The sequence below is a fragment of the Anser cygnoides genome, chromosome 16, assembly GCF_040182565.1.
Source record: "Anser cygnoides isolate HZ-2024a breed goose chromosome 16, Taihu_goose_T2T_genome, whole genome shotgun sequence".
In the NCBI taxonomy this organism is placed as follows: Eukaryota; Metazoa; Chordata; class Aves; order Anseriformes; family Anatidae; genus Anser; species Anser cygnoides.
The window spans coordinates 10,177,917-10,443,458 of record NC_089888.1 but is presented as its reverse complement, the minus strand read 5'-3'; the positions used below and the strand labels follow the sequence as shown (position 1 = coordinate 10,443,458).

At 52.0% G+C, this 265,542-nt stretch overlaps 13 protein-coding genes, 3 long non-coding RNA genes and 1 pseudogene across 38 annotated transcripts; 8 read left to right on the top strand and 9 right to left on the bottom strand.

The window, feature by feature from the left end:
• The first annotated feature begins 5,447 nt into the window (after positions 1-5,447).
• On the top strand, positions 5,448-26,550 carry ADA (adenosine deaminase). Of its 3 annotated transcripts, none has more exons than XM_048072556.2 (11): positions 5,448-5,560; positions 12,111-12,172; positions 14,261-14,383; positions 14,480-14,623; positions 15,828-15,943; positions 17,792-17,916; positions 18,551-18,622; positions 18,756-18,857; positions 19,249-19,316; positions 19,604-19,733; positions 20,883-26,550. In XM_048072556.2, the coding sequence occupies exons 1-11, from the start codon at positions 5,525-5,527 to the stop codon at positions 20,982-20,984; spliced, it is 1,080 nt and encodes a 359-aa protein (XP_047928513.2). In that variant the 5' UTR covers positions 5,448-5,524; the 3' UTR covers positions 20,985-26,550. The 3 variants fall into 3 exon arrangements, with proteins under 3 accessions (XP_047928513.2, XP_047928514.2, XP_066834477.1); XM_048072557.2 differs by lacking the exon at positions 5,448-5,560 and adding an exon at positions 11,631-11,649; XM_066978376.1 differs by lacking the exons at positions 5,448-5,560; positions 12,111-12,172 and adding an exon at positions 13,460-13,667.
• PKIG (cAMP-dependent protein kinase inhibitor gamma) lies at positions 21,555-39,916 on the bottom strand. 4 transcript variants are annotated; one of them, XM_048072559.2, is made up of 4 exons: positions 39,752-39,916; positions 34,367-34,434; positions 26,412-26,587; positions 21,555-25,308 (listed from the first exon to the last, which is right to left on the bottom strand). In XM_048072559.2, exons 3-4 carry the CDS (start codon positions 26,560-26,562, stop codon positions 25,229-25,231), a joined length of 231 nt encoding a protein of 76 aa, XP_047928516.1. In that variant the 5' UTR covers positions 26,563-26,587; positions 34,367-34,434; positions 39,752-39,916; the 3' UTR covers positions 21,555-25,228. The 4 variants fall into 4 exon arrangements, with proteins under 4 accessions (XP_047928516.1, XP_013044807.1, XP_047928517.1 ...); XM_013189353.3 differs by lacking the exon at positions 39,752-39,916 and adding an exon at positions 39,495-39,732; XM_048072560.2 differs by lacking the exons at positions 34,367-34,434; positions 39,752-39,916 and adding an exon at positions 39,495-39,740.
• Positions 39,917-54,014: 14,098 nt separating this feature from the next.
• On the top strand, positions 54,015-61,814 carry SERINC3 (serine incorporator 3). Its single transcript, XM_066978375.1, has 10 exons — positions 54,015-54,170; positions 54,278-54,439; positions 54,921-55,114; positions 56,143-56,222; positions 56,923-57,060; positions 57,922-58,091; positions 58,795-58,885; positions 59,265-59,442; positions 59,864-60,091; positions 60,883-61,814. Exons 1-10 carry the CDS (start codon positions 54,132-54,134, stop codon positions 61,019-61,021), a joined length of 1,419 nt encoding a protein of 472 aa, XP_066834476.1. The 5' UTR covers positions 54,015-54,131; the 3' UTR covers positions 61,022-61,814.
• A 415-nt stretch (positions 61,815-62,229) lies between these two features.
• Positions 62,230-71,335, bottom strand: TTPAL (alpha tocopherol transfer protein like). 3 transcript variants are annotated; one of them, XM_066978377.1, is made up of 6 exons: positions 71,211-71,335; positions 69,829-70,281; positions 68,927-69,120; positions 66,670-66,780; positions 65,774-65,971; positions 62,230-64,062 (listed from the first exon to the last, which is right to left on the bottom strand). In XM_066978377.1, exons 2-6 carry the CDS (start codon positions 70,265-70,267, stop codon positions 63,997-63,999), a joined length of 1,008 nt encoding a protein of 335 aa, XP_066834478.1. In that variant the 5' UTR covers positions 70,268-70,281; positions 71,211-71,335; the 3' UTR covers positions 62,230-63,996. The 3 variants fall into 3 exon arrangements, with proteins under 3 accessions (XP_066834478.1, XP_047928481.1, XP_047928482.1); XM_048072524.2 differs by having other exon boundaries at positions 62,230-65,971; XM_048072525.2 differs by having other exon boundaries at positions 62,230-65,971; positions 71,197-71,323.
• Positions 71,336-78,329: 6,994 nt separating this feature from the next.
• Positions 78,330-113,843, bottom strand: HNF4A (hepatocyte nuclear factor 4 alpha). 3 transcript variants are annotated; one of them, XM_048072521.2, is made up of 10 exons: positions 113,732-113,843; positions 93,436-93,610; positions 91,508-91,602; positions 89,141-89,247; positions 86,762-86,917; positions 83,053-83,140; positions 82,384-82,539; positions 81,857-82,093; positions 81,029-81,151; positions 78,330-80,367 (listed from the first exon to the last, which is right to left on the bottom strand). In XM_048072521.2, exons 1-10 carry the CDS (start codon positions 113,778-113,780, stop codon positions 80,225-80,227), a joined length of 1,329 nt encoding a protein of 442 aa, XP_047928478.1. In that variant the 5' UTR covers positions 113,781-113,843; the 3' UTR covers positions 78,330-80,224. The 3 variants fall into 3 exon arrangements, with proteins under 3 accessions (XP_047928478.1, XP_047928476.1, XP_047928477.1); XM_048072519.2 differs by lacking the exon at positions 113,732-113,843 and adding an exon at positions 97,524-97,788 and having other exon boundaries at positions 93,436-93,613; XM_048072520.2 differs by lacking the exon at positions 113,732-113,843 and adding an exon at positions 97,524-97,788.
• LOC136786489 (uncharacterized) lies at positions 95,691-115,920 on the top strand. 6 transcript variants are annotated; one of them, XR_010825329.1, is made up of 5 exons: positions 95,691-96,358; positions 100,774-101,577; positions 104,573-104,781; positions 109,584-114,653; positions 115,718-115,920. It is a non-coding gene; the product is annotated as an uncharacterized lncRNA (long non-coding RNA). The 6 variants fall into 6 exon arrangements; XR_010825330.1 differs by lacking the exon at positions 95,691-96,358 and adding an exon at positions 106,614-106,757 and having other exon boundaries at positions 98,555-101,577; XR_010825332.1 differs by lacking the exon at positions 95,691-96,358 and having other exon boundaries at positions 98,569-101,577; positions 109,584-114,239; positions 114,515-114,653.
• R3HDML (R3H domain containing like) lies at positions 115,297-119,303 on the bottom strand. 5 transcript variants are annotated; one of them, XM_048072528.2, is made up of 7 exons: positions 119,165-119,303; positions 118,877-119,041; positions 118,317-118,620; positions 117,276-117,394; positions 116,993-117,125; positions 115,964-116,079; positions 115,297-115,883 (listed from the first exon to the last, which is right to left on the bottom strand). In XM_048072528.2, the coding sequence occupies exons 3-7, from the start codon at positions 118,575-118,577 to the stop codon at positions 115,751-115,753; spliced, it is 762 nt and encodes a 253-aa protein (XP_047928485.1). In that variant the 5' UTR covers positions 118,578-118,620; positions 118,877-119,041; positions 119,165-119,303; the 3' UTR covers positions 115,297-115,750. The 5 variants fall into 5 exon arrangements, with proteins under 5 accessions (XP_047928485.1, XP_047928488.1, XP_047928484.1 ...); XM_048072531.2 differs by having other exon boundaries at positions 118,317-118,591; XM_048072527.2 differs by lacking the exon at positions 118,877-119,041 and having other exon boundaries at positions 118,317-118,819.
• A 4,138-nt stretch (positions 119,304-123,441) lies between these two features.
• On the top strand, positions 123,442-129,750 carry LOC136786490 (uncharacterized). Of its 2 annotated transcripts, none has more exons than XR_010825334.1 (5): positions 123,442-124,927; positions 125,567-126,356; positions 127,226-127,361; positions 128,211-128,315; positions 129,221-129,750. It is a non-coding gene; the product is annotated as an uncharacterized lncRNA (long non-coding RNA). The 2 variants fall into 2 exon arrangements; XR_010825335.1 differs by having other exon boundaries at positions 124,926-125,013.
• A 2,476-nt stretch (positions 129,751-132,226) lies between these two features.
• Positions 132,227-139,853, top strand: FITM2 (fat storage inducing transmembrane protein 2). Of its 2 annotated transcripts, XM_066978379.1 has the most exons (3): positions 132,227-132,474; positions 133,493-133,549; positions 134,421-139,853. In XM_066978379.1, exons 1-3 carry the CDS (start codon positions 132,302-132,304, stop codon positions 135,061-135,063), a joined length of 873 nt encoding a protein of 290 aa, XP_066834480.1. In that variant the 5' UTR covers positions 132,227-132,301; the 3' UTR covers positions 135,064-139,853. The 2 variants fall into 2 exon arrangements, with proteins under 2 accessions (XP_066834480.1, XP_047928480.2); XM_048072523.2 differs by lacking the exon at positions 133,493-133,549 and having other exon boundaries at positions 132,232-132,474.
• A 4,985-nt stretch (positions 139,854-144,838) lies between these two features.
• GDAP1L1 (ganglioside induced differentiation associated protein 1 like 1) lies at positions 144,839-157,818 on the bottom strand. The gene is made up of 6 exons (XM_013189446.3): positions 157,184-157,818; positions 154,748-154,940; positions 151,812-151,985; positions 148,962-149,059; positions 148,761-148,875; positions 144,839-146,236 (listed from the first exon to the last, which is right to left on the bottom strand). The coding sequence occupies exons 1-6, from the start codon at positions 157,361-157,363 to the stop codon at positions 145,893-145,895; spliced, it is 1,104 nt and encodes a 367-aa protein (XP_013044900.1). The 5' UTR covers positions 157,364-157,818; the 3' UTR covers positions 144,839-145,892.
• Positions 157,819-161,194: 3,376 nt separating this feature from the next.
• LOC106041191 (oxidative stress-responsive serine-rich protein 1-like) lies at positions 161,195-165,159 on the bottom strand. Its single transcript, XM_066978378.1, has 4 exons — positions 165,000-165,159; positions 164,559-164,679; positions 162,722-162,832; positions 161,195-162,035 (listed from the first exon to the last, which is right to left on the bottom strand). The coding sequence occupies exons 1-4, from the start codon at positions 165,088-165,090 to the stop codon at positions 161,342-161,344; spliced, it is 1,017 nt and encodes a 338-aa protein (XP_066834479.1). The 5' UTR covers positions 165,091-165,159; the 3' UTR covers positions 161,195-161,341.
• Positions 161,921-164,562, top strand: LOC106041195 (uncharacterized). The gene is made up of 3 exons (XR_001210351.3): positions 161,921-162,060; positions 162,178-162,288; positions 164,165-164,562. It is a non-coding gene; the product is annotated as an uncharacterized lncRNA (long non-coding RNA).
• OSER1 (oxidative stress responsive serine rich 1) lies at positions 165,092-171,801 on the top strand. 2 transcript variants are annotated; one of them, XM_048072571.2, is made up of 4 exons: positions 165,092-165,232; positions 168,253-168,366; positions 170,150-170,263; positions 170,986-171,801. In XM_048072571.2, the coding sequence occupies exons 2-4, from the start codon at positions 168,287-168,289 to the stop codon at positions 171,677-171,679; spliced, it is 888 nt and encodes a 295-aa protein (XP_047928528.2). In that variant the 5' UTR covers positions 165,092-165,232; positions 168,253-168,286; the 3' UTR covers positions 171,680-171,801. The 2 variants fall into 2 exon arrangements, with proteins under 2 accessions (XP_047928528.2, XP_047928527.2); XM_048072570.2 differs by having other exon boundaries at positions 165,095-165,232; positions 168,250-168,366.
• A 3,163-nt stretch (positions 171,802-174,964) lies between these two features.
• On the top strand, positions 174,965-204,937 carry JPH2 (junctophilin 2). Of its 2 annotated transcripts, XM_066978373.1 has the most exons (6): positions 174,976-175,614; positions 182,727-183,510; positions 195,547-195,665; positions 199,218-200,005; positions 201,285-201,382; positions 202,372-204,937. In XM_066978373.1, the coding sequence occupies exons 1-5, from the start codon at positions 175,236-175,238 to the stop codon at positions 201,363-201,365; spliced, it is 2,151 nt and encodes a 716-aa protein (XP_066834474.1). In that variant the 5' UTR covers positions 174,976-175,235; the 3' UTR covers positions 201,366-201,382; positions 202,372-204,937. The 2 variants fall into 2 exon arrangements, with proteins under 2 accessions (XP_066834475.1, XP_066834474.1); XM_066978374.1 differs by lacking the exons at positions 182,727-183,510; positions 201,285-201,382; positions 202,372-204,937 and having other exon boundaries at positions 174,965-175,614; positions 199,218-199,356.
• Positions 204,938-213,278: 8,341 nt separating this feature from the next.
• LOC106040583 (thyrotropin-releasing hormone receptor-like) lies at positions 213,279-221,376 on the bottom strand (annotated as a pseudogene).
• Positions 221,377-226,715: 5,339 nt separating this feature from the next.
• On the bottom strand, positions 226,716-233,789 carry OCSTAMP (osteoclast stimulatory transmembrane protein). Its single transcript, XM_048072470.2, has 3 exons — positions 232,845-233,789; positions 230,910-231,954; positions 226,716-230,078 (listed from the first exon to the last, which is right to left on the bottom strand). Exons 1-3 carry the CDS (start codon positions 232,886-232,888, stop codon positions 229,737-229,739), a joined length of 1,431 nt encoding a protein of 476 aa, XP_047928427.2. The 5' UTR covers positions 232,889-233,789; the 3' UTR covers positions 226,716-229,736.
• Positions 233,790-235,954: 2,165 nt separating this feature from the next.
• On the bottom strand, positions 235,955-262,750 carry SLC13A3 (solute carrier family 13 member 3). Its single transcript, XM_066978346.1, has 13 exons — positions 262,605-262,750; positions 252,582-252,847; positions 252,237-252,400; positions 248,492-248,558; positions 247,614-247,799; positions 246,612-246,737; positions 243,223-243,318; positions 241,249-241,353; positions 240,112-240,209; positions 239,120-239,232; positions 238,635-238,796; positions 238,184-238,321; positions 235,955-237,608 (listed from the first exon to the last, which is right to left on the bottom strand). Exons 1-13 carry the CDS (start codon positions 262,713-262,715, stop codon positions 237,423-237,425), a joined length of 1,818 nt encoding a protein of 605 aa, XP_066834447.1. The 5' UTR covers positions 262,716-262,750; the 3' UTR covers positions 235,955-237,422.
• Between the last annotated feature and the right edge of the window lie 2,792 nt (positions 262,751-265,542).

The following is a 265,542-nucleotide window of genomic DNA, read 5'->3' as shown; positions in this document are numbered from 1 at the left end:
CCCACACCGGGCATCAAAAAGGAGCTAATTCATGCCAGCCAGGCCCAGGACACAGCCCCATCCCGAATGCCGTGATGGAGGGCTGGCAGCCCAGTTAAAGCCGGAGCAGAAGCACAACGTTAATTGTGTGGAGCCCTGGGGGGAAAAAAAAAAAAGCCTCCAGAAAGTGCTCCCTTGGCACTGGGGGGGGGGCTGAGAGGTGGCACCGGGTCCCCTTGGGCCCTGCCTGCTGGGCGTTGGGTTTTCCTGCCGCGGCAGCACCGTGCTGGGGATGCAGCTGCGATGTTACGGAGTGTCTGAGGGGGGCAATGTTACTCTGCTGTGCTCACTGTGCCCGACCGAAGCATCCCTGAGGTCAGGCTGGGTGAGAGCATTTCCTCCTTTCTGCTCCAGCAGGGATGGGGGTGCGTGGTGCTGACCTCCAGCCCCGCAGGCTGCCGGAGGGGTGCTGTCCTCAGGGCTGCGTTGTCCTTTAGTGCCCGGGTGGCAGAATATGGCCGAGCACTGATAATCCCGTTACCTGGTTTATGCCGGGGTTGCTCAACGCATGCAGAGACCCTGCGTGCCTGGGGTTATCCTCCGCTCTGGAGGAGGTTGTTCTGCCATGGGCGGCTGCCAGGTGTGCGTGCCGCAGCCTGGAGAGGTTTTGTGGCTCGTGTCGCCCTGCCCCGTGCAGGGACTGCGGGTGGTGCTTGGGTGTGAAGCCTGAGCAAGCTCCTTCGGGGCTGGAGTGGTTGGGCAGTGTGGAAGTTCACCCTGCTCAGCGCTGGATAATGGGAGGAAGAGCTGTGGGAGCACTGTGGGGTTTGTTCTGCAGGGCTTTGTCTACGTGTAAAAGTGCACGAGCCTCAGCTCTCCGGGCCCTGTCCTGCGGAGATAAAATCAGCCGTGTGCCTCCTGATCACTTGTTCAGAACTGGGTTTGAATAGGGAAGCATTAAGCAGCCACAGCTGGGCTTGCACTTAGCTGCAGGAGCTGTATTTGTGCTGCTCTGTGACCGCCCCGCTCCTCGCAGCATTTCCTAGCGAAGCGTGCAGGGAGGGGACCTGGCACCCTTCCTCCTGCTCCTCCTTGTGAGCAGGATGGTCCTGGCGTGCCGTGGGGCTGAGCAGGCACTGGTCTGGGCATGGTGCTGCTGCTTCTGGGCAGGTTTGACCCGCAGGAGAGCTCTGATTTTGGAGATGCAGAGAGCCACAGCACGGACACCCCACACTGCAGGCACTGAGCTGCTCTCACCTGCAGGTGCTGAGTGCAGGGGGAGAGCAGGCTCCTGCTGTCCTGGATAACATGTGGCTCTGAGCAGGCCTTGGAGGTGGTTCCAGGTCTGAAGCACTGCCAGACCCAGGCCACTGCTCTTCTCCTTGGCCCAAAGCAGTGACATTGTTTCCCTGCCTTTTCTCTGCTGCCTCACCACCAAAGCTGTGCTGTGCCGGTGTCCTGGGGGCCCTGGAGCTGCCTTTTGGCCCAGGAGATGTCCAGGACAGGTCGCGATACCTCAGCATGGCCCGGTGCAAGTTGGCTGTTTTATCTGTAACCCACTTAGGGGATGAGCTCGCAGCACCCCACGTGGCTCTGCGGGTGGCTGTGCCCTGGCACCTAGCAGTGTGCCTGTGCACCTCTGAGCTTGTCACCCAGCTGGGCACGCCCTGGTGTCCCTGGGACAGCACCATCGGTACCTTAGGGTACCTATCAGTGGTTTTTTTTTTTCCACTGTGAAAATCAAACTTTTTTTTTCCAATTTTCAGGCTAGCGATGCATTCTGTGGAGCAAGCCTTGTGGCCGCCCTTGGAGCAGCACCAGGCACTTGCCATCACCCGGGTGTTCAGCACCTCCTGGGCAAGGCCAGGGAGCTGCCAGCCCCGAGGGGTGCTCGGTGGCCCCCCAGGCCCCCAGTGCAGCTGAGCACATCCCTCTGCTCTCAGCTTTGGGGCTGCTTCCACTCCTCCAAGTGTGGTGTGGGAATGAAGTAATGAAGTCCCTTTGGGGAAGCAGGGGGCTTTCTTTGTGTTTCCCACTAACTGTGCAAGGTCCCGAGGCTTCCCAGCTGGAAACGAGCGGCTCCAGCACAGGGACTGGGGTGCGCTCAGCACAGGGCAGAGGTTGGCCCCACAGGGAAGCTGCAGAAGTTAAATGAGAAATACTGATGTGAGTTAGGGCTTTGCCTCAAGCATTTTTGCGATGGGTGTTTGGGCTGAGAGTTTCCACTCCTGCAAAAGTGTCATGTTTATACATGACATCAGCACTTATAATCCCTTACTGATAGAATTTAAACACTTTTCCCTTGCTTGGCCACTTATAATGGGCTGCAGTGTGACACTCTTCGGTGTCTTTTTTTAAAAGAACAACAACAAAAGCCAACAAAGGTGTGAAAACAAGTCTCTTCTGGAAAAATCTAAGCCTGGCACAAGTACACTTCCAGTATTTTTGGAAAGCTGCCTGTGGGGGAAGCAGGTGTCAGCAACCAGCTCCCAGCTGGTCTTCACCTGCGGAAACAAGAAAAAAGGAGCTGGATTAAATATAGCCCCTGGGAAATAAGTGCTGGAGTATCCACCAAGATCACACTTCCCTCTCTAATTTACTGCCTGGGGTTTTCCTAAAGCTACAGAGGAGAGTCGAGGGCAGACCAGCACCGTGGGCAGGCCATGCAGAGCCTGTTCCTTCCCCCAGGGACGGTCCTGGTGTGTGCCCAGAGCCCCCCAAGCTGAAGGTGAGCCCCTGTCCCTCTTCCCTCCCTCTGAACTCGGGGCAGTGATGTGAACCAAGCAAGCAAAACCACACTGGGGCCCTTCATCACCCTGTTTTTTGCCCTGACTTGTTTCGCTTTCTGTTCCGAATGGGGAGTGTCTGGTGCTGCGGGGCTGGGTCCCCTCCCTGCTTTGGAAGCGCCGTTCCCCAAAGCTGAGCTGAGCGCTGGGACATCTTCCTTTGCAGGAGGGATTTAAAGGTGTGACCGAACTGGGAGAACGACAGGGACCTGAAGTGTTGGGCTGATAAACTGCTGAGGAGAGCAAGCAGCTGCTGGGATCAGGCAGGTCCCTGGCTGAGCCCCCCTGGTTTCCAGGGTGAGAAACCAAAAAACCAAAGTGTCCCAGGTGGGAAACCAGCCCTGGCCATGAAGAGGCACAAACCTTTGTTCTGCTTGAACCTCCTGGCTGCAGAGGGCTGAGATGTTCTCAGCAGGAAAGCATTCACTTCATATCAGCAGCACGGCGACTGCCTGAGTAGGCCAGCAGTACAGATCGATGCAGTGGATCTGGGTAATTCAGACCAGCCCAAGCCTCATTTCTGAGGCTCCGGCAGAGCTGGGTGCTCCCAATAACAGTCCTGATGCTGACTCTTCTGGAAAAAGCTGAGTCTGCAGACAGAAGCACTTGCTCAGCAGGAAGAAAACCCCACCTCACCGTGCCGGTCCCCAGTCCACTGGGCAGACTCAGCTCCTCTCGCCTTCCTGACCTTCGCTAACAACTTTTCTCCTGGCAGAAAATTACCCCCGTGCTCTTTTTCCTTGTGATTTCCTTTAACCTCAAATAGAGGCTGTAAGTGACCTCTGTCCTCCTGGTGCAGGTGGCACAGCCAGCACGGCTGCATGCGGGGGACCGGCGGAGCCCCGTGCGTTCACCCTGGGCCCGTTTGTGCTGCGGCTGTTTTGCTCCAGAAGTCAGACCTCCACGTGTGTGACGCTCTCCAGGCGAAGCAGATGTTTCCAAGTGGATGCTAAAAAGCCCATGACACAGATGAAATAGGCCATGAGAGCTGGAGCTCAAAGGGGCAGTTTGCTTTCACACCCTGATTTGCACGTTCAAGCACTTAATTTCTGCACAGAGCCTCTGGGCACACACAGCGGGAGGTTTACCCGAACACTCATAAAGCTTTGGGAGCCTAGAAAATGCCACCTCTTGGTGGCTCCCGAAATCACAAGTTTTAGCATAGAAAACTCCCGCTGCTCGTTCCCGCTGGTTTCCCACGGCCCGGTGCAGCGTGGCTGCGTCCCGCGGGCTCCTGATCCCCGCTGTCCCCGTGCCCCGCAGCTGGAGGTTACCTTCCCTGCCAGCTGCTGAGTCGCAGAGGATGCTTTTTGCCATTTAACTTTGGCTTTCAGCTGGGCGGTACGGATGTGGCAGGCGGTCAGGGCACCTCTGCTAGGTGCTGCTGATGACAGAGGACGTTTTGCTGAGCTTTCCTCCACAGCCGAGCCCCGTGCCTGGCTCCGTGCTCTTCCCGCAGGCTCTGCTGCAGTGCGCTCACCCAAATTAGCTCGGGACTAGAGCTGAAAAATTGCTTTTCCCAGTGCCTACGTGGCTCTGGGGCAGAAATCCCATCAAAGCCAGGGAAGAGGGACCAGGGATCACCCGTGATGTTTCCCCGTGGAGTGAGGTCTGTGCGGCGTGTCCCATGGTGGAGCTGGGAGCGCGGCGGTGCTGGCAGAGCACGCAGCCCTCCTCGTCCCCCGTGCAGGGCTGCAGCGCTGCTAATCCCCCGCAGAGGCTTTCCCAAACACTGTCCCTCCGCTGTAAACACAGCTGGGCAAGGAGAAGAGGGAACTTTATTTTCCATCCATTTGTGGTAGCGCTCACGCTTGCGGCTCCAAGCGCTCTGTGTGCTTACATACCACGCAAGTAATAATGGGGTTTTGTGCTGATATTGTGGCTTTTGTGCCCAAAGCTCCCCGCAGATCAGCCCTGAGGGCTGGGGACAGCCTCACCCGAGCAGGTGAATTCCAGTGGGGCAGGACAAAACCGTGGCCCCTGGCTCAGCAGTGATATGGGGGACACCGCCTGCCTGCTCAGCGCCCTCTGGGCGGCTCAGGACCCAGGGGACATTTCCCAGAGGACCAGGGAGGACCACTGCCTTGCAGCTTTGTATGCACCGAATGGGTGCTGCTTTGTGGGTGCTCCAGGCATGCAGCAGCTTCCTTGCTCCCGCACCCTTGGGTGCTCCTCGAGTGCTGCTCGGCTTCCTCCGGTGCTGCAGGCGGGGAGGAGCAGGGTGTTCTGCCCCACCACCCCTCGGCGATGCGGGCTGCCACGTGCATCACCTGGGGGAGAGCAAGGAGGGAGGTAAAGCAGAAAACGTGGCTGGGGGACTAAAAATAAGAATTAACTCTGAGCAGGAGATGTAAAATGGGCCAAAAAAAAAATCCTGAAAAGCCATCAGGCAAAACAAGGGAGCAGCCGAGCAGCGCCTTTGCAAGCAAAAAAAAAAGGGGGGGGGGGGAGTGAGGGCTGAATACTTTAAAACCGAAGAACAAGGCAGTTCTTTTGGGGCTAACCCCCCATAAAGCCGCATCCCCGCACCGGCTGAGCGCCGCAGCCAGGGCAGGACGTGTCCTCTCGCTTTCTGTCCCCGCAGCCGGCGCCGGCCCGGTGCAGCCCCGCCTGGGGGGAACGGAGCCGGGGCGGAGCGGGGCGGGGAGCCCCCGGGGGCCCCCCCGGGTCCCCCCCCGGTGCTCGGCGCTGCGCGGGGCGGGGCGGGGCGGGGCACGGCCGCGGGAGGCAGCGGAGGCAGCGGCGGCAGCGGCGGCGGCATGGAGCAGGGGCTGCGGGTCTTCGAGGGGCCCAAGGTGAGGCGGCTGCGGTGCTGTCGGGCTGGGAGCCCTGCTCCGGGTCCGTGCCTCGTGCCCCGGGCTGGGAGCCGTGCTCCGGGTCCGTGCGGCTGTGCCCCGGGTCCTTGCCCCGTGCACCGGGCTGGGAGCCGGCCGTGCACCGTGCACGGGCTCTGAGCGGCCGTCGTGCAGCCGGCTGGGAGCCGGGGCGAGCACCGGGGCCGTGCCGTGCCGTGCCGTGCCGTGCCGTGCCACCCGCCTGTGCCGGCCGGGGTCTGTGCACCCCGGGGCGGGCGAGGCGCTGGGACCCCCGCTGGGCATGGTCTCCTGGGGGGGAGGCGAGTCCCTGCGGGGGCCGGCAGCCCCACCGCTTTTAAGGTTTTTTTTTTTTCTTCTTCTTTCTCTTCAGTCCCTTAAGCGCTCAGTTCTGTTACTCTTGAGATACCATCTCGGTGGTTGCTGTCACAGGGTGCTCCGCCGTTCCGGTCTCACTGTTTGCTGTATAAATATCCCCCGAATAGGATCATCTAGTAACGTGCTTCTTAATCGGGTTATAAAAGAGGTGAGAGGGAAGAAGATGAGACAGGTGTGTTCAGCAAGAGCCACCTACCTGGTGGCAGAGCACTGCCTTTTCCTCGGGAAACCTCTGCTCTTGGGTTGTGGTCTTGGGTAAGCTGGCACACGGGGAAGGGGTTTTCTTCTTTGGGTGTCTTTGGGCTCCGTGGGTTGTGGGCAGGGGCAGAGGAGACAGAGAAAGCAGCGTGGGGTCTCCCAGCAGCTCTGGGAGAACGTGAGAGGCAGCAAGTGTGTGTGGTTTCCTGGGGAAGAAGATTGCCTCTGAAAACCTCAGAGCGTGGTTTTGAGTGTGTGTTTTTTATTTTCTACTGTTTGCATCCCCCACCACTCCCAAACCAGTTATCTCTCCGTTTGAGCTTGCAGCAGAGCAGCGCGGCGTACTTGGAAAAGCCTCCGTGCGCACGCCTGATGCACGCCGCAGTCGGTTGCTGCCCGAGGTTTCCCTCCCAGGGGAGGCGACCCGTGCACCAGCAGGCAAACCTTGATACCGAAATTCAGGGGGCACTGGTATCTGCGGGTGGTTAAAGCCTTTCTAAGGCCACTTCAGTTTTAGGAGACGTTGGCATTTCATCAGCTCCGCTGAGAACGAAAGCTGTTGGTTTACCCCAGCGGTTTTACATTTTTGTCCGAAAGAAGCAAGTTAAGTTCTCCTTTCAGTCGTGTTTCTTCCTGGTTTTTCTGTGTGGGATAGTAGGATGCAGAAGAGGGAGACCTGGGGAAACCACACCGTGTTTGTGCGCTAAGGTCAAACTTGTGCTGTCTGCTTGCCGGCGATTACGAGCCCGGATTTCATGAGTCAGGCAGTCCCTTTCAGTCCTGCGAACCTGCTAAGTCAGGACTGGGAAAAAAAACGAGATCTGAAGTCAGTTAATGAGCCCTGATCACCCCTATTCATCCCCCGGGACCCTCTGCCATTGGGAACGGCCAGTTTTGTGCGTTAGGGACGTTTCTGGTAACCGGGCGAGGGGCCGGGGCTGCCGCCTGCTTTTCGGGAACGCGCTGACTCCCAGCTGCTGCGGCGGGCGGGCAGGGAGCTGCTGGGGCTGCCACGGTGTGACTTTGACCCCTGCTTATCGTAGGCCATAAAAAAGCAGAAAAGACTGAGGACACCAACCATCAGCCTCTTCCCTCTGAGGCCGGGCTCTCCAAACCCCGAGCAGAGCCCGTGTCCGTGCGGGGGGCTGGGGACACGTGGCGCTCATCCTGCAGGTCACCCTGTGCCACTTCTGTGGGTCACCTGCGGGCTTTTCTTTCAGCTTGCCACCAAAACGGGGAGCCTGACACAGCTGAAATCCCAGCCCTAAAAGCCTTGTGGGGGGCAGGAGTGGGGGCTCCTGGCATATGGCCCCCACCCCATTACAGGCACTGCAGCCCTGCTGCTGGCTGCTCCCAAAATAAGCTCAGGTTGCTTTGGGCAGGCGGTTGGGCAAGCTGCTGCGGGGCTCACAGTGGGCATTGGGGTGTTTTGGGGACCCCCATCCAAAGTAAGACAGTTGTATCCAGTGTGTCCGTCCTGCCTGGGGGCTGGGAGAGGTGTCCCTGAGCTCGCTGTAGATGTCGGTGTCCCTGTCAATGGCCAGGAGAGCTCCAGGTGACCCAATCCAGGAGTCACTGAAGGTGCCAGCACTGCTCTAGCGTCCTGTCCTCCCGCTGTGTAAGACAGAGCTGCCCAGCTGTGCTGAGCAGATAGTACAGGTCTTTTGTCTTGGGTGCAAAGCTTAAAATAATAATAATAAATTGTTGGTAATTGCAGAGAGATACGACCGGTCTCCCAGCACTCCCTGGCTGGGCACCCCTTGCCTTCACACTGCTTTTCCCTCGCACGAGGTCTCAGCTGGCTGCCCCGAGGAGGATGAAGTTTATTTCGGCACAGCCAGCTCGGTGCTGTCTGAGCCATGGTGCTGGCAGCACACTGGGGACCCCCGGCAGCATCGGGCTCTGCCGTGCTTTGAGCACTGCTGTGGGTGCTCGTGCTCCAGTATGCAGCGCAGGCACATTCCCTGATAACCCCATCAGTGATGGCATTAATTGAGGCCGGTTGGTGCCGCTCGAAGGGCAAGGACTCAGTTTTATTGCTCCGAAGGCTTGCCTTCTCCCAGCCCCGCACGGCTCAGGCAGGGACACGGCGCTGCTGTCCCTGGGGGATGCCCCAGAGCCCCCTTCTCTTGTCAGCATCCCATGGCCCAGCAGCACCAGGAGCTCTGTGCAGGGAGGCTGAGTCGCTGGTGCCATGAGGGGAGGCACCAAACGCCGTTCAGCATCCTCCTGGCCAGCCACCAAAGCCACAACACACCGTGTGAATGCTTCCCTAGAAAGCACAAACATCTCTTGCACGGAGCAGCAGGTCGCCTGGGTCTTGCAGTCCGACCTGTTTCTCTTTTAAAGACTCAAACCCCCAGGTTTGTCTGCCAGTAGGCATTTAGGGGTTTCATCAGGTTTGGGAATAATACCGTGTCTCTTCTGCCTTACATCCCTCCTGGTCCAGCCTCACCGGTTGCTTCCAAAATGAGGGTTTACAGCAAGGTTATGAAGTTCACAGCTTAGCTCCTGGGAGTGTATCTCCCAGGAAAAAAAAATCTATATTTGGGGAAAAAAATAATCTATATTTGGGGAACACAGTTCATTCTTTTTGCAGGGGTTAGCATTCATCTTATCTCTTGTGGAATTTTGATCTCTGTTACTGTTATTCTGCCTTGTGTCTTGACCGGTTAGAGCTGTAATCACTCAGTTATTGAAATCAATAAAGCAAACCTCAGATTATCACCTCTTAATGTGCTGATAAATAATCCTTGCCAAAGTCACTGCTAGGGTTTTAAAATGATGAAACTTCAGGAGCTGCCTGGTTTATCAATGAACATCTGCTAGAAGTGGTCAAAATAAAAAGGCGAAGGTTTTACCCCGGCATTAGGGCTCTTCAGCTTGTGCCCCAACCAGCTGACTCTGGTCATTGTATCAAAACAAAATTAAAGTAAAAAGAACAAACACCTGGTTTGCAAACTCCCTCGAGTGCCCCGGGCTGGATGGTGCTTTTCATGCCACGTAGCAGGCAAGCTGAGCAGCGAACTGATCTGTCACAGTCCGCTGAGCAAACTGTAGAATAAGAGAGAAGTGCTGGCGGGTTGGCTGTAGCTGGAAATGCTTTGAATGTTTACTTAATTTTTTTTCCTCCTCATTTTACTAAATTGAAAATAATCCGACTTGGAACGTGTTTGTTTGCAGTACCATATTCTGTGTTTGAGTTTATTTTGAAGGTTATTAGGCTGAAAATAAAACATGACAGTGTTTTCAGAAGAGAGAGGTCAAGCCAGAACTCTTAAAGCTTCGCTTTGTTTTGCTTAAAGCCACAACATCTTGCTGATAACTGCCGTAGCGTGCCGGGCACTGGGGCTGATCTAAAACTGCTTATTTTTTGCATAGAAACGGCAAGTGCTGTCTGCTGCGACAGCCTTGCTGGGAGTGCTGTGTGCTGAGAGCACACACGTTTGGGCATTTCGTGTCCTTTGACCTCATTGCTTGGGCTTTGCACCGCTCTTTAGCAGAACTGGGGGGATTTTATTGACTTGCTCAGGTCCTGGACCAAACGTGGAGACCCCCATTAATGCGTGTGCCTCAGATAAACCAGAGGGCTCGAGGTGAGATCCCTGTGTGTGGGTCTCCCAGCTCCGCCTGGCCTCTGCTCAGGCAGCATCTCCTGGAGCCACGGCTCAGTGAAACCTCTTTCATCTTTATCAGGGCACTGGGCTTAAAGCAAGGTCGTGTCACCCACTTCCATCTGCAAAAGTCTTAGGTTTTGTTTGCCCAGAGCAAACACAGAAGAAGAGAGCTGCAGCAGAGCTCCGCAGCCTCCTGCGGATCTGGGGCCTGCGGAGCTCGCGCAGGAGGCAGCTGAGGGGAGCTGAGCCCTCGCGTTCGCCCTTGTGGGCTTGCTTTTAATTCTTTGCCTAAATGTCCCAGGAATCTAAATAGCCAATAGCTGCAGGAAATGACCCCTGGGATCAACCCCACAAAGTTTTAGGTTGAGTCCAAGGCTCTTAGCGGTTTGCTCAGGTACCTCCAGGCCCCAAGAAATGCACGATCGCGGAGCAGGAGCCCGCTGGTGTCAGAGAGCAGCCTTGCTGCTTCACGAGCATCTCGCCTGCAGCAGCAGGAGGTGGCTTGCATGGTGAAGGACGCCACTAAATTTGCTGTCCCATTGTTGGAAGTGTCACATTGGGATGTTCTTGTAGGGAACATTCGAGAGACGTTTGGGGTATGCAGACCCCGGTGGGTTCAGCTTGCTGGGTTTTCTTATCAGTGCGAGCGTGTCTCAAGCCTGTAACTCCACCAGGAGGTCACAAGGGCTGTTGAAAACCTCAAGGAATGGAGCTCGCATGGTTTTGAAATTGGAATCGGAGCTCAAGAGTGGAAAACGTGCCAGGCATCCACATCTGGCAGCGCGGATCGTGTCCACAGCCTGTTATTTTATCTGCTGCTTCTCGGGACATTTAGTCCTCGTAAGCAGAATTGCACAACTCCGGGCAGGGGGAAAGATCAAGCTTTGCCCTTTAAAAATCTTCATCTCTCTAGGTTCAGATCGTGTCTTAAGGGTAGGAGAAGTGACAGCAATATCTTTTTACAGCCTGCCACGTCTGTGGGCGTATTCCTGGCCCCTGGGCTGGCTGGCTGCAGCAGCACAGGGTCGGTGGCTCGCGCTGCCCCGAGCCTGGTGCCTGCACTTTGCATCCCGGTGTTTGCTGCACCGTTGCGTGCACCATCTCAGCAGTAGCTTCACGGCCATCCCACGCATATTGCAAATCCGAGTGCTGCTGCACACCAGCAGCCTTGGCCTTTTGCAGCAGCCCTGGTTGTTGAAAACCCTGACCGTGAGCTGGGCACCAAGCACACCTGGCTTGCACGGGGCGTTATGGGACTAGAGAAAATGTCCCTGAGCCACCTCTTACAAACCTGTTTCCTGGGTGGTAATGGCCCCAGTCGTGTCCCATGCAATGTGGCAGTCTGTCTCTGGGCATCTTAGTACTCAGATGCCTCAACTCATCCACATCTGAAAGACCTGGAATGAGCAAAGCCAGTCCTGCAGCCATTCCTTCCCAGTAACTGCTTTGTGCTTCAGATTGTCCTTCCTTTAATATATATATAATATATATAGTAGGCTATTCTATTGCTTAAAAGCAGGCAGGTCTGGAAATAAGAAGATCTAGCTGTAATGTTTTACAGCTAAGATTTTCCTTCCCAGCTCAACTTCCAAATTACATTTGTCATGTATTTGTCATGTCCCTCCGAAGTCACAGCTGCCTAATGGAAAAAGCTGGCTCTTTTCTGTGGCTCCTCTTCCAAAACGCATTGTTTAAGCAATAATAAGGAAACGGGATTTCAACGTGACCTGAATTACTGTCCCATTTTAACTTAACCATTTTATTTTGAAAGAAGCTCGTGAGCACTGTGGGGCAGCTCTTGTCCTTTTGTTTACAGCACCTTGTACCTTGGGACTCTGTGTGTAGCATTAGAAATCCTGCAGGCTGTGATAATGCCAGGTAATTACCAATAATGCCAGGTAATTACCAATAAACCTGGAGTAGATTCGTGGAAGTGAAGCCTGACTTCTTGTGTAATGATGCTCTTATCAAGTTAATTGATGCTTGTTTGAGGGTTGGTTTTGCTGTTGGTTTTTTTTTTTTTAATTTGTTTTTGTTTTTTAATCTTCCCAAACTCCAAGCCATGCAAGCTAAGTATGGGTAGGACAGTTCCCGAAGCAGTGTGCAGATTACTAAAGACACGATAAATTTGCAAGATCTATTAAATCTGTGACCTGCAGTAGGAATAAGAAAATAATTGGGCAATACTTAGATATTAAAAAATAATCATTTTTTTAAATGGTTTTGCACTTCCTTTTCATGACTTTGCCCTCTGTTAGCTGCATTTATACCTGCGTTAGCACCACCCGCCTACCTGTAAGCTTTTGCTGCATCACTGATTTCTCTTTATTTTACTGCAGGTAGAACTTCACATCCACCTGGATGGAGCCATTAGACCAGAAACAATCCTATACTTTGGCAAGTGAGTATCTGGGGGAAGAAAGCTGTGAGTAGTGGGTTAGCTGTGGGTAGTTGGTTAGCTTTGGCTGAGTAACTGGGGCGAGGACCTGGCTCCGTGGCTGGAGGCAGAATAAACTTAGGATTTCCTCCGGTGAGATTTTTGAAAAAGTGAAGGGACAGCAGTAGCAGATACGTGCAGATCAAGGATGTGTCAAGCTTAGAGATTTCAGGAAACAGCTGTTAAGCACAGCTCTGGTAATTTAGGGAAGAAGTCGATTTGGGGAGGGTGGGAAGTGGTTCTGGCATCCTGTGAGCCCAGCGGGCTCCTGGGCAAAGTGATCCTGGGGGAGCTATTCTTTCTAAAGCTGCTTTTTTTTTGTTGGGAATGGCCACAGATCCATCAATTGGATGCAGAGGCCAGGGCAAAGACATCCCCCTTGCTCGCTGTGGCGTCAGGTTCAAGCTGCGGGGCTGTGGTGCGGGGATGAAAGTCCCTGTGGGCAAACAAGTGGGGTCCCCGCTGCCCATGCTGTGCCTGGCAGGGCAGCAGGAGCCTGGAGGCCCAGGAGACAGCACCTGGCCGAGGATCCCCTGCTCCTTGCTTGCTTAGGGCAGGAACTTCGGTTCCCCGGGAGCATGCTGAGCTCCCTCCTATTTTTAAGCAGCCCCGGCGCTGCCAGCCCTCGGTGCTCAGCTGGGGTGGAGCGAGGCTGTGCTATTTGCAGGCTCTAAAACAAGTGTGTACACAAACCCCAAAGCCAAGGGGCAGTGCAGGACACTGCCTTACAACCTCACCCTGGACATACAAAGCTGTTTGTGGTCTATTTTTAAAGGCAAAGAGCTGGGAATCAATTTACCAGGTGGTGGCTGGACGCGTACAGGTAGCACAAAGCTGCTGGGGTGCACGAGCCCCCGGGGGCAGCCCTGAACTCTGCGGTTCTTGGGGGTTTGGGCTCCACAGCAGCTCCAAAGCCATGGTGGCCACATCCACCACCCCGCTCCAACAGAGAGCCAGCCTCAGCATCCTCGTGCTGAGGGTCATCCCGAAGCACCATTGCCGCTGGTGATGCTTTGGGGGTGCGTGGAGGGGGGCAGGAGAGCAGCTTGGCTGCGGGGCTCCGTGTTTGGTGTCCCCCGGGCGGGCAGAGGAAGAGCTGAGAGCTCCCGGAGCAGACAGCGACGTGTCACTGCCGTGGAAAGGGCAAGGCGGGGGGGAAAGCTGATGCCTTGGCAGCGTTGAGCGGCCCCCACTGAGTGCCAGCAACTTAATCCGGACAGATTGCCTTTGAACGCTGCGCCCGGGGCTGCTTTCCTTTCTGCCCGAATGGGGAAAGGAGCAGCGCTCGCTCAGCCCAGGACTGGCGGCGTTCGGGTCGCTTTCCTGCGGATTGCTTCGCGGGACAGCTGCTGGCAGCGGGTCGCTGGACTTGTCACCGGGGTTTGGTCTCCGTCAGCAGGGAGACATCCATCAGCCGGCCGTAACTCATCGCGGCAGCGCCGGGAAGGAAGGAAAGAGGGTTAGAACCAAATGTCTGGTTGTTATTCCCGATTTTAGGCTGGCGTCCGCGGGCAGGTGATGGTGCGTGGGGATGATGAAGAGTTTGGGTGGGCTTTGGCACCCGCAGCCCCCCGTGGGAGCTGCTGCTGAGACCCCCCTGTGCCGCTGCTGGGGCCGGGCTCCCCTGCAGCAAAGCCGGGTGGTCCTGAGCCCACGCACTTCCCTGTCATTTCTCAGGCCCTTGAGCTTCCATAAGTAGAAATTAACTTTTCTAAGGAATTTTGGCAATTCGAGAAGGGGGAGATGCCAAGAAATAATGCAGAGCCCCTCCCGAGGAGCTCTGTCTTAAGCTTGAAATGTGCTCTGGCCCTGCTCCCGCTGGGTCACCCCGGGCTTCCATCTCGATCTGCTTGTGTTTTGCTGGTGTCTCGGATCGCCGTGCTTCCCGCGGAGATCCGGGGCCATGTCTGCGAGGAGCTTTTGGAAGGACAGCTTGTGCCATATCTTTTCTGTGAAGAAACGGAGGCCGATGCTGCCAGCTAAGGCCGTGCTTAGAGACCTCTTAAAAACACGATAGCCTTCCCCATTGGTAAAATGTGACTTGTTTTCCAGGAAAAGAGGGATTCCTCTCCCCGGCGACACTGTTGATGACCTCTTGAAGCACATCAGCTACAACACGCCGCTGTCGCTTACCGAGTTTCTAGAGAAATTTGATCACTACATGCCTGCCATCGCGTAAGTACCCCCTGCCTGCTTGTCTGCGCTCGGTGGCGTCCCTGCGGGTCCCCTCCCGGTGCCGGGGGGTGACGGGTCCCGTCGCTGTCCCTGCAGGGGGGACCGCGAGGCGGTGCGGAGGATCGCGTACGAGCTGGTGGAGACAAAAGCGAAGGAAGGCGTCGTCTACGTGGAGGTCCGCTACAGCCCTCACCTCCTGGCCAACTGCTCCGTCAGCCCCATCCCCTGGGGACAAGCCGAGTGAGTGACCCCCCCCAAGCATCCCCTCCGTCCCGTCCCAGGGGGGCAGGGGGGCAGCAGGGCAGGGCCGTGCCAATGGGTGGGCTCGGCTCCGCTTGGCCACCCCGTCATCCTTTCTCCTGAAAAGCTGCAGGCAAAGTGTCGCAACGCGGTCAGACGTGAAGACTAATAATTTTTTTTTTCCCTCTCACAACCTGCCACAGCGCGTTAATTAGTAAGGTTTCATCACGGCCTTTAACTTAATTGCCCTGTACCTGTATATGCTCCTGCCCGAGCTCCCCGGCCAGCACCCAGGAGCTGGGACCCGCGTGGGTGAGCCGGCACCTCTGGGTACCCGGGGCTGCTCGCTCCGCCGGTGCAGCCAGCTCTGGCACTTTTCCCTCTCCCTGCCCTGTCCGTAGCATTTTTCCTCTTGTAATACCTCTGTGTGCTGTCGTGTTTTGATGTGCCTTGCTGCAGGCACTTAATTCAGCATGTGCGAGGCAGCTGCGCTTGAGCTTTTGGCTGAAGCCATTCCCCTTGCGAGGGAAAGCGGGGCTTGGACGGGGGAAGCAGGGCTTGGACAGGGGTTGCCTGCCTGCAAAGCAGAAGTTTGAGCCAGCGGGCAGTGTTGCAAGGGGCTGGCAATGTGCTCCCTTGTTTAAATGTCACCCCCGCGCTGCTGCATGCTGCTAATTAAATCAGTGCTGGGCTCGGTGGCCCCTTGCAGGACGTGTCGTGGTAGCTTTGGGTGTGCTGTGCTCGCCACGCTGCAGGGAGCTGTGCATCCTAATGAGTTGCCCTGGCAAACGAGAGGCTCTTGGGCTCGGCTCCTCGGGGCGTTTGCTTGGACAGGCAGTGACCGAAGTCTCGCCTTGCCTCTGGGTAGCTCGCTGGCCAAAACTTGGCCCAGGTGCTCTGCAGCACAGCCAGGTAGGAGGGAGCCCTTTGGGTGCAGAGCTCTTTGGGCAGCTACTGCTGCAGAAGTGCCCAAGCAGCAGTGGCATCTAATTCCCTGAGGCTTTTCTAAATCGTCCTAGACACGTCCGCGTGGCGTGGGTGCAAAATGTGCTTGTTTGCTGGGGGTGATCCAGCTGGGTTCCCGGGGATGTTACCGCCAGCGGGGCCCGGGCTTTGTGGGGTCTCCGACTTCTCGTCCCTGCAGCTCCTGCCCGCCCGCCCAGGCGGTGCCCAGCCTCTCACTACCACCTCTTCTGCCCCACAGGGGAGACCTCACTCCGGATGAAGTTGTTCACCTCGTAAATCAGGGACTGCAGGATGGAGAAAGGGATTTCCACATCAAAGCCAGGTCTATTCTATGCTGCATGCGCCATATGCCAAGTAATGTATTGCAGCTCCCCTGCTGCTCTGCTCCCCTTCCCTGACGCGCGGCTGGGGGGGGATGTCCCCTGGGTTCAGGTCCCTGCGGAAATGTGGGGAAAGCACCGGCCCCGTGGCCCTGTGTGTGATGTGGGACCGCATGGTGCCGAGCACGGGCTGTTCTTTCTCGGTCAGGGTCCTCTGCTCCCTCACCCTTTGTAAAGGGTCTGCTGGAAGTGAAAGCGGGGCTGTAGGTGCAGCCAGCGTCAGGAGAGCTAGCTGGAGGCCTTGCTAAAGGGACACAGGACTCTTTTTTGCCTCTCCTGTGGGAGCTGGGATTTCTGCTCCTACCTCGCTCCGTGCCCGGGGCTCGGAGCTCTCCTTGGGCTGGCTGAAGCCACTGCCAAAGCCAGCGGCCACATTGCTTTGGGAAGAAGTGGTCCCAGAGGAGGGCCAGGCTGATGTCCCACAGCTCTGGAGGCAGAAATTAAACTTTCCAGCTCACCATCACGCCGCTGCAGCGGCACGCTCCTTCGTTAGCCCCAGCGTGGGTTAGCCAGAGAATCCGCTGGCTGCTAGCTCACTGTTGGTTTAAGCCGGAAAAACAAGTAAAACATGTTTAAGTCACAAATATAAAGTGTTTTTCCCAAAACAAGCAGCTCTGAACTTCTTCAATAGCAGGTACTATGACACAGAATAGGAAAAAAATAATTCTCAGCATTTTGTTGGGCTGCTGAGCTCTGTGAGCATCTTCACCTGGAGAGAAGCAAAGCAGGAGTGAGTTGTCTGGCAGTAATTGTCTTACACTGAAACTTTGCTACAAATGCCTTCAGATCCTGATGAATTTTAGGCAGGTTTAATAGGGCAGAACGTTTTTCTAACAAACACACGGCTAATTTGTTGCTAGAAATGAAAATAAAAAAAAAAAAGAAAAAAAAATCCTGGAAACTGGAAGATTTGCGGGTGTCCAAGTAGAGATGGGGGGGGCGGGGAAAGACGACCAAACAATAATCTGAAATCCTGACCCTCGGGTTTCTGGCTTCTAGGAAGAAAACTTCTTTCTTTGTAGAAACTGGAAGCTGTGAGCCTGTGTCCCACGTGTCTGCGGGGGCAGCCGGCAGCACGTGCAGCGTGCGCTTGCACAGCGGCTGGAGTTCCTCCTGCAAACAGCTGAGTCTGCATTTTTGTGCGTGTGCTACCTGAAGAGGTGGCTCTGGGCACGAGCTCTTCCTGGGAAGCCACCCCGAAACTTAGGAAGTGTCAAGAGAGAGGCAGAAATACCAGCCAGAGCTAGCTACATCTCAGTTATCAATGAAATAATGGCTCGAACCTGGCGAGTTCGAAACTGGTGATAAAAGAAGTTGCAGTTGCACCCATTTTCTTGTGTGTTCATGTGACTTCAGGACTGTACGTGCACAGCAGGTGCCGGTTAATTATTAACTCTGCAGTTTATCTCTGTTTCTTGGCCTTTTTGCGAAGGGTAGGTGAAGTATCAGCTAATAGATGTGTTTGCTTTGTCAGAGATTATACTGCATCCTGATCAGAGATAACTCCTGAGTGGTTGTTGGCCGTTTGTTACTCTCTCCCACTGATGCCAAAAAGATAAAACCGTGTGTTAAAGGTCAGCCTTCCAGGAGGCTGTGCAGCTCCTTTTCACCAGAAGTAGCATCCGTCATCTTGTCCGGGGGAGCGGAGGATGCTGTGCAGCAGGGCAGGGTGATTGCTGCGCAGGGAACCTCTGGAGGTGCCTCCCAAACTATTCCATGACACCACGCCATGAAAGCACATTTTCTTCCGTGTTTAGAAAAAAAATCTCAAAGTGTGACTATACGAAAGCTTTCTCCTGAATCCTGCTGCTGTCTCTTCCAGGCTGGTCTCCGGAGGTGGTGGAGCTCTGCAAGAAGTATCGAAACGACTCCGTGGTGGCCATAGACCTGGCCGGGGACGAGTCGCTGAAGGTGGAGAATACCTCTGGCCATAAGGCGGCTTACGAGGTTTGTCAAATAAGCTTCTTAAAAGAAGCGCTAAGAAAGCACACGCTGAGTTATTCCTGGCTAGGCGACATGCAGCACTTTACCCAGACCACAAGCAGCTGGGAGAGCTTAAAAATTAACTTTAGCAATTAAAAATGTTTTGTTAAATAGAAAAGCTATTCCCATGTTTATATCTCAGTGATTAAAGGCAGACATCGCTGCCTAACCGCATCCTGAGAGCTGGAGCTCAGCGCACGGCGCCAGGCAGATCAAGCCAAAAAGCCCTGAGGCTGCTGAGCATCACGTCCCCTGCCCCAGCAGCTTTAAATCCCCCCACTTGGCTGCTGCTGGAGTAGGAAGAAGCCCCACAGATGGGAATTGCTGTGAGTCCATGCACAGAGGCCAGTGGGTGGAGGAAGGAGCGCCCCGAGCTTGCTGCCCTCTGGGGAGGGGACAGCCCAGTGCTTATTAAAAGAGCCTGAAGCAAGGCTGGGCTCCGGGTGCGAGGTGACCCAGCTTTCTGAGTGCTGCTGCTGCTGGTCTTACTGTCCTGACCCCTCGTGGGCCGGGAGCTCCGGGAGCCGAGCCCGCTGGCTGTGCCAGAGCTTTGGTGACCTTGCCCTCGCACCGAAGCGTTTCCTCCCTCGCCTTTCAGGAAGCCGAACGATGCGGCATTCATCGCACCGTCCACGCCGGGGAGGCCGGGCCGCCTGCCATGATCAAGGAGGTACGAGTTGCTCAGGGCACTGGGGTTGGGAAGCCCCAGGGGAATCCCGAGGGGTTTCTGTGTTCACGTGGCGGGCAGGGAGCCGGGCCGTGGCTCGGCTCAGAGGCTGTAGCTGCTCCCCCATGCTCTCCAGGCAGTGTATCTCCTGAAGACTGAGCGCATCGGCCACGGCTACCACGTCCTGGAGGACCCCGAGCTCTACAAGGAGCTGCTGAGAACCAAGATGCACTTTGAGGTGAGGACGCCCTGCGGTGGAAGCCGGGTGCCCCGAGCTCCGCGGCAGGAGCGGTGCTGGTGCCTGGCTGCTGGCCGGGCTGTGGGCCACACAGGGCGCACAGAAGCTCGCAGCAAGCGTGTGGCAGAGGAAACGGATCCTGTTCTGGCTGAGGATATGGTTTGGACAGCTTATTTGCTGATTTATGGACCTCAAGCCTGCAGAATTATCCCACAAAGCAGGCTGCGGTACCAGAGCGTGTCTGGGTGGAGGGTGGAAGCTGCCCGGGCCGTGAACAAAGCCCTGAACCTCCATCTGGTTTGCCTGCTCACCGCTATCTGTGTTCACAGTTGCAGTTCAGATCTGTGTGGCTAATGCTGTTTTTCGTGTTTGTTTTAACTCCCCCAACCAGGTCTGCCCCTGGTCCAGTTATCTGACCGGAGCATGTCTGCCGGACTTCAGGAAACACCCAGCCGTGCAGTAAGACACACGCGTAACGTTTAATCTCAAAGTCATTAACCCAAATCCTGGCTACTTATAGCTGCTTTATTGCTGTGTGAGGGAAAGGCAAACCACCTGGGACAGCGTGGTACGTCCCTGGGGTGCGGGTGGGTGAGAGCTGGGTGCCCGGACCCGCACGCAGCAGGCACCCCGCGCTCTGCTCCTTGCTGCTGGGAGGTTTTTGCTTTTACCACATCTCACCCTGCAAAGTGCATGAACACTGCCACGCACAGAGCTTCGCCCACCGTTTTTATATTCCCTTACAGATTTAGGAAGGATCGGGCTAACTATTCGATAAACACCGATGACCCCCTCATCTTCAATTCCAACATCGACACGGATTACAGCATAGTGAAGGACTACATGGGCTTCACTGAGGAGGATTTCAAGAGAGTGGTAAGCTGGCCTCAGCTGGTGCTCTGCAGGGGTCCTGGTGAAGCCCAGAGACATCTGCTTGTTTTCTTTATAAGCTGAAGAGTTTTAAGGGAAAATAAAATCCTGTTGGGGGTGCAGCGAGCAGGAGGAGCTGAGCGCGGCTTCGTGCAGCGGGGGCACTGGGGGTGGCAGCCCCCATGTGGCTGCTTTGGGCTGTGTGGAGAACAGGTTAGGGTGGAAATGATCTAGCAGAGTCTTCAGAACAGATCTAACTGTAGGAAGGAAGGTGCCTGTTGCTTTTTTTCCATGGATTTGGAATTGCAGGGAGGTTATTTCAAGGCCTGGCCCTGAAGCTAGTAAGATTCCGCATATACAAAAGAGCTTGCAGGTTTTGCACTTGTAAACTGAACTGAAAACAAAGCGACTGCTGGCTTGGTGCGCAGCCACTTATGTGTTTTCAATACATCCCAAAACCTGGCTTTACTTGTTAGTTTTCTGAATTACTCACCCAAGGCAAAAAGACAGGATAACTGTTGGGAGTTTGGCTTATCTGCATATCCAGGGAGCTTTCCTGGTTAGCATTCAGTCATGCTCATGACTGCCACCTCCGCGTCTGCAAAGACACTTGCTTGGAATTGGAAATGCGGGGTGCACTGAAGGGTGTGCTGTCCTGCCTGGAGCCCCTACTGCAGACCTGGCTCCCCGGGTGCAGGAGAACAAGGGCAGCTCTGAGCCTGGGGTCCCTGGATGCCAGCCGTCCTTTGCTGCCCTTGAAAAAGCCGTCCTGGCTCTGTGTAACAAAAGGAAGGTCCCTGGAGAGGACCTTGTGCAGCTGGGCTTTGTCATGGCAGCACACGTCAGGCTGCCACCACCAGCTGTGTTGGCACAAAGGGACACCTGGAGTGTAGGAACAGCTCTAAAGTGTGTATCCTACAAACTCCGGAGTACTTAAAGGCCTCCTCCTCGTGCCTGCCTCGTTCCTTTCGGGGTTGCTGCTAGTGGTGGGCCAGAGCAGTTGCCCTGGGAAATGAGGCTGTGGAAATGTATCTTGGAGTGGAAACTTCACCTTCCCTGGCTCGTTGATGGTCAGAGATAGGTTTGGATGTGTACAGCCACATCTTCATCTCCGATGTGCCTTAACATCTTTCTGTTCCCCGTCTGCCTTTCCAGAACATCAATGCAGCTCAGTCCAGCTTCTTACCCGAGAAAGAAAAGCAGGAACTTCTCAATACGCTGTATGAAGCCTACGGGATGGTGCCCAACGCATCGTGATGCGTCCCTGCAAGCCAGCGTGGAGCCGTGGCCCTTCTTCGTGTGTGCTCAACTCTCCTCTGGGCTGTGGGAGCGCCGGAAGGTGCCTGGGGTCAGTCTCCATTCCTGGCATCCCATGTTAACCTTTACAGTGCTAAGCAGAATCAGGTTCCTATCATACACACACCCCTATCGCCCCCGTGAACCGTCTCCCAAATGGACATCCAGCTTCCTCTGCTGTTGTGCACGCAGACCCAAACGCCTCCCTTCAGCTGCTGCTCCCTCTGTACCATAAACGAGAGCAGAAGGACCTCTCGTGCCCTGCTGACCTGCCTTAGCCCTTGCCCGTGGTGCAGAAATAATCTCCTCTGGCTCTGACTGTCAGGGTTAATCTCCGCCGTTCTAGGAAAAAGGTGTGCCAGGTCGGGAGTGAGTAGGTGTGAGGGTTTATCCCCATCCGTGCGGGTAGGGAGGTTTGGCTGCAGCTGTGTTTACCTGTGGTTAGTCTTGTGCTAACAGGCCCAGGACAAGAACAAGCTGGAAGCTGGTGCACAGGTCTGAAGGGCGTTTTTTTTTTTTTTTTTTTTAAAAAAAAAGCCTTTTTTGGCATCCTCCCTCAGCCAAGGAGTTCTGTGTATCGGGTCTTACAACGTCACTGCCGCGGAAGCGCACACCGTGGGCTCCAGCTGAGCTCACAGCTGGCCGTGAGCGTGCTCACACATGCATAGGAAGTTGGAACGGATTTTTACCATTTTGGGCCCAAATCTGCCTTCTGGGACTTTCCCAGTTTTGTACTCATCCTAGACGATTCCTGTAAACTGCATTTTGCTCTTCCTGCATCCTTGTTTAGGACCTTAGAAAAATTGTGCTCGATTGCCTGTTTTAACCATTCTGCGCTTTTCCTAACGTGACATAATCTTACGGCACTATTAAACTCAGTGATTAATAAGCTAGGGCCCAATATCAAATATTGACTCAGGTCCCATCTGAATTGCTTTTCTCGCTTAACCACAACACCGGCTAGGAGTCAGACTTTCAGTTTGGTGGAGAACTTGCAAGGAAATATTCACCAAAATTCCTAAGCCGTTTTGGTGCATTACAGTATTTTTACTTAATATGCAATAGAGCCATGCAGCCAGAGAAGTGACAGTTTTCCTGCTGACAAAGAGCTCCTCGATGCACATGAGGAGGGAGCGTGGTGTGTGTGGCATGCTGCAGCATCCCAGGCGTCTGCAAAGGTGCATGCTCCAAAGATCCTACACCAAAAAGTTGCCTTTGGCGAAGGGCCGTGGTGGTCCTGGACAGTGGCTGCCCAGCCTCAGCCAGCAGCGCCCCAGTGCTGGGAATGTTTCCTTTCTTTCTAGGCTTCCATATTTGTCTTCTGAGTAAAATACTCATCTCTGAAATACGTGGTGCATACATACACCTAGATAGATAGGAGAGAGTGAATTTCTTACTTTTTTTTTTTTTTAAGCAAATTATAAATCATCACTTTTAAGAATATGGTTGCTGTTAGAGCCAGGATTTTTTGAGTTAATTTTTCTCCAAAATTTGTTTCTGAAGAAGCTGCTTGTTTGGATTCTGGACAGTTGATTGTTAATCCCGTTTAATAAAATAACAAATTTATATTAAAACAGAAATCCTCTCGCCTTTCTGCTCAAGGGAGACTGGTAGGAGCCGTGTTCCGTGGGCTGCAATGCGAGCCGTTGTACCCCTGCTAGAGGCAGAGGGGTCAATCGGTTGGTGTGGCAGCCCAATTCCTGCCTCCCACTGCTAGCAGGTAGCTTTGAAAGTTTTAATGTACGGCACAGAAGAGGGAAGGTACTTATGCTCCCTCGTTAGACTTACAATCTGGATTTATTGATGCAACCTTGCGTCTTTTCAGTAATCGTAGAAATGCGTATCTTACCCCTAGAAGCAGAATCCTTATCACTTTTTCTGTCATGCGTCACAAATAGCTGATATTTTCTCCCCCCTTCCTGAGTTTTGCACGCTTTGTTGATGCTGAGGGCCAGAAGCAGTACGGTCTGGTCCGCGAGGCTGCTGGACTGTGGTATCAGCTCAGGCAGGAGGGTGTTTTGGGTGTTTTCTGATCGACTTTCCCATTGCTTAGCACTCGGGTGGAGCTGGCGGAGGTCCCTCATGCCTGTATGTTCAGCTGAAATCAGGGGCTCAGAGCATCTGTGCGCTCAGCAGCTCTGCAAGTCAGGACATCGCTGGATTCATCCAGTGCCCTTGGTCCTGCAGCGATGGCAGCTGACCCGGCTCTTTTACTTGTGGGGGGAACCTGATGCCTGTGCTCTGAGGGTGGCTGGCCAACGGGTCACTGGTGATCTGCCTAAATATAACTGCGGCAGCTATCTTCTGACCAGGGAGACCCAAGATTAGCCCTCTCTTGACTGCTGGAGGTCATGCGTGGTGCACAGTCCCTCTGCACTGCCTTTCGGCTTGCTTCGTGTGCGTGTCTGAGCCAAAAATACTGCTTGGTGGAAGCGAGGAGAGCTGGAAATAGGGCCTGAAGACCAAACCGCCTGTCAGCCAAGACCAGGAGCTACCTGCTTGTTTGCCCCTGAGCACGGGGAAAAGGGAGCAGGCTGTTGGCCGCCGTCTGGGAACAGAGCTGCAATAGTATCCAGGCAGCTCGGGGGGAGCTTGTGTGAGGCTGCCAAGGAAGCAGATGCAGCCTCTACCTGGCTGCCAAGTCCTTGTTTCCTGGGCAGGCTGGAGCAACATCCATCTCTGTCCTGGTCCCGCAGCCATCGCTTCTTGGAGACCCACAGACAATTCGCCCCCTGTCTGGCAGCAACTTCTCTGCTTATTTATGGCCTTGTTTGCTCTGATAAATCTCAAAGTTGTAACGTTCAGTTCTTCCTGAGGCTGTCAAGGAGGTGCTTGTCCCTGTGTCACTGCTGGAGGCTTTCTCAGGCCAGCTCTGCCTTGCCCTGTCCATTGCAGGACCGATCCCTGTGGGGCTGGAGCCGTCTCCCAGAGCTCTGCTGGGATCATCTGTGCTGGGTGGGTGAAACGTGAGTGATGGATGTCCTTGTAGCTTGGTGCTGTGCTGAGGACATCTCTTCCCACCGGCATCTCTTCTTCTGGTGTCTCAGCTGCTCTGCCAAGTCCTAAGCCAGCTTTACCCTGCTTGGCTTCCAGTAAACCTGGAAAAGCACTGCCTTGCAGCAAACCTGGGCAAGTCGGGGCAGATTTCTGGCATTCTCCATCCCCAACTTTAAATCTGCTTCTAACTGGGGGCTGCAAATGTTTGGGGAGGTTTCACAGCCCCAGACAGAAGGGACTCTCTTGTCATACAGTTCCCTATCTCCCTGTTAGAGGCTGGTGTAACCTCCTTGCAGCCCAACCTGTTACAAGGTGAAACGGAGGAAGAACAACCATCCAGGCAGAGCACTTTCAGTACTTGAAGGCTGTGTTATTTATTCCAACAGCTTATATAGTTTTATCAAACCATCTTTAACACAAAACATGTCTCCTAAAAGAGAGAATGGTGTGAGATCCTACCGGAGATAATCTCAGCTAACAGCTTGCGAAGTTAAGCCTGAATTTCAACAGTCAAAACAGCAAAATGTTTCTCCCCTCCCCTTAACAATACCTTAAAATGCTAAAACCCAAAGAAAAAGATGCCTGTGGCTGATGCTGCTGGGCCTCTCGGTGGAGCTTGTCCACACAGGGCTGTGCTTTGGTCCTTTCCTGGTGCTGAGCAGCAGCAGTGGGGCTGCATGGGGCTGGCCATGGACGCGCGGGACCGGCCGGGTCCCCCTGCTGCCTGCCCTGGCGAGCGGCCCCACGGGCAGTCCGGAGGCCAGCTCAGCTGTGAGATGCAGGATGAGGGCAGTGTGTGGAAAAACCAATTGTCTAAACTTCTAATCTATGGAAACGGAATAAATAATAGGCTAAATTTGCAATAGTGGGAAGGTACCTTGGACAGGAAAGTCTGGTGTGTATATTATTACTGAAATCGCTTTTTCCCATAGGGGAAAATTGCAGCTAAGGCATCTTGAGAATGGCTCATGTCACTACAAACACTGCAGTGTTGCTCTAAATCGTTAGGGATGGGAGCAGAAGTCTTTTGGAGGTACCAGTCCTTGTGCAGCATCTTGCGGTGCTCTAAACAAAATGGCTGCTGCAGAGGCGTGTGACAGACAACTGCCTGGTCCAGGTTGGCTTTTGTCCACAAATTCAATAGCAAATTCTCGTTTAACATTCACAGCAAGTCCCTCCTGCTGCCCCATCCCGCCCCCTGCACGCTGTCATGGAGAGGGTTTGTTTTCTTGCTCCTTTGGTCGTGCTCCAGGGTCGCTCTCAGAAGAGGTGCTAGGTGCTTCGCTGTCTGCAGAAGGGAGGAGTGGGAGGAAAGCATGGTTACGCTGTGCTCAGGACACAAGGGATCAGTCATTGCTACAGCTGATTTCATTCAGCTCGCTAGCTGAAGCCCTATTGCCACCTACCTGTGGCCAGATATTTGGCTTAAATGTATATGGTTGTCCCATCACGTTCCCAGAGCACAAACCCTTCTCAAAGCAGGGTAGCTGGTGGTGCTGGGAGGGTGCCTCAGGTCTCAAAGGACGGTGCAAGGATTTTATATGACTGCAGGGTGCATCGATACAGCAGTCCTAAACCAACAGTCCCTTTCAAAGCAGGGATGAGCTCTCCTTGCCTAAATTGTGTAGGCAAGTTCCAAGTGGACAGCCAGGCAGTTACCCTGGTTCTCTCTCTAGATGAGCTCCAGGTTGTGCTTATTGCAGACAGGTGTATGGACATGTACTATTAGGGACATATTTGAAGAGGTACAGCTGGGGTAATGCATTTTAAAGCATTTTTATAGTTACAGAGTGCAGCTTGGAGAAAGGGCTGGAAAGGAGTTTATTCTCTGCAGTTGTGCTGTGTGTTTGGTTGCTTGTTAGTGAACCCAGCCTCAGGCTCAGAGCTGAGCATTCGTGCATCCCACAGCTAGCTGGGCAGCAGCGTTGAGCAGGGTGATGCTGCCATGTCTGGGCTATGGGGAAAGGCATGGAGATGGCTGGTGGTGCTTAAAATTACTGCTGTTGCTATTCAAAATACTATTTAAAGGGTAATTAAGAAATGGAAAAAGCAAATTACAGCCCCCACCCCCATGATTTTTATGAGGCCTAAGGTATTTTTGACGTGTACTTTGCCCCAGGAAGGCTGCTGGTTGGTGCTCATCCTGTTAAAACAGGACCAGGACCTTGGCTGCAGTGTTCTTGCACCAGGACCCCAGGGACCACCCCGCTGGTTGCAAGAGACCCTCAGCCTGTGAGCCTCCTGCTGGCTGCAGGGAGGGATGGGATGTTCCCCCTGAGCATCCCCCCGTTGTGCCTGGCCCCCAGGGACTTTGCTTTTCTGCCGTTTCATGATGTGCTCTCCTAGGCTGGGCACCACGAGCTGTGGCTACCAGTGCCTGCGGCAGCTCACCTGCCCCTTCGACGGTGAGGTCACTGATGTCCTCGGTCAGCTTGCGCATGCTGATGGTGGTTGCATCTCGCTGGATGTCGTGGACAGCGTTCCTCCGGCCAGCCCGATCGCAGGAAATAAAGTCAGTGTACGTGCTGGACTCTACCTCCATTGAATTTCTATGCACATCCAAAATCCTGCAGAGAAAACACAACTCTGAGGTCGAGGATGCTCGGCCAACCTGGATGCATGGCTGCATCCAGGTTAGATGACTTTACGCAGGTAAATTACAGCATGAAAAAAAAAAGCCCCTGCAACTCCGCTCCCAGTCGGAGCAGCTACCGAAATCTCAGGTAACGACCTGCTGCTGGCTCTGCTGTCACCAGCTTTGTTCTCAGCGCACACCACGCGCCTGCCGCTCGGCTCCCCGGCACGGTGGGGGAACGGAGGCTGTCTTGGATTCAAAGCTCAGCATTTCAGCTCGACATCAGCCTGGCCCAAGCCCTTCTTCCTCCTCCAAATGCCATTCGAGGAGCTTTGAATGAAGGCTGAATTTGGCTCTCCGCACTGGGGGGGCTGATCCAACCCGAATTTGTAATCAGAAATGGGGCTCCAGCAGGCAGCCACCCAAAAGCTCCAGGAGCCGGTGAGTGCTTCACATCAGTACTGGTGTGTTTGTCACATTCGTGTAACTGATAGAGAGTTCAGTGAGATGGCTTTCCGATAAGCACTTTAACATGTGAAAATCAACCTTTCTGTGAGGTTTTTGGATCCCTTCGCTCCTGTCTGTGCCAAGCGCAGAGTGCAAAGAAAGGTTCACAATGAACACAAGCCGTCTGCCAGCTCTTGGTCCAGCCTGGTGGGTGTTTAAGCTGTTGGTTTTCATTTTAGCTGAGGCTTTAACTTGCCAGCATTTGTCCTGCACACAGTGCAGGGAGCTGAGCAGCTTTGGGAACGTACCGCAAGCGTCTTGGCGCCCAGGCACGGAGCTAGCTGTCACATGCTGCCTCGGCGCTGTAAACCTGGTGCTCTTGGTTCCCGCTCCTGCTCACTGAGTTTGGCACTCGGTTTGTTTTTTCTGCATGGAAGTTCGAGGCTACCAGTTGGATTATTTTGCCCACTGTAAAGGACGCCTTCCGCCCTGCTCCTCCACGTGGAGGAGGTGCCGGTCAGGAACACCGGCATCTAATGGAAAAAAGGCAACTTGTAGCATTCACTTGCTTTTGTGTCTCGGGGTCAATGTGCCACTGAGAGGTTTGTTCAGCTCCTGCACCGATCCTGCTCAATGCTGATCTTCCTACCAGGGAAGCCTGCTGGGAAGCCCAGCTCCTCAAACCCGCAGCCTCGGGAGCCTCGCAGCCTCCACCGCCGAGGCTGGCGGACCTCAGCAGGCAAAGCGCCCCATCCTGGGGCACGGAGAGCGCTCGGCCATCCCCTTCCAAGTCCTTACCGAAGCTCGGCAGCTCCGTGGGGAGCAGCGGGGACGATGCTGGGGCAGAAGCTACCGGGAGGTGGCGGCTGAGCTCTGCCGCCGGGCTCAGCCCGCGGAGCCCCGCAGCGCCACCGGGGCCGGGGCGGCCGCTTCCCGCAGCGCCGACCGCTTGCTTCTTGTCCCGGCCCCTTGCTCCAGGCTCTTGTCCCGGCCCCTTGCTCCAGGCTCTTGTCCCGCTCTGCAGCTCCCCCAGGCCGGGCCAGGGGGTCCCTGCTCGCCCTCATGGCCACCAGGGCGCCGGGAAGCCCCTGCATCCAGGAGCCACTGCCTCAATTTTCAGGGCGAGATGTGATTTTTCTGCAGTTCCTGGCAGGCCCAAACCAGCTCGGTGGGGCTTAGCCAGTGAAATATCTGTTAGCATCGGCCAGTGATAAGAAAGAACCACCTCCCTCCTGCCCGCAGAGTTGGAGCCGTCACTGTGGATGGATGGTTGTGGAGCAGTGGCTCCCCAGGGCAGGCTCCGGAGTTTAAAGCTCCCTCGCCTTGCTGAAATAACCTTGCCCTGCCAAGCCTGCTGTTTGGCTCAAGCTTATTTTTCCATAGCATCTTGTGAGGACTGGAATGAAATGGGAGATCTGAGCCGCAGCGGTCTCGGCTCTGCTGGCGTGGACGTGGCGTTCGGGGCAGGTTTTGGTGCCAGACCTCGGCTGGGCTCGCTGTCCTTCCCCGGGGAGCTCGTGGGCAGCGGGAGGAGCGGGAAGGCTCTGCCCTCGGGGGTCTGACCTTCCCTGCTGCAGACCAGCGAGCCCTGCTCACAGCCAGGTGGAATTTCACACATTCAGAAGGTGTGGATGCTAAGAAATTAAAGGGTTAAACGATTCTTCTGCCTTCCAGTGTGCAAGAGAGCCAGAAAGAAGGGCACTTTTTTCAGGTGAACTCACCGCCTCTGTCCAACTGACAAGCCAGCACCAAATTCCCATTTGCCCCTTGCCTGCTCCTCTGCAGTACAGCTCCCAGGCCCGTCACTATGAGCACGCAGGTACTGCAAGCACTGGGAGGTGGACAACGGCCTGGAAACACCCCTGGGGGGTTACACACACCACAGGGCCATGCACCCGCAGCGCACAATACGTCCCATGGCTTGTGTCCCATGGCTTGGAGGGCTCGGGTGGATTTTTGCAGTCACACCCGGCCCTGGACTCCAGTTTCAAAGGAAGCCCTTCGCGTGACACTGCATCTGTCCCTCATCTAGGTTAACCTGTAAGCTAGGAAGAGCTATTTTCATGGCTAGGAAGAGCTATTTTCGGACTGCACGCGTACCCGGGCTACCGGCAGGCAGAATGGCCGTGCTGAGCTTGCCCCCGGCCTTCCTCTCTTACCTCAGGCTCGTGTCAGGCTTTTGCTCTACCTCTAACCGGGCTTCGCAGTAACTGCATAAACTGTCTGTGTCAGACCAATTTCTGCACGTCTCCTCGTGGCACCTCCTGCTACAGGACACCTTTGAGCACTTCTTAGACATCCTTGTCCCTTAGGGGAGCCAGCCCAGCGCAGCAGGCGGCTGGAAGGGAGGAAGCACGAAGGTTAAACAGCAGCAGGTTTCTCTGCAGCACTGAGCCTGAAGCACCGCCCGAGCCCACACGGCTTCCCTTCACGGGGCGGGATGGAATTGGGCCCTATCTTGCTTCCCCCGCTCCCAGGCGTGGCGTTGGGCAGGGCAGGGCCTGTGCCTGCCGTTGGTTCTGGGGCCACACAGAAATGTCCCCGTTCCTCGAGGGCGCGCTCTCCCCTAGGACACCTGAGGAACGTCTCGGTGACCACAACAGGCAGCCAGCAAGGCCTGGCACAGGGATGTGGAGCCCTGAGGTGCAGGAGTCCCCCACACTTACATCCCCAAAGCTCCCACCGCCCGTTGTGAGCGGCAGTTGGGACCAACAGCTCCGTGCCCGCAGGGCCGGGTCCTGCTCTCCTGGTGTCACACCAGAGGATCTAACTGCTGCTGTTGGCCTACAAGCTTCTGGAGGTCCAGCCAAGCTTTTACCCAAACCAAACTAAACCTTGCTGCATTTCTGGGGTGAAACTTCTTCTTTGTGTTGCAGTTCAGCAGGCGAAGAGGGATACTGCCCCTTTTTTCTGTTCAGGCTTTGCATCCTGCTTCTCTTCCCTTTACCACCAACCTGCAGGGACGAGGGCATGGAGACGTACAGTGCCATCGAGATCTCCGCATTGCACCCCTTGCCCTTTCATTCCTGGGTACCATGACTATTATTAGCCCTCTCCTGCTGGGGGCAGATCCATAACAACAGCAAAACACACTCAACAGCCCTGCCGGGCTTGTAAAATATTTACAGCGTGAGATGGTTTGCTGCCGAGGGGGCCTGGTAGAGCACAGAGGCGGCAGCACCAGGATTTCTGTGCTCCCTGCGGTCTGCTGTGAGGTTCCCTGCTGCGAGAGCCTCATCCAGCCAGGAGGGAAAAAATCCCACAGGGCAATAGCCAGCACTTGAGGTCAGGGGGTTTCCACCAACTGTCTGACAGCTTCCAGCTGGAATTTCAGCAAATTTTCCACTGGCTCTTGTCTGGGAACATGCGTGAGAGGTTGCACACCAAAGGATGAGGGCTCCATAATGGGGTTATCAGGGCTAGGGAGTATTTTTAGACCTGTGCCAGTGCCTTTAAGACCTCACTATGGCTCAAGACCCCCGTGTCTTGGAGCTTTGATCCAGGGCCAGAAACCAGGGTGACACAGTGGAAGCCCTGCAGGGTGCCCAGTCCTGGTGCTGCTGGTAGGGCTGGCAGCAGGGCCTGCTCATGTCACAGAGCTCCCCTGCCCTCCTGCTGGGCCTGCATCCTCTGAAACGTGGTGGTGGCCTTGCCTCTGCCCAAACTGATGTGCTCTGAGCTGCAGGGCCCCCAATTTCATGGCTGGGAGAGAAAAGAGGCAACAGCCTGATCTCCTGCCAAGGCACGGGTGTCCACCTCACGTGCTGAGCGGCGTGGAAAAGCCTCACTGTGCTGTGGTGGTGAAGAAATGCCAAGGTTGGGCATGTCACATTGGTATTTTTGGAAGGCTTTTGCTGTGGGATTCCTCATAGTAACTCTGCACCCTCTGGCTCTGACACTAAATGCAGTGAATTCAACCAACCCCGACATCACGGCGTCTCCTTCCACTGCAGGGATTCTGCAAGAACAGAGCTTTTAGGCTTCTCTAGGACTTGGTGGAAAAATATCATTCATAAAGCAGAAGAACAGGCACAGCAGGGAGATTGAGGCTCAGCGTGTGAAACAGATCCCATCTGTTGCTTTGGCCTCGTTTTGTGGCAGGAAGATCGCTTGAGGCCTGTAGAGCTGGTAACTCACTGCTTAGCCTCCGATTTAAGATGTGGCTTAGCCTGACTCCTGTAGGACTTAGGACTTCACACCCCTTGCATTTAGCTTCTCCCTCAGTCCTGCCCTTCAGCACATCCCCAGCCTGGTCTTGGGGACCCCTGCTCTGTGTCTCTGTGGGGGAACGGGGGAGATCGCTCAGCCCCCCCAGCCCACAATGACACTTCTTTGTTAGCGTTACTCAGCGCCGATCTCCCCACTGGCCTGGATCAGGCTCCAGCCCCGTGTTGGTGGCTGCATAAGGATGCCAGTAATTGCCCTCCGCGAGGGGAAAAATCACATTTTTCCTTGGCAACCGAGCTTTTCTGGGGCTCCTCCCTTCCCGCAGCATCCAGACCTCATCTGCATTTTAAGCCTCTTCTGCAGCTTCTCACCAAGTTGATTAATGGAAATAATTGGTCTCTCCGTGCATCTGGAGCCAGTTACCGTGACAGCAGTTGTATTTGTGTTTTGTTCCCAGGTTGAGCTTGTTTTCTGCATCCCACAGCTTCGAGGTGCCGCTGTCCCCATCCCTCGGGCAGCCACACATCCCTCGGGGCTCAGGGAGTCAGGGCTGGTCAGGATGAGCCCCAGCGCCATGGGATGGGGCTGGGGCAGCCCCACAACATGCAGGGTGAGCACCCATAAGGCGGAAGACACGGTGGCCTTGCCCTCCCCTGATTTTCCCCTCCCGGTGCAGGCAGACACGGCTCCACCACCCGCGCTGTGCAGACTGGCGAGCCCAAGCCCTTCATCCAAGCACCCTTGGCCCCAAGAGTCCCCACTCCTTGGTCCCCCACAGAGACCCCATCAAAGCTGTTAAGAGTACAAGGGGAGGGCTCCACCCACCATTATTTTTATTTTTCCCCCCACTTCTTGTTTAGCTGCCTTTGTACGTGAATGCACTTTCACATGAGCAAAACCATGGCTGTGGAAGATTTGCTAATGGCTGAATCTGCAAAACAGACTAACCACAGACCAGACGCTTTAAACCCTCCAGCTGTAACAGTCTCACAGCTGCTGTTGTAGTCATGTCCTAGGAGGACCCTTGTATTGTCCCCACTTGTGATGTCCCAGCACGGCCGGGCGATTTGGTGGGTTCCTATGTAACGGGGTTCCCCACGAATCCCCTGCCTCCCTTCAGACCATCCAGGCCTCTGGAAGTAAAGTCCCTGCTGTCTTTCACCTCAAATTTCCTCCAAAGGCTGGAAACTACCCAACGGCCCCACAGCTCTTCTGAGCACCTCAGGGCACTGAATTCAGAGACGGCGACCTCCTCAACCCCTGCCTGGGATGCTCGCCCACCACACCAGCATGTTGCGGCCTCCCCAGGTGAGGAGGATTTCCCTCAGCCCAGAGGAGATGCAGCTGGGACCTATTTTCTAGCATAGCTGCTGTTGTATGTATAAAAGGAGGGGGAAGCCCCAGCAGTTCTTGATGGGATAGCTCTGTTTGTGGGAAGATCTTTCTGTGAAGACAGAGGTATGTAGGCCTGGGTTTTTACTTATATGTTGAGAGGGACAAAGAGCAGATCTTGCGTGGCCTTGTTCTGTGGTCTGAAGGGCTGAGTTTAGCTGCTGTGTGGAAGCGCTGCAGGAAGGCAGATCCTAGCTGTGGTGCACACACCTGCCTGGCCCTGCCTCATCCAGGCTCACACAGCCCCACGGGTGTCACGTCCACACCTGAGCAGTGTGTTCCCCCTCAGTGCGGTGTGAGGGGCTGCGGGAGAAGCCCTGGGGCCTCCTGAGGGGCCAGAGCCCTGGCAGCTCCCAGCGGTCCCTAAAAATAACCAGGGCAGCTCTTACAAGTGTCACTGTGGAATGAGGCAGGCTGATTAGCGAAAATGGGCTTAGCTCTGCTCCCTGGGGCTCGCCTGGCCGGTTCGCTCGTGCTGCTGCACAGAGCAAAAATCACTCACATAACTCAGAGGAGAGGGGTAGTGCTTGCTTGGGAAATGGGGGAAAGTCTGCCCCTGGGAGCAGTGACAAGGGTCAGCGTCTGGGCTGCTGCTATTGGAGATTTGCTGACAGTTAAAATGGGGAATGTAGGAGTAAAAAACAGCTGGTAGGAGCTGGTTGAGCTGAGTCCTTCTGTGTGACCCCATGGCTCCTGTGACCCACTGAAAGCAGCAGCCCCTTTAGCTGTGCTGCCTTGCTGGAGCCCCATGCACCCACCTCACAGCATTGCTGTGGTGTGGGGAGATTTCTGGTACATCTGTGTTAGGTGTAGCAGCTACTGAGCCCTGCTGCAGGCAGGGTAAGTCCCCTGCGCGTGAGTCACCAGGGATGTGGGATCTTGACATGAGTTGAAGTGGTGCTCAAGATGCACCAAAACACTGTGTGTGTACTTGGAGAGATCCTTGCAAGCTGTAGTCTCAGAGGGGAAAGTGCCTAATTAAATTAACTGCCAAATATTTTATGGTCTACTGAAATGCAGCCTGGGCACAGAAGGACATGGGGTGTCTCCAGCATGCACGGAAAGGCGTTGGGTATAGGTGAGCTGCTCTGGGACCTGCAGGGTGAATGACAGTGCACCAGCCAGCCCTGAGATGTGCTGGTGCCAGATCTGCAGACACCTGCTCAGTGCAAACAGCCTGTAAGTGACGAAAGAAAGCAGCAAGGTGACCTGCACAGCCAGACGTGGGGCTGAGAAGCTCTGAGCAGGAGACACGGGAGTGAAAGCACAGGGAGGATCGTCTGAGCCAGCAGGCTCACCACTCCCACAAATGTCACAGAAAGTCTCAGAGCTGGGGGTTCCTGCATCTTTTGGGGGATTCCCTGCATCTTGCTGGGCTGACCCTATCTGCAGAGCAAAGCTGGCATGGCAATGTGGGAGCAGGCTGCAGGAAGGGCAGGATCTGTGTGTGGTGTCTCCCTCCCGAGCTATCAGCCACGCTGGGGGGCTGTGCTATGCAGCTTATGCTAGGGCTGCCCAGAGAGCTGGCACCGTGACGTGGCTTGGTGTGTGCGTGGCTGCAAAGTATGGAAAATGCAGCAGGGAAGTCATTACAGCACAACTGCGGATATTGGTTTCCTCTCAGCAACTTTCTAGCAGCTAGTAATATGGAATACAGAGGAGGTGAAATGACTTCTTACAAAACAGGAAGGAGAAAACTTTTCCCTGTTTATGTAATACTTCCCTGTGAATAAAAATCTTATCAGTCTGCAGTGTGCATCCCTACCTGGGTTAGTTGACTTTCCTTCTGGACATGACTTCAGACAAGCTTCATACACAGCAGGGCACTGGCTTCTGGGGAAGGAAAACAAAATAAATGTAAGAAAACAGTGTCCATGCTCATGTTAGGAGGTAGAAAGCTCAGCAGCTTTTTCCACCACCTGTGACTGTAACAGGGGAGGGAGCGTGGGGTTGGTGAGCACTGAGATGAGCAGTGAGAGGCCTCAGGATACAGGTGTTCATCAGAAATGTTCTCAGCATGTGTTTTTCTGCATTAGAAGTGGTTTGCTTTGCTGGGTCTAATAGCAGAGAAAGCCTGACCAGTGGCCTGGCCTCACAGAAGTCCCCTTTGGTTTTACTTCTCCTTTCAACAACTTGATTTGAGCGTGCTGGGAAGAACCGAAGCCACTCGGTCCCCTGACCTGCACCACAGGGAGGCCTGGGGGGATCGGTGCTGCTGACAAAAGTATAAATAAATACTGGTTTGCAGCCCCACTGCCATTTAAAGAAGTGAAACTTCCATGTTAGCTGCTTTGAGGAAAAGAAGGGGAAGTTTGTCTGGTGCTTGTAGTTGCCTTGGTTTGCCTGGTGCTCTTTGGTTCTCTGCACACAGCTGTGCCTTCTCCCTTTGTCCCTAAGCCCCACTCAGAGACATTTCCTCTGTGGCCTTAACATCTGCGGATGACTTGCAATCTCCTGACCTGCAGAGCCCAGCCAACAAGACACTTGCTTATTTTAGCAGCTGTTTCAGCTTTCAGACTTTTTGGAACATCATGGACTGCTTTTTTTTTTTAACTTGGTCCCAGGGACACATACTAGCAGACAAAAAGCAAGAGATTAACCATTTAAGGAAGCAAGCAGTAGCTCATTCAGCAATTCTGCCTCATCCACCTGGGCTCTGGGCCACTCTGACTGCAGTCATTTTCCAAACCAAGACAGATCTGCAGACTTCCTCTTCGTTCCTTGACCCACTTCTAAAACTGCCTCGTTGTTGGAGCTGAGGATTGCTCGCCTGCTCCATCCCTGCCTCAAGGACAGGGCACTTGCTGCTTTTGTGTGTCAGTTTGCCCATCTGTTAAATGGAGCTATTAATACTCTTTCCTCACTAGATGTTTCAAATATTTGTAAAGCTTTGAGATCTGCAGATGACAGGCTTACAGAAGTGGAAAATACTAATTAAGATCATGGCAGTATCCAAGCAAAGGCACAAGGATTTAACAATACACTTCTGTTAGTGTTTACTGCACTTACAGTGAAGTACTTATTGGAAGTGCTAGACAGGAAAAGAAACAGCATTCCCACAACTCTGGGAATATACATCGCCCTTTGGGGGCACCAACCGGGCTAACAAAAGCAGGAAGGAAGAAAGCCAGCTTTGGAAATTCTCGATCCTCGATTTCCCCTCTTTGCATTCCTGCCTCACTCCGGCTCCCATGTCATGCAGCCCAAGCAGTTAAACCTCCGGCACTTCGCGTGTATTGCAAAACTTCTTCAAATCTGTGGCCCTGTGCCAGGAGATGCTTAAAGCAAATTGGAACGAGGATGCTCTGAACTAGAAGAGCCATCACCAAATAATCCTGGTCCTGAGGGGCTGTTGGGGAAGCCCTGTTTTCTCTCAAAAGAGCTGATTTTGGAGAGAGGAGCCCTGCAGTGACTCGTCTTGGCTTTCTATCCCTCCGGCACTGGCTCCAGCTGGATGTTTCTTCCCCATGGCCCTACCTTGGGGGCTTGGGGAGTCCTGCAGAGCGGCAGGTGGGCGCCCTGCTCCATCCTCTGCTGGCTGTCCCAGCCCTGGGGGTGGGCAGAGCTGCAAGACCCAATGTGCACAGGCAGGCAGCATCCCACATGGGGGGTCCGGGGGCTTGAGGCTGGTGATGGGGATGGGCTGAAGTAACTTCTGAAATAATATTTTACTCTTCCTAGTCTGGTTTTATAGTGCATCGAGGTGTTATTCAGGGACCTTGTGGAAATGTCCAAAGGATAGCTAAGCATCCACACCCAGTGAGGAGTGAATTACAAGGGCACTGCCATCAGCATGGTACACACTGCTTGAGGTCCAGATTCTCACTCTGTTTTTCAGCTGTTACCCAGAAGGAACACACAAAACAAATGCACTGCTTCAAAATGAGTACATGTTCCAAGAAGCCCGGAGTGCTTTTTGGCAGAATTCAGCCCTATTCTATACAGCAGATGTCTTGGTGTTGCTTTTGATCCAGAGAGGAAATCCTTTTTTGGTTTCAACCAAGGTGGTGGCAGCAGACAGAAGGTCGTTCTCGTAGCTCTTGACTCATGGGTAAACATCAGGCCAAATGCATCACTGATTAGAATGGGAGACTGCTCCTCCCGGGGCAGGCTGAAAGACTGTCTAGCTCGGTATCCTGTCTCCAACAGCAGCTGGCATCCTTGGCTCAGAGGTGCAAGAAGACTTGTAGTTGTGATGGGATATTTTCATCAGTTACTAATTGCCCTGAACCAGGAGGTTTTATAATCCTTTAAAAGCAATATCCTTATAATTGCAACCAGGATAGCTTTGTTACCTACATAACAACCTGGCATCCAATACAACGCCTTCTGAACTGAGTGCCAGTGATATCTAGAGGCAATGAGCACCACTGGCTAATTACTTTGTGGAAAGAGTAATTCCAGTAAAGTTGATGACGCTCTGGTGGGGATGTTTGGCTTATTACATCACTGTCAATATCAACAAATGTTGGCATTTTGGCCCTGGCCTGGGAGTTCCCGAGGCAGCAGCTTGTGGCCAGCAGCGTGCAGGCATGGAGGAGCCAGGCAGAGAGCCCTGTGCCTCTTGGGGCTGTGCCGGGAAGGAAGGCTTTTAGGAACCCACAGCGCAAGCCAGAAATGAGTGGTGCAAAGTACATAGCCCTGCAGGCTTGAAAGTAGTGAAAGTTTAGAAACGGGGGAATAAATGGTTCATAGTCCACCGCTGCTCTTCCTGCTTGTGCTACAGGTCCCAGGCTGAGCCCTGGAGCAACATCTCCGCGTCTCCGTCACTGCTGTCGGGAGGAGCTGGGGACAAAGTGCATGCAGCCGCCGACCCTCCCCACCACACCGGCTGGTACCGGTAAGCTGCTGGGAGCACCTCCCTTTATGGCTTGGCTGGGAGCATGTTGTTTGTTTTTTTCCCCTTTCTCATCCTCTCTAAGGAACAGGTACTGTGTTGGAAAACTTGTTTTCTGGATTGTTCCGTTTGTATGGCTCTGGTGACTCGAAGGAAACCCTCAGCAGTGTAGCAGTTGATTGAGGCTTTGAATGTGAAAATTGAGATCAAGGTGGTGCAGTAAGGCAAATAAAAAGCAGTGTTGAAGCTTCTGCTGTTCCTTATAGACTTTCAGATTCATCCCCTGGTTCTGCTACAGACCTGTATGAGCCCAGGAAAAACACCTGATTTGTGCCTGGCCCCAGTAAAACAGGGATGATGCTAGTGTTTGGTTATCCAGGCAGGTTGGAGGGATCAATGCAATAACTGGCCCTGAAACATGGGAGATCCAGGAAATATTAGCAACCTGGAAAATGTTTTTCATAGCTGTGTTTTGGGGGGCAGAGTTGTATGTCTATGCGCAGGCTTCCAAGTGGGCTCGAAATTCTCTTTTCTTTGGTTTAAGAGCATGGGGAAGTGAAACAGAGCATTTTAGCCTTTACACCTGGTCAGAATCAGCCACTGTGAGTACAGAAATGAGCAGCTGGAAGATGCAGGTCTATGAATATCTTTGGGGTTTAGCATCTCCACTATGATGCTACTTGTGTTGGCAGCCTGTGCGCTTTATTTTAATGGCCTCCAGCTCTTTGGGGCATCCAAGTCCTCACCCTCTGGCAAGTGTCCATGGCATGGAGGACATGGAGCCCAGCGCCCTGTCCTGTGCTCAGGGTGCAGTAAGCTTTGGTGTAGCCATGTTTGTAAACAGCCATTTAATCTGTATCCATGCTATGGATTAATTCAGCCTTAGAGGATCTCTTCATGCATCCTCGTTTCCCAGACACTGTCCCTCATCTCAGTAAACACGTGATGGCTTCTCAGTTGGGTGGCCCCTCATTTCCAAGGTGGCCCCTTCCAGCCAAGAGTCTACGAAGCCAAAGCACGTCCCACAGCCACCTGAATGGAGCACGCCAACCTCACCATGAGCAAGCACAGCCCAGAGCCCAAGGGCTGCGTGTGTCTGACGGCCTCTGCCACTGGCCATGCGCTCCCCGTGGAGCTGTCCTCACTGCTGCAGCTGCCCCACCACAGCCACCTCTTGCTCATCCGGCACTGGCACGTCCTCCTCGTTCGTCCCACGGTCACAGCCACCAGGGGCATTGCTCCTGGGAATACAGCTAAGCTTGGTTCTTGTTCCGTGGACGCATTTACCCCTTCCAACACAAGGGAAACGCTTCCCAAATGCTCATCTAGGACCAAGGCGTTGCACTCGTGTGCCAGCTCACCGCTGCTGCTCACTGCCAGCTGCTTAGGGGAAACCGGAGAGAGGAGAGCGACAGGCAGCTCCGAGGTGGAGGAATTTTCAAAGCCTCCTGAGAATATCGCCACACAGCAGTTCTTTTTTTATCCCAACTCTGTGCCTTTTAAAACACTTGCTTGGGAAGCTGGATGCCTGTGAGTCTCCGAGCCTGCTTCCACCGTGTTTGTGAGGCTCTCATCTGCGCCAGGGCTTGGGGTGGCCCCAACCCACACCACGGGCACGGAGCCCGGTGTCTCGCAGCCTGGCATCTACTCCTGGACAGGCACAGCGTGGCCCCTGTGTCGTAAGGGATCCTGTCTGGCCAGTTTCTCAAAATAAATGGACAAATGGCAGAAAGGAGGCCAGAAATCCCCACGGGGGTCACTGAGCCACAGTCCTTTGTGATTGCTACAGCTGCTCTCCCCTCCGCAGCAAGCACGGAGCGACGCGATTTTCAAAGTGAAACGCAGCCACCTCCCTGCCACCAGCACGGCAGAAAGCCGGCACGCAGCCTTGCTTTTCAGCCTACAGCTTGCAGGGGGCAAAATCCCGCTGCTGGCAGTCTGTTAGGTAAAAGTTAAGTCTGTCCTTTAAAGAAACCACCCATCGGCAGCCCCCAGCCGCGGACGAGCCCCTGGCAGCATCCTGCCCCTCGCACCCTGCTCCCCACGCTTCACTTACGGGCACGACGGCTCCGGCTGCTACTCGAGTCCCAAAGCCCCGCTGCTGCCGGAGGGATCAAGGCTGGAAACGCGCCCCGCCAGCCAGGTTGGCCGCAGCCAGCTCCAGACTCGCGGCTTCCTTGTGCTGGGAGCCGCTAAATGAAGTTGCACTTGTGGGGCCGAGGGGCGTGTTCTGCTCCCCGCCGGGTGAGTCCCAGCCTGCTGTAATCCAATGCTCGTCCCGATGATGTCAAGCAGCCGCTGCTCGGCTCCTACCTTACAGGCGGCAGGAGGGATCCGTTTCCTTCTCGCTGAGATCTTTGTTTAGCTTTGCGTTGTAACCTCATCTCCCGGCAGCTGCATGTGCCCGAACATCCTTCCTTTGATGCGTGGCTCTCGCTGCCGGGCGCTTCCTCTGCGGGCTCCACCTGTCACCGGCAGCACCCGCAGCTCCGCGAGGCGTCTCGGGCGCATCGCTGGGATGCGCGGCTCAGCTGCCCCGTGCCCTTCGTCCCCTCCGTGGGGGCCAAGCCACGGGCTCCATCGCACCTGACACCACCAGGGCAGCTTTGCCGGGTGGAAGAGCCTCCCAGGGAAATAGCTCCATGTCTTTTTGGAGTGCCTTTTGCACTGTAGGCTCCTGAGGGGTATCTTTGGTGAAATTCAAGTGTGCTTGTGCTCACCTGCCCTTGTGACAGCCTTATTTGGGGGTGAAATGCACAGCTGGTGACAGCATCCGAAGGGAAGGGGGAAGGTCTTCATGGCGAGGCAGCGCTGCGTGCCAAGCACCTGCCTTTGCGCTCACCCTGCTGTGGAGTGCAGCAGGGGGGCTCTTGGCAAACTCGGGCTGCTCCAGGAGGAGAGGAAGCCCTGCCCAGGAATGTCACCCTGGGTGGTGTCACTTCCCTGCGTCCCATCCGCCTTGGAGGCGACTCGGGGTGACAGAAGTCACAGACAGCTGATGGCAGTGCTGTCGTGCCTGTCCTCCTCTGGCACGGCCCTGCTGGCAGCTGTGGGCACCCGACTGGGGCATCATGCCCCGCAGCCCAGCCTGGAACCAGGGCTCGTTAGTGCCAATTGCTTCACCAGCAGCATGGAGGATGCGTCTTTCCCTGCTGTAAGGGTGCTACCGTCCGCAGCCTTGTAAAGGGGAGACTTAGAGGGCATGACTTGGCTGGAGGGCATTTGCCGGGAACCTGATCCAGTCCCTGCTGGAGCTGCAGAAGGTTTAACTTCGGGCTGAGAGCCCAGTGAGCAGTGTGAGCTGGAGGACTCTGCTCCCAGGCTGCCACCTTGCAGAGCACAAGGCCCGACAGTGGTGTTTCTGCCCCCCTGCTGCCCACCCCGGCGAGCAGCCGTCCCCTCCCAGCCATGAGATCGGTGCCTGCAAGCTGCTGGTGACGGCGGATACCCACGCCCTGCCATCGCATGCAGGAAGAGATAAAAATACCAACAAAAGCAGCTGGCAGTGCAGGAAACACCCTGATGACGAGGGGGTGCTGAGGAAGGAGAAAGAACCTCAATAAAACAAAACATCCCCACGCTTAGTGCAGCCACGCTGACCTCCTATAGCTCCACCTCTCGATTCTCCTCTATTTTATTTCAAAACCAGCTTCGGGAAGACAGTTTGATTTCCAGAGATGTATCATTTGACTGAAACTAATCTCTCCCCAGTGCTTTTGGGTCATGCATTATTACTTACCCGGCAGTGATGGCAAGGAGCTGGCTGTGGCGTGCTGCCGGGCAAGAGGGCCTGGGAGGGCTCTGCCCCCGTGCCGAGGTGGCCGCGGCCTCGGGAGGCAGCTCGGCTGCCTTGGAAGAGCTGAAGTTTTCTGCATTTACTCCAGCTCATATTTGAAAGCAATCCAGAAGGCTGTGCTTATGCTGACACTCAGACCGCGGAGTCTGGAGGCCAGATCTTGCGAAGATACGAGTGCTGCCACACCAGCAGCCGGGCCTTGCCTGGACAGCAATGCGTGCAGCACGTAGGAGTGGTAATAGCAAAACACTTCAGAAATCCAGGAGCACAGCACGTGAGCTTTATAAATAAGAGGTCTACTAACTGTCTGACATATTCAAACCTCCCTGGTCCTGGGAACAACCTCCCTAGAGCACCCATCAGGAGAGCCCTCTCCTTCCTCCCCGCACTGTGTCCTGACGGTGCCCTCCCTGTCCAGGACCATCCCTGCAAGGACTGGCCTAACATTTTCCATCAAAACTCTTCTGAAGTAGAAAAATGTACTTTGGGATTAAACAGTGTTTTCTACAGAACATTTTTTTTTTTCCACACGGGAAAACCAAGCCATGAGATGCCAAATAGTTTTCAGTTTGGCTGAAATCTTAACGCATTAGGTTAAAAATGCATTGCTTTCGATGTATTCATTCTTACTATTTTTACATGAAAGTTGTTATTTTTCTCTGGAAATCCACCCCAACTTCTGGCTACTTCTGAGGTTCACCATCTCTTGTCCTATCGCTCTGTACAAGATGCCAGAGGCTTTGGCATCACAGACACCCCAGGGCATTCATCCTGAGCTGTGGGCTATGAATAAAGGAATAAATGCAGTTCCTCTCACAATAGAGAGCAGACGTTATAGATGCCTGGCATGGCCCGCTCTGAATGGCAGACTGTGCTGCAGGGTCGAGCAGACTCAGACGAAGCCACAATCAGCCTTTTGTGGCTTTCTGTTCTTTCCTATGGCTTTTACTCTAGCTGACTAATCTGCTCCTCTTTGCTGATGTTCTTGCTGCCTCTTGCATCCAGCTGCTCTACGCTCTGCCACCCTGCGTGGCTCAGGGATGGCATCGATGCCATTGCCGCCCTGCACAACGGCAGGCCTCATTCTGCTCTGTTATACTGGTGCTGATGGTGCAGTTGGTCTGCAGAGGATTGTGGTGATTTTTATTTTATTATTTTTTAAGCTGTTAGCAGCTTTTCACTGGGGGGAGCAACACCGCAAGGAAGGGGTGGGACCATGACACTGCAGGTACCAACTCCTGTGCTCTGCGGTGAGGAGCAAGCAGCTGCCCCACAGGGTGACCACCCGCCTGGTGGCCAAAAGGAAGAGGGACAAGGAGCAATCCTGTAGGGCACATCCCCAGATGAGGTGAGAGTATCCCAAAGGGTGCTAACATACAGAAATCAATCCCCAGAGCAGCGCTGCAGTGCTGCTCGTGCTCTGCGTGTTCCAGCGTGAAAAAGCATCGGTGCAGAGGACTGTCCAGGGGCTCCGAAGCCAAAGGAGCCAAACTGTCATTACAGGAGGATCTGACCTGAACATTTGGCAGCCTGAGCTTCATGTCCCTCCGAAGCTCGTGCTGCCACAGCCCTCACTTGTACTGTCAAACCTCCTCATGCAAGAGCAACTTTCATGGCATTTCCCAGGCGCTGAGCTGTCTGTGTCACTTGATGTCATCAAGATCGCAAGGAAATGCGGAATGGCACAAATTAGACGTGGAAAAAATGTGGTAAACTGATTTTTTCCAGACTTCCACCCCCCAGAACAAATACTTTAAATAAACTTTGGATCAAAAAATGCAAAACATATTTCAACAGTGTGCTGGGCTCCCTCAGGAAAATGCTTATGTCTTAAGCCCTCGAATGACATCTTGTACTCGCATTCATGAGAAGAAGAGAAACTGGCAGGTAGAAGCAGCGTTAGCGACAAGCCACCCTTTTAACTGCCACAGGAAGGACAGGTTGCTTAGATTAAGGATGAGAGTGGGTGTCAGTATGCCTCGGTGAATTATTTGACATTCAGACCAATTTCGCTTTTACAGTTGTTAACCCAGAAAGGTTCCTCAACAAGTGGAACTCAGAGAAGCGTTAACGAGGCTGAGCTCATTAGCGAAGCACCCCCAGGGGCTCGGAGCCCAGGCTGGCGCCAAGGAGCGTGGGGCCACGCAGGGCTGGACCAGGGGCTCGGCGCGGGCTGGCGTGCCAGCAGGGCAGAGCGCGCTCAAAAAACTGTTTGCTTTAAGCTGCAGCTATTTTTGGCTCCAGTAATCTGCGCGGAGATGATAAAGCTTTGCAATGCAAAGTGAGTGGCTGTGCTGTGCTCCTGGGCAATTTCACCCCAAGAACTCATCCCACCCCCTTCTCAGCCACAGCAGGATGTTATCTCCTCAGTCTGCCGAGCCAGACACCTCCAGGGGCTCACCCTGGTTAGATTGCTGATTGGAACCTCATCCCAGGCTTGCTTTTTTTTCCTTTTCCCTAGGGAAGGCATTCAGTTTGGAAAGTAAGACCTTTTTTTAAATAGCCTCCAAAATTTGTTTTGAGGCTTTTGTGGAAAGCAAATCTTGGCCGTGCACCTCCTATCATTCATGTCTACAAAATTCCTTCCAGCCAAAGGCCCTTGCAGATTAAGTCACTTGATAGCTACCTCTCTGCAGCTGCAACAAATACAAGAAGGTCTCAAAGTCACATCTCCTGGCAAGCCAAGACCACGCAGTGACAGCACCGTCTCGTGCCATGTTTTCCCCGTGAGGGTCCCACAGCCCATTACAAGCTCCCTTGCACACTATATAAGAAGCACTTTACCTGCTGCTGGTAGGAGAAAGCGTGGCAGCTGGTTAGCAGCACAAAGACTACAGAACAAGCATAAATCCTGCTTGTTAAGGGATTTGTTTGTCTAAAGGAATCCAGAAGCTTCTTCAGTATAAACCCACAAAGGTCACGCATCCAGCACATGCTTCACCAGAAAATCATCTCGCTGGCCAAAGCTTTCTTGTTTGTGACAGGGGGTGGATAGCAGCATCTGTGTCAGCTCAGGGACATATTCAGGGAGGGGGAAATATGCGAGTATTAGTTAGATGGGTTCATTCTGCTTGTCCAGATTGTTCAGATATTCAGAAAGGGCTGAAAATGACTGTTGGGATGAGAAGGTATAACGAGGGATGTATGAGGTTCAGGTCTTACTGCAAGGGAAGCAGGCATTCCTCAAAGGCTCCCACACAGTTGTTTTTTCCTTTTGTCCCTCTGTTTCTGCTAGATGCAAGAGCTAGAGAAAGATAAGCAGCAGGCTAGGCTGGCAATGGCAATTATCCCTTTTGGAGAGGAAAGGGGTACACTAATAAATGAGAAAAAGTCATCTGTCAGCTCTGTATAAGATGTGCCAGAGCCACCCAGGCAACCATTACAGTTTTTCCCAGCGTTTGGCAGCCGGAGAAGGATTCCTGCTGCAGATGTGCAGAAGCCCTGTAAATATTTTGATCCTGACTCGTGCTCCCAGCTCAACGGGCTTCCACGTGGTTTTGTTCCAGGGCTGTGAGCAGGGCGCTGCTGGCGCGTGGGGGGGATCAGACGCGGCTGGTTAATCCTCTGGTGAGGCAACGGGCTTCACCGCGTGCGCTCACCCCCTACCTAAGGTTAGGAAGGACTTCAGCCTGCCCTCCTGGCACAGTTCCCTGCTTTCCGTGCCTGGTGAAGGGGTACGCGTAACTAGTGCTAGTGCTGAAGCAGCTCAGTAAAGCCGTCCCTGCGCCCGTGCCCTCAGGCACGGCGGGTGCAGCTGCTCTGGAGACCCGGGCCTACGAGCGGGGAGGTGCAGCCAGCTTCCCCGTGACTCGCTCGGAAAGCAGCAGGAGTTCAGGGCGCTCTGTGGGAAGGGCTCCGTGTTCTGGTCAGGGAACAAAATATTCTGTTCGTGCTAACAGCACGCACAAAATAAAAGCAGGGTTTCTCTGGTGAGCTGGGAGCCTTCACTGAGGCGCCGCGTGCAGGCCCCTGCTCCCAGGCCTGGGCTGTGCCGTATGCCTGCTCCTGACCAAGGTGGTGGCCACCGCACACTGACAAGAGCTGGTTGTTGCTTGCTGACTGTGGGCAGGGCACGATGATGGCTCCAGGGAGGCAGGCGGGATGTGGGGACCTGCCAGGAGACAGTAAAACTGGTGTAAAATCTTCACCTTTATGCAGGGCTATAGCTTTTGGGGCAGAGAGTTTAATGTCTCCATACAGTTCCCTGCTGTCACTCACTTGTGTGGATTAAGTTATTTCTTTTCATAACAACTCTAAAGTAATCGTTTCCAACTTTGTAAAAGTTGTCCTGATAGAGCATCAAGTATCTTTATTCAGATTACCCATCATAATAATCTAGCAGTGGTGTTTAAATAGACATCATCTTTTTCAAGTCATATGTTAAAACTTTATCTCCACACAATCCTGAGTTAGATGTCTTTTGAGAAGTTCTTGCAGAAGGCCCTTCAGTAAAAGCCCGCCATCCAGGCTGTCCTGCCTACGTCCAAAGGCGTCAGTCATATTTGATCCCCAAGTCTGGGTTTGCTCCAGTGTTCCTCGCCCTTTAGTGAGCGAGAAGTAAATGTTGGTCCCCATCCAAACTATCCCTTGCTCAAAGCGCTCTGCTGCCCGATAGCTCTCCCCTGCGTGCGGAGGTGGCTGCAGTGCTTGTGACCTGCCATGTATGCTGCAAGCCGTTGGTGTGACAGGCGTGCCGTTGTTTTTATATGGGTAACATTTGGCCATCCTACAAAGGCTCCTTCAAGGGAGCAACCTCCACAACAAGCTACGTGTCTGTAAAACGGCCACGCTTTGGGAGCTGCCCTCCTCGGGCTGGATGTGGTCGCTGGAAGGTCTCTGAGGCTCGGCGCAGGGCTGTTGCACCTCGCTGGCGTGTGCCTTGGGAACGACAACCCAAATGGCCTCAGCTCTCCCCATTGCTATGGCAACCAGCGAGAGAGCACAGCGTTTGGGCAAGAGGTGTGCGCTTCCTAGCAGCTCTGTGTGCCTTCCTGCAGAAATCAGGGTTCAAACAGAGGAACCACGACGGAAAATCCTATTTCTTTTCACTAAGATGCCTCGTTAGTTGGTATTTAGCCAGGTCTCTAGGCATTGCAACATATTGTTCCTAATACAATTAACTCTCAGCAGTCTTAAAGGATGAGTTGAACAAGAATGGAGCCAGCTGGGCACCTAGAAGCATTCCTTTATGCCTCTTCATTGCTATGGGAAGTTCATCCCGGCTCTCTCCTGCAGCTCTGCCAAACACGCTTCTCCTGTGCTGAGTGCAGCAGGCCACCAGCTCTGCAGTGTCTATACCAAGCCGGGAAGCAAGTCTGTGAGCTGTTGCATATCTGGCTAACAAGACATTGTGTGACACTGAGAAACAGAATTAATGGAATAACAGATCCCCTTCTGCATTTGCAGGAAGGAAAGAAAAAAAAAAAGACTTTGAATCGGCTGGTTTATTAGGTAAATTTAAGATGCAAAATTAGAGAAGCCTCACAGACTTGATACGGAAAGGTTGGAGGGAGGAGTGTGTGATCCTGCTTGCCCTGGAACGACTGCTCGCTGCGTGGTGACAGCCTGTCCTCAAGACCTGCCTACGCAGAGAATATGGTTCATCTGGGGCTGGAGAGGAAGTTTATAGCATGCTAACTAGTAACCACACTGCATGGAGAAACTTCATGCAAAGTAATTCCTAATCTGAAGCAAACCACTACAGATCTTTACCCCAAGATGTGGGGTGGAGTGGTTTGTGTGCTATAAATTTCATCCTAATTTGCAACACACTGACTTTGTCATGTAAACGGATCATTTTGGCAGGGCTTATGGTATGCTTACCACTATTTATTCACCACTACTTCAGGCTGGGGCACCGCTGAGTCCGAACAAATGAACTATGACTCCTGGCTATGGAAACAGCCCAGCGAGAGCCGGGATCTGATGCTGGCATTGGCACTATCAGTGATGGCATCCAAACAAGCTAAGTTTGGGAAGCTGTTAGGAGTCATCGCTCATCATTCAGCATTTTCAGTTGGGTTCATTTAGTTCCAAGCTGGGTAATTACAGCCTCATTATTTCTTCTTTTTACAATGAAGAAAAGACTGCAAGCCAGGCAGAATAATTCCTTCTGTTACCGTTGCCAAGATATGATAGCACGTCTACGCCATAAGGAATGTGTCATGGTGTCAGTTTTATTAACGGTAAATAATAGCTCTTCAGTTAAGCAATATCTTAGCTCTATCTGGTGCCTAAGCATAAAACACTAACCAAATTTCAGCCTCTGCAGATAACTGAGCAGAGATCACAGCTGCCCAGCACATTCCTTGCTGACCAGGATGCGGCAGGTTCTGCACGTTATTATCTTCACTGAAGTTAATATCTGGCTACAAGCAGACTCACATTATAGAACCACAAAAATTCATCTAAAGATAAGACACCAATGTACCCATGGCAGTAAGTAGAGGCTGGGACTAAGAAGCAGTGGCTTCTTCCATCTGAAGGTAGAAAGAAAATACCCATGAGAAGTGCATTGCTGGCCTGTCAAAGCATTCGGTTTCACATGACTCCCTAAAACACGGTAAAAAATATAATGATACCAACACACATTTTAAAAACTGTAAGCAGTTCTTTAGTTTAACCAAAAAAAAAAAAACACACCAAACTTCTGCCATTCTCTCTGAGGAAGAGTAAATTTGGAACTGAGCTAATATTTAGATTAAGGGAAAATTACTCTGATTCTGAAATGCCAGCGGAAGTCAAGCTCAGCGAGGTGCCTTGCTTTTGTGTTCTTGGGAATATTTTACATTTTGCAGTACTGTGACACCTGCCCAAGGTGTTTTAAAATGTGTGTGAATTTTTAGCGGAGGTCCAGTGTGCTCCTAAGGGTGTTCTGCAGCAGAAGGCCAAGTTTGTAAGATGCCTCGATAAGCCAATACTCACCCCTCAGTTCTTGCCCTGCCCTCCCTCCCAGCATTACGCTTGTGGCTGCTTCTGCACGGGGTGCACATGGGCTCCGTGAATGCTGAGCCTTGTCAGCTCTTTCCCAACACTGCCTTTGGGAAATGGCTCAATTTAGCCTCACTCAAGCAACAGCCCTATTGAAAACAGCTATGTGACTAGAGATGGGTATTGTATTATTAGACTCCCATAGGGTATTTTTTTAAAGTCATCTAGGATGGGAAAAACGTTTATATAAAGAAGAATGTCATGACTCACTTTCCAAAGCCATGGAGATGCAGAGCAGACAGAAAACAGTTAACAGCACAGCCACCCCCCGTAGTATTTCAGAGTTTCTAAATACAGAGTTCCTTTTCGATCTGGATGCCCATTTCTGTTATCTTAAAAGTATTTCTGGAACTCACGGCCTCACTCTTGGCCAGCTTTAAACAAACAAACAGGGAGAAATATTTGTGTAGATAATGTGGTCAAGAGTGTTTGGTTAGTGAGTCTAAGTTGAAGGGTTTCATTTTTATATTTCATTTCTTTAAAGCTTGTGAACACAAGAAAAGAAAGAAGTTTTGGATATTAAATCACACAGCCATTCCAGCTATCGGCTTGGAATAACAATCATTCAACTTAGCAAATATCAAACGTGGGAAGGGATTTATCTGACGCATCTATACGATCATGTGAACTCCTTCCCCAAGGAGAAACAGTCTCTGTTGGAGACACAAGAGGAAGGAACTGTTTTCCCTTCCTAAAAAAAAATACAACAACATAAGCCACTGTAACATGCTAAACGCTTCCTGGCTCAAGTGCAAAAATGTAACCTCTAAAATGTCAGCTGGTACACTGAGGGGATTTACATGATGTAAAAGATTTATGAGAAGAAAAAAATCAGCTTCAGAATATCTTCTTGGAAAGCAGAAGCCCTAGAATAGGGAACAGTGGAAAAAGAGGGGAAAAAAAATAAAATAAAAACAGCTAAAAGAAATGGCCATAGCCGGTATGATCTTACATTGCTTTCTATTGTGAGAAAAGATTGGTGAAGCACTCATCTGATTTTAAGCTGGCAATGCTCAAGTAGTTAAGTCAGTTCAGACCTAGCTGGGGACGGGCTCTGGTTAAGTTTTAGGCTCCTGCCTGCTGCCGGCTCCCAGTCCCGCTGTGCAGCCGCTCGCACCAGCGAGGCTGCGGCTCCGAGTAACGGCGAGCCTGGGGAGCAGCTGCTCGGGATCTGCATTTCCCTCTCTGAAAGATGAACTGCCACGCCGCTGCAGGATACGCTCCTTTTCTCACTTGACGTATTGCCTCACATAGTCCTGTGGCTCATCTGAAGCTGCACAGCTCGTCGCTGCTAGAGGCAGGCTCAAATCCAGAAATTCCTGACTTTTCCTTCCACTGGCATTTCGGTGTACGTTGTGCCGCAGTGACTGCTGACCCAACGGGGCTGCCCAGCTGGGTGTCTGTGCAGGCTTTGGCGGGGAGATGAGGTCACAGAGAGAAGGGGAAAAAGGTCCTGGCTTAATAAAAAATGCGTATCAGAAGAGGGAAATCATGAAAACATTTCGAGCAATAAATTCAGCAACATTTTTTAAGTGTACTTGTGCGTTGCTCAAGTAGGAGATCAATTTGCTTTGTGACTACTCAGTGCTGAAGTGGATACTTGAAAGCAGGACCTCTGATGTCCTGCCCAGCCCGAGGTGCTCTAGCAGCAAAGCCAAGCCCAGCTCAGCTCTGCTGACGAGCAGGGGCTGACACCTGGCTCTGCACTAACGCAGTCTTGCTCGCAGTGACAGAACAAGGTGCCCAGCTCCAGCAGCTCTTCTGGCTGCAAGGCTCCTCCTGGGACAGCTGCTAACAGCAGCGGCGGAGCAGGGCTAATGCTGCTTCAGCAGCCCTGGAAGAGCTGTGATGGCCTTTCTGTGCAAGATCCCGCTCCGTTTGGGGAGCGCCCTGTGCTGTTTGCAGGGGTATCGTGTTCACCTATTACAGAAGGACACCTTTCACTCCCTCCTCCTTTTTACCAGCCATCTGTTGCTAGTCCCTTTCATGGTTCGTTCACAGCTGTCACTGCAGATCTTTTGTACAAAATATTCCCTCCAGCATATTTATTTTTCCTTTTTTTTTTTTTAATTTCTTTTATTATTATAAGCTTTTGTTGTTGTTATTTAAATATGTTTAAGTCTCACTAATGCTTCCATAAGTAACGAGATGAAACAGTTTAGTAATATCATTGGGTAAAGATGAATGTTTCTCCATCTGTTTTACCAATAACCAAAACTAAAGCAGTTTCCAGACGAAAGCACATGATTTGAAGTGAACCAAAGTCAGCGAAAACATCTCCAGTGACATATAAGGACTTGGAGGAGAATGAACAAAGGTGTCCTATAAAATAAATTTCTGGCCAAACAAAACTGGAAAGACACAAAGATTACAATTTCTCTATCGTAACAGGAGTGACTCATGCAGTTGCATAGTCACTTAGGGTGAAAAAGAAAACAGTTACTCAATCTCTTAGGGATTTAGACACAGAAGAATATATTATGCAAGTTTTAGCAGCGTTACTAATGGCCTTGAAGCGCACAACGTTACTATGACTCTCACTCAGCTCAGCAGATCACAAATAAGATGACTCATGTGTCCATGACATGATAGGAAAATAGTCTAAGAAGAGCAGAGGCAGGTGTTAATGCAGTCACAATGCATGCAGTGAAGGGAACATGAAAATTATAAAATCGTGAGCAAAGGACTGAGAAGAAAAGAAGCTAGCATATTTAAAAACTTGACTGTGGACTAGGTTGATTTTCACTGGTCTCCAGCTGCAGGGACCTGTGAGCCTAAAGCCAGCCTGTAAGCCATGAAAAACCATGCTGCTGGCACTCGTCCCCGTGCTTCGTGGGGAATCACACCAAATGATACCTGTCAGCCCTGACGTGTTAGTGGGGAATGCATACTTGTATCCATGGCATGTGATAAGAATATGCCCCACCAAAAATGATCTGGGAGCTCCATAAACTTAATGATATTTATACCTGGGAGGACTTTCTACCCTGCTGGAACATCATGACTTTGTAGAAACTATTAACTCTATCCATGTAAAGGAAAACTCAACCCACTAGTGGTTTCAGCCTTAGCAGGGTTTTGCCCGTTATCTAATTGCTAACTTCCTCAGAGACAGTGTGCTTCGATGGCTACTTTGAAAGCATGGTTTAAGATCAGTACTGTGGAATATAGCTCAACCCAAAGCCTGAACTAAACAGCTGTAAAAACAGTTCTCCCCTAAGAAAACCCTGTAACTATGCTCTGGAGATCCAAACGAAGCACAGTTAAAAATACTGCTTTAAGCTAAACACTTCACAGGAGCCCAGTAATTTGGTGAGTTTTACTAGAAAGCTGACACCAATACTTCAAACTTCTGAAGTTTATGCAGGCAGGAGCACAAGAAGATGTTTAGACCTGTATACAGGTCCTGTATACAGAAACACCGATTTTTTATTTATTTTTTATTTTTTTACAGTTGATTTAACTCAGCCATTCTAATTTGCAGTTCCCCCAGTTAAACACCTGTCTGAAAGATTCTGGTCAGTCAAAGGATTTTTGATTATAACCTGGATCTGTTACCTGCAAAAATACAGCCTATGCAGAGCAGGGACCCTTGAATACTCCAGGGAACATCAGGAAAGTTCTGCATTTTTGATATCATGAAAGGGAGACCCTTGAGATTAACAAGAATAGCACTAACGCACAAGCTTGAGTGACATTTTTTTATTAGCTCTGTTGCAAAAAGAACCGCAGAGAACTACTTTCCAATGACTGTATCTGGCACATTTCTTTCAAATACCACATAATTTCAAGGTAAAAAAAAAAATCTAGGCACTTCAAATAACTAATATATAGATATGTATGGGATATAACATAGATGTGTAAAGATGCATCATTTTATTCTGCTTTTAGAACTGATTAATATACCAGAGCAAGGTATTTTTGCACAACTGGGATAACCTCCTGCCATTCCCTGTCTTGTTCCCACAGCTGACATTAACCAGGCTGGCTTCATCCTTATCTCCTGTTAAATGTGTGTGCTTTGAGATGATGTTATGCAGAATCAGAGGGGTTTTATGTTGGAAGGAAATCTCTCGTTACATGGACAGTGGAAGGCAAAACCCTTATATCTGTATACTTTGTCCTTTCTTTCACATAATTGAGTGGAGGATCTCACAGTACTTAACAAAACTATTTAGGCTCATAAGTTTCCTGTGAAGAAAGTGTTGTTAGACTGAGGATTTAGCTAAGCTTCATATCTTCTAGTAATACAATTATGAAGTGATTTATCCAAGATTACTGGGGAAAGAACACAGAATTTTGGACTCTGCCTTCTTCTGCATACATTCGTATGCACAAACAGTGAAGTAGCAGGGCTGTGACAAAAGCCTAGAGATCCAGCTGGTGCTCCCAAAAGAGTGAGAAAAATACATTAATAATAAGGTAAAGGTTCACGTATTATCTGAGGGAAGCACAGTTTGAATGATTTATGGAGCGATCTCTTTCTGAAAGCAGCCTCTATGTCTTCATGAATGAGGCTGATTACAAGAGGGATGATTCTGTTAACATAATGTTCATATACTCTGAGTGTTAAGGCTGCTGCGGAAAATAAGTGTCTGTTTTACCGGATGCTTTTTGTCATTTCTTGGCAATTTTAGAAGGCAGTAAAGCTGTCATCCTGATTATTTGTCACTGTGATGGACGTAGGTTTTTTCTGAGAGGGATTGTGTGAAGGAAAGAAGGGTCTGACGCAGCAGGAAGTGATGCTGGAACTACCATAGCCAAAATATATCCTCTAACGCTAGCTGGTCAGTTCCAATGGTGACCTCTGATATTTTGCAACACTGGCACCGATTAAATAGCTCCAGAGGGCTTGTCTAAACTTCTGTGTAAACCTTTGTCACCTTCCTGCTGTTGTTGATCACGTCCTCACGGCCAGCTCCCAGCCCTTTAATTTGCTCCGGACTTGAGCCGCAGCGCGCAGTCACTGCGCTGTTTAACTCCTCCAAGCTGCAAATCGTGCAGCACGCTGGTAATGCACAGCTGGAGAGGCCCTTGCACTCTGGGCAGCAGCAGAACCGTGATTATCCTCACATGCTTCCTTTCCCTCCATTTTAAGGGTTTTAAAGGTCGGACGTGGTGCTTAGGGACGTGGGTTAGCGGGTGACATTGGTGGTAGGGGGCGGTTGGACCAGATGAGCTTGGAGGTCTTTTCCAGCCTTAATGATCCTACACAGAAGGCGCACAGGTCCAGCTTTACAGCTGTGCGCCTTGAGAACAGGGACTGAGTGTTTGTGGCTTGACAAACTGCCTCTGGGAGGCTCGGGGGCTTCCCCTCTGAGTCCCGTTCCAGCCGCAGCCCGCTAACGGCTCGGCTCAGCCCCACCGAGCAGGCGGGAGGAGCGGGCAGCAGCGAGCCGGCAGGCTCATAACGCGACCGCTCCCTTGGGCTGGGAACGGGAGAGCCCCGCAGAGCTCCCCCGGGCTGCCCCTCGGGGAGCCGGCCGCCATTACACGGCCTGACATCGGGCCCCGCCGCCATGGCGCCTGCTGCCGTGGCAACCGCGGGGCGCCCGCAGCGCCCCTTGCGGCTTCAGGGAGAGACGGGTATGGATTGGCTAAAAAAGTTGCCAATCAGAGGAATGATTCAGATTAGCCCCGCTCATTGGTCGAGCCGCTAGTGGAACCACCCACTCCCTTCTCTTCATCCAATCAACGCCCTCCTCCTCACAACCACCCCGCTCGTCAAAATAAATAGCGGGCGGGCGGGCTCTCATTACTCCTGCCGCGCTTCCCCCCCCCCCCCCCCTATTGGCGGGCGGTATGGCGGGGACAACCAATGAGCGGCGGCGACGCTGGAGGGCGGCCGCCGGGCGGTGAGGGGCGGAAGCAGGAAGCGGCCGGCGGGGGCTCGGTGGCGGCGGCGCGATGGGGGCGGTGCTGGGGCTGTGCTCGCTGGGCAGCTGGGTGAGGGCCGGGGGGGCGTCGGGGGGGGGCGCCGGGGGTCGCGGGGAGGAAGCGGAGCTCGGGTCCCCCCGGGAGCCGCGGTCTGACGGGCTGTGTGTGTCCTGCAGGTCCCGTGCCTGTGCGGCGGCGCCTCCTGCCTGCTGTGCCGCTGCTGCCCCAGCGGCAGCAACTCCACCGTCACCCGCCTCATCTACGCCTTCCTCCTGCTCCTCAGCACCGCTGTCGCCTGCATCATGCTGGCGCCGGGCATGGAGGAGCAGCTGAAAAAGGTACGGAGGGGGAATTTGGTTGACTGTTGGCAAAGCCGGGGTGTGTGCCAGCGGCTCTTGGTTATTTGTACTTGGATCGGAGCACAGAGCCACAAGCGTGATCCCTGAGGTGATTCCTGAGCTGGCAGTGCCCCTGAGTTAAGAGCCTGCGCCTACCAAGTGGCTCCCGCCTGAAATAGGCAATTCGTTAAATGTGCGTTTTTCAGAATGTCTTGTCTGTGAAACTCGACCAGAGCTAGAGATTGCCAGCCATTGCCAGCACTGTCTGCAGCTCTGGTATCTCAGTCTTCCCGAATGCTGTTAGTGATGGCTTGGGAAGCAACAGATGACAGTGAGGTCTGTGCGGGCTGGCAGAGCAAAAGGTCTTTTGTTAACAGATGTCCCAGAAGAGAGCTGACTGAGATGTGTAGCTGTTAGAGTGCTTAAAGACTGTAACTGCAAACACAGAGGTAAATTAACAGCTAAACGTGTCCCTACTCAGGTGCCGGGATTTTGTGACGAGGGGCTTCACACTCTGATACCGCATCTGAATGGCTTCGTCAGCTGCGATGTGTTTGTTGGCTACAGAGCTGTCTATCGAATCAGCTTTGCCATGGCAGTGTTTTTCTTTGTCTTATCGCTGATGATGATAGCAGTGAAAACAAGTAACGATCCAAGAGCAGCAGTGCACAACGGGTATGTCTGTAAGCCGCCTCTCTGGTCTTCTAACTTGTTTCTTTTCTTTCTCTCAGGTTTCTCTGCTGAACACAGTGGAAAATTGCTGAAGTATGCATAGATAGCCTGGAGTCTCTTTTGAACAGAATAAAGAGCAATGCTTTGGCCTTGTAAAAGGCTTCCTGTTTGTGTAGCATGTCAGTGCACTGATAAGGGGAAGCCAGACATCGCTGCTAATGCAGAAGGGAGGTGATGACTCCTCCAGGTGTCAGCAGAGATGTTAGGTGCCAGTTGGTTTATAGCCCCCTCCCTGTGCTCTCTGTGGCATTCCTTGGCTCGTTCATGGGGGGGCTAGTCTGACTCTAATCCAGCAGAAACTGGGCTCTGATTGTCAACTTGCTGATGTCACTGGGTTAGTTCTGGGCTAGATGAGTGCATGATCAGAGCAGGACCAACATGGAGCAGGTGTTCATGACCTCTTTGATTTTTTTTTTTTGAATGTCTCTAAGGGTTGCTTTGACCTTTCTGCACTGCCTATGTTTGTGTAGCTTTATTTTTACTTCTCTTTTTGTATTATCTGACTGTAGTTCATCTTTCTGCAACTTGTCTGTTGCCATTTGCCCTTTCACTGTGTACCTGCGCGAAGAGGCTGCACACTGTCAAAAGTCTTCACACCTTCCTTTAGGCAGCTGAGCACAGCTGTTGGGTCTCCCTTGTCCCTTCTCCAAGCTGAACAGTGCAGCTAGCCGTCCTCCCTGCGAGGACCTGCTGCTGAATTGCGCTCTGTTTGGAGCAGGAGCTCCTCGTACAGCAAACCTTTGGCCCCAGCCAAAAGCCAACTCCTATTGCATGGAGTTTTTCTGTCCTAGGTGCAACACTTTGCATTTGCCCTTCTCCCTCATTTAGTGAATATCTTTGTGTAATCCCACCGAACACAACTTTTTGCTTTGTTTCTTAGACATTCATCTGTGTGCAGCAAGCTGTTTGTACATTGTGTAAAACTTGAATGTTGTATGCGGAGTGAGACTGTAAACTTTCTTCTTTTCAAGGTATTGGTTCTTCAAAATAGCTGCCATTGTGGGTATCATGGTCGGAGCGTTTTACATTCCTGAAGGGCCTTTCACAAGAGGTACAGTCAACGTGTGGTGACAAAACTCGTACTGTCTTAATTGTTTATTACACTCAAACCTTTTTCACAGACTTGCTGGGCTACGGTTGTGGTAGTGGGAGTAGAAGACGTGGATTCTGTCCTTTAGAATGAATATTTTGGTTCGCCCAGTGTTTTAGTGACCAGCTGAAGCAATCTCCTCTCACGCACAAAGGCGCTGTCTGTTACTAATACAGTGCTCTGACACTAGCCGCTGGGATGAGCCTCCTGACACTATTTTGATGAGAGCCCTCAGAACGCTGTCTGTAATGAGTGCAAATTACTACCCCAGAGCCTTTGAAAAAAATCGCTGCAAGGTACCTCTCCTATCTGGCCACATTACAGGAACTCGAGAGGGTTCTTGTTCCTTAGAGAAATGTGGCCCTGTGGCGCTTACGTACACAGAGGTATCTTGACTTGGATCTTGAACTCATTCTGAAACACCTAGGGCTAAGCATTTCCACGCTCAGCTTGACTAGTGTAGGCCACAGCTGTGAAGTAGCAGCGATTCCTCACGTGATTCTGCAGGATGGAGGCCAAAGCGAGTAACACTTCAAAATACAGTTTCAGATTTATTTTTGTTATTTGTCTGCAGTATAATTAGAAATAGGTGTTTTTCTTTTTCTTGGGTTAACATGCAAATGATGAAAGCTAAGCTTGTTTTTCTTACTCTCTTTTCTAGCCTGGTTTGTTGTTGGTATTTTTGGAGCCTTCTGCTTCATTCTTATCCAGCTGGTGCTTCTCGTGGACTTTGCTCACTCCTGGAATGAGAACTGGGTTGAGAGAATGGAGGAGGGAAACTCTAAATGTTGGTATGCAGGTAGGAATCTTAAGCCGGCAGGGATTTATTTTGGCTGGCCAGTGCTCTGCAGAATATCATGTGCTAGTTTGCAAACACATCCTAGAATTATACACTACAGTCTCCCTGAGTCACTACTGTAAGCATTTGGAATTAATAACTGCAGTGTTGCCTTTTTCTCATTAAATACAGTGTGAAATACTCCAGGCTTGTGACTAGCAGGTCTGACAGTAGTAATAAACAATACTTAACTTGTCTAGTTTGCAGAGGGAGTGCAGAACTAGTAGCCTGGATCTTTTTAGTTCTGGTTTTGCCTCGTCGCCTCCCCTGCTGATGTTCTCAGGAAGTCCGTTATGTCAGTGATGGTGGCTGCTCTCCAACACACTGCCACAGTGCGTGCTGCTGACTTGACCACTGAAATCAGAGTGCCAACTTTTGTGGTTCTGTGTTACAGCTGCGAATGCTGCAACAGCATTTTGTAGCTTCTTATAAAGAACATAGCAGAATGGGAGTGAAAACAGGTGGCTCTTTAGCATAGAGGGGGAACTTCAGGGCTTGTAAACAGTAGATTGAAGTGTGCAAAAAGTGCTCTTTGACACTGTGGCTTGACAACCCAGTAAAACCAATTACACTGCAGCTGGAAGGCAGGTCTTACTCCCCTGATGGCAGCGTTGGCTTTCTTCTGAGCTGCGCTGCTTAGTGAGCTGAAGCAGACATTTGGCCGTACTTAATGAAAATACATCCTGCTAGTCCAGCTTTCTGAACCAGATTTAGAAGTAAGGAAGGGAGCCTGTCCATTTACAGCGGTAGCTAGCCACTGAATTACCTTAGATGTACTGTTAAACTGTGGCTTTATTCTAATGGTAATTTTTTCCCCTCCAGCTCTGCTGTCCTGTACAAGCTTGTTCTACGGCTTGTCGCTGGTTTTTGTTGTGCTTTTCTATGTTTTCTACACAAAGCCTGAGGATTGTGCTGAAAACAAGTTCTTCATAAGCATCAATATGATCCTGTGCATTGCTGTATCCATCGTTTCTATCCTTCCAAAAGTTCAGGTACTCGTTTTTCTTTGCTGTTTTCTTCTGACATACAAAGCAGGGATGTAAGAAGGATGTCACACTGATTCAGCTAGACATAAGAACTTCAAAGTTTGTCTACTATAGCTAGGCTAGCTAGGGATATTTGAGAAATAAGATTTAAAAACAAAACAAACAAACCAGAAAAAACCTTGATCTGAAACTGATGCACTATATAGTGATGTATTTCCTGAAGATAGGCTTTTTTTGGCTCACATTGTTCTAGACCTTGTTTCCAGGGGATGGAGGTGGGATCATTGCTGGTGTGGCTTTGGGAATCCAAAAAAATATGGCTTCAAAATTGTGGGTACGAGTGTTTAATATCAGTAGAAAGCTTGCATATTGCTTGATTCTGAACTGGTATTGCTCAAATAAATCATACGCTAGGTTCCTATTTACAAAACTGTTAAGCAACTTGGGATTAACTTGGCTAGAACTTGTACCTGAGTCTTGAGCACAGAAGAACTGGGTTTGGTTTCCGTATTCCTTCCATGTTTGAGTTATTGCCGCATACATTGTATTGCTCTAAGGAGTTTCTTCCTGTCTTTTAAACAGAACAAAGCCAAATGTGTTTCTAAAAATTTTAGTTTTAAATGCCAACAGTTGTTATATCTATGGCCATAGGGTTTCATCCAGCTGTAGATAAAAGCCACCCTTTTCATCTCGTCTTGTCTCTGAACAGGAATATCAGCCTCACTCTGGCCTCCTCCAGTCCTCTATTATTACTCTGTACACCATGTATCTCACGTGGTCAGCCATGTCTAACGAGCCTAGTAAGTAACAGGTTGTCCTGAGCCACATAATGTGGTGTGAAACTATTGGTGTGACCCAGTTACTACAGATCACCGTGTGGGGATTGCTGATCTTCTGTCTAGATAAAATCTAGTCAGAAAGTAAAGCTAAGTCTAGTGAGACCATCAAATTGCCTCTTTCAGGAATAAACTGGGGTATCTGTTGAGGGCATTGTGATTTTATTATTTAATAATACACCCTTTCCTAATTATCAAGAAGGAAAAATATTCCATGCCGTTATTGCCTCTGGGGAATTGAAGATATTAACGGGAATGATAAATTGCAAGTTTCTGTCATCTTTTCTTAGCTACTTGCTGTCAAAGCTCATCTCATCTCAATCTGCCTCAAAATCCCTTTCAGAGCGAAACTGTAACCCAAGTTTGCTGAACATCATTACGCAGATAGCTACACCCACAATTTTTCCAGCCAACACCACGGTCGTACCTGCTACCCCAGCTCCACCCAAGTCCCTGCAGTGGTGGGATGCCCAGAGTATTGTTGGATTGGTTATATTTGTCCTCTGCCTTCTGTATTCCAGGTAGGATCTGTGCTGCTATCAGATGAGTTTTGCTTGTCTTTTTCATTTGGCTCTGGCTCCAGTGAAAAATGTACCGGCATTTGCTCATGTCTAACTGTGGTCCCAGGCCCAAGCCAAAACAACTAATGAAACTGCATTCTGTTTTGTGCATAAATACAGGCTTTATTAGCCCAATTCTGGTAACAAAATGGTACACTCTGTGGTATAAGACCTGGGCTTGGACCGCTGTTTGATTTGGTTAACGAAAGCTCAGATTGCAACAGCTCTCTCCAAGGAGCTTCCTCGATGTTTCCAGACGGATTAAAAAAATGCAATTGGCTACTCCCAGACATTCATTCTCAGCTGTTGCTTGTTTTATTAGCAAACATAGCTACCTGAAAAGGGAGTTCCTAACCATCTTTTTCTTTGGGTTACCCTGCAGCATTCGCTCTTCAAGTAACAGCCAAGTGAACAAGCTGATGCTGTCTGGGAGCGACAGTGCCATTCTGGAGGAGACTGGGGGAGCAGGCAGTGGGGCTGCCGAGGACGGAGAAGTGCGCCGTGTCGTGGATAATGAGAAGGACGGTGTTCAGTACAGCTATACCTTCTTCCATTTCATGCTCTTTCTTGCCTCTCTTTATATCATGATGACGCTCACGAACTGGTACAGGTAAGAGCAAGGCAGAAAATGATAGGTTGCATGTGCTAGCTGGTATTTCTAGGTGGACAGGAGATTCCTGCTCTGGCTACTCCTGCCAAAGCTGTTCATGTGCCGTCCCTATGCCAGCTGCATTACAGCTGTGGCTTCTCAATTTGGTGTTGCTGAATTAAAGACATAACAAAAAAAAAAAACTTGTGAAAAAGGCAAAAAAAATAAATCAGTAGCTGCACTCCTAGCGGACTGTTTCAGCTGCAAGGGCAGAATGTGTGCTTACCAGACTTACTATGTAAGCAGCAGGAAGGATACATACCATTTGGCTTAAGGTGGCCTCCTGGGAAGGTTGTCAGAGGCCTGCCTAATGTCTTCACCTTGGGAAAGCCATGCCAGGGATGTGCCACTTAAACAGAGAGATGTTTTCCTAGATCTGCTGGGAGTTGGACATATCCTTAGCTTCTGCAGCTTATAATAGCTTTCCCCAGGACTGCAATATTGTGTAAATTAGCAAATACGTTTACAGAGCGGCAACTATCAGGAGTCTGATATTATGTAGCTCACTGGGAGATTTTCTTTCGGAGTAGCACATCAGTGTATGCAAGCAGGTTTGTTTTGAAAACGGGGAGCTGGGAGGAACAGGCCTACTAAGGAGCCCTGGGAAACTGCTCCTTCAGTTCTCTCACCGTGGTCCCACAAGGGCTCTGGTACTGGAGTGACCCAGTAATTGTCTGACTTTGATTTGAGAGGTAGCAAGTAATGGTTGAAGGAGTCTCATATATCTAACAATTGATTTCTTTGTTTTTTAGCCCTGATGCGGATTTTAAAACAATGACAAGTAAGTGGCCAGCTGTGTGGGTGAAGATAACCTCCAGCTGGCTGTGTCTCCTGCTCTACCTTTGGACCCTAGTGGCTCCTCTTGTCCTTACCAGTAGGGACTTCAGTTAAATACCTGCACATATCTGAGCTTATAAAAGTGGGAAATTTTTTGCTTAAAGCCAAAATGTTATGTATTGCTTTAGTTATTAAGGCAAATACTGTTTCTTCTTATGTTAATATTAACATGCAGATGGATGGACGGTTACGTATTGCACAATGCTTGATGCAGGATCAAAATTATCATTTATCTTTCTATCTTAACTCATGGTTAACTCTTTTTTACTGCATTTTAAAAATTCACTACAGCTGTGCTGTCAAAGCACAAAAAGTATCTGTTCTGTCCATTAGCCCCAACCTTAATATTGAACAGAAGCGACATTTAGCTAAATATGAAGTAATATATTTTAAAGAACAAGTTATGTTCAGCATAATGCACTAATGCTAACACTTCAGTTCCTGGAAGTGTAAGCCGTACTGCTTAATTTCTACATTCTGCTGCAAAAGTTTTGCTTAAAGCAGAAGTTTGTGATACTTATCTTTCTGTTTTGTGGCAAAAAAACCTTACTCCTCACCAAAACAACAGAACTTTGAGGCTGAAAAGCTGTTAACTATTTTGTTTTAAGAACAAGTTTACTTTTTTCTAAGAGGCAACTTCTGTGATAATCTGTCTTAGTATGTTTGCCAAATATTGAGTAGTAAGTGTATGACTAGCTTAAACAACTTCATGATTATGGTGGAAAATAGAGCTAAGTAATTTTCACTTGTCTAGTATGCTTATAAAAGTGTACATGAAATGATTATTATTGGCACTAAGGCATTTGCACTGTAAACTCATTTGAATAAAACAGGCTAACTACTGAAACTTTCCCAGCTCTGTTGAGAAGTGTTGAGGACTGGGGCAGTTATTCTCTAATGCAAAATATTGCATCTAAAGATTACAATGCTAATTAGCTGCTACAGTCACCACTTAGACTGTGAGTGGATGTCTTCTCCATGCAGCAAACAGTTAAGTCACGATGTATTTTGAAAGCGCACCTTCCATGTGATTTTTTTTTTTCTGAATGTCAAATCCTATTCCTTGAAATTGCTTGGGTACTGTTCAAGTAAAATTTAGTTCTGCAGTAGAAATCAACACCTTTTCTAAATGTAATTCCTTGGCAATTATACTTAGTTGCAGGCATGTGTTTAGTGTGGAACTAAGCATACGTTGCTATTCACTTTCACAATAAATACTCCAAGATGACGCAAGGCAAATGTATTCAAAATACCACATTAGCAGCTGTTACAATAATGTGTTTAATCACCCAGTCATGCATCATAAAATTACACATTTTGACCACTCCATTTTATAAAATGCAATATAAAAATAAATTTTGTCAAAATAAGATGTACACTTAACCACCCAACACCTCTAGGCCCACATACAACAAAAAGGCAAAATTATTAGTTTGAGTAACACTGATTAACTCATGCCAAAATGATTTAAGAAAAAAAAATTACTTCACCCACTTCCTGAAAATACCTCAGGGTTTGTAACACCCATTTGCAAGAGTATAAATTCAAGTATTTTTATGTACAGTATGCAGCTAACTGCTGTCCCACTTAATGCCAAAAGCCATGACTACCCAATGCAGTTTGAGTACCTTTCCTTAGGATGTGCTGGATTTGGCAGGGATGGATTTCCAGAGGCATGTAACCTCTGGAAACAAAGTTATTTTGTGTGTGGGGGAAAAAAAAATCACATCAGTTTTAGTGCTGTGAAGAGGTCGGGAGGGGGGAGAAAAACCACAACCACCAAGCTAAACAGCTTTTCGTATCTATTCTCTTAACCTGCAGATAAGGAGACTATATATCTAAAGCAAGTGTTTATTTTCCTAATCTGACAAGAAATTCTGGGACTAAAGTTATTTCTTTGCTAGTAAGTGCTGAAGCTCAAAGAACAGCCCTCGGCTCTGTTGTCAGGTATGTATGAGACAGAGCTGCGCTTGCTGTAAGACAAGCTAAGCACTGACTACAAACCTAAAAAGGGTTATAGACAGAGTTGCAAACTTAGTACACTCTAAATTCTAAAGCCAAGGAAGAGCAAATCTAGAATATTAGTTAAATGATTGACACGGGTAAGCCTGGCTTAGCTCATGTATCCTGACATCAAGCATCCAGCTTTAAGAATAAAGTTCTGGAGGCATATCACAGGCTATTTTCAGCTTGGATAATGTAGCCTTACCTGTTATGTTTAAGAATAAAGCAAATGATTTAGTTCCATTGTAAGCAGAACAGAAAAGGGGAGGGTAAGATCTGTTTTCTTTACCATGCAAGAGAATCTAAGACCCTGAAAAAGGGTTTGGTTTCTTTAAAGGTTCCTCAAGTGCCACCTTCTGTTGGCCACCACTTTTTTTTAAAGGGATATTAAAATTGAATTTTGAATATTCAGCCTCCCTCTCTAGTAGTTATTATATAAGTGGATGGATCAAAGTAGCTGTTCTTACAGCAGACATGTCAAAATACTTTTTTTTTTAATTATACATTGTGGCTACAGTTAAGAGGCACTCGAAGAATACAAACACCAGAGCAGTCTCTGTGTTCTGGCAGTTAAACAGGCTGGGTAGCCACTTACCTTTAAGTTGTGTACTGCGTATTAATGTCTTGCTAGGTGGTACAAAGAACTCAATCTCTGCAAAACATGCAGCCAATTCTGGTCAGAAGTGAGGAGAAAGTGGCTAGCGTTACTCTTTTACCTTATTTTATATAGTAGAAGATATTTTTCTTCCTCTGCTTAAGGTAGTAACTGTCAAATAAGAGTAAGTCTTAACTTACAAAGGTAGGAAAAAATCACATGCTTTAAGTGAGGGAAGTTAATTTCTTCCCACCTTTGTTCTAAAGCAGGTCAAGTGATGAGTTCCTTCCTCCCACTGAAATTCTGAACTGCTGCCCAGGAAAAAGCTTCATGGCTTACCCCTTTTCAAAACCTAGTCTCCTTTTATAATGCTTGGATGACAGGTCTGGCGTTTGCCACCCTTAGTTCCAGGATGAGGTCTGCTGCCAGGTCAGAAATTCATTACTGTGGTGGTGGAGAAAGTTTTTCTAGCAGTGCAATCATGCTGTAGGGGGGTCTGAGAGGAGAAAAAGACATTCAAAACAGTGTTTGGCACTTTGAAAAAAATGAATGTTTGAAATTCTCAAGATACTCTTGTTTTTTTATATTTACAGAAACAAAACTGGTACTTATATCACACTTGGCACTAAATAAAGATTTCAGGCAGAGAAAGTGCTCTAGAGATAAGTCTCATGGTAGACGGGATTTCTTTTTCACCAAGCAGTGAAGTATTTCACCTTGAAATAACTGGGTGCGCTTTCTTGGTTCCAGTGAGGTTTCCCAGCTCTACACTATTATAGTGCAGAAAAACATGTGCAAAAAGTGTGCGACAGTTAAGTTCTAATTCTAGACTATTAAACATTTGAACTTGGAGTGGGAACAGCTTATTTAGACATAGGATATCTTACCCTGATTTGACATTGGAATCTTAGCTGTGTCTCTAGACAAAGACCTCTAAGCACAGGCATACAAGCTATGGGTAAATATTACGGAGATTATTAAAGTCTAACTTCATACAAGAACAAAGACAAAAGAGGTTAACAAAGCTGAAACCAAAGTTGTAACACTTCACAAAAGAGCAGACAAGCACAGGAAACAAAATGCTACAATACCAGGAAATTTAAGAATGTGCTTTCAAATAGCCTGTCTGCATTTGGTTTCACAAAGACCGAAGTTCAAAATTTGTCCAATGTAACAAGCTAAAGAAGCACCTTGCTTTCTTACATGAAGTATTGCCTTCTATATGTCATGCCAGCTGCTACAAAGCTGCCTTACAAATTCTACGTGAGAGTTACTTACCAAATTCCTCATAGCAATCAGCTGAAGAAAAGAACAACTGATAATGTGGGAAGGTGGGTGACAGCTTTTTCTCATTTGGTCTCAAACCTCAGTATTTGGAGTTGTAGCCACTTAAAAGCCTCATTACCTGATCTGAGAAACTTACTGTTCTCTGCAAATGAAGATTGCCATCTGTTTATATTAAGCCTTGATATTGATGTTGTAATAGTTAATTTCCTACTGTGAGGAAGTTTCAGAGAGAATTTCCATACTGGTCTTCATGGATTAAAAAAGTCTCCCTTTGTGTTAATTCAAGCCAAATATTCATTCGGGTATTCCAGAAGTGCCAAGTTACACTCTGAACCAAGAGATAGGGGACAGGCCAAGTTAGACTCTTACGGTTTTAAGCAATCTCTGCTGACAGAGATACATTTCACAGGGTTCAAAAGCAAATAGCAATTGTTTTTTTTGGATTATTGTGTGTTTTTAGAAGGGGAAGGGAATGGACAGTCACAAAGCTAGCATATGGTTGTTGTCAATTTTAGTGGGTGGGGAGAAGAAACTATCAAGCTTACCATCCTGCATTTTTGTCTTTATCATGACAAGCAACAGGCAAGTTTGCATCATCCACAGAGGTTAATGAACTTTAGGTATTCTATGTAACTTGGCAATTATGTGCTCTTTGCCTTTTTCCTCTGTGAATTCTGCCCTGCCCCCATTGTGCCCTCTTCAGCTTCCTTTGGTTCTATAGTGTAAAGTGCCTCAGCAGTCTGTTCCTAAACTGCGGGTTTAGGAGTAAGGCAGAGTTCACAACATCACCTATCAGAACAGAAGAGGTCTTAACTGCTGGAAAGGTTCCCTTCACTGATTTGTTAATAACAGTAGTAGAGCTGAGGTTTCATGCCTCGCAAGGAATCATCGCATTGTTTTTCATCAGCATCCCCACTCACTAGCATGTCTTGGGGAGAGCTGTCACATGGGAGTACCAGCTGTGAGAAATCATGCAGAAAATCCTCTTCAGAGGCCAGCAGCAGCTCATTCCATGCTGATATATCCAGCTTCCCTGAAGTACCACCGTATTCTTCAGGCAGGATCACTGGAGGAATGTTTTGATGAAGGGAATTCAGATCACAGCCATGAAGAAAAAACTAGAGAGGAAAGACGAAAATAGCTTTAATAGTGTGTATCAAACAGTGCAGCATATTACTAGTCAGCTAAAGAGGTTATTTTGAATTAAAGAGCAAATTTTGGAATTGATGCCGTTACGTGTAAGTGCCAGCATACAACATCGGGCAGGTGCTGTTGGATGCGCTAGTGAGAGAAGTCTTGAGATGAGCCAAGTCTCTTGCTGGGATTTAAGCTGCACTAAAGATTTGAGATTTGCTAGCCTCTGCAGAAATTCTAGATTCAGCTTATCCCCGAGCCCATTCATGGCACTCTTAAGTACTTACCCTTGTGGAAAAGGGCATCATTCTTTGCAACTACATCCAGTCCTACGGTGCAAGAAAAACCAAGGAAAGGACAGCGCCATTTCCTGTGATACCACCTTATAAGCACACGCTGTTACTTGCCAAGACAGCCCAACCCCAGGGGTGGAATCAATGTCATGATTATATAGCATATGCATTAAATACCCATATTAATATTACGCCAGTATTTAAACTCCTCAAAGCTTATTTCTCTTGAAGAATTTTCCTAACAGGATTTTTTTAAAGATTAAAGCAGAAAGGACCAGTTAGATCAGGTAAGTGGCACCAAGATTCTTCTAGCCGTGAGATTTTTAAACAGATATAAGCAAGGAACTTAAAAACACCAGCATTAATGTTAAAATGATGCAGATCCTTACCCGGTTTGCTATCTTTTCCTTCAGAAAAGGCTTGATGATTGCAAAAATGCCTTTGAATATACGAGGTTCATTTATTATGTTAACAGCTTTTATTCGAATGGGAAATCCATCCTGAAGGGTAAAGAAGATTTTTATAATGCAGTTTAAAAACATCTGCCATTTTCTTCTTATTAAAATCTCCCAAGACTGACTGCCAGCACAACCCACTGGCTCCCAAACTTCACCTGAGATACCAACATAAGCTGATAAGGTAACAGAAATGCACCTTCTAATGGGGAGCAGTACGAGGACTGTGGGCATAAAAATAAAGGCGAGAGACAAGAAACATTGGGAAACACTGCTGCCACTAAGTCTTCCTTTTGTACGTTGTTTCTCTCCCTGAAGAAAGATGCTAAGTGAGGTACTAGTGACTGTGCTTAGTCACAGGCACTGTCCTTTGGGTATTCCCAACCCTGATGAGGATGCAGAGTTACAACGGGATTTACTATGAGCACTGGCACAGGCTGTGGGTGCCCCATCCCTGGAAGTGTTTAAGGCCAGGCTGGATGGGGCTTTGGGCAACCTGGTCTAGTGGGAGGTGTCCCTGCCCATGGCAGGGGGGTGGAATTAGGTGGTCTTTAAGGTCCCTTCCAACCCAAACTGTTCTGTGACCCTGTGTTCCTAGCTTCTGAGGAGTGAGTGCACTATGCTGGGAGCCCAGCACAGGTTGCTTCTGTGTGTCCAGCTATGACATCTGGGTACCAAGCACATCTAAAACGTACTTTTATACGAGGAGGAAATCTTATAGCCCTATTTTTCTGCCATTTCAGCTGTTCTGTCATGCTAACTGCAAAATACAAACAGGCTCTGCCACTACGGCTTCTTCTTTCCCTGCCCTTTCATGCAGTCAGGCAGGACTGACAACCAGATCTGCTGCCAGCAGAGCACACAGCGCCTCCTGTACAGCCCACAGTCTAAAACAGTTAGTTACGAGCTGCGTACTGAGGAATTAATTTCCATAAAGCTCTCCAAGCCAAAAGCTCGTAATCAGATATTAGGGTCTCATGTGCCTCAGAGAAGTTTCTTTCCCTTATGAACAGCTCAACCTATACAAAAAAAGCAGTCCATCTTTTGGCTGAAAAGGAGATACATGCACTGTGGGAGTATTTTTCTCCTTCTGAAGGTCAGAGAATTGGCTCCTCCTTCAGGAGTTGCAGTTCAGCAAGGTTGATGCAACATGTTTATATGTTACCCATACCTTATGTCTTTTACCTTCTTTGTTTTGTTAATAGCTTCCACTGACAGTAGCAGACACCCATTGCTGTATTTGTGCAAATTAAATAGGGGCTCAGACAGTTTAATGACATTTAGATCATAATTTTAAGGATTATGTGACTTCTTATACAGACATTCATAAACTCACTAGTCTCGTCTCCACAAACTCTCCTGATTGCCCTTATCCTTCATTATCCCTCCACAGACACAGCAAAAAATAGAACCAGCTTAGACCAGAAAGTAACGAGGAAACAAATCCATTCAAGAGAAATTTTCTTCATCTTACTCCTTCATATAGCAAGGTAGAACATCAGCTAAACTCACGAGAACTTCCTGCCACTTTGAGCAGGTTATGCCTTCACCTGCCTACATTCTACAGCTCTACTTGCTTGTATCTTTGCTCTAACTTGCTCGTCATCATTTTCCTTCCAAATGTGTAGTGTAGAGATCGTTTTTATTGCTGTCTCTTGCTGACCCCTGTGCTGAAGAACTCTTTCTTTCAGGAACTGGATGGAAATCCTCCTCAAATCACGCTCATTCAAAAATCCTCTCTGCAAAATTTTTGCAGCAGGACTTGAACTTACACTTGCCCAGCAGTCAGCGAGTGACATGTTCCATCCACAGTGGCTGACAGAAACATGTTTAGGTAGGAACCATTTAAATAACCAGAGACATTCCTTAGCATTCAGGCAAAGTGAAGTCCTCTGCCTAACTGTAATTCACTGCTCCGTTCCTCATCACTAGCTAGCAGAACTGGCCTTTTCTGTTCCAACTCAAAGTTTGCATTTCTAATGCAAATTTAATTTTAGGGAAGCACAAGTCAAAACAGGACAAGCAAGTTAAGTTGGCAAGGATCTGAGAAACTGGTTGGACAGGGACATGTTCTAACTCTTCTAGTAAAAGCCAAGTTGCTTAAGTTTCTGGTGACATAGTCAAGAACTCTAGACACAGAAGCAGTCATTTACAATGCACAAGCTTATTTTCCCACCAGTTCAGGTCTTACCTGAAGAATTCCAATCACTTTTTTGGCTACAAAAGGACCAAAATGAGACGCCTTAGATAAGCTGACTCCTTTGTAGTCTGCCAGGATTACAATTCCATTCACCTGGGTCTCTTCGGACTGAATGAGTTTTTCTAACGTTAAGTATATGGCACGAATGTTCTCAGTAATCGGATAATTACTGGGTGTCCATCTGTCTGAGGTTACAAGACATGGATGGTAAGTCGGAAGTAAAGATAAGCTAACAATACACATTCCAAAAACTGATTTTCTATTTCACTGGACTCTTAAAAGTTAGTCTTTAATAGCCACAGTCCTAGTTCAGAGCAGCCTTTCTTAAGCAAAGAGATAAATGGCAACTCGTGTTTACTTCAAGGAGCAAAGGCAATGGTTTTAAGAACCCCATTCTCCACCCAGCACAGCTTATTAGAAGCAGCTTCAGCTCAGAAAGAAAGCAGGTAAATGGAAAAGAGGAGGATGAATGAAGACAAATTTACAGCAAGCCTGGCAGCACCAAAAGCACATTGAAGCCTCTGATTATTTGTACTGGAGTCAAAGCCACAGGCTTCTCTCTCCACTCACTGTAAAAGCAAATAATAAGCCAGCAGCCCTGCTTCAATTTGAGTTACTACACATTTTTTCTTGAATCGCCTAATGTTTCATCAGCCCACCTCACTGCATTTTGGTTTTTACTCAACTGCAGTTATTGCTGAAACAGGAAAAGGAACTGGTATATAACGTTGGCTAATGACAGAGGTGTCCCTTCGCAAGTTAGCTGTTCAGGTTTCAAAGAGAACCCACGTACTCTGTGTAAGTAACCAGTGTTCACAGAAGAGCAGGAAACAGATTTTTGGCCCAGAAACACCTTGAAGATGGAGAACGAAGATATTCATGCATTTCAGTACCTGGACGGATGCAGACGATGTGGCGTCCCTCTGGGTCCAGACGAGGCAGCACAGTGACAAAACCAGACTCTAGGACAGGCTTTATTGCGGACGGCTTCAAATTGTTGAAGACCTCGGGCCAGCTCCTCCGACAGGTGTGGTAGTTCACCAGAAGCTGAAGCGCTCGATCGTAATCGAATTTCCTGGCTCTGAGGAATCTTAGCAAAAAAGCATCGTCCAGGCACGTCCCCAGGGAGGGATAGTCTTTGCACACCATATCTCGGAGTGCCTGCACGTCACGGAGCCTCCATTCAGGTTTCTCTTGGAGCTCTTCGCGGGCTTTGGTAATGAGATCAGGAGACAGCGAGCAAACATACTTGGGCCGATCCGGCAAGAATTCATTGTCGGATGGAGACCCTGCTGATGGACTTGTCCTTGTGCAGTCGCTGTCTCCTGACATGATGTGGCAGGAATCTGTCAAAAAACAAGCTTACAAGTGACAAACAGTCCCATGGACTACTATTCAATATTTACATACTTCTTACGTCCCGCATCCCTCCATTTCCCTGCCAAAGAGTCAATCCTTGCAAGAACCAGCACTACCGCCAGAACAGCCCAGCCATTCTAATTCTCTTCCTGGGATTAGAAAGTGCAGGTCCTCTAATCTCTTTATCCTGCATAGCAGGTACAAAACAACCTAGCCAAATCCAAAAAGAATTAATACAAGAACTACGCAGCTCCACTGCAAAACACAGAATTTAATTTGCCTTAACGTGTATTTCCTACATCCAACTGGAAACTGAAGCAAAGCGAACGTGTCCTGGTTAGGCAGGATTGCTGGATTCTGTACCAAAAAACAGTCAAATTACACTCTTCTGAGAAGCTCTCCCAGGCAGACCCAGCCAGGACATTGTGTGAGCTTCTCTGGCAAAACCCCCCATCGGCTGGGCATCCGCGCACAGGACTGGGCGGCACAGCAGCACCCCAAGAGCACGCAGGTCGGGGCACAGGCTCGGCCTGCAGCGGACAGGCGAGAGAACCGCTCGCGGGTGTCACCCAGCGCCGCGGGGACACCGAGGCAGGCCGCTGCTCATCCTCACTTCGGTTCCCAGACCCAGCAGCGAGCTGCGTGCCAAACAGCACGGCCACGAGCCCGGCCGGCCTCCCGCAGCCTCACCTGGGGCCGGGAGGGGACGACAAGAGGGGACAACAAGCCGTGTTCCCTCCCACCCCCGAGCTGCTCCTGCTCACAGCGCTGCGACACGGGGACCGGCCGCGGGGCTGCCAGCCTCCAGCCTCCCCGGGGAGGACCTGGCCTCCGCTGCCCGTGCTCCTGCGGCCCCTCCATCCCTCCCTCCATGCCTCCATCCCTCTCGGCCCCAAACCCACCGGCCCGGCCGTACCGGAGCGGCCCCGCTCGGCAGCGCCGTCTCCAGGCAGCGGCGCCCCGGAACCAAAGCGGCCGCCAGGAAGCGCCGTGCCCGGCCCGGCCCCGCTCGGAGCCCGGAGAGCCGGGAGCGGGCCCCCCCGTGTGGCCGCGGGGATGGGAGCGGGGCCGGGCCGGCTCCTGTGTGGGGTCAGGGAGCTGCAGGAGGGCTGAGGTGGGAAGGGGCCTCCAGGGATCTTCTGGTCCGGCCCCTGCCGCAGCAGGGTCACCCAGAGCGTGTCACACAGGAGCAGGGTCGCATCCTGTCAGGTTTTGAGTGTCCCCAGAGGAGGAGGCTCCACAACCCCTCTGGGCAGACCTGTTCCAGTGCTCTGTCACCCAAACTGTAAAGTTCTTCCTGACACGGTGATGAAACCTCCTGTGGTTCAATTTATACCCATTACCCCTTGTCCTATCACAGAGAAGAGTTTGGCCCCCTCCTCTTTACATGGTCCCCTCAGGTATTTATAGAGGTTGGTGAGATCCCCTCTCAATCTCCCCTTCCCTAGGCTAAACAGGCCCAGCTCACTTAGGCTGTCCGTGTAAGACAGATGCTCCAATCCCTTAATCATCTTCGTGACTCTGTGCTGGACCCTCTCTAGAAGCTCTCTGTCCGTCCTGTACTGGGGAGCCCAGAACTGCACACCACGTTCCAGCTGTGGCCCCACCAGAGCTGCGTAGCGGGGAGGCCGCCTCTCAACCTGCTGTCTGCTCCCCCCTGCAGCAGCCATTGCTCGCGAGGGGCTGGGGGGGTCCCGCAGCAGTGTCCAGGCAAGTGGAGCCAGCTCCCGGGGCGGGGAACTGGGCCAAAATGGGGATTTTAGTGTGGACGGAGAGAAACAGCACTAACGGAGATCTGGCTTTGTGTTTTGAGAGGGCAGAAAACCTAGGAGTGCAGACTGCGGGGCATGAAATGTGGTGTACTACTACTAATGGCCCCACCCCAGCCTTGCTGCATTAAAAAGGGTCCAGCAGGGAGGGCTAGTGAGGGTGTAGGGAAAGAGGGGCTCACGTTTAACCCCACTGATCCATGGACAGAGGGAGATGGTGTAAGGGGCTCAGCACCCACTGGGCTCTGTGCCCCACCTGGAGGGTCCCTGGGGGGCAGTGGGCGCTGCTCCTGGCTTGGGCTGCAGCCTGTGCTTGCAGCCAGGAGAGGGAGTCGAGGATAGTTGGACAAAGAGTGGGAATCCCAGGAGCCCTCGGTGGGAAGCCAGGCCCTTCGGTCGCATCTGAGATTCCGCCCTGATTTACTCCTCTTCGAGGATTCACCCTTCCAAAATTGAAAAGATTGTAATGACACCGTGCCAGGCAAGAGATACACCAGTGCGTCAGCAAATTTAATATGCTGCAGGTGTTTACCTGCAGGAAGACATTTCAAGGGAAGGGAAACACACTGATTTTACCCAATGCCAGCGTTCCAGTCCAGCGCTATTTTGCGTCCAGCCAGCTCGGAGCTGGGTGCAGCTGGGCAAGCTGTTGTCCTGTGCTGGGATGCTCTCTGTGAATTAAGCCTGCTTGTGATGTTATTTTGTGCCCTTTTCAGTAGATCAGGGGATAAATGAGGTTGTGAAGGGACTTTGGGAGAACAAGAGGCCTTACCTTGCCCCTCTTTACATTCTTAGAGCTCCTGGGTACAGAGCCCTGAAGCACAAGGAGAAAAGCAGACAGTCAGGACGTGGAGGCCCAGGGCAGAGGTGAGAGCCTGAAGCTGACGGCTGAATTTTGGAGGGAGCTGTCTCTGAGCAGGTAAAATCCCTCTGGAAGGAGGGAGAAGGAGCGTGTTTGGAAGGGAGGTCTGTGGCATCACAGCTGAAGGAGGTTCCCAGGTGCATTTGATCCCAGCTAACTGCTGAAATTAGCAGGAGGTAAAGCTGATCTGAGAAAAGGCTTAAGAACACCAAAGGGGTAGGAAATGCTGGAGTTGTGATCAGGAATTTGTGCTATAAGGTGTGGAATTTGGTTGGAATTTGTACCAGTGAGGCTGGTTTAGCAGGGAGAAAGTACCAGACCTAACTGTTTACAGCTGCTGCAACAGGGTGTTGGGACCAAGCAGGGATGATTGGTGATACTAAAGGGTACTAAAATAAGAGCAGGAGCTTTAGGTTAATAAAGGAGAATAAGGAAGGAAAGTAGAAATGAGAATGCTGTGTAATGAAGAAGAACTAGAAACATAATTTGGGGGTGGTCTTCAAATGAAGTAACTGTCTGGCTCCGGTTTTCCTTATGTGGAGAATGTTGAACTCAAGGGTGGTGGTGAATCGAAGCGAAAGTTTCAAGCTCAGAGCCAAGTTACAGGGGGACTGTTAAAGTGCTGACATGTGAAATCATAGAAACAGTAGCAAGAGTTTCTGTAATTTACTCTAAGTGGTGTGGCATCCTGTGACTAGAAACCAGTAAAGGCAAAACATGCCTATAAGGAAGTAAAGCCAAAAAAATGGAAACAAACACTGATAGTCCTCGCCTAGTTGGAGAGTTTTTTCCTTACCTGTGGCTGCAGGTGGGAGGAGGACATACTGCATCACATGCGTGCAAACCTCCCCAGCTGAGAGGGGATGAGCTCTACTTGCTCTACTACTTCATCAGCCCCAAATCTACCGTATTTTGCATGAGTTTCAGTCAGGAGTTGTGTTACCTGACCTTGGAGCCACACCTGGACCCCATGGGGAATCCAGCCTTTCTCGTGTTCCTCTCTCCTATCACTTGTGGTTCATACCTTTCTCAGCTCTGCTGCTCCTGGGTGCTCCCGCACCCTGCCGTTGTGTTATAAATGTATGGCTGTTGGTGTTGGTTGATATTTAATGAAGCCCATGTAATACTCTTCACTCATTTACTTATCCAAACAGTCTTAATACCCAGCCTGGGAAAGTTATCTTGGCTTCTTCAAGCTTTTCCACCATTAGCAATAAACATTTTACAGTCTTGGCAAGCTAAGGCTGAGAAGAGAGCATGACTTCAAACAGCACTGCTAGCAGAGAAGGCTTTAAACTGATATTAAATCGCTAAACTGTGCAAACATAACAGTCCTGTAATAAAGATAATCTCTGTACAGTTCAGGCCAAGAGGGGCTCTGGCCCTCGGGGTGCAGGTGGGACCTCGGCACCCCATGAATTACACAAACCTTTTGGGCACCACAAGAGAGAGCCAGCAGTCCGTGACGCTGGGTGAGGCCTGCCCACGTGTGGGGCCGTGTTGTATCCCAGGCTGAGTTTCTGCTATTGCAGCAGTGCAGGAGGGTGAAAAGGAGCACTGGGGAACGGCAGCTGCTATTTATCCACGGAGCAGGGCCACGCCAGGCTGGTGCAAGCCTGCTCCGGATGCGGTGGCTGGCCCATGGTGTGCTCGGCTGTGATAAAATCCGACAGCTATTTCCCCGTGCTTATAGGCCCAATGAGGGTGAAGTGAAAATATGCCCTAAATTACCGTAAACATCCATGGTCTCAAAGCCTGGAGAACTCCTCCAAGCCAGTCTTCCATGCCTGCTCTTGCCCTGTGTGTCTCGGTGTGAGAAGGGGATCTCAACTTTGGTTCCGAGAAGTAAGCATCCCTCTGCAGAGCTCTGCCCCTGCTCTGCACGTGTGGCGGGCCAGAGCCACATGCAAAGCTATGAAAACAGTCAGTAATATGCAAACACATTCAAATCTGTCACATCTGCCATGGAAGCAGCTGTATGCAGGCAGAGACCCCCTCCCAGCCACGTAAAGTCATGCTAACATGCAGCCAGGTCACAGCGTGACAGACACAGTCGTACCCATCCCAGGGCCTGAGAAAAGACTTCTTTCCTCCTTGGCTTTACTAGCTTCAAGACTAACGATGTTTTCGCAAAAGCTTGGTGAGGAATGTGCTTGGCAGGGCCTCCGAATGTTTTAAATATTACGGGATTTCTGTAGTTTTATTTATTCTGAACAGACCGTGTTTTCTCAGCCTTCCATCACGCCTCCCGGTGTCTTTGCACAGCGGAAGGAAAGCAGCTGGCTCTGTGGTGGGATGGGTCCCTGGCAGGATCAGCCCTTGCTGGGTGCTGTGGATGTGCTGCTCGGGGACACGTGCGTCCTGCCAGCACCTCTGTGGCGATGGCGCAGCGCTGCCAGGTGTGTTAGAGCAGCACGAGCACTCGGTTTTGCTCCTCCAAAAGCCAGCCTGTAAATGGTGAGGGCAGGACGAAGGAAGTGCTGCTGCTCCCTGGGTTGGACTGGGTGCTTTGCTCTTGGGATTTTCAACCTGGTACCCGTCATAAGCCCTTATTTCAGTGGGAAGGATGAAGCAGTGTATGTAGCCCGTATCTTCTGCGAGTAACCACCTGTAGCAGGGGTGGCCCCAGGCCTCTGAAAGCTGATGAAGCAGTAAACCTGGCACCACTCCAGGCCCAAAACCAGAGTAAGCCTTGGAAATACAGTTCCCAAACCACCTTCCTTCCCAAGACAGTTATACCAAGAGCTCTCCACCTCCAGGGCCTTAGCGGGGAGCACGCTGGTGACCGCAGCAGCCTCTTTTCTCCTACACAGGGCACCGAGCTGCAGGAAGTGACTGCCGTCGTGTTTGTGCCGAGCTCCCCTGCTCACTCTGCACGTAACGAAGCTGACAGTATATTGCCAACTTTATTGGCCCAGCTGGCAATTTTTCAGGTGCTAGGTGTGTTTATGACTGTGAGGGTCACACCTGAATTAGGAATGGGGAGAGGGATTTTAAACGTACCCACACCTTACCCTTCCCTCTCCAGTCTCTCAGAGTGGAAGGGGATTGTGCGGTGCACGGCCTGAATTCCCAAACTGGTTGGTGTTTTTTGCACTCGGCCTTGAAGGAACCGGACAGCCTGGCACTCAGAATTGCCTGGCTCAGCAGTGCCACGTTGCTGAGCTGTCCCAGCTGCCTCTTGTTTTTCATGACTATCTGTGCCTGTGTGTGTACTTGCAAGCTTAATAGCAGCAATAGTTGCTTTTGTCAGAGATGATATGCAGGCCATAAAGCTCATTTGCCATTTTTTTTGTTTATTTGTTTCTTTCCACTGAGATATGAAAGCTGTGGAAAAGGCTCCAAAGCCTGTTGGCGATTTCAGATGAGGGTTATATAAGGAATATGAAAAGAATGCATTTCTTAGTGGCCAGAGTACCTAAAAATACCACTTTTGCAGATCTTTGCTTGAACATCATGAAAATGTCTTGCAGCTGGAGATGCTAATCTCTGGGATAATGTCCTCAGTTTAGGTAGCAAGCACAGAAGAGAACAGTAAAAGGCTCTCTTGTCTAAAAACAATGAAAGGAAGTTGTCTTAAAAGTCAATACTAGTTGTCCTTACAGAAGCCATCCCCTGTGTCATGGGACATTGCCTGCAGGCTCCAGGGAGCCCAGGACGATAAAACACAGCCCATACATGACACGAGCAGTGTCTCAGTGTGATTCCAGGCTGGAGTGACAGAAGAGGTGAGGGCTGTGACTGAGGATGCCGCTTAAGGACAAGGTTGTCTCTGGGGCTGGTTGTGGGTTTTTTTCCAAGGGAGCTGAATCCAGCAATGAGAAAACTCTTGTAGGGACTGCACTGATTTAAGATTAACCAGGTAAAGGGCAACCTTGATAGAACAGTTCACGGGAAGGAATCCAGGAGAATTTATTGCTTCAAAGATTTGATACTGCATATGCAGAGCTATTAGGGCATATATGCAGGTGAAACCAACTGTGGGTCACAGGGTTGCTGTGGCAGACAGAGCAGTCCTGGTTTTTATTCCACATTAAAGGCAAGGAACTAACTCCTTTTCCTTTTCTTGATTAATCACTCAGCCACTGTGTTTGGGCTGATATAACGTGTCTAGCAATGGCATTGGGGTTCTGGATCATCAGCTAGGGAAGGGTGCGCAGGTGCTGGGGTGTGTTGTTCGAGGCCTGCCCTATTCTGGGCCCTTGGTGTCAGAGTGAAAGCAAAATCTAAGTGCTGTCTCCACACAGTCCTCAAACATAGCTGCATCTCAGACCTGCTGACAGTTTTCTCCAACGTGACTGTCACTGGAAGGTCACTGGATGTGCAAGGAGGCTCGTGATGTAAGTAGCAGGCTGGAAAACCAGGCTGCCCCTCAAGCCCTCCTACCTGGGGTGGGACCGTCCTCCTCACTTCACGTTAGGGGCAGGAGGTGGGGGGACATGAAGGGCATCTCCCGTGGGTCAGCGCTGAAAATGCTAGATGTTGTTCCTCCCCAGATACCGAATCCTTATAGCAATCTAGACCTCTCTCCTCTCTTCCTGTTATCTTGCCAGGAATGCTGCAGCTGAGAGCAGGCTCCCGTGATCAGAGCAGGTCATTAAGAGTCTTCTCTAATTGTCAGTGCATTTCTTCACCTTTACAACCGGTGACAAGCTGACTTTCACTTTATTGTCTTATTGTGCCCTATAGGCTCACTCTGCCTTTGACTGCACCTGCTGTCAGCTGTAGGTTGGCTGCATGTGAACCAAAGCAGAATCATTGGCCCAAAGTGCTCAAAAATGTCCCTTAAAATACAAGAGGGACTTAGAAATGAATGGGTTCAAAATGCTAATAACATATTTTAGCTTCCATTGCTTGGCACTCAGAGTGTGGTTAATTGAAATTTTTAAGCTCTTTGGAATCATGGAAGTAAATATTTATTCTTTGTGTGTTTTTTTTTTTAAATGAAAATTGGGGTTGTCATTCAACCTTATGATTCCAGCATACATGGCTTCAAGGACAGACACCAGCTAACATTAGGCTCCCCATGAAATAGTGACAGCTGGCAGTGACATCAAACACTTGTTTTTTAGTTTTTTCCTCAATACACATATGCTTTGTGCTCAGACCAACAGGGAGGTGAGCTCCTGAATTTAGAATAAATCTTCCCAGAAGAAAGAAATCCATCTGTCTGGGAAAAGTTAGAAAATATTTTGGCATTTATTTCTTTTTTTTTTTTTTTAATGAATACAAACTCTAGTGAAGAAATATTCCTCTGTTTCCATTGGAAGGCAGTAACCAGCAAAAATTAATGTACAGTATCGAGGAATGCTCGGTGCAAATGGACCACAATGATTCCCCACAGAGTATCTCTACATACGGGAAGAAAGGTTGCTGCAGTTGGAAAAGACAGCCTGGTTATTACTTTTTTTTTTTTTTTTGCATTTAATCTCCCAATTATAAATAATCAATGTGATTTACAAAATAATTTACAGAAAATGATTGGATTCATCATTGCAATAAATTACTCGGTATAATGCCACCAGCTCTGAGAGACGATACAACACTTCTGACGCCGTCGGCGCAAGGCGAGGTGTTTCACGTTTGCGCTGGCGATCACGGGACAGATCTGCAGCTCCTCTGGTTTGCTGGCTCAGATTCGTCCCCTCTGGGGACCTCTCCCAGGCCCCATTTTAGCTGCAATTCCACCAGCTACGTGTCCCCACAGGGCCAGGACCCACATCACCCCACAGGGCCAGGGCCCGCAGGAACGCAGTCTGTGGTTAGTTAGAGCCGCTGTTGCCCCGGTGCTAAACCAGGATCATTCTCCTTCCTGCTGGATTTTCCAGGGCACAGACGCTGTGCATCTGCTGTCGGCCTTCTCTCACAAAAAACATTCGTTCCGGGGTTTCTCGGCACCCCCGCTGTGGTGCTGCCAAAACTGAACCTGAGGAGAGGCCTGGAGGCCGTGCCGGCAGAGGCAACGGGAGGGCTCCTTGCCTGATTTCAGCTGTAAACCAAAGGTCAAACCTGCGTGGTTTCGGCCCTGGCAGGCCTCAGAGGGTAAAAGAAATAGGCAGGCACAGGGAAACGGGCGCTAGGGAAGGAGCAGTGCAGGCTGGGGCAGACCGAGGGGCTCTGGTGAGACAGGGCCTTTCCCTGACCTCAGTCGGTCTTCGCTGCGGGACTCGAAGCACTATGTTTTGAGGCTCTGCTCTCAAACCCGCTGAGGTCTGGAGGAGCCATAATGAGTTCTTATCGCATTGTGAAGCCCTATAAATCTGTTATCAGCCACTCACTCTAAGCGGAGGGAGTGTCACTGAACTGGACACGTAGATCAGATGGCATGTCTTAGCGTTAAAGCTAAGGGTCTGAGCTGAACTCCTGGGTTACAACACTCCTGGTATTTTGGCAGCCCGAGACCTTGGTCCTATCTCTGAGGCCCAGGCTCTTCTCACCCTCACAGCCTGTGCTGGGGTGGCCCCATCCTATGAATCCCCTGAATCCCACAGTCCCCTAACTTCCCAGGCTGGGTGGCGAGGAGGCAGCGGTGTCAAGGAATGACCTGGCTGCCTCTCTGAGCCCTGTGGTGGGAAAGCAGCCATGGCATGGAAATAGCAAAACCCCTCAAATACAGCAAGATACCAATGGTGGAAAATCCCAGTGGGCCAGATTTTGTGCCTGTATAAGCTGAAAAGGTTTGGTAGACCTGGCTGGGGGCTTAGTTTGCTGAAGGGTGACCATGGGAAGATCTGGGGTGAGCTGAGGCTGAGGGGCCGTTCTCTCAGCGCTGCCTGGGAAAATCCCAGTGTGCTTCACCTGCAGCGATGCTCCTGGGGGAGCTTCCACCTCTGAAAAGTCTGGCAGGACGGGGGCTGTCTGGGGAGCTGGCATGGCTGCAGGTGGAAGCCCTCCTTCTGCACAGCACAGTGTCTTAGTTTGGAGAATCGCTTGTTCGCAGGATCTGGTGTATGCTGAGCCGACGCAGAGAGGCAGCAATGGGGGAACAGCCAGCTGCACGGTCCCCAGCCAGTCCCTGCAAACCTCCCGATGGAGGCAGACAGAAATCTGGCCCTTCTTACGAGGAATGAGGGTTTCAGTAAGGCTTCAACCTTAGTTCTGTGACTCGAGGCTCTCCGTGGCACGCGCTGCCCGTAGCTGCAGGAAGACAGCTTTGGTAGTGGTGGACTAGTCCAATAAGCAAGTCCGTGTGTTTGTGCCCGAGGACTTCTGGATGGCTTCTCTTTTCACAGTGACAGAGTCAGCTTGGGCTTTTCTCCCACACGGTCTTCTAAACGAGGCCAGCTGGTCTGCAGCTTGCTAGATGACCTCCTGTTTTGTGATGGCAGGCTGTGGGATGGAGCTGGGCTGTTTCGCCACGGTTGCGATGGCTCCGGGCAGCAGCTTGTACTGCTCTGGCCCTGAGCCCGCGGGTGGAGACGGCTGGGGAGTTTCTGGAGTTGCTACAGAGAGAGACACAAAATTAGGAGAGGGCCACATGGACCTGATGGCAATGGGATCTATCCCCTGTCCGAGCTAGGTTCAGGTGGAAGCCAGACAAAGGCTCCGTAGCAAAACGATAGCCCCTAATGGCCGGTGTGTTGGCTGCAGGGCAGCTCTGACATTGGGGCCTGGTTAGATGCCCTGGGAGAGCCACAGTAATGGACATTGAATGAGGGGAGCTACTGGTCTTTCAGCCTGTACTGGCCACAATTTTTGGTCAGCTGAGGTTGTTTCAGCCCAAATTCCCATGTGGTAACCTTTTGTGTTGGATCAGATTCTCCTGTGTTTTTGCAGAGGGCGAAGTGAGGTGTGTTTGGACCATTCAAGGCAAGGGGAGCCTTTCCACTGATCTCAGCAAGCACTGGGTGGGATCATTCATCTCTTTATTTAAAGGGCTATGTAAAAATTACAGTCTGCCAGGGAACATCTTGTTGAATCAGTCTATCCTACTCTGATCTAATCCACTTCTCTGTTTGTCTTTCCCTCCTTTCTGCATTCTGTCGCAGACTTTTATCAGAGACTGTCTTGCATCGAAATTTCCTTGCAAGGTAGAAACTACCTCCACACACTGGAAAGCTCTCAGTTTTTCCCGGGGGCTCCCCTCCCTCTGGCGATACTCACACATCTGCCCATTGTGCATCTGAGGAGGCATTGTGTTGGCCACAATGACGTTTGTTCCCAGGTTCTCCTGGATCAGGTGAGGGTGCAGGGGGTGGTGAGCATGCGGCGTTTCACTTGATGAACCTACAAACGTGCATATCACATTAGCTGCCACTACAGCAACAGAGACATCTCAGATGGGCGGAAACGCACTGCACCAAAATGCCCAGGCCTCCCCAGCAGTTGTGCACGATCAGCTTGTACCTGTGTGATCAGAGCACACATCTTTCTCCACGGATGCCTTGGGCTCAGTAACCCTGCCTGCTGCCTGCATTTACTTTTATATAGGGTTACGTTCCTCTCCTCTTGAGACACGTTTCTGTGGTAAAAAATACCACAGTGGCAACTTCTCTCTCTCTGTGTTTGTCTTTTTCATTTTTTTTCCCATTGGATGCTTCCAGTAGAAAATACGGGATGCACTTTCAAGCTGATCTTTCAGACCCTTTAGTTTTGACGACTCCCTTCTGACAGAGGAGGATTAGCGAAACAGCTGGCTGGTAGGAGTCTGGGGGTTGCACTGTGAAACTAGTCTATGTGCAGAGGGTTGGGGATTCCTCTCTGTAAGTAGTTGCACAGGTAAAGCATCTCTTTAGGTGAATAGAAACGGAGTACTCTGTGTTATCACTGCAAACGCCAGGAGGATAAGATTGCATGCATGTCAAAGGGCTGACCTGCAGACGGGATGGATCTCCACCTTTTTCAGATGGAGAATGATGGCTGTGAGGGTTCCCAAGGGAATGGTGATCAGGGGGCACTGGAAGGCCTCTTGCAGGACCCTCAAACACTCACCTCCCAGCAGCATCTCCTGCAGCAGGTTGTCAATCTTAGCCATGCCGAAGAGCTTGACAAACTGGATCTGCTCTATCATCTGCCAGGTGATGCTCTGCAGCACGGGCAGCAGCAGCAGCAGCTCCCCGAAGCGGCCCCGTGAGTCGTACTGCCTGTCATTGATGTAGTCCTCCAGGCTGACCTGCACCTGGTACCGCATCCGCTTGATCTTGGAGGGGTCACTCAGTCCTTTGGCATCTGAAACAACCCACAGAGCAAACTGTCCAGGCTGCTTCCCTAGGAACTGTCCTTCAGTAATAACATGAATTCTGGGCACAGGCTGAGGTGAGCTGTCTCTGATTCTCTACTGTCTGTGGCAGTGGACATTGTTTTTCTTCTTAGGCTGACTTCACCCCTCCCTCTATGAACAGTTTGGCCCCAAGAGGACACCAGGTGGCACTTCCACAGCTCACAACTAGTATTAGTTGGCATAACACCAACTAGTTCCCTTTGACGATGAGCCTTGCCTGCTGCAAGCTGGAGCATACCTGGGTCAAAGAAGATGATGGCTTTCAAGCAGGCGTATTCATTATCATCTATCTGCAGCTCCTGGAAGGGGAGGACCAGCTCGTCCAGGATGCGGATGGCCACGCGGCTGACCTCCACCAGTTCGGGGCAGTTCCGTGGGATGATATGGTCGTTTCCTTTGGACAAGCAGCACAGAGACCATCACCTCGTCATTGCCCAAGACATCAGAAGGGTGGCAAGGAGTTCAAAACCCAAGTAACCAATGTTGAGATAATTTTGGGATGGAAGCCTTAAGAATTTCCTGCTTCTGCCCTTTCCCTAGCATGGCCCACCAGAAATGCTGATCTTTGCTGCCAGAGCAGCCTCTCCTCCCTTAGGAGTCACTCAAGCAAGGAGAAGCTGATTTGAGGAGCAAGATCTTCTTCCTCAATCACACCACAACCTGCTTACACTGACCTGAGGGGGCAGTGGGGATGTTCATTGTCACCCACCTATGCCACAGCAACGTGCCATGGCCTGGGTGTGAATGTGTGTCAGGCCTGGCTGTACCCAAAGGTTGTGCTGGGCTCCTTAAAAGCTCAAGCACCTGCAAAAAGGGTGTCCTGCAAACACTGAACCACACACTCCTTTATCCCGGCTGGGAAGCTTAGCAGAAGCAGATCGGCAGGGAGCAGAAGTGCACTCTTTACCTAGCAGCAAGACATCCTTGAACACCATGGACCTCTTGGCAACTCCCAGTAACAGATGTTCGCCTGCATGTGCTCGCAGCAGTGCCACCTGCAAGGGTAGGAACAAGTTACTTGGGTGGCGCACAGACAGACACACAAGGCTGTGATTTCATGTAAGCAGCAGAGGAAGCCCAGAATCTGTGTTACGCTCAAGAATGAGGAGCGAGAGCCTCTCTCTACTCACAGTCAGAGGAAAAGGCCAAAAATGGTTTGCTTCTGTGAATAAAGAGCTCTAAATCCAGCAGAACCAGTAGATAGTAGACAGCACCTGAAGCATCCTCTATTCGTGGCACATGTCATGAGGAAGACCCTGCTAGAGTGTCCCAGGACCGTGTGCCAGCAGCGGCACGTGTTCACAGTGGGCAGTTTACAGCCAAGGCAGCTCCTGCCAAGTGCAGAACCAGGGGTGATGCTCCAGCTCCGGCCTGGGACGTGGGGAGAGGCACGATCCAGTGCTCTGCACCCAGCGTGATATTAGAGGTGGGGAGAGCTGCCCTTCCTCTGGCTAGATGTGTGGGAGGGGAAAGTGAGTGAGTGCTTAGGAACATAAGGCTCCATCTCAGGAGAGACTGGGCGAAACCGTGAGCGCCGTGGAGGAAGGCAGTGGAGAGACTGCAGAGCAGCCTGGTCGCGGGGTGGGATGGGGCTGCAGGGCCCTACCGGGGCAGCACGGGGGGATTCCTGTAACCCAGCCCACGTGCATCGTGCACCTCGCTGAAAGCTCCCTGCTGCACTCAGTGACCTGGTGTCGGAGGCCCAGGAATGAGTCTCCCCGAGGTGCCTGTGTGAGGGGAGATGAGGCTTTTGCTGTCTCTCGCAGGACCAAGGAGGATGGCTGCTGTGTCTCTGGGCAGTGCCCACAGGGACCCACGTCCACTGGCTGGGGGGGGTCACCCTCTGGTCATTTGTTCCCTCCGCAGCAGTGGGCGTTTGGGCCAGGGAAGCCAAAGGGATGTTTTTCTGCCTTGGCGTTAATGATTGAAGTGTTTCATTTTACACCCTTCATTGGCTCCTGAGAATGTTCTGAATCTTTTGCCCTCCTTCGGTTAAAAATTTCAGAGATTTAGGCAGAAACAGAAGTTAACAATTGGACAGCCTGACGTGGAGGCTCCTTAATATCCAGCCAGGAAACTCTGCTGAAGAAAACAATCATTAAACATTAAAGGAGAGATTCTGAAAAGTTTGTCCTGATGGGAATGGTCCCCTTTTCCAGTGTGTTATCTCTCAGCATCCGACAAAGCCAAGCAAAGTCCTACCCTACCAGAAATGTCAGGAAAGTGTGTCACCTATGGAAGAAAGTGCTGATTAAAAAAGATGCTGATGTCTGAGAGATGTTTTTTTTTTTTTTCTTTTTTCTAGGGGGTGTAAAAGAGTTATGCAAAATAAACAGAGTGGAGGTCCTTGCAAAAAGGCTATGCACACATGATGTTGGGGAACCTTTATCTGTATGCCAAAATCTAGCCTCTCTCTATCGCTATCCAAACATGGGTGGGTGTGCTAACTGAGCTGCTCGTAATTAGCAGAGCTGCACAAAGCTGAGCTTTCCCATCTGCTGAAAATTTGAGAAGGTTGGAAAGACTGCAAGTCCCAGTGGGGAACAAACCCCTCATGTGGAAATTTCCTGCCTAATACAAATTCAAGAAAAGCTCAGGTTGGAAGCACCATTTTTGTGTCCATACAATTTACTTTAAAGTTAAACTAAACTACTTCAGCAAAGCAAAAACATCTTAACTGTTCTTTGTTCTTGCAGTGATCACCCTCAGACACATCGTTCCATTGTCAACTAGGATAAATATAAAAGTTGTAACACCATGAAGTAGAACTTTAACGATAAATATAAAAGTTGTAACACCACAAAGTAGAACTTTAACTTTGATATGGAATGGTTTGCCCCACCAAACCCAGTACTCTGACATTTTGGTGCAGAGGAAAAATGAGTTGGGTGTGACCTTTCCTATAAATATGCTGGCAGAGATGATTCATTCTCAGGCAGCATTTTAATGGCAGCGTCACAGCGTTTCCCAACATTACATGTTCCCACCGGACATGTCTTGACCAGCTCTCATGCCCCTTGGGCAATCAGCTCATGTGTATTTTTGTTCATTCCTGCTCCCTGGCATGTCTGTCCTTCTTCCTGCACTCCCCTGAGTATTTGCTGTCTCTGTTCTCACACTGTCCCTCGAAAGCACGCATGTCATTAACTGGTTAGGCTTAATGCAGCACAGTCTTTCCTTTCAAGCCCTTTGGGACAGATCGGGAACTGCTCATCACGGGGGAGCTGCTCATGGAAGTCGTAACAGACCTCTTTCTGTGGCGTGTTCCACGCGTGGCCTTTCCCCTCTGGGAAGGCAGCGTTCAGACAGTCTCTTCTAGAGGTTTTGTTTTCATCTTCTGAAAGGTTTGACAGCCCTGCAATTGTAAAATGAGCTCAGGTAGAAATTGCTGTAGTTTGCAGAGTTGTTAACTGGGTTTACTGCCTCTGTTCCAAATGGCAGAAGGGGTTATGCCGAGCTGCCCCAAGCCTCCGCTGGGCTGCAGCCTGTTTGCTGTGTAAATGTCATTTGCTGTTGGATTCCATTTTGTTTTTCATAATTTTTCTGTTGTATTTGCCTTAGGAGTTTAGCAGACTATCATTTTAAACAATTTAGCACTTTCACACAACAGACAAAAATAATGGAATTAACTGTGCTTTAAAAAATCATTAGATTCCCTGGAGCTCTGGGCTGCTGAATTTTTACTGAAGACCTCAGTTTTAGCATCGGGGGGGGAGTTTCATCAGCTGGATACTCTCTGGAACTGGGCTGGAGACTAATCCTAGATGAAGAGGACCTAGGCTGGTTTTGTGACTGAACCGTAGCTATATTGGAAATGCCTTCCTACAAGTGACAGGAGCTGTGCTGGCCGCTGCCAGAAGTGTCCCTTCCCACTGGAGCTCCCCCACCATCCTCACATACTGTTCGAGCCAGGACGCACATCATGTCCTGTGACATCTGGTCTGAAATTTAGACTTAGCTGAAGATAGCTCTTTGTGTCTCTTTGATGCAGCGTGAGATCTTGCAGTACAGTTTTACAGAGGAATTCAAACGCACGGTGCTTATCTTGGTTAGGAAATCCATAAATATCATTTTAGTTATTTGTGTTAAGTGTAAATATATTCCTGCTTTTTAGCTCTGAAGAGAGATTTTCTTATTGCCTTGGGAGCAAAATAGTGTTTAGTTTCAATAACTTCATGCTAGGAGAATGAATACCAACATATCCTCAGGCAAGAAACAGAAAGAAAGATAGGTAGATTTGTTTTTAAGTCTTGAGCAGGCTTTAGGTGAGAATTCCTGCTAATTCTGATTACCCTGAGCATTTGTATAGCACTTCAGGTTTTTCAAAGTGCTGCATAAACTATAATCAATCAATAATCGACTGATAGATCCATACAAAATGCTCGCCTGATTGTGTGCCTAATTTCAGCTCACTGTTACCACGCCTGTGCTCATCGACTGATCAGTTGCGCATGCAAATGCCCTGCGCGGGCATTGTATGTACGCGGCTCCCAATCAGCCGCAGCAGCCCGATAACGGAGCGAACAATGCGCATTTTCTTTGAAGGTCTCGGCTCTCATTCGTTTCCCAGCCGCCTTCGTCGGGGCAGAGCGAGGCGGGTGGCCGCGGGCACTCACCTGGTCGTCCAGGGGCAGCTCGCAGAAGGCGGGGATGTACTTGGCCCACTCCACCAGCACCAGCAGCTGCTGCTTCATGGACTCGCAGACGTCAGCGATGTTGGCGATCTTCTTCCCTCGGATGTCTCCGTTCATCACGGGAACCGGGGATGATATCTGGAAGGAAAGAAAGGATCCTTCAGCTTTCGGTGCCGCCGAGGGAACGCAGACAGGAAAATCCCAGGCCTGGGAGGCTCAGGGTTGTGTGTTGATGCAGACTCCAGAGGTGAGATGATTACTTTTTTCTGCTGAACATCCAGCCTCCAGAATATGCAGCACAGTTCACTTCAAATTGAGGTCAATTTAGGGATCTGTGAATAAGAAATGTTGCAAAGCTGGGACCGTGGATCATCTTGGTAAACTGTCATGCCTTGAATAGTCCGAATTCAGTAGAATTCAGTAGAATTACAGTACGAATGCTTCCAAAGCCAAGATCTTCCTCCCACTGAACAAATGTGCTCAGTCAAGATCCAAGAGGGAATGAAGGGGCTCATGTAGCAGTCAGCCTTTCCCTCTTGGTGTCCCTCTAACCCCCCCCCACATGAATTTAAGCCTTTTTTTGCAAAACTACACATGTGCAAACATGCCCACAACGCAGATCCCTTTTCTTCGTGGAGAATTATTTGGGATTGCAGAGGCAAATGGGGCCATTTCATATGTAAAGGAGAAGCCTGACAACTCTGCAAGTCCCTTCACCCAGAGAAAGAACATCTCCCCCAAACCAGGCACCCAGCCTCCTGCCTGGTTCTCATGCATAGCTGCTCACCCAGCTCATCTGAAAATTTGCCCTTAGTCACTACTTTATCCTCATGCTTCTGTAAGCAATTAACTCAACCCCGTCACTGCCCTCTGCCTGCCCTGTCCGCTCATGTACAACATCAGCTCTTCCTGTCCTGTTCCTGCCAGCATTTTCAGCTTGGACCCTGCCAGCCTCCCTAAGGAAATGGAGTTCAAATGCCATCTGCATTTATTTTTTTTTTCAGGTTGCATTACCTGGAAGCTCTCCAGCTCTAGAGCTATTATTGAATAAATAAGATTGTAAAAATCTCACCACGTATTACCCTAATCAGAGAGCCCCGGAAGGCTTAGCAAATAAATAAAGACCTCTGAATGAGTGACCCAAGATCTTGGAGAAAACAGCTCCTCAGCAGTATCTTGTTCTAATTACTAGGAACATAAAAGTTACCAATTAGTGTGCCGGAGCCTGCCTTGTTTAATGAGTCTGTCTGTGCTCTGTGGGAGAGCAACAGCTCCCCTGGATTTGTCAATGGCTGTAGTTTTATCAGCAGACCCCACTCAAGCCTTACATGTCATGTCACTGCAGGGCCCAGAAATGCCCTTGTAGGTCTGGTGACTTGAGATCCCGTTATCTCACCTCTCCAGGAGCAGCACCAATGTTATTTTTGGAGGGTATATAAATACATTAGGACCTGTGTAGGACAAAGTGAGACATGGGATGACAGTGGCTACACTGCTGCTGTCAAGGCTTGGCCCTTAGCCCTTCTGACATCCCCTCTTCAAGGAGAAGGACCTTACAGCCTGAGCCCGGAGCCCAGAGCGCGGCGTGTCCTGTCCTGGGGCATCTCCCTGGTCAGTCTGAGGGCAACATGAGCCTTGGAGCAAGGAAGAACATGGGCCACCAATTTGAACCCATCTTTGTTTTCAGGAGGACAAGGAGTGCTGCTCTCCTCAGCTCGCACAAAGGTTGGCTGCTCCTGCCTCCAGCCACAGCCCTGCCCTCGCCATGGCCTGTGAACTCATGTCCTGTCCTGTGTCCTCCCACACAAAGCCAATTTGACATACACTGTGTGCAGACTTTTAAACTGGAGTCCTCTTTTCAGTGAACGCTCTAGGAAATAAGTTTTGGCAGCATGTTTGTGGCAATGAGGAATTTCAAGCAAACACTGGAAAGAATATCTGCATAAAAAAGCACGAAACCGATTCCTTGTGAAACTGTGCAGGAAGCTAGAAACCAGGAGTTCCTAACAGGCATCGGGGAAAGGAAACTGCCTGTGCAAGGCCAGCCCCTCAGCTGGCAGAGACTGCTGCAGCAATTTGGATTGCTGGATTGCAATGACTTTCCCCTGTTTTCTTCCAGCAGGCTCTCCAGCCTGCGTGTGCCCCACATTGCCTATTATTACAGCGCAGCTCCAGACCAAGGACCATTAAGGGGAAGGTTTCAGGTAACAAATGCCTTGAAAAACCAGCGCTGAGTTGGCAGATAAGTTGCTTAGAAAAGAGGCAGGGATTTGAGGACTCAGCTATTAAATACTCACCAGGCCCTAGTGGCCAGATAGTGCCTGGTGCTTGTGAATTTGCCAGAGAAGAAAGAAGAGGTACCTGCTGTGCCAGGACTTCTGCCTGCAGTAAGACATTGATGGAGGGCAAGCTGCTGTCTTCATAACTTGATCTCCGGGTGCTGATTCGGTCCCGTTCGTTTTGTACAGCTGCAAGAGAGTATTTTGGCACAGCTGCAGGTTGTTCATGGAAATGCACAGCAAAAACTATCACAGTATTTTGGCATTGCCTTTCGCAGTGCTTTGGACTGCTTCCTGAGCTGCAGTTTCCCAGCTTCCCAGCCTGGCAGGGCAGGGTGCAGCTGTCTCTGGGTTGTGATGTGATGCCTGCGAGAGCTGACTACATTTAGTCATTCTGTTTCGCGTTGCCTTTGTTAGGCTTTCCTGAGACTGGGGTGTTTCAGAGCTCAAGGACTTGGTTCGAAACCTGCAGAGTTCAACGGGAGAGTTTCATTTCAAAGGATCTGGCTCTCAGGTTTTTGATTTCAAGATATAGGATCAGTCTCTTAGAGGAATCTCTGAGACTGTGGCCATGCTCATACACGGAGCCCCCATACGTGCGAAATTGAGCAGTTGAGTACCTGCACGGCTATTTTGTCTGTCCATGCGACTTCTGTGAGCTGCATTTGGGAAGCTCCTGCACTGGGTAGGTGCAGTTTGCGAACCTCTCTCTCAGCTACGATAAGGAAGAAAATGTAAAACAGCTCCTTTGTATCTATCCAGAGCAACAATGCTCTCATACCTTAACACAAAGAGAGTCCCAGGACAGGTATCACCCCGGCATGCCTCCCTGCTTGGTCTGCTCTTGAGCAGGACCTGAGCTCCAAGTCTGAGCGGCAGCAGCAGCCGGAGCAGCAGCAGGAATGCTGAGGAGGAGAATTTGCCTCTCTGTCTGCTCCGAGGCCGTGGGCTGGCCATAACTCACCACGGCCAAGCCAGTCACCCAAAGCCATCTGCTCAAATAAGGTATTGATCGACGGCAGGGGAAACAGAACAGTCTCTGCCTTAGGCTCTTGGCTCTCTGGATTGATACGTTCTCAATGTATAAATCCGCCTGATAAAAAGCAATAATGAGGCTGGGCCAGAAGCAAAGCCCTGCAGTCAGCGGCTGTAAATAGGAGCTCTCAAGGTTATGCCGCTTGTTATCAGTAGCAGGCCCCCGAGTTCAGTCACGCCATGATGTTTTCCAAATGTTTGCTCAGTATTAGCTGGTCATGCACCTAATGTAACTTCTATTGAATATTAACAGACAGCAGCAGAGCTCTGGGCACAGGATGAGCGGGCTCTGCGGGGAGAGGAGGATTCCTATGTTCTTCAGGAAAAGTCAAGCCCCGTTCCTTGCAACACCTCATCCGCTTTAACGGGGGTGAAATGTTCCTGCTCGGAGAACTTCCCACAGACCAGTGTTCCCGGGGCAGGGCCTTGGTGCCTCCACCAGCAGGGTCACCAGCGGGACCACCGGCAGCCCCAGGTGCCCTCGCTGCTGTGAGTGCTTCTGAGAAGCGAGCAGGGCTGAGCAGGGGGTGAATCCTGCCCCGCCGTGGCTGGGGCAGGGGACCCAGAAGGACTGCAGAGACAGAGATGCAGGCAAGTCTGTGGGGTGCTCCTGGGCCATGCAGGCAGGCGGATGCCTTAACTCATTTTGAGTAGAGGTATAGTTGAAATGCTCCACCTTGCTCTGGGTCCTTCCTGCCATGGCTGATGTATCAGATAAAACTCAGCTGTCTACAGAGGGCCAACAAGAACCTACAGGCACATGAGGAAACAAAGGGGCAAAATGATAGCTGCACCCTTTGCTGGAGGCACCTGTCCCGCTGTGGATCTGATGGTGACTAGGCACTAGCACTGACAGCAACGTTCCCAAAGTGTTTCCGAATTGTCCAGGCCTTCTTTGAAGTTCCTGCATCTCACTGGTGTTAAGAAGCGTTCCCAGGTCGCTCAGATGTGGGAGCAGAGGTGATGTGTGTGTCAGTGTGAGAGTGCGCTAAAGAGCCACGGGTGCCATGGGCATGGCCCTGTGGCACCCTCCTGGCTGTCTATGCTGACCCCTGAAAAGGGCCTCTGAAATTGAATTCAGGAGCACACAGGGTCCCTGTGCTTTGCTTGGAAGCTTAATTGACTGTTGGGATGAGAGCTGCTTGCAAAGCCCTGGTACAGATGGCAGCAGGGCAGGTTGGGCATGTGCAGGGCTCATGATGAGGGGACAAAACTCCCCCTAACACCCAGTGATGGAGGCCTGGTTCCATGCAGAGGGGAGCACTATGGAAGGAAGACAGGGCTAAGCTGGCTGAGCGAGCGTGCCCACGAACCGGCGGGGACTGGCCTTTGGCTGCGAGGGCTTCCTCAGACAGACAGACAGACAGCGTGACCGCTGCTGAGGGCAGCACGGGGAAGCCACGCCGTGACCCACCTTCCTTCTTCATTCCTGCTCGGAAGCACTTCTTAAGCCTGCAGTATCGGCACTGGTTTCTTTTGTCTTTGTCTACCACGCACTGCCTGTTAAACCTGGGAAGAAACAGAGGTGTGAGGAGCAGCAAGACGGAGCCTGTTACAGAAATGAGGTGACAGGACAAGGCAGAGCCCCAGGCTCCATGATACACTCAGAGCAGATTCCTTGAGGCTCACCCTGAGAAAGGAGCCCCAGTCTGTGCCACTTCCACGCTTGCTTTAATCTGAACTGATTAAAACTGAGCACCTCAGCCCTCTGCTCTACCCCTGGCTGAGCAATAAGGACAAGCTAGATCTGACAGTCACACGCAGGAGCTCAGGCTGCTGCTCTACATGCTGGCCACGAGGCAGAGGGTACTTGAGATGGAGCAACAAGCCCCAGGGAAGTTCAAATTGTGAGCCAGGAGGGTCAGAGCCACCTTGGTAACCTCTATGGTAAGCTGGAATCCAGTTAGAAGGGAGGAAGAATGCCTTTATTATGAATTTAAAAAAAGGATAGATGTGAGTTTAAGTCCCTGAATCTTCCCAAGGTAGTGTGGGATCCAAGGAGATTGCTCCTGACCTCTGGACAGCTCTGCAGTCACCTGTGCTTCAGAGAGGAGATGGGAAGCAGCCAGGTCCTGCCCTACACACTTGTACTACCACATTGATCACACGTGAGGGTACATAAACTGATCTCCCATGTGTGGTTCTTGTATGCAACACAAGCCGGGTAGCCATTTGCAGCAGGAATTTCACTTGCAAATTTGCTCTAATTTGCTGCTGATTGATCGAGCTTGCAAAGCAAAGACAAAGGCATACAGAACTGGGAAAGGGCTCCCAGCCATGCCGAGTTCTGTAGCTTTTGAAAAGGCTTGTTTCTGCTGTGCTTCTGGAAGCCCCAAGCCAAGATCTCCTCAAACGGATGACTGAAAGCAGCCCTTTAAGCATTTGTGTAACACTTATGTAGAAGGTCTAGCGTCAAAAGAGCGGGGCACCCGGGCTTTTCTCACTGGAGCTGTGTGGAGGGGGCTCCCTGGGCAGCCAGGCTAAATAACCCTGGGGTGCAGGCAAAAATATGTTTCACATGCTAAATCTGGGGCTTCTTTCCGTCACCCAGATTTCAGAGTCATGTTGCTGTTCACGCTGTCCAAGTGGCTGTCAGGACACCAGGAGTGGACCACTCCAAGATCCTGAGGGAGTCAGACACGCTGAGCTGAGGATTCCTCAATTTCCACTGCGACTCCAGGTCTCGGTCGCTCAGAGCAGCGAGCAGGCAAGTCACAGCCACTGGTGGCATGGGAGAGCCGTGGGCCTCCTGCCAGCAGCACCAGGTGAAGTGTGTGAGGTGCACGAGCGGCGCGCATGTCTCATCCCGTCACGGGACGCGCAGCCACGTGCACACCGCGTTACCCAACTTGTTGCCTCTTTAGGTGCTCAGAGAGCGCAGCAGGGAGATGGCAGACACACTTCCACCTCGTGATGGAGAAGGGAAGGGAGGCCACTTAAGTGCTCCCAGGGAGTGAATGGGGTTTGTGCTGCACTCAGAGCACAGGGCAGCAATGTGCTCAGCCCCTGAAATGGGGCTTCCCCACCAGCACCACCTGGCTTTTTGGTCACATCCGTGGTTGGCAACACCCATTTGCAAAGAACATGTGTTTGGTCCCTAAAGTATGAGCTCGCAGGATCCTCCCTCAGTGATCCCATGAGGGCAATGCCAGAGGGAGAGCTGTTCTGTGCCTCTGGCCCTTCCCAGCCAGGGGATGAGGTCAGGGAATATGGTGGAGGATGCAGGGAGGATGAAGGGGATGAAGGAACATGCTGCCGTGCTCTGAGAGCTTTGCTGTACAGAGCTTTGCTGCTGGGGACTGTTTAGCCTCTGCCACACATCTCGTCCCCCTCTGTCCTTACCTGCAGGAGTACATGTGGTTCTTCCGGACGCTCCTCCTGAAGAAGCCTTTGCAGCCATCACAGCTGGAAGCCCCGTAATGCTTCCCCGTAGCGCGGTCCCCGCAGATGGCACACAGCGCGCTCACCCCGATGCTGTTGGAGGTGTTGAGGTTGGCTGCTTCTGATGGAGATGTGTCTGCTTGGGGAAGGACACAGGAAGAAGAGGGTGAGACAGACAGCCAACATCTCCAAGCTCAGTTTCCAGCGAGAGACCTGATTTTTGGGGAACTGGGCAGCTGCAGCCAGGCTGTGTGGCAGCGGGCTGTCAGAGATGTGCGTGAGGAGTGGTGGTGCTCCGAGCGGCCTAAGTCATTGCAGCCTGAACGTGCTCAAGCTGCTGCTGTGCCAGGGTGAGACAGCTCTCCCCAAAGGCCTGCCTCCAGCAGTGCCTTCAGACTACACGGAAACCCAGCTGTCACAGAGCGCAGCCAAAATTCCTGGGGGATTTGCAGATGCTTTGGGCCTCTGTAGTGTGGCCAGAGAGTGAGCTGGTGCAGAGTTAAAGCTGAGGCATTACAGCTCAGGGTGAGCTGCTGGGTTATGAGCAAGGTGTTTGTGTTACAGCCCTGAAACAGCCCAAGACAGCCCTGAGCAGACGCTGTTACAAAAATGAGGTGACCAGCTGCCTTTGCTGCAGATCCTCTGCCAGGCACGGAGCTCCAGCCTGCGCAGCATGTCTGCAGCTGAACGAGGCGATCAGTGCACAACGGGCTCAGCTGGCTTCTGCTGGAAAACCCATGGGCTAATACTACCCGTACAAGGAAGGATTGGGCAAGCTAGCACAGAAAGAAAGGGCGACACTATAACATGAAGGAGGCTGTATGCCGGGTATCTTCCAGTCTGGTAACACCACTGCTGGGACAGATGTGTCTCACAGTCCTTACAAACTGTAAGGGGACTGGCATGTGCAGGGCTTTCTTGGGAGGGTGGGGAATTGCAGCAGTCTCTGTAGGAAAGGACACCTGAAAGGCTCAAAACCATACAAGCCTCACACTAAAACCCCTCCAGCAAGCCAAACAAATCTCAAGGCTGAAGGGATCAGCCCGTCATTCAGTTGATCTAGTTGTCCCCTCCGTTGCACATTTTCTTGTATCAGCATGGGCACATTCCCCTGCCTCAGTGGAAATCCCATTTGCAAATGATACCCAGGATTTACAAAGCCATAGAAACCTGCTGAGACTTTAATACCTGAGTATATTGATCCCGACAGCCCCCATCAAAGGACAGTCATGGAGATCAGCAGGACCAATGGAGGCTCCGACCAAGACAGCAGCAGTTTCTGCCAGAGGCACTAAAAGAAAGTCCTCAGGCACCACTCGTGACCCTGCCAGCATCCCATAACACAGAGATGGGCATTGCACAATGAGTGGGGCTCCCCAGAGGACATTCACCCCCCATTTCTGGAGGCCTGACAGTCAGTCGCTGAGGGTGAGCCCTGATCTCCCCAGGTGTGTGGGGAACAGCTCTGTACTCCTGATCCCCCTCTTGCCTTCTCCCTCGCCATGCTTCTCCTGGATTTGGCAGGACACAGTTAATGCTTGCCTGGGGAGGACCACAGCTGCTCCCACTTGGCACCCACCAGAAAGGGGCTGCAGGGGGGCTGGGGGCTATAAAAAGGCTGGTCCTAGGACAGCTGCCTTTGCTAGCTGGAGACTGTGTGCTGGGGGAAGGCTAAGGTAACACTCCTGGGACTTTAATATTAGCTTTTATTTAGTATGGGGAGGTGCACAGCATCCTCGTGCCTTCCCTTGGTGTAGATGCGTGGGCACAAATAGCTGAGAGTGGATGCTGTGACCCTGGCAGTGAGCTCACATAGGGCGTCTCGAGCCAGCCCTCCCCTGGCTCTGGCAGCAGTTTTCATTTCCCTGCTTGCTTTCTGGTTCCTTGTGTCCCTCCTATATTGCTTTCCTGAGTCACAGTTTGCTCCCTCTCTGAGCCTGGCACACCCGGCTGTACCTCGGGGCTGGAGGAGCTGTGTTCTTGTACGTGCTGTCCTGCCTGCTCGGGAAGCTCCTTCCCCTGCTCCCAGCACCCCGAGCCCCTTCCCCTGTGCCTATGTGTCCCTTGCCTCAAAAAAAAAAACAAAAAAACAGCTTGCCTCCAAAAACCTTCCTCTGAATGCATCCTGAGGGCTCAGCTGCCTCAATGTTGTTCCAGAAAGTTAGCTTTTCAGTTTGCTTCCTATGTTTAGATATAGAGCTTGCAACAGAGGATAACAGAGAGAGTGCGCCCATAATCACAATGCTTGTCTATCAGTGACAGCCCAGATACATCCCTCCTAGTGGGGTATCATGCTCTAAACAGAGGAATATATAATAGGAGAAACTGGTACTGCTACTGGAGAAATCATCATCTGATAGGAACTGGTTCCATTTTTGGTGAGCTAATGGATAATTTTCCTATCAAGTTTATTTTTGTAGTGCCAAAAATACGTGCTTTTGGCTGCTGCATTGAAGGGAGTTCAATGGACATAGGTTTGGAGTTAAAGTAAATGGAGGAAGGAAAAAACAACAACACAGTTTGTGACCTCACAGCTGAGTTAGGGTGACAGGAGCAACTTGGGGTTCCCAAGCCAGCCCGAACACAGGACGTGTTTGTAGTGGGACAGTGGCAAACTTCCCAGGGCTGAGTGGCCACCCCAGGCTGGAGCCGGGGAGCCCCACAGGCCACCAGCCGAGCTCTCTGGCTCTCCGCGGGCAGTTACCCTGGGGTGAGACCAGCCCCTCACCGGGATCTAGGCATATGAGGAGGAGAGGTGTCAGTGCCTTGTAATGCAGCTGACTCATCTGCCCCTAGGGCACGTTTCGTGCTGCCCCTGAGCTGGCTGTATGAAATTCCTGAGTCCCTCTGCCTCGTGGAGCCCCCGCTCACAGTCCCGTGCAGGGTGAGCTTTTCTGGTTCCCCCCCCCCCCACAAACCTCTGTGTGCTGTCTAGGAAAGGAGCACAGGGAGCAAAGCCCGGGCTTGTCCTCAAAGGTCCCGGTGGGTGCTGGCAGAGCCCAAGGGGGCTGCTTTCAGCCCCAAGCCCCTCAGGTGGGTATGGACAGCCCTGGGCACAGAGGGCAGGGGGAGGTGGTTGCACAGTTTCGGCACCACGATGCGACATCTGCGGGGAGCGGAGCTGAAGCTGGGGGAAGACCTGTGCTGCTGGCATGGTCCTGCCAGGACAGGGGTGCCCGAGCAGCCTCGGTGATACGGCGAGCAAGAGGAAAGGGCTCAGGGAGTCATTTTCTGCAGTGTTACTTGTTTAGTCATTAACACGTATTTAGAGAGATGTTAGGGAGACTGGGAGAGGAATCTCCTCTTATTGCCGAGCATTAATCAACAGGATTCCTTGGTCCCCAAACGGGTGGGCCAGTATTGCAAATCCTGGTGGGTTAAGTGTGACTTCACCTTCCTGAAGGGATGGGAGCTCTCATCACCCCCTGCCAGCTCTGCTTGCTCCCCTCCCAGCCAGGCCAAGCCCCCCCGGCCCCGCAGTGCTCCAGGGACCACGCTCCCACCCAGCACTGCACAGAGAAGGGCAGTGGCCTCAGGGCAGCTCCTGGGGCAGCACTCGAATCACTTTTTTAAAGTGATTTCCACCCTCACCAGGCACTAAGAAGCTTTCTGGGCTGGGGAAAACCTAGCTACAGCCACTCCTGGGATGGGACTGGCTTTCCGCTTGAGTCACGGGCTCTGTGGAGTTTCTGGTGAGCGGTAGGCAGCATTTCAGTTTGCAGCTTTGGGGTTTTTTCTTTCTTTCGGAGCCTGTGGGCAGTGAGACCCACCTGTCCTCAGCTCAGGCCCTGGGCCGTGGCTGAATGTCCGTTGTGGACCACTAATCCCACCGCGCTCTTGTTGCGCGCCCATCCCCGAGGTATCTGGGCACCATCCCTCCCATGCCCGGCACCGCTCCACCACCTCTATTTCTCTCCGGGTAAAGCAAGAAGCCCCCACGAGCCACGCAGCAGAGCGCCCCGCGGTGCCCCAGCCCTCCCCAGGAGCGATTCGGCGACCACCTTGGGGACTCGTCCTCCCTCAGGAGAGGAGGCGGCGTGGGGACTTACCGTTGCCCATAGCCAGCACCTGCATGTTCTCGAACTCCAGAGTGGTATACGCCGGGTCCAGTGCCGCGCTATAATCTGCCATCTCCATGTCTATCAGGGCTTTGGAAAGGCGCATTATCATCGGCAAACACGGGCCAGATTGTACTGATTCCCTTGTCCGAGGCTATTGGCCCTTATGCCTCTCTCTGCCTTCGCTGCGTCCCCTATCTGTTGTCTTTTATTTCAAATATTTCTCTGAAAGGATTTGCTGAGCCTCAAGGCCTATACTCCCCAGAGGGGTGGAGGCAGGAGGCAGGGGGTTAATCTTTAATCATCTCACCCACTGCTGAATGCTGCTAGGCTGTTTTTTTTTTTTTTTTTTGGTGGAGCAGCAGTGATTCTTGTTGACTGTTTATTATTGAATCTTGAGGCGCTGTGCTCGTTTCAGCCCCAGGCACACGCAGGACCGCGAGAGAAGGCGCTCGCCACCCAGGAAACACCTTCCTGGGGCTATTGACCTTGATGCCGAGCTGCTGCTGTTGGTCTTAATTGTACCTGGGGTGGAAAACTTGGAAAAAACCCTGCCTAGAGAACAAGGCTGCTCTTCACTTCTGTCATCGCCTTCCCCTCTCCACCGTTCGTTGCCTTCGCCCCCCGATTTCCCCTTCTCGCTCCCTCCCTCCCACAGCTCTTCCTTTTTTCTCCCTTTCCTCTCCGAGAAGGTCAGCGCCTGCATTGCAATTTACACGTTGCTATGCAAAGTAACAACGTAGGGCTCATTTTACTTCCCTATAAACCCAGTTTTACAGGGGCTGAGTGCCCTATAAACAGGTCCCACTCTGCAGCCGTGACCAAACAACCTTCGGGGTGAGGGTTTGCCGAGCGCCAGGCACGCAAGCGGAGCGGCGAGCGAGGGGCCGAGCCAGGCCGGGGCTGGCGCGGGCACCCAGGGCACGGCCGGGCCCGCTCCTGTCCCCTTCATCCCGGCGTTGGAGCCACCCGGTGTCAGACACACCCCGGCCCCGCTTTGACTGACACGTCTTAAAAGTTTCATTGGGCGTTTTACAGCTCAGCGGGGCTTTGCTCTGCGGTGTGGAGTTTCCTTCTGTGGGTTCAACCTCCGCTGCCTTACAGGCCTCCAGCCTGCCGGCATGGCCGACACCTCGGGGCAGACCCCGGGGGCACACAAGCGGCAGAGCTCGTGCTCGCCGAGCCCCGGCTCACCCAGGGCATGTCAGCCCTCTCCGGGACTGACAAGTTCCAGTGTAATTTGCAGCACCTAAAAATGCAAGATCAACAAGCAGGTATTTAATTGATCACTGAATGGCGTCAGCTGGATTGCTCAGGAAAACAAGCAACTGATGATTCAGTATCAGTTTGCTCTGCACTGGAAACATCCCTGATTTCACAATCGGCTGGGTCCACGCTGCCAATTCGGGATTGAAACATGTTTGTATTTGTGCCTCCTGGGTGCACCAATACAGCCCCGGCTCCATGAGCCATCCTCACCACGGTGGCTATATTAGGATGTATGTAGCACTTCCAAATAGCACTTTTACCTTTGGGCGACAGATCTGCAGGAGCAAAGCGGGGAACAGGGGAAAGCCCCTGATTTCCTATTTGGGACTGGCGACAAGTGATCCTTTTCTGCAGGGGAAACAGTCCTCTGCTCTGTGCTCTCAAGAGACAGGCTGGACCCTCTCTGCACTCACGTGGCTGGCTGTACTTTCATTCGGCAGGAACAGTCCTGGGCTAAAAATGAATTTAATGATGTGCACCAGGGTGTAGATGGTAAGGTGGAGTGTAGCCCTGCTGTGGCCTCATTTCAGGGCCCTCCGTCCCAGTCCTGCTCGGGCCACAGTGATCCCTTTGATTAGATAAATGCTACAGACACTAGGTCAAATATGTGCAGGATTTGCCGCGGTGTCTAGTAAAATATCATAAAAGCATGGTCTGTTCTGCTCTGTTCAGCAAAACAAGCCTTTTGCTTAAATAGCCTGCTGACAAAATAGGGCTGCAAAGGCCGTTTGCTTCTAGGGCAGGAAGGATTAAGAGGGCCGGGAATAGAAGACGGGGAGGCAGCGTGTGTGTGAGAGAGGCAGATAAGGAGCGGGGAAGTTTGGAGAGCATTAGGTGGCTCACGAGGCAGGGAGCTGTCAATGGGACGTGGAGCTTTCCGTCCGCAGGCTTGTGTTGACTGTTGTTTTCTCGTTACCGGTGTCCTCTGCCTGGTGCACCCTCACAAAGCTCGTCTTAGCACAGAGGTGAAGGACCAGACCACCAAGGACACCGCGCACTTCCTTTGCCCCGGGGATGGGCTCATGGCACGGGGCCGAGCCCCCAGCTGGAAATGCGTCTGCTGCAGGAGGCTGATGTCCCCCTGGGGACAGGCTGCCTGGGGAGTCCTTGTCTCTGTCTGACATCCCTGCACGGTGGTTTTTTGGGACAGCTGGCAAATGTAGTCATGGCCTATAGTAGTTAACAGGTCCACAATGGCCTGCAGCTGTTTTAGGGTGGAGATGTGCTGACTTGAAGCTGGTTTGGAGGCTGATTTGAACATTTCTGCCCTACGGAAGATGTTTGGGGTTTTTCTATTTGAGGTAGAGACAACTCTAAGCTGGCAATCAACTGGGAACAGCCTGTTTGTCCTCGCTGGGCTGCCAGGATGTAAACCCAGGGGAAGGCAGGGTGTGCTCCAGGGCCACAAGCATGGCTGGAAGAGCACCCAGGGCTGGCATGTCCCGTAGGAAGGAAAGGACATTTTAGAGGGGCTTTATCAATGCACTACAGGCACGGAGGGACCCCATGCTGTATCCCAAGCAGAGCCCTGGTAAAGCAAAGGCTGTTCCAAGCCAGGTGCTCAGGCATATTTCAGCTTTCAGGCCATCTCCTTCTCCCTTTTCTGTCCCCTCCACCCATGCCAGAAGATGTCTGCAAAGGAAAATTTTACAGCTTCAGGCCATGAAGCCTTCTGCACTAAGTAATTATTTAATTTTTATCAGTTGAGCAATAAATCCTTCAGCCTTTTTCCCCTCTAGCACCTCATGACACTAATTCTGCCTTATCTGTATGTCTTTGGCAAATTAATCTAAAGCAAAAGGGGATTCCCTGAAAATAAGATCTATGTCTTTCAGTAAATGAGGATGGGGAATAGACTCTGTAATAGAGCATTTATGGGAAGGATACCATCAGCTTCCACGCTTGCTAGCTCTTTATGTCAAGTGGGTGAGCAGGCTCCTTTCACAGGGCTCCTCCTGCCCTTCTTGCACAGAGTGTTGTAGGATCAAGAGGCAATTCAAGCTGAAAGGGACCTCAGAAATCTCCGATCCAGCCTCCTGCTCAGAGCAAACCTTTGGGTTTCCCTGTTCCAGCTCTGCACTCTCAGGAAATCCCTGGCAGAAGTGCCAGTGCCCGGAGCCAGCGGGACAAACCTCGCAGAACGCTGGCGATGCTTCTGCTGCCACTTGGCAGCCACCGCTCCAGATCGCTCCTACCGTGTCACTCCACAACTGGAGTGGCTTTTCCTTGGCAAGCAAGTGAAGTAGAGCTGGGCTCCGGGTCTGAAATCTCTCCAGTCCAGGAAAGCCCTGAACAAGGTCAGGGCTTCACAGCCAGCCCCAGGGCCGCTGCTCGGGGACCGCACCGGCAAAACCCACCGCAGTATCGCCAAGTCAAGCTGGTGGGGAAGCACAAAGCTGAGGTGCAAGACGAAGACCAAAAGTCCCAGGGGAACGTCGCCAGCACAGTCATCTCCACACATGCAAAGGTCCCTTCTGCTTTTTTTTTTTTCCCCTTTGAAATTTCAAATTCCAGTTTGTGGACAAAGTCCTGCCTATCTGAGAATATAGATCTCCGACCACTGACCAAACTCCACTCCAAGCAGTCCTGAGGGCTGCGTTTCCCCTTGCCCACGGATGCCTCCACTCAGTCCCTGGATCTGCCAGGATCTCACCGAAACTTTTGCACCAGAACAGAGCGCTCATACTTGCAGAAAGTGGATTTTGCGCGTTTGAACCTTATCTTCAGTATCTTCCTTTCTGAACGCGGAATGGGAAGGACCATCTGTAATAACCAGGTAGGAGCCTTATCACCTGCAATTCATTTGGGCAGCCATAGAAAATGAGAAGGTGAAACAAGGGCTTCCATTGTGCTTATACTAGCAATTTTAGCTCATCATTTAAATTAGGGAAGGGGGAAAAAAAAGGCAGCTTCAGAAGGGATGGAAAACACGAGGGCACATTAGCTCTTGGAGGCAAAGCCACTCCATATGGTTAACTGATAACTCCAATTTGCCTCTTCCCTCTCATCTTTTCTGATTCTCCTGATTAAGCTCAATTTATTCTCATGCTAATCATTTCTTGACCTGTTTATTCTGCATTAAAAAATTAACAGAGAGCAGTTTACTGCATGACTTGTTCACACAGAAATGCTACAGATTAGCAGGCAGGCTTTAAGCCTCAACGCAAGACTTTTGGGTGAAGCACCCAGTCTGCACAGCTCGAGGATGAGGTTTTTTTCCTGTTTTTAAAGAACAGCTTTTTCTAAAGTCAATATAAATCCCCCTGCCTTCGTGCCTTAAGTATATTTGCTCTGTGGCTATTTCCAAAGGGGAAAGATAAAGCCAAGGGCTAGTGTTTTGTCAGACTTTCTGTAAACAGGGATATTTAGGCCACACTGTCAAGCCCCTTTGCCTTCTACTGCAGAGAGTCATGACTTACGGGGCAGAGCTGCCGGCGTGTTAATAAGCAGCTCCAAGGAATTTGCAGGGGCTGCGGGGGACTGCAGGTCAGCGCAGCTGAAACAAGCCCCGAGTCGAAGCAGAGGATCTTCGTTTAAGCTCCAGGCAATCATCTGGCTGACACACGGACAGGTGTCAGTCCCCAAAACGTCCACGGCAGCAGAGAGGAGTCTCCAGGAAAACAGATCATTAACCAGAAGCTGTTTAGGGTCTGTCTGCCCCTTGCCAGCACCATGCAGCACATCCCTGCCCTGGCAAAACGCACAGAAGAGCCCTTGGTGGGGCATGGCTCACCCGGGAAGCGGATCAGATCCGGCCCCAGCAGGTGACCACAGCAACATGTCAGAGTGAGATTTGTGCCCTGGGGAAGATGCGGGCGTTTTGTTCAATGACAAATTCTCCCCAGTGCTGAAGTTCCTGTAGCTGTGGTTGGGACAGATGTTGTTCGGAGGCCTTGGGGCAGTGCTGCTGTGTCAGCTGGGACGCTGCACAGGACAGTGCAATAGCTAAGGCAGCAGCTCCCGAGCAGACGCCGGGCACGTTGCCACTGGTGAGCCGTGGGACATGCAGCAGTGCTTAGGGCTCCCCGGCACAGCTACGGAGGATGCAGACAGCTTCGCTGCAAACTCGGGTTATTTTTCACTGGTGCAAAATTTGTGAAAGGTAGCCAAACCAACCCGAACAGTCCAGGCCCCCAGGACATAAAATCACTGTACAGTGAACCAAGGCGATTTTTGGACGTGTGCTTCAAAGGATGCAGACGACTCTGCTTGAAATCGTCTCCAAAAGCAACATGTGCATTTCAGCCGAAGCTGGGATGGATGTTGGAGCTGGAGGCAACCAATGGAGCTAAAATAAATAGCTGCTATGTGAAAGCGGCAAAAAAAGAACTGCAAACACGGGGACAGACAGAGCATTTCGGCATATACTGCTTTAGCGATAACACCGTGCGTGCCTTTCATCCCGGGATCAGAAAGGGGTTTATTATGCTGACTAACAAAGGCTCTGAGCACTTGAGGAAGTAATTATTGGTACTCTTAGGAGCTGTTGTTTTGCAAGGACAGTAGAAACAAAGAAAGTTGGAGCTGTTTTCAACATGGCAGCTGCCCTCAGAAATGTCAGTGCATTTGCCTATCTTGTTTGTATTTGCAATCGCTCTGGCTACATGGCAGCCCTCGAGAACGGTGTCTGCGTGTCGGTAGTCACAAGCGTGTGCTTCTGGCTCTGAAAATCTGGCCGGTGTGTTTTTGCACAAAATCAAGCAACGAGCCCAAGCGAGGAAGAGGAACTATTAATTTCATCTTATCCCATCACACCGCGGCCTGCAGCTTGGCCCAAGTTACAGCATCCACCTCCGATTCCTGCTGCCCCACCCAAATCCCTATAATCTGTGACCATTGCGTCAGATCCCAAACACAACCGAACGGAAACCCGGAAGCTTTCCAGCAAAATACTCTCCTGCCTGCTCAGGAGGAAATCAAGAAAAGCTCCAGAGCCACCTTGCCACGTGACGGTCCAGATTCACGGTCTGCGTTGGCAGCTGCTCAGCCCGAATCCCAACCATTTCAGCCCCAATCTGTAGGGGAACAGAAGCCGTGGGGAAGCAGCGGCACTGGAAGGAAAGTTTGCTGTCAGATTTTCTGCAGAGCTGTGTTCAGCAGGGAGCAAGGAGCACCTATCGCTCCGTGCCTTGCCAGCTCACACATTTAGCGTGACAGGGAGCTTGGCAGCACACGCCTGGACCTTTAGAGAACTTGTTCAATAGGTGAATGCGATCCCTTTGGAATTGAAGTAATCCTATAGTTTCCCAGGGTAAAAGATCCCTACACAGCCTATGGCCTGGCAGACAACCCGGGCTGTCCGTGCACCCCTGCCAGCTGTTTGCAGCGCTTTTAGGTTTCATTGACTTTATACCCGATGTTCCTTCTACACATGGAACAGCCCCAGAATTGATCCAGCCGGTGGAGAAATAGGCTGAGGAGGAGAACAGCCAAAATCAACAAAGGTTACAAAGCAAGTTTTGCCTTTTTTTTTTTTTTTTTTTTAATTTATCTTTTTGCAAAGGTGGATTTCATCAGCACGCCATGCCTGCTGGAAGTGACCTCCAGTCACTGCTGGGACTCTCGGGATCGGACCTCACTAGCTCCAGGGCAGGGGGCTGATGAAATTAAGGCAAACAACTGCAAAACTAGTCAGGGTTTGAAGAGCTGCAGGCATCAGGAGGGGGTGGAGGGATGGTCTAAACCTGTGTGCTTGGAGGATGGGTAAGATTTGAGAGATTCTAGTTTCTGGAGTCAGAAACAAGTTAGTGCAAAATGCTTTTTCTCCACAGGAGTGTGCAGAGTGATCAAATAGCCTGGACTGGCCCTGATGTCCTCAGTCTCCTAAGGAAACAAGTGCCAGAGGAGAAAATGGACACAAAACAATCACTGGGAGCTTGCTGGCAGCACCTGCAGCCCGTGGACACCACGACACTCATCTACGTAATGCTCCTGTCCTGTTTACTGCCACAGAAATAAAAAAACTGCAGGAGATAGCAAGGTACGGACATATCTGAACTTTCTACGTGCAAGTTTTGTTGCGTGGGGTGGCAGCAAAGGGAGGGAATTACTTATCTCACCAGTCCCAAAACCGCACGGCCAGGACACCACCAACCGCCTGGCTCGCAGCTAACAAACAGCATGGCAAACTGCTAATTCCCCTTTGAGTATTTGACCTATGTCTCCAAGAGAGAATAACATTATTATTTGTCCCTTTACAATCCTGCAGGACCCAGTGCCATTGGCCTCTTCTGCCATAAAGAAATTAAAATATATTATGACCATAAACTACATCATTTGAGGAAATGAACCATTTCTAGTAAACGTATCATGGAATGCCAAAGCCATGAACTTTTCTAAATCAATCATCAGCTGATAAAGAGTGCAGGTATTTGCTGGGAGCAGCTCCCAGCTCGTGGCTCCCCAAGCAGCTCCCAGCACAGCACTGGTGTGGGGAGCCCGTCCCGTGGCGTGGTGGCTGGGGACACGCAGGGGGCATGAATTATGCTGGAGCAGCCTCTGCAAGCACAAGACCTGCTTGCAGGGAATTGCTCATGCAAGAGGGACCCCCAGGATTTCCCCATGAGCACCCCGACTCCAGGAAACCTCCTCGCTGCCTCTCCCCTCGCCCCGCTCCTCTGCACCACGGTCCCCGTGGGTGCTGGGGCAAGGGAGCAGCGCACAGAGCCAGCTCTCTTCCCGCTAAGAGAACCTTTGGGAACACGTAGGGGTACCTGGTGTTTCCTGGAGCAGGTGGTATCTGCTGCCATGCATCTTCCAGGGGTGCCCGGCTCTGCAGGCAGAGCTAGGGGAGTCTTGCCCTCGCACGGGGCCGCGCACCCGGCGAGCCCCCAGTGGGCTGCGGGGTGAGAGCCATGCCCGAGCGGGCGCTGGGGGAGCTGGCTGCCGTGTGGCAGCAGGGCTCGGCTAATCCCTTAATGCTGGTCACAATGAGATTTGATGGGGAGTAGGAGTTTGTGCTGCAGAGCTGCAGGTTTTAAAGGGTTCTGGCCACTGCCTGGAGGGGAATTATAAGGTGGCTCTGGGTCTGTGCCCTGCTGTTGGTGCCCAGAGCGATGCTCGGTGCTTTCTGAGCCACCTTTCTGAGGTGCCCTCGCCCTGGTCTCTGGCCTGCTGCTGCGTTTCTGCAGGGCAGGGGGCCCGATTGCACGTGCAGCTTTGGAGGCTGCACCGCAAAATGTGCCTGGGCACGTTTAACAACAGGAGCAGGTCAGGCTCTGTGGGGAGAGGCTGGGAGCTTTCGCTTTAAAGTGTTTCTATATAAATACCCATAACACGATATCCTTGAGAAACAACCTTTGTTTCACCTCCCAGCCGCGCATGGGCAATCGATGTCAGGCAGCTGCCATTACAAGAGGAGGAGAAGGGAGGTGCGAAGGCACAGCGGGTTAGCAGGCAGGGAGCCGTGTGCGTGGTGCTCCCCACCTTTGGGCAGCCTTTAGCTTTTTGTCTTGCAAAGCCCTGGGCAGCAGCTCCGATGATTCAAATGGCCCTCGTGTCAGCGCCGTGGGAGCTCTGCTGCCCTGTGTCAGAGCCCTCCTCTCCTAAAGAAACTGGGACCTGGAAGGCTCTCAGGGCTGAGGTTTCTTAACAGACCGTGCGTATTGGTTCACCCAGCTCCTCTTGAAGGGCAGTTGAGGAGTCTCCATGTCCCCGGCAGCCTGAGCTTTTGGCTAGCATGGTCCCTGGGCGTGCCTTACACCGTGGCCAAGCCGAGTCGAGCCCACCGGGAAGAATAGGGATTTTCCAAGTACCAGAAGAGAACCCTCTCTGCCATTGCAGCACTGAATTTTCTACTTTTTTTTTCTGGAGATATTGCTGCTGCAACACTCGTGTTGACTCGATGGCCCAGGTCCAGCAGGGAGCACAGAAGCTGCTGAGCGCTGAGATTATTCCCCACTGCGAGGAGTGTGCTGGCGCTGTGTGGCCCTGCTTAGCCTGGAGGAGTAAAATTAGGTGAGGGATTAGAGTAGCACTTCACTGAGTTTTCACATGCTCGGAGCAATGAGAATTCAATGCTGAAACGGAGAACGAGGTGACTTTGCAATGCATCCGTGTGCTGTGTGGCAGCCACCCTGATCAGGGCCAGGAGCAAGCATGGCCTTGGTCAGCCCCCACACCTCGAGGAGCTGTCGGCATGGCCAAGCCCATCTGAAACACAAACTTTCCTGCACTTTCCTTCCTCCTCAGAGAGCTTTCCTCCTGCCGAGCCTGCCCCTCCTCTCACCGTGCAGAGGAGGAGAGCTCGTTTCTGCTCTCCCAGAGATGCCAGACCCCTCGCTGCCCTCTCAAAGGCACAATTCTAATGGGGAAAATCGCGACTACACTGTCCCTGCCCCACCTCTGCAAGCCTCTGCTCCCACCCTGGGCTTCATCAGAATTAATTTTGATAGCACAGCTGCCAGGGGCTTCCAGAAGGCTCCTGGTGAGCCACGGATGGGGAATGACGTTTCAGTTCAAACAGAAGATGCTGTTCGGAGGGGAAGGCAAGTTTCAGTTTGGCTTTGAGGTTTCAAGAAGTGCGATGGATGTGAGATGCGGGCCTGGGGGGACAGCCTGAGTCCCTCCGAGGAAGCCGGGGAGGGGACCCCAGCCCAGCAGGTCCGTACCCATGCCCCATGCTGGCTGGTGATGGGCACAGATGCCCAGCGCGTCTGTGCGGGGCTGGGAGCAGTGTCGTGCTGCCTGGAGGGCAGGGCCGGCTCTGAACTGCGCGTAACCCCGTGACACCTCCCTTCACCCGTCTGTTTCCACACCGGTGTGTTAACTCCTGTAGCAGGGAAACACACCCAGTACACAGAGATTTCTCCCAGACGGTGGCAGTCACCAGGCACACACCCAGGGATGGAGCTGCGGGCAGCACCCGCCTCTGCCTCCACCAGGATGTCCCCGTGGGGACCAAGCCACCACCATTTACTCCTTGACCTCAGCCCTCCAAGGCAGGGGGAGCAGACAGGGTTGTGGATCTAAAGCCCTGCTGCTTGCCCCCCTCCCCTCCTGCCTCCCTACCCCACCCTGATTTCCCGGTGCTGCCTTTGCCCTGCCAGTGCCGGTCCCTTTGGGGACCCACAGCACCGGGCAGGGGAGTTTTTCCGTGGGGCACTTGGTTTTTTTATGCCTTCTGCTGTCCCCTGCTGTTGCCCTATCCATTAACCCGACCCTGTCCAGCCTCGCAGCCTGTGGCTGAATTTCCCTGGGGTGACCACCAATGTGCCGGGGCTGCCGCGTCTCACCAGGGCAGTGGGGTGGGCCCTGGTTCCCCTACAGACAGGGCAGGGCAGGGTGCGGGACTTGTGCATCCTCTGGAAATGTGGAGCGGGCTGGTGTGGTGGAAGGAGGAGCAGAAGCTTCTCACGTGGAGTCAAGGCTGCGGGGACCGTGCTGCAAAATTTGGAGCATTTCGTCAGAGCGGAGAGGGTGAGAGGTGACCGAGCGCGGTGGTGGGAGCTGAGCTCTGCCGGCTCCGCTGAAGGCGCTGGGCCATAAATGCAGCATGGTGGCTGTCATTTATGTGTCGGCAAACATGTTGAGTGGGCTCGACTATTGATTCTTACCATATAAAAAGAGTGTCGTGCCACTTGTTCAGGTTTGCGCAGGTTTTACAGCTCTTGTTCTGAGAAGTGCCCGTGTATTTGGTTTCGCTCCTTCCTCCAGGTCTATCTGTTGACATTGGCGCTCTTAAGCAGAGCGCAGAGCCACGCCAGGAAGCTGAGTGTACAGCTCTCCCTGCTTTTCCCCCTTTCCCAGGGGCTATCGCCTATAAAATCTTGCACACACCCATGGCCAGGACGGCCAGGACAGCTTTCCCACGCAGAGGCAGGTGCAAGACACCCGCTGGTCCCTCGCTGGTGGGCTCGGGTGCCCAGGCTCAATGGCAGGAGCTGAGCCTGGATGAGTTTTGGGGTACGTGGGCAAAGCAGCAAGGAAGGTGCTGCCGGGGGCTTGTGTCCTGGCAGCCTGGGGTGGGATGAGCAAGGTGAGGGGGGAGCCCTCGTAGGGCTGCGATGAAAACCAGCGTGCAAAAGCAGCTTGGATGTCTGGAGAAGGTGTCGGAGCCCCCAGCGCATTGTCATGGAGGAGGCAGCCCACATGGTGGCCCATTTGTCACCGTCCCCACTTCCACTCCTCTTCCCCTGGGGAGATGCCAGCGCCCGCCGAGCCCCCGGGGACACCTCCGCGTGGGGGCCTTGGAGGGCTGAGCCCACGCTGATGGTCCCCATCCGCCCCTCGGCGCTGGGGCTCCTGGTCCCACGGGATGCAGCCAGAGTCCCTCTAGTGGCTGCAGCATTTTGGGATAGCAATCCAGTCCGGCCACGCAGACACGCGGCTTTTTGAGCCGGGGTCTGCCCCTCGGCTGCTGGTGCCTTTCCTTAGCTGCAGCTCTGCGTGAAGCTGCTTCGCGTGGAGCTTTGGCACGTTGTCTCGAGCACGTTATTTTTTTGAGGCTTGCGTTTCCTGAAGGGATTTGCCAAGTGATTTCTGTTGATGCTCAGGCCGAAGCTTGGACATGAGTTATTTTGGGGAGTAATTGCTTCTGGGACCTGGCTTTAGCTCAGGGACCCGGGTGGAAATTTGGTGCCTGTGCCCAGCGCCGGTGAGCAGAGCTGTCAGGTCCGGGTTCGCGATACAGCCACTGCCTCGAAATACGCCTTCCATGAAAATTCTGCAACATTTGCTGTTTCCACAAACATTTCTGCCAGGAAATTTGTTTGCTCGAATATTTGAGGAAAGCAAACAGAGAAGGAGCCTGAACACAAACAGTCAGGGATGTTTTTTTTGCAGTGTTTGCCACACTCTAACTCCGACACTTCCAGACGCTCGCCCTGCTCTGCCCCGTGAACTACCCTGTCTGCCGCCGCTGGCCCTGCTCCTGCTGCAAGTATTGCTGTGTTTACAGGAAATATTTACAGGAAACGGGCTTTTCTGGCTGCAGGATCACCATCCCTCACCACCCCTTTGCGCTCACTTCAAGTTCTCAGTTCTGGGCGACCCATCCCTCTGGAGAGCGGGCCTCCACCTGCCTCGGGGGGCTCAAAGTGAGTCTGAGGCTCCCCTGCCAGAGCTGGGTCTCACTGCCCGGTGACAGCAGCACTGCTGTTCTCGCTTTATAAAAAGCACCACTGTGTTTCCGATAGCAGCCAGGGGCTGCCCCGGAGCAGTGGAAGTCGCACATCTCGGTGTGATCAGAGCATCCCCGGCTCTGCTGAGCCCAGCCGCAAGGAAACTCCACCAACTCCAGCACTCAGGATCCGTCCCAGGCAGCTAAATGTTTGGCCCTTTTGCTTCCTGTCTAAATACCGGTGCTTATTCCTGGGTGTAGCCAGATCCTACTCAGCTGTTTCTTGCCCCTGTAGGTGCTGCCCCACGGGCCCTGGCATTACAGCCCCTGTGAGCAGGTGGTGGGGATGGTGGGAGTGGGGACGGGAAGGGGACCACGGAAAGCACGTGGCTGTGGTGGTGTCCCAACACTGCCTGTCCTTGACAGCCCTCGTGCAATGGACAAGGAAGAGACAGAAGTGTTAAATAGTAGCTGACGTGAGTATTCCAGGGGAAAAAAGCTCAGTTTGGGTCATATAGAATGGAAGCCTATAAAAATTAAATCAATTTTACAATGAAAAGTACAAATATTTAGAAATTCTGCCTACTTTTATGTTCTTCAGCTGAAACTATTCACCACATCTGACCAAAATGCCTTAGCAGCTCTGACCTCTCACATTTTTCAGCTACATTTCCAAAGCTGCTTTACTGAGCTCACCCCGATTATGCGCTGCTGCCTGCTGAAAGCACCCAGCCAAGGCATCCCTGGCACCGAGAGCCTCTCCTGAAATAGGAAGGAGCAGTGCTGGCTGTGCTGGGGTTAGGGACATTTGCCCTGATTGCACTGGTCTCACTGGGAGGGGAAAAGCAGAGACAGGCTCCTCTTCTCGCTCCCGGAAGGCAGGAGGCCCTGGGCCCCTTCCTGGGCATACCCCTCTCCATCCCACGTCCTCTCACAAACATTTGCCATGTCTTAGCACCAGCGTGCCCTGAGTGGCAGGCTCTGCTGGGGGGGCAGTTTCCATCCTACAGCCCTGAGCAGGTGCTGGAGCGGAGGCTGAACGTCCCCCCCCGCCCCGTGACCTCTCTCCCTTCTCGCTGAGTGTCCGTGCAGGGTACTGGGGACCAGACACCTTCACCGCGGCTCCTGCGGGGCATCCTCCAGCTCCTTTACACAGAGCACAGGTCCTGTGTTTTTGTGGGAACCCAGGAGGTGCTCTGGGGCTGGGGCGGATGGGGAGGATTAATGTAAACGCGCTGGGGATGCCCCACTCTGGGCTCCTGCTCTTTATCCCTGACTTCAAATGGATGCTGAAAATCCTGAGATGGACGGAGGGGTGAAAATACCAGAAGCCAGCCTGTCAATCACAGAAAACCCTGCAAGTAAGCTCACGGCACAGCTGGGGCTCAGCACTGCCACGGCCCCAGGCAGCGCCCGCGTTTCCTCACGAGGGAACAATCTCCCCAGTGGCTCTGGGGTGGGTTTGGCCGCCCCGCTGCCACCCGCCCCGCAGCGTGTCCCAGTCCCTGCGCCCATCCTGCGGCGGTGCCAGCCCAGCCAAATGCACTGCAGGCTCCTGGGGAGGCGAGAGGCTGCGGGGTCTCCGTCTCCTCCGGCCATTCCTCCGCCTCTGTTTGGATAACTTTTTCACCCATTTTGTTTAGGAGGACTCCCCTCCTTCTGCCAACAGTCTGACTTTTCTCTCATTTCAGCCCGGGAGGCCCTTCTTTCTCTTTTATTATTATTATTTTTTTTCTCTTCCCCCTCGCGAGGCCCCAGGCTCAGCAGCCTGGCCCCAGGACAGACTCGCGAGCCACGGGTGTCTGCGCTGCCTTTGTTTGTGCACCAAGCCAGATGGGGAGAGCGGCGCAGGTGGGATGTGGAGCAATTCTTCCCAAGTCGGCCTGCCCGCTGACCCTCAGCCAGTCCCCGGGGAGAATTACCGGCGGAGCTATTCGCCTGCCTTCCCCTAAGGTCACCGATGTGCCAGGGCTGGCAAACGGCTGCTTGCTTAGAGCCAGATGCAAGCGGACGTCACAACTTAATTGTAAGTGAATAAACAGCTCGTCCAGCTCCTTGAATATCGTCTGTCCTGCAAGGGCTGATGCTCGCTGCAGAAACGTGGACGGCTTTGTGCCCCAGGGCAGAGGAGGGCACAGGCACCCTGGGTTTGGGACACCCGGACCCAGCCACCTTGCGCCGCCCTGGCTCCCCCTGTGCTGTCACACGCCGTGGATCTGACATCCACGTCACTTGTGCCTCCCCTTCTGCCCAAGTGAGCATCAGCACCCTGGCCACTGTGCTGGCCGGTGGCAGTGACCGTGCCGAGGGGCAGAGCCTCCGGATCGCCCACAGGCATCAAGGCTTGGTTTACTCACAGCCCTCATCACGCGTCTCCCCGCACACGGTCAAAGCAGCACCAGCTGGGGACACAGTCACAAGCTGCACCGACCAGACCAAAAGCTGAGCGTTATTTTGAGCTTGCCTTAATGCGAGAGCCCCCAGCTCCTACACACCTAGGACCTACAAATAAATGAAAACAGACGAAACCTGAGAGTTTTCTAACTGTCACGTTTCTCCTGCTCCCCCGTAGCTCTCTGCTCCATGCCCAGCCCGGGGATGCTGTTGCACATCCTAGACAGTCCCTACACGTTTCCATTGCGAGGGGCCGTGCTGATGTGCGATGTGTCACCGCGGAGCTGTGTGCGGGAGCATTTGGAGCCAAAGAGCAAAGCAGGCTGGAGAGTCCTGAAGTACATGGGGCAAGGAAACACGGTCCCCCACGGCAAGGACTCCCAGCACGAGGCTGGCTTAGGGCTGACGGTGGCAGGGACGTCCCCTGCTGTCCCTTTGGAGACGCAAGGTGTGTGGCTGAGCACCCTCAGGGGTCTGCGGGCCTGGAGTCGTTGCCAAAATGTGGCCATGAACAAAGCATGGGCAGGTGGCCTGGGAGCCCAGCAAACCTCCCGGGGCTGGCTGCAGCTCACACGGCGGCTGGGGCATGGGCTGGTGGGGCTGCGACTTCGGGGCGAGTGTGGCAAAGGAGAAAAGGAGCAGGACACCAAAAACAGAGCGAGGAGAGGCAGGGCGGTGTGATGGAGAGCCACGGGGTGTGACAGAGAGCCTCGTGACTGTGAGACCTCGTCTGCTGCATCCCCGCTCTGCGCCCTGACCATACCCAGGGCTCTGGAGGCCCCAGATCCCACAGGACCACACCAGCCCTGGCCCCTTGCCTCCGGGGGAAGCTGCAGCACGTCTGAACCCAGAGGGTAACAGCAGGATGACGACAGCCTGGGCAGGGGGGACCTGTCCCCCAGCGCCCACGTGCCTTTGTTGGCCGTTGGCACCCGGCCCAGCGAACGAGAGCAGCAGCCTGGGGCTGCCCTGGGCCGGTACCGGGGCAGGACGTGGTGCCTGGTGCCCCGCACCACGGGGCCTGGGCGCTGAACTGCCCGCTGGGAGCCCCGCTCAGCATCGCCCCGGCCTGGCCCCTTCCCTCGGCTGGCAGGGCCGCTCGGGCAGCCGGGGCATGCCGCAAACCACACGCAGCCTTGGCGTTCGGGCTGGCTTTGTGTCCCGAGGCGGCACGTCGGGGGGCTTCAAGGCTGCTTCGACTTGCAGCTGGGAACCCGCTCCCTATGCAGGGCGCGGCGGCCCCTCGGCGAGCGGGTCGGCCCCGCTCTGCTCCCTCCAGCACCTTCCTTCTTCTTCCAGCCGAGCGGAGCGAACAAGAACGCTTTATATATACCTCTAGTATGCACGGATAAAATCGGGGACCCTTTCTCTCCGGCCTCCGCACGTGGCGGAGCCCGCGGGGGCAGCGCGGCGGGGCCGGGTGCCGCTGCCCTGTCCCAGCCCCGCTCCCCGCGGGCGGCGGGGCCGCGGTACTCACCGTACGGAGCCTCCATCTTAGCGCTTAGCTGGGTGCTTACATTGACCATGTCTCGCCGGCTACCGCTATGGGGACTTGGGGCGAAACGCGGAGGAAGTGTAGGACTAAAAAAATAAAAAATAAAAAAAAAAATAAATGGAAATGTCTTTCTAAGGAACTAGGTGAAGGCAGGAGGGAGCGTGGAGAGGCAGGGCGAGGAAACCTGCCTCTCCTGTTATCTTATTGATTCGCTTAATCAGGGCTAATGTGGGTGGAGATGTTAAATAGTAACCAAGCTCTTATGGAAACCAATCTGCAAGGTGCTGTTGCTGTAGCTATAGTAACTGCTGCCAAGCTAGAAACTCAAACACGGCTTTTACTGGACTCTTTTGGGGCTCCCGCTGCCAGCCGGTGTCAAGGCCGGGGTGGCGGAGGCCAGGGCTCCCCCCGGCTGCGGGGAGGTCGGCACCGCAGCGCCGCGGGCACCGCAGGGCTCCCGGCATCGCCCGGCCGCGGTGGGGGAACAAAGGCGAGCGAAGGTGCAGCCACGTGGCGTCGGCCGGGGGACGGCAGAGCGGGGCTGGGGCAGAGCAGAGCCCGGCCAAGGGGTGAAACCCCCCGGCTGTGGTTCGGGGTTTGTCCCCTCGGTGCCAAACCGGAGGGGTCGTTGGGGATGGGGAGGCAGCGGCGGGATGCAGGGTGGTGCCCAGAGCACGGGGCTGGTGCGCGGCGTTTGCAGCTCGCTCCCCATCTCCCTCTGCTCCCCGAATCCCGCACCCCCTGTTTCTGGCGGTCTCCTTGCAGGATGCTTTGTCTGCGCTCACTGAGCAGCGGGGAGAGCTGGCTGCCTTCCTGGGGTTCGTGGGGACCTGCGATGGCCTGGAGTGACCCGTGGACATCCGTGCTCCACCCAGGAGGACGTCTGGGACCTCGCAGGCACAAGGTGTGTGGATGTGGTCCCCACACTTGGGCAGGGCCCTGCAGGGAGGTTTGGGGGGGTTTCCATTTGGGGGGCGCTGCTTGTTCTCTCCACTTTCCTCCTGAGAGGCACGCGGCAGGGAAGGAAGGGGTGTCTTGCTGGTGTGCCCACACCTGAGGCAACACCAACCCATCTCTGCCAGGTTCTGGGGGACTGGTCCTTGCTCCCCCCCCGCTCCTCCCGGTAGCCCAGGCTGGGACTGAGCCCCCTGTCTCCCCCAGGCTGGGCTAAAGCCCTTTGCAGCAGTGGGGGAAAGGCAGGTTTGGAAGAAATCCGAGCTGCTGGCAGATGGGGAGAGCTGGGGGCACCTGGGGGGGCCCTGCCTGCCCCAGCTCTCACCAGCCCCAGCATCGCAGGCAGGGCACGGTCCTGAGCCAAAACCTCGGGGATTTTTGGCAGCTGTGTCCCCACTGTGCCCGGTGTCCCGGCAGTGCTGGCTTCTCCCACACGATGGAGCAAAGTGCCCGGGCATCTCCCATAGCCGTGGCCAAGCCGAGAGCTCCTGCACCCTTTTGCGGTTTGGGGTAACCCCAAAACACAGAGCAAACTCGCACAACTCCATGTTAGGAGGGGGCAGAAGGCTGTGAGTAAGGACAGACACGAGCACTCAGGTCTCCAGACCGCTTTATTGGGGTGCTCAGAGCCGGGGGCCGTGGCTGGGGGGCCCCACAGAGCGATGCACACAGGGCTCCAGTCGCTCACCCCAAAGGGACGGTCTGGCCGGTCACTGCATAGACCCTTTCCAGTCCCGGGGTGGCAGGGAGAGCCCCCAGCCCTGCGCAGCAGGGCCATGACATCCAATCCCACTCCCCCAAGTGCCCCAGGCCACCACCAGCTGTCCCCAGCGCCCCCAGGCATGAAACAGCCGGAGAAGGCAGTGCCCCCAGGGGGTGTCCAAAAAGGGTGGGAGCACTGGGGATGAAATGGGTTTGATAGCCTGCCTAATGCCTAACACAGCACAGGGAGGAGGGTCGGAGGGCCAAAAGCAGTGTGGTGTCATAAATAATCCTCTTTTCCCCCGTCCCCAGAGGGTGGTGGAGCCGTGGAGCGCTGCCGCAGCCCTAAAACCAGCTCACTTGGTTGGATTTGAGTCCCGTGAAGCACATGTTGTTGGAGCAGACCCCGCCGTAGGTGGGCGGGCAGGCTGAGCACGGCCTCCCCACCTTGTAGGGCGCCTCCCCGATCCAGTTGCCCCTGGGAAGAGAGGAGAGCAGCATCACCCCTGCGTGGCACCCAGCGCAGCTCGGCGCGGCCGGCTCCCTGCGCGCACTTACTTGATGGCATAGTTGCAGACGAGGAGGACGGCGCGGCGCCACGTGCTGCCCCAAACCCGCACATTGCTGCAGGCGTGGATGGCGCAGCCCAGCCTGTTGGAGGACGCCCACACCATCTGTGCCAGGACAGAAAGCGGGTGGTCAGCCCCCATCAGCTCCAGCTGGCGGGCAGGGACAGAGCCCCGACGGCCCAAATTTCCTGGGGGAGATGCCGTGCCCACTCTGGCACCGCTCGGCCACCCGAGGGTGGCTTCTGAATGTCCCTTTTCTGTGCCCACCTGGTGCCAGGATGCGCTGCCTTGGTGAGCTGAGTTAAACGAGCAGCGGGGTCTGGGTCGTGTCTGATTTACCCAAATAAACCACCAAAGCTCACCCTGAAGCACTGCCGGCGGAGGCTGCAGGGAGGTGAAACTCCTCCCATGGGGACCACAACCAGAAGGCTCCTCCTAAAGCCGCCGAGGGCTGAATTTCTCCCTTAAAAAATGTGTTTTGCCCGTTTGCAGCCCAGACAGCCCCCGAGACACCCCTGGGGAACCACACCAGGGACGGAGGCAGCGCCGCGCTCCCAGACAGCCGTGCAAACATCGGAGGGGCTCAGCCCCAAGGCGGGGAGGCAGAGGGAGGTTTGGAGGTTTTCCACCTCGTGCTGGCAAAGCCGCGGCCGGAGGTGCCGCGGGATGAAGGGGCTGCATTCACGGGGCCGGGCAGCGCCACGGAGCCGCTCTGCCACGGAGATGATTCACGATCGGCTGGTGCGGGAAGGGGCTGGTTGGTTTATTTCTGCTCTTCACAGCCTTTGAGGCGTTAAGGGGGTAATAAGGAGAAGGTGAGGGCAAAGCAGGGAAAAAAGCTCCTGGAGCAAGCTTTGTGATTCGAACCAGACAGAAGCCGGGATCTCATCCCAGAGGAGGAGGATGCAGAAACGCGCGTGCAGGGACCGCTGTGAGCGCCTGCAGGGGCTTCATCGCCCCCAGCAGAAATCCAGACCCCCCCCCATTCTGTGTGAGCTGGGGGCTCGGGGGCTCTCACCTGGGTGTAGTGGCTGCAGACGGAGCCGCTGCACTTGGAGGGGCAGCGGGGGTTGCACTCGCGGGGGTGCGGGAAGGAGTAGTGCTGCTGCTCGCGGTGCCACGACCGCACCATGTCCACCACGGAGCGGTACCTGCAAAGGGGAGCCTGCGGTGTGGACGGGACGCCCCGCTGCAGGAACCATTGCTCCCCAGGCCAGAAGCAGTGGCTCGGAAGATCCGGCCCCCACCAGAGCTCCGAGCGGTGGGAGCCAGCTCCCGGGGGCTCCCTGCGGGGCCCTTACCTGCCCGAGTGGATGGAGAGGTTCTGCCCCACGTACTTCATCAGCTGGGGGGGGCCGTGGTCCCACACGCACTGCACGGCCCACGCCTCCGCCGCCCTGGCCAGCCGCTCGTCCCACACCTGGAGAGGGGGAAAAAGAAAGGGCAGGTGGGGATGTGGGCTGCTGGGGGCAGGCAGGTGGGGAAACCTGCTCCTTGTGTTCGCAGAGGGGGATCTGAAACCCCCAGCTGCTCCTAAAACTTGGCCTGCACATTGGTCTGGGAAAGAGCTGCGGGAAGAGGGACACACCGCTCTGGGGACGAGCCTCAGCCATGCCCAGGAGAGGGATTTTGGAAGGCAGGGATTTAGGCCAAGCACGAAGCAGCACAGGATGCCCCGGGCACACCTGACCTGCTGTGTGCTGAGCCTGCTGCTCCCCCAGCAGCATCCAGGGACCTCCCGGCTGCTCCCACCTCCACCCCAGCTCTGCTCTCCCATCCGAGAGCCTTTAGGAACCAGCTCGGGAGCAGCGCACAGCACCACCTGCTCCCAGGTGGGATGGAGACACCCGAGGCGCATCCCCCTCCGCAGGTGTGGGAGCTTTCTGCTCCAGAAGGTACCAGAAAGGCCCTCCCTGGTCAGTGCTAGAGGAAGGATGGGCACATCGGGGTGCTCCATGCTGTGAGGAGCTGGTCCAGCCCTGACCAGGTGGCTGAGGGCACTGAAGTGGGGCCAGCAGCTTTATTCCCTCCCGCAGCATCCCTGTGGGGCACCTGCAGACACGAGCGGGGTTGGGCAGCCTCCCTGCATTGCCGGGGCTGCAGGAAAACCCAGCCTGCAGCAGGGGGAATGGCCCCAGGGGCAGGGAAATCAGGGACCCACATCTGCTCTGGCATGGGATGCGCTGGGTCGCATCCTGCACCCGCTCTGCCTCTCCTGGGGGAAAGCTCTGGGTGTGTGGGGGTCCGTCCTGCAAAACGGGTGCGAAACATCCCCGGGACGAGCCCTGAGCCACAGATCCCCAGCAGCCCCCTGCCCCGTGGCACGAGCGATGCGCACTCACCATGTACTCCATGTTGGCGGCCGGGGGGGACACCTGCGCCCGCACCTGGTTGTGGTAGTCCAGGATGGCGCTCATGTCGCGGGGCGCCAGGTACCGGCGGCGGCGGCCGCGGGGCACCCCGGTGCCAGGAGCCAGCCCCGGCCCCGCGCTGCTGGGAGGGGACAGGAGCTCGGTGGCGTTGGGCAGCGCGAAGGAGCCGGACTCGTGCGCCAGCCAGCAGAGCATGCCGGTGAAGCAGAGGTGCAAGCGCAGCCGCGGCATCGCAGCCCTGCCAGCTGGAACGTGGAGCAGAGCCCGAGTCAGGCTGCAAGAGAAAACACCGCCCGCACCGCTGCGCACTGCCGTGCGAGCCCCCTGTCCCCAGACAAGGTGGAAATGGGTTTTCTTTTGTCCTTTCCGAAATCAGTTTTGGGTTACCCCGCCGATCGCCCGCTGTTCCTGCGCGCTCGTCCCAGTAACTTCACCAGGAGCAGCAGGGAGACGTCTTGCTTTTCTTGGTGTTTCTTTTAAGAAAAAAGCAGTACAGACTCTGCCCCAGTTTTTTCAGTTATCCCACCTACCTGCCAGACAGGGCTAATCAGGAGCATGCAGAGCTACTCGCCCCGTCACTTCACAGGCACTTGGCACGTAGAGAAAATCCCGCGACCAAACAGAAATCTCACACAGGTAAAGAAACACCCGGCAACGTTTAAAAGGATCGGTGAGGGATCCTAACGAGTCCTTATCTTGGGGAGGGAGGGGGAGAAAAATAAACCACCGCAAAACCAGAATTAAAAAAAAAAAAAAAAGGACAAGGCTGGAACCTCCTCGTCCCTCAGCCGCTGCACCTCCTGCACCCCCCCACGTACCTTGAGGACCGAGCCACGAGCAGCCGAGCGCGGGGCTGACCGCTGCGAGCAACCTGCTCGGGGCACGTGTGCGAGGGATTTAACCCAGCCGAGGCGGGCAGCCCGCGGCAGCGTGACGCAGAAGCTGCATCTTAGCTCTTCCCCCCGGGGAACGTGCTGAGGTTTGGGAAGAGCTCTGCCCGGCGGTTTATAGCCGGCTCCCCGTGCACGCCTCTTGCACACGCAGCCGCTGCCAGCAGGCAGGGAAGCTGCTCTTCGGCTGCTGGGTGTTTGTTTGTTGTTTTCTTGTGAGATACCCACAGGGAGAGAGCCCCAGGGATGCGTGCCCCTGCTTGTGTCTGGCTGGGGGGCTGTGACCAGGAAAGCAGGCTGGGCGCAGGGGGCTTTGTCCCAGCAAGGCAATGGGGGGGAAGCGGGGGGACCCCAGGGTGCTGTGAGCTGGTGGCAGAGATGTCCCTTCCTTGGGGGACACAGTCACTGGGGCGCACGTGTCCCCAGACCAGCAGCAGTCCTGCACGGGTCATCCAGCAGCAGCAGGTGTGTTTTCGTGCAGCATCGCGAGCGGTCAGGGTTCCCAGGGGGTGGCTGAGTGGTCGCAGGGCACCAAAACGCAAGTCGTGCGGGCTGGGGGGGGCTGCTTCAACGCCTGTCCCCGCTCCTCGCCCTGCGTGGCAGCCACCCTGCGGCTTGCTGCAGCCGCTGCCCCGGCACAGAGCTGGGACCAGAGCATAAAGGGGGAGCAGGTGCTCAGGCGGGGAGAAAAGGATGAGGGAAGGATGCTGCGGAGGCCACAGTCTGGTGGCTGTGGTGCTCGTCCACACAGCACCAAGCCCCTGCCATGGGGGATGCTCCAAGCCTCCCTAAATGGATGCACACTGCCCGTCCTGTGCACAGAGCCCAAAGTTTTGTGGCAGAGACAACAAGCGGAGAAGCCTGGCGCTGGCTGAGCACCCCCAGCAAACCCACGCTGCAACACAAGGGAAACGGGGACGTGGGGAGCAGCAGGCGTGTGCATGGGGTGGGAACAGCGTGCAGGGATGGAGCCAGTGTGCGGTGCCAGCGCAGCCTCCCCCTGCTCTGGGGCTCTGCTGAAACATGCCCCAGGTATATTTTTGCCAGTGCTTGAGTTTTCCTGGAATCTGCTCTCCTGTAAAGTAATTCGAGGTGCTGCGGGCCCCGGGGGCGGTGGGAGGTGTGTGCTGAAGGGATGTTCCCGTCTGCGACCCGTGGAGCTGATCTGCACATCCATCCTTCCCAGGGCACTGGGGCTGGTTTGCGGGGGGGAGGGGGGGTGTTCAGTGATTTATTGTTTCACAAAAGACAGAGCCCTGTGTAGCAAATGCTCACCCAGTGCCATGAACTGCAGAGCTATGCATTTGAGGAAATAGCTTTTATTTCCCCAATTTGTCATGCCTTGCTCTGTTGAGGCATGAACCTGCCATGGTCCTGCTGCCACGCAGGAGCCGAGCCGCGAGCAGCCCCCCGCGGGGACGGGCAGGGGGCTTGCCTTGGGTGCGGAGGGAAAGCGCTGCCTGATCAGCACTCTGCGAGACAATCCGAATTCCAGGAACTGGAGGGGTTTGTGTCCCTGCCAGGGGTAATATCCTGCAGCCCAGACTGGCCTGGCTGCCAAAGCACACGGCATCTGCAGAGAGCAGCTCGCGGGGCGCCAAGAAGCACACACTCGGCTGGAGGCAGCAGCGCCGGCGAGCTCATTTTAGTGAGCATCGGGGAAAGAAAGGAGAGAAAGCACCGGGTTCGCAGCCCTGTCTCAGCAGAGATGTGCACGGATGCTTTTCGGACTGACACACATTGTGGGGTTTCTTTGGCACGTCCGTGGTTCCTGGTCTGGGGCTTTGGGCGTCCTCCACCGCCCAGGCATGGAGGTGGCAGGGGTGACACGTCCCCACGAGGGCGGGCGGTGCTGGGGGATGGGACCTGCAGAGCTCCCCGGACCCCGGCGCAGAGGAGGGTGGTGTGGTGGAGGCAGCCGGACCCTCAGAGGGTGCAACACAGCCAGGCCACCCCGGTGCCACCCGGCAGGGATGGAAAGGGATCTGGGGGGCTTCTGACATTGCCAGAGCCCTGCAGCGGTCAAACGCTGCTCAGCCGAGAGCTTGGTTGCTCCTCAAGGATCACAGGAGGAAGTTCTCCTGACTGCCAGGTCAGAAGAACTCGCTCTCCGTATTTTACGACGTTACAAAGCCCAGACTGACCTCCCATGTGTTTGTTTGTGAACTTTGGAGGTAAACACGCAGTGAAGGTGTCACCGAGGCCCTTTCTTCAGGACTCACATTTTTAAAATGACTCCTCCAAAGCGTCCGTACTGCTGGTTTCATGTGGCAGGGATGTCTGGCACCCTGCTACCACCCGGTCCATGTGCCTCAGCTCCTCCAGGCTGAGCTAAAGCCAGGATTTCACACCGAAAGCCCAGGGGGGACGTCCCACTGCTCTGGGTGAGGGTGAGGAGGGTGGCTGAGCCCTGCCTTCGGGGAGCGAAGTGAAACCCACGCGTCTGGGGGCATTCGGGCAGCGGTGGCCAAATGCTGCCCACCAAGGGGCAAGGCTGCCGGGCTGCCAGGATCCCAGGTGATCTCTCTGGGAAATAGCAGGGTCACCCAGACCGCCTCTCCCGGCGCGCCCGCAGCTCCCCACCACGGCTGTGACGAGGACGCGGGGAGCTCCTGCCAGCACTGGGCTACAATCGGGGCCTTTCAAAGGCGAGAAATTTTTCCGCCGTCTCTAGAAATGAAGGGCTCTGAAGTTGAAGCTGCGGACAGTAGGTTCTTGCGAAGGTATTTTTTACAGTAACTGGGCTAAGTTTAGAAATCCACTTAACAAACGGCACGGAAGCTACTCGAAGCCCAACTCAAAGGTAATTTGCTGTTACTGTTTGCCAGCAGCCCTGCAAATGTGACGGGGAGGTGTATATCTGCAGCTCTTCACCACGCTTGGTGCTTGGTGTCTGCATGTTCAGCTGCCGGGCTCAGTGGCAGGAAACCCATCCATCCATTTTTTAGCCTGTGTTCAGCCTCTGTCCCGTACTGCTGGTGCAAAGGGGTCCCGGTGGGAGCTCCCCACCCCTGCCACTAGCCGATGATGCTCCAGACCATGGCCAATTTCTGCTGGTGGCCACCCCATGCTGCTGCTGTGCACACTCAGAGCCTGCAGCATCCCCTCTGTCCCTGTGGCTGCTGCCCCCGTGCTGGGAATGTGAGCACGGGGTGAGCAGGAGCGGCAGCGCCCACCAGGGCTGCGCATCGCTGGGTGCCAAAGCACGGGGACAAAACCCACCCCACAGCTGACAGCATCCGAGGTCACTTCTTTCCTCGGCGTCTGGCACAGCCAGCGCTACCTGCACAGCAGGGCCGGGGATGTGCTGCAGCTCGGCTGGAGGCCTGGATCCCGGCTGGCCAGGGGCTGTGGGATCACAGCCCCAAAAGCCCAGACCCGGCAAAGTGAAGTCAGGACACCCTGGCAGCCTCCCCGTGTAATTTTCTTGCTTGGACGGGTGTATGCCGCAGCTTGACTGGAGCCCCTGTGTATTCAGCTTGCTCGCTTTTTTTTTTTTTTTTTTTTTTTCCAAGACCAAAATTAAGATAGAAACTGAGCACCTGGCGCCAGTTCACAGGCGGGTTTCTCATGGCTGCACAGGGAGGTCTTGTTCCCGTTGCTACCCTTCCTGGTCACCTCCGTGCCTGGCTGGCCCTGGCACCCTCTGTCCCTGCTCACACCCCCCGCAGCACCAGCAGCGCCCTCCAGCATCTGCAGCTTGTCCAGGAGAAGAAAAGGGCTCAAAAGACCTGCCAGGAGAGGCAGGCTTGGAGCAGAGCATGGAGGGACACAGCACAGCAGCTGCTGCGTGCCCAGGGGCACGGGGGCTGAGCTCATGGCTGCAGGATGGGGGCTTCGGGCAGGCAGGATTGCTGGGTTAAAACCCTTCATGAAGCTGGGAAACTGCAGGGTCCAGCACCTCACTGCTCCCCGCAGAGGTGCAGAGGCACAGCGGGGGGCTGACCCCGATGCTTTCGGTCTCCTGAGTGGCACTGGGCACATCGCTCCCCACGCACATTTCTCCACCAGCAGCATCACATCTTTGGGGTGTGCTGGTGCCCTGCACCATGCGGGAACTGGTCCCACACTCCCAGGGCAGCACAGGGTGGGATTGCTGCGACATCTGCCTGCTTCTGGCATCAAAGCTGAAAAAGAAACTCGGCTATTTTTTGCTCAGGTTTAAAATCTCTTGCTGTACCTGCACACCTTAAGGACTCCTGGCTTGTGCCCGCGGAGCGGGCGCAGCCTGACGGACACCTTGTGTTTCCAGCCCTCTGCTCTCCCGTAAAGATTGCCTGAGCCTTTGCCAAGAAATCTCCCTTTTCTCATGGGGCTCCCGAGCTTTCCCACGTCCAGATGGCTGGACCCAAGCCATCGGATTTCTGCCTGCCTGGACGAGAGATTTCTCAGGTTCAGCTGCGGAGGCTCAGATGTTCGCAAGGACCATTTTGCTCAAAGCAGGACAATGGCTGGAAAAGCAGAAAATGAGGCCTCAGGGTGCTCCTTTCTGCCTTATTTTCTTAGTCCTCACCTGCCCCGCTGACTGATACTGACGCAAAGAAAGGAGCTGTAGGGATGTGAAATTTAACTGAGCGCATCCAAAATGGGAGCGATGCGCTCCGTGCCTCTCCCGGCACAGAGATGCTCTCCCTGGGCTCTTTTTTCCCCCAGCCAGGGGACACCCTGACACGTGAGGCCCTGAAAAGCCCAGAACTGGAGCAGCTCGGTTGAGGACAAATGCCTTATCTCCTGATGCCCTGGGCGCTGGCAGCTGCGCTCAGCCCGCGCTTCCCAGCCTCCGGCCTTTGAAGTACAAAGGGAGGCGAACGGGCGGATTCCTGCAGCTCATCGGCAGCTCCGGGTGTCGCTGGGGCTGCGGAACAAAGCTCTGCCTGTGCCTCGTGCCAACGCATCCGTGCTGGCGTGGCCCTGCCCCAGCGCCAAGAGCAGCGAGGAGGGGACGGCCGTGGGGCTGGGCGCCCGCGGGGCTGGAGCCAAGGGAAAAGGAACCCTCGGGGCCGGCACGCGGCTCCCAGCTTGACTCAGATACAGCCCTGGTGCCTCCTTTTCTGCTTGCCCACAGCCTCTGCTTGTCTACAGCTCATCTACATCTGGCTAAAAGTCAGGGAGGGTGGCATTGCCCCAGGGCCATGGTGGAGCAGGGGGGATCAGACACCAGCAGCTGGGGTTTGGGACGGAGGGAAGGAGCCTTGCTGCCTCCTTCTGCATCTGTCTCATCTGGTGCTTGGCTGGTTTTAGCTTTTCCCTTGCCTTTTTTCTTATTTAAGATGGCATTTTTGTGCTGTGCTGATAAGTGAGGGAAAGGTTGGGAGCACTGGTAGGGTTTGGTGTCTCAGCCGACGGCGGGGTGTCTGCAGCACAGCTCTGCTTCCACACCCCACACCTCTGGACCCCTGCATGGGTCAGTGGACATCAGAAAATGGAACTTCATAAATTCCTGGAAGCGTTATCTGAAGTTACACCTTCTGGCACCAACAGCTCGCAATGTCCTTCGCTAAAACCTGCAGGAGCAGGTGGGACACTGAGGAGGTGTGTGCTCAGCCTCCGCGAGCAGCTGACGCCAATCTGGAGTAACTGGGGTGCGAGGAGGGGTTATAAACCACACCAGCTCTGCTCCTCTCTCCTCTTTGATGAATGAGGGCAGGGCCTTCCTCTGCCTACCAGCCAGCGACTGAAGGAGATGTCTGTGTGAGTTCATGGCTTGTGGTGAGGGGAAAACCTCCTGGCCTCTTCGCTGCAGTGCTGGGTGTCTGTCTGCCTCCTGGGGAGGTTTGGTAAGCCCCCGGGGCTCTATGCCTGCCAGCCCACGCAGATGACTGTTGAGGGGATGAGGAGGCTTAATTGACCCTGACAAATATTTACCTGTTTCCCTGAGTTTACAGAAGCCTTGCTCTGGGTACAGCTTTGAAGTGGCGTTCAAAGCCCCAGCAATGCTGATGTCCCCGGGGGAGCGGGGATGCTGCTGCAGGATGGGCCCTGTGCTGCTCAGTGCTGGCATCCCCCATCCTCTGCCCATGTCCTGCTGCACACTGGGGGAAGAAGGGTTTTCTGATTGTTTGGAGCCTATGTTAAAGAAACAGCCCTAAAAGGGGTTTTTCTCAGCCCAGTGGCAGGATGCGCTTCTTGTGTATTTTTTCCTAGCCTCTGAATCATGTCAACAAGGATTGGATTGAGTCACACATCTGTGGCAGGCTTGTATTTAAGAAAAGTAGCTTGTTTGAACTGGACAAACAAACACTTCTGGAAAGAACCCGACTGCTTTAACTAAAGCTGCTAAATGCTCAGATTTAAAGCACTAGGATTTGGCTTTAATTTTATTTCTTACAGAACTTAGAAGAGAAATGCACTGGAGAGTTCTTTATTGTAAGAACAGGCGGCAGGAGCATACTTGTCACCCCTCTGCAGCTCTAGGCTGTCGGTAGGATCTCCACGTGGCTGCAGTTTGATGGCCATCCGTGGACCCAGAGCTGCCTCTCTGCTGCTCGTGGACACCGTCAGTGGGGTTTGAGTTGGGCTGACACCCCTGCCTTCACCCCACCTTGGTGAGGAGCAGACAGGACCCCAGTATTTTGGGGATGCTCTGCTGCTGGTGGACTGGGATGCAATTCCTCAGTGAGAGCAGCTGGCTTGTTCCTCTTGATGTCAGGAAGCTGGGCCAGACATTAGCGGGTCAGCGAGTGCCCTGCCACCAGCTGGTGCCTGGCAGTAAGAGCTCACTGGATGCCACGGGGAAGGTGCAAGGATCTCACTCACCTCCATGCAGCAAGGCAAGCTGAGTTGCATGTCACAGCCAAACAAGCACTTCCAAGTTCCTACAGATGCTGAAGGAAAGAGCCTGGCTTGGAAAAATTGTGATGAAGCAGAGCTCAGAGCCCAGGCACCTGTATAGTTCTGGCTTCAGCATCATCCCGGTCCTGAGGATGGCTCAGTGCCTCACGCTGCTTGCTGTCACCCCGCTGTCCTGATAGCACCTGTGGCTGGTTATCACGCTGGAACTCCCCAGCCTTGGGCATCCTCCTTTCCTCTTCTGATGCAGGCTGAGATGTGGGACAGGCTGTGGTGGAAGAGACGAGGGCAGCAGGAGGTGTTCAGCTCGCTGAGCCCAGGGAATAGATCGGTAAGAAACCAAACAAATCATTAGCAAAAATACATGTGTAAATTTAAACTTAACTACAGCTAAATTAAGACTAGGACAATCCTGAGTCCACTGGCCAGTCAACATATGCTTTGATGTTTTCTGTAATTATTATTTTTATCTACAGAGCACTTCAATAGGGATTATTTTCAGGGCAACTTGCATCACATTTCTAGCTGACACTTATGTAATTAACTAAGCCAGTAAAGCATAGATTAAATATTATGTATGCATATTTATTTTTTTTAGCTTTGCATTTAATATTTGTAATTATATATTTGACTAAAGCAGCTGCAGCTCATGTTATGTGGTTTGTTGTGCCAGTTATCCAGCCAGGAAGCTGGAACTGCTAACTGTGGTCCCTGCAGCTGATCAACAGAAAGGCAGCTCCAGGTTCTACACCTGAATGTAAACACATGAGCTAAAAATGCACTAGTAAAGTCTGAGAAGTTCATATTTCTGAATTTGAATTAATAAGTGTAGATCATTTTCTTCCCGTATTTGAGCAGTTACAACAAGCTGTGTTTTCTCAGGGGGAAAAAAACAGGTTGTATTTTTATACAGCAGCTCAAGGGCCACCCAGAAAAGACTTCATGGACGTTGTTGTTGTGAGTTTTGCATGAAGTTTAACCTGTGACTGATAACCACTACAGAAAGCAAATAAATGAAAGAAATAGATAACACTTCTAGCACAGGACTACCAGAAAAATTAATCTAACTGGACGGGAGTTGCTTACCAGTAGCCGTGCTTCTTTGAGAATCCCATCCATTAAATGTTCAGGGGAAAAAAAAAATTACACATCAGCTACCAAGAAAAGACAACACAGAACCAACTTAATTCATGTATGCAGGTGTTTGGGAGTGAAGATTTTCTTCGGCAAACACAAAAGGCACGTATCATCTGCAGTGCAAAAAGGCGAATGCAAACCGGGCCAGCTATTTCAGCAAGGAGTGGTACACACAGCCACCGCAGCTGCACTAGGTCAGGTAATTACAGAAACATGACTAATTACGACCATTTTATGTACAAGTGCACGTATACTTGCATGAATCACACTTTTAGGTGTAATCTCATCCCCATTTCATCTGCTAATGAGCTGTTTTATTCTCTCTGTAGCAAGAATAAATATTTCACAGCTTTGTGAGCTCTGGTTACTTTTAAGCTCTTCAGATTGTTATTGTACCTCTCTGCAATCTCACATTATCTCTGAGGAAGCAGGAAAACATAACTGCTCCCATTTCCCACCCGGAATATGGGAATACAGAGGTTAAGGAACCTGCCTATGGCTGTAGAGGGAGTTTGTCAGAGCCACAAATTAAAACCAGACCCTCCGAATCCTTGCTCGGGGCCCTGATCACCAGACCATCCTCTTCCATAAATTCAGACCTGTCATTAGTCTGCTCTGCTGAAATCTGGCCATGCAGAGCAAGGAACATAAATATTTTGTAGCAGTAGGTCTTAATTTGTAGTGTTAGTAAAGAAAACTCCACAGAAAACTGAATTGGTTCTTTATTAGGCTTTTCCCTGTATCCCAAAATATTTTGATCTTTGGATATAACCACCAGCTATGCTGAAAATTCCCTTCAGCTAAGATCATACCCTTTCTATTCATCTGAAAAGAGTTTGAGGGGAAATGTGTGACCTGCAGAGGTTTTAATGCTGGGTCCAGTCTATACAAATTACCTGGGGCTAATTTCCATAACTTTTTCCAACGTTTTGTGGGTTTGAGGATGGGGAAAGGTCTTTCCCATTTGTTTGAGCAGCCGCACAGGTTGTGAATTACCATTTTCTCTATTCTGTCTCTTGATTTGGCTTTTCTGCTGCAAATAATACAGCACCCACTCACAGAGGTGAGAAGCCCTTGGTTCTGCAGAGCAATGATGAGGCGGGCTGGTACGAGGAGCATCCCTCATCACCGGAGACGGGCAGTGAGGATCCAGGTCAGTGTGATGGGAAGGCTGCGGTAACTCTGCCCTGGCTGCATTTCAAAGGCATCACTGACACAGAAGGGAACAAAGCATACTTTTTTAAGCTGACAGTGAATAGAGAAGGCTGCAGAGCTGAGAGCACTGAGGTTGAAGGATGGTGTCTCAGCAAAGGGCCAAAACTATCTTCAACTTCAAGCTTAAGCTCCTATTAGGCAAAGAAAATACAGCACAGATAATGCTTATGTAGCACCTCTCGTGCAAACATCCCAGCACACTTAACAATCAAACTCAAACACAATCAGTCATGGAGATGTGAGCAGCATTCACCAAGAAAAACAGAGCAAGCAAGGCTTGGAAAGGAGGGGTGGCACAGCCACTGAGAGCCCATGGTTTCTAAATGGTTTCCATCTGGAAAGCGCCTTGTGGATGGAGAGAGCTGCGGTAGATGATCCCCACGGTGAAAAGCAGGCAGATAATGACGGACAAGCAGATGCCAACAGGTTGTAGGTATTGCTCTGAGACAGGAGGGCAAGCTGGGAAGACACGGCTTCTCCCAGGTCCGGACAGGTGCCTTACTGAGGTAACTCAGACCCATCAAGTGTGCAACCACAGGCAGCGTGCTTTGAGGGGCACCTGTTGCCCTTGTCTCCTAATTCCAAATGAGGATGAGGTGCAAGCTGTGCCTGTGTGCTACCACATCCGTGGCAAAGAGACTGAGCTGTGCGGGCAGGCGAGTGGCTGTGCTGAGCTCCAGCATGACCCCTGGTCCAGATGCCTGGGGAGCACTCCCTGGAGCACACCTTCCCTAAGGGTAGATCAGCTGGCGAGAGCTCACCTTAGCTCAAACTCAGGTCAGAGAAGAATCAACCTTTCTTGTGTTTTGTTTAATATATATATGCATTTTTTTTATTCTCTAGGCATCTTTCTGTGGTTGCAACAGAGAAGTGGACCCAGAAACCATACTATGACTGAGCAAAATGTCACTCTTGTCTGGCAAGAGCTGCAAAGGGTCAGGGTCTCTCTCCACTAACTGCATGCTGAGGTTAGGTGACTTTCCAGACAGTGATTCTCAATTCTGCAGAAGGTATCCATGCCATAGCCTTGCATGAGAAAGGCAAGTTTCCTTGCAATCAAAGTGAAATGGATGATTAATACAATTGCTAGAACTAAATGAGTTAATTTTCTAAGTAATGTAATTATTTTAAATAATTAAGAACAACTCAGTGTCATTGTTCTTGCTCAAATGAATAATGGAACACTTGATAAAACATGGAACTTTATGACCATGAAAGATTCCTTCAAATCTACCACGGCTCTGGAATAAGGACACTCTCAAGGCATGTTGGATCTCATTTCAGACCTCTGCTCAGGATGCTGTGATTTCCATGTTGCATGTCCAAATAAGTGCCCAAGGCTTTGGGCAACTGGGCGTGCAGGGGCAATGCTCACCAACCGCTCTTCAGCTCTGTATGCAGTTCTACATCTGCAAATGAATCAATTCTTGCTTATTTTAGAGGCTAAATTTAATTTGTCAATGAAAGAATTTGTTTGGGGCCTTGGTTCAAATTAAATATTTTCTTCAAACAGAGGGGATAAAAAAAAAAACCACAACACGTTGTCTTCACCAAATAATCTGGAAGTATTCAGCTTGTGAATCAGGCAGTGACTTGGTGAGCTTAAGAAAAAAAGTAAGAAAAAGCGAAGGACAGACAGATCTGTTATACCTGACCAATTAATTCAGTTTGCTATTGTTTATAGCTGTCAAATACCAATTTGCTCTCTGTGAGAACATTTTGGGAACCTTCTACAATTGCCCTAGAATAAACCCCATTTCCTGGTTATGAGTAAAAGCATTTTCTGCAGTTTTAAAATATCTAAATCCTGCTTTTTTTTTAATATCTTTTATTTTTAATGAGGGAACTACAATTGGTTCCTCAAAAGGACTGTTGGCCTTGGCTGGTGCATGTGGCAGCATATACGTGGTATGAAAGTACAGATTCAGTCTAAATCTGCAGGACACCTGGAACCCAGTTGAGCTTTGCTCAGTGCACTTGCTAGAATTCATGATTTATAGAGATAATCCTCAGACATTTCAAGCTGGGCTGAAGACAGACAAATTTCCAGCCCATGCCATCAATTCCATTCATCTGGAACAGGTGCCAAGCTTACGAAATCCTCCTGCAATGTGGTAGACACCACAGTATGCTTCATTAACAACCAACCAAGCAACTTGCCATCTCCAGCTCACAGGCATTGAAAACAATCTGGAGATCAGAGACCCAAACCTGTGAAGCAAAGAAGGAAAAGTTTCAAAGGCAGCTGGACTCCCACAGGAGGGGATTTAGGCAGACAATGCTGGACTCTGTGAAACCTGCTCCCAGACCCTGTTATCCTCACTCATTTGAGTGAACACAGCTGTCTGTCTTTTCTAATTCAGGGGTACAATGCTGTGGCTAGAAGTGCTAGATGTGGCCGTGTCAGTCTTGTTAAAAACAACATACAATAAATTGCCAAATGCCATTTACCCTGGATAACCTTCTTAGCTGAAACTGTCCATATCTACTGGAGTTGCTTGTGCGTCAGTCGACTTTGATGTGTCCTTCTGCTCTTTCAGCCCAGATGTTGTCATAGATTTTCTGACGATGACTGCAAAAAGGCTTTGAAATGCACTCTGGCAAGAAACACTTTCCCATCCTGTCTCAGATAGGGTCTGCTTTCTTTTCACCTCACATTTTTTATTACTAAGGCCGTTCAGATGAATAAAGGCTCTTTGTTCATTTAGCAATTTCTCTGCTTGCTGATGGTGTTTTATTTTTCAAAGCATAAGTTGAAATGACAGCAGCAGCAGCTCGATAGATGAAGCAGGTCTCAAACACCATAGTGACAGACTACTAGTGTCTGAACACTGTTGCTGTCAGCAGTATGAACAGTGCAGGAGTCTTACAAGAAAGACTCTTCAGGCACAGAAAAAAAAGTTCAAAAATTACGTGTTAGGACGTATGAGAAAGTTCCCGATTTCTCTCTTGCATACTATGGAAAGATGCTCTCTAAGGGAAGCTGGGCATGTTACTCTACAAGGAATGGATGTTCATTTATGGTGCATAGTATAACCCCTTGATGCCCTGTTTTGATGTTCTGGTCTGGAAGCAACCTACCCATTTGGTAATGGACGCAAAAAGTAATTTTTGTTCTTGTTTTGATACATTCGGGTGGGATAACAATGCTTCTGAATATATATTGACATACATTGAGGATCTTGCTGTTTAAGCAGCATTTCTCCCATTATACATGATGGATTTGGAGCTTGTACTCCACTTCGCATTTCAAAGTGCCATTGAACTGAACGGGTCATGCTATGCCCCCAAGCCCCAGGTTTTCTGTGCTTGTTTGCAGTGAGAGGTGGGGCTGCTCATGTCACTCAGCTGCACGCCCAGCATGGGAGCTTCTTTAAAGCCAGATGTGACTTTTGGTTAGAAATCAGTGCTTTTTGTCCACCCAATTTATAATGTGTTGGCAGCCCTGCAGAGAGCTTTCTCCCACTGCTAGGATCACTCAGCTCCTTCACCAGACACATCAGCTAGCGCTGCCAAACAGCCCTCAGAGCTTTATGAGGGAACCTCGAGGGGATTAATCCCGGTCCCACCACGGGCTGGCCGCAGCCCTGTCCACGCCTGAGCCGTCTGTCAGGGGCAGGAGCACCCCTAAAGCCCAGGAACCCTCCCACGGGACGAAGCAGGACGGCAGCACCCCGTTCCCCCCGCATAACGAGGCGCCCTGAGGGCAGCGCCACAAGATGGCGGCGGGGCGCGGGGCGCGCATGCCCACAGCGGCCGCGCTCCTTTCTCCCCTCACCGCCACCGCAGGGCCCGGGGCCCGGCGGGCGCCGCCCGGGGGCGCCCGAGAAGGTCGGCGGTGGCCGTGTGGTGGCGGCTGGGCGGAGCCGGGCTCGACTCGTTCCGGAGGCCGTGAGGGAGGCGGCCGGGGGCGGCCGCGGAGCGATGGAGCAGCTGGAGCGGTGCAGCCGCTCGCTGCGAGCCGGGCTGGCGGCCGGGGCCGTCCGCCGCCGGCTGCCCTGGGTGCTGCTCGGCCTCGTCCTCCTCGGGTCCGCCCTGAAGGACGGCGACCTGGTGCCGGAGACGCCCATGCAGAACAAGCGCAACCTGCTCAACGTGTGAGGAGGGCTGGGGGGGACCCTCGGGGGGCGAGGAGCTGAGGGGGGCTGCGGGGTCCCCCGGGCTTGGGCTGGCGGGGCCGCCGGGGGGCTGCCCGGCGTCCTCGGGCGGCTGCTGCTCGTGGTGGGAAGAGGAGGAGGAGGAGGAGGAGGAGGAGGAGGAGGAGGAATCTTCCCCCTTCTTCAGCTCCCAGATAATTTTTCAGATTTTCAGAACTGGCAGCGAATTGATCCAAAAGCAAGCTGAAGTCTTGCAAGCATAAGTCTTTTAGCATCTTTATAAAAGCAGCGTTATTGCTCTTGTTTTCCACTCCCGAGCGTAAGTCTTTTAGCGTGTTTGTAAAAGCAGAGTTATTACTCCTGTTTTCTGCTCCTTAGGCAATGGCTCGGCAGGCTCAGCGTTTCTTGAACGCTTTGAAGGGATTGAGCTGTGCGAGTGCCCATGTGCCCTACCTGCTATAGACCAGAAGATAAAGCTAAATTTTCTATTTTCCCTGGTGACTTGGGGTTTTTTTACTTTATTGATTTGAATTGTTCACTTGGCGACACGCGGTAGAGGAAGTGCTTTCAGCGTGACTGAAGAGAGCAATTGGCAGAACGCTCAGAGAGGGGAATTGATCTTACAGCGAAACCGTACTGCGGTGTCCTGCCCTGCTGAAATAGGGGAGCTTTGTCAGTACTGAAGCGATTTTTTTCCCCGCAGATTACTTGTGTGCTGGTTTGCTGAAAGTAGTCATGTTAGCAGCCTTCTTGCTTTTAAGTGTCTCAGCCAAATGAGAATTTTATTTTCAGCTGTAGTTGCTGCACAGGTGCCCCTTCTGCTGTACCGTGGAGAGCGACGGAGGCGCTCCTTAAAGCCCTGGGCAGTCCCTGACAGTTTTTGTTAGGACCTTAATGAAAACACGGAACTTTGTTCCTGCTTGTTCTTGTCTTAGGTGCTGATGTAGGTGATGATTAAATTATGACTGTGTCTGGCTATTGCTTGGTCACAGACCAGGATTCTGTCTATGCTTTTCAGAGTTGTGGGTAAAGAGAGCCGAAGCAAGCTGCATCGGAAGGTGCTGCTGGGACAAAGGTCAGAGGCCGTGGTCTCCTTAACGTGGTCGTAAATTCGCTTGAACCTGCCCCATTGTAAGATTTGAAAAGGGGACTAGTTATGCAATACTGTCAGGACTAGTTAGGCAATATCTTGTTAAACAGGATAGCAGCACATTGTCAGCTCGTTTTCAAGATTTACAGACATCACAGAAAAAGTTGGCAAGGTAGGGAGTGAGTTTTGAGGCAGAAGGGTTTGTGTATGCTGTAGGACGGCCCTCATCAACTGGAGGGACAGCAAAGGACCAGACGCTACTGTGAGGTTTTGTTACTTCATTTATTTTACAAGATAAAATGGAGGAGGAGTGTTGTGGGCTGATGAGGGAGAAGAGTCAGTCCTTCTCCTGGGTATCTTAGTATGAAGGGGGTGAAGTCGTGAAGGGATTTGAAAGCAAAGATAATCTGAGATGGAGGAAGAGAGGAACACTGAAAGTCAGAGAAAGGGTTACTGTGGTCAGGGTGGCAGGCTGAGAATATCTTTGCAGCTGTTCTTTGAGTAAGGCAAAGTTGAATGGGTTTGTAGGGTAAAGGCAATTGCAATAGCTGAACTGCAAGTCAGCTGGGAGTCTGAATGAGGCTCTAGGTCCAAGGGAATGCTGCCTGGGAAACAGTTGAAGTACCTGTTCGAGAAAGTACTCAGGTTTTGGACCCAAGAGAAATAATGGGGAGAGGGTTAAGATTTTATCTATGCTTTACTTGGAGGGCAGGAATCATGTGCCTAATTTAGACAGCTCTGAACAGTGACCTCTAAAGCTGCTAGTTCAAGCACCACAACATACCCCCAGCTCCCTCGTCTTGGCTTTTATGAAATTTCACACGTGCATATTTCTCTTCTGTCTTCTCTCTGGCAGGTACTTTGTCAAGGTGGCTTGGGCATGGACATTCTGGCTTCTGCTGCCCTTCATTGGAGTTACCACCTACCTATTTGCCAAGAGCAAGTTCCTCTACGGTCCCACGAAGAGCATTTTGACAGCTCTGCGGCGTCTTAGTGCATTGCTGGTGGGCACTGCCATCTGGTACGTCTGCACTGGACTCTTCATGTATATCGAGAATCTCACCGGCATGTGCTCTACCTCGGGTAAACACAATGAGCCTCGCCGGCTGTACGCCACCAAGCAGGAGTGCCACCAGGACAATGGGATCTGGAATGGTTTTGATATCTCAGGGCACTGTTTTCTGCTCTCGTACTGTGCTCTAATGATTGTGGAAGAAATGGCAGTGCTGGAAGGCTTGTCCATAGACCAGAACTCAAAGCTGCGTGTTGTGGTCAACAGCCTTTTTGTTTCCTTGTGTTTTCTCACCATGATCTGGGTATTCATGTTTGTGTGCACTGCCGTATATTTCCATGATTTCAGTCAAAAGCTTCTTGGTGCGCTGATAGGTTTGTCAGCTTGGTATGTAACGTACAGAGTTTGGTACTTGAAACCATTTTCTCCTGGACTACCTCTCACAAATATACCTTTGAGTTCGAAGAAATACAGCTATAGCAGATAAAAGAAGTTTTAAACACTTTGAATTTTGCTTTCAGTACTGGGGTAGTTGAATATAGGAATGGTTACAGTATTTCCACTGTAAGGAACAAGATGATGGGCTGGGGCAGAGAACAATCTTTACTAGCTGATGGCTGGCAGGTGGTAATGAGATTTGTCCTCATGAGAAAAAAAAAAATGGTATTGGAAAAGGTCAGCTGTTGTTTAGGAGTTTCTGGTTGGCATTCTCAGCAAAGGAATAAGAAGTTGGATTTGTTTCTCTTATTGATGAATTGAGGAACAGATCGTCTAAGACTGACAGAGGCCTTTGCTCTTTAGGAGCTTAACTGATCTTAAGTCAATTCTTTTTCTTCCCTCTTGGTTTGTTTTTGTCAAAAATACCAGGGATGATCCAAATCTCATATTCTTTTTAATGCTCTACTTGTATTGCCTTAGGGGAAATCTCTCATAATGATAGTGCTGCTAATTGTTGCAATAGGCTTGGCCAAAAATATTCACTTGTTAAAGCAGCATATAGCTCTGTTGTGAAACTAGAACATCTCATGTTATTAAACGTTAAATACACCAACTTGCCACAAATCCTTGTTAGGTGTATGCACAATCTGCAACAAAGAGAGTGAACCTGACATGTAACGTCTTAAGCAGATTGTGACTTCAAATTTATGCCTGCCTTTGGAAAGGAAACTCTTGAATAACAAGTCTTAACTTTCTCCTTACATGAAGTATCTGTAGTCAAGTTTTGTCATTTTATTCTAGATGCAAAAAGCAAGTCAAATACGAGACTTGGAGGGGTTATTTTTACTTTTTTAATTTTGCAAATTGAGCACCTTACAATAAAGAGTATTGTCTGCTATGTTTCTTCCAGAAGAACAATGAAATTCTGGTGTTACAAACATGTTGGCTTAAGCTGCCATTTTCTGAATATTATGCTTGGAAATGAATGAAACATATCATTTATCCTAAGCTGCAAAGCAGTGTGCTTGAAGCAATATTTATTCTTGCTTATCCGGGTGTATCAATAAGCTACTTAATTTTGATTGCACCTGAAGTTGCGGCCACTTCTGTTGTGGTTGGAAAGCCACTACTGAATAAAACACTACTGTTATATAATGAATAGGTATGATATGGGATGGGTTTACTCATCATATCAATCAAACATTTAGCATAGTTTTTATCTAGAAAAGCTTTTTTTTATTTCATAAAGGCTTATTCAAGTCGCAGTTGCACAAAACTGGTTTGACAGTTGTAAAGATGAACGAGACAGTCCAGAAGGTCTGTAGGCAAGGCTGTAGATGTGTCTGTTGATCTGATAGTGGACGTGATCTGTCTGCACTGTTTGACTCCAAGTTGATTATTTTACTGAATATAGATTATGATGCAATATAGCCGCATCTCGGCACATTTTTTTTTGCCATCTTAACAGCTCCTTTCCAAGTGAGTGGAAGTATTTGCAGTAAATACAATGATGTTAATTCTGCTATTGTGGCCTGCCTCTGAGGAAAGCTGAATTCCCTTGAATTCAGTGGCAAGTGGGAGTTGTGCATCCTCAGAAAGTACAAATCACCTTTCAGAAAGAAGCTCTTCCAGGAGGTTATGTATTTTCTGTCGTTTGCCCTTTTTTTGGCATTAAACTGCATTTAAGCTGACTCTTTGGGAAATTTGGACTGATTAACTCATATTGGGTTTAACTAACAATGTGTTTGAACAATGCAGATCCATTTGCTGACATTCTTTTGATGTAATATAAGCCTGCTCCCAATTGAGTTAAGCTAGTCTGCAAGCAACTTTCATCATGAAAAAAGATTATATACCCAGAAGGTCTTCTGATTAATTTCACTAGATTTAAGTTTCTATTTTAGGTTATCTTTATGTAACTTTGCTACATAGACAAGGCCTAATAACAGGAAATGCTATTTATTTAAACTAACAGGGCTTGCTGAAATTATCTTCAGTGCCACCAATGTTTTGTGCAATCACTACGTGGATGTTTCTGTGCACTTCAGACCAGTGTCATACAGACTGTTATGAAAATAATGTGGCTGCTCTCAAAATTTTATTTAAACAATGAAAGAAAAACACTTAAAGTTTATCAGTGTTTGTGTCTTTGAGGATGTTTCTGGAGTCTGTGAAGATGCTGCTGCTGCTCTTCATATCCCTGAACAATCCAGCCTTCCAGGTTTTTTGTTGTTTTTTTTGTTTGTTTGTTTGTTTTCTGGCTGTTGAGATGTGGATTTATCAGTCACAGTCTGAGCACACAGTATTTGAATGGGGTTATTATGGCACTAATTCTCAAATGTATGGGGTTTAAAAAAAAAAAAGCCTGACAAATGCAAGATTTCTAATGTGTGCATGTTATGCCATGCAGCTCATTATTTAGACACCAACAGTTGCTCGTCATAGCAAAGTGAAAGCCTAATCTGCTGAAATATATGGGAAAGTTCCCATGAACTGTAATACTCCTAAGGAGTTTGAAAGTCTTGGCCTGTGTGTCTTTCTCAGTGCCCAGAGACCACGTGCCAACTGTTAGTTAAGGTTTCCTTGTGCTCCAGGCCTCCTTTTTGTGCCTTTTAACTTTCTTTCAATTAACTGGAAATCAAAGGTGCAGATTTTCTGTTTGCATATTTGCTGTTACCTTTACCTGACTTCCTCCCCCCCCCCGACTTTTATCATTAAAATAACAATGTGGACTCTCTTACAAATTTTCAGCCAAAGAAGAAACAGTGCTGTGAATAACTGGATTTGATTGCTTCTACCAAACTGTCAGATCCTTTCTTTCAACTATCAACAGTTACTGATAATTTGTTTTAAAATTTTGAAAGAAAGTAACATAGTCTAAAGGTAAATGTTCACATTTGATAGTGGATTCCAAAAGAAAAACTATAATCTTGAGAAAGAGTTGGGTTTTGCTTTGTTCGGTTTGGTTGGTTTTTGTTTGGTTGGTTTTGTACTTGCATTGAAGTTAGTTCAGCACAGTATTTCTCTACTTCCACAGAGTTATATTTCCATGTTTGTAGAGTTACATAGGGAATTTTTCTCTGCAGCATCTTACTGGCTTCTTACTTGTTTTAATATAAGTTTGATGTTTTTTTCATTCCACGTGATTAAGTCTAGCTTGTTTTCCGGGCTCTGTATCGCTGCTTTCACAAAAGTAGCATTTAGCCTGACTGATGCAGATGATGCTCGTGGTCTTGGTGCCTTAGAGGTTCTCCTCTGATGGGGCCACTAAAGCAGGGAGTCTAAACTAGAACACAGTGGGAAGTTTCAGTGGGTTAGGATTCATTTCACTCTTCACTTACCTGGGACTCATTCAACTGTTTGCATCGTGGGAGGTGAGATCAGGTGAACAGGTAGGCTTGGGTCTTTTGTAAAATCCATCTGAACAGTTCAGACCACAAACATATTTGAAACTGGGGTTTTGATTCTTCCTCAGTGTCTTTTTCAAAGCAGACTTGTTCTGTAAATCACAGAATGGCTGAGGTTAGAAGGGACCTCTGAAGATCATCTAGTCCAAAATGCTTCACTGGTGCTAAATGGTATTCCTGGTTTGCCCTTTATTTTTGTGTGTGCGCTGAAACTTAGGTCATGGAGCAGCCACAAGAATCGAATCCGGTTTTCTGTTTTGATGCACGGCAATTTGTGACAACGTGAGCAAGACCCAGTTATGTGTGTGGTGCACTTTAACTGAAAAACTCTAGGGGCTGCTGTGATATATTAAATGCCTTGGAAAATCAGCCTTTAGTTCTGAACCCAAATATGCAGCCACTTTTGTTAGTAAAATAATACCCATTTTTCCACTGTAGCTTAAAGCCCATCCCTGCAGCTTCTCTGCCATCAGCCTTTTCCAGCTCTTTGCCTTTGATCAGCCCATATTTATCTCTGCTCACTCAAACCTGTTTCCTAGGATTATGTCTTTTCATAGCTTCATCTCACCTCCTGGGGTGCAGATTAGTAAAAAGCACCCCTTACCTCTGCTAAATGCGTGCTTTCTCCTTTTATGTTGTCTTCCTCTCTTTTAAGTATTTTGTCAAAGCTTAAGACAAAGGTAATTGGTACTAGCAATAAAGGCTGTTGTGGCTCTGAACTCATAATTAACCATTGTTAAAAGGAGTTGGTCAGTCACTGTAATAGTGTTTACCTGGAAAAAAGCACACGCCTAACTTACTGAAGCAGGTGTGTGTCTGATGTGCCTGAACTCCTGGAAGGAAAGAAGGTCACTTGAAAGCGCCACTCGATGTGTTAGTAGTTAGCTTTTTCTTTTTTCTTGGGGAGCAAGCACTGCGTTTTCTGCAGGGTAGTTTTATCCGGGTATTTAGCAGAAAATTACTAATTCATTTGAACGTGAGATGGGGACCTCAGTGCCTTAAGTATACAATGAGAATATAGAGGTGGCTAGTGGGAAAATGAGAAACACAAATGACCGCCAGGATGGAGTGCAATCCCTGAAATTTCAGGCAACTATGTAGTAACATTTAATCTGAAAGATTTTTTTTTAATCTGCCTTCTGGCTGTCACAAAACAGGCAATGCCATGTGCTTTGTAACAATCTGAGCAACGTTTTCTGTAAAGCTTTGGAACTGTAACATGGCACAAAAAATAAGCAGTATGAAGAGCTTTACTAGCTTTTTGGGGGAGTTGAATATTGAGGGAAAGGAGTACTCATAAGAATGCCCTTTCTTGGTCAGGCTTCTCCTGAAGGTGTACCCAGTGGTAGGAGACCTGCAGTTGTGCGGCATGCCTCCCTAGTGGTGTATGGCTGAATAAAGAAAAGCTTGGAATAAAAGTAAATATAAATAATTTTTTTTTCTGTCTCATCTCTGAAGCCTTTTTCCATGTCCAGTCTAGATTCGTTTTGCAGTTTTAGATCATGCATTCCCTCCATCATGCAATTTAATACATTTAATCTGTGGAAAACGATGTCCAAGCAACAAATAGGCATATCCTTGATGTAAACGTCAGCTCTATTCTGAAGCCTCTTCCTGACTCCTGTGATGTTCCACAGAGCAATGGGACCGGGGAGAGCTGCAGCGCCGAGAGGTCGCATGCAACGTGACTGCATCAGTGACAAGCGTAACGGATCGTGACTCAGTGCTGGAGAAAATGCAGCTAAATAGGTTGTGGCTCAAAATAGTTGACTGTGACAGAGAAATCCATGCAGAACTAATTGAGAATATGATGCTATGCCCACAAAGCCTGTTAGGCTTATATCCAAGTGTGTGAACTATACCCAAAGCCAGCAGGATTGTGCTGGTTCTGAATGGCACTGAGGATTTTCAGATGATGGAAACAAGCAACGATTTAAAATCTACTTGGTAGACTCAGTGAGTATCATTCTAGGTCACAGCTTGGCTCAGCACCGTGCACCATTGCTCCAGCTTTGCTGTATCCTGGCGTTACCATTTCAGTCTTTAGGAGAATGGAAGTAGTAAAGGATTGAATATAGGAATGTATTTTTTTTCCCATTCATTGTCATGATTTGAAAGTTGAGAGACAAGTGAAACGATGCCAGGTAATTTTTGTTTGTTCAGTGGGAGAGTTTCTTCTTAGTTCAATTTTACTGTTGTGTGTGTTTGTGGCCAGGAATCCTTTCTGTTGCTCTTCTCTAATGCTTGGCTCAGAGAACATGGGATGGAAAGAAATTGCATTTGGTCAACAAAAATAGAAGTGTTCTAGGAGGCTTGCAGTGGAGTGACATTACCTTGTGATGTAAACAGTACGTGTGAAGCAGCTCTCAACTATAGAAAGTGGTTCTGTGCCAAGAAGTGCCTGCAACATTCAAACACACCCTCAAACCCAGTTACACGCAGTTCTGATTGCAAAGTAGCTTTATTTGGATAACTCCACTGCAGCTAAAAAGGATTTGGGTCACAGGAGAGATGAGGTGCTGTTAGGAAAGGGCTGAGACAGCAGGCAGCGAAAGCAGGGGGATGGACAGCGTTATTCTTCAAGAAACGCTTTCTAGGTTGTCAGTTGGTCTGTGCTGTTAGGTGAGAGCTCTTTAGCAAGACTTCATCATCTTTTATTTTTTTTTTTTTTTGCTGTTCTTTCTCAGAAGGTGGAAATGGGAGGTGCTTTGTCTGCCGGTGCAGTTCCACAGCCCATGGGCTCCTGACAACGAAAATACTCGTGTGTCCCTATGCTGCAGACAGAGGAGTGAAATCAGGAAAATCCAGAAGAGAGAAAAGGGGTAGGATGGTGGAGAGGGGCGAAGAAAAGCGGAGCTGAAAGCAGATCGTTGTACAGAGAAGGACAAGGCAGAAAAAAGCAGCGTGAGCTCCCAAGGAGTGGGTGGAGGTTGACGCTTTGCTCATCGATACGGTTCGATGTTGAAGTCATGTGGAAATAGAAATCTGCTTTGGCAGTGGCAGCTGCCCTCTGCGCGTACGGCCGTGGCCTGCAGCACGCGGCTCTCTGCAGTCTGCAGCCTCCGCTCCTGCTGCCTGCCTGCGCCGCAGTGATAGACAGCTGTGTGCTGACACAGCGATTGTTCGCCTGCATTATTTAGGGCCTGCGTGGAACACTTTGTTTCGCTGAGGCATTTAAAGCAGGCTGTTTCCTCTCCGTTTAATCTCGCAGAGGAAAGCGCGTAAAATGGAAAATAAAAGGTAATGGTAGTAAGTGTCACCTGGGCACATTAGGAAGTCAGCGTGACGGGGAGAAAAGGAAACTTGTTTGTCATGAATGTGCTTTATCTGAGAATAAAAGTTCCTGTGGGTTTTGCTCCTGCTTAAAACCTTAAATTCAGTATTAGGGGTCTCAGACAAAACCTTCTCTGTGAACAGTGAGGCCATGCTTTAGGAAATCCTTTAGGGGTATGGATAGGAATATTGCGGAACCAGCTTGGGTGGATTTGGCTTTGATCTTGATGTGAATGTCACAAAACCCGGTATTGTCACGAGCTCTAAGGTTTTCTGTTTGCCATTCTCGGATGGGAAAGTCCCTTATTTATTTCACAGCAGAAATGAAGAAATGAAGTTTTCCCCTTGCTTGAAGGAGCACCTCTTACACCATCCCCTTCTTCTCATTAGCTAGAACACGGAAACTGCAGCTGTGTGGTAAGGATATTTTTCCATCCAGAAGCACAGCAAGACTCAGCAATTAATTTCTTAGAGGACCACAAGACTGTCATTAGGTAGTCTTAGCCCTTGATCTTGATTTCTTTGGCAACCTGTGACAGACAGGCTTAGGTTGTGTGCTCTGTCCTATGTCCTCTGCCAAGCTTTGTTTCCAAGGCCTTTATTCTGCATGGAGAGATCTTCCCCATGCCTTGACAAGAAGAGAAGGCTGCAAACTGCGGTCACAGGACTGACACGTACATTTTGGTTTTCATAGTTGAGCCTTTTGAGCAAAACCCGTAGGAGTAAAAAGACTTCAGAAACTGTAGGGTTATAAATCTGATCCCTGGGAGCCTCTTGAACAGGAGGCTTGGGAGGGAGGAGGAGGTTGTGTGGTACCCACAGCTCGCTCAGTGTCATGAGGCTCCATATCAGAGGTGTTCAGAAGGGCTCAGACTTGCCAAGTAGACGCTGATCTCCCCTCTTTCAATAACAAGTCCAGCATTTCAGCATGCTTAAAGGTTTTTAAGGTCCTTAAGTGCCTAAAGGCATGGCTGCTCCTAAAAAACAGAAATTTCGATGGCTAAAAATTTGCTTGGTTAAGTGCGCGTAAGGTGAAGCTGTCCCTCAGTGCTGGACTGGGACTTGGCGAGTGGGAGGGAAGAAGAAGAAGGACCCTAAACGGGGTTGGGTTAGGTACTCGAGTGTGCGGTACAGGATGGTACAGCACAAGCCGTTCCCTCTGTTGTCTTGTGCAGCTGAGCCAGTGCTTCAGGGCTAGCAGTTTGCTACAGAATTGGTCAGCAGTAAACTGTGAGGTATCCCAGGGCAGGCGTTTGTTCCAAACAGCATCTCTGAGTGCCTCACCTTCCAGCCTTACCCCTTGGGAGCTGCTGTTACCCCACACCTTGCTGAGAGCAAAGCATGGAGTCCTGGAGCGAGAGAACAGATGGTTGCTCACGTTTTCACATTTCTGTGTACAGAAAGTACCTTGGGCAGGGAACGTCAGGCCAGAGCCTGGCTTACGGTGCTGTAGGATGCGACTCTCTGTTTTTAAATGGAACTAGAGGAGAAAAACTGATGAGGCTTAGATCAACTGGAGCGAAAGCAACTTTTTATTATGATAGCCTGTAATCACAACAGGGCTGCTTCATAGTAAGTCTCTAATCTGGATCGATTGGGGTGGTGACATTCATCTCATGGTTCACTTCAACATCAATCCAGCCCCTGCCTGTCACAGTAATTGTCTCTTATCGCTCTTGGAGATTGCTTTTCCCTGGAGCAAACTCCTGTTATTTTTCATTACCAAGGTCGGGAAACAAGGCTCAGCAACAGGGAGTGGCACTGTCTTCACCGATTTTTATTTTTCTTTTATTTGGTTCAAAACAAAGGCTTGTCAGTAAGTAGTACTAGCCAGCCTGCTACCCTATACAACACTCGTCACTACAGCATCTGTGGCATTCCATCAAAGCATGAGACAACATAACAGACAGCTGTCACAGTTTGGTCTGAGCTGACCTGTGCCTTGTTCTGGCTGTTGGCTCTGCCTGACATTCCTTACAATAGCTGCATTATAACAGCGTGCTCCAAAACAAAACAAGCACCTAGTTTCACCAGTGGTTAGAGTTCTGATTTGTGATTCTAATTTATTCTTTATTTCCTTTAAAAGGGAGGGGAGAGGCAGCAAGATAACAAACAGCAGTCTTGCTAAGAAACTTTCTTCTGCCTCATTCTCAGGCTGAAAGCCTGGGAACTATGGGAGTATTTGCTCTTGTCCTCTCTGGGTTTCATGGCTTTGTTCCTCCATTACTATTCCCTTCCATATCTGGTGAATATATTTCACTGGCTCTTAGCACCAGGGAATTCCTTTGTAGAACAGCTGACAAAGGTAGAAGGATGAAATCACGGTAAAGAAGTAACAACTTTGGGGGAATTTAGTGTCACGGACGTGATGAACTAGGGGTCATCGTGTATGTTCTTACACCTTTCAGATTCAACAGAAGGGGTGACCTCAGGGGACCCCCTTGCTTCCCTCTTCAAAGAGAAGCAGAACAGCTATTTCTCCAGAAGTCATTAATGCCATGAAGCAAATAGGTAACTCTATTTGGGAGGACATCTGAACAGCCTTAGCTGCAGGTGCCTGCTGTGCATGCACAGGTGGTGGATTTGGGTTCTCGCACACCGAGAGTTTGACCTTAATCACTGGGAGGTAACAGGGGTAACTGCTATTGCAGCTGCACAGGTTGTATTCCAGAGGTATGCCACCAGCCCATACTCATTGCAAACACCGCATACATTAGCGCATTTTACATTTGTCTAATCCCTGTGTGCTCAACCCTTGTAACTCCTGCTCAGTATTCGCACTTCCATGGCTGCCAGGTTGTACTGAGAACCAAAGCTCCTGGGAAATCCTGCAGCTTTCCAAGCCATAAAGATCATTTTTGAGTTGGAGGCAATGAAACTCTCATTGCTTCAGCCACAGTTGGCATACGTTCCCAAGCCGAGAGGGGCAGCGTGGCTCGGCAGGGATCACCAGAGCACTCTGCAAACCAGCCAGTGGAGGTCCTAGCAGGCTGAGCGCCTACAGAAATGTGCGCTTTGGAAGAGGAATATGCATTGTTTCCATGCGAGTTTTATACCAGTACAGCTCAAAAGAAAAAGCACAAACCACCTGCACATGCCTCTGCACATGGGCATGCTTTGAAATTAGACTAGGAGTTTGTTGAACACATTTAGGAATGGGAAGCAGTTACTCCTCCCATACGGTTTATTGAGGATCTCAGTTTCAAAGCACGAGTAGCAGTGAGGCCCGTTATTCTTTCCAACATGCAAAAGGCACAAGAAAGTCATAAACGTGATTCTGTGCAAAGTGTCTCTAAGAAAACACACAGCGAGGAAATGACAGAAAAGAGCCCCCAATGGAAGAGAAGGCCAAAGTTTCTTCAGAAAAGTCCTGACAGTTCGGAAAACGGTAGTACTTTTTCAGAGTCCAGGTATGCTCGGGCGGTGAGAGATGCTTTGCAAATCCACGAAAGAAAACTCAAGACAGAGTCAAAAGGCTAAAACAATAATTCCCTTTGTGTGCCAAAATTCAGGGTGGAAGTCAAAACGATTTATCTCAGCAGGAAAGTGTGGCAGTTAAAGACAGACATGAAATTCTTTTCTAAAAAAAAGCCCACCAAAACCAGACATAGAAAGTGGATAGATGCTAAGAGTAGCTCAATAAAAAATATTCTTTTTAAGGAAAATAATTTAAAAAATGGGAAATTGAAGAATGCAAATCCATCTTGACCGTGACCAGCTACTGCACCCTGCTCCCAGGAAAGCCTCCGAGCACGACAGAATGGCTTCTAGAAGAAAAAAGTCCCCGCTAGTTACACATGTGAAATGTGGCCGGTGAACACTTCGGAAACAGACATCGAGGACCGAGTATCCGAGTCCCGTGGTTCAACCTGGGAAACTTCTCAGGGTTCCTGTCTCTCCCAGTGGAGCTGGCCTGCACCGGCGGCACTTCCCGGTGGGCACGGGGAGCCCGGTGACCCCCTGAGCCTCTCGCTGGCGTTGAATACTTAACCCTAAAAAAGGCATTTACAAGTTGATGCTTTTGTTGTTGTTGTTGTCTTATTTCCTTGCAGTATACTTTTCTACTTCTAGACTATGGAATGTTACATTAAACAATATAATTAGTCATACCTTGCTTCAAATTTCATTACAGTTACTGAGGCTTCATCATAATTTCACACAGCACAGAGACACCAAACTAAACACCAAGCAGCCAGCATTAGATGTATTTTTTCTTTAAGTACCAATAAGCAAAATATCCCATTCCCCCCAGCGATCCCATCAGGAAGGAGGCTCCGAAGAAGGAGGGAGGTTTCCGCTTGACCAGCCGGAAGGCGTTGGGTACCACTGCTGAGAGGAGCGTGGTGTGTATGTCTCCCAAGACTTTCCTGAAGGCAAAGCGTTTCTGTATCCTGTCGAAGAAGGACTGTAGGTTAGGTCTGCTGCCGTCTTCCCAGTATTTCTTAGAGAGTCCCAGAAACTTGAGGCGATGCAGGGTAGCTCCTAACAAGACGTCGGCCAAAGTGAAGACGCAGCCGCAGAGCCAAAGCTCACACTTCTGCCCTGGAGAAAGAAGTGACAGAGGTAGGATGAGAATAGATCCTTGGGTGGGCACTTAGAGGCTTGGTCAAAGCTCCATGGAAGGAATAGGATTTGGATTAGACTCCCAATGCTTTTTCTCAGCTCTCTGATGTCCCCAAAGACCAAACCCTATCTATTGGGCTGATCATTTATATATATATTATATATATATGATCATTTATATATATATTTATCATTTATAACCCGTATGAAGATACGAATCACTCTCTGTGAAATGGCTTTTTGTGGTGCAGCGAGCCCTTCTGCTGTGTTAGTGCTCGGGGAGCGTTTGTCCTTGGCTGCCGCTGGGCGTTGGGAGCTGTTTGAGGGGTGGCATGGTAACACGTCCTATTTTAGGGATGTGAGAAATCCTTGGGAATCAAAACCATTTGCTGGCCCAGCCTGGCTGCACTCCCTGCGTGCTGTTACAGAGGTCCTGCCTCTGTCCCCCCCTCCAGCTCTGGGCCCCTGCTCGGGGCCACCAAAATTTGTGCCGAGAGCTGGGTTTTGTGGGGAGGCAGAGCTGGGTGTGAGGGCTGGCCGGGAGGGAAGATACCACAGTGCTGATGGCCCCCTGAAAACGGTGACCCTGGAAATAACCTCATGTGGGATATGTCCAGGAATAAAACAGGCTGGAAGAAGCTGGCTGGGGTCAGGGTAGTGTTAAAGACACCCCTAGTGCCCTTTTGGGCACACCCCAAAACTCTGGGGTGTGCTGGGGAGGGGAGGCTGGGAGCTGCCTGTGCTGGCAATGGGGAGAGGCGTCTGTGCTCTGCTCCCACATCAAAACTCCTAGTTTGCATCAAATCCTTAATTGTGAGGCTTTTCCGCTGCTCTGTGTGAGGCTCTGCCCTACAGGTGGGGTGGAAAGCCTGCGTGATGCCCCTTTGAAATTGGGGGAAGGTGGGAGAGGCCCCCACTGCATCCTGCGTGGGCCCTGCTGAAGCTGGGCTGGCTGCGGGGCCAGGCCAGGGGAATTACTGGTAATTAGCAGGCCTCGTTTGTACCCGCTTGGCAGCCTGCCTAATCCTGCCAGAGGCACAGCCCGAGTGGACAGATTGCCTGTGCCTAATTAGTCAGTAAATATTTTTGGTGGCTAATAAAGCGTGGGGGTGCTGCAGCTGGAGCCTGCCGGGTGCTGCTGGGCCCCAAGGACGCTGTGAGGTGAGGGGTTGGTGCTGGGGCCTGCCTTGCTCCTCAGCACCCCTGAGGTGTGCTGGGGGTTTGCGGGCAAAAGCAGCTCCTGGCACCTCCGAGGGCAGGTAATGAGGTGAATTCAGCTGGCCTCTCCTCTTGGATCTGCTAACGAGGGGCTTCGTTGGACGCAATTAGGCCAACATGCCTCGGAGCTTCCAGCATGTCCCCAGCCAGGGCCTCAAAGTCCCCTCAGTGCCACCCCGTGTGACGCACGGCTCCCCAAGTGGGGGCAGCTGTGGGGTCACCCCTTCATTAGCACGTCTGGGCTGCATCCCTGGCACCTCCATGTGTCCTGGGGATGGGGTCAGGAGCCCTGCTCAAGTAGCACTGGGGGGAACATGGAGGTGGCAGCAGGACAAGCGATGCCCAGCTGTGCCAGGGCATCGGGGGCTGGGGGGGAGCTCTCAGCAGTGCTGTTTGATGTTGGGGCTGGCTGGAGTGGCTCCATCCCACCTGCTGCTGTCTTACGTGGGCTCTGTGCAGCTCACACCTCTCCAGGACCCCTCAAGGGCCCCCAGGTTTCCCTGCCCTCATGCAGCAGGTCAGAAGCGGCAGTGCTGGGAGCTGGGCACTCTGTGCCCTGCGTGTGCCATGGGTGCACACCAGCACCCAGGGGCTGAGGACTATGTCCCTGCTCCTGGGCTTTCAGCAGCCTGTGCTCCTCATGGCACAACAGCCGGGACCGGCCTGGTCTTTCCAGAGTTGGGCAACCACCGCTGAGTCACAGCAGGGCCCGCAGAGCCACGGCCTGCGGAGTCACAGCGCTGGCCCACTCTGACTTGTCGCTGCTGGCGGTTCAGGTGGCTGAGCCCTGGTTGTTCAGCCAGCGCATCCTTTCCCTCCTGCCGCTGAGCTTTGGGCTGGTTTCTCAGACTCGCCATGATGACAGCACCCCTGGGGATAGAGGGAGCCAGGAGGGCGAGAGGACTTGGTGGTGGCATACGTCTGTGTGGTGACACACAGTGGCACAGGTACCAAATTCCTCCTGCGCTGATGGAGGTGATGGGGGGCAAAGCAGAGGAGTGAGGGACCAGCAGGGTTAGTGTCTGGTTGGTGGGTCGCTGGTGGCCCTTTGCTGGGGACGTGCCACACCACGCTGCAGTGGCCTTGGAGCTCCTGCAAAGCAGATGTGAGGACAGAGGAGCTGCCTGTCCCCTGCAGCAAGCAAGGCGTGTGGACTCCCGGAGCAGCCCCTGCCCCATCCATACAATCTACATGGAGCTCAGGGTGGGCTTTCACTGGGTGTGAAGCCATCAGCCCTCCCAAAATCACGCCTGGGCTGAAAACCACCCCATGCAGGCAGCCCTACCTTGGTACTCCAGCTTCCTCTTCTCCAGCTCGGCCTCGATCTGGTCCAGCACCATTCCCAGCTCGCCGAGGATTTTCTTCAAGTAGTTCACGTTGTCGTGCTCCAGGATCTTGGCCTGGGTGAAGAGCCGTGGTGAGGGTGGGAGACGGATGGCCGGCCAGCCATGCGTCCCTGCAGCCCCACCACCTCTGAGCAGCTTACCATGAGCTTCTTCTGCTTGGAGAGGTATGGCTCCGTCAGCGGCGGCTCCTCCTCGTGGTCCAGCTTCATCAGCTCCGTGCTGGCGTTAGCCAAGTGTCCTGGAGGGAGACACAAAGAGGGGCTGCGGGCGTGTTTCCTCCCCGCCGAGAGGTGCTGGCTTTGTTTGGTGGGGTAGGGACGAGCTGGGGCAGACAGGAGCTGAGGCCTTTGGAGATTTCCCTGGTGAGCTGCAGCCTCACAGATTTTTACAGCAAGAAAGTGGTGTGTTTGGTGAGCTCAGCAGGCTGAAGGTGCAGTTTTGGAGTTATCCTGTCCTGCAGGTGAGCCTGGGAGGCAGCTGAGCTCCCTTCAAAGAGCTCAATTAAGGGGGATTTGCAAGCACAATCCAGCTGTTTCGTTTGAAAAAAAAAAAAAAAGAGAGACTTTTTGATGCATTAAATGGCTTTGAAGTGCTGTTCCTCTGCTAAAAATGAAAAAAGAAAGGACCAGCACGAAGGCTCCCTCTGGGGCCACTTTCCCTGGCTCTGCTGGGAGCAGGGTGGTTCAGCCCCTTTGCTGGGAGTGTTGCATGGGGCAAAACCATGAAGAAAACTGGTGCCTGCCCCAAAGGCCTGGCAGAGAGGCATCCAAAAACAGTGGAGAGGAGTCAGATTTAAGCAGCATAGCTGATGTTCGGTTCAGCCTGGCTCAGTCTGCCAGCCCTTTCCCAACAGCGAAGCTCTGTGCCAGATGGAGCAAAATTCAGACCTCAGTTCCCCCGCAGGTCCCAGGCTGCTGCTGGGGTCTGGGCTGGCAGCAGGGATCAGGTTCTGCTTTGTCGCAAGAGCTGGCAATTGCCTAATGCCAGCAGATGTGTTCACACCAGCCTGAAACCACGCGGACTTTGCCTGTTGCAAGAGCTCCTTGCACAGAGCGGCCTCTTCTCCTCTGTGCAATGCGCAGGCAGAGGGATTTGGTAGGAAAAGACACAGGGAGGGGAGGAGGTGATAAAACTCCACTAATGGGGTTTCCCAGTTCTGCTTTGCACCTTCTGCCATTGCCAGCCCAAGGTTTGCCCCTGCCCGGAGCGGAGGCTCTGGGGAGCCAAGCTGGCTGTTTTATTTTTTTGTTAGCATGGGTCTGACCTCCAAGGCTGCCGTCACCACAGGTGTCCCTGCCCCAGCAGAGGGGTCCCTAGGCTCAGCTCTGTGCATCCCCCAGCCCAGGTACAGCGCTGCCGTCCTGAGCTGTGCCTCACCCCGCTGCCACAATGGAGCAGGAGAGGGACTGAAAGGAGGGCACGAGGCTGTGCCTGGGCTGGCAGCAGAGCAGCGGCTGTGCTGCCTGATTTACAGCCCCCATGGCTTGCATCAGGTGTGACTGCTGCCTTTGCAAGTCATCCCGGAGCTGCTGGGATGATTTCCCAAGGGAAAACTCGGCATTTCACTGCCACAGTGAATTTGCATCCCGGCAGCATCACCCGCTCCTGCCCTGCGCCCCCGCTGCCCACCCAGCAAGGCCGAGCACTGCCCTCCTCAGTGCACCTCTGGCGCTGCTGCCGTAGGCAGGGGGTGGCAGCGCCGTCACCACCCTCCCCATCTTCCAGTTCCTGCCACGTCCTTCCCAGCAGATCGAGCCTCTGGGCTGGGATCTCCTGGGCAGCCGCCCCATGTCTGTGTGTGTGCAGAGCAGCATGGAGAGGTACGGGGCTGAGCGTGTTTTAACTGCTAAAGCTGCCTTTGGAATTGCATAGCCCCATCTCCAGCCAGTGCTGCCAGGAGGGGTACTGCGGGGGATGCCAGCAGCAGGCTATTTGCTGCCCCGGAATGGGGAAATTCCCCATTTTCCCCCAGGAGACTGTAGCAGCCACAGGGAAAGATGCCTTTTGTTCCCCCAGGGGTGCTCTCCAAGCCCCCCAGCCGTCTTTCCTTGGCTGGTAACTCACAGACAGCCCGAATATCACCCTGCTTTAGTTCCCCTGCCCCTCTTGGGAGAGCCAGGCACTTCCCCAGCACCGTTGGGCTGCCAAGCCATCGCCTGGGGCCGTCAAGGGCAGCGCCACGGGGAGGAAGGGCACCCCCAGCACCAGGGCACCTGAACTGCCCAGCCATCGCACAGCCCCTCCTTTGTGACGGTTTGGGAAAAACGCCACCAGCCAGGAGCTCTGGAAGGCGAGACATTTTGAAACATTTTGGCAGGCCCTGGGCAGCGCGGTGAGTCAGGCGGGGAGCGTGAAGCAATGCAGCAGCACGCTCTGGGGAGGGGACCGGGCTCTGCACGACGCCTTTATCCGAGGCATGAGTTCAGCCTGGTGTTCAGGTCCCTCTTGTGGGAGGTAAAACGTGACTTTGTTACGGGAGCTGCCTGGGGCTGGAGCGTGCCGGAGGGCGGAGGTGCGGGGCAGGACGGTGCCATCCAGACAAAGTCACTTTTCTGGAGAGGGACTCTTCAGGAGCGAGCCCTGCTGCTGAGTTATATTAAGCATCGTCAATGTTTCATGAGTGCTTGGAGGCTGTGTGCTGTCTGGTGCCAATTCATCCACCCTCTGCAATTCAACCTCGCTGTGTTCCCCCACCCGTCCCCTTGGAGTTACCGGAGGGAAGAGGGGGAGCAGGAAGGGAGCACCCCAAAAAGAGCTGCACGACTGCGCGCTGAGTGTGGTGATGGCACCGCTGGGGAGGGAGGCAGCTGGGCAGCCGGTGCCCTGGGGGAACCCTCGGGAGAGGGCAGGTGGGGGGCACCCCAGGGCCAGGAAGCCACCCCAGGGCACCCGCAGCTCCCCAGCAGCTTTGCTCTGCCATTTTCCCTGCCTTGCCTGAAGGAAGGGCCACGGTGCCGTCCCGCCGGCTCCCTGCCCCAGAGGAGACTTACTGCGGATCTCAGCGGTCGCGTACTTTGGGATCATGGAGTCGGTGGTGAGCTCGGGGTGCAGGATGCAGCCGTGCGTGTAGGCGTCCATGGGCAGCGAGTCCAGCAGCTCCCGGTACTGCAGCACCCGCGAGTGCAGCGGGGTCCCGGGCTCGGGGATCAGCTGGGGGACGTTGTCTGAAAGGGGCAAACGGGAAAGGTGTTAGCAGTGCGGGGCTGGGGGGGTCGGGCACTCAGCAGGGGCCCGTTAGCCCGCACTGGAGCGCTGTGTGCACTCCTCTGGTTTCACAGCTCCCAGCAGGGGAACGAAACATTCCCCGTCTGCAGAAAGGAGCTCAGACCTGCGGGTCCGAGGCTGGGTCTCCTCGGTTATGCGCCCTACACCAGTGCAATGAGGTACCTCGTTTTTTTGAGCTTGCTTGAAAATCCCGTTCAATATGGGTTAATGAGGGTGACAGAGCAAGGAGCCAAGCACCTCTCCCCTCAACTCTCATCCAGTGCCGAAACCAAATGAGCATCCCTCGTCCCGGCAGCTGTGCTCATCCTCGGCTTGCTGTGCTTTATTCACTTTCACTGCGTGGCAGTTTGTGTCGTGCTCCTTTATTTCATTTACAGCTCAAAATGCGCAGCAGATGACACCAGAAGGAGGGAACCATTCCTGTTGTCTCCTCCAAGAATATCAGGCCCGTTTCTTTACGGGATCGTAAAAGTTTATGGCTTTTGCAGATAGCTAATAGGGAGTGAGTAGATTTACTGCTGGGACTCAGCAGGCCGGGCTGTCCGTGTGCTGCCTGCCTGCCTGCGGGGCTGAGCGAAGGGTGCAGCAGCAGACGGACTTCTGCAGATGTGGCCAACATTGCTCCCTAATTAAGGACCCAGAATAATGATTCTGGAACTGCTGGTGGTGGGAGCAAGGCAGCGGCACAGGTTGGCCCAGCAGGGACAGACAGCAGAAGTTTTGGCAGCCTGGGTATTGCAAACCTTCCGACACCTCTGATGGGGGAGCTGGGTGGAGGGTTGGATGCAGACCCCCCCGGCGCACAGCAAGGGGAGGTAACGGCAAGAGCAGAGGCACCTGATGCCCCCCCCAGCTCTCTTTGAAGCAAGCACACGTTGCTGCCTGCGCTCCAGCTCTACAACTTGGGACTTTCCACCTGAGAAATGCACCCGGCTGAATGAAACGGTGACAACCAACCTACGGCCTGCGTGCTCCCTCCTCGTGGTGCACGGCCAGCGCCCGACGGGCTGGTGCCAGGGCTGGAAACCAGCGTGCCCAGCACCACGGCCCCGTCCAGCAGCTGGAGGGAGCGACCACAATGAAATAGGAGCTGCTGGCTGCCAGCCCCCGTCCTGCACCATCCTTTTGGGGGGACGGCGTTTGTTCTGCCTCTGCACACCGCAGCCAGTCTGGGCGGTGTGGGTGCTGTGGCCTGTGGCCAGCAGCCGATGGTCCATACAAAGGTGGCCCAGAAAAAGGAAAAATGTTGCTTATCGCGCTGCCCTTTAATGGTAGCTCAGCATAACTAGCAGAAAACACTTCCAGTCCTGGAAACAAAGCTCTGTGACTGCTCCTTCTACTACAGGCATTCCCAAGCCCTGTGCATTGCTGCGAGGTGGGCGATGCCTCCACAGACCACCGCAGTGCCACCCTGGTGGTGCTTTTCGTGGTAGATGTTGGGTGGGCCATGGCTCCAGAGCAGGTGGTGCAGAAGGAGGTGATGGCCCTGGGCCATCCTTCCTCTCCCCAGGTGCTCCCCACATCACGCTTCTCAGCGGAGAGGTAAGAAAATTCGCCTGGCTGGAAGAGCTCAAGGGCAGGAGTTTCCCCGGAGCAGCGGGGAGGGAACACCGCGTTCCTCCATGGCAGCAAAGCACAAGTGACGGCAGAAAGATTTTTGTTGCCAACTCCTGAAGAAAAATACTTGCCGTGTTTTGGAGGGTGAAGGAAGAGGCAGGAGCAGTCTCCCTAGTACCTGTGCTGGCTCTCAGCTGCTGCTGCGGGGGGATATTGCTGCTTGTCCCCCCCAAAAAAGAGCACAACGTCCCCTGGCAGAGCCACAAATCCCCACTGCGCTCAGAGCAGTTCCCTGCCACCGGCGTTAGCCGATGTCCCTCCCCTGCGGGGACAGCGTGCTGCCAGCATATGCCTCATCACCTGCTCCTCGCAGCGCCTGGGTGACGGCACCGAGCGGTGCGGGGACTGCGGCCCCACGGGGCGATGAACCTCGGGGCCCCCAGGGTGTGGGGCTGCCCCCTCCTGGGAGCTGCTGCTGGCGAGGGCTCCCCCGTGGGATTTGGGGTGTCCGTCCGTCTGTCCCCACGGCGGGGAAGCGCCCTGCCTGTGCTGAGCACCATGGCGGCGAGGCCGGGAGAGGACAGCAGCTGAGGCTGGCAAGGCGCGCTTGCTGGGGGAGCTATTTTGAGATGGTTTTGATGTCTCTGTCGCAAGGGTGATGGATGCTGGGGCGAGCGTCGTGATGCCGCAGCCAAAGCTCCCTGCTCGGCTTTGAAGTCCCCCCGGCCGAGCGTCCCAGCCTGGGGAAATGAGGGTGAAGGGACTCGAGGCGCTGCTTGCCGTACAGCACCGCTCAGCATCCCGGGGTCAGCCGGGCACTGCCTGCAGCCCTGCCCCAGGGGGACACAAGGGCTCCCCCTTCCCAGTCCCCTCCTCTGGATCCGTGTCACATCACCTCATGGTCCCTAGCACTGCTCCCTTTGTTTGACCTCACTAGAGCCATTTTCCCCGCACCCTGTGAGACCTCAAGGATATTTTTCATAGGAAAACGTGAAAGCGTTGGGAGGGCTGGTTGGTCACTGCTCTTTTTGGGGACAGCTGAAACTTCGCAGGGAGAAACGGCTGCATCCAGCCAACAGCATCTCACTCAGCCCTAAATTTCCACTGCGATGCAGCTTGGCCACGCGGCTCTGCCCCCCCTTACCTCCCGTGAAGTTCTTCTCCATGTAGTCGATGATCTGGTTGTAGTCGCTGATGATGTTGTCCCTGTGGATGATGACGGGCACCTCCTCCCCCAGGTTGAGCCGCATGAACCAGGGCTCCTTGTGCTCCAGCAGGGGCATGCTGACGTCCCGCTCCTCGCAGGGCAGCCCCTTCTCCGCGATGACCAGCCGCACCTGCAGCGGGGGACGGGGGGGAAACGGGCCCGAGCTGGCCCCAAAAGTGCTCCGAGGCCACGGGGCGCGCATGGCCCCGCGGGTCCCTCGCCCACCGGCACAGCACCGGGCTGTCACGCGTGCACCTCGCTCCCTCTGCGAGGGGTGGGATCCTGGGGGCTGGAAGCTCGGCCCTCGGCCTCAGGTGGAGTCGGGCAGAGGCGGCGCTTCCCCAGCTGGGGGGGATCTGTGATGGGGCTGTGGATCCCAGCTGGGCAGAGCACCGGCACGCACCCAGAGAGGAAGAAGAGGAGGAAGAGGCGGCAGTGGCTGCAGCAGTGCTACACCTTGTGCCTAGGGGATGCTTCAGCCCGCCTGGAGGAAACCCGGATGGAAATTCAGGTATGCCCTGCTCTCGGGGTCAGGCTCTGGCTTTGCTGGGCGCATTTTGGAAAAAGGCTCTGCTTTGTGGAGGGTTTCAGGCAGTTGTTGTATTCCAGGAAGCCCTGGGAGCAAGGAGAGCCCTGCCGTGTGTTTTCTCCTCCTCCCTGCTGGAGCCCTGCCCTGCCTTTTGGCCTCTTGGCCGTTCCCTCTGCTGCAGCCCCACAGGAACATTGCCCACCCCCTGCACCCCTTTGTGCCCCCTGTGCCATGGCATTTGGTCTCCCTGCTCTCTGCTCCTCTCCTGCTTTCCTGCAAGGCAGCCTCTGAGGCAGCCCTGGCCCATTGTACAGACGGGAACGCTGAGCCCAGCTGGGGCAGGGAGCCGGGGGCAGGGCTGGGTGTAGGAATCGGGTCCCTGCTGGGCCCTGGGGTGCTGTGCACAGCTCAGCATCCTCTTCTGAGAGCCTGGCTGCTCTTTTCTGTGCTCGGGGTGTTGTTGAATGTGCACTCAAGATCTCAATTTGAGCTGACCATTGTTGAACCAAGTATGTCAGACAGGCCAAAACACCCTGCAGGGATGTCAGAGAGCCATGTTTCACAGAACTGCTGAATGAAGGCAAATCGCTTGTTTTCCTCCAACCAGCAGCAGCAGCTAAAAATACATCTTAACAAATAAAAGCATTTCTATGAGCACTTCAAAGTTCCTGGGGAATTAGCCATTAATTATTTATGGGGCTGACAAATTAATTTTTTTTTTCCTTTAAAGTCAGGCAAGGAAAAGCCCGCTTCCCTCAATAGGAAATTGCTCCCAGCGTTTTCCTCCCACCCGAGGGACAAACCCCGGCTGGGGCCACCCCAGGTGCCCCCTTGGGCTCCTGCTGTTGCCCCATTCCCTTTTGCCATCGGGGCCTGAGAGCAGGGCCGGCAGAGACCAGGCAGGGGCAGCGCAGGTGCGAGGGCCCCTGGGGACATCTGTGCCCCAAGGAGGGGTCCCAGCTGCTGGAGGCTGTGTCAGCAACAACAAAAAAATAAATAAAAGACCCCCACTGCCTGCTGCAGCCCAGAGAGCATCCCCTTGCCGGTGCGGATCTGGATCAGCACGGTGGGGCCGAGCGTGTGCGGCTGCCCTGCTGCATCGGGCGCCTACGGGCCCGTGGTGCGCACGAGCAGATGGGGATGTCCACACTGTGGTGCTCGAGTGGGTCCCGTGGGTGCTCCTCAGGGCCCCATGGGTGCCCCCCAGGCCCCCCGAATAGCTCGCTGCCCTTCTGGTATCAATGGCACGGGAATGACAGAGGGGCCAGCAGGAGGTCAGGTTTGTTACGCCGCTGCCGCGCTGCAAAAAGAGCGTTTGCCACCACCCAGAAAATGGGATTTCTGGCTGTCTGCCCCCCCGGTGCCTTGCACAGAGCCAGGGTGCTTCAGGACAGGCACTTCCAGGCTGCTGCCGCAGTGCCAGGGCAAAGCGTTCCTGGCACAGGGCCGTGTCCCGGGGTCGCTCCCTGCTCCGGGAGGCGCGGGGGTCCCGCGGCCCCCCAGCTGCAGGGTGGTCCTGGGCTCAGCCTTTGTCTGCACGCCTCGCCACACGAGAGAGGGGCCGGGAGCGAGTACAAAGCAGAGGCGTCTCCCGCTGCAAAGCCTGGTCTCAGAGCCAAAGCAGGATTTGGCTGACCCCCCCCCCCCACATCCCCTCCCCAGGGAGATGCTGTTGAAACGCAGAAATGCGGGTACAAAAGAGCTGACCGGGCACACGCCGCTCCCCTTGCCAGCCTGGGGAATAGCTGCTGGCTCTCCCCCGAGCCGAGCCCTCCTCCCGAGGCAAGGGTAAGCCCTGGATGCTGGAGGTGATTCTTCCCCGAGAACCCGGCCGAGCGCTTTACCTTTTGGGAGCTGAAGGACTGGGTCCAGTGGTACAAAACCAGCCTGTCCTGGGCTTTGAGAGCGGGATCTGTCGGATCCTGATTTTCCTCCCCCTCCTTGCCTTTCCCCGCGTCGTTCTCCAGAGCCGAGATGGGCCACCAGCTGCAGTTGGTGGGAGTGACATTATTGGGAGTCGCCATGACAGCCTGCGAGCGGAGGGGGACGATGGAGGAGCCGCGCTAGCCCAGCATCACATGGGCTCCCGCGAGCAGCATCACTCCCGGGGCAGCTCCATCTCCCTGCGCCCCGGCGGGCACGGCGTGGGCACGGCGTTGGTGCGGGCGGACGCGCAGCCCCGCGGCTCCTGGCCGCGCTCCCCGGGGAGCGGGCACACTCGCAGCATCGCTGCGAGAGGCGAGGCGGCGCCGGGGGCTCCCGCTGCACGCCTGCTGGCTCAGCAATCCGCGGCGGCTCCGAGCCTCGATGTTTTCCAGCAGGGGTTAAAGGGTTTTCGCTGTCGTAGGTACGGCTGATGGGTGATAAATGGCTACAGCTGCGGATGCCGGCTTTAAAATGTCCAGCGGGCGTCTCGCCTGCCGTACAGCCTTGAATGAAAAGCAGCAGCAATGGCTCTTTATGGATTTTTCAGTGATTTTTTTGGAGAGCACAGGTCAATTCCTGCCTAACGGGTGTTGTTAGGGGCCATTTCACAATCAGCAAGCTGGGGCGAAACCGCACGGCAGCGGGGTTTGTGCACTCGGGAAGCCGCGGGGTCCCTGTGGCTGTTGCCCTCTGTGCGCTGCGAGTGTCCCGGCAGAGATTTGCACAGAAGCGTCCCAGGTGAGATTTGCACACCCTTGTGTGGCCAGCTGGCACGTTTCTGTACGCGCTGAGCTGGCATCCTGGTGGTTTGGTGGCACTTGGCCTCGTCTCCATCCGGCTGGAGGCAATTCCCCGCGGGTGGGACTGGCTGCCAGCGAGAGGAGCAGTTCTGGGGGGCACCAGCTCTCCCCGTGGCGTCAGAACGTCCTGCTCCCAGGTGACGGGTGCCAGGGCTGCAAAACCTTGTCGGCGGCCTTCGCTGCTGCCAACCCAGCAACTTGGTGGCTGGTGAAGGAGCCGGCCCCAGCGCCCAGCTGCGCGGTGCCGCCTGTGCTCGGCTCTCCCTGCCGCTGGCACGCTGCAGAGCGGCCCTCGCTGGGCAGGCAGCATCCTCCGGGGCTCTTGTCACTGGGAAGGGGCACCTCTGGCCTTAGAAAAGGGAAGGAACAGCTTGGGAGAACCACAACTGCCTCCTCCTGTGGATCAGCGTCTGGAAAGCTCCATCTAGTGGCGCGTTTGGTGGTGAATTAAAAAACGGCCGCCCTCCGCATCCCTCAGGTGCTGCGGGGCCGCGGCCCCTCGGGGTGCCTTCATTTCCTCAGCGCCTCGCTGGGCCGAGCAAAAACCGAAATCCCTGCTCGCCGAACCGAGCAAAGGGCAGGCTCGGTGCGGGCGCCTCTAGCGGGGCCTGACCTTGCCCGACCTTGCCGCCGTCCTGCGCCCACGCCGAGCAGCGGCACTCGGCCGCGCTGAATTTTTCCGGGTGTCCTGATCCGGTGTCTGCCGATGTAGAGCTCAGCCAGGGCTCGGTTTGGCTTCTGTAAGGTGAGAAATAAATGTCATCGATCCCAGGTGCCCTTCTGCATCACGCTTTGGTTGAGCTAGCCCTGAAATCAGATAGGCGAGTTGCTCGTAAAATGCTGCGGGTGGGGGAGAGATGCTGGAAAAACACGTCCTGGTGCTGCTGACATAGGAAGGACGGCGTTAGGGCGAGAGGGACAATATTTTTGCCTTCAGCTGGCATCAGGTTCCTCCAGACAAGCTCTCCTGACCCTGGGGCAGCCCTCTGGGAGCAGGCAGACCGCAGTGAAGGATTGCCTCTGGTTTTATTGACGTTACGCTGCTGCGGGTAGTGGAATGGCAAGGGACGGGGGTGCCAAAGGGGACTGAAAACCTGCAGGGAAAAAAAGAAGGGGAAGAGAGCCCACAGGCAGTGCCCCCTGTCCAGTCCCCGTCAGCTGGTGGGTCTGACAGCTTCAGCGCTGGTCAATCAGGGCAGCGGTGCTGTGCAGACGTTCCCAGACAAGGTGCTGGTTGCTAAAAAAGCCTGAGGTTTCAGGCAGGCAGCAAGCGGGAGCTATTAGAGGAGCTAAGCAGATGAGCTGAACTGGGACGGGTTTAAAGGAAACAGTAACTTTGAGATGGGGGCCTCCCAGCACTCATTTCACCAAAACGAGGTGGTTTGAGCGATGAAAACGTTAGCAGTGTTTTGGTACATTTGCCGCAAGCGTGATTGTAGGAATGGAGGACCCAGAGGAGCTGCCCTCCCTCTGCTGCAGGCCGCGCTGGATGTGTTTGAACACTCTCACAAACAGCAATTCGGGCAGGTGATGCCACCACTGAGCTTTTGGCTCTTTTCCCCCGTCTAGCTACTAGTTATTCTGCCTTGCGAGGCACTCTATGGAAACGTGCCTAGAGAACCTTTCCTCTCCTCCAGTCTTGTGGCAATCTGAATTCACCCCTTGCCTACCTGCACACCTGGATGTGCCTCAGGCTTGCTTAACTTCCTATTTCCTTACTTCCCCAGGCACACCAGGCCTTTGAAAGAGGGGACAGAAACAAAACATGGAAAAGAAAATTAGCACTTTGAGTCAAAGTGGAAATAGCCTTTGAAAAACAGCAGCAACAAATTAAGTACCTGCACACCCTTCTTCCTCCTTCCTAACTCGGTGGTAGGTAAGGGAGATACGCAAGACAAAACTTAGGAATCAGTTACCTTGAGAGTACCAGCCAATATCGCTTGCTAAGTAACTGTATGAAGTGGCAACACTTAAGAGCAAAGTAAATTTACTTGGATTTTTTAAAAACTTCTAAGCTGAACTTAGCAGAAGCATAGTGTAGAATTTAGGGATGACCACAATAAAATCAGAAAGTAATCACCTGGAACGTCTGTGACTTCTCTAGCACAGAATGCAAGGCCAACAATCTATTACCTATCCGCACACAATTGGAACTCCTTGGCTTGCTGATAACTAATCTTGAAAAGTATAAGTGAAAATTGGAGTATTTTACTGAAGTGCAGTTGTTCAGCCTGTGCTTGCACCTGACACTGAAAGCAGACTTGGTTACTTTTAAAAACAAAGCAAAACCAACCCATTATCCTGGGGGAAAATGAGTGTAAATCAAATTATTCAGGCTTTAATTTGTTGGGTTTTGACAGACATTTATTAATGCAAGTCTCAGCAACAATTTCCTTTTTATTTCAGTATTCTCAACCAGATGGAATGTTATAGCTCTACACCACAAAGCCTGTATGATACACAATCCTTGTTTACCCTAGCTCCAAACTGCTTTGTGTATCAAACATGCAGAAACAGTGTGTATAGATGGCTCCACAATCTCCACGTCTGAGACAGCACGGCCCAAAAAAGTGTTAGCCTGCTTTGCTCTCCCTTAAATCATTCCCTCTGTAAAGCACAAATAACAAAATATATTTTTGCTTCTAAGAGCTTCACTTATCTGCAGAAAAATAGAACTGCTTAAGAGTGAGCTAGTTAGGTTACAAAAGGGTCCAAGCACACACCCACACACTCCGGACCTCCCCCAAATCTGAGAGGAGGAAGCATTCCCAACTGATCCAACTAAAAAGCAGCCAGGCAGCGTTCGAGGAAAGGAGATGCATCCTATCCAAAATACTGAATGCCTTCTCATTCTTCTTCCTAGAGCAGGATGAGGAGGACAGAGCTGTAGCCATGAAATATTTCTCTACGTATTGGGACATGTTAAGAATGAACTTTCCAAACGCTGCAAAATTTCAGAACAAAACCTAAAAGGTTCTTTTCCAAAGACACAGTGAGAACAGAGTACAGAGTTTGAATATCCACAGCACAAACCAAAAAACAAATGGAGTTTGTTTGATCTACAGTGCTTCTGTTAAGGTATTTAGAGACTTTAGTGCATTCTTTTTAGAACTAAGCTCAGAAACTATATTCCATTTTTCATTTTATTAGAAAACTAAACTGTATGATGCAAAGAAACATTTGATCAAACACACAACAGCAAAAACATGGCACTGACAAGGCATTTAACCCAACCATTACTCCAAACTCTGAATCGTGGTTCTCTATTGCTTTCAGTCAAGTGTACATCATTTCTGCCATGTGGGACATTTTCTTAGGAATATATAAGTAGTATTCCATGTAGCCTGAAAGATCTTCAATAGTCACATCATCCACAAAGGCTCGAGCTTGCTCAGAACACGACCTGGGAGAACCCGACGAGGCCGTTCCACACGGGGACCTGTTTTGACGCGAGTGGGCACGGACCCCCAGGACTGCCTTTTCGCATTCAGACAGGACGCTCCGTAAACCAGAGAAGGAGTACACTTCCATGGTGCGCCACTGTCGGCACTGGCATTTCTTGTCCGTACAAGGGCACTGCTTGCCATTGCTAAGCATGGATAAGGACTGGAAATCTGAGGTTTGGCTTGAATGCAAGCTGGTCTCGAAGGACGAGGCGAGACCAAGGCAATTCTCCCTCGACTTCCCCAAAGGCTCTTGAGCGGTGGAAGCTTCCAAAGGTTCAGTTCTGGCTCTTCTGTCATTGCTGGCCTCAAAGTGAGGATCGTGCCTGTCCTTTGTACCGTGTTCTGCTGGAACAAAAACGTCTGAAGCGACGTTACTCTTTGACGTGTCTGACTGGGTTTTGTGTTTCAGCTGGCCGTTGGCTTTCACGTTGCAGTATGTAAACTTGGGGGGATGCAGGACAGGAGACTTGGAACGTCTGCGACGTGGAACTCTCGCCGATCCTCTCGAAGGCTTTCTCACACACCTGTAGGGTTGTAATGGGTCAACAGGTAGGTAACGACAGAATCTAGGCCACAGCTCAAAAAGTTCTAAAATGTGGCTAACTGTATATATCTAAATATATGTGTGTGTATATAATGGTGGTTATTTTTTTTTTTGCTTCTTAGAAAAATCAGATGACTGGTGGCAGACAATCTCTGACAGGAACAGTGGAGGAGTCTGAATGAACTGGAGCTCCCCCAAAGGAGGGATACATAATAACACCCCTATTTTAAAAGGTACTTCCCCCAAAATCTTTTGTCGAAGGTGCTTGTCATCCCAAACTGAACTGTAATGCAGAACCTGGTATCAGTTAGAGCTGCTGGCAGAATGACGCTGAATATCCAGGTACTTCAAAACAGAAATAAAAGAACCCCAAAAGGGGTGAGAGGAGGGTGCAAAGGCTTAAGACTTGAAGAGAAGGACCTCTGAGATCAGTGGAAAAGAAAGTTTTAGGTACCTTCTCTCTGGTAAGAGGCAATATTATTTTTTTAAAGTATTTGAGAAAAGCCTCTCAAAAACATCATATCAAACAGTTATGGTAAATATTTGCAACAGAAAGGAGAGGAAAGATATGTTCAGCCACACAATTAACATCAACTTTCAGTGAAAACAGTATGCAAGGTTTAAATGTCTCAATACATGTATGGTGCAGCTAAGGGGATGTTTTACCCATGCCACGCTTCCTTGGAGCAAACAGACTGTTGTTTGGCTCCATCCATAGCTGTTCTTATCGGTGTCCTGAGAATCGTCCCGTCGCCCACGGACAGAGCTGCAATACATCTAAGTAAAAAGGAAAATGCCACGTTACAATGGCGCCTCAACATATGGCTTCAAAGATCTGGATTCTGCCTCATAGCTTTAGATGCTTAGCGAAGACAATTCAGTTTGCAGCCTTGGCTTCCTCTACAGTCAGGGGTTAGAAACAGGATCTTACGGAGATCTCTCCAACCACCCTTTTTCTGTTGACCACAGTTAAGTGCCTAAAAATAGGTGGGATGTAAGGAAACAAGGCCAAAATGCCCAGAGGCTGATGTCATGCCCTATTAGCAACAAAATGACACATTAAAGGAATGTAAACTCATGTTCCAATTATTTTTGTCTGACAATAGTAGTTAAAGATAGACTCCTACTCATCTAAAATGCAAAGTCAGGAACCCACAGTAGCAGGCTGAGGAATAGTCAGTAGAGAAGTGGATGAGGTACAGCAACAAACAAGGAGAGATTACTGATTTATTTCTCCTTAGAACTTCCAGATAAACATATAATGAAAAAAAATAAATACTTCTGGCCCTGGAAGTCCAGGCAACAAGCACGTGCCTTACCACAGTGCTCTGTGCCTAGTTCAGTATGGAAGTGCAAGAAATTACAGAGATGTTTAACAAAATATCAGCATATGGATTTGGATTTGATGGCCATATATGCGATTTAGAACACAGCACTAGAAATCCTAAGTAAGGTGTCTGAAATTCTATCAGGAGAGACAAGTGCTCTGCCCAAACTTCATCTTAACAGACTAGTCAGTAGGTATTAGCTGTTCAAAATAAGATCTTTTTGTGCCTGAAGAGACATCATCAGGAATCAACCAGAATTCCACACAGCCTGCCACTGGCAACACAATAAAAGTGGAACGCTTACTAACCATTCCTCCTTGCTTCTCTCTGATCTAGAGAACAGTTATTTTTTCCCACACTTAACAGAAGACATCCTCAAATATAGACAATGAGCAGCAAATGAACATGTGTTTTTATTGAGCAGGGGAGGCCATGAGTTCAGAGTATTGATGGCTATGGAGACGAGCTCATAAGCCAACATTAGTTATCAGTACAAAAGCTTTCCCTTATGCTGGCGAATTCCCAAAAGGCTTCAAGTGAACTATCTCACAATGTATTAGCCTACATAATTTTATTGTCTTCCACTGCTAAGGAACAAGCTTATACTACATATTATCTATGTATTTGGTGCGTTATCAAATGTTTTGGGTATAAAAATGTCCACAGACATTTTACTCTGTTATCTTCTGAAATAAGAAATTATCAGTGCCCACATTTAGCGTGATAATTTCCAGCGAGGCCAGGCTCTAGAGCAGCACAAAGTTTCGGTACTCTTTTTCAGATGCTCTCCAGGCAAACGCTTATGTGCTGCAGTAAACAGTGATGAGCCTGAAGGCATCAGCGTTTCGATAAACGGATGAACAAGTTCCGTATCTCACAAGGTGACTAAAGCTACCACGACAGTTAGAGTGGGTCCCCTGCTCTGGGCGAGTCATTTCATGGTTTCATGTTGTCACTGTGTAATTTCAGTCGGATATTGAGTCAAAATTAGTACCAAAGTGCTGCTTTGCCTAGTGGACAGTTATAATGACCGTGTTTCGTTTGAAGCGATGAAGTTTTTTACCCCTAGGAGTGCAAGGAGCCTTTTCCCGCATCACATTCGAGATTCAAAGTAACAGCAGACAGACTCATATCAACAACCTGCCTTGTCAGGGCCCTTCCCCGGGCTCACTCACCCTGCCGCGTCCACCCTCAGCTTTTTGAAGGCCAGCTGCAGGCTCTCCTCCTCCTCCTCCTTGGCTGCCGGCTCCATGGGGGGGCCGTCAGGGCGCGGGGAGCCGTGCCATGCGCCGGGAGCTGCAACACAGAACCGGGGGGGGGCTGGCTGAGGCGGCAGGCCCGGCTCCAAGGGGCTCCCCCCGGGAGCTGCGCCTCAGGAAACCCCCCGGGGGGGGGGGGGGGGTTAAACCTCCCTCAGGGGGCATACAGCCTCCCTCAGGGGGTAAAGCTTCCCCGGGGCTGCCACCCCCGGGCCCCCGCCGCCCGCTCCCGGCCGCCACACGGGGCCTACCCCGTCCCGTGGGGCCCTGCCCCGCTCCGTGAGGTGGTCCCGGTCCCGTCGCTCCGCCCGGGCCCCGCTCCGTGAGGCGGCCCCGCGCCCCCCCCCCCCCGCTTACCGGCCGCCCCCCGCCCGCCTCGCTGCCGGGGCGGCGGCAGGCCCCGAGCACAACAGGAACTGGCGTCAGCGGCGCGGGGCGCACCGCGCATGCGCCTTGCAGGGTTTTTTTGAACTCCCTCCCCCCTCCCCTCCCTTTCCCGTAGGGCCGCGGGTTCGCGTCCCGCCGCTGCCGCCTCCTGGGCCGGGCCCCGCCGCAGCGCTGCCGGGCGGTGCTGGGGCGCAGGCGAGCAGGTACGGGGCTGGGGGAGCCTGGGGGGCGGCTGGGGGGCGTAGGGGAACGGCAGGGATCCGGGTGGTGGCCGGGTGCTCTGCGGCCGTTGGGCACGGTGTTACCCGCAGGAGCTGGGGGGGCGCGGGGATGGAGCTGGGTGAGGGGACGGAGGAGGGCGAGGGGGGCAGGAGGAGGGCGAGGGGAAGGCCGGCTGAAGCGTGGCGGCTGTACGGGGTGAGCGAGGGGTGCTGCTGGGGGAGCAAATCCTGCTCCCCCCGAGGGCTGGCTGTGCCGGGGCCGGGGGCAGCCCCTAGGCCGAGCCTGGCAGGGCGTTCGGCGCCACCCCGTCACCCAGAAGCTGCTCGTGGAGGTGTTCGTATTGCTGAGCTAAGGCCTGTGCCCTTCAGGGATCTGTTGTCCCTAGGGAGAAGGCTGAAGGTGGGATTCCTAATTTCCAAGAGGCTTCTCGGGGCAAGGAAATACCTTACTGGAGTAGGGACCGTGTGCGTTACCAGAGCTTAACGAACTTAACGAAGAGAGGTCTGAAACAATGCCTTGCTCAGACGAGCACCGCGCCGCCCGTCTGTGCTGGCTGCTTCCTCTCGTGTTTACTCACTGCGTGAGTCACGGGACAGCGTGTGCCTTAAACTTGTTATGATACATTATCCCGCGTGTGTCATAAGAGCTGTCTGCAGTAAAGCCTGCCCAAATGAATCGTAGCTGGGTGAGCAGCTGGAACAACAGCGTGGAGAGCTGCCACCTCCAGCTGCAATGAGATTGACCGGGAGCAGAAGTTACCGCCCCACATCTCCACAAGTAACTGAGCCGCTGAGGTTCTGATGGCTCCTTTTTCTTTACCTAGACTTCGTCTTTTCCGTGCTACAAAAAACCTCCAGTGTTTCCAGGTGTTCAGACAGAACTTCTTGTTTTTCAGTCTGTGCCCTTTGTGTCTGGTCCTGCCCCCAGGCACTACCAAAAAAAGCCTGGCTCTGACTTCTTTGTGCCCTTCCCTCAGGTATTTTTAGACATTAAGATCCCCCCAAGCCTTCTCCAGGCTGAACAGCCCCAGCTCCCCACCTTTTATCACAGGAGAGATGCCCCAGTCCCTTACTTGTCTTGGCCCTACTCTTCCCAGTAGCTCCATGTCTCTCTGGTACTGGGGAGCCCAGAACTGGACCCAGCAGTCCAGGCGCAGCCTCGCTGGTGCTGAGCAGAGGGGAAGAATCACCTCCCTTGACCTGCTGGCAATGTTTTGCCTAAAGGAGCCCGGCATACCATGAGCCTTCGCTGCAACAAGGGCATGTTGCTGGATATTTTTCCCCATAGTATCCATGAGGATGCCCAGGGCCTTTTCTGCTGGGCTGCTTTCCATCAGGGTGGCCCACAGCATGTACTGGTGCCTGGGGTTGCTCCCCAGGGCCAGGCTTTGCAATTCCCCTTGCTCAGCCCTTTTCTCCAGGCTGTTGAAGTCCATCTGGGTGATAGCATGATACCCTTGGTGTATCTACGACCCCTGCCCATATTGTATCATTGGCAAACTTACTGGGGCTATGTTTTGCCCTGTCATCCAGATCTTTGATGAAGATGTTGAGCAGGAGTGGCCCCACTATTGACTGCTGGGGTACACTGCTTGTTACTGGCTTCCGACTTGACTTCGTGCCACTGTTCACCATCCTCTGTGCCCAACCGTGCAGCTCATCCAGCCTGTGCTTCATCAGCTTCTCTCAGGACCTTACGGGAGATGGTGTTGGAAGCCTTACTGAAGTCAAAGTAGGAAATACTACCCTGTTAAAAAGCAGTTTTGCGGAGGCCTCAGTAGCAAAATACCTCTGTTTAAGGACTTTCATGTGTGGTAATGGAGACTACGCAGATGAAAAGTATGTTCTTTTCAAAATGTATGAAGTGAAGCAGGTTAACCGGCCAGGCAAACTTCAACAGACGCTGAGCTTGTGGTGTAGAACTGAGACTTATTTTTGAAATTGGGATATCCTTGATTGCCAAGACAATTAGAAAATTTCTTTTGGGTGGTATAAGCAAAGTTGAGGATTCTGGTTGTTCAGATTCTTTTACAATCTTGACCAGCTTTTGTTGTAAGTTTACTGCTTCTGGTTTATTTAACACAAATTTGTATGTCTGCATATTGCCTTGCAAACTGAAAACAAAATCATGACAACCCTGAAAATGTTTTTATTGGTACTTAAAATAAAAAAAAAAATACTTGTAAAATTGAGGAGTGCAGCACACAAAATCATCACTTCTGAGTCCTGCTTTACTCTTTTCTTCCAACAGTTCAGTGTATGTGAGCAAAAACAGATGCGGTTTAACTCACTTTGACTATTTTGGTATAATATGAATGTAATTAAAATTAAATGTAGGTTGTCCAAATTTAAGCAGGTTGAATAAAAAAGTTAACGTGTTTTAAAAGCAGTGTATTTGTTGTCCTTTGGCCCTCCATGGTGGCAGTAGCTAATGTCAATCATAGAGCACATCAGAAGGCTGTGAGTCTGATGTGACTCACTGCACTGTTTCATCCAATTGTAATGTAAGAGGAGAATTTCAACCAAACACCTGGGATCTCAAAATAAGAAAAAATGTTTAGCTTAACACTTTATCTTGGCTTAACAGAAGTCTGTTTTTTAAAAATATATCTGTAACATCAACTCCCGTAGTTGCATAAAGTTGGCTGTTTCTAATGTCGTTTTTTCTTCTCACCTTTTACCTTTTCTGGAGTTATCCTGGTAGCAGCTCTAAGACAAATGGAAGTCTGTCTAAACTTTAGTATGCAAGATGCTATTGACACCAGATTTTACTTTAAATTGCTAAACTCACCAATGCGGTTGTATGAGAGACTGTTCCATTCTTGGGTATCATAAAGTTTGTTCTGAATCAACTTTCAGAAATGTTCTGTTAGAATGACCTCAGCTTTGTGCAGTTTGCTGTTTTGAGTTTACTTTCATGTATTATGATGCTGCTGGGCAACTAACATTTTTAATGAGGCATCGGTTCTTATTTTGATACGTCTCTTTTCTGGTTTTAGCAGTATATGGTGACTCCGTCAGCGTCTGACCATCCCAATGATGAAAACAGAAGCTAAGGATGGAGAAGAGGAAAGCCTGCAGACAGCATTCAAAAAGCTAAGAGTTGACGCAGCTGGGTAAGTAACAGCACAGGGAGGTACAGAGTTAACATGTTACAAATGGACTGGAAGGGAACACCCTCACTGTTAAATCTGAAGGAAGGAGGTAATTCCAAAAGGTTAGGCACTGAAAGCCCTCGTTCTAGTTAAATGGAAATAAATTCACTAGCTGTAGACTGCGCTTCTAAAGGGATTGTGATTCGTTCGATCATTATTAGGTCCCAACAGGCTTGAAACAAACCTAATAATATGCAGCAACTGACAGCATATTTGAAATGAATTTTGGCATGAATCTGGCTGCCAGAGGTCATATCCATAGCACTGGAACTGTACTCGAAGTTAGCTTACTGCCATGGCTTTAAAGGCCTGTCATGAGAATAAACTCCCATCTTTTCCCAGGAGAGAAATATTCTTTCCATATCAGTAAAGGAGGGCATTAGCTGCAATGCATGATTCCCACACAAACTATTTTCATTGATGTTACTTACAAATTTTCTGTTTATAACTAAAAACGCTAAATGGGAAAGAATGCTTTTTGTGTTGTCTTGTTTCATGGGAGATCTGAGATGTGGCACTTAACCCTCACTGTCCCAGGAAGAAGAACACAAGCAGAATGTGCCTTCTGTTAGTGACAATCATTTTTTATCTAAAACAAACAGATGGCTTCTATATCATGTTTTTTTTCTGCTGACAAATGTGTATGATTACGTATTACATGTACAGTACTGAATTTCAGTAAGCTACTGGCAGTGATGCAGTTATGCTGGTGACGGAAACAAAAGTGTAAGTAAGGCAGAATATAAGTATCAAGTTGGTAATTGTAATTACTTTAGGAGCTAAATGGCAAGTAGAAGGACTTCTAAAATTATCTTTCATTTAAGTAATTAAGCTCATTAGGAATCTATCACCACCGTGCCTCTCGATACTTTGGTATCTCTAGTCCCACCCCTAAGTCAGGCACACTTTAATTATAGTAGTTTTTACTGTTGACCTTCAATTTACTACTGTGTTGATGTTTTTTAAATGGAAAATAGCAGGTGCTTGACTGATAGGTTAGTCTCTTAAATGCCAGCTAATGCCATCCTAGAACAGCGTGCAAAGACTTATTTTTACTTTTCAGGGGATCAGTTCTCCTTAAAAAACAATTTAAGAAAAGGATTTGGAAAAAAATTTCCTTGTCAATTCCAGATTAATATGTAAAACTGCAACTTGGCAAAATTGTTCTGGTATTGTCACAGCTCATTGAAAATGGCAGTTTGGGAGGTTTTTATAGCACCAGGGAAATTAGTAATTTTTTATGATCTCTGGCTTGAATAGAAGTTGAAAATCTGTCACAGTTCTGTTGCTGAAGAGATCGAACTTGCAGTAGTATGGAGAGTTTTAGTTTACGTCGTCCTAGACAAAGACGCAAGTGTTCTTCAGATAAACAAAGTCTATTTATGTCCAAAGAACATGTATTTTTAGGAAAGAATAGCTTATTTGTCTGTGGAAAAAGAGGCACATTTCTTCAGTAATGTTTTTCCCCCTCTCCTCTGCTATTTAGCTATTTTGTGTGCTTCATCACTGAGGTGTGGAGTTTGGATTTGCAATCTGTTTGCAGTACGACGCCACCTTCAGTGAAAGCTTGTTATACAAACTTTTGACACAGGAACGTGTCAGACTTGAGTTGTCTTTGTGGGCAGGTCTTTTAAGACACAAATGATTTGGAGCAGTCTCGTCTGGAAAAGAAGTTTCATAAGCTTTTTCATATTCATAATGCGAACCAATCTAGGCTGTTACGTTTTCATTCTCTTTTTCACAGATCTACTGCTTCTCTTCCTGTTGGTGAGGGGACAAGTCCAAGAGCACTAATTAGAACAGCAGCAGATGAAAACAAGCCTAAGAATGTGTGTACTTCTAAGGAAACCTGGCATGGGTGAGAGAAGCTAGGGATTGTCAGACTACTTCAAATGTGAATGCATTGAAAGTGAATTTTAAATAGCCAAATTTTCCAGTAACTGGGCCCCTAAAGAAGGGACCCGCATTTATTTCATTAAAAACACTGTATAAAAACATCCCGCACTACCTTTTTCTTGTCATATGTGACTACTGTTCTCATTTACAATTATATGAAGTGCAAGGAAATGCTGTTCAGCTTTAGGTACATAAACATTATAAATGTTTCGTAATATAAACGTGAAGTGCAGCTTTTCAGATAATCTCTTGGAATAACCATTCAACATTGCAGACGTCAGTATGCCTTGGGAAGTAGATTAAAGAATTTTTCTTGAGTATCTATTCAGAACTTCACACGTCTACTGAAACAAAACTATCCTCTTGCCTCGAGTCACTGGTTTTGTGCTGTCGTCTTGTGCTTTGTCCTTCTCTTGGAGGTTATTTATCTTCTCTCCCATGCTTTACTCATTTTGTAATCCTAAAGACGTGCACTTCAGGTTTCATTTCCCAGGGGTTTCTTTTATATTTTATACAGGTGCTTTACTAGAAGAATGTAAAATTCCAAGACAGTGGAATACCCTGAGCAAATACTCTGATGTTAGAGCTCTTGCATGCAACACTAGATATCTTGCCTGATATTATCTATAATCCAGTAAGTCTTTTAGTGAAACTTCACTCACTTTTTCTATCTTTCCATGGTAGGCCTGTGAAGAAGCCTTCAAGAGGAGTTGTGAGAACCCAGCGTCGCAGGCGTTCCAAATCTCCAATTCTTCATCCTCCAAAGTTTGTCCATTGCAGCACAAAATCACATTCCACGTGCAGCCAAATAGTGCACAAGAGCCAGATTGATGCCCCAGATGACAGCACAGGGTTTGGGATGCCAATCCCAAAGGAAGTTTGTGCACATGAACGATGCCGTATTGCTCCCGACGTTGGCCAGAAGGGAGATGATGTTGATTCGTCAGGAGCTTCTGTTGTGCAGTCTGCATCAGAGAACAAACAGGAAAACTCTCCTGCTGCCATTTCTCTAGAATCCAAAGCAGGCCCAAAGACTACGGAGCTCTCTGACTTTCAATCTGTGTCCAAGCTGAACAAGAATAAGCCGTGTGCCTGTGCAGATAAAGCCTGTCAGTGTAAACGATGGCAAGATATGGAGGTGTACAAATTCTCTGGCTTGCAGAACGCTTTCCCGTTGGCACCTGATAGAATAACAGTTGCTGAGGATCACTCTCAAGCTTTGCCATCAAGAACTCCATCAAGTTCTCCACGCTCTTGCTCTGAGCAAGCCAGGGCCTTTGTGGATGATGTGACTATTGAAGATCTTTCGGGATACATGGAATATTACTTGTATATTCCAAAGAAAATGTCTCACATGGCAGAAATGATGTACACCTGACAACGAGGAGCACTAAAAACAGACATGTGGGTCGTTTAAATGTGACCTCAGTCACAGTCATGTGAGACGCAATCCAATCATTGCTCACTGTGCTTGCAATAAAAAACTTTCTTTGCATCCTAGGTAATGTTCATTATTTCAGCTGTACAAACACTTTAGCTTAAGCATTATAGTTTAAATTTGGAATAGCTAATGAAGTAAACAGTGAGCGTGTTTAAAATATCTGCCTATACTTGAGAGATCTAATGTGGGAAACTCTACCTCGTTTTTAAAATCCTCCTGTTTCAGTTTGTTGGAAGGGAAGAGTCTCTAGGTCTCCTGGTGGTTAGAGCTCTTATGTGAGAAACTCAGTGTAATTCAGCTTCTTTGAAGTCACTTTGGCCTCAGTTTGTAATGCTTAGGCTTGCATTTTTGGACAATTGTGCCTCTGAATTTATTTCATAAAGGATGATCGTCTCCCATCCTCTGCTTGGTACAAATTCTAGTCTAGGCAAATTCAGGAGAGAGAATTTGCTTTTTCTGGGTGGAGACATTGTTACTCCTTTGTGCCTAAAGAGAGGCTTTATTACAGTCACCTAAACAGACACCCTCCTTCACCTGTCTTTGTTCAGTTAGTCAGGTGAAGGTAGGTTAACAAAGGAAAGATTTGCTTGCTAGGCTGCCTGATCAGAAAGGAAATGCGGACTATCAAAGGAAGACCTGATTCAAGAGGTTATCCTGATCTCTGTAGTGTTTTCTAGTGGGAAAACGTGAAGCAAGTGTAACTCTTCACTGAATGTCCACAAGGCCTTAGAGGCTTGTTTGCAGGAGCAGAAATATCCTGCTTTCTTCAGGAGTGTTGCTTCTCAAGTTGACAGAAGTAGAAATAAGATGGACTCTGTTAGGTTTATTTTTAGGAAGGCCAAAACAGCATTTGCTAGCTTCAGAGGTCCTAACTTAGTGTTTCTTCAGCTTTGTTCAGCCTGCTCTAAAACACCAAATGCAGCTATTCCAGTATTAGGTTGTCAGCTGCACAATAGGGAAATCTTGAGCACTGTATTTTCTTCCCCCTCCAATCTTTTTACTGAACCGTTGTCACTTCAGATGCCTTGTCCAAGTCCAGAGTATTGGTGGAGCCTTGCAGTCTTCCTGAAGTGTACTTCAGAAATAACCAGCTTGCCATACTTGGTATGTGTAAGAGCAGTCACTTTATATTTTCGCATGTGTGTAACAAAAGAGCATCGTATCATACAATATGATTTGGTGAGGGGAGATGAGCAGTGTTAAGTTTGTCTTTATTGTTTGCTGTACCTGAACTTTTCTTGCATGTAAGGTCTGGAGAGAAAACTGAGACAAACATTTCCCTGCTAAATACTTTGGCATTACTCTTTTTTTTTTTTTTAAATACCATCTCTGTGGCAGTACCTAGTATTTTGTGGAAAGTTAGTTACCAAAGTCAAGTGGCTGTGTAAATTTAGCTATTATTACCCAAAGTTTTGAAGTGTCAGCTACCCCTTGTGGATTGTGTTTGGGTCTTCCTTCAGTTTCCCTACTCTTGGGTAGCTGTATTTCTGCTACTGGTACTTTGAATTCAAGGCATTTATTTTTTGACTATTGTCTGCAATAGACTGGGCTGCAAAATGACCTTACTTCTCAAATAATTATTCTTTGCTATTCCCAAATGTTTGCCAGTAGCAGCTGCATCACCATTGCATGTAACACGGTAGGTATCATGGTGATGTGAAGACCTTTTTTCAATATATGTTGTTTTTTAACATTTCTTTGATAACCACCACAGACCTGTACTCGCGGGGTTTAGGATTAAAATGCCAAGTGCTCGATACCACTTTCTATAAAGTGGATTGAAATCCAGGAGGTAGTGTGAAAAATAGAGAAAGAGGTGAACTGGTGCAGACTGGGGCGGGAAGCAGGGTGAACTGGTGCAGACTGGGACGGGAAGCGAGTGCTGCAGGGCCACTAGAGGTCACCCCATTCCGAGCCGGGGCTGGCTGGGTGCAGCTGACTCCGTGCCTCGCCAGCCTTCAAAGCAGAACGTTAGTTTTTCTGCCAAAAAGAAGAAATCAGGGGTGCTCTGGGTGGTGCCTGATTACACACAAGATTTTAGTGTTTTCTAAAGTTTGATTGCATGGCTAATTCAGTGCTCAGCACAGGCTCTCTAAATGCCACCATAAATTACTAATATTTAAACAGCGGTCTATCAGTTCGCAACTGTGCTACGTAATTAGGAAGAGTTTCTAAGTAAATAATTACATGGTCCTGGACTTGGCATCCTCCTAGGACAGTTACAACATACTTGGGCTGGTAAATCCTGGAACACTGCAAAACAGCAGGCCGTGGGCAGCTGCAAAGTGCTGCCTTAACGTGTCAGCCCTGGTACTACACGCTGCTTGGGTCTGCCCAGCAGCCACAAACCAAAAACCTCCAGCTTTGCTTGGAGAAAACATCAATTTCCAGCCCTGCGTGGTGCAGAGCAAACCTCGAAAGCATGACTAAGTAGTCTGAAAGTTGTTTTTTTTTTTTTTGAATTTCTGACATGAGCCAATTTTAAGATTTGACGTTAAAGTAGAAAAGGGGTTGGGGGGTCTGGTTCTGCCGAGGGGCGCTTGTGAGTTGTGTCAGTCCCATCTCCAAGGAGCCCGTTCCCTCGTTTATGTGGCTGAGTAATTTGTGAGGCGTTTTGCAACTCTCCTCACAGCGGTGGTCCTCACCTGCGCCTGCACAGGAAGGTGTACGGCTGTTCTGTCGTGTAGGTGACATTTAGACACGTTCAGCTCTTCCTGCAGTCCCGCACGCTTTCTTCAGCGCCTCCTTGGCAGCTCAGGAGGCTGTCCAAGGTGCACCGCTGTACTTGAGGCTGGAGCTTTGCCCCGGCAGGAGGCACAGAGCTCCGCACCTCGCCCCAACAGCTCCTCGTCCGGGGGCCGGGGGAGGCTCAGGAGGGAGCCAGCCTCGACGGGCGCTCCCTGCCTCCGGGAGGCCGCCGGGGAGCGGCTCGCCCCTTCCCAGGCGCTATTTTCGGCTATTTCACTTTCCCAGCCTCTCCTCTGCTGGCTGCCCGCCCGGAGGTGGGGGGGGGGGGGTGGAGGCCTCTCCCTCCTCCTCCTCCTCCTTCATAAAAGGGCCCCGAGGCGGGGGCCGGCCCGCGGGGTTATTTTTGGGAGCAGCTCCCGGCCTCCGATGGCCTTGTTAGGGCAGCGCTGACCTCACTCCGGGCGGGGAAAGGGTTGGGGCGGGGGCTTGGGACCCCCCTCCTTTTTTTTTTTTCTTTTTTTTTTTTTTTTAACCCCCCCCACATTTTTTTTCCTCTTCCTCCCCTCCTCTTCCTCCGCCCGGCCGGGCCCCGCTGCCCGTGAGGCCGCCAGGTAGAGGCTCCCCCCGCAGCCCCGGGGCCCGGCCCGCCCCCTGCCCTCCCCTCGCCGGCCTCCCTCGGCCAGGCGAGGCCCGGCGGCAGAGGCCGGAGCCTCCCGGCATGGGGCAGCCTCGGCCCCGGCTCCTGCCCCTGCCCGGCTGAGGGGGGGGCGGCGGGGGGCTCCCCCCCACCCCGGGAGCCGGTGCCATGAGCGGAGGCAGGTTCGATTTCGATGATGGAGGCGCCTACTGCGGAGGCTGGGAAGGGGGCAAAGCCCACGGGCACGGCATCTGCACCGGCCCCAAGGGTCAGGGCGAGTACTCGGGCTCCTGGAACTACGGCTTCGAGGTGGTGGGCATCTACACGTGGCCCAGCGGCAACACCTACGAGGGGTACTGGTCCCAAGGCAAGAGGCACGGCTTGGGAATCGAGACCAAAGGGCGGTGGGTTTACAGGGGCGAGTGGACCCACGGCTTTAAGGGACGGTACGGCACGAGGCAGAGCATGAGCAGCGGAGCCAAGTATGAAGGTACCTGGAATAACGGCCTGCAGGACGGCTACGGCACCGAGACGTACGCTGATGGAGGTAAGGGCGACGGTGGGTACCGGTGCGATGCCCGTGTGTCGGCGGCAGGGGTGACCTCCTCCTGCCCCACGAGCGAGGGCTGGGTGGGCACGGTGCCCTCCTGCCCGTCCCACGGGAGCTGGTTAATAGCGTCGGACAGCGCAGGCTGCGGCTCCTGGCTCTCCGGTGGTCGATTCTTCCAGTTCATGGCTGGACCCGAGCTAAACGCCTCGCTGCTTCATGCCCACAGCCAGCCCTTCGCTTTCTGGTCAGGCAGCACCTTGTCAGCGTTTTCACGCTGGATATGAGCCACCCCCAGCATCGTAGCGTGCTTTGCCTAGGTATTAAATGCTGCTCGCATGCCTCCGACTGGATGCCTGAACATCTGCTTTGGTGAAATGTTTTTGCTCGAGTTATCAAAGCTGTTTAAAATACGTAGCCACGTGTCTTTCCCTAAAATAAACCCCTTTGGTTACTCTGAAGCTCGCAGTCCCCTCAGTACTGCACAAATGGCACCGAGCAGCCAGATATTTGCTGTACTCTGTGACTGCTTAGTCTAATTGTGTTTTTGCCTTAGTGGCAATTTTGGGGTTAGAACCATTACAAGAATCTCTGTGCAAGTAATTCTGTAGCTCCTCAGCGCTGTAATGTTCCAGGCTTCCATATTTAGGATAGCTAAATAGAGAGGGTGATTTGAAAGAAACACGCTTCAAAATATGTATCAGAATTACATCTATATTTATCCAGGACATGCAAAGGAGTCGGTTTGTAAGGAAAAGTAACAGTAATGGTATAAATCTTCAGAATGGAGAGCATCGGATTTATAGACGTTAGAAAAACGGACTAATTCAAGGCAGCAGCCGTCAGGGCTGTGCTTTCATATATTTCTCAACAAGTCACCTAGGCTGATGGCTAAGTTTTTGGGGAATGCAGTCCTGAAGTTGACTCACTTTGTCTGTGCCCTCTGAGGCTGTAGGTGTAGACGCAGCCCAGAAGCGGCTCATCCCTCCTGCTCCTTAGGTCTTGGCCTCCATCTGCCATGGGCCTCGGAGCTGGTAATGAGCCAGGCCCCGCCGCCTGCACCGCGATGCCGAGGCCTAAAGCATGCTCGCTTCGTCCTTGCAGTGTGCTCTTCCAAAAGCCTAACGGGTTGCTGTGAGGTGTGTAGGTTACAAGTAAGGTGTGTCTGGGTGATTTGTAATGCGCAGAGATCAAATAGCTGTGAGCAGCACGTGAAAGACCTTAGCTCGGCAGCTGCGTGACTTTAATTCTGGAGATCTCAAAGTATCACAGATTCAAAGCCTGTTCCTCACTGCTTACTAAAACGCAGCTTTTTCTGAGGGCGTAGGGCTGGTGCCTTTCAGGGTCATGCCCTGTGGAGGACGTTGCTGCGGGAGCACAGGGAGAGCTGTGGCCGAGGCGATGGTGCCAGCGTTAAGCCTACGGCACGGGGACAGGCGAATCTTGCTGCTCCTGCGTTATCTCCTCACCTGCACGCAGCCACCGCCTGCACCGTCCCGTTGTGGCCATGCCACTAATTGGGCCTGTTAATATTTGAGTTTGGGGTTGGCCCAGTAAACCTCAGGGCACTGCGGGTGGCCCGAGAGCCGGGGTGAGATTGGTGTCCTCTGGAAGGCAGCGGCACCAGGAACAGGGCCCTGGGCACAGGCGGCGCCGGCCAGCTCGTTAGGAGCCGTGGGTCGTCACGGGGCTGTACGTGGTCATCAGGGAGATGGAGCCCCTTCTGGGCCTTTAAAATGCACTTACGCTTGAAATATATATATAAAAATATACATATCAATGTTATACTTTAAAAGACACTTGCAGGGTTGTCTGTGCTTTGTATCTCGCGGCTGGCTGAGGCTGGTAGCTAAATAAAGCCCAAACCTAGGGTGAAGCTTTTGAAATCCTGTATGGATTTCTGGTGCCTGTTAAGGGGTGAGCTCCTGATACAACCGAGCTCAGGCACTGCCTGGGTTGCTCCCTGTCCTCTCCTCTACCAAAGGCCCGTTGTGAAAGCTGTGGGAGGCTGAGAGCTTGAAGAGCTTCCTTCTGTAACGCTGAGTGAAATCGGCCGCGAGGCTCAGAGCTCCCGGTGTGGACGGGCAGAGTAATGCTCTGAAATGTTTCCGTGGGTATCTGAGCTCAGTAGTGTGTGTGCCCGCTTCTGTCACCAGGAAGGAGCTTGGAGCCCTTTTACGGGGACAGGATCTGGCAGCTAAAGTGGATGGCGATTTGGGCTGTGCAAGGCAAAGCATGAAGGAACTCATCATTTTGCCACATAAATTCTCAGCAAAAACCTCATCGCTTGGCTTCTGCCTCTAAGTTTTGTGACCTCTGTAAGAAATCCTTGTTTTTTGGATACATATTTTTGGCAGAGTGCTCGATCCTGTCAAATCTTGCTGTAGAGAAAAGCGTCACTGCTACTGCAGAATCTTATTGCTAGCGTAGGGCCCGGGCTCAAAGCTGTGCTTTGCTCTACAAATCCCTGTTTATATATGCCTATGGGGGGGAAAACCCTCACTTGCAACCAAAGCAACCTAAGCCCAATTTATTTTTGATGCCGCAGTTTGCTCTCTAGGCAGCTAAGAGAAAACAGCGGTGCACATTAACCGAGCGGAAACAATTAGACCAGAGATCATAAGACCGCAAGAAAGGGGAAGGAAGCACAGAAGAGGGCTCCAGCGGGACCTACGAAGCGGGGTGGCCTGGGGCTGGGCTCCCCAGGGGCGCCCTGACTGCCGGTGGGTGCTGGGGCACCCGGCCCCGGTGTGCCTGGGGTGGTGGCACCCCCATGGCACCTCTCCTCCACGGGTCTGTGGGCGCCTGCAAAAAATGTCAAATTATCTCCACGTGACTGAGCCTGATAAAGTGGCTCGTCAAAGGTCACGTAACGTCAGAGATGGAGCAGGGACTCGAATCCCTGTTTTCAGGTCCAGCACCTAGACTCCCTCCAGCCCAGGCTGCTTCTCTAACAAAGCTACTGCGTGGCTGAACGTGACCCGTGAATTAATGCTGTGTGTTTTGTGTTTATTTTTCCTCTCCGTTTCTTTCTCCCTTTCTTTTCCAAGAGAAGCCATTAGGTAATACCGTGACAGCCTTCCCTTGGTGGTGTTGGCACCCAAAAGAAGCCCTAGGTTTTCGCTGGCGTGTCTGGCACGTGGCGCTGTGCGTGGCTTTGATGTGCCTGGCCTTCTGCACCAAGTTCTTCTGACACGTCTGTCATCGCAGTGTCTGGCTAACAGCAGGTGCTCGGAAGGCAGCGAAGCTATCGGAGTTGTTTGCATTATTTACCTGGCTGTTCGTATAATCTACATTCATCGCTCGTTATCCTAGCGCCTAGGTGCTGGGCAGGGGAGCTGTGATGCTGCTGGCAGCGGGCTCTTGCACCGAGGGCCACATCCTGCTGCTGAACACGGGAGGGTTCAGAGGTGAAGTCTGCAGGGACAACGTTTCCATCAGCACCACGGTTTGATCCTTTCCATCCTGTGAAGACAGACAGGGTCCCCCCTGCTTGCTCAGGGACAGACAGAGGTGGGGAATCTTCTACCTGGGCATCACAGAGAAACCGGCACGTTTTGTCATTCCAACATGAAAAAAAGCAGGCAATAAGGCATTATCGTGAGTCCTGTCCCTGTTCTGCTTTCTTTCAGATGCGTACAAGTATTGTACATCCCTGCCCCACGGGCTTTCCCTGGCAGCCCGGTGCCTCCAGAGGTGGCACACACCAATGAATCAGGCAGGGCTGAGCAGGCAGGGAATTAGGGCTCTGTTCCATTTTGATCCTAAACAGTTATTTTTTTCGCATTCGCTGCTTTTCTTTACAGAACCACACCCAGTGCGAGCAGTGAGGCTGGGGGCTGTGTGTCCCCCTGCCCCGTGTCATGCTGTGGCCAGGCTGTTTCAATAGCCCCAGAGTAATTCTGGCTCAGACGTGTGCAGCTCTGCTCTGCCACCAGCCCCGATGCGGTTCGTACAGCCCCGGTCCTCTGTTAGACTCACTGCGCTGGTGTGTGTAGGTTAGCTGGATCTGGCGCTGCTCAGAGCTTGAGATTTCGAAGCAGTCTGCTTTCAGGGTGCTTTATGGTATAAGAAAAAAAAAAGGGGGGGAATTACTTTTTTTTTTGGTGCAGGAAGAGGAGTGCGGCGCCGTGACAGCTCCTCCGGCAGCCTCGTGGCCGTGCTGGTGGATGCCCTGCAGAGGTGGTTAGATAGGCTCTCTCTTCCCACTGAGGGAAACTGAGTCAGGAAAATGTGAAATGAGCTGGGCAAGGCTGCTTGCGACCGACTCGGTGGTAGCTGTGATGGAGTGTGGTGGTGCCTCCTGCCTTCCCGGGCTCATCCTGGCCCTGGTACCCACGCAGGGTGGACAAGGAGGTGACAGCGTGTCCCGGAGCACTGAGCTGCTCCCAGCATCTCCTGGCTCTGCTCCAGGCTGGTGGCTGGGCACAAAGCCTCCGTCGGGCTCCGTGCATCACAGCGTGACGTGGCCGCACCAGTGAGCCCTCTGCTCGAGCCCCTCGAGCCCTGGCTCTAGCACCCGCTCACCCCACGCTTGTTTTGCAGGTCTGGGCACCACGGCGTGTCGGTGCTCTCGGTTCTGCCAGGTGGCGTTGGCAGGTTTGGTCACACCACGAGCTGCCAGGACCTCGTTTCTTGTCCCACGTGGGACATGCTTAGCGTGGGCACGTGGCCAGGGGTTCACACAGGTGCCTGTGAGAAGCAGGCTCCCAGCTCTCTGCTACCCAAAGACCTGCTGTGCCCCGTGGCTTTTCCCATCCCACCTGGCCAGGAGCTGCCCGTGGCACTGCTGGGGGGGAAGTCGGGGACTTGCTGGAGGACAGAGGCTGCCCTGACCTGAGCCTCCAGGAGAGGCTGAGCCCCGATGAGACTTTTCCAGAATTCCTTTTCCAGGTGGTTAATTCGACGGCGCTATCAGATGCAGCTTGCTATGTGCAAGGTTGGCCTGTCCTGCGGGGAGGGCTCCGGTGTCACCCCTATCGAGTGTCAGCCCTGCGCCGGCGGGGATGGGGCACCCTGCTCCTGGGCTCCTCGTGGGGAAGGGGTGGGGAGGGAAACGGGGCAGCACGTGGTGCTTTCGTGCTCGGAAGACTTGTCACCACTGCACAGAGCAAGATTTGGGAGCGTGGCGGGGTGAGGAGCACACCCAGATGCCTGCACTGGAGGGGTGAAGCAGAACTCGGGTGATGACCCCAGCTCCCAGCTCATGCCTCCCTTATTTTTCCTAACAGAGCTTAAACTACCCCAAGAAACCAAGCAAAAGCACCTTGCTTTGGACAGCAGCTCCCGTGGCTGGCTGGTGCAGATGCTCTGCACTCCCCGGACCCTCCCTTCTGTTTCCAGGGTAGCTGCGGTGCTGCAGGGAGCCGAAATCCCGTGTGCCCGGGGCAGGGAGCGCTGGCGGGGGGTGGCTGCTCGGGGGCAGCAGCTGCTGCCCGCCCGGGCACTTCTTGCCTTTCCTGGCCCCGGCGCTGTAAGTTAACACCCCGCAGGCGGGTCTGGAGAGGATTTCAACGAAACCTGAAGCTTGGGAGTAGAGATTATGCTGCAGAAGTGGCCTGGGAGAGCGTAAAATATGCACTCCCACCATCGCCAAAGAAGGAGCTGCGTTTGCTCTCAGGGGACTAGGGTCATCCCTGGTCTCAGTAACAGCATCTGAATGTGGAAATGAATGTCTGGAAGCCGGGTTCCCCCCTCCTTCCTGGGCTAGCCTAGCCTGGGTCCCCGCTCTAGGGTCACCCCCCCGGGGCAGCACGGGCTGGCTCCCCAAACCTCGGTGCCTTCTGTCGCTGCTTAACAAAACTCAGGTGTTTTCAGACTTATGTCTACAAAAATGCCCCCTGCACGGCTGGCTGCTCGCGTGGAGCCGTGCCCAGCAGCGCAAAGAGCGGGGCGCCTTTCCAGGGAGCTTGGTGCCCCCTCAGCACCGCTTTGGAGCGAGCCGGCCCCTTCCAGATGCCGCAGCACGGGCTGATAGATGGGAGCGGAGCTGAATGCTGCTTTTGTTTGGGGTGGTTTTGCCGGTTTCTGAGGCAACTGTAGCTCCGGAGCGAGGAGAGCGAGACGGGGAGGGCAGCGGGCCGGGAGGCGTCCCACGCTGTCCCGTCCCGTCCCCTGCCACCCCGTGGGGCTCGCTGGGGACACGCTGGCTCTCGCAGCCCGCCTGGCAGGGTGGCGGCGCTGGCATCTCGGTGCCGGAGGCGAGGACTGCCCCCGGCAGCCCTGCTCCTGCTGGGAGCCCTTCTTGGAGAGGGGGCTTTGATGCTGCTAATTTAAGTCTCTTGGCGTCCTGGTGGGAAAAATCAGAGCTGTTGTCTCCGAGTTGCTGTTCTAGCACCTGCGGAGGTGCAGACGTGGAAAGGGCCGGGCTGGCAGAGGAACAATGTGCTTTTCCCAGTCCTTCAAGGTCCTGCTGGCTCTCAGGGTCCCATACTGGGGTGTAGCCCTGGCCATGGTGAGCGCTGTTCTCCCCGCGCCCCCCCGTTGTATGGCACACCGTGTGCACGGTCCTGAGCCGGGTCTGGAGAAGGGGACAGAGCTGGAGGAGCCTCAGAGAGCTGCTCCTCTCCTCCCTGTTTTACCCACGTCTTGCTTTGTGGTGTGAGCCTTGGTCCTGGGACCACGGGCAAGCTGTGTCAGGGCCAAGCAGATGCTGCTGCGGGTACCGGGCAGCCCGCGCTATGGGCACGCGCCCGTCTCGGGGGTCTGGAGCTGGTCCTGGCAGGCTGCGAGTGACAAACAGCAGAAGGGGCTGGAAGGGACTGTCCCCGAGCCAAGAGCCGTGCCACCACCTCTCACGTGTACACGTGGGGCTGCTGCCACCCCTCGGCACAGCCCAAACTCCAGCCCCGTGGGGCTGCCTCCTGCCCCCTGGTCCTGATGGCAGCCCAGGCCCCACATCCACCAGGCAGCTTTGGATTTGCACCAGCACCTTCCTGGCTTGTGCTCTCTGTCCTCGCTCCTTTGGGGCAGCGCCTTTCACAGTGGATTTCGGGTGGATTTTGGGGTCCTCTCTCCGAGGGAGGGTGCGCATGCCCAGCAGCCCTTCGCTGGCCCGCGCAGGCGGGACGGAGAGCGCCGCCGCTTCACCGCCTCCCTCTTCTCTCCCGCAGGAACCTACCAGGGCCAGTTCACCAACGGCATGCGGCACGGCTACGGCGTGCGGCAGAGCGTGCCCTACGGCATGGCGTCGGTGGTGCGCTCCCCGCTGCGCACCTCCCTGTCCTCCCTGCGCAGCGAGCACAGCAACGGCACCCTGCCGCAGCAGGACTCCCCCGCCGCCCACCCCGAGAGCCTGCCCGTCTCGCCCACCATCACCCGCGGGGGCTTCGCCCTCAGCCTCTACGCGGACGCCGAGGCCGGCAAGCCGAAGAAGGGGGGGCTCTTCCGCAGGGGCTCCCTGCTGGGGAAGCTGAAGAAGTCCGAGTCCAAGTCGTCGCTGGCCAGCCAGAAGAGCCGCGTCAGCTTCCTCAAGAGCGAGAGCGGGATCAGCTCGGCCGCCAGCGACGCCACCTCCACCGTCAGCCTGGGTGAGGGCGCCGAAGGCGAGGAGTACCCCCCCTTCGAGTCCGACATCGACGCCACCACCACGGAGACCTACATGGGCGAGTGGAAGAACGACAAGCGCTCGGGCTTCGGCGTCAGCGAGCGCTCCAGCGGGCTCAAGTACGAGGGCGAGTGGCTGGACAACCTGCGGCACGGCTACGGCTGCACCACGCTGCCCGACGGCAAGAAGGAGGAGGGCAAGTACCGCCACAACGTCCTCGTCAAGGGCATGAAGAAGCGCGTCATCCCCCTCAAGAGCGCCAAAATCCGGCAGAAGGTGGACAGGAGCGTGGAGGGGGCTCAGAGGGCGGCGGCCATCGCCCGGCAGAAGTCGGAGATCGCGGCGTCCAGGTGGGTGCGCGGGGCTCCGGCGCGGAGGTCCTCGGGGTGGTGGTGGTCCCCGTCCCACGGGTCCCTCTGGACCCGACTGGGTGCCCCCTGGCCGTGTCCCAGCAGCGGGGTTGAACGTGGCTCCCTGCAATTTCTGTTTCGTTCTTTTTGCTGATGGAGCAAGGCCAAGGGCCCTTGTGGCAGCCAGGGGACATTTGGGACCTGCCACGGAGTGGGGGAAAGCTTCCAGCTTTCTGCTGTCTCCATCTCCTTTTTTAGCCAGCCTCAGGCTTTCGGCCCCTGGAGAGTCCTTGTGGCGAGTGCACGCACGGTGTCACTGAGCTGCAGCCGCTCTCCTTGCCTCGCTCCCGCCCCGTGGCCCTGCTGCAGCCCCCGGCCCCCCTCCCGCAGCCCCGTCCCGTCCCCCCACGTCCCTCGTGCGGGGCAGCTGCTGTGGAGCAGGAGCTGGTGAGCCGGGCAGCACCCGGTGCTTGCCAAGCTGCCGGAGCGGCTGTGGTGGCGTGAAGGGGGCAGGACGGAGAGCAGCGGGATGTTGGCGCTGGTAGCTCCAGCAGGCACACGAGCGGGATGCGTCCCAAACAAACACTGCCTGCAGCAGCGCGTGGCTCTGCCCCGGAGCCCCTGGTACGACGGGGGGGGGGAGTTCCCAGGCTGCCGCTGTGCTGTCGCTGCCTTTTATCGGGTCGAGCTCTGTGAAGGCAGCGCTGTGCCGGGGCTCCGTGAACCGGGGGCAGATCCCATGGGCGGGAGGAGCGTGCACAGGGCGTGCGGCAGCACGTGGCCGCCTCGTGTTCCCCCGTAGCCCTCGCGTCGGTGGAGATGTGGGCACGGCCGGGCATCGCTGTGTCCCCAGCCCCGCCTGGTGGGCTCTGCTCTGAACTAGTTGTGTTAGGAACTAGCTGGCAAGGAAAGCGCTGATGGCTCCAGCTTCCCTCCTGGGAGGAGATGAGAGGGCAGCTCTGGGGCTGGCAGGAGAAAATCCCCTCCTGCTTGCATCCCCCCCACCTCCGCGTGCATCCTTGGTACCGCATTGCCCTGCAGCTGGAGCTGTCGCTGCCTGTGTGATGGGGACCCCGTGGGGCTTGGCTGGTCGGGCTTAGCAGCACAAAGACGGTGCCCCCCTGCTGCCATGATTTTGGGGCCACATTGTGGCATCAGCGATGTCCTCGGGCTGCTGGGAGGTGGCTGTGGCTCCGGAACTGTTTTTGTTCTTAGATTTTTTTATTCTTAAATGTTTCTTAAATTTTGTTCTTAAGACACAAACTGTCTTGTTTAGGGTTTAATCACCCAAGTTGCTTCATTATCGTGCAGATGTGGGGAACAGCTGCCCTGGGGAAGGCAGTTTATTTCCAAACCTCTGCCCTCCTGCACAACCCAGACATGCCCAGCCTCTGCTTTCCTGCCTCCAAACTTTTGCAAGGAGCACAACTGGTTTTTAGCAAAGCTCCACTGCCTCAGCAACCAGCAGGGAGAAGGCAGCCCGATGTCAGGAGGAGTCATGCAGGGACAGCAGGGACACAAACCCCAGCCCGGGCTGTTCCTGGCTGGGAGGCTCAGCTCAGCCGACGCCGGCCCTGCCGTGCCCCGGGGCAGCGCGCGGCCGCGGCGCTCGCACCCATAAATAAGGAGGCTGGAGCTGCAAAAGCCGCTCCCCGAGAAGTCGGTCAGTTTACGTAAGCCTCTTTTTATTATACACTATTTACACGTTGGATCAAAAGCCGCTCGGCCGTGTTTTCCATCAGGGGCTGGAACGTGCCGCTGCCCTTGCTGGGGACCGCATCCCTCCCGGCGCGGCTGGGAGATAATTTCCTATTAAGGGAACCTCGGAGCTGGAGGAAATCGGAGGTTGCAGCGCACTCCGGGACGCCCTCCCCTCGCAGAGCTCGTGTCGGCACGGCTGCTGCGCGGGGCAGAGGGCGCAGCGCTCCCCTGGCAGCCCCGGGGTCCCCATGGCACGTCCCACGAGGAGCACGTTCCCCGACCCGCTGCGGAGCAGGGACTTGTCTCCTCCCTGCTGTAAGCTGCACCTCACCCTTTCCATCTGCCTCGATGCCCGGGTTGTGCTGCTCTGTGCGGAGCTCCTCCTTCCTTCCCTGTTCAGCCCAGCTTTGGGATCAAGAGCAAACAGACCTCATTTTGCCCAGAAGGGGTCCGGAGGTGAAATCCCAGCTCCAGCACCAGCTTCCTCTTTGGCCTTGAACCTTGCCTCAGTTTCTACACCCACAGCCGAGAAGAATTGCCTACAGATTGTGAAAATAAATGATTGCAGTTCATACAAGGGCGGTACTATCACTAGCATCTCCCTAGCTCGCAGCTACGAGGTGAAGTTTTCTGGACTTTGTATTGCTCCCTGCAGGGTGCTCTGTATCTTACACCTTTGAGACCGTACAAATCCCCTTTTGGGGAGGACATGACACGTGTCTGTGTGAGATGATCACTACGGAATAATTCCCAGGGCCAAGCAGCCGGGCTGTGCCGTGCCCGGCTGCCTCCGTGTGCCTCTGCTGTTGCGCACCGATGTTTGGTTTCTGTTTGCTGCTGGCACGTGGGGGGGCCCCTTGCAGGGCTCAGCTAAGGTGCTCTCCAGCCTTCCGCTGCTGGGGAGCGCAATGCCAGGAGAAGAACAGAATTCCCTCTTTTGCACCATAAAAGGCTCTTTAAGACAGAAATCCGGAGGAAAACAAGCCCGAGCTCTGGGGCTGCCTCCACCGGTGGCGCCGTAGGAATCTCAGGCACGCGGCCGCACTGGGGATGTGCGGGCAGGATCCTGAGCGGAGCCGGGCACCGAGCTGTGCTGGGAACACCTGAGAGCAGCGGGGACGGGGCTGGGTGGCACCTGTGGCCCCGCTGCCTGCTCGGTTCAGGTTCTCTGCCTGGTTATCCCCAGCCTGCTGCTGTCCTGCCCTGTCCGGGTCCCTCCCGAGCCGCCTGCTTGGAAATCTTGCTTGTTCCGAAAAATAACGGAGCAGGTGGGACAAAGCCTCTGAAAACAGGGAGTGGGAGAGTGGGAGTGGGGTAGGATAGCAGGGGCCGGGCTGGCTGTGCTTTGGAGTTTGATTTCTGAAGCTGTATGCCCAGGAGCTGCCCAGCTCACAGGAGCAGCTTTACTTCTTGCTGGGGCTTTTGGGGGACAAAATCAGTGTAAATCCCACTTCTGCCCCCGTGTAGCAGTGCCTGCCGAGATCCCCCTGTGTGTGGAGCTGTGCTTCCCACTGCCTTGGACCAAACCCAGTGCAGGCACTTGCTTTGCTTCCTGTAAGGCACGGATCTGGCCGGGCTCTAGCAAGTTTGACGGGCGTACGTCCTGCTAACAGCACCTAAAATATATCTGCTGCGTGTCATAGGACCAACGGGAAGGGAAGGTGTGAGGGACAAAGACTGCTGCTGTGCTTCGCCTGTTTATTTGCTGGCCCTAAAGCCGAATGTGTTATGACTGGAGAATACAACTGGAAAGGAATACGTCGTGGGTATTTTTTTAAACGCACAGAGGTCCTGCGACCCTGCCGCTTGGACGTGGAAGCCTCGACGGCCGGGTTTCAGGGCACGGCTCCCGAATCGCTCCCCGAGGCCGCCCTGTGCTCCCAGCACTTCCAGCCCGGCCGGGCGGCTCCCGGGGGGACGCGGCAGGAGGGTGCAAATGACGCGCGGGAATCGCTGCAGTCAGCGCAGCGCCCTGACTAAATAAGGGAACGCATAGCAGGGGCTTATCGGCGCTGCCCTGCGCGACAGCTGGGAGCCGCGGCCGCCGGCAGCCCCCGCCGCCGCAGCTCGGCCGCACGCTCGCACCCATCAGGTGCTTTACCGGGCACGACGTCGCCCTGCCTCGCCCTGCCTCCTGTGCCGCCTCGAGGCCTGTGCCTCCAGGGAGGCCGCCAGCCTTCACGTCCTCTGTGCCGGCGGCGCGGCCCCGTGGGGTGCGCGGTGTGTGCCCGGGGCAGGGCTTTGGCCGTGCCACCACGGCTGCCCAGCTCAGCACCCCCGAGGCCGGCGGGCTCGGACCCGGGTGTTGGGCACCCCAGGAGTCCGGGGCCTTTCCGGGCCTCTAGGGTTGAGGCCGGCGAGCAGGAGAGCAGCTGAGCCTTCCCTGCTGTGAGCGTTGGTGCTCAGCCTGGCATCTCGGCAGGCGTTAAAGGAAAGGTGCTGGGAGCCGGGGCGGCAGCGAGGGGACGCTGCTGGTGCTCCTCCTCGCGCTCGCTGTGTTTGTGTAGAGGGCGGCTTGTTTAGTTCATTTTCAGTTAGCACAAACAGTTGTATTAATTAACTCCTCTGTCCTCTGTGCCCGCTGGAGGTGATGCTGTCGGAGGTGCTCCCGGTTCCCAAGCAAGTGGTTTGACCGTGCCGAGCACTGCCATGGGCTGTCCCCACACCCCAAACCGGGACTTTGGGGACTCTGTCCTTTCCATGGTGGAGCTGGGGGACCGCCAGCTCCTGTGATGGGGAGGCAGCAGGGTATCTGGGGCTCGCTTTTGCTGCTTTTCATTTTTGCTGCTTTTCACGTCGGCTGCCGCGAGCGGTGGCAGCAACGCACTGTCCCCAGGGCAGAAGCAGAGCTGTGTGCGGGGCGTCGGGTGCCGGGGAGCGAGCAGCCGTGTGATGCCTTCACCTTCGCTTCATCCCTTCCCCACAGAGGCCTCCTCTCCAGCCCCAGCTGGCTGCAGCTGGAGCACTGACACATTTTTGGCCAGGCCTTCTTATTGTGCTGAGATGCATCGGCTTCAGAGCGGGGTGCGCGCGGCTTTATCTGCTTTCCACTCGCCTCGCATGAATTTCCCGAGGCTCGGTCATGCCCTAGTAGGGTAAGAGGGAGCGCGCGCTTCCAGTAGGTCCAAGGAGAAAGCATCTGCTGGTGGCAGAGTGCTTTCTGGTGGCAGAGTGCTTTCTGCAGGGTTTCCAGGGGGATTTGGGGTGGGGGCCAGCACCGCCGGGTCTTGCTGGGACCCCAAGCGAGAGCAGAGCTGGGGATGGGTACGGACCAGGGAGCCGGCCAGGCAGGGAAATGGGCTTAATTGGGATTAATGGGCTGCTCGGCCTGCCCTTGTGGGAAATCCTTATCTCAGCGGCTTACAAACACAGAAAGGGAGAAATGAAGTGAGGCTTTAATCTGCAAAACGACTGGAAAACGGCAGCTTCATGCCCACTTGATGCGCTGCTGCGCGGAGCGGGAAGGACTCGAGTCCCCTCCAAATGCTTGAAATCAGCCGGCAGGGTGCCGGGCTTCAAATCGTCGCTTTCAATCAGGCTTTGCTCAAGGGTTATCGTCATTTCTGTGGAATGTGAAACAGGCTTATCTCGAAAAATAAAAAATATTGAAGTAAACTGTCCAATTTAAATATAAATCCAGAGATACAGAAACCCCCCCTCCTCCTGGTGCATTTTTTCAGCTTATGCTGGTGCTGAGCCAGAGCCCTTTGGTCTTCTGAGTACAAGTTTTTGTAGTTTTGCTCGTGCAGAACCTGCTGCCACCCGGCGTCCCGTCCCCTCGTGGCCTCAGCAGACGTGCAGGATCCATCCCAGCTCGCGGCTTGGTCCTGTGTTTCTTCTGGGCTCCAACCTGCGGACATCAGCTTGAGAGACCCATGTGCTCGTAGAAAAATGCTTCTGCCCTAGATTAGATTTGACAAATAATTGGGCTTCTAACCAAAGACAATATTTTAAGAAATTTGCCTGCTTTTGTTTCCTTACAAAAAAAAATAATCCTGCTTTTCTTTTTTTGACCGGGGAAAAAGAATGCCAGAACACAGCCTGTATTTCCTCGCTTTCTTGGTTTGGGTTGCTGAAATGTGGAAAAACATTCAAATTACAAGTTGTTAAAACTTCTCACTGAAAAAAACAACAGCCTCGTAGAGAGAATACCCACTTTCTGACCCGATCCCGGGCTGGCAGCCAGGTAAAACCCGCTCAGACTGTGAATGCCACCTGTTTGGCAGAGCTCCGGGCTCCCTCAAAGCAAGTGAGCCCTGCTGTTCCCTTGGGTCAGCCCACTCCTCTGGCTCGGCCGTATCCACACCCAGCTCTGCCTGGGCAGGATGGAGAAGGACAGACCTAAAAACACCCCAGGTGTCCAGCCGGCAGCTGCAAATCTCCCGTTTTTCCCCAGAAGTGCCCCTGCGGATGCTCTCGCCGCAGGGCCGGGCTCTGTAGGCTGTCGTCGTCCTGCAGACAGCTGCAGGTCTGTCTGCTGTGAGATTAATGTCACTTTAGCTGTTCTGAGGGGAAGTATCCCTTGGTGAAAGATGCAAGTGGCTTTGAGCTATTTAGGGCCGAGGATAACATTTCGGTATTTTAAAAATCCACCAAGTAATCAGAAAGGCTCACGCTCGCTGAGCTCGTTGGGTTGCAGCGAGCTCTGCCAGGCACCCCTGAAGCATAGAGCAGAAAAGGATGCTCTTCTGCCCCAGGGGGCTGTCGGTGCTCTTCGTGCCCTAAGGAAGGAGGAGAGGTGCCGTTTATCCACCTAGGTACCCGGTGCCACCACTGCTGTACGGCGAGTGACAGTCGCGGGGCATCTCAGGAGCTGGCTGCCAGGAAGGAGAAGGGCGGCATGGTTGTTCTGCGAGGCCAGGATGCTTTCTCTTCTGGGATTTCCTTGAAAGTGGTGGGGGGGTGTTTCTTGTAGGAGGCAGCTTGTGTTGCTTTATGCACAAAGTAGATCGCACCCCGCAGGCGTAGAGTCCATAAAATAAACCGGCACAGATTCAGCCCTGGGGATGTCGGAGTCTAAACCGAGTGGGTTTGTGCGCACGAGTGATGGAGCCAGAAGAGCAATAGGGCAGGGGAATATACACCTGGCTCTCGGGGCAGGACATGCAATCAGGTAACTGCCAGCAGGGAAGGGGGCACAAGAGATGAACCAAAAAGGGGTTTTCAGTCCCGTGGGGTGGTTACAGGCAGATGAGGGTAGCAGAGGTTTGCTGGTGTCTGCGTGTGCATGGAGGTGGATAGAGAGGCACAAAGGGGACAGGCTGGGGCTACGCGTGAAGAAAAGGATGATGCAAATATAGAGGTGGCACACGTGCAAAGGTGGTGCGGAAAACAGAGAAAGCATCTATCTTGCTTGGGTCCGTGTGTCCTGCCCCCTCATCTCGTGAGCGCAGAAGGGACGACGTTGCCATCAGCAAAAGCACTTCTGCGGCTTTCCCCGTATCCCTCCTGAGTGCTGCGAGCATCCCTGCCAAGACAAAGCCGTATCTGAAGTTCCTCCAGAAGGACAAAATGCCACCAGAGTGACTGTGGAAGCGTGCTGAATTTGCCCGTGTTCCCTGTGCTCCCCACAGCAGCGCCGAGAGCCTGGCATTTACCATCACAAATGGGACCCAGGCTGAGCACCCCGACCCGCTGCCCACCCCTCGCATGCCCCCGCAGTGCTGCCTGCCCCCCCTGGCTGGGCAGCGGTGCTCAGGGATTTCTCTGAGTGATCCCCGCTGGATGCCGAAGCAGGGTTTGGCTGGGGAGGGAAACGCCAGCGTCCAGGAGAGTGGGCTTTAGCAAAAGCCTCCCTTCCTAAAACTGGCGAATTATGTTTGGTCATGTTTTTGGGTTGGGTTTGTTTGTTGTTCTGGCAGCTTATGATGTTGAGAATGACAAGTAGAAGGTGTTCAGTTGGTCCTTCCTCTAAGGGTTTGCTGGATCAATGGGAAGAGGGAGGGAGACCCCAGATAGGGAGGGATGGTGCCGGATGGGTTTGTCTCTCTGTCGATACACGGATGTGTTGGGGCAGAGGGCTCAGCTCTTCCCCTGTTGCTAGCCGCAAGGTCACCGCCGCACCTGTAGGTGCCCCAGCCCTGTCTGGTATTTGCAGCATTCTCCGCTAATTCCAATCTCGTTTGCAGGCTAATCCGTTGTGGATGTGCAAAACCCTATAAACTACCCGAAGAGACGGGCTTGCCGCCTGGGCTTCGGCTCTCACCTGTTAGCGCTGCGCCCAGCTGCGGCTCGTGTAGCCGCGGGGGATTTCGGTAGCAGGCAGAGGAATGAGTTGGGCAGTGCGCCTGGGACGGGGCCAGGAAGGACGGCAGCGGTGCTCTGTCCACACGCTAACACAAAAACGATTAGAGCATTAGAGCCGTGCCAGGGGAGCCAGCGAAGCAGCAGCCACGTTTAACCCTCCTGCTCCCAGCCGCTCGGCCGCGGCGTGCAGCAGCCTCGTGCAGGCAGGCAGAGACCCCGCAGCAGTCGCAGCGAGCCCTGGGATGGCTCCGGGTGGCACCGGGGAGCGCTCGTCCCCGCTCCGTGCTGCCTCGCCTCGGATGGGGAGCACCGGCTTTGGTTTCTGAAGGTCTCTCCTTGTGGTCCTTGCCCCCAGTTGGGTACGTTTAGTGTTCACGGTTCGTTTTCCAGCATTGCTTTGGGAAGGGGCCTCTGAATCCTGCTGCTGGAGGCTATAAAATTCTCTGGTGCAGTTTCACACCGATGCCCTCCATCACCAGGCTTTCTCCTCTGCTGATGGTTGCATGGGCTGTTTTCTGCAGAAGGGCTTTAGGGCTACGAGCTGGCAGCACAGCAGGGCAGTAAAAAAGTGCTCCCTGGAAAGTGTCGGCTTCATATGCATATAATAAAAATCCAGCGATTTGCTTTTTGCAGAAGCTGACTCTTTTTTTTTTTTTTTTGAGCAGATCTTAACCTTGGAAGAAATTTTTCCTTGTATTTGTATCATGTGTAATGATCAAAGATCGCCCTTAGACCTGTCTCAGCTTTCTTTTACCGCTGCAGACCCCGGGCCGTGGGCTGGGAGAGGTTTTTGTGCTGCTGGTTGTGTGCCCTGGGCTCTTCCTGGGCGCCTGTTGTTTGTCTGCTGCTTTGCCGCTGGGACCAAGCTTTGCTCTGCGTCGAGCTCCCCCGCACTGCCAGCCACGTGGATGAATAATAAATTCAGAAGTACTCTGTGAGAGCTAGATGTTATTGTTATGGCTGGGCCCTTTCCTTCAGGCTGTGCTTTGTCACGACATTGCTAAACCCTCAGCAGGGTTTTTTGGATGGCTCTGAGTGCTCTGCCTTCGTGCCCCGGGGATGTGTGCCTGGGTAGACAAACTCAAATCTCTGAGCGATGTCTCCGTGTCCCAGGCGTTCACCAGCCGGCTGCTGCTGTACTAAATGATCTTGGTGGCAGCAGGACCGAGCACAGGGTGTCAGCATCCCTGTCGGGGCAGGCTCTGGGCCCCGTGGCAGCAGCCCTCTTGCACCACTGCCTCTCCTGGGACGCCGATGTGCGGTGTGCTGGAGGTGCCAGACCCGAAGCTGCAGTTGTGTTGACCTCAGTCCCCCAAATCAAGCGCTCCTGGCCGACATTGCAAGCAGGGGATGAGAGCAGAGGTCAGGTATGTCTCGGAGAGCGCAGCACCAGGCGAAGCCGCCGTGAAGCTTGCGTCCCCAGGGATGCCAAAGTCGGGTACCTGCCCTCGCACCCCAGGGCTGGCAGCGGCTCCTGGCTCTGCTGCAGGGTGTGCAGGAGGGCTCGTTGCAGAGCCTGCCAGGCTTGGCACCGTGCTGACTCGCAGCGTGGCTCAGCCCCCAAGCACCCGCAGCATCATCACAGCAGCTCCTGCAACCCAGGGTCTTCCCTGGCCTCGCCGCCCCTTTGCCTGCGGGAGCTGCAGTGCTCAAGCCCCGGGCAGCAGCCCGACGGCATCCCGCAGCTTCTCTGACGGAACGGAAAAAGCTCCAGCAGGAGGTGAGCACAGTCAGGAGCTGCACTGTCACCTCCAGCACCCGCAGGCTGGTCCTGTGCATCGCCCCAAGTCTCTGGGCATGCCAGGAGCCGTCTGCAGCCCTCTGGTACCACATCGGCACGGGTCCAGCTCCGTCCCTACTAGCGGAAGGAGCAGACCTCACATCCAGCCTGCTTCCAGCCTACTTCTGGAGAAGCCACCTCTAGGGAGGATTCCTTCTGCTTGCCAGGCACTGCTCCATTCCCTGCGGGGGCTGACAAGTGGCCAGGAAAGCCTCTGCCCGCTCAGCGGGCGGCTGAAAAGGAGGATTTTATCCCTGTATGGTGAATCCCGTCCTCCCAGAGCAGCAGGACAAAGGCAAGGGCCAGGGCAGGTCCTGCCGGGGTGACGAGCTGGGCTCCCTACTTGGCGAGCCTGTTCCCGGGGCTGGCGTCGTGCAGGCTTGTGCTCGGCGTGGGGCGTGCCGAGCCCCCTCTGATCCCCGGGCACGGAAAGCACAGAACCATCCCCACAGCCCCTGCCAGACCACGGTGGAATTAATCATGCTGATTATATGCTACCAAAAAAGGAGGTGCTGTCTCTGTTCAGAGCTGCTTCAGACCTCCTGCTTGCGAGCCGCGGCTTAAAATTGCTGTTTTCTGCCTCATCACGTAGCCTCTGGATGTTTCAGGAGCTGTAATAATTCTGGATTAAAAGACCAAGAATGACAGCAATCCCAGGCAGCTCAGCCCGCGGAGAAAGCGGGAGATAACGCCTGAGTGCAGCCCGGGGGTGAGCCACGTCTGTGGCACGGGGATGGCATCCCGGAGAGACGCGGTCCCAGGCACAGCAGCCCTGTGCCCTCTGCTCTATCTCAGGCCCCTGAGCGGTGTTTTCAGCTCCCCGTCAAGTCACACTGGCGCCTCTATCAGTTGGGATTCATGCCCTGTGTTTAATTCTTTCCCCACAGCCACCCGAAATGGTGTGTGCCTGTATGCACGTATGTGAGTGTGTACCTTGTGCCTGTCTGAGCTTCTCAGAACGGCATTTCCAGCACCTTTTCGTTGCACCTGTCGAGTGTTCAGAGCAACGCTAGTCTCGTCTGCGTGCTGCATCTCCGTTAGTGGGAAAGGACTAATCCGGGCACCGTGACTCATCCCAGTGGTCCAAAAATCCCTCTCCAGCGTTTTCACTGCGGGGATGAGAACTGAAAATGGTCGCTGGGTGTCATTAAATAGCTCGACAGATGTCCTATGACCTTATTAAATTCAGAGCGAATTGGTGAGTTGGTGTTTGAGGGCTGCTAACTGTGTGTCTACACCAAAGTACACAGGTTTGCACTGATGCAGCCGGCGTGTGCTCTGTTACATGCAGCAAGGGAGACCCAGGGAGCCTTGGGAAGCGTTACTGAGAGCACGGGGAAAGCAAAGTCTCCTTAAGCCACGGGTGGAGCAGAGCAGCTGAGCACACGGTGCTTTGCCCTCCCTTATTTTTAAGGTGCTGTCTTGCTGTTTGAAGTCAGCTCCCTCCCAGACTGCGAGCAGCTGGGCTGCAAAGCTAGCCCTGCTTTTAGCGTGAAGATCACAGGGCCCTGAGTACGAGGCATGTGAGGAATACGACAGCCGGCCAGCGAAATAGCTCGGATAGCTTTAGGGAGCAAGGAGGAGACGTGCCGGGAAGGAGCAGAGAGGACTCAGGGAGCTAGGCTGCAAGGAACGCAATGGCTCTGCCTTTCCTGGCGCTTGTGCCCCAGTGAGAGCAGCTCCTGGGCTGCTGCGAGCAAAGGAACGCCTTGGACAAGCTCGATTTGGTTGCTGGAGAGCTAAGAAAGAGAGATTTGGTGTAAAACATGTCCAGCATGCTGCTGCTGGTGAGGTGCAGTAGCTCGCTCAGGGCTGGTGGCAGTGCAGCGGTGCTCAGCCATTGCTTTGTTGCTCCTGCGCGCCCCAAAGACCCCTGCGAAGGTGCTTTAGGCATTCCTCTGAGCCGGGATTTCTGTGCAGTGCAGCACGGTGGCAGTCCTGTTGGCACCACCTGCTGCCTCGCTGCAACACGTAAACATGCTCCCGTTTGCAAATATACCTGCCCCGTTTGCTTGCACGGCTAAGTGCAACTGTCACACCTTAGCCTTAAACATTTGTGCCCCTTTGTGGTTGAAAGTCATAGAATCATAGAACGGTTTGGGTTGGAAGGGACCTTGAAGATCCCCTAATTCCAGCCCAGACACCTCTAGACCAGGTTGCCCAAAGCCCCATCCAGCCTGGCCTTCTTTGGTCTTTTCTCCCTGAGTGCAGGGGCGGATTTGATTCTGCTGCCGGCCAGAGTCTGCTGCTCGAGGCAGGCCGACGTGGGCTCAGACAATGCTCACTGTCATCTCCTCTTCCCTCCACAGGACAGCTCACGCCAAGGCCAAGGCTGAAGGGTCTGAGCAGGCAGCTCAGGCAGCTAACAACGAGTCGGGCATAGCCAGGATGATGGCCAGGGAGCTCTCCCCAGACTTCTACCAGCCAGGTAAGACCAGAGGCGTCTTCCAAGAGGGATTTTGCAGTTTCTTTGGGGAATCTGTTCAAACGTTTCAGCCGCTTTATAACTCAGCATGCTGCCCTCCTGTCTACCCTAAATCCTCTTTCGCACAAGTTCAGCCAGTCCCTTCATGTGGGTGATTTGCTCTTTGCACTGCTGTTTTACCTGCTGTGAGATGTTACCATAACTTGGAGGAAAAACCCACAGCCCCTCAGCTTCCCGGCGTGTTTCTCCCCATGCTGAAGCCCTCCCAGCACCTGGCAGGGCAGGCAGCGAGCTCGGGTCTGCCTGCAGAGCTCCTGCAGATGCGTCCCTCGAGCCACTGTGGCTTTTTCTTGGAACAGCTTTGCACATCGACTCATAGCCAGTATCCTGTGGGACCCCACACTGCACCAGGGTACGATCAGCCTCGGCTAATTAGCGGCTGTAATATCCTGTAAGAAAGTTGATAATGCAAAGTACTACTTCCCTTATTTCCTATTTATTTGATAGCATCACTGCTAATTATTTGGCTGAGAAAACACTCAGGAGGTTCCTTCTTTGCGACCAAGCACTGGGGACTAGTGGATAGAAGCGTAATGAAGCAGCACTGTGAATGCCATTACCTTTCCCTAGGCCAAGCTAGACAGAGCTGTGTTCTTCCTGGAAAGCTTTCCTTTCTGGAGAGGGAAGGTAATAACAGAGCAGAAAACAGGGATCCAAATGCCTATGTTTTTATTTTATCTTCCTTATTATCTGGTTTTGTTAGCTGGAACAAGCGTCCCATCACAGTGGCAAAACTGGGGACAGGAGCCAAACGCTGTGACTCCCCCTCAGCAAACCGTGCTGCCCACTGCTGCGTTGCCTGCAGTGCCTCCAGGTCGCAGTACTACACCCGAGCCCAGGAACAGGGAACAGCACACACCCGGCGTTTGGATGGGGAAGCAATCACATTGATAGATTTGCCAAAATTCTCCGTATGCCCACCTCGCCCTGCAAATACTAGCTGGGGATACACAGCTCTGCAGGGCTGCCCCTTCCTCCCCGCCGCACCGCGGGGCTCTCAGAGCCGGCTTGGAGCTGGGAACCACCGCAGCGCCTGGGCGCGGGCACGAGCCAACGTGTGACACTTCACTTAACAATAGCTAAACGTCACTTGATCCTGGCATAAGCCCCTCAGCTGCCAGTCACAGATCCGCATTCACCCTTTGCACACTGGGGTATTTATAGCCCGGAGGCAAAGGAAACTGGAATTCCTGTTGGGAGGTTTTTGACATCTGGCTAGATTACTTTTTCCACCCGTGGCAATTGAATGAGACAAATGAAACTGGCTCTGCAAAATGCCTGAAGCGGCCTGTCCTCTGCTCCTGGCTCCCCAGGTGCCTGAATCCTCTCACTGCCCTTATGTGTGGCTTTACTTGGTCCTGGCCTCTTTCAGTGGCCATGTATGGGGCTGGTGCACATTTTTTTTCTATGATTCTTGTTAATCTTTATATTCACTTTGTAATCAGAGCACAACAAGGGAAGATGTCTCTTCTTGCAAGGCAGCACCATCCAGGAACAAAAAGGCAGAAATCCACCCTTGGATTTTGCTAGGACTTGTGACATCTGACCTCACAGCCAGGAGAGCCTAGCAGTGTTTGGCAGCTGCATTTCTCCCTGCTATTCCTGTGTTTGGGACAGGACAGTCCTGCTCAGCAAGCCTCACGTCTTCACTAAGTATTTAGCCCTGGGTTTCATTTCGGATGTCAGCCTAACAGCTTAGAGGGGAGGGATGAAAGCCAACATCCTTGCTGAAATGTGCTGGGAGGTGAAGGAGGTGAGGCAGAAGCAGAGGCTGGGGAGGGGAGGAGGACTGGGCTGTGCAGTGCCCTCCAGGCAGCCGGGGCTTTTGGTGTGAATTATTCAGGAGGAGAAGAAAGCACCAGGAGATAGCAAGGAGCCCAGGGCTGCAGGCAGCCTATTTTGAGGAGTCTGAACAACTGTTGAAAAGGCTTCCAAATAATCCGTTTGCGGCCAGAAATAAACGGCCCTGAATGGGTCGCCTGCTGATTGACAGGAGCGTGCAGGCAGGGCAGAGCAGCTAAAATCAGTGCCCTCTCTCCCCACCGCCCCCTCAGAGCGGAGTCATTGCCCTGAGTGGGCAGGAGTTAGCAGCATGCAAATCACACCACTGATTTATTAGAGGGAATGAAGCGCCAATCTCCAATTTCCAGACCAGGCTCAAGTCTGTGTTAGTCCTTGGGGTGGAGGAGACACAAGGAGGAACTGTGAGGCAGCTGGGGACAGTGCAGCTCCAGGGTCTGTGCTGTTCAGGAGCACGCACCAAGCCCTGTACACCTGCACCCCTCAGCATTACTTGGATTCAGCAGAATGGGGCCAACACCATTTTCAAAAGCAGGTACTTTGCTTTCGGACATGCTGCTTTGTGACCCCACGTTGCCCATAAGGAGCATGGTCATGTTATTCTCATTTGCTCTGGGCATTGTGGGGATGCACAGCGACCCCCGTCCCTGCACAGGTCCCACTGTGCAGGGCACCGTGCACGGTTGTTGTTCAGAAAGACTTTCCCGGTCAGTCCCTGGTGGATTTTGCTCTGCCAGCAGCCCAGTGTGATGGGCTGGCCTCGGTGTCAGGCTCTGGCTGATTTCCTCAGACCTTAGCTGAGCAGCGATTTGTTTTGCAGACATGGCCCGGGGTTAACAAGAAGTAAAGATTTAATGATACGCGAATAATTGAAGTGACGGCAACGTTGCTAAGAGCTGACAAGTCAGCATGGGAGATGAGGCCAGAATGAAACCCGAAGCCCTGAGTCACCTTGTGTGATGGTGCCAGGTGATTTTGCTGGTGGCTGGGTCAGTGCCTAGAGGAGGACTGGCTCTCACTGCCAGCCCTGCTCCATGCATGAAAAACAAGTTTTTCCCAAAGAGAGGGATAAAAGACAGATCATCTGGGGGTACCTGCCTTTCCTGAGGAAGCAGAGCACCTCCATGTATAACTTTTTTAAGTGTCCACACTATTAGCCATACTGAAATTTCCCAGATGGGAAAAAAAAACACAAACAAACCAAAGCTTGGATGGGAGCTTGATCCCCTTAAGGCCCAGGATAATCCTTCTGCGTGGCTCCAAACCACAGAAAGCTGGGCTGCAGACTTTCACTGTTTCTTGACTCAGCTGGAGCTGCAGGCCTGCTCCTCCCTGCAGGACAGTGCAGGGCAGGCATCCACCACCATAGGAAATCCCTTCTGGAAACAGGCTCAGGCAGGCAGTGGAAAATGCAGCCTCGCTCCCCTCACTTGGGAGCTTGTCCTGGCCCCGAAGGAGAAAAGCACAGGATGAGTTTGCAGCTATAAAAACACAGCTTGAGGCAGCCAGAGTTGTTTCTGGGGAGGAAGGTGACAACGGGGTGCTGAGATCTCTGGGTTTGAGCTGGGGTATTTTGCTCTCCATCTGGGTACCGACAGCCCCTGGCAGAGGTGCACGGTGCCAGGGCCTCGCTGAGCCCTGTCCCAGCCTCCGCAGCCCCCCCGGACCCTCTCCCACCAACCCCTCTCTCCGCAGGCCCCGAGTACCAGAAGCGGAGGCTGCTGCAGGAGATCATAGAGAACACAGAGCACACCATCAACATGGAGGAGGCGGCACCACCGCGGCCCGAGGGCGCCCCACCGCCCCCCACACCCCCCGAGAGCCCCCAGCTGCACGAGGAGGACGCAGCCCCCCGCCGCCGCCACAGCCCGGCCCCCAGCCCCGCCGCCACCCCGCCGGAGGCCAAGCGAGCCAAGGCGGCCGCCCGGCAGGACGGAGGCCTGCGGCCGGGCAGCTGGGGCGAGGCGGGCGGCGGGGCCGCCGATGGCGAGGCCAGGCCGGCCTCGCGGGGCGCGGGGAGGCCGGCGGAGCAGATGGAGATCGGGCCGCTGCAGCGCATGGCACGCGAGCCCGACGTCGAGCTCTTCAAGGGCTACCACAGCTACGCCGTCAGGACCTCCTCGGTCTCCCCCACCACAGACTATGAGGAAGAGCCGTTCCCCGAGCACGGGCCGCCCTCCCCGGAGACCCGGGGGGAGCCCCAGCGGCACGGGGGCACCCCGGTCCCTCCACGGGAGCCGGAGGAGAAGCCGGCGCCGCGAGTAGAGGCCAAGGCAGAGCAGCCGCGGCCGAAGGAGGCCCAGCCGCGGCCCAAGGAGGCGAAGCAGCGCCCCAGCCCCGAGCGCAGGGTGGCGGGCAGGAACGAGCCCGCCGCTGACAGAAAGACTGAGGCCCGGGCACCGGGGAGGACGGAGCACAAGGCAGGGGCCAAGCGGAGCCTGGCCCCGGTGGCAGCGGCACAGGATGCAGAGGAGTGCGACGAGGTGATGTGTGGCACGTTTCGGGGCAAGGCGGGACACTCCGGGGACAGCAGCAGCTCTGTTGCCTTTTCTGTCACAAGAATTGAATTTTTTCCCTCTGCTGATTCTCTCCCCAGGAAGCCCAAAGGGCTCAGAGACTGTGGTCTCAGGGCTGCAGTGCTCCTCCCCAGGGCTCTTTTTGGGCCTCCAGAGCCTTCTGGAGGAAATTCTCCATTTTTACCTCTCCCACCACCTTTCCACCATCCAGGGTTTTGCTCAGTATGGGCTTTAAATGTGTTTTGGGACCAGCATTTTCTTTGGGAAGGTGCAGGAAGAGGCTGGTCTCCAGCCCCTGGCCTCATGCAGCCCAGAGAGTTCGGGGTCAGCCCTGGGGCCGCCCACCTCCAGCCCAGCTGCCCCGGGCCTCAGGGACCTTACAAATACCTCAGGAAACTTTTCCCACACTGCTCAGTCTGGAGAGTCCCTTGGGATCTGGGAGGCTGCAGAAGGACATTTCCTCCTGTCCTTCCTGTGTCCCCAACCATGAGGGTGCAGTGAGGTAAATCTGGAATTCCAAAATTTGAGGAAAACAGACATTTTATGATATTTTTAATTACATTTTTTTCCTTTTCTCTCCCCATTGCATGGATCTGGAAAGTGTGGGGGAACACGTAGGACAGGAAAAAAAAAGCTGAGTATTTTTTTTCCCATTACTTTTACTCTTGCAGTAGGGGCACCTTATGAGCTGGTTCACGGTATTGAATCACCATTTGATTTCCCAGGTGTAAAAAATAGTCCCTCAAATTCATTTTGCTGTGAGTGAATACAGCTGTAAAACTATGTTTTATTAGCCTGCTTGTTCCCACAGTCCTTTTGATGTGAACAATCCCGATGTGACTTTAGAGAAGCACTGCTTGGAAATATTTTGGTCTGAGATTAGAAGAATCTCATACAGATGGAATTGTTCATCTTAAAAGTGGCAACTTTACAAACACAGATGATGTTTGAGGTGATATATGGGTGAAGAAAGGAGTTGGGAGGAACAGGTTGAAATGGCAGTGTACATGCATGTGGCCAGAGTCTCTAATTTGATTTAGCCTCAGCACAAGCTAGCAGTGAAGGAGTTTGCAGGGGAGAAATAGGAATAGGGATTGATAGATTCATTTGAAATTCAGGCCAAATACATGTGTGTTGGGAGTTGGTGCTACTGGTATTTTTGAATAGGAGAATCCAGGCAGCTCTGTCTGTCTCCTCACCATGAAACTGTGGAATATAATACTCTTGTTTTGGGTTTTTCTTTCAGGGACCTAACACAATCGTGATCTGCATGGTCATCTTACTGAACATTGGTCTGGCCATCCTATTTGTCCATTTTTTGACATGAGGTGCCCTTTGGACAAGGTAAGAAGAGCAATGAGATTTTATCCTCAATTTGTGACCTCACTGTGGACGTTTTATAGTTGACTAGCTTTACTACCAACACAAGTCATTCATTGATGGGTGCACTGCTGGTAAAAAAAAATGGGGATTTATTTAACAGATAACTTGCATTGAGATTCTCAGTTATCACTTGTTTTAGTGGCTTGTGGAGTAATTTCAGTGGATCGTTCCTGATTTCTCAAAGGTAAAAAATTGAACTGTTTTGCTTGGATACAATCCCACAGTTTTACCTTCCCAGTTGGAAGGACATGAATTCCAGTGCAAGAATGTGTGATGTTAAATTTGAAATCTGTTTTCTGCAAATATGCTGCAAGAAACACTTTCAATTTACTCTTCCATGGCCAGGTAACTTGTGCCTGGCAATATTTCTTGGCACTCAGTACAACAAAAGGCAGGAACACACAAAGAGAATGTGACACTGTGAAATTTGCAGCTCTATTTGCACCAGTGCTGGTTCTGCCACTGTTACGTAGTTAAGTTTCTAAAGATCAGTGTGAGCTGAGGTGTGTGTGACTAAGGTTAAACTGGAGCTCAGGTCTTCCACCTGAATTAGGATGAGGGCTTGCATTCGGATTTGGTGGCAACAAAATCTTGTGAGGTTTCTTGTGCCTGAACAGTTCCTAGACACAAGAATGTGTCACCTTGGGCTCAAGATTTCTGTCACCTTGTGTTCAAATATTGGGGGGAAAAACAAACAAACAAACACATCGGGGCTGAACATGACCCTTGGGCCTCACATGAACATAATGTGAGATGCTTCTCCCAAGCTCCAGTGAGGGTATCGGGCTGCCTTCCTCGGGGATGAAATTGCTCTGCTGGGCACTGCTTTCTTTGCTGTGTTATTCCTCTCTCAACCTGCAGAGATGAAAGCTGTGCAGACAGCAGTGGTTGTGTGTCAGTTGTGTGCTTTGCTGCTCCTTGACTCTGCCATTCATTTGTGTCTGGGACAGGCGTTGCTGCTCTTGGAGACCAGAGACCTTGGTGGGGATTAAATCTCAGTCACCCAGAAACACCTAAGAGGAGGACTTGAGATCCCAAGGTTGCACTGCAAATATGAACCTTAAACAAAAGTGCCTGAAGATCAGTTCAGTCTCCCTGCTCCCAGGCTGTGGCTGGCCTCTGCAATCTACCAAGAAAAAAACAGGATTTCTGCAATTCAGCCTCCTTCTCTTCTTTGTGTAAAATAGCAATTGCCTTAAATTGTTCTCACCAAAGCCATCAACTGTCCTGTCAGGCCAGGGATGAGGGATTTATCTTTAGCTGTAGGAAAATGAGTGAGAAGGTCTTATCCATGCACATATGTTGTGTAACATATGTAACATATGTTGTGTAACTCCCTTGGTTTGACTCAGTGTCAGAGATTTCCCAAAGAATGTCATCCATGGCCTGAAAATGAAGCAATACACAACCAAAATGACTCATGAGAGCCGCGCCACGGCTAGGGCTGGACAACGTCGCCCTCCACGCTCAGATGTCATCCAAAGAGACGAGCAAAAAGTCTTTCTTTTCCCCGCCGTCTGGAGCTGTATTCCGCCTATGGAGGACTGAGAGAGAGGGGAGCAAGTTGACGTTGGGCTTGTTGAAGTGTAACCAGAGTCCTGCCCGTGCCCGCCGACGCGCCGCGCTCAGGGGCTGCGGGGTGGGGTGCGAGGGGCTGGCTGATCCGAGGCTGTTGGTGTGCCCAGGGGTGCTGCGGGTGGAGACAGTGCCCGTTTAGGGGCCGGGCACCATCCGAGCGCTCTCCTGCCACCAGCAATGCTCCGTGCGGAAGCGTCTTGCAGTGGGTGACTTCCCGCTGTAACGGGAAAGGAAATAGATGTGCTGAATTTGCCCCTTTACCCTTTTTTTTTTTTTCCTATGAAAATGGTGCAAGTTACAATTAAAAGGAGGTACGTACTGACAAATACCCCCGTACACCCGCAGGTCCCTCCCCCTCGAAGCGCTGGACTGCGAGGGGGCTCAAGTGCTGCTCTTTCACTGAAACAGAGTGAACAGACTTTCCAGCCAGAGGATGCAGGGTGGCTGTCGTGGGAGAGGTGAGGTTATTCCTGAAAGAAAAAAGGTGCAGAGACCCGAGTGACTCCAGTGCGTTTGGGTGTTAGGCTCAGAAATACACAGCAGCCAGACTTTCAGCAGTGGTAGAGCACAGAGGGGCAATTCTTGCTGTTGTTCTTGTGTGTGAGGCTTAGAAGCCGAGGCAGTTTGCACCGATTGTTCCCAAAGCTGCGACAGAGAGTGACCTTTTGAAGGAGATGTTGCCACCGTCATCTGCTTTGATCCTTAGCAGTGCGAGCTTAGAAAGTCGGCACAGATGAAGTTACAGTTTAGTGTGAGGCTGAGTGCTTGGACATGTTTCTTCCTTCTTTTAAGAGCAATATGTATTTTCTATCTCTTTTTAAGTTAATCGGAAATGTTATTTATAGCTGGTTGTGCACCTCTGTGTATCCTGAAGTCCCACAGCACAGGACTGGGTGGGAAAACCTGAGGGACTGGAAAGAACGGGAAATGTTGGTTAAGGAAAAAAACAGATGGCCAGTCTGCTCCAAAGGTCAGTCTGAAAGGATTTCAGAGCCAGGGTGGCAGACAGGCAGGAGTTTACAGACTGGAGACACAGGGCAGAACCTGCCTAATTTATCTACTCTAATTATGATATAAGGGAGTGAGAATAATTCAGTAGTTTTCTTTGTGAACCAAGTTTATTTTTTAACCTTATTCAGCTCAGGAACATTGCCACAGTAGCAAGTACATGGTGTTCACTGTGGGAGAAGTGAATGTGATCCCTTCCTAAAAGCCATGTGGCTGTACCAGTCCTGAGAAAGCTGTGCAGCATCAGCTACACTTCCACAGAGCATAGTTTAGTTGCAATTTGCTTCTTTCTTTTTTCTTTTTCTTAAATATAAATGTATTGCAAACCCCAGGCTCTGCTGCCTTTGGCATTTTATCCCCGTTTGCTGGCCCTCACCTGCCAGCTCTGCAGTTTCAACATGCCAACTGCTTTTATTAGCTACCAAGACAATTTCCGTTGAGAGACCTGAGGGGCTTTTATTTATCACTAAGCACAAAGAAGGATCTTTTTTCGACAATGCTAAGGTAATTCTTCCCCTTCCTGCCCCATTTTTTTTTATGCATGTGATGTGCACTCAGTAATGTGCTTTCCTCCTATTAACATTCTGAGAAATGTAGGTAGATTTGCTTTTATGTGACATATAAATATATCCATATCGCACTGAGACATGGATATATAGACATATATATATAGCCCCTTAGGGATTTCGTTTTCTTAGATGCAAAATAACAGATTTACCTCAAACTGCATGCTTTCAAAACTGAATAGGATATTGTGTTATACTTTTCAGGTCTTACAAAGATGCAGATACATTTCACTCTTCACATAAAATTACCTTCATCACAGATTTTGCAAGCCGTGTACTACAATCTGTGTACTGCTGTCCGGAGTTTTCTGTCGGTTGTTCTGCTGGACTACGTGCAATAATAAACAGTTATCTGCTCACTGTATCAGTGTTTATCTTTGTGGGGGTTTATTTTCGGGATGACACACTCGTTCCAGTCTTCAAGGAGAGGTCATGATGATGTGGTCCAGAATTTCAGAGGTGACAGCTCGATGGTTTTTAGCTTTTTGCTAATATCTATTTCAAAACCTGCATTTTTTGTTGATAGGGGGGTTATGTGCAAAGAGAACTGTTTTCATTTATTGTTTTTTGAAAGTTTGGTGCCTGGTGTTTGGGGACATCTCGAGCTCTCCAAGTGACCGGTGTGTGCATGCAGCCAGCCCGGGGCCCATTAGCCGCAGGGAGGAAACCCTTGCAATGAATAACAAGCACGCACTGATGCAGACCTTGGCTCATAAATAACTCGTTGGCTGCGTTTTTTCTAGAGGATGGCTCAGCTCAGAGGGGAACGCTGGGCTCGGAGGTGGCTGCGGCTGAGCTGTCAGATTCCCGGACACAGGACGAGGTGAGCAAGACTCAAGCCTAGGGTGCCTCGGGCTGTCCGTGGCCACAGGAGCCCGGCTTCTGGGGAATGTGGGGCTGCCCTGGCCTCTGCAGTGAGGGTACAGCACCAGCATTGCTGAGGTCCTCCAAGACCACCAGCAAGGGGAGAAAACTGAAAATCACCAGCCAGAGCCTGGCCAGGGTTTGGTATGTTTGCAGGGTCTGTGTGCCAGCCATTGGGTCTCTCTGTATGAGATTTTCCCGGGCCCTCCTGCTTCCTTTCCTGGCTTCAAAAAATACTGAAGCAGGACGTTGCAGCCCTTAGGGTACTTTCTTCGCAATTTTTCCCACAAATATCACAATTAGTTTCTAGCACTCATCATAGCCCAAGGGGGGTCAGCCCCATCTGCCTTTTCTTCCCCCCAGCTCTCCCCAGCCATTCAGCTCGCCTTTCCCCTCTTGAACCCTGCAGGAAACCAGTTGCAGACCACGCTGATCTGCTGCCATTAAAGCCTCGGTCCAAATGCAGCGATGTTCTGGGACCTGCGTGTCAGCAGCGAGCCGAGCCCCATTGAGCTGGCCTCGACGGGAGGAGGAACGGGGCTGGAGGAAATGCGACTCGCTGGCCCGAGGCCTGCCGGGGCGATGTGGGCAGCCGGTGACAAGTCCCTTCGCTGCCTGCCTCTCCCCAGGGCCGCTGCCAAGTTCCTTCCCAGCCACGTATTGCTGCCTGCTCCTCCGGCGCCACAGTTCTGTGTTTGGAGAGGAGTAATTCTCGCTTTCCTTCTAGCCTGCTGGCTTCAGTTCTCTTGCATTGATTTAAAGACCCATGGACGTGGTCGGGATGCCCTGTTGGTGCAACATCTCACATGCTCTTAGGCAGCGTTGAAGTCACGGCAGACCCATGAGCTCACGGCCACCTCCAGCCCCTGATTTTTTTAGTGAACAGCCAAAGTGATGGGAAAGCCAGGCAAGAAGGATGGGGAAATGGTAGTGGGGAGAAGAGTGGTTTAGGGGAAGAATGGGAGAACAGAGCCCAGCACCAGGCAGGGGCACGGGGTCCCAAGGAATGCAGAGTAGCTGAAACCTTCAATCCCGTTTCTATTTCTGGAGCATCTCACATGAGCGAAGCCGGGCCGTGCAGAGGGGCTGGCAAGACACAGGCTCAGCCTCCACGGGCAGAAGGGGCTCTCTGCAGCCTCTGCAGGGTGCAAGAGGCCTTGTGGTGGAAGATTCTGTGCCCTGGTAAGGAGCTAAGGAGACGAGTTTGGTGAAACGATGGCTTTGCTCTCCTCTGGGCTTGTTTTGCCGCTGGTGCTGGAGGAGCCAGCAGCATCTCATTCATCCAGTCACGGGGAGGAGGCGAGGGGCAGCAGGGTAACCGGAGCCCTTCGCACCTCATAAATCTCCGGCTGGTGAATGGAGCAGATCCTTGGCCCATGTGGAGGCAGCAGGCAGGGAGGCGGGTCTCCTGCTGAAGCCATGACATAGTGCTTCAAAAATATGAAAAGTGGCAAAAGGAGGAGCATGTCCCTTCCCCAGGGTGGGGGTAAAAGCGCTGAGACTCTGCGTCGGCAGCTGCTGCTTTTGGGGTGATGGCCCCAGCACTGCTCCCAGCTGAGTGTCTCCGGGTGCAGGGAGAGAAGTCGGACATGTGAGAGCCGGGAGAGAGGCCCTGGCCTGATCCGGTGACCGAAGGGCACACGTTAGTTAGCTTGCACCGGTGGGAGGTGGGAGGGAAGGTGCAATCCGAGCCCCTGTGTCCTTTGATAGCGACGTGCCCAGCCCGGGGACGGGATGGCGGCGCTGCCCTCCGCCGTCCCCCCAGAGAGCAGGAGCATCCCTCGCTCCTGGCCCTCGTCTCGGGGCTAAGGTGGCCCTGGCTGCGAGCAGGTCCTGGGGAGAACAGAGGGGTGACCCTGCTCCTCTGCACGGGGCAGGGGAACTGGTAGCTTTCCCAAAAGCAGCCTGGGAGACGTTGCTTTCATTGCTTATTTCCTCTGAGCATCCACCCAGGTCGTGCCGGCTGGGGCAGCCAGGCTCGCTTTCACCTGCACCCTGCAGCCGTGCTGCCCAAGAGCCGCGCTGCCAACCAGCCAGGAGGACACCAGCCCTTTACTGACCCTCTGAAAATCCCACCAGCACTGGGACCACCTTAGGACCTTCTCCCCAGGAGGGAAAAGCTGCTGTCCCCAGTCCCAACTGCTGGCATCAGGTGTTCCCATTCAGAGGAGCAGCAAGCAGCCCCCGGCGCACTCACAGCATCCTCTGTCTCTATAGAAACAGCACGCAGAGCACGAGTCACCGGGCTGAAATTAAAGAAAATCTAGCAACTAGAAAACACTGAAACATCCTCAATACTTCTGCCCCATCACCATACTTCGCAGTTCTGTTTCCTCCCCCACGTAGCAGCTGGGAAAGTGCCCCTGATTTGGGGTCTGCAGCTAAGCCAGGGCAGGGCTGCCCATGGGGGTAAGAGCGCCCGCTGCAGGGGCTGCTTGCACCAGGTAGTGCTCGTCCTACAGGGCTGCTGCTTGCAAAAACTGGTAAGCTGGGGATATTTGAGTAAATAGAATCAACTAGGATCACTCCTGTGGGACTGGCAGGCTTTGATCAGCTGTGAATCACAGCACGCTCCCCGAAATGGATGCTTTGCTTTAAGGAGCGCTGAACAGCATCCTGTGGGCGAGCAGAGAGGAGACAGCTCCGAGAGCCAAGGAGCCCTCCAGAGGGCTTGTGAAATACACTTTGCAAAACAAACAAATAACTTCGGAGTGATTACACCAATATTGCTGTAGCACTATCCCCCCAAGCCTTATTAGCAGCTCCTTAATTGGAGCTTGCTTGAACTAATTAGTTCAAAGAAGCAGCCAGGGGCCAGAGCAGATTGGAAAGGGGCCGTCTTTAATTCATTCCTTGATGTGTGGTCCACCCTCGTTTGTGCCTCTAAAAAATGTAAGCAGTTGCTCAGCATGTTCCGTGGTGAGCTGTCACTAGTTTAAAGGTACTGCTATTTTGGTTTTACTAACATGCTCTTTACTCCTTGCAGGGCTGTACCAAAGAGCAGAGCCAGGCTCCTGTAGCCAGCTCTGGTTGCAGCATGGTGCTGTGTCTCCTTCTGCTCCATTTTCCCTCCCTTTTTGGAGGGAGCCACGGGTTCTTTGCGGGTTGCTCCCCAGCATGGCCTGGGGCTGGCTCCCGAGGTGCTGGTAGGAACCAGGAGGCAGAGGCTGTCCCAAAGAGCCCCCAGCACGGCCATGCTCTCTTCTGATACCATCAGCTGTGGATGCCCAATTACCCTGCTGAAAGCACCCCTCCCACCAGGCAAACCTAGAGGTGATGTAAGAAGGCAACCTGGCAGGTGCTTATTTCAGTAACTTATTTAAATTCTGGTGTTTTGCAGTAGTAAATAGTCCTTGCTGAGGACCCTGCTGCTAGCCCCGTGGAGGTGACTGCTCTGGCCACAAGCACTGCGCTGGGGTCAGCCAGAGCCAGGTAAGCGTGCTGGATGTGGTGTCTCCATTACTGGAAGCCTCTGATGAAGCTTCAGCCACCGTGGGGTTTTCCAGCCCGTAAACCTCCTACCTCCCCTGAGCCACTTCTCTCCTCCATCCTCCCCTCAGCACACACACACGTGCTCCCACCTGGTGGCTCCGCAGCACCCGTGAGCGTGGCAGAGCCGAGCACCCCTCTCCTGCCACCAGACCATCTCCATTCAAAGCAAGCCGCTGGCATTTTACCAGGTCAGTAAGCACTGCAAGGGCAGGATTTAGAAACAGCAAGCTTTCATTAAGAAGCTAACAGGTTAGGTCAAATTAAGGAGCAGCTTCAATGCGGTAAATTATTTAGGAGTGATTTTTAGGATCTGTTTGGGGACATTCATAAATGTGCAGCCTGCGCTCGTGCTGGTGGCAGTGACCAAGCACTGAGGGCAGCACGCTGCTTCAGGCTTTGTGAGCAGGCTGGGGGGGCTCAGGGTGCAAGGTATGCTCAAGTTTGAAGGGAGCTGTCGGATTTCTTGTAAGGAATTGAGGCTTTGCTCAGACCCTGGATACCCAGAGGAAGGAAGTCCCAGTGACTAGGGGTCTGTGGAGAATGTTGGACCCCTGAAGTGTCAGTGCTTCCTTCTCTCTGCCATGCCAGGGCTTGCCACACCGTGCTGCTGCTCCTGGCTGAGCCAGCAGAAACGCCTCCCGCGCTCCCAGCTGCTCCTCCCGCAGTTCCAGCCGAGCACTGTGCGGCCGCACAGACCCAGCACCACCAAACGTGGCACCACGGCCACAGTTCCTGGAGACAGCTGGCTTGTCTGCTGAGACCTCGCCCTGAGAAATGACACGCACTGAGGAGCGGAGAGCACTTCAGGGGACTGCTGGAATGCGAGCTCCCAAAGGTCCCTGCGGGGCCAGCGCCGACGAAGAAATAACATCGATTTCTCTCTTCTCACCACCGTGCCCAGGAGGAGCTCCCTGCCCTGTTGCACACCAGGGGTTGTTTTCCATGGGCAACCCTGGCATCTTTGACCCCTGTCTGGCCCTGGGGGTCGTTGTGGTCTCCATGGTGTGGGTCCGCTCAGCCCCACCCTGCCAGAGGGGACGGAGCCCCATGGGGATGCCCAGGCTGGGGGGCTCTGGCAGCGATCCTGGAAAGGCTGAGCTTCAGAATGTTTGTGATCTTTTCATTTCACCTAAACTAGGATTTTTTAGAGAGGAAAAGCATTGAAGTCTGTCCCCCTCCAACCAGATAAAGGCCAGGACAGATTTTCATCCTCCTGTTTTCACTTTCCTTGTTAGATACTACTTGCACAAAGGAAAAAATGCTTGTGAGCCCTCACCCTGCAGTGACTGGGATTTGGCTCCTGTCTCGCTTCAGTGCTGGCTGCAGGGGTGTCCTGCCCTCCTGGGTGTGCAGCAGGCAGGCGGCAGAGGGATCAGGGAGCAGAAGGAGCAAGCAGGCAGAGGCGTAAAGGTGACCGAGTGCCTTTTGGAGAAAGGAGAAGGGAGGGGAGGTTGGTTCTTTCCAAATCAGAGCCACCTATCTCTGGGGTTTCCAAGTCCAGAGTACTTTGCATTGATACACAAAGGAGCAGGCTGTCCTGGTGACTTCGGCTGCCTGTGGGGACAGCCCAGTTCAACCATCAACAGAACCTCGGTCCCAGCAGGAGCTGCCCCAGCTCCCTCAGGGCTGATCCACCTCTGCAGGTTTGTGGCTTTGCTGCTGCTGGTACAAAACTGCTTCAGCTGCCTGCTCCAGACTCCCTCCAGCCTAATCCCTCCGGAAGCCATCAGCTGAAGCCTCCAGCAGCAGTTATTCCTTGTAATTTCTTTCTGCTGGCAACTTCTTTCCTAACAGCATGTGTCTGTCTGTCTTCTCAACCAGCATCTCCTTAGCAAGCTGAGTGCTGACCTTCCTCCACCTAAAACCCTCCCAAACCCTCCCAATGCTTCAGCATAAGCGCAGGGAGAAGGGGCAGGAGCTCATTCCTCATCTACTGGGTTTAACGCTCCAGTGCCTTTACTGGAGGTCTCGTGGTGCTGGGAGAATTTATCTGCCAATTACTTCTCAAGAAGTAACAAAGGATCATGCAGTACTTGGCAGATAAGGGCAGAAAGGGGAGAAGAGAGCAGGTCTTTTTTTAATTGAATCTCAAGTATGTTGAACAAAAACTTCAGAACCATCAATTAGCTGTTGGCCTGGGGCTAAAATTTAATTAGGAGAATAGTGCTTTCAAACTGTCACTGTCTGGGAAGGAAAAAAAAAAAAAATGCATTAAAGGGAGCAGTAAAAAATGGAAATGTGATGGGGAAGACAGAAAAGAGTTTGCTGGGATGCTTGTGTTGAGCTGTTCCTTGTGGTGCCAGAGATACAGGCTGCCCAAGTGCCCGTCCCTTGCCTCAGAAGTGCCCTAATCCTAAACCCTGATTTTAATCCTAAATCCCCATCCCGTGTGGCTGCATTACCTGAGTGTTACATTGAGGTGCTTCTGTGCTTACCGGTTTGGTTTTTTTTGTCTGCAGATGCTTTTGCCTTTTTTTTTTTTTTTTTCTTTCTGAGCTGCTATGGAAAGAACTTGTTCTAATGGGAAAAAAATCTCTCTGCTAGAGAAAAGATTATTACCAGCAAATTTTTTCACTTCCTAGTTTCTTTTGGTAAGTAGAATGCTTCTCTTGCGCTGTAGAAAAAGTATTTCCCTTCTTTTCAAGAAGCAACTCCCAGATTTCTTTGCAAAGCTTTCTTAAGAGTAACAAAGAGGAACTTTGCTCCTGAAGTCCCAATATATGCAAAAGAGCACAAAATTACATGATTCCATAAATTCCAAACAAACACTATTTCATAAATATCTGCAAAACCAGTGTTCTCTCTCCTTATCCTACAGTTATTCTGGAGCAAAGCGGGCAGTTTAATAATCCACAATGTAACAACCGTACATGCAAAGCCACCCTATACCAAAATGAAATAGATCCTGAACGCTTCCGTGCACATTGGTGGGAAGTGAGGTCTTGTTCTGGCTCGCCCAGGGAAGTTATTTTCCATAGACACAGAACAGTTACTTAAAGTCTTGTGCTCTTAAAAATATCTCACGGATCTTTTCCCAAGTAAGATGTAAGCCTGTGATTTAACGCTCTGGGTTGCTGTAAAGCAGTGTTGGATGCTGAGGCTGAATTGGCTGCTCAAAGAAGAATTGTTTACAGTCACTTCAGGGTTATTGGTGGCTGACTCTTATTTTATTTGGCAAGAGCCTTGGCATTTGGCTCATCTGTAATCTCTTATGTTTTACTCCCAGTCCAGATAGTCTCTTGTGAGTCTGGGGCAAACGTTCTTGGGCTGGTTTCTTGAATGTGTCAGGTTATGAATATCCACTTCGCTTACTAGATGACAGCAGCAGCGAGTGTTATTAATGCCTTATAGGCAATGCCACTTATCACAAAACACTTTACAGACTTTTATGAATTATTCTCAGGAAATAAGAGAATTGTTTCACCTGCCATTGAAACGCAGCTGTAGCTGGGACAACGTGCTGCTTGATGGTATGCAGCTACACCACGCCAGGGCTTACAGGATGAGGCTACCAAAGGCTATCCAGCCAAAGCAACTGCAGGAATTTAGACAGGAAAGGTAAGATTATTCAAAAGAAATTCAGGCCACAGTGTTGGAAGTACTACTATTACCTTAAGGAACACAGATGATTAATTTGATCATTTTTTCTGTAACAAATCCAACTGGCCTGGACCTTGGGTTTACGTGCTACCAGCACGGCCATATCTCCGGGAGCACGGGGTGAGGTCCCTGACGCCCAGCTTCAGCCATGCATAATTCACGAATCTCCATCTGAGAGAGTCAGACTGGTCTCTTTAGAGTCACGGAGAGGAAGGGTCACATCTAGGGAGATATTCATCTCCTCTCCTTCCTCAGACCACTACCCTGAGAAGGGAGGAGCTGCTTCTTGGAAGTGCCCAGACGTCCCCATTATCTCTGACAATGCTCCAGAGGAGCAGCTTACATGGGTGTCTATCTTACAGGCACCTGCCTTTGGGAAGGGGATCCTCACCCCCTAAGAAACCTGCTCCAGTGTTTTTTTCTCCATTGAGTGCCCTTCTCTTCCTGCATTTCCTTCCAGCGCTCTGGCCCAACTCAACAAACAGCTGCACTTGCACGTAACACAGAACGGCGTTGAGCTGCTATATTTAACTACAGATTCTTTAAAGATGCTAAGCATTGACCTGCGCCTAACACTTCAACAAACAAGAATAAATTAGCATTAAGGAAAAGCAAATTAATTCGCCTCTAAGAATCTGTTTTGTTAAATGCCCTGGAGAGGTATTAACTCAAGCTTGCCGCAATGCCAAGCGATTTCTGTTGGCGCTTTCCCAGCATGGTGCGTGCAGCCACATAGCTCCTGCGTTGTTTCAGGGTCCTGGTATTTATTTGGCAGGCCTGCTTTTCCTTGCAGGTGCCGGGAGGCTGTTCAGCTCTTCTTGTTCGGTGAGGAGATCCGAGCTGCCGTGAGAGCAGTCCTTCGTGACGCTGTAGTACACCGGGGCGCTGTGCGGCACGGGGTTCTCGGCGCTCTTCTGCTCGCACTCCCAGAGCTTCCTGAAGGCAGCCCTGAATTTCTGGGACATGAGGTTGTAGATGATGGGGTTGATGGCGCTGTTCAGGTAGATGCATGTCCGGCAGAAGAGCAGGAACCAGATGTTCAGATACGGCGGGTCCATGAAGGAGTTCACCACCACCAGCGTGCGGTAAGGCATCCACAGGAGGGCGAAGAGCACCACCACCACTGCCAGCATTTTGGTCACCTTGTTAGAGGGAATAGACAAAAAGAGAAATAGGCAAATGGTGCTGAAGCTCCAGCAGAACCTTCCCACCTCTAACTGCGCAGACAGGTAATTCATAATATCACACGTATCTCTCCTTTAGGATTTAAAATAGGCTCACAAACCATGAGACTGTCTATTCCTCGCTGAATCTGTTTTGTTCACGAAATAATATTGCATAAATACAACCTTTAAATGACAGGCTTTCACCTACCACTCAAGAGACTTGGAAATTTCAGCACAAGCATCCATCAGCCTGGAAATGAGTGGGAAATAACCATGGGAATTTCTGTACCAGAAAACAGGTATGAAAATTGCTCATAACATTAAATCAGCGAGGAAATTAACTTGTGCCAAAGTGGGATCCTAAGTTTTTTTAGGTGCCAGGGGTGAGTCTCAACTCCCTGTCTGGGATCTTCTGGTTTGTTACTCCTGCTGTGCTCCCAGGGACAGGCTCCTGGTACAGAGCAGCACTGGGAGCAGTGCCTGGAGTCCTACACAAATTCCTGACTTGTGCTGATAGGGGAGCTGCTCAGCTAATCAGTATGGGTTATTTTAATTTGCAGCACACTAGGGAAGAACTACATTAATGTATTAGGAACAAGAAGATACTGAGAATGCAGGAGCGAGCAGTAATTGCCCTCAGCTCAACTCAGGCTTGCTTAAGAAAATGTGTTTTTGTACTGAAACTGCAACGATCCTAATAATTTTGACAGCTATTTCGGGTAGGTGACAATCATCCTCCCACAAGTGCTTACAGAATACATGCGTCCCCAAGGAGGAAAGTATGAGTAAACACTGATGCCGCCCGCATATTAAGGCGGCGGTGTTTCAAATGTCAAAAAGGGGATTGTGCAATGACTCCTCTATAAGGAAATAAGTACTTGGATCACACTCGGTCTTTCAGCTTTTCTTGGAGTTTTTTTTTCTTTTTTAACTTAGTTACAAGCAGTGATGCCTTCCTGTAATGTTTTGTGTAGAAATCAGAGGCGGTTGGCAGTGGCAACAAAACTTTTCCTACAAGAAAGGATCCATTGTCAAGCTGAGGCCAGAGTAGAAGTGTTTTGCTGTGTGTGGTTTAACAGGAATGTGAGGACACTTCCCAGAATCAGACCTCGCCGTGATGCTGTGAGTGCCTGGGCTGTTGCTAAGACTGCAGCGTGCTCACTGCTGCCTTGGGGGAAGACAGAAGGGATTTTAAAGAGAGAAGCTTCAGAGCTTTCCAGTGCCTTTCACAAGTGTGGCTGGATCCATCCCACAAGCTTTTGGTTTCAAGCTGCTAGGATGAGGCTGCTGGGTGACAATGTGCTTTGTAGCAATTGTCCCGAACACAGAGCCACTGTCTGCCCCGAGCCTGGCAGGGCAATATGGGCTCGACCCCTCCTCACCAGGGGAAGGAGGAGCATCCTCCCGCTGGCTGTGAGACCGCATTGCTCTGGGACAGAGAGCTCCCGGTACCACGGGAGCCCAGGAAGGAAGGCTTTCTGCCTGAGGAGCAGTGCACGTGGATGGGACCGATGCTCTCTACTTCTCTTTCCAAATATCTTTACAGCAAATAGACACAACCACGATAGAATGATCAGCTGCTCTGCTGCCTCCCTTGTACCACTTCTCAGGTTTTTTGCCATATTTTTGATGCAGCTGAGGTTAATACCCTGAGAACGTGAATGAAGTTGATTTTAACAAAAATGTGATAAAAGCTGAACCCTACAGCAAAATGCAAACAACCCAACTCAAGTGATCCTAAGTACAATTTCATTCAGAATTTAATCCCCCCCACTGAGCAGTTTATTCAGACCACTCGTCCTGGGAGACGAGGGCAGGCTGTGCTTCACTATCCCATGCAGAGACCAACCATGTCCATGTCCTGCCTGGAAGGGTCCTTGCTAAAGGGATGTCCCTGGGACAAGGCTGGAGGGAGCCTTTCCGTCAGCTTCAGTAGTCCTACTGCAGCAGGATCGCTGCAAAATGCATCCTGGAAAACTTAAATAGCACACCTCTGCAGGTCGGCACTGAAGCACAGACACTCCTCGCTCAGCACAGGGGTTGTCTTCATTTCCAAGGTGCCAAGGTGTCTGCTGTAGAGAATAAATCTCCAAACTTGTGTCCACTTAGCTCTGCTCTCTGTCAGGTGCCACTTCAGGCCAAGAGCTTTCTGCACGGTGAAACGTCTCCTTTAAAGCTAATGAATTAGTCCTGCTCACACGCTGGCTTGTGAGGCCGAAACATCTCTGACCTCTTGACTGATGTAATTCTGTTTGCTCAGGAAGCCACGATGTTTGTAAAGAGTGAGCTGGACTCTGCCTCACCGTGACAAAGCCAGAGGGAGTGCATCCTAGGCTGACAAGTAAGTCGGCTGCAGTCCTTGCCGAGACCAAACAAAGTTTGGCGTGGGAAAGAATTTGTGATTCATCTGCTTTTAGCCAGAGCTGCCCCTGCTTTTCGGCTGGTTGTTACGGAAATGTCACAGTGCCTGACAACCTCCCAACACCTCCATCCAGACCACATGAGACCACACAAGTGCTGTCACGAAAAGACCTGTGCTTCCTGCTCCGCGTCCTACAGTGGTTTTCCCTGTGGAAAAGTTGTCGTTGTCCTGGGAGAGGAAACCCGCTGAGGAACCAGCACCGCAAGGATTTATTGCCTACTCTCGCTAAATGCCCTCGGTGCTCACCAAGGATGCTGCACCCAGGCTGCAAGGTGAGATGGAAGCCCTGCCGCGAGCTTGCTGCAAGATGAAATTGGCCTCATAAAGCCAACTGTCCGTACAGCCCAGGTTCTCCTGGGTGCAGTGTTACTAAGGCTGTATATGGTGCAGGATGGCTCTTCTGCTCAAATCCCAGTGGTCTATCCCAAAGTCGCTCTCACATCGCTATCACAGGGAAAGAAACCTCCAACATCATCTCCATGCACAGCTGAAACCCCTCTCCATGCTTTTCCTCACTTTGGCTTTCCTGGGAGAGTAACTGCAGCATCCTTTAGGTGCTCTGAGCTTTCTTCTGGTGCCCAAGTGAGAAATGAAATTAATCAGCCCTGGGGAGAGCGTGGGAGAATGTGAGTTCATTTATCCCTATCTGGAGAAGTCTTGAGTCATGGCCCAATAAAGCAGCTGCACCCCCCAAAAAAGACAGATCCTTATTGTCGCCTCAAAGCATCCTTCAGGAAATCACCAGCCAGGGAGAAAACTTCTCCATGAAGTCTCAAAGTCTCACAGCCACTGTGCCGTGCGTTGGGTGTGCACACAGCAGCCCCAAAGGGGCTGTGGCTAGAAGGAGGACGAGGCTTTCAGCCCACGTCCCCCAGGCCACTGCTGCTTCTCCCAGCCGGTGCCAGGTTTCCCTGTCCAAGCACCACCGTCTTGAGCTGCAGCATCTTTTTTTTTTAGGAATCCCGCTCCCTCTAGTGGTCCCTAGCGGGTGAAATCCGTGCTCGGAGGTGCACGCTCACTTTAATCTTCCCCGCTGGTAGCTCACGTACTGCTTTCACAGCCTCCTCATCGCCCTTCCAGCTTGGAGACCCGCCAGCATCTCTTGCTGGGGCACTTTCTGGTGCTGTGTCCTCACGGCCGGTGCTCGGGACAGGACCCATCACCAAGGGCCCCCCTGGAAATTCCTGGTGACATTTTCAAGGGCTGTCAGCACCTCTCTGGAGAGTGTGAGAGGTGCGTGTCGTAGCCCAGCAGGCCTTTCCACCCTGGCCACGGGTAATTAATGAGCAAAGAAAACCACTTGCGAGCTGCTCACCAGCGATTGCAAAGCAGTGTCCAGTGGGATTTGAGATACCGCTGCGTTTCTTCTTTCCACCGTTCCCCCTGGTTTTGAGGCAGTGTTGCCATCGCTATCAGAAAATCAGAAAGGACATCTTTCTTCTGGTGAAGAAGACCCAGGACAGCGGTGTCTAGACTTCTGGACCATTGCACGGGGGCTTTTTGCCACTGACTTCCTCAGGAGCAGGTCACAAAGGTGAACCTGGCCCAGAGAAGGCCATTCTGGTCCCTTCTGTGCCTCATTTCCCATCTTCAGGCTCTTCCCTACAGCCACAAGGGCTGGCACCCACCTGCTAAAGCTGACCTGGGGGGACTCTCCTGGTTCCAGGCTGGGGGTGCTGCGGGGCCGTAGCACCCCCAGGAATGCTTTCCGCTCTGCTCGCTGCTTCTCCCATCCTGTATCTATCTGCCAGCTCTGCTGGACCAAATTCATCCAGCTGCCTTCAGCCTCAGACTAGACCCGGCTCGGTGATGTGCCCTGCTCTCCTCCCGCACGCTGCAGCAGCTCCTGCAAACATCACTCGTGTGGTCCCTGCTGTCCCCATGCAGGAAGACAGCTTCAAGGCAGAGTTCTGTGCTGACCCCGCAGGGCTCCCAGGAGACCTCCTTCCTCCCTGCCTGGTTGATCGGTTGTTTTTTCCCTTGTAACTAGATGCAGAGCCGTGACTCACTGCAGCCATAGCATCGGGATACAGTGCTCCGGCTGGGTTCCCGGCAGCACTGGGGGAGATGCTCTGGCAGGACGCAGGTTCGTTATGCTCAGAGCACTCCTCTTCATGCTGCCCAAAGCTCTCATCAAAATATCGGTGTGGTTTCACTTGGCTTTGGTGCACGGTCTTACTGGACAGCCTTATAAATTTCTTATGATTATATATAAAATGAAGTGACCGTGTCCTGTGTCATAACCATCTAGGGAAAGATGATTATGGAGATCACTGGACCAGGGTTTGTATCACAACCACCTCTGGGGAGCAGCAAGGCATCCACCTGACAGGTGACCTAACCGTGTGGCCCAGCTGGGGTTTCTTTCTCCTTTGCTGTCTCAGCACAGGCTGCCTCAAAGTGCTGTGGTGTGGTCAGAAGGAAGCAGTAACCAGAACGTGGCTGGAAGCCCCATGAAACAAAACTGCTCAGAAACAGAAGTTTGGAGTCGCCTTGCCTGCCAGTATTTTAGCTTCTATTTGTGCTTCACGAATAGCTTATGAGCAGCTTGGATCCAGGATTCTCCTTTATTTCTTGCTGCCATGAATATTAGAAGTATGCTCTGAACTGGGAGCATGGTCGATACCTCCCTGAAGCCTCCAAAGTCCAGTGAGGGGGAAGCAAATTCTCCCAAACATGATAGTTACAGTCAAACGCACTGATACCCTTGTATCTCTGCAAGGTAGGAGGTGAGGATCGAACAGATTCACAACGTGGCTTTTGCAGTTTTCCACTACAAATAGCAGAGCTACTGCTTTCTCTCCTGGGTTCAGGAGACTCACAGCAGCTTCTGTTAGAGCAAAGCTGGGTGATTTGTTGCTAATTCCACAAATCATCACAGAGCTCCCTATAGAGTGAGAACATTGACGATGATGATCATAGCACTAAACACACACATACCTGTATAGGGAGGTAGGTGTTAGTTGTGAATAGAGAGCCTCCCACTTTCAAAACAAGTTCAACACTTCTGACAATTTAAAACCTCAGTGACATCTTTATTCCTGATGAGCCCAGCTCTGAGATGGAAGGCCAGCCAGGGGCAGTTTTTGCTAAGCTATTTCAGGAGCTAATAAAGACCTCAAGAAAACTGCCGGTGTAACGGAGGAAAGAGCACAGGAGGTTTCCAGGGGCTGGAGTGCCTTCATCCAGCCCCTTGGGACTGACTGCCTCGGGCACTCGTCCTAATGAGGCTGGAGCACGCTGTGTGCGGTGCTCAGCCCATGGCACAGCCTGTGCAGATGTGGTAGGAGAGGTTTTTGCTCCTTGGCCGTGCACCTGTAGGTGCTGTCCTGTAGTCACTGGGGAACTTGCTGCGGAAAAACCCTGCACCAGCAACTGGGAGAGCAGCCCGGTGCTTTTACAGATGTTGGTGCTTGCTTTAAACCTTTCTGGGATGGAGAAAAAGGGAGAAAAACCTGAACTAAAAAAAACTTAAAAGCTCATAAAGAAATAATACTTATTCTCTGAGCTGCTTGCTTCCCTCTGTGACTCTGAATCGTCTCTCCTGGGCGGTGGAAGTTCCTGTGCCAGTCAGGGAACGAGTTGGATAAATGATATTTTTAAGACTGGCTGAAACTAATTTAAGGCTGGCTGGAAATCAGGTCCTGCTTGCTCACAAACAGCAGGAGAGGCTTAAGCCAGACCCCAGGCTTCAGCCCTTATCTTTAAAGCAGACCATGTGTCAAAGTTTGAGGCTTGAGCAGGACGCTGTCCTGCGCAGAGCCAGCCAGCAGGATTCCCGTGCCCAGATACTGCCCTGTCCCAGGAGCTGGGTGAGAGACAGTAACTGTGCTTGTGGACAGAGAGAGGAGGAACAAGGCGAGGAGATGGAGAGCAAGCAGGCAGCTGGATGACAGAGGAGTCACTGAGAGGAACACTGTACCTCTGGGACACTGAGGTGCCTCCCCCAGCCGCAGGGAGCTGGGGGCTGTAGCCAGGGCTGGCTCAGAGGATGGGGGTCCTGTGTCCTGCTGGATTTCCCTTCCCTTTGCTTTCCAAATCTGAGGTCACCTGCCCGGAACTCTGCCTGGGAGCTGAGTCCATAATGTGTCCTGGTACACTCCCTCCCTGGGGAGGCAATTAGGAATTAATTATCCAGCCAAAACCCTGCGCTCTTGCCTCTCCCAAGTGATGCTGGAGCTCCGTGGAGGCCAGCCCAAGCAGGGGGGGGGAGCCCATCTGCTGCCAGACCCCAGCTGGCCTTTGGGGTGCCTCCTGTGCAGCAAGCACACCCTCTCAGCTCCACCTCACAAAGAGAAGCAAAATACTGGGTCACCCCTCTCCCTGCCAGAATCCACCCCCCCAAAACCCTTCAAAGCACTGAGCCCCAGCAGCCCAGCTGTGGGGGAGGGGGGGGCCCTACCTGCTTGCGGGAGCTCAGGGCCCCCCTGTTGCCCCGGCAGGAGAGCTTGAGGGAGCCTCCCTGGTGCGTGGAGCCCAGGCAGGGGTGCTGCAGGGTGGAAGGCAGGGGGCTCATGAAGAGGATGCGGGCGATGAGGCCGTAGAGGACAGTCGCCAGTCCCAACGGGATGACGTAGAAGACGGCGAAATCCAAGAAGTAAATGGGCATGTAAAGGCTTCTGGAGACCCGGTACCCACAGGTGACTTGCGCCCCATCCGAGAAGGTGACCTGGGTGGTGTCCACCAGGAAGAACCACATGAGGCAATAGACGGAGGTGAAGAGCCAGAGCGAGGAGACGATGCGCTTGGCACGGCTCACGGTGCAGAGGAGCTGCGCTTTGATGGCGTGGCAGATGGCGATGTAGCGCTCCACCGTGAAGGCGGTGATGGACCAGGCGGAGATGTTGATGCCCAGGTACTGCAGGTAGGTGATGCAGAGGCAGCCGGCATAGCCGTACACCCAGGAAGCCACCACGTCCGAGATGTTGGGCAGCCCGGCCGCCAGCAGCACGATGAGGTCGGCCACCGCCAGGCTCACCAGGTAGCAGTTGGTGGGGGTCACCATGTGCTTGGTGCGCAGCACCACCAGCACCACCATCACGTTGCCGGCGATGCCCACGCCGCAGATGAGCAGCACCAGCAGGATGGTGACCACCTGCAGCTCCAGGGGCTGCCGGGGCATCCTGCCCAGGGTTTGGTTGCCGCTGCCGTCCGGGACGGCTCCCGGGCTGGCCGAGCCGTTCTCCATGGGCGCTGCGCGGCTCCTGCGCGCCCCGAGCACCCTCCCCGGCGCAGCCCTGCCGCGAGGGGGGTGGTGAGCACCCCCCGGCCCCCCCTGCCCGCCCCTTTCTTCTTCCCTCCCCTTTTGCTCCAGAATTCACCCCAAATCTTGCTGCAACCCGCTTCCCGTCCCACCCCCCCCCCCCCCAGCCAGGAAGCCCCCAGCCCCCGGAGCCCCCTCAGCCCCCCGGACCACCCCAGTCCCCTGGACCCCCCCAGCCCCCAGGACCCCCCGGAGCCCCCCCGTGCACCTGATCCTGCCGGGTCCTAGCGCACCGCTGAGCCGAGGAGGAGGAGGAGGAGGAGGAGGAGGAAGCAGCCCAGGTAGGGGGGCGGTGGCAGGCTGGAGACCCCTGGGGCAGTGGCCCGGCACCTCCTGGCAGGGGGCTGCAGGACACAGGAGTGTGGGTGCCTGGACTCGGAGCCCAGCCGCAGGCACTGACACCTCTGAGGAAGGAGAGGGGAGGATGAGGAGTCCTTCCTTCCTCCCTCATCCTCAGGAGGATGGGACCAGGGCGATGCCTTGCCTGTTTCCCTTGGGATGGGGCAGAGGGTGCTTTCCCCTTCCCTGGGGGTCATTCAACCCAGGTAGCAACCTCCTCGAATTATTTCTCCTGCCGCCACCCCATCCCAAAGACGCATGTCGGTGCCACTTGGGGAAAGGCTTACCCACCCCTGGGCTGGGGGATCCGGGCTCTTCTGGCGGTCGGGCTGGGATAGCTGGTTTCTAGCTGGTCAGCCTGGGGGATGCAGCATTTCCCCGACAGTCAGCTAACACAGCGGCAGCCACAACTTGCTGTCAGCTCCCTGCTTGCTCCTGACGTCTCCACAGTCTCTCAGAAATACATTTTCACATTGAAAGAGCAACTGTGATTAGAAAGATAAAGTGTTAACGGTACTCTAACCTGTGCAGCGGAGGGAAGGGCAAGGGGAAAAGCTCGCTTTTCAATTAGATTGCATTGCAGTTAGCAGCACAGCCACCCCGCTAATCCCAGACACTCAAGCGCATCGCCAAAATGTGAGGGATCTTTCTGACGCTGGGTGATTCAGGTCTGGGACTTCACAGGCACATTTCCAAGTCTGGGTGGTTCAGTCCTGGTGTGGATGAAACGCCACATAATGGCTCGGCCCCATGCTCCTCTCCCTGCCAGCAGCAGTCTGTCCCCAAGCTCTGCCTTACTGGGAGAAGCAGTATTTTCCCCTTTCCTCTAGGATTTATTATGCCTCCAGTTGGCTCCACAGAGTGCTATCCCTGTAGGTGTTTGGTTTTTTTTTTTTTCTCTCTCTTTCTTACACACACACTCCGACATTTCATTCACCTTTGGCTCAGTTAGGGAGGACAAATTCTCTCTCCTTCCTTTTCCATTTCTTCCCTTCTGACTCCTGCCCCAGGACCTCACCTCTGTGCATCAGCCCCAGGCTGGGGAGGCAGCAGCAGGTCCCTGCCCTCAGAGATCTTCTCGTGGTGCATTCAGTTCTACTTTTTTCCCCTTCTTTGTTAACAGATGCACTACAATTACAGCTGTTCCGTGATACTTTCTGCAGCCAGCAGCCCGTAATGCTGCGACACCTTGCTCAGAGGGAGCTCCAGCACTCCTGGGTGCCACTGACCCACTGGCACCCAGCACCCACCATTTGGCGAGGTGTGGGAATGGCAGGCACGAGGCACCACCACAATTATCAGTCCTAATCAAAATTATCAGCAGCATCACTTTCCTCTGGCAGGAGTGCAGCTTGGTTATTCTGTTGCAGCATCCCAGTTGCTTTACCCTGGGTTATTTGCAGAGCCATAATACATTATATCCCTCACTGATGTTGCCCCCTTGGTCCTGCTTTTGCTCCCTTCTGCTTTGACCCTTCTCCAGTGTGAATAAATCCTCCCAGCTGTGGAGCAGCATGTGTCAGGAGGTAAATGAGGAATGGTGAGATTAATCCTACCGCACGTCTGTAGGAAGGAGGAGTGAGGGCATGTGTGTGTGCGTGTGTGTGTGTGCTCACACAATCCCGGGGTTTGCACGCCTCGGTACTCAGGAGAGGCTTTAGCACAGATGCAACAGCCTCATACAAAGTCCCTGGTGCCTGTTTTTCCTGAAGCTGCTGTTGAACTCCGAGCTGTTATTGTGATTTTCCTGTTACTGAAAACGACAGCTATTGCAAACAGAGGGGAGGGGAAGGGTGCTGAACAGGGTGCTCCTCTTCCAAGCGTAATTTCACCACAATGAAAGCTCCCGGTGGTGGTTTGGAAAGAGACACTGAAAGAGGCACAGAGAAATCCTCCCAGGCATCAGTATTCTACTCTCTGCATTTCCCTGCAAAACTTAAATTCACCTCTGAGGGGATGGGGACTTGCAGGGTAGCCATGTCTTTGACTTCCTCTGCTTTTCATTGGGATTTGAGACCTTTCAAACCCATCAGACCTCTCAGCTGACCAGCAGCAGCGCTGAAAATGAAACCTAGCCTGCAACCCAGCCCTTTGTTTAAGCCCCTGGACCCTGCTCTCCCTTCTCTCCCTGCGGTGTTGGGCACAGGACGCGGCACTCAGCAGCAGCACATGGCCTGCACCCAGCCCAGCCCAGCCTGGCCCTTCCCCTAACCCACGCAACCTTTTTTTCCCTGGTGCTTTATTGTCCAGACACTCGTGACAGATTTCTGACTGACGCAAGAGGAAGCATTCAGCCTTTGAACTTGGCCATTTCGGTTTCTCAGCCTGCTTCGAAGGACAAATTGCCATCAAAGCCCTGGGTCTCCCCCTGTCCAAGACAATTTCTGGCTGGGCCGTGGGGGGCACACAAGGCAAGGAGCTGGCAGCGCAGCCCCTTCCTGCCCAGTCCTGCCCCCTGCTTACCGCCCTTCTCTGCCCCCCAAGATCTCTCACCGTGTTTCAGGTGTGACTTTTTGCTGGCTTAGATGACTTTTCTTTTCATAATCTCTGTGGAAAATGAATTTACAGAATTGTTTTCTCACCCTTCTCAGACATAAAGGCGCATCTCACCAGCTATTTCAAGTGGGGTGAGGAATTGCAGGCTGGGACTGCGTATAAAAAAGAAATGTGTGGACATGTGGTACTTTTTTCCAACTTTGGTTGAAAACATTTCTGCCAGTGATTTCATTTCCTCTGTTGCTCATCTGCAAAGAAACCCAGAAGCACTTTCTGGAAGCACTGTGAGGTGCTGGGGTGCCCAAGCACAGAGGATTGCCCCTGATTCGATTTCACCCCCATTTAGTCCATGAGCCACAGCACCTCATGTTCCCTTTGAACCGCAGGGTTATGGCACTGCAGCAGCTGCTGGAATCAAGCTTCTCTGAGAGCCTGAAAAGGGACCTGGTTGTCAAACCTCCCAGCATCTTTGGAAATCGGTGATGTGTAGAGTTTGGGAAATCCAGGGGCTTTGGAAGGTGCCTGGAATATGGGCTTCTGTCCGGACATGGTGGCAGTCAGCAGCCTTCTGGGAAAACCAGCACTGCTTCTTCCTCTTTTCCTTCAGTTCTTGTGGGCTGAGGGCTTGTTACGAACCACTGATGTGGAAATTTGCAGTTGAAAAACATGAAGCATCGAGTTCAGAGTGAAACTGTGAACCGATCTGCGTTCAAGAGAACCAGGATGAGGAAAACTCTTCCTGTGCATTGCAAATCACCCCTCGTCTCTCCGCAGCTGTCTCACGTCTCCAACTCACTTCAACACATTTTAGTTCCCCTTGGAAAAAATAATTAGCCCCTAAAAGAATTTGCTCAAAAGAACGAGGTTCCAAATGCCCCCGATTCGCTTCACATCTGGCAGTCACTCCCAGATAATTACCTGGTATCTTTTTAGGGGTGATGGGATGCTCTGCCTGGTGTTCAGCTATGGGTGCTGACGGTCATGGACCACATCTGCCACCCTGCACAGATGCCAGACACCCCACGGCATCCAGATGGCACCAGGTGTCTCTGCTGAGGCAGGTTAGTGTATGTCCATGCCCCCCTCCAGGCTAGCACATGCAGCAGAGAAGCAGCAGGGAGCACCTGCAGTTCTTCTGGGAGTGTTATGAATTTAAACTTTCAGCCCCAAGGCAGGAAGCAGTCACTTTTTAACAGTACTGGGCATCGGTTCAGGACAGCACAGTGCTGACATCTCTTCTGCTTCAAATCAGCCTCTGGCAACCTTTGCACTTAGCGGTTTGTTTATCACCTCTTGCCTCTAAAGATGACGCCTCCTCTCTTTTCCATCCCTCTTGTTTTGGCAGCAGCACCTTGCAGCCCAGCCAAGGCCCCGGGGCAGGCTGTCCTTGCAGGAACGGCACAAAAACCCTGTCTGAAAGGGGCTCTCCCCATCACCAGCTCTCCGTAGGGTTTGGAGGAGTGTCCTCGACACCGGCAGCATTACTGGGATGAGTGGTACTGGTGGCACTGGGGGCAGTTCTGCCCCTACACCTGCTCGGGCACGAAGTGGCATGGCGAGCTGGGCAGAGCATGCACCATGCTGTGAAATAGCTTTTATTTGCTTTTGTGTTTATTTATATTGCCTTTTCTAAAAGCTGATGTACGTAACCATTACTTCTTCATTGCTGTTACAGTGCAAATGCTATAAATGGGATAAACACATTACAAATGGACTTTGATCAAAACTCGGGACATATTTCTGGAGAGAGGTGGTTGGTTGGTTGGTTTTCTGCTCCGGTGGATGTAGGTTTGTGGCTCTGAATGAAATATTTCGCAGAGCACTGCCTTGGCTGGACAGTTCACATTTGCTGCTCGATATTAAGGCCATTCATTTCCCCAGCCAGCCAGCCAGAAGCAGGGACTTAGCGTATATGTTATCTACACTTGCACTTGTTTAAGGTGAAAATCCACAAAAATATACCACAAAATCCCAAGGGTAACAGGAGCTTCAGGGCAGATCCTGTCCCATACCCGAGGATCTTTCCATCCCCTGGGCTGACCACACTGGTGGAGGAAAGTGCAATCCGTGGGCCTTTCTCTCGTGTAATTAACACCTTTATTTAGGTTGGTAAGAAATTGCAAACCTCTACAAGTGCAAGGGAGAAAACAGGTGAACATGCCCACGTTTGGCATCAGCAAAGATTTGGGCTGGCACTGGCATTAATGAGCAACAGGGGTGTTAAAAAGGGGATTTGGCCCCATCGCCAGCTGCCCACGGGCCCCTGCAGAGCCCCACAGCCCTGCCTCTGCCCTCAGCGCCTGCCAGGGCCCGGCCCTGAACTTTCAACTTCTCAGCTCCCCAGCTTCCAGAAGTGATGAAATCCTGCCCTGCAGAGCCCGCGGGGGCAGCAAGGGAGCTGCAGCGTGGGTGCAGTCTGTTTCTTTTCTGTATTCCCTTTCCCAAAGAAACGGCAAATCCATTTTCAACGAGGAGTAAAGCAAGCCTCAGAAATATGGCTGATCCTCTCCAAAGAAAGCCTGAACAAGTTTCCTAAATGTTTTCCTTAAACATTTGCTTCCTAAACTCAAACCTGAAGGTTCCTTCTAGGACACAGCCAGCACAGGATGCAGCCCCCACCAGCCCCTGGGATGTCCCCATGGTGCCTGCGCCGCTCTGGGGTGATGCTGGGCAACGGGTAAGGTGCGGGGAAATCACATTCACCCCAGCTTCTGGTTTAGTTTCTCATCAGCAAGCAGGGTTAGTGGCACAGTGACACAGAGCCAGCTTTCAACATCCCTTTCCTTCTCAGAACAGCTCCATCAGTTGGCTCCGTGTGATGTGCATTGGGGTGGTGCCACTGACCCCAACAATGACAGCCTCAGGTGCGTTTGTTTCGCAAAGATATTTAATTCTATCAGCCTTCAGCATACACTTATTTAACACCAATATGTTTCATCTCTAAAATAACCAGAAGTTATTAAAGTGACTTTTCTTCCTACATCAGAAAAAAAAAACAAACCACACTTCTGACACGAACGTGAGGACAATTCACGGCACTGCACGGTGTAACACATCGCATTTATTGCCCTCCTTTCCAGTGAACAAACCCCAGCATTGCCATGAGAAAAGGCCATTGATTGCCTCTGATGCTCCTTCCAAGCCCAAATTCTCCCCTTGCTGGTTTCTACGTGTCTGCTGAAGCTGAAACCTGTGTGCGAGGCCACAACTGCCTCCTGTGGCAGAGGCACAAAACAGGGCAGGAGAACTGGTCCCTGGGTGCCACCGGGCAAGGTGAGCTCTACTGCACACAGCTCCCATCACTGCAACCACAGAAAATGGTGTGATGTGCACCAAAAAAACCTATAAAATCTCCTCAGTCCCTCCAAACCCCCCTGCAGAATAGAGAAGACAGCATGTCTCTGCCTCGGGAAGGTGTATGACAGCTGTGACTCCGGGAGCACGGGCAGAGCAGCAGTGCCTCGCTGATTATTATCTTTTCAAGCTGATGTAATTACCCTAATCAAGGCTTCTCTGACGCTGAACTTTACTGTCCGGAAGCGCAAAGTTTCCAGAATTAGTCTTTAGTGGTTAAAATTTAAGGGGAGCTGCAGGAAGCTCTGCAGAAGAGAAGGGAGAACTGAGCTGAACTGGGGTCAGTTTTTCCTAGCGAAGAGGAAATTTCAGGCTGAAAATGGATGTTTCAGGAGTCCTCCACACCAGTGAAGGGCAGCACCAGTGCAAAGGGTGCAGTGGGACACTCCGGGTGGTCCCTTAGTCCTCGGAGTCCAGCTCTGGGGTCTTCTCTGCTCCAAACGCCCACCTGAACCTGAAGGACCCATCGCTGGACCTGGACATTGCTCAGGGGAGTTCCCCAAATGCTACTGGCCAAAAAGTAATGAATGCTAAAAGGGTGATGAAATATTGCTGTGAAGGACTCCTGTATGTTTCTTGCCAAAAAGATGAGTCTTCTCGGGGAAAATTGCTTTAAAAGACATGCTTGTTGGAAGGCCATGTGCTGCTGGCTTGCCAAATGAAGGGTTCCCCTGTCTCCTTGCAGCTCTTTAACCCTTGGCTCCAGGTAATTTTGGCTACTCAATGGGCACGTGGAAATCTTTCTCCTTCCCCAAACAGAACATTACGGAGTGTTTGCTAGAGAAACCTCATGATAAAGCACTCTGGCAGCTGCAGAGGCAGAAAGGTGCTTAGATTAATAATTATAACGGCAGGGAATTAAGAAACCTGGGGAGATAAATACACCAGAGTTTTTTAGATAGATGCTTTAAAAATAATCCAGACCTACTTTGTTTCAAGGATCTCAGAAGCTGAGAGAATTTTTTGTATTTGCAGCTGCCACTTCACTTCTGTAATTTAATCTCATTGAGGTGCATTATGTCAAATAATTACCCTAATGAAAACTCTAATGGGAGACGAGAGGAAAATAATAGGGATACTTTGAAGAAATGAAGCTGCGAAGTTGCTTTGTTTTTAACCCGGCGCTGGTTTAGCTCCCTGTCCTCCTGGCTGTTGCCCTTACACAGCTTCTGATCTGCCTCTCTTTCAGAAGTGATGTCTCAGATGTGGATCCAGTGATGAATTTTGGCATATTAGATTCAATACCATCCTTTCAGAGTTTGAAGCAGCCCAGCATATGAAACTAGCTACTGCTTTAGGCAAGTCCAGCCTTCCACGTCCTGCCCCTTTCTGTTCCCCACCAAGCACGGGCTCAGCTGTCAGGTTTCAGCCTCCTGCTTGTGAAGTCCTCCTGCACGTCGGCCTGAACTGACCTTTTGTTGACTGGTCTCGTCCTCTTCTGAGGTCCTTCAACTATTTTATCTGTCATTTTGGAGAGACCTGGTGAAGTGATTTCTGCAAGTCCTCACGCACTGATTTCCACCCCTACCCATGCCCAGGAGGTGCATCTTGTGGTCGTGTGGGTCCTCTATGCATGTCAGCAGGCTAACAACTTTTTTGTGTGTGTGTGTGAATAAACTATCTTCTAAAGGCTAATAATTATCCCACCTACCCAGATCTCTGTGCATGAAATGTGAAAGAAAAACTCCTCAACAATTAATCATCTCAAATGGGTTTTCCTTCTTGCTGCCTGGAGGGATAACTTCAGAGAGGAAGTGTGCATTTCCTCCAGCAGGGTCGGGGGGAGGTAAGGAAGCTCTTCCCCCACCCTGACTCCCACATATTTCCCCGTAAACATTGCCTAATTCTGCCAACATCTTCCCAGTCATATGAGCTATATCAGGTCTTTTTTCCACTGTTCCTGGAAGAGCTGACTCCAGAAAAAAAAAAAAAAAAAAAAAAAAAAAAAGACTAGTAAGATTAGCCCGTTTTTTCTTAAATTAATATTAAATATTAACATTTGGCTTTTCTCTTTCTCTCTCTTTTTTTTTCCCCAAATATTTTTCCTGGATTCAAACCACTTCTCCAACTCTAAAAAAAAAAGAATTTGGTGATCCCTTTGCAGAAGCCTGCACCCAGCCACTGCCACAAGGTCTCCATGTGTTTCCCCGTGTTTCCCAAAGAGGCCTCAGTTTTTCGGGCAGCTTTGCTCCTCCGCGTGCTTCCTGGACAGCTTGCTGTAGAGGTAAAGTGCTCGCTCCTCCTCCCGGCTCTCGAAGAAGGAGGCAGCGATTTTCCTGCACAGGCGCCGTGCGTAGGTTTCCAGAAACACGGTGGCGTAGATGATGCAGAAGAGCAGCCCCATGACAAGCAGCACAGAGGGGTTGGGGGGCAGCGGGGGGCTGATGCTGCAGCGGGCAGAGCTGAAGGTCAGGTCGTGGTGGTAACTCTTCTCAAAGTCCCGCAGGGTCGATCCTTTGTCAGGAAGCTGAAGCAGACTCGGGAAAAAGGGCAGGAGCTGTATTTTAGCCTGGAATAAAAAGAGTAAAAGGTTAAACGGGGCATGAATGAAACAAACCCAACTGGTTACTACAGAAATATCAGCCTGGAGGTGTGCAGTCACCCTTACAGCTTGTTTGGGTGCAGTGAGATGGGGGTACTGAAGGCATATATGCCTCAGGCTGAGTGAGAATAACTGCAGCTGGCAAGGGTGCTGAGCGCTTGGCACGGTGAGACCCAGTCCTGTCATCTTCACCCGCTGCTACAGCGATCGTGATGGGATGCTCCATGTGAGATTCACAGAGAAATATAATCCAGAGGGCACCAGTATCTGCACATTTGAATATTAGGTTGTGTTTCTAAGCACTGATTGTTTTACCGTAAGCAGGAATCTGAGCTAAAAAGCTGTGACTGGGAGCTGATATGTGCTGCTATTTAGGTATGTGCTGCACTGGAAGGAGACATTGAGGCTGTGCCTGGTTTTGCACCTCCCCACACACCCAAGCCTTATGTTGCTTGTCCAGCTGGGTGCTGGGGAGGGAAGCAAGCAGCATGTAGTCCCCCAGAGGTGGCTGTCCCCGCCGGCACCTCCCATGATGTAGTACACAGCAGGCACCCCACAGAGGGAAGCCGAGCGATGTGCCTTCCCCCCATGCACAGACATGGTGCAGGAGACTTTTGCCCACCATAGCTGACACTTCTCCATGACATTTCCTTTTCAGCAGCAGCAACCTCGAGCCCCCTCCTCCCTCCATCCCTCCTGAACACTGAGCAGAAACGCAGCTCCGAGCAGGGCTTGGTTAGAGGGGCAGAGAAGCTGATAGAGAATCACGTCCTGAGCAGGAGGGGGCCCGGCACTCACACTGTATTTGACGTTGAGAATGACGGGCACCACAGAGAACTGAGCCACCTTCCTCACAGCTGTGTCCGCCACGCTGAAGGCGACGTGGTCCATCGCCACCACCACCAGCATCAGCGTCAGGGCCACGGCGAGGCGCAGGGCCTGCACCAGGCACAGCAGCACTTCTTCCCGGGACATCTTCAGGCCCGTGGGCCGAATGAGGTTTTTGGATGAGCCCCCCAGCAGGTGAGCAGCTTTTCTGTCCATGGCTAAACGCTCCAGCTTCTTGGTGATGTAAAAATTGTCAAAGCGGAGGTTGGTGAGGTAATTTTTCAAATACCACGCAGACTCAAAGCAGAGGTAGAGCACGGAAAAGCCAGCGACCAGTTTGTTGCCCACTCGTATGGAGTCTTTGACCAGTTCTTCCACAGCCAAAAAGTCCCTCCTGACTTTCTCACCAGCCAGGTGCATCTGCTGGTTAATCAGGGTGCTGTTGCGAAGCAGTGAAAACCTAAAATGCCCGTTCATAGGCCTCCAAATATTAATGGAATTACCGGCTGCTTGGATTTCCTCCCCGAACTCCCAGGAAGCCGTCCCCAGCAGAGCAGTCGAGTTCAACAGGCTCTCGGAGGAATTCTTGCAGATGCACTTGATGACCTCCAGAATGGTTTTAATGTTGCTCACGATGTTCGGGGTCACGTTAACCGCCACGATCATGACGCAGGTTGACAAGAGGAGCTTCCGACCTTGCTTGGTGCCCAACGTGGGCATGATCATGCTGAAGACACAGCGGGCAGGGTGCACCAGGAACAGGGTCAGGAGGAGGAGCAGGCTGAAGGAGACAGCCATCGCCACAGCGAGGTGCCAGGAGTACTCCAGGGAAGCAAAGAGCCAGTTGTAGAAGAGGCCTCCGACCACGGCGGCGAGGCAGGAGCACTGCAGGAACAGGGCCCGCAGCTCCCTGCCACCTGCGGGGACCGGCTTGGAGTAAATGCACCATAGATCTGCCGCCGTCCTGCTCACACTTGGGAACAGAAAGGCTTCACAATAGGCGCAGACACTCAACCTGTGCAAAGAGCAAGGGGCGGGGTGTTAGCAGAGGAAATAGAGAGGCACTAATGAGGGGGCTTTGTGACCTCCCTCTCTGAGTGCCTCCGTTCTCGCTCTGCCTCTCTGCCGACCCGAGCTGTTGGCAGCGAGGTCTTCCCTGAAGCCATGAAGGCCAGGAAAGTTCAAGGCACTTCTTGAAATGCCAATTACAACGCAACAGCTCCACCTCTAACATCAGCAGAGGAAAGCATTATATTATTCTATAAAAATCATCATAAAGCCACTCGGAGGGCTGAGCTCTGGCCGTGGCTAAGAGCAGCTCTGGTGGTTATTTAGAGGATGCTTGGGGAAGAAAAGCAAAGAGGAGGTGCCTGGCTGCTGTGGAAATGATTAGTTAGCCTTGTAATTAAAAGTTCAATGGATTGGAGGAGGTGGAGTGGGAGTTTCTGCTCTCCCTGCTTCTTAATAGGAGAGCAGACAAAAGGCAGCAAGTTTAAGGGTGACAAATACTGAGCTGATCAGAGAAAACAGTTTCACACTGATGTTCAGTGCCAGAGGAAATCTCCACGGATAAGAATTTGGCCATTGCAGACAGGATGAAATGTCCCATAGAGCTATTTAAATGTCTAATGAAAACAAATGTTTGGGAAGAAATATCGTTTCTCAGGCCTCAGAGGAGGAATGACTCTCCAGAGACCAGAAAACCTGGTGGGGAGAAGGATTCTCCCACCATAGTTTGCAACCCCCTCCCCAGCATTAGACCCCACCAGGCTGGTCCCATCTCCCCCAGCCTGGCGGGAGAGATGGAGGGAAAATTTTGCCTGGCAAGCCTGGCTAATCCATTTACTGGAGGTTTTTCAGTGGAAAAATGCAGGACAGAGGGAAGCAGAGGGAAGCACTACGTACCCAGCAGCAGAGATGTGCCCCAGCCCTGCCCGTAAGCTCTCCATGCTCCGGTGCCTCGTCGCTCTCAGAGAGGATGCTGAAGGCAGCCGCTGGGCGACCCACGGTAGGAAAACAATGAAGTTGGCACCAGGGAGCCAGGACTCAAAAAAAAGGCATTTTTAAGGCAATTCAGGTAAGCAAACGCTGGCAATTCCTGATGTGAGAGCGCAAAGCTGGTACAGCGAGTCCAGGAGTGACCCCACTCCAGTGCTGCCTGGGCTTTGCACCTCCTTGGCTCTTAGTGCAGAGGAATCTCGGTGTGATGACACATGGCCGAGAGACATGAGTCAGTACCATACGGAGTGACCAGGATGGAACAAGCATCACATGGGGACTGGGGTGTCACTGTCCTCTCTTGGGAAATCAGCTGCCTCATCCTGGCCAGCAGCAGGGTGACGATTTCACTCAGGGAGGATTGCACTCATACAGCAAAGGGGAGCTGAAGGCTACAGGGAAGCTGTGTTTGACCAGTGGCTCTAGGCAGCAGCAAGTGTTTGTATGCCTAGGCAAACCTGGCCAAAAAGCCTCCACTTGGCTCCAAATTGTTCCCTGTGGGCTGGGGCCTGAGGGAGGGCCAAAACGTTATATACACTGAACCAGTAGTCAGTAAATGAGCTGGAACCATAGTTGCCTAACTTTTCCCAGGGCAAAATGAACAGGCTTGCTATGCATTAAAAATAAATAAATAAATACATAAACAAAATTTAAGTATAATATATATAGTAAAAAAAAAAAAAAGTAAAGAAAAAAGAAAAAAAAAAAAGAGAAAAAAAAAAGAAGAAGACGACTGTGAGGGAACACGTGTGTGTTTGTACACCTCCATACAGACGTGCATGGGCTGGGGTGCAGGACGCAAGCAGGGCTGCGCCAGCTCCACGAAGCAACTGTGACATCTTGCGGCCAGGCTCTGCTAGAGTACTTCAAGGTCTGCGTTCATCTGAGCGCGTAAACTACAGCTGTCAGTGACAGGGAGATTCTTAAGGAAAACTGAGGAAGTGAAGAAGAAGAGGGAGGCTGGCGAGCCGGTGAGCAGGATGCATGCGCTGCGTGTCCCTGGGGTGCTCCAGGGGACCTCCCCCGGCTGGTCACCTGGGGCTCGTGGCCCAGCGCACCATGGAATGGCCAGGCTTGGCAGGCTCCTGTCTCCACAGAGCTCAGGGTCTACAATTTTCTTGTTCTGACATCCCCAGTGTAGGCTTCCCAGCACTTTAGCGGGCGCGGAGCACCTTGCTGGGACACCTGCGCATCCGACCGGCGGTGGCAGCGCAGCCACCGCGTGGTGCCGGTGCTGCAAGGGGCTGCAGAGGGCAGCAGCACCCTGGGGTGCCCCCTGCTGCATGTTTTAAGAAAATGTCTGGGTAATAACAGAGGTGCGGAACTACTGTGATTTAAGGCTGACGGTACTTTCGCAATTCGAGAAATTGAGGGTGTGGGAGGGATCAGCCCAACAGCAGTGACTCTTTCTTTGTTAAAAACCACGTGCAAATGAGAAACTTACAGTGATACAGGCAGTTCGTGTCTATGGTTTCTGCTGTGGAAATACAGAAAAATCCCAGCAAATCTTTCTGTGACTGATCAGGGATAAATATGACAAGGGAGCCAACACTATCAGACCTGCAGTAGCCTAATTCTGCCCATTATGCCCTGATTTGTGTCAGGACTCCACTTTCTGTCCTGAACTCTGAGCATCGCCGCTGGGTGCACCCAGACTGTGCACAGCCCCGGAGCTGCTCAGTGCTGCAAAGCCCCCCGGCGCTGGTCGTCTGTGTGAACAGTTTGTAAAGAGGTTCGGGATAAAAGATGCTACAAAATGCTTTCCTACTGTAAATAAACCAGAGCGATTTTCCTCCGAGTGTCTCAGGAGAACATGTGGAGGTTCATCCCAGACTGGATGGGAAACATCAAAGGAGTAAAGCAGAGATATTCTGGATGTTGAATTTCAATGCATGAGTGGCATTTCCTGTTTAATTAAAATTCACAAGCAGGCTGCTAATGTGAGTGGCTTTTGTGGCAGTTGTTGGATTCCTACATTCCTAGAGAACTGGTGCATAGGCAGGCAAAGTTCCTCCGAAATAACAGGGTTTAAGTTACAGAAGGTTAATACAGCATGCAAAATGCCCTTTCCAGGGATTCATATCTCTAGCCACATCGCAGAACCTTCAAGAATAATGGGGTTGACTTACTACAAAAAGCTTCTTTCAGTGAATTTTAGCACTAGCAGCAGCAAGCAGAACTGCAGCTTATTTATGCAAGTTCAACCTTAAACCCCAGAAATACTAAATCTTTAAATCTGCTTTAAATAAAATAAATAAAATAAAATAAAATAAATAAAATAAAAAAATAAAATAAAATAAAATAAATAAACAAAATAAAATAAAAGCCAGAATAGTCCTGCTCTCATAGATGCCTAGATATGGAAAAGCAGAATTAGTTGATGGTGCCATCCATATGCCTTAACTCAGATCCTCTGGGGGCCCTGGGAAATGCACACAGCCTCCTGGTTATGAAGAGGTTAAAGCTGGCAGAAGCCAGGTCTTTGACTAAAGCAGGGGCTTAGGATCCAGGTGCTCCTTGCACCTTTCCCAGGCCTGCCAAGGCCACATTGTGTGACCACGGGGAGGTCCCCGTCCCCCTCCTTGCCTCAGTTTCCCACCTCTGGCGCAGGGACGGGGGCAGAGCAGATGCTCCAGCAGCCGACTGCAGCTCCCTGCAGCAGCAGCAGCCCTAGCTGGGGAACTGGGGAACGGGAACGGGGACAGGGACAGCGGGGTTCCTTCCTGCCCCCTGGCCCTGGGACAGCAGCAGAAGCACACTGTTCGCAGACAGACGGCTGGGAAAGAGACCTGCAGGGAGCAACTTACCCTACTTGCCCTTCTCAGTCCAAACTGGGCTCACCACAGCACGACACAGCCCATCGATGCAGAGAGCCCAAGCCCTGGGAGGCTGGCAGGGAGATCTCCTGCTCCTCCCGGGAAGCAAAGCCAAAATCACAGGGGGAAAGCTAGGGGAGGGGAAGGCTCGGGCTTTGCTCTTCTTCCCTCAGTCTACAGAGCAAACAGGACAAAGTGACGTGCTAACAAATGTGCTTTATTGTACATTTTCCACGATCATTATGGATTTTGTTAAGCTGAAGGATTTCGCTGAACATTAAGGATTGTTTTTTTCTGAACCTGATTGATCAAAGTTCCATGTTCGGCTGGTTTTGGAGGTTTCGGTTCAACCTCAAGTCCCTGCCTAAGTGTGACCCTAAGGTAATACCCAGCAGCAGCAGCAAGCACTGGCCCCAAGGGCTGCATCACCCTGCCAGCTCCAGCCTGGCCCTGGGCTTTGTCAGCAGCACGAGGGCAGGAGGGATGGGCTGGATCCTCACCCCATGCCACCAGCTGTTACACCAGCCGTGCCACTAGCCCACACCACCAGAGAAAGGACCCAGCGGAGCACAATCCAGAGTCCAGTCACCTCCCTAAACCAAGAATCAGATTCTTTACCTTCCTGTCTATTTATTTCAATGACTGATCTTTAAAATTAAATATTTTAGATTCTTACAGAAAATTTAAAAAAAAAAAAAGGATAAAACGGTGATTAAAATCACAGTCAATTTGCAATGCTTTCATTGAAAGTACCCAAGCAATCAGAAATTAAAAGATGTTAAGAATCAAAGCCTACTTTTCAGAAATGTCAATAATATTCCAATGCAGCTTGCCCACTGACCTGTGACTCAGCAGGTCGCCCATGAGTGAGTCAGTCTCACAAACCTAAGACTGGCCACATTCCCAAAGCTGAAACACCACCTATGTCCACACAGTTACATCAGAAACAAATTTGGCCCCAAACCTCCATCTGCACTCAGTGCAAAGAGCCAGGCAGCGACTGAAATCCGGGTTTTCAAAACATTGCCCAGGTTTGGAAACAAACTGGTGCCTTCCTGTTCCCAAAGCATGGGGCAACGCACCGAGTCCTACCGACACGTCTCCTGAATCATCCTTTCATGCACAAGCCTGAAGAAATAGTCTTCGTCCTTACATGAGAGAATTACTCATGAGATCGTGCCGAGCCCTCAGCCTCCGCGGTCCTGCCAGGAGCACCGGGCCCACACTGCCTCCTCCCCGGCCAGGTTCTGATACACTCACTCACGTTGGGTTGCACGGAAATAATCCACTTGCCTCCACCCGGGGCTGCTCTCCAAAACGAGGAAGGGTATCAGAAGCTGGAGCAGCACAGCTCAATAGCTTTCATGGGGGGAGAGGCACCTACCCACAGATGCTCGACGCTTACAAGGCTGTGCAGGTAACAACCACCTGCGAGGGACAGCTGAAATTCTCTGGGAGGATCCGATTGGTGCCTGTGGAAGGGGGGGAAGGATCTTCAGAGAAAATCAAAATCGGATGTTGCGGCACCGACCGGTACTGCTAAAAATAAAATTTAACCCGAGGGTCCCATGCAGTGTGGGCAGCCATGGGGCCTTCTTCCTGTGCACGCGCTGACGATTCCAGTGCCCAAGTCCTAAGTGAGTGAGTCCTTCCCCTGGGGTGGCTTTGTTCATATTTTATTCAGTGCACTAAAAGTGACGTTTTCTACAGCTGGCAAGAGCGATGTGGCATTTTCTGCATGGATGTTAGCCCATGCAGGGAAGGTCCCCAGCTGGAAGATGCTCTTGGCCCACGTGTTCATAGCCAAGCTAAGAAGCAGAACTCCCATAAGATTCATGAGCAACCCCGTTCTTGCCTACAAAAGAAACACAAAGGCATCTGGTGAGTTTAGCATGGACATCTACAGCACGTGAAGAATAAAGTTAATTGAATATGAACATTATAAAAATGTAAGGTTTAATTGCCATTAATATTAACAACATTTTAAGTGGGCTTTCTTAAGCCATTCTGTGGATGCGTACCAAGCTTTGACCCATCAAAAACAATAGCATTCATTTAGCCACAGGAATATAAGGTGGAACTATGACTGAGCCTAATTTTGCTTATAAACTTTATTTCACTGAGCTGGGCAACTTTTCCTGAGCCCAGAAACCTCTGCAAGTTGAGCTGCTGACAGTGGCAGGAGCAGGAGCAGGGGCTGAGAGATGCTGAGCACAATTAAAATCAGTTCTGCCATCACTTGGAGCCATGGCTCCAAATCTCACAGGCCTAGACCTTAGGCTCCTTTTATATCCCTGTGCCTTCCAACACTGCAGTACGAGATTTCTGTCTTTTCACATGTTGTACTGGTAACACGCCTGAAAGTTACTTTCTTCAACATTTCACTCAGATTGATTGTTTTCAGCATCTTGTATAGCTAAAGCAACTTACCATATCCTTGACCATCAAGTGTCCAGAAGAAAATGCAATTGAGTTAGGAGGCGTTGAGACTGGCAGCATGAATGCGTAGGAGCATCCTATAGTCCCTGGTATCATTAAATAGAGGGGATTTACTTTCAGACGAATGGCCTTGAAAAACAGAAAGGAACAGAAATTGTATCTCAGGGATTAGGAGCGAAAGGCGGATATAATTAAAAGATGCAAGTAGTTAGTGCACTGTACAGAGCCATATCCCCCACTCTGTGACAGACAATCATGCATCTCACCAACAACATTTGAAGGATTATTATCCAGCAGTGTTCCCGTTATGCCACAGGCCCTTGTTTTGTTGCTGCAAGGATTTCAAAGTGCCTAAAGCCCCCTCCAGGAGCAGAAGACCTGTACGGTGCCTGTCCCAGCCCAGCCACCACAAACCTGCCCTCTGAGCACTGAGCTGTCTTACCAGTTCGGCCAAGACAGGCAGGAAGATGATAATAGTGGCCGTGTTGCTGGCAAACTCCGTGAATAAGGCGATGACAATTGTGATGAGGATGACGGCCACGGGCGGGGGTACGCCCTCCAAGGGGTGCAGGCGGCCTCCTATCCACACAGACAGACCGGACTCCTGCAGAAGGGAGAGCACACAAGCTGCAGAGCAGGGCTCCTTTCCTCAGATCCTTTCATAGATCTGCAAATTGTGTATGACCTTCACCACCCACGCAACTGCAGTGTCTTCAGGGGATCTAACAGCGAGCAGTCTGAAAGGAGTTGCAAGATTTGTTAACCCTTCCTGACTTTCTGCTGCGCATTGTTGTCAGGGGAGCTGAGAAACATGCCTTCAGCTGAGAAACATCTTTTTGGCGTTGTGACACTGCAGATGCAAAATTTCCCAGAGCCAAACGAGGGCCCCGTATGGCACCGTGACAAAATGCAGCTCTGCAGCCTCACCTCACAGCCCTTCGCCATGGCAAAGCCTCCTCCGAGCAGCAGGATAATGTTCCAGGGCACGGTCTCCTGGGCCTTCCTCCACGTCAGCAAGGGCTGCATCTCCGTGTTCGGTGCTAGACGAAGAGAAAACCCCACATCACGCACCCTCCCGAACAGGAGCACGTCCGTCACCATCTGACATCGACATCATCAGCCTGACATCAGCAGCGAAGCTCGCTAACCACGAGCTGCTGTTGATTAAAATATGCATATGGATTCTCTTAAGCTAGACAATTAAAAGACCATTTACCTTAATATCAGGAAACAAGATCTTAACAAAAAGGAAGAGAAAGGAAATTCTAGCATTTAAGGTTTTCTTTGAGGCTTCCTTGGGGAACTTCTAACATCGGGTTAATTTCCTTTCTGTAACAGGCACAAACATTTTCCTCAACAGATGGGAGTCCATGGAAGGAGGAAATTTTCTGCCATCTGAATCATGAAGATGTTCCTAATTTTCCACTTGCCATTCATCAACCCGGGAGTTTTATAGCAAAGAACTCCCATCTCCCCTACAGCCCATCTCTTAGTACTTAATGAAGTGAGCTCTGCCATGTGAAAGGATGCGCTAATGGGGCTGTAATTTTCTGTTGAACAAGGGCACAGCTATTTTACCCAGAGGAGGCCTGATTAAACATCTTCCTGCAGTCTGGACAACACAATGAATGTCTGCAAGTGCCACAAGCCTGTCTGCTATGGCAGGTCAACGCTGATCTCTAACACACACAAACACACATAGCGTCATGTCTGACAGCAACATGAGCAAGCGAGTCATTCCTGCAACAGGCAGCAGGGCAGTGACTGCTGAACCTCTGCTGGCACATCAGACAACAGCCTCCGTGTGTCCTGGCTGTGTCCCCAAGCCAGCATGGCCCCGCAGGTGGCACAGTCCCAGAGTGGGATGTTACTGACCCCAGGCAAGGGCAGGGACCCTGCCCTGGGGGTCTCCTACTCACCCTTAAAGTCAAACCACCACCTGAAGGAAGGCTTTTGGGAAGGGAAGAAGAAGAGAATGATCACGATGGTGATTCCTGTAACCGCATCTGAGATAAACCTGTCCAAAAGCAGCAGAAACACTGGTAAGAAGCACAAGCCTGCAGAATTGCAAAGTTTAAGGGAATGGGGATTTATGAAAGAAGATTACAGGTTTCCATCGGGTTTGAACAACTCTTGTTCACAGTTCTTTTCTTTTTAATTTCCTGTAGAGCTACATTTCTAAGACAGGCTGTGAAGAATCCCATGCAAAAACTGCCCCAAAGCCCTGCAAATATAAAAACAAGACTAAATTCCCCCCTGACAGCGATGCTCCAGCAGTTCTGCCCGTGGAGCTGTGGTCAGTCCACAAGGGGCTGTGAGGACGGATACCCCAGCTCCTCGCAGGGAGCAGAGGCGCAGAGTCCAGGCCACACAATTTATAGAAGCTCTTTGCAAAACGCTCAGACTGTAAGCTGAAAGCCAGGCTCCACCCAATAAAGAGCTTAAACGTGTTTGATTGTAAGAAGCTATTAACTGATGAGCAGAAGTCCATAACTACTTTGTTCTATTAAGGAATCATTTGTTAAGCTTGGGTTTTATATATAAAAACAAACAAACAAACAAACAAAAAACTATGAAGATCTCTTCTGCTTAGAAATAACACCCTCCCTGAGATTTAGCGATCCCCAACTGCTCTATCCGTTTGTCTTCCCAAGGTATGGATGTCACAGGGGAGATGAACGTGTAAAACAGATACAATAGCACATAGAGTCAGTTCCTCACTCTCCAGACCTCCAGTGAAATCAGTGGAGTGCATAAAGAATTCAATATAAATATGCATATGTATGTATAGACAGCATATATTCCCCACACTCAAACCCCAGGGATGGCCTCAAACACACATATGGAAGAAGCTGCAGTGCCAGCTTCCCAGAGGGCTTCATGTACCTCCTTCGCAAGACAGAAACAATTAAGCTCACTCTGGAACTTGGGGCTCCATTTAATTTATTCCAGGAAACCTGAGTAGCAGTGTTCAGCAATGCAACCAGAAACCCAGGAATCTCAGACTTGGAAATGCTGTTGAAAAATGTGGCAGTGGAATGAAAATAAAATCTTACCCTGGTGCAAACAAGCTTGCCCAGCCTGGAATGAATTTGGGGTCCCTTGAGAAAAGCATGATTGCAAACATGCAGAAGAGGAAGAAAATTGCCTGTTCCGCAAACCTAAAATGAAAGGAAATGTAGTTAAAATGTTGTGCTAATGGGGTGAGGCCAAGACAGGGCAAGTATCGAGCTCAGGCTGCAGCGGTTGGGTGACAAGCTAGGCGGCTTCTCTAAAAATAACTACAGGGGAATACTGGAATAGGTTGCAAATCTATTTACAGATGTTGGTACTTGCCAGCAGTGATCTCTTACTGGAAGATACCAAGGACAGGAAAGACGGGCATCAGGAATGCCCAGAGCAGATGTCACTACACGTCTGCAAAGTTGACCCTGTGGATGGGGCAGAAGGGAAGGACCAAGCAGCTTCCCAAGGTCATTCCTCTCATCACTGCCCTCTGGGATACTCCTAAGGCATGGTTTGGGCTGATACTGACCAGCTAGGGGTGGTTTCACTCCAGTTCAAGCCACGTAAAAGAACAGCTAAGATTCAAATCATACATGAGACAGCAGGAATGACATTCTCCAGGATCAAAACCTGAACAGCACCCTTTAGACACATTGACAAATAGCATGGGGATCTTTAAATGGCAGTATCATACTGTAAGTATTAGGCTTGATTCTAGTGGGGTCAAGATTTAACCAAGGCAATGTCTTAAAACTCTGTTTAAAACCTCTCAGAGCACAAGGAAGGGCATGTAAACTGTTGGGAAGAAGCCACTTACGCTGATTTGAAGTTACGGGGCTGCTAATCAAATTGGTCAAGCATGGCTTAATGGGCTTTCTCGCTCCTAGACCTCAAAGTGGGACTTTGATTCTTCAGAGACATTTTGCAGGCTGCTCGATAATGTACTGAACGGAACAACTAAACCAATTTCTTTCATTTACAGCACAGGCCCAACCAATTGTCTTTGAAGAACCACTCCATTTTCCACACAGCAGCAACAATTACAATGTCAATAGCACGACACAAACACCACTGAATTCTCCCAGCATCGCCGTGAGCATAAGAATATTATTTTACAGATGGAGAACCACAGACCTTTTGAGGCTAAGACCTACAGTTTCAAAAATCTTCACCAGCCCTGGTTGCCCAGAGTATTGGTGGCTGGTTGGATATACCTATGCTTTGATTCTTGGAGATACTTAGCCTTTCCTGTTTCCCCCTTTCTGGGCATTTCTCATAAATCTAAAACTCTCATGTTTCTTTCTGGTGGTTCTTTTCTCCTGTCTATGACCCCATCATTGCAACCTGCATGCTTCTTCCAGAAGACAAGACTTCTGAGAAACCACAATAAGAAGCTAAAAGTGTCATGTTCTTTCTTCATGTGACTTATAACGTTGAAGAAGTTATTCAGAAAAAATGACCTACTGCATGAAATGGATTTAAATTCTTTCCATAGGCTTTCTTCGAGCAGCTTTTAAGGTTTCATAAAGTATATCCACAATCTATATGATTTATATCTATTGTGTGATTCATCAGCCTCCTCAGCAAATGCTTCCTGCCTTGCAGAACAGCTAAAACAGGAATGCACAAATCTCCAAAATTCAGCCTGTATCGGTTAGTTACATAAAGCAAACAGGATTGCTTTGGTTCCTGGAGCAGAAAAACTACAAACAGTAATTAAACAGCCCAGCATGAATCCACTCTATAATATGAACTTTGTTCTTGATAAGATTTGAGTACAAGCTGCTATTTGCTGTTATTCCTGTTAGTGAAAATGAAGAGGAGGGAGCACGCAAAAAAGCAACTTCACCAGGTCACAAATAGAGTAGAAATGTGTATTTCATTTTCTGCTAAAAAAAAACAAAGCAAAACAAAACAAAACAAACAAACAAACAAAAACTTTCCCCCAGTTCATCCCTCTTAAGACAGGACATTTCCAACCCACTCGATTTCTTTTTCATTTCGGTCCCGACTCGATGACTCACTTTGTTGGGCCCAGTTTCTGATAGTCCTCCTTTATCACTTCTCTGGCACGGGCTTCTGCGTCCACTCTTATATTTGATTTTTTTGTTCTCCAGCCCCTGCCAAGAGACATAGTCACATCGTCAAATGTGCCCAACACCACTGGCACCATCACGAAGGCTGCATTTACTACTGCAGCACGTGCACACTCGGTGAACTCCTTCAGTGCCTGCTCTGCAAGCTTCAAAGAGAAACTTCCTCCCAGAGGAACTCCCCGCGGCTGCACATCTCTCCGTTTGGATTATCTTCAGCTCACCGAGAGTGGGAACAGCCTGGCAAACAGAGCCCCACGCCTCGCAGGGTGCAGCTGGACGTGGATATTTCCTCCCACTTGTGACAAGACACAAGCGTGCTGGTGGCCACGTCCATGTGCACAGAGAGGGGCATGTGTGCAGCCAGCTGCCCCGATGACACCGATAGTGAGCTTGGTTTGTATTTTGAGGGCATGCTTTCTGATATACTAGGAGCCCGGCTCTGAATAGCAGTGGAAAAGCCCTGGTGTCACCTACAGAGCCTAGCCCCTGGCGCCAGAAGCATGCAGCTCAGCAGCATGCAGAAATGTGGGTCTGCAGCGAGAGGGGCAGACAGCTCCTGGCCAGGGCACGGGGATGAAAACGCAGCAAAGCAAAGCACCTTAAGTACACTGACTGTTCAGCAGGACTGAGGAAGAAAGTCTGCTTTCATACAAAAGAAACCCCACAGAGGGTAGGAAGTTTTGTCTCATTTATATTCTGCACTGTTTCCCCCAGCACGGGCTGTGATTGCCAAAAGAAAATCCCGGCATTGCAGGATTTCATCATCTCTAGCAGATAACTACCCGGGCAGAACACCAGGCAGCGGGTGACATGGAAAATGAACCTGTCCCTTCACTCCTCATGTCACTTGCAATTTCCTGGGCAATCTCAGGATGCTGCTGAGGCTCAACAAAAATGTGGGGAATTTCTCCACAGCCGGGAATGTTAATGTGCTCCTGGCTAAGCCTCTTAGCCCGGTGCGCTGACCGCACATGCCGTTTGATCCTTTGGAGCATGTGCATACAAACGATATATTCATGTCTTGCACTTCACCTCCCATCGTGTCCCATGCCTGAACTAGCCCTGCCTGTGACCTTGGTGAAACTACAAAACCCAAGTGTCCACACCAGCTGCACCCACCAGGCCCTGCAGTGCCTGAGCTTGCTTCATTGTGTCATCATTTCAATGGGAAATCGTGGCCAGGTCTTCTGTACAGAAGAATTGTTGATCATCAGGAATTTCGGAACCTCAAACAGATGTACCTGCTTTTTTGAGTCTAGGAGGGTGCTACAAACGGCAGCTTCATCGTCACAATCAACCAACACCTCAGCCTTTTAATGTCTTTTGGATTTAAGCAAAGCCAGCCCGCTAGTGGAGTGGCGTCCGTCTGTCTGTACTTTTCTGCCCATACAGAAAGCCCAGCCACTACTCCCGAGCTGTTGCAATCCCAGCAGCCGAACGCCAGCAGGCCGGTGGCTGTACTTGTGCGGCCTCGCAGTGTCCCTCCCGAGGCACTTTGCCACTTGGGAATTCTGCTCCGTGCTGGCCACAGCTATCCCAATAAAGCCGGGCTCCGTGCGGACAGAGAGGAGCCAAACAAAACAAAAAGCATCACGTTCTCCGAGCAGAAGAGACGTTTCGCATTTTGCCTGGGGGTTTGGCCAGCAGAACTACCTCCTGTCCCTCACCTGCTCAGTTGTGCCAGGGCCATGCCCCAGCCCTTAGCACAGGATGCATGAGTCCGGGCTCATGAGAGCCCTGGGCACACGGCCGCAGAGCAGCTGAGAGCCAGCAGAGCATCCCCTGGCCATGCGTGGAGCCCCCCCAGCAATTTAAGGAGTGGCGTTTGTCATTTTCTAGCTTGAAACTTTCCCATTGATTTTTTTCCTGCCTCTGAGACAATGTAAATATTTGGACACCTGTTCTCTTTTTTTTTTTTCCCCTTGCTATTTGTGTTTGTAACTCAGAATAACAATTAAAGACTTTTCTATCTATTAGAAGTTCTGTATGGTCCCTGGTGGAAGCAGGGCTATGAGTTTGTTACTATCACATACGAGAGTGTACAGAGGGAAAAAGGGCTCCAAAATAATCTGTGTGGCACCGCTGCAAGTGTTTTAAGCTGTGTACACTCAGGGTTGCATGCATGCAGCAAAGGTTTACCAGTAAAACATGTTACTCTCAGTTATAGATTAACGCGTTGTTGTAAAACGAAGCCTTGTTATGAAGTAATCTGTTCCAAACCCAAGTTCCAGCCCTAGGAACAAATCCTGGCTCTTACGTTCCAGGAGATTTCTGTTACTAATTCCAGGACAACCGAGATTTCACGCTGGTCTTCAAAGTCCAATCCTGCTTTCCCTTCTGCCAAAGCCGTTCTGCCACTGACTTCCCCCAGCCTAAGTCAGGCAGTGAAACAAGCTCAAATAATTGCGTTTCACTGAATGCACATGTAACACATATTCTCTACATGTATTTCAGCTGGGTATGAGATTTCTGTAAAACTTCCCTGATCCATCTCAGCAAACATCTACTGCATGCATCCAAATGCTTGAAACTGCCTGCAACCTGAGATGGAAGAGTGGGGACTTTTTAGGAAGCATTCAGCCCTAACCCTAATGAGAGCCTATTTTAACAGCAAGCACCTGCCTGAACGCCAGATCTCTGGGGACTGATTCTGAGCAGGGTGACTTTGCATCACACAGCGATTTCAGCGTTACGTGGCAATGCCCATCCGCAGGGAATCTGCCTGGTCTGACTCTGGTGGGCTTATTCCAGTCTTCACCCACATCTGCAGCACAAAACTTTGCACGCAGTCACATTTGCAAAAGGGGTTTTGGTGAGAGCTGTGAAAACACTACTGTTTCATTTGTTGTTCAGAGATTTTTGCTTCTTCAGTGTTTGCTGAGCGGTTGCACAGCCATTTCCTTGTTTAACCCCTTCCCATCCCACACCACTCCAGCCCCTTTCTGGACAGACCACAGCCACCGTCAGGGCTGCATCCAACCCTTCCCCTCAGCAGTCAGCTAGCAGCAATGAGCAGGGTGGGAGCAGAAAGCAGATGCTCTTGGTAGGAAAGATAAAAGACTCTCTTGTGACAGCAGTACTCAGAAAATGTTTACAGATCTGGGAGCATTTTGCTGAAGACAACACACATACAGCTTCTTAAAAAGAGGGGATTTGTTACAGCATGAGCACCCTGAAGTTAGTGATGAAACCCTCCACTGTCAAGCAGATGATTCTGGGTGATATCGTTAGACTTAGTATGAGAATCATAATGAATATGTATTTCACAATGCTGGCGTAACCAGAGAAGTGTATATGTGCAGGGAATATAAACATACCTCAGGTTGATTCCTCCATACAGGATGGAGATCCATAGCCATCCCACGAGAAGAAAAATCAGCATTAAAGGAAATGCAAACATAAACCAAGAACCAAAGTTCACCACATCACATTCTGGAAAATAACTAAGCAAATGGGGAAAAAATCAAGTTAATGCAAGAAGGGAAAACCACCCTTCAATTTAAGGGCGAACATCTGAAACCAGCAGCAAAATACCCCACAAACTCGCGTTGTGCATTTAAGAACATTCCCCCGTGTGCACAGCACCCGTCTGGGCTCTAGATGATCTGGGGAGCGCTGGAACAACCCCTGGGCTACCCAGCCGGGCACAGCTCACCTAGCCCAGCTGTGCAGGGGGAGACTTGAAAATCTCTCTCCGGATGGCTGATACTCTTCTACGACAATGATCTTCAACACCCAGGATTAAATCCTGGTGCAAAAAGCTGCTGGAGGGTCTGAACCTGAACTTCATAGGGATGTTGCACAAGCCTGGGAGAGCCTTAACATACTGCTTGTGGAGGACAGAGTTAAGAAGTACCTGGAGGCACTTAGGATGGCACAGCTCTACGCTCCTAGGAACACAGGAGGCGTTTTTTATGCCTAGGACAACAGGCCAGAAGCACTGGGCTCCTTATTTTTCCTTTCTACCATACAGCAGCAGATATAATTGCTCACAAAACACTACTCAGCCCTTTTCATGACAACCCTTACGAGCCTAATTTTAAGCAGGTGGTCAAGTCCCATTAAACTCAGTGGGGTTAAGAGCAGCAGTGAGGTGACCCACACGGGCACTAGGAACCTGCTCAGCACTGCTCAGTCTGGTGCAACCATTCTGCCTTCATCTACTCACGAAGTTTCCCAAAACGTTTTGAAAGGGCATGAATTTTCCAAGCTAGCTCTCGGCACAGAAGGGAATTTCTCACAGGGACAGAGAGTACTTCCTGGCTGTGCAGGATTTACCCTGGCAGACAGGTAGGGCTCTCCAGGACGGCCTCCCATACCTCTTCAGCTGTCCCAAAAGGATGAGGTTTGGTGCGGTTCCCGTCAGCGTCGCCGTGCCCCCGATGCTGGCTGCGTACGGGATTGAGATGAGGAAGCCTTTCCATATGTTCGTTTTGTACTCTTCCTCCTTCTTTAAGTCTGAGAGCGCATCGCTGGCAACCTCCTTCTCCTCCGTCAGATCTTTGCTTTAAAACAGTCCAAAAGAGAATCCAGTGAAAGCCCTGTTTTAAACACAGCACAGCCAATTCAGAGCCTGACAAGAAGGCAAACTCCCAGTTTTTAGAAAGCCAAGCTCACGCTGCCCTCCGGGACACCTGGGCAGCTCCGCGTGGCAGGAGGGGGCTCGGAGAAGCACCAGGCAGGACCTGCAGGCGTGCAGAGCACCCTCAGCACCTGAACGCTGCACGTGCCTTGGCCAGCCCCTCAGCCACTTGAAAAACTCGGCATAAAGTGCTCAAAGGAACAAAAAAGGAAAATTTTGATAGCACCGAGGGGAAAGAAACTCCTATTCCTGAAGAGCTGTTTCATTCCCATCGTTGTTATCAAAGCAGGACTGTCAGCACTGTGTAAATCCTAGTGGTTTTACACCACTGGCTTCACACTTTTGATGCTCCTGGGAGAGCCAAAGAACCATTTCCCAGCAGGAGACACCTCTGGTACCGCTCCAGGGTGACTGGAAAATCCCTGCAATGATTCGGATGTGTGGAAGGATGCTGGACACAGAGAGGAGGGGTTCTGTGGCCAGTCTTTAGCGACTGGGAGCTGTGGTGCAATCAAAACATTTCAGTGATTGAATTTCAAATTCCTACATCTGGGTCTAGCTCAGGGGATAATGCTCTGTCTCAACTCTCTAATACAAACTTAATAGTTAACTTACTCCTCAGTACTTGCCAGAAACTGCATCTCAGTTGGTACAGTGTAAAGTTTATTCTGCTGTAAAGATGCTGAAAAAGAAAGATTAGGACTTTAAAACAGTTCAAAGCATCTAGAAAATCCTCCTTGAACCAAACAGCGGAAGGGAGCAAACAGCCCTTTACTGAGGAGGGAGCACACAAACGAAGGGGGAGCTCACGCCTTGGTGACGGGGTCAGGAGCACCCGGAGGGGATGAAGGAGCCTGGCTGCTGCTGTCACCGCTCTGGGCCTGCCGCAGCACCCCGCTTCTCCTCCAGCACCCAGAGGTGCTCTCTCCTGGTGCTATTTCTGCCACTGTTCAGGCCCTGGGGTATTCCAGCATGGGCGTGGGCTCCTGGGTGCCATGTACCCAGGTGTGGGCTTGGGGTAGGTTTTTTTTTGGGGGGAGGAGTTAACCATAGCTCATTCTTAGGAAGAAGAATTGGGCCTGGTGTATCCCCAGGGCACGTTCCCTGAGGCTGAGCAGGAGCCCTCAGAGCCTCAGAGCTCCCCCTTCCCCCTGGGAAGTCTGCGAAGTCACCGTGCAGCTGTGTTTCCCTCTATAAAGGAGAGAGCGGGACATATTTGAGGATTAGGCTTTGTACCAGGCCCTCTGACGCCCACCCCAAGAGCAGGGACCCTTCCCAAGCCCACCACCCCCTCCACAACTGGCCAGGCAGCTCCTCCCACACCCTGACCTCAACACAAGTCTGGGGCTGCCACAGGAGAAACTGGTGGCACACGCAGTTCTCAGGGACCCTCCTGTACATCTCACGGGCTTTGCCCCAGTGTCCTTATCACCAGCCACAGGGAAGACAGCCACGACTCAGCAGCACTTGGGGAAAGGGTAAATTTTGACCAGAAGGACCCACGTGCTCTTCAGCAGTAAACTGGGAGGTGTACATCACACTGCCACACACATATGGGTGTGTGCCCCATGGAGAACTCAGAAAGCAAAATTGTAAGATAGACCAGAAATGCAATACAAACACTTTTTTTTTTTTTTAACCTTATCTCTTCTTAAGGCTCGTAGCAGTTGTAGTTCTGGCTTGACCGCCTGAGGTTGGGAGCAGGGATGTGCTACTAAACCCTATTTTCCATATCCCCTGTAGGACAGGAACATTCAGGAGTTTCATCCACTTTCAGTCCAGGTCACCACGGCCTCTGTACGTGTACTTGGGCTCTGCCCGTTTTTGGTGCATCCCTGCACCCCCCCAGGCCAGCTGACTGCTGTCACCCACCACAGCCACCCCAGCAGTCCCCAGACTTCCCTGCGCCCCCCCCTCAGGCCAAAACCCGACCCTCTTCTGCCTGTCTGTGCCCCTGACACTGAAAGCAGTGCACGGAGAGGAGCCACTGGTCAAAGTCTCCGGGCTCGCACACGTGAGCGCCGAGGACAGCCCCCTCATTCCAGCTCAGTGAGCCAGGCCGTTTTGCACTGTCATGTTTTACACATGGCTAATTTACCGAATCAGAGTTAATTGGCTTGGATGCACACATGCTGAGCTTTCATTCCAAGGGTGCTGCATTAGAGGGTTGTAATTAGAAGAATATTAACCTGTGGCTGACTGTTGATCCCCCATCGGGTTTAGCCCAAGGCTTCTCACCACTGATGTCCCATTCAAGCCAAGGACACATATTTCATTCCACTTTTTAACATTTTTCCAGTTTTCCCCTGTTAAGCCCAAACTCCCTTCCCATCTGGCCAGGATCACCTGTGAGTTACCTCTCCAGGAAGGTCTGCAAAAGGCAACCACGAGAAGGAAAGGCAGACTTTCTGCAGAGCAATCATTTCCTATGAAACTCGTAAAAAGGGACTGAAAATTTGTACAGGGTCTGTAAGTTAAAAGAGGCAAAACCACTGGGCTGGGATCTGGCCTTGCATGGAGCAGCATGAGGCAGATTCAGTGTCCATTTCGCCCAAATAGCTTGTATACTTTGGAGGCAGAAAAGGCTTGTCCTAGAGCAGTTTGGCTTTAGTGATATTTCTATTGCTCCTAAAAAAAATAAAAGACCCCCTCAAAATATTTCCACCCACTGGAAACAAAACAAAACAAAACAAAAGAAGCCTGCTTGGTGGTGATCAGTTCATAACCCCACCTTCACCTTGAACAACCAGAAACAGCTGAAATTTCGAATGCCAAAGTTCATCTGAATTCTCGTATCAATAGCTAGTAATGTAAAAATGAGGAAAAGATCTACTCCAAAGTTTTGCTATCACCAACTCAAGCATGCAAATCTACTCATCTACAAAAATTTGTCCACATGGTTGAGCATGGGCATAGCTGATTGCAACCTGGAGGGTCTCAGCAGCAGAGAAATACGACCCATTGATCAGAGACAGCACTGTATGTGTGTATGTGTATACTTCCCCTGTATTCATTACAAGTCTCTACCTCAAAAGAAAAATACATCATCACGCAATCACATGATATTTGCAAAGCATCATTTTATTCATTCTTCTACTTGCATCCCTCTCCCTTTGCTGGCTTCTCTCAGCACCCTAAGCATTTTGAGCCAGGGACAGTAACTCTGTGCTAGCCAGTGTCTAGGAAAAAGGGGGGTCTCGGTTTTATATGTTCCTAAACTACTCTCACAACTACACACTCAAATCATGTCAGAGAATGGGGTCAAGAAGGTTAAAAGGAGGCCCACAGAACACAGTGCTTCCATAGAATAAGAAAACATAGCAAGAAGGTCAGTGGGGTTGATTTCACTATACATGCACGGTCAAAAATTCATAAAGCAAATGTGATAAAGCAGCCTGGAGTGCAAACATCTCATGATTGCTAGACATTAATGACGAACGATTAGTTTGATCTTTAGTATTAGAGTACGCATGTTTCAGTCTTCTTCTGGGGACTCATTATCCTGCTTTAGGACTCAGTGGGAACCAAAAAGCCATTTTTTTAAAATTGCAGAGACAGAAGAACATCTAATTAGTGTGAAAAAGAGAAGCCGTGACTACTGATCGTACTATCAGCAATAACTGCAAAGGGGACTTCACTGATTCATTTCCTTTTTGCTGTTTTTCATCCCTGCCTGCCAGAATCCCAAACTCCCGAGAGGTGGCTGGAGGAAGGCTTGCTCTGACCTCGTATCCCTGACCAAGCCTGTCCAGAACCTGCTCACTCTCAACACCGAGTGACACCGAGCTGGACCATGGGACATCACAAAGCACTTTACAAATACATGTTCAGCCTGCCATCCCTGCTTTTCATTCTCCCCTTCTCTCCCAGTTCAGGCTCCAGTTTCACGAGGGAGGAAATAGGAAAACAGAAGAAACGACCTGTGCGCAGGGCAGCTGTGCGTGCTGCCACGGAGGGGCTGCGACCCTCGCCCATCCCTGCAGCAAGGCACCATTACGCAGCACACAGCTGTAGGGGTATCTACAGCACCCCCAGCTCTGGACACCCTACAGCGAGGCACCTTAGAAACCCCATCATCACCACATCCCAGTGGGCACGCAGAGCTGGACTTCCACTTGTGCCAGTGACAGGTCTGGGGAGCAGTGGGGATCACCATTTCTTGTTTTTTCCAGACATTTCCAACTCTTAAGTATTGCCTCTGGCATGGCATACAGAAGGAGCAGGATAAGAGGAAGCTTTATGTCAATACCCTTCCACCACATTAATGAAATAAGTATTAAAATGGGACCAGCACTGGGGCATATTTGATGGCAGCAGGGCAGACCTCAGCTGGCTCATACTACTGCCCTGTCTCAATTACCTTGGATTTCTTCATGTTCCCTGTTCATATTCTTAGAGGCGTCTTTCTCCCCAAAGAGGCTTTTCAAAATTGCATTTGCGATTGGAAGCATCATAGCAGTGGAGGCAGTGTTACTTAACCACATGGACAGGAAGGACGTTGTCAACATCATCCCTAAAATTAACCTGGAAGAGAGAAGAAAGAAAAAGTTGAATGTCTTGAGTTTGGCAAGTGATAACATATTCTAGCTACAGGAAGAAAAGCTCATGTGCAGGGATATCATAAAATTAATAGGAAAAAGCAGTGTGTGCCCAAGCCACCTGCAGCTCGTGTCCCCCCATGGACACCCCCTGCCCCAGCAGTCACCTGGCTGGCTGTACTCCCACCAGCATCAGGACCCGGAGGGCGATCCTGCGGTGCAAATTCCACTCCTCAATGGCTGAAGCCATGATTAAACCACTGAGAAAGAGGAAATTGGTGTCTAAAAAATACTGCGGGCAGACTTTGTTAGACGGGAGGATGCCCAGGAAGGGGAAGAGGACGATGGGCAGCAGGGCCGTCACAGCCAGGGGCAGCGCCTCCGTGCACCAGTACAGGGCCATCAGTAGGATCACGTAGAGGCATCGTCCTTCCTGCAAGAGAAACAGAGAGGAAAAGAAAGATGTGGTGTTAGAGAAATCTTCTCAATTGGAGACACTGAGACAAGCAATACGCACCAGTTATTCCTTCAAGGATACTATATTTCCCCCGCATCGTTCCCATTAAGGGCAACATCTTCCTCCCTAGATTGTGTAAGGGGTTACACATTCTCTGAAAGCATGGCAAAACCCAAATCCTCCTCAATTTCCTGAGCTTCCTATGTGCTGCAGGGTGGAAGCACAGAGGCACCATCCAAGGAAGTCTGGAGAGAAGGAGCTGCTCCTCCACGTTGACTTGGGGTGCTAACTCTCAGCATGCGCTGCTGCTAGGGCAAGAGCTGCTAATGTCCTTAGGTGTCCCCATACCTGACAGCTGCTACACTCAATATGTTTGTGCTTTCTCTCCAATTTCCATGGATCGGGCTTTGCATGGCTATGAGTAAACAGCTTTCAGAGATGGATGCATCAAGTCCCCCTATTCATAATAGGAGGCACACAGAAAAGCTTCTTTGACTGGATCAGGGTCTCCTGAGAGATCCGTTAGAAACCCTTCCAAGGCAACCCATCCCAGTCCCTCAGGAAATCAATAAATCAAGCTCTCTGGTGCCATGCCACATCCTGAGCGTGGAGAGCTCGCCCCAGCCCTGTGCCTCCCATGCCAAGGCTGGCGGACAGTGAGCGCTCCTGATTCATTCATCCCCCCGGAGGCACGACCGGAGCAGAGCCACTTCTCCCGACATCCACAGCTTAAACCAGGAGCTATGGAAAGGAGTCAAGACAAGGAAAGGAGTCAGGACAATGCTCCCCAGCCCGAGGAGCAGAGCCCAGGGCAGCACCTGGGGGGCGGACGGAGCCCAGCGCAAGGCGAGAAGCCGGAGCCACCAGGCCGCGGCGGGGCTGAAGGGGGTTATTGTCAGCGGCCGCAAGGCAGGGTGCCCACAGCGCTATAAATAACTGCCCAGAGCTGTTTGGAAGCTACAGAGCTATTTATTTCCCCGCTCTCTTCCAGCTTGTCGAACAGGTTGAATTGTTTCTCAAAGGCACCTCTGTGCCTCCTCCGCCCGGACCTTCCTCCCCTGCCCGGCGGGCTGAGGCTCTGCCGGGGGAGGCCAGCGCGGCTCCCGGGCTCCGTGCGAGGACTTCTGGGGAGAGCAGGGCCCAGCTGAAGCTGCTGAGAGCACAGCAAGGCGCAAGCAGGTAGGGCTGAGCCAAAAGGCATCAGGCCACCTGCAAAATGCTCCCTTCAGGCCGCTGGCACACACTGAGACACAACTGGGATTTGTCATCGAACACGTCTGAAAATTGGCAAATGACAGGTGTCGTTCACCTCTAGCCTTCCAACTTTGTGTCTGACAAGTAATTTACGTTGTAAAACTCAGGTGCCTCCGTGCATGTGGAAAAGACAATACCAAAGAACCAAGAACAATTTGCTTCGATTATTGAATAGCTGTCAAATATGTTAATCACAGGAGAGCTCCTGCATCACATCAGGTTCCTAAGCCCTGCATTCAAAGACTGCTTATAGTCCCGATTTTAGATCACGGTGCACTGACATACTAGGTACTGTGAAGTAAAACCTTTCTGTTCCCAGAGCTCAGATCTGGCACCCGGCGGTTTCCGTGAGCGCCTGATGGCTTTACTTCCCCTGAACTTTGTTGTGCAACCCGAACAACAAAGCCAATACCACTAATTTTTGCATAGTAGTAAAAATCCACATTTAAAATGTTTGCACACTAGATGAGTGATTTCATTCCCATGGCAACTAATAATTCCTCTTTGCTCTGGCTCTTTCTATATACCAAAGAAATAGTTTTGCTCTCATTAAGTCATTTTCCATTCAGCCTCTAAAGGCCATAAAAATTATTTTTTTTCTCCCAATGGCAAAATGTTCTTTAGTTTTCTGCAAGGAAAATTGCACCAGTGAACTTCAGAACAAACAGTTTGCCTCTTACAGGGGTAGAGCAACTGCAAATATTTAACAACACCTTGATATAAGAGCAGATCAGTAAAGATTTCAATTGACTTCATTAAACAGATGAATTATGATTTAGAAAGGTAATTATGAACTAAGGGATATTTATTTTCTAGTGTATGGAAAATGTTCTGGGAAACATTGCAATGAAATACAGCATGAATCTAAAAACTAATCTTCACTGTAAGATGAAAAGCCAAGGGGTAAAACCGAAACAGGGCAGAAAACTGCTGTATGGAGGGTTTTACTGAAATGAAACCTATCAACAACACCAACCTATCATCAGCGAACCTCTTTAAAAAGAAAGCTGCAGTAATGTTTGTCCATCCTATTCTACCCCAAAAGAAGACAAACCGCACCTATATTAAACAAGTTTTCATTTAAAATAGGGCAATCATTGAAAAAGAAAGGAACGAGACCACTTCAGAATAACTCAGCTTTGGAGTAAGTGCTCCACAGAATAAAAATGTAAAGCCATTCATAAAATTGAACCAAACCCTTAATAAAATCGAAAGTTTTGTGGTTTTTTTTTTTCCTGAAAATACCTTGCAAATGTTAATTACTGCCCCAGTACCCTGCAAGTTGCATTAGTATACCGCCAGCAAATGCTAACTGATGTCGGAAGAATGGTCTTCCATGGGGATGGTCACAGCCGCCCCCAGGAGCGGTCCCACCTTCACCTCCTAACCCTCATCCTTCGCCCGCTCATGCTGTGTCACTCCTTTCTACTCCTCTCACCTCCAGGCAGCTTTGTTATGTGTTTTGCTTGTTTATTTGTTTGTTTGTTTCAAAATAATTCTGTCAAAGTTCAGGGGGAAAAATGGTAGCAAATACAAACTTTTAAATGGGTCTTGTGATCGGGTTAATTTTATAACCATTTAATGATTTCCAAGAAAGTGCTCCGTGGCTCTGGACTAGAGCAGCTCTCCTTGCTGTTGCACAAGACCCTCGAGAGCGACCTCTGCCCCTCCAGACACAGATGCTGTCTTTGCTGCACTGAAGGCACCGGGGATTTTCCACGTTGGGGACCTGCTGAGCTCTGGCAAGGGCAATCTCCCACGGGCAGGCGGGCTCCCAGAGGGGATACGGGGAGGTGAGGTGCCCTGGGGAAAGGAGGTGCTGGCAGGGAATGTGGGTCAGATGAGGAGAACCAGCTTGCCCAGGCATAGCACCAAGGCGTGGGCATGCAAGAGCCATCAGTCCCCACCACCAAGCTGAAGGGGACACGAGGAGCTTCTGCCAGACCTTGCTCCCCAGCAGGCCCAGTAAGCTCCCAGACAGCCCAGCGCTTACAGAACCCCACCAGATGGGCCCAGCGCTTGAAGAAGCCCTACCCTAAGGCCCAGCCAAGCTTTGGTTTTGCTCCACCAGCCTCTGCATGTGCATCCTCGCAGCCACATCGCCTCTCACGTGCTCTCCCCAGCACCCGTCCTATGACCAGGCAAAGGAGGGGCCTACAGGTCCCTCCAGAACCCAATACCAACAGATATTTTGGCCAAAACCAGAGCTTTTCAAGCCCTTTTATCCCACTATCATCACAAAGAAGTATCCTATCTATGATACTTGGAACTACGCAGTGTAAAAAAGTACCGGTAGCTTTTAGCATCTTGCTCACAAACTGCCCCCAGTTTGCAGCCCTGACGGTGTTACTGGCCACCTCGGCCACAGCCTGTTCTCCAAGGGGATGGGTATTTGAATCTGATTTCTCCTAACACAGCTCCTGCAAACATTATGTAATCTGGACATGAAACAAGCCCTGTTTACCAGCATTCCTGCCAGCAGAGCTGTTTGGCTCTGGGTATTTGCAGAGTGGCTAGAAAGGGGCTATTAGCACAGGGGCATAAGCTCTTACAGCTAAAGTGAATGCTTGTGAAGATATTTTGCTCTGGAGTTACACCAAAAAGACATAAAGCTTATGAAGCACTTAAACTTTTGAAGTGTTTTGTCCCTGGCAGAAAAATAGAACCTTTTCTCTGCTTCACAAATGAGACAGCTGGAGGTCAAAGTGGGCAAATTTCATGGCTCATGGTGAAAACAGGCATCTTCCAGAGAATCTTCCTTGCCTCAGAGGTCTGAGCCTCACACTTCCCCTTGGAGGCAGCAATAGATCCTACAACTTCAAACACTGATGGATGTCAAAGCTAAAAGAGCACCATATGACAACTTGACACTGTGTAAGGTTAACCAGGCTCCCCACTTGAAGTAATCTCCATTTCAGCATCATTTTATAGATCTGCAATGTTTTGGTAGGAAAAAAAGAAACCTTTTCTGTGATGGTGAAACCACCACAAGTTTAGTGAGCTGTTCAACCCCAATTAACCTCACTGTTAAAATTCTGTTGTGGTAACCTGAACGTCATTCTCTGCATCTGGTTTGATGCTCTACCTTTATCCCTCAGCCTGGACCACCCTTCTCCAAACTCTGCTCACAAGGGATGTGCTCTCATACCTCTGTTTTTTTTGGTTGGTTGGTTTGTTTTTTTTTTTTTTTAAAGAACTTGGCCAAACTGCTGAAGTCTTTCACCATGTGGCTTGTTCTCCTGTCCTTTGCTCACTCTGAAACTTCTTCAGTTCGTCAAGGTTGCTTTGGAACTGTGGAAGCAGTCTGGGAAGGCATTCTGGAAAAAGCCACAACCTCAGCAGATAGCAGCCTGGTAGATTCTCACTGCCCTTGCTTAACTTCCATGTGTCTGTGTGTACAAACACCACATTAATCCTCTCCTCTTGGCTGTGGGTACCCAGTCTTGCAGTCATGTTCAACTAATTACGTGGTGTCATCTCAAGCAAGTATTTTCATTTCCCTTTAGTCACTGTCATGATAAAAATATTTAATATGTTATAGTATTGTATTACAGGTCCAGAACAGAAATACTGCATTGAATACAGCTTTTTTTCTGCGTTATCTATCTGGCAATAGAGTATCCTGATTCAGATTCCTTTTGCGTCACACACTTGAAATACTGCTCATCATCTGCAACGCCCTGCCCAGGGATTTCTTCGTCAATTCTTTCACATCCCTTTTCATGTTGTCTATGGTTCTTAGCTTCCAATTAATGTTAATTCTTGTCAACTGTCCTTTTTCCACCACGAGCATTGCTGTTTTCACATCCTCTGTGCCAGCTTGCTCTGAGCCAGGCTCGCCTTATCTCCATGCTGGTAAATGGTAGTCACCCAGCTGCCAGTTATCCCTCCTCTTTCCTCATTGAAGTTCTTCCTCTCACCTCTTTTAACTGATCACTACGTTAGTGAATTTGGCCTTTCTAAATCACCAAGTGCATATATAACACAAAGACGGACTTTGTGCATGAAACATAAGCAGGCTGCAGTCACTGTTTCACCTGCCAGGCTGCTCTCCTAAGAGCTGCCCCTGCCCACCCGTGCTCCTGCACCGCAGCACGCAGCGGGCATTGCTCCAGCCTGGGGCCCAGCTCCTTCCACCTCCCCACACACCATGCCCAACCACATCGCCTCCTTTAGCATCACCCATTCCCCCCCAGCGCCTTCCTTTGGAGATGGTCTCTGTTCCTTGCTTTTGAGCGCAAGCAAAACCATTTTTCTTCTGGAAGTTCCTAAAGTCTCCTTGTTCTCATCAGGAAGACTCATTACATCCAAGTCAATGTTAAATGGCTCTATGTCCACTGAGGAAGTCAAGCCTGTTTTCTGAAGGCACTGGGACCCATTCGCCTGCTCAGAGCTCCTTTTAGCAGATTTGGCTGCCTCAGCTGTTACCAAGCCAAGTGGCTGTAGACATTGAGTTCATTAGGAGCTGTTGGAACAAGCTCTTTGCACAGCTCATTAAAAGTGCCCCCCATGCCCCTTCCAGCAGAACAGTTCCTCCAGCCCCTCCTGCCCTGCCGAGCTTTTTGCAATCATTCACAGCTCCGCGAGCCGGGGGGTCGCCAGCACTTCCGCTCACAGGACAAAAATTTCAGCCATTTCAGCAGCCACCAGAGCGGGAGGCGACACGGACCCTTGTGCGGAGAGCCTGGTGCTGGGAAGCCACCCGGAGCCTTTCCTTGTGCTGTGCTATGTGACGGGCACAACCCATTTCTCACTGCTCCAGCCACGCTTTGGGGAGCGCACCCAGAGGGCTAGGCAAACCTGCTGGCAAAGCAGAAATTTCACTTCTCTATTCACGAGAAAGGAGACTGCTGACAAAAGCACTGAGGCAAGTCTCCTTCTACAAGACTGCAGCCTACAAAGGACATCAAATACCAACAAGGGGTATTAATATAATGTCAGCACCAGCCCTGACGATCCACCTCTGAAAGGACACGCAGGGCAACTTGGAGATCAACCGCTGTAGGGTGACAGCTGACGAGGGCTTTAGGAGTAGCGTGCAGGTGTGGATGCTGGAGTTCAGCAGCCATAAGTAAGGCCAGACCTGATGTATGGTTTTTCCTCAAAGGATTTTGCCTCCAGGGAGAGGTCACCAAGGAGCAGGTTTCACTGGAAAGCCCATTGCACACAGGCCATCGGGTTTTGCCAGAAGCACATTTGAGAAACCGCATCCTACTTGTGGTTCTCCATTACACAAAGTGTAGGTCATGATTTCTTGGTCTCCAGAGACAAATGAGGTGCTGCCCGTAAAGCCAAACCTCAGGTGGCTTTTTAAGGCTCTGATCCCTTGTGCTACTGAGCATCTCAGTGGGGAGAAGGCAAATTCTGGCTTGACGTGAGATTTTAGCACTCGCAGAGCAGGAAAGTACTGCAGAGATGCCTCTAGGACACCTTCTCTCATGAGGGAAGCCTCCTCCTGAGACTTGCAGGGGCTGGGCCTCACTGCTTCTCATCTCTGGGGTTTCTCTGACACCCTGCTGGTAGCACAGTGACTGTCCCAGCAGGACATGGGGCTCTCCAGCCCGTCCAACACTCCCATGCTCCAGCTGTGCCAGAACTCAGCATAAAGCTTGCTACAACAGCTCTGCCTCCCCCAGGGGCTTCTCCTGCCCCAGCCTGCTCTCTGTGGGTGCCCTGTCTGGGACAGCCTCCCAGTACCACCACCAGCAGACCTGAACTTGAATTCTTTCTGGGATGGAGCTTGCTGAGTGCCCGAGGCCACTCCTGTGATGTGGCTGCCCAAGACAGCCAAGGCTGGACTCCAGTCCCATGTCGGGACAAACCGTGACCCATGCGGTGCAGCTGGGGGCACACATCTCCCATCTCACAGCAGGATAGCTTCCAAACTCCAGCAACACCCAACTCCCCACTCACTGAGCCCTCACCTGCTCCTGCTCCCCACTCCCCATGTTGTCATGCTGCTGTTAGAAGCGCAAACCCTTCCCTTTGCTTCCCACCGCCCCTGCAGCTTGGCTGGAGCACAGCTCCGGATGGCTGAGCTTAATCCCATGTTGGTGCAACAGCAAGCTTCCTCTCTTGCTGAACAAAACAAGGGGCGACTTCGTGTTGAAACAGCAGGTGAGTCACTGCCCCCTGAACACGACCTGGTGCAGCGGTCTGGTTACTCACGGCTGCAGGCTGAACGTGGGGACAACTTGGGGAGGGCACAGCAGGGCTGGCCTTAAACATCCCGCTGCTTGAGCAGCCACGCTAGCACCAGTGTCAGCGTTTTGACAGCAGCGATGCAGGGACTGGACAGACTCACGGCTAACTGTGACACACTCGGCGCTCACAGGTACACGAGCACAGATCGCTATCATCAGTGGGCATTCAGTGAGGCCATGTCCTCTCCTTCCCTACCCTGCTGCTCCTTCAGCTTTGTAGCTGGAAGCAGTTGCCCTTTTCCATCCCCAGTCTTCCCTTAATACAGCCGATCAGCCTGGGCTGTGCGAGCACTTCTTTCTCCGCAGGTCACAGGGAGGAGCATGCCCCCAGCGCTGCACGGCTGGAGTCGGGGCAGGCAGTCCTGTTACACCACCAGAGGGGTTTTTCTTCCTTCCTTTCCCAAACACCCCAACCCCTGCAGTCGCTCTATCAGTATGCACTTCCAGCAGTGAAATGGGCATCAGAGGCAGGGCTTTCCCTCAGCACGGTGCCGGGTTCATCTGTGATTTACTCCCATGATTAACCACTGCCTGGCTCAGACATGAACTTGTGCGCTGTGCACAGCTCATCTCCTCGCCCTATAACCACAGCTCCAGAATTTACAAGTGCCAGAGTCAAACGGGGAAACATTAAATATCATTGAAGCCACTTGTTCAGCTGCAGTAAATGAATGTACAAACAAATATGAGCTACTTATGACTCTGAAAGGGGATGAAGTACCTGTTATGCAATGTGCTTTTTGCTCTGAGGCAAACATTCAATATACTCCTATTAAGAACTCAGCCAAATAATGCAAATTAGAAAGAAAAAAAAATGAGATTACATCCAAAGAAGGGTTTTCTCTTTTAATATATTGTGTTATTAATACAGCAATGGTCATACTACTATTTTTTTTTTAATTAAGGAGATTTATTTTGCTATCTTGAATATAAAGGTTTCACCAACAAGCACTACACCGGCAGAAGTAAATGCCACCTCCGTGTCCTTACCACATCTGAATCACTCTGTAATCACTACGTACTGAACATCGCTTATTTTCTGATATAAACAAAGTCATTCTCAAATGGATCTGAGTCAGAATACACGGGTGAAATCCTGAGCCTACTGAAGTCAGTGGCACAAAATTTCCCAGTGACTTCAGAGCCCCGTGGACGTCCACCCAAGGATGCTCCTGGCGCACGAGAGCTGTGTGTACGGGACAGCTGCAAAACCCTTCCCTCTCCAGTTTTGCCACAGATGCTACCTGACATGCAGCCTATCTCACACACCAAAGCCCAAAGCTTACCAAACTGATCTACTCCACACCTACAGAACACCACAAACATGTCACTCACAAAGTTTTTTCAGACACAGCCTCTCCCCAGGAGCCTCCCGGAGCAGTGCAGGAGGCACCTACAGCCCCACTGCCCTTCCCAGTGCCCCAGCACGACCCCGCTGCCCACCCCGCCTGCCCGGTCCCTCCTGCGGTGCAGGGGACGGGGTGGCAGGGCCCGGTGGAACCGCTGTCCCTGCGCCCAGGGGCTCGCCCCCAGCCCAGCTCTGCATGCAGCTCGCTGCGGGACGCTGGCTGTGGCCCTGCGCTGTGCCTCAGTTTCTCCCAGCGCTACTTTCAGAGCCGCTGATAAAAACCAGCACAAGGCAGCCAGGCATCAGCAAAAACTTCCACTCAGTGCCACTCGGTTTGAGAGCCATGGGCTGCTCGCAACGTCCCAGTGCCTACACAAGCAACATGAACACAGTTCACTTGCTCTACCCCCTTTCCACTAAAAGATTACAACAACCCCAAGATGCCCCCTCCATTTGCACCCTGAGGAGCTCTGGCGGGCTGCAGGCTCTGGTGTCCCCTCCTCTGTGGACAGACCCTACAGGGGGACTCTGGTTAGGGTCAGGGGCTGCAGCAGGAGGGCAGCGAGCTGCGAGCTGGGCCCCTGTGTGTCCCCAGGGCTGAGCTCCACACTTCATGACCCCAGCCCCTAACTCCGCTCCATACACCTGCTCCGCACCCCAAGTCAGCGCACCCCATTTGTGCTCCAGGTCCGCGGCTTTGGTGCCCCCCAAACTGCAGCCCCCACTCGCAGCCCCCCACGGCCCCGTCCCCTGCTCGGTGCCCTCACCCCACACCCCCAAGCGGGCACCCCCGATGTGGTGGCACCCCCCCCGGCAGGCGAGCCCCATCCCCACCCCGTGCCCACCCCCTGCGCCCCAAAACCGGTGCCCCCACCCCCTGCCCCCCCCCCGGGCGGTCCCTCGGGCACCCTCCGGCGGTGCCGGGTACCTTGGGGGGCAGGCTGAGCAGCACGGGCACCAGGGCCACGGGGGCGCACAGCAGCACCAGCACCCTCCGCACGCTCCACGCCTTCTTCACCAGCGCCCCCAGCGCCGCCATCCCGCGCCCCGCGCCCCGCGCCCCGCTCCGCCGCTTTATCCCGGCCCGGAGGGGAGGGAGGAGGAGGAGGAGGGGGGGGGGGGGATGAAGGCGGCCGCCCCGCCCGCCGGGAGGGGCACCCAGCGCCCTGCCCGCCCCGCCACAGCGCCCTGCCGCAGCGCCCCGCTATACCGCCCCGCTATACCGCCCTGCCCGCCCCGCAACGCTATAGTGCCCTGATCGCTCCACTGCACCGCCTGCTATAGTGCCCTGCCCACCTGCAACGCTATAGCGCCCTGACCATCCCACCGCCTGCCCTGCTATAGTGCCTGCCCTGCTATAGTGCACAGCTATAGCGCCCTGCTATAGCGCCCTGAGCACCCCATAGCACCCTGAGCACTGCACTGCCTGCTACAGTGCCCTGCCCACCTGCAACACTCTAGCACCCTGACCACCCTACCTCACAGCCCCACTATAGCGCCCACCCTGCCACAGCGCCCCACGACAGTGCTCTGCCCGCCCTACGACGCTATATTGCCCTGGCCACCCCGCTGCACTGCCCCACTATAGCACGCTGACCACCCTACAACACTATAGCACTCTGACCACCCCACCACACTGCCCCGTTATAGCACCCTGACTGCCCCACAACACTATAGTGCCCTGACCACCCCAACGCGCTGCCCCACTATAGTGCCCGCCCTGCCACAGCACCCTGCTACAGCGCCCTGACCACTCCATTTCACAGCCCCATTATAGCACCCTGACCACCCCACCACCTGCCCTGCTGTAGCAGACACCCCACCGCAGCACCCCACTATAGCACCCTATAGCACCTGCCCCGCAACACTCTAGCACCCTGACCAACCCACCGCAGTGCCCTGCTATAGCACCCACCCCCTCCCAGACACCTATGGCCACGTCACGCCCTCCCGGTCCCCCTTCCCAGCCAAAGCCTCTCGCACCTTTAGCTCAGCCCCAGCCGAAGAATGGCCCACGGGGCAGCCCCTCGTCCTGCCCAGTTCCCACGTGCAGCAGCTCCAGCTGGGGTGCAGTGGTGGAGGTGTCACACATGGGGTCAGAACCCCTGGCACCGCCTGCCGTGCTCAGCTGGGCTCCCAGTAGTGCAGGCTGTAGGGTGCCTGCCGGTAGGGCTCAGTGCATCGAACTACAAAGAAATGGCGAGTACACCTGATGGCTACAAAAAGGCACCCGGACCTGGAAGTTTGGCTACCTGTTCTCTGACATTTCCCCCCCCATGGTCAGAAATGATACACAAATTCGCATCGTTAAAAAAGTCAAAAGCATGAGAAAAACAGGGAGCTGGGATTGCTTTTGACAATTCAGTTTGAATAGGGACTCAGATGTTGGACGAGTTGTTTGCAAGACCACGTGAAACACTTTTTTTGTTAAAAATGAGTGAACAGAAGCAAACAAAAGGCCAGCGGTGCGGAACGGGACAGGACCATAGGAAATACTGGAAAAGCAGGAGGCAAAGTCTTGACGCACACAAGTGTGAGCCTCAGAAATCAAGTGAGAAGCATATGACTAAGCCCTTAACATAATTGGGCCAAAGTCACACAGCAAGGATGCTTCAATCATCAGCCAAAGAGAAAATACGGGAGCTGCCCAGGTATAACCGAGGGCAAGTTTTCCTCCCAGCTCTGCCCTTGATGTGGGACATCATAAAGAAAAAGGGGGCGTGCGTGGGGCAGGATCCCCCCGTGGCCAAGGGAAGTGTCAGCGAGCAGCACGGCGGCTGCTGGTCTGTGTGTGCCTGCGGGGAGCCCGAGCAAGGGGCACAGACGGCAGCAGGCAGATCTGAGACACTATCAGATTGAGCAGATCAAAGCCGAGGGAGCTGGGTTTTCTCTCTGCTTTTTGCATTGCGATTGGCGGCTAAACGAAGCTGAGCAGCGAGGAGAAAAAAAAGGGAAAGCAAAGCAACCCCCTGACTTAGTACTTTGCCAGCGTCCTCTGAGTTCTTTAAATATATTCAAAACCTGGGTGAGTTGGGCCCATGACATGAAAGATGTCTAAAAATCCTGCTCAGCAGAGAAACCCTTCCATTGTCACAACTAATCAGCTCTCTGGAGAGCTACTACCTCCCGGCCGGTCACTCCTAGAGCATCAAAGAAGTTAAAGTGGAATGAATTGGACAAAAAAGCAGAGAGCCCACTGAGAAAAGCTCTCTCAAGCTTCTAAAAACCATGAATCACTGGCACAGAGGGAACAAGAAGTTAGAGAGGAAGAGTGTGGGGACACAGGCAGCACGGAGCCAGGGCTCTTGCCCTGGCTGAACGGACTCTGCTCCGGCTCTGGCCTCCACCTCCTCCACGGCACGTCGATAATTTTGCATAAACAGTAACAGATCAGTTAATCCCCACAACCAGCCCGGGCAGGGGGCTGAAGAGGATGCCACAGCATCTCCGCAGCTCCTTTCAAGCAGCCGAAAGGAGACAAAAGCTTTTGCTGGACACTGCCGGGGGCCTCTGGCACAGCGAGGATCCGGCATCCGCCTGGCTGCCAGCCCCGCGGCTGCCCCAGCCCCGCTGGCAAACGCTCCTGCTCCTTCCTGGGGGCCCGAGAGAAAGCACAGAGCTGACCAAGAGAAAGCAATGGGGTTTTTGTTGTGGTGGTGGTTTTTCTGGTGATTTTTCTTTAAAAAAAAAAAAAATCTTGCCTTTTTTGACTGCTGGACATGGTGACTAAAAAGTTATGTGGATAGAGAAATGAGTGGGAGGCTCCTGTGCCACCTCAACGCCATCACGGTGGGTGATGGCAGCATACTTCATCACTCGGATAGTGGTGTAATGCTGAAGAAGGTGGCTGAGGACCTGAAAGCAAG

Bases quoted from the DNA above. Each gene is read 5' to 3' on its own strand.
- R3HDML (XM_048072528.2), bottom strand. From the start codon at position 118,577: ATGCCGCGGCTGCGCTTGCACCTCTGCTTCACCGGCATGCTCTGCTGG. The intron at 116,080-116,992 runs GTGAGAGCCCCC...GTCCTGGCACAG, and splicing joins TCTGCAGCCACTACACCCAG to ATGGTGTGGGCGTCCTCCAA. The intron at 115,884-115,963 runs GTAAGTGCGCGC...CTCTCTTCCCAG, and splicing joins GTCTGCAACTATGCCATCAA to GGGCAACTGGATCGGGGAGG.
- OCSTAMP (XM_048072470.2), bottom strand. From the start codon at position 232,888: ATGGAGAGCTTACGGGCAGGGCTGGGGCACATCTCTGCTGCTGG. The intron at 231,955-232,844 runs GTACGTAGTGCT...CTCTTTGCACAG, and splicing joins GGGCACATCTCTGCTGCTGG to GTTGAGTGTCTGCGCCTATT. The intron at 230,079-230,909 runs GTGAGTGCCGGG...TTTTTATTCCAG, and splicing joins TTCTCAACGTCAAATACAGT to GCTAAAATACAGCTCCTGCC.
- SLC13A3 (XM_066978346.1), bottom strand. From the start codon at position 262,715: ATGGCGGCGCTGGGGGCGCTGGTGAAGAAGGCGTGGAGCGTGCGGAGG. The intron at 240,210-241,248 runs GTAAGATTTTAT...GCTTTTGGACAG, and splicing joins GCAAGCTTGTTTGCACCAGG to GTTTATCTCAGATGCGGTTA. The intron at 239,233-240,111 runs GTGAGTAGGAGA...CTCTTCGTCTAG, and splicing joins GTGGTGGTTTGACTTTAAGG to CACCGAACACGGAGATGCAG.
- FITM2 (XM_066978379.1), top strand. From the start codon at position 132,302: ATGGAGCAGCTGGAGCGGTGCAGCCGCTCGCTGCGAGCCGGGCTGGCG. The intron at 132,475-133,492 runs GTGAGGAGGGCT...TATGCTTTTCAG, and splicing joins AAGCGCAACCTGCTCAACGT to AGTTGTGGGTAAAGAGAGCC. The intron at 133,550-134,420 runs GTCAGAGGCCGT...TCTCTCTGGCAG, and splicing joins AAGGTGCTGCTGGGACAAAG to GTACTTTGTCAAGGTGGCTT.
- PKIG (XM_013189347.3), bottom strand. From the start codon at position 29,341: ATGTCTAAGAAGTGCTCAAAGGTGTCCTGTAGCAGGAGGTGCCACGAG. The intron at 26,588-29,201 runs GTAAGAGAGGAA...TTTTCTCTGCAG, and splicing joins AAGCCTGACACGAGCCTGAG to GATTTTGGATGTGCATAGAA. The intron at 25,309-26,411 runs GTGAGCTGCCGC...TCCCTTCTGCAG, and splicing joins CCTCACCGTCGAAGGGGCAG to ACAGCGAAGCACCTAGCACC.
- TTPAL (XM_048072524.2), bottom strand. From the start codon at position 70,267: ATGTCAGGAGACAGCGACTGCACAAGGACAAGTCCATCAGCAGGGTCT. The intron at 69,121-69,828 runs GTACTGAAATGC...TTGTAACCTCAG, and splicing joins CATCGTCTGCATCCGTCCAG to ACAGATGGACACCCAGTAAT. The intron at 66,781-68,926 runs GTAAGACCTGAA...TTTACCCTTCAG, and splicing joins AAGTGATTGGAATTCTTCAG to GATGGATTTCCCATTCGAAT.
- HNF4A (XM_048072519.2), bottom strand. From the start codon at position 97,644: ATGATAATGCGCCTTTCCAAAGCCCTGATAGACATGGAGATGGCAGAT. The intron at 83,141-86,761 runs GTGAGTGCCCGC...CTACCCTTGCAG, and splicing joins AGCTGCCCCTGGACGACCAG to GTGGCACTGCTGCGAGCACA. The intron at 80,368-81,028 runs GTGAGTATCGCC...CTCTCTCTGTAG, and splicing joins GATGCACAATGGGCAGATGT to CAACTCCAGAAACTCCCCAG.
- GDAP1L1 (XM_013189446.3), bottom strand. From the start codon at position 157,363: ATGGCGACTCCCAATAATGTCACTCCCACCAACTGCAGCTGGTGGCCC. The intron at 151,986-154,747 runs GTAAGGGGGGGC...TGCCCCTTTCAG, and splicing joins GGAGAAGAACTTCACGGGAG to ACAACGTCCCCCAGCTGATC. The intron at 148,876-148,961 runs GTAAGCTGCTCA...CTCTTCACCCAG, and splicing joins CCAAGCAGAAGAAGCTCATG to GCCAAGATCCTGGAGCACGA.
- OSER1 (XM_048072571.2), top strand. From the start codon at position 168,287: ATGATGAAAACAGAAGCTAAGGATGGAGAAGAGGAAAGCCTGCAGACA. The intron at 168,367-170,149 runs GTAAGTAACAGC...TCTTTTTCACAG, and splicing joins CTAAGAGTTGACGCAGCTGG to ATCTACTGCTTCTCTTCCTG. The intron at 170,264-170,985 runs GTGAGAGAAGCT...TTTCCATGGTAG, and splicing joins TCTAAGGAAACCTGGCATGG to GCCTGTGAAGAAGCCTTCAA.
- JPH2 (XM_066978373.1), top strand. From the start codon at position 175,236: ATGAGCGGAGGCAGGTTCGATTTCGATGATGGAGGCGCCTACTGCGGA. The intron at 175,615-182,726 runs GTAAGGGCGACG...TCTCTCCCGCAG, and splicing joins CGAGACGTACGCTGATGGAG to GAACCTACCAGGGCCAGTTC. The intron at 183,511-195,546 runs GTGGGTGCGCGG...TTCCCTCCACAG, and splicing joins TCGGAGATCGCGGCGTCCAG to GACAGCTCACGCCAAGGCCA.
- LOC106041191 (XM_066978378.1), bottom strand. From the start codon at position 165,090: ATGCGCGGTGCGCCCCGCGCCGCTGACGCCAGTTCCTGTTGTGCTCGG. The intron at 164,680-164,999 runs GTAAGCGGGGGG...TCTGTGTTGCAG, and splicing joins AGGCGGGCGGGGGGCGGCCG to CTCCCGGCGCATGGCACGGC. The intron at 162,036-162,721 runs GTAAAACATCCC...ACAACCCTACAG, and splicing joins TCCAAGGAAGCGTGGCATGG to GTGTGTGAGAAAGCCTTCGA.
- ADA (XM_048072556.2), top strand. From the start codon at position 5,525: ATGGAGCAGGGGCTGCGGGTCTTCGAGGGGCCCAAG. The intron at 17,917-18,550 runs GTTTGTCAAATA...CTCGCCTTTCAG, and splicing joins GCCATAAGGCGGCTTACGAG to GAAGCCGAACGATGCGGCAT. The intron at 19,317-19,603 runs GTAAGACACACG...ATTCCCTTACAG, and splicing joins AGGAAACACCCAGCCGTGCA to ATTTAGGAAGGATCGGGCTA.
- SERINC3 (XM_066978375.1), top strand. From the start codon at position 54,132: ATGGGGGCGGTGCTGGGGCTGTGCTCGCTGGGCAGCTGG. The intron at 54,171-54,277 runs GTGAGGGCCGGG...TGTGTCCTGCAG, and splicing joins TGTGCTCGCTGGGCAGCTGG to GTCCCGTGCCTGTGCGGCGG. The intron at 59,443-59,863 runs GTAGGATCTGTG...GTTACCCTGCAG, and splicing joins CTCTGCCTTCTGTATTCCAG to CATTCGCTCTTCAAGTAACA.